This window comes from Misgurnus anguillicaudatus, chromosome 5 (assembly GCF_027580225.2).
Source record: "Misgurnus anguillicaudatus chromosome 5, ASM2758022v2, whole genome shotgun sequence".
NCBI classification, from domain to species: domain Eukaryota; kingdom Metazoa; phylum Chordata; class Actinopteri; order Cypriniformes; family Cobitidae; genus Misgurnus; species Misgurnus anguillicaudatus.
Genome location: NC_073341.2, coordinates 40,457,057 through 40,717,473, shown reverse-complemented (window position 1 = coordinate 40,717,473; position 260,417 = coordinate 40,457,057). Strand labels below are relative to the sequence as shown.

Sequence of the window (260,417 nt, the reverse complement as noted above, 5' to 3'; positions counted from 1 at the left end):
AATCAGGCATTAAAGGCGGAGTCCATGATGTTTGAAAGCCAATGTTGATATTTGAAATCACCTAAACAAACACGCCCCTACCCCAATAGAATCTGGACCTTCTGTTGATAGACCCGCCCCACACATACGCAACCCGGCATTTGATTTGATTTGATTGGCTACAAGTGTGTTTTGGTAGTCGGCCCGTCTCCTTTCCCAACGCGTTTTTCAAACATCGTGGACTCCGCCTTTAATATGTGCTTTATGGGGCGGTTAGGTATAGACTAGTCCTAGACTTAAACACTTTTAAGAGCTCTCCAAACTGAAAACAACTTCTTGCACTGACATATCTTAAAATACATCATTGCCCTTTGTTTTACCTCAAAATGCAAACAGGTAATGTTTTTAGTAAGGCTTGTTTGTTAAAACTAGTTATATTTCCTTATTAAGCTAAGGCCTAGTCCTGGATTAAGCTAATCCTGGTCCAGGAAACCGCCCCTATAAGTACTTATAAACAAGCAATATCTCATATTAATGCTAATAACCAACAAATTAATAGTGAGAATTGTAAACTAAACAAGTGTGTTGCCATTATTCTTATTAACTATTTAAAGTGAGAAGGATACATAAAAAACATGCATTTAAACCTACAACTTTAAATATTGATTTTAAATCCACTATTGTATTATATATAACAGTCCATACACAGGATTTATTTCAATTACATCCGAAGTTAATGACTGGAAAAACAAGAGTAATCCCTTCCTTTTAATTAAATGACAGTAACTACACTGGCCACAGCTTTTTTATAAGTTACAGTATAATAACTCATCTCTAGTCAGGAAACATAATAGTAAATTAAAATTTATGTAAATCTAAGTTGATTAAACAAATAATTTAAAGCAGCAAATAATTTTAGATTTAGATTTAACTCGTTTACATTGCCAAGCAAACACAGTGTCTAATAAGGAAAAACTTTTTTGTTAATTTTGTAAGTGCAAATTGTCAAAGAACTTAAAAATGTAGTAAGCATGATGGTAAAAATAAACACTGAGCTTCAAAATATCAACATGATTGGCTAGCAAGGAAGTGTTTTAAATGACACTCGTCTGTGTTAAATAAACATCGAATGTTATTTTGTTAGTTTACTCTTGTAGTATTTGATGTTGACTAGATTCTTTCAGACTGTATGATGGCGGCTTTATCTCTGTTTTCTTCATTGTTTCGTGCCTCTTTTGTTGCACTAAAGAAGTTTGTACACAAAGTCTGAAATTTTCGTCCATATTCACAAACTAAAATATAAATATCTTCACATTGTGCTATTCACGTTTATAAACTGACTCCGAAATGTTCATCCATCAAAAAAATCTGATTAAATTGCTTTAATTTTCAGCATTTTTCGCATCCGTAGCAAACATTTTCAGAGGTGTTTTGACAATTCAGAGTCACTGTACAAGCCAATGCCAAAATCCACAACAGCGTCTGACAAGTTGATTCACTTCGTCTCGCAGTTCAAAGCACTGTATGACAAACAAAGAGTGGAATACAGAGAGACAGATTGTGGAAAACAGGATGACAGGTACTGATTACAAAACAAAAGATTATACAGTATTGTGCTCAAGTTACCTAAACAATAACTTGTTGCTAACATCATTCATGCATATAAAAACTCTATTTAGATTGTTTTATAATGGATGAATCAAAACGCATTAGTCTTAAAGTTCATTATATATGCATGGCAAATAAAAATTAACCCTTATAAAAATGAACTATAGTTTTACTACAGTTTAAACCATGGCTACACTAAAAATGGCTGGGTTACTTTTGACCCATAATGGGAAAACATTGGACAGAACACTGCTGGGTTAAAATTGACCCAATGCTGGGTTGTTTTAACACAAGTGCTAGGTTATTATACCCCATGGTTGCATAACAACAACCCAACATTGGGTCATTTTTGTAAACCAGCATTTTTGAAAACCATAGTTGAACCTTGGTTACTGTAGTAAAACCATACACCAACGAAACATGCAACACGTGTTACACTTTTACACAAAAAACATGGTTAATTTTCATAAGGGAATTGCTTGAGCAGGAATTATCCATAGTCAAAATGCATCCATTAAAAATGAATTGTTTACGAAGTTACAAAGAATCCTATCCATTAATTGGCAGTGGTGCCGCCAAAGTGGGCACAAACCAAAACAAACTAACACTAAGCAATGAGTGTTTTTTTATAATGCAATGTAATGTGATTTTGACAACCGACATACGATATGTGCAACAAAAGCGTCTCCATGATTGGCTCATTTCCAAAAAAATCGTCCCCTACACCCTTCATTCCTTCAAATCTCTCACTGCGGAAGGTAAACCTGTCAACCCTTTAGTGTGCAAGGTTTCTGTTTGTGACAAATATTTTGGATGACGAATAAAAAAAAACAGCATACAAAAATGTTGGGACTTCAGAGTGCAAAGAACTGAAATGTTTGACTTTGTGTTTCTTTAGCTGAGAGAAAAGATCTCTGCTCTTTTATGAAGGATCACATGAAGTCTTTGAATATTTCTCAGTACATCAGTGCAGTTAATACTGTTTATTTCGTCAATTAATATTTAGTTTTACCATGAAAACCAGAAGTAAAATAAGTTACAAACATATTAAAGAGCAGAATACTTTATATGAGATATAATATATATAATAATAGTATATATTTGCTTTATACCACGGGTCTGTTGTATGCTGCATTCTGATTGGCTGAGAAATGTTTTATGGGTGTTGATTATTTTTCTGTGAACCGCACACCTAACTTGTCAAATGTCTTAAAAATAGCCACCAGAGCAATGTTTGTGATAACCGTGGTATAAGCAGAATAATTGACTCCGGTCCTTTGAATTATTTGAAAATAATTGAAAATAATCCGCTTTGCGTCGTGCCGCATTACCACCTAGTGTGCATTATTTTCTTATAATTCAATGGCCCGTCATCTATTATTGCTTACGTAATCAAAATTTGACATTTGGATTCAGACAATCTTGCTGTTATAAAGTCTGTCTTATACAGCTGTACATTTGTCCATTTTTTTTTTTTAGATATCCAGAGTGAATAATGCATCTGCTATCAGCTTCACATATGTACGGCATTATAAAGATAAATGTTGATGATCTTTTGTCCATTTGTGAAGATGAACAGGGTTAAACTGGTTAGTGTGGACGGATGACATCATTAGATGTGCGTTCGTGCCCTCGGAGACTCTCGGACCGCGGGTCATAAATTTGACTGTAATGATTTTGTCATTTCATTTAAACAATAACTCTCCAGCAGCATACAGTTTTATTTGACTGTTGATTTATGCCTTTAATACTTTGATGGCAAAAATAGTTTAACTCCACACCGTAATGATTCAGAGAATGAAATATTGGCACAATTCATTTTCCTTTTCAGATTGAATGAGTTTATTTGATAATGTTATCCATCAGCAGTATGTAGATTAAAAGTGCAGTATGAGACCGACGGCAGATCTCTCTGAGTGCAATGTGTTGTACAGTTGACAGTTTCTGATAAATAAATGTTTCTTGAATTATTCATGAACTTTAATCATACTGTATGGAAAAATCAAAGACGGCTTCTCTGAAACCGTACAGTAAAAAATAAGTTACTGTCTAAATCATCTACTGTATTTTCTTCTGCATCTTTATTCACTTATTATTGCATTTACATGTATGCATTTGGCAGATGTTTCTATTGATCTTTATTTATCAAGTCTCATGCAAACAAAATCAGACCAATTTAAACCAACAACTATTTGTTTTTCTCAAAACTATAGCATTAAAGTTTGTTGAGAATATATGTGTGCTAGCAAGTGAAACAGTATGCATACTACAACAAATACAATTGCAGTATATTATTATTATGAAAACATAAGCCTATGAGAAATGTTAAGACCAAAAACTAAACGCATGGACAGTGAAAGCAGTTGATCAGATGAGAGTCAAACCAGCCGTCAGCTTTCATGATCAACATCACGTCTGACAGAGAACTTCAACAAATTCACTGCAGATGTACAGACATAAATATCTTGCCCAAATCAAGTACATGCAAGGAAGTACAAGTTGTTTAACTTTGCATTATCTGTATTTGAGTGACCATTAACCATCCAAACTAAATAAATGCATCTTTGACATCGTTGACATTGTTCGATTTTGGTCTTTTTCACTTCAATCCCCCTGATGCTACATGAATGTTTATCTACGATTGATCTGGAGAAGGTTCAAAGTTCAAAAGGCCATAAATGAGGCCGGCGGTGAGACGGAGACGGTGGTATCCTGAGCTTTCACATGGCAAATATTACATGAGCTCGCCGCAATGGAATGAGGTTTTAAATTTCATCATTCAGGATACAGGCGAGCTTTCCGTGGCACAGGCTTTAGAAACTAATTTGAGATAAAAGAAGAACACAGCACAATAATGTGTGACTAAGCCGTCTAAACTCCTGGAATCGCTGAGGCGCATGCTAAACGCTTCGGAAGATTACTGGAGATTACATAACGCTCACAAACGCTATTTGCTTTACCTTTTCAAAGCGCAACTGAACCTCAAAGACTTTTATCAAGCATATAATCATATCATGGCATCAAACCAGATTTCACTTGAAGCTCTCCACCCAGACTTGCGCTCATATTTGTGTCTGGCATGGACGCATAGATTTCAGCATTGATAGAAATCAGATCTTAAAAAATAATTGCAGGACTGCTAGAGCCTGTTTGTAAAAATCCTCTGCTGTACCATCCGTGAGATTGAAACGCTTTGAGGATTTGAAAGAAACTGTAAGGAGACTCAAGGAGATTATTTACTGTTTCAATTTACTCGTGCAATACTGGCAGGACGAACATCCAAAAATTCATGTGCATTAAAATATCTGAACAACTGTTCACACTGTAAAAAGTGAAAGTTGGATCTACCTAAAAAATTACTTCAATTGGTAACACTTTTAATCAATTTACTTTTAGGGAATTTTTTATTTTATTATTGCATTCACTTAAAGTGACAGATTATAAATTGAAAATATTCATTTTTACCGAGCCCCTAAGGTGACATTGGAGTAAAAAAATCTAAAGTTTAGTTTCATGTGCTCATGTGATAGTTTCACGTGCGCACACGAAACTAAACTTTATTTAATTCTGCTCCATGTCCCCTTAGGGGCTCCGTACATTTTTAGGTGTTACCAACTAAAGTAATTTTTTAAGTTAATCCAACTTTTATTTTTGCATACAACACAAGGGAAACATAATCATGCTGAATAAAATGTATGTGTAATATGCATTTCATTTTTACCGATCCCTAAGATGACATTGGAGTAAAAAAATTTACAGTTTAGTTTCATGTGCTCACGTGAAACTTTCATGTGCAGGTGCAGATTTTTTCAAAGTTTAGTTTCACATGCGGCACGATAATTTCAACTATTCAACTAAACTCTAGATCATTTTTTTCTCCATGTCCCCTTAGGGGCTCCGTACATTTTAATAATCATTTTAATTGTTGAATTCTTTCATTGAGAACATTTAGCTTCTAATTGAATTTTTTTTATGCAGGCCCACAAAATTATGGAAACATGCAATATACTGTACAGTAGTGGCATGCAAAAGTTTGGGCACCCCTGGTCAAAATTTCTGTTAAAGTGAACAGTTAAGAAAGTAAAACATGAAATTATCCCCAAAAGGCATAAAGTTAAACATGTAACACTCTTTTGCAATATTTTAAGCAATATCAGTGTATCATTTTTGTTTTTACAATTTTATGAATGAAAAAGGGGAAAGCAGCACCCTGCAAAAGAATGGGAACCCCAGGTGACTTCAGCTCTCAGATAACTTTGATCAAGGTATCAAACTTTAATTTTAGGGTCACAGTTTGATCACAGTCATTGTAGGAATGGTGCCAGGTAATGGAAATTTTAAACACCATCTATAAAAAAAGCTAACGTTGAATAGAGGATGGCTTCTACAATTGGATAATGATCCTAACACTAATGATCCTCCAAATCTAAAATGGACTACAGTACCTCAAGAGTAACAAGTTCAAGGTTTTGCCATGGCCCTCACAGACTCCTGACATAAACATCATTGAAAATCTGTGGAGAGACCTCAGATGAGCAGTACACGCAAGACAGCCCAAGAATCTCACAGAACTGGAAGACTTTTGCAAGGAAGAGCGGGCGAAAATCCCTTTAACAAAAACTGAAAAACTCTTGGCTGGCTACAAAAAGTGTTTACAAGCTGTTATATTTGCCAAAGGTGCTACTACTAGGTAATAACTACAGTACAGTATACCAGGTGATCTTTTAAAAATGTAAAAGATGAATAAAATGATTTGTTTAAAATATAAAGCGAAAGTGTCACCTGTAACTTTATGTCTTTTGGGGATCATTTCATCTTCCACATTTTGCATGCCATATCTTGGCATTAGTTAAAGAGTTTTACACCTAAAAACTATCTTGGTGACCCAGGTGAAAAATGCACGCTAAAAGACACTTGATTTAAGTATACTTGATTGTACTACTTTCAAACACTAATTGTTTGTACTTAACATAAAAAAGTCTTTAGTACTTCTTAAGATAAACTTTTAAGTAGTCAACTGTGCTATTTTAAGACACCATTTATTTCACTAAAAGTCAGTTGAAGTATTAGGTATTTAGTATATTTTTTCAAGTGCACTAACAGAGAACTATACTTTTAATTATATAAAGTATGTTTGTACTACAAATGTACCTGCTGGTATTTACATTAAGTATAGTGTCAGTATACTTTCTTTATACTTGCATGGGAAGATGATGCCATTCATTATAGATAGACCACATCCACTAACAAAACCCTTAAAATCATCACCTTTAGCAGTAAACATTGCATTTATAAAGCCTGTAACTGTTCCTTAATCCTTCAGCAGTGAGTGATGAATATAGTACACGTCTGTCTGTAATAACATCAGGTCTGTTTGCTTTGGGTCTCAATCATAGTGCCAGCGAAGAGCCCGAAACAACCACTGCCAACTCAGACTATTCTGATATACATACAAGTAGTGACTTTTATCATAGCCCATTCGGCAGAGATTGTGGTCTGTCTGTCCTGGTTGTTGGCGAATGACAGAAGGATTTTTCATCAAGTATTTAAGCATATGTTTCTGAATAAAGTGTGTCTGAAATAACGAAGTACAGACTCCATATGCATTACATAGAATTTTACATAGAAGATTGTTCGATAAACAACAAACAAAAGCCTTAGTGTTTCATCATCATCATTATTTTACAGTAATGATCTTTTTCCATTAGTATTTTGGATTTCTTTCAACCTGTAGTATTTCTACATTGAATTGTTATGGAAGTATTCCTGTATAGTTTGGTGGTAGAGATTGCGCTGGCAGTGCAAAACGTCATGGGTTTAGATCCAAGGAAAACACATACTGATGAAAATGTATACCTTGTACTGCACTGCAAGTCGCTGTGGATAAAAGCGTTTGCCAAATGCAGAAATGCAAATACAATTGTTCATGTTAGTTTATATATATTGCAAGTGATTGAGTTTCTGATTCAGTGTTTGTGAATCAGAGACTGTATGTGAAATGAAATGATTGTGTTTGTGTAGTTGCCATGACAATAACCAGAGCAGGATGACAAAACCCAATGGCACGAGATCAAGGACTCGAAGGACGAGCCGCTTCATCGGACACAAAAGAGCACAAAGCCAAAAAAAGAGGAAAAATGAAGAACATTTGTGTGCACCCCCATCTTCCATTAGCTCATGAGACTTCAGCCCACATGAATGACACTGAAGTCCTGTTGTCATGACAGTCATAGCTCGTGTTTGATGCTTTTAGAGTCCTAATGAAATGGAATGTGTGTGATTCTCTCTTCCACATAAACGTGAAGGACAGAAAAGCATTTCTGTGCGTCCTGAAGCTTCTAATGTCTATCAGGGTTTATTATTTTAGGAGCAGGTGAAGCACTGGATGTGAACTTGTAAGCGTCTCCTCGCTGAGTGCTCGCTAATGAATTCTGGAGTGTTTTTAAATAGTTTCTCTCTTTTCGCCTCTTTATAACTGTGGAGGGCAGAGAAAAGCTTTCAATCCTCTTCACGCCGCTGTCAGAGGTCCGTCTGATAACTAGCGTACAATCAATGCTAATGAAAATCTGCAGTAATAATCTTTCTTCGAATCCCGAAAGGTTAAATGCACAGAGCCGGGCGTTTAATGGGGAGCATTTTTTCATGTAAAGCATCTGCTTACACAAACCCTTTAACCCTAAACATTACATTTTAAAGTCAATCTCAATGACATGAATGATACATTATCTGAAGAGAACACAACTGTTAGTTTTCTCAGAACTGAAGAGGATTAAACTAAATCTCACAGTCTTATAGTTTGTTTTTTATGTTATGGAATGCACAGCATAGTTTATTTGACTCGTACGTGTACCCCTTCAATGCGTCTGCATGTATTTTGACATCATGCACTTAGGTTGGCATGACGAACAAACACATATTTTGACATAATGAGCCACACACATGACGGGATAAATACAAGGTTTGCATCGTGCGTCTTTGAAAAAGAAGTCACCGGCCCCACCAGTGTCCTTAACTGCTGTACATGTACAAAAACATTCACTTAATTCAATGGCTATAAAAATGTATCAGATGAATTTTTTTACACAAATCTGTTAATCAACCTCAGTACTAATCAAAACTACAAATCTTCACACAAAAAAATGTTAACCCTTTAATTGCAAAGTCCATAAGTGGTGTCACTGATTTGCGGAAAACACACACACAAAATCACAGATTTTCAATATAAAAAGTGATTGTAAACTGTATTTTTTAAAACCTTTTTCACAGTCTTGGGCATGTCTAAGATTGGTAAAAACATTGGCTTTGAAGCATTTTTAGTTTTTGTGCAGCATCAGATTTTATTTTTTTCTCCCTCATTTATTGTTAGTGGCTGTTTTTGCCCCATTGACTTTCATTATAACCACATGTTTTGATTGCAGAGCTATGACACCTTTTTATCGTGCATTTTTGAATGTTGGTGTTTTTTCCTTTTGCTGAGTGGTCAAATTTGTCATTTTTACTGTTGATCACCATGTGGCACTATTAACCCTTTACTAGCCCTGTGCATAAACAAAGCTTAATGTCTGGCTTGTATGTTGTGTTTTATGGAGTATAACTCCATAATAAAAGCATATTTGTGTGTTAAAATCATGGAATTTTTGTGAAGATTTGGTAGTTTTGTTTAGTACTGAGGTTGATTAACAGATTTATGAAAACAAATTGGAAAAAATAATCATCTGATATAACAGCCGTTGAATTTAGTGGATGTTTTCATCCACTAACAACACGAAAGGGTAGTAAATTTGCCCACGTTATATCGTTGAGTTTTTGAAAAATTTCAAAGCATTTTTTAAAATATAGGGGAGACCGGGGCTGGTTGTCTCACGGGTTGGTTGTCACACTGCTTATTCCAGACACACTACATGGCACTGTGGTACAATTTTGATATCAATTTGTTAGCCTTTAATAGCTTACTCAATTGCACTTGAAATTTTGCTGAGCAGACACAAAACATTGAGGTTAGGAGACAATTTTTTATTTTTATGGGTCAGAGTAAATTTTCATGTTGGTGTTGTTTTTGTGTTGAGATCTTGTAGGATATTAGTCATTCAAAAACAAAACACTCATTAAAAAGCTAAAAGTAGTAGCTTTATTTTGAGTCATCTTTTAGCGATCAAGTTAAAGCCGTGTGGCAGCTAGCTTATCATGTTTGTCAAGAAGTCAGTTGGGAATTGTTGTCACACAGCTTTCGGGGTTGGTTGTCACATAAGAATATTGGACACGTAGACCTTTTAAGACTGTTTGTCTGTTTGTTTGTTTTTGTTTGCTGTTAAAATAAAATAAAGCATGAAATAAAGAGGTTTTAACACTAAAAATTATTTCATTTTATTTCTCAACACAGTAGACAATAGGCTTTATGCCCAGCTGCACTACTTCCTGAACTTCAGCCAGCTTCTTGTTTCCTGTCTGCCATTATTGGACAAACTGAGTAATTCAGGTGTGCCTGACCTCAGTAGTCACAACAACAATAATCAGATCAGTTTGTCCAATAATGGCAGACAGGAAACAAGGAGCTGGCTGAAGTTCATAGTGCAGCTGGGCATAAAGCCTGTTCAAGTAACTGATCACCCACTTTAATCCCATTGTTTAAACATAAGGGGCATTAATAACAACTATCATAGGGGTGGTATTCATATTAAAACTTATTTGCAGTTTCTAGCTTAAAAAACAAAAAAAGTTACACGTTATCTTTTCAGATCCCAATTTATCACTGAAATCATATTGAACTCTATAGGGACAACCAACCCCATACCCCGTGATGGGGTTGGTTGTCACATTGTGTCAGAGTGTCTTTGATGGTTAATTACTTCCTGTTACAATACATTCGAAAAGTAAAACGTATACACATTTAAAGCCAAGACTCCAAAGTTTCATTTCATGTAGGAATTATTGCTGAAAGATTTTTTGAAGATGAGCAATTCATGCATGAGTAAAAATTGTGACAACCAACCCCGGTCTCCCCTATGTAAATATAAGATTTGTCACCAACAATCATTCAATTTGCTAAAACAGAGAGAAAGTTGTTGCCAAATTAAGAGTAAAAAACCCTCTAATGGATGAAAACATCCCCAACAACACACTGTAAAAAAATTCAGTAGAAATTGCAGCTGGGTTGCCGGTAACTTACAGTACGGTAGATTTAAAATTATGTTTTTTACTGGCAACATTTTGTTCAAAGTTAAATGAACTTTAAACATTTACAAGTCTTTGTCTTTACAAAGTAAAACTAAAAAAACAGCATCATGAAAAACTTTCTGGAAAACAAAATCTGAAGCAAAAAACAGAAAAAGGTTGATGATGATTTCTGGTTCCCAGAATGCTTTGCATGAGGCTGTTATTGTATAGTTTTATTCTGTAAAGGTAAAGACTTGTTAATATTTAAAATTTATTTAACTTTGAACAAACTCTTGCCAGTAAATAACATAAATGTAAATTTACGGTAAATTACCGGCAACCCAGCTGCATTGTAATTTCTACTGATTTTTTTTACAGTAAGGGTTAAAATAAAGTTGATACCAGTGTAGAGAGGAGAAAAGAGGACTGAATCTGTTTATCTCTTTATTGTCTGTTTATAATCTAGCAGTTATATTCTGGATCAGCTGTGATGGGTGGAGAGATGTCTGGAGATGCCTACAGTATTACAACAGTCAAAATGACATAAATGCATGAATAAGTGTCTCCAGATCTTTAAAAAAGCATTGCATTTTGATTTGTTTTTCAACATTTAAATCAAAAACAATTCTAAGATTTTGTGGACATCAATCTAAACCTTAGTAGAGCATTGAGGACAAACATAACTGTGTCAGTTTAGCTCTTATTAAGATGGATGATACTGTATATTAAAACCATTGGAAAACCAATGTCAGACAGGGCCATTGATACAAACCTCCACCTAGTAAAAGAAAGACCAGTAAGTCTTAGAGAATTAAAAACACAGGAACAGTGGCGAGGCCAGACATTTTAAAATGAGTGGACCTCAGTAAAATAGGGTGGACCTAAATGCCTACTCTCAATATACATCATTTTACAAGTTTTTAAACAGATTACATTACGTTTTTGGAGTCATGAATTGAACATTGATATTTTCAGATCAGAAAAAAGGAAAATAAAATAAGAACAAATCAGGAAATATAAAAGCAAATGAAAAAGAAAAGTTCAGTGTTACAAATAAAGTATACTGTCTAACATTAGTATTTAGGAACAAAAATCAAATCTAATGAATTATAACACTGTCTTCCTCATTCTATCAATTAAATATAATGAATCTTTTTAAAGCTTCAGAAGTGAATTTCTCTTTGTCCTCTATTGTTTGATTGACATAATGAAACAAACATAAGCAGATGTCCGTCTTATTAAGATTGAATAAGCACAGATCCAAATACTGACACACATCTGATTTCTTTCTAAACTGTTTGCGTTCACTTTATGACATAACTGACTGTTTTTATGAGAATACTTGCCAAGACTCGAGTATTCCAGATAATTTTGCATTTATGTGTCTTGTCAAGCGCATAGAGATTCTGTGTTTGCGTGCTTTTTGAAGCGCGCATCTCCGTGCGTGCGCGTCCATTTGAGTATGTGTGTGCATCTGCGCACAGAAAACAGATCACTTAAACATCTTCTTGCAATCAAATTGTTTAAAATCGCTTAAATGTTAACATCTGCAAGGTTTAGAAACACATGCAAATGATAAACGTTCTATATAAATAGGTATTAATTTCAGAATGATGTGTATTTGAGCGATTATTATTATGAGAGAGATTATTATCATTTATGCATGATTTCTTTTGCTTTTCCACAAAAATATTTTGTGTCTCTTCTGACTGGGTGTGCCAGCCGTCAATCTGAGCGGGTCAGTGCCACCCTGGCCTTTATGTAGCCTCACACTGCGCTGAACTACTAGAATACAACATCATCAAAGGGTGATTTGTCAAAATCTTAATTGAAATTTTGTCATGAATGTTATGTTCTGTTAAAATTGGTTAAAGTTGTTCAAATATCATTTCGGAGGATTGTGGACAAAAACAGCAATGTGGAAGTAGGTGTAGGTTTGTGTGTTTGTGCTTCTATTGGATTAAACACACATTCTAGTTTCACCCGTCACAACATGGGTCAACTTCAAAAGAAACCTGATGCTGTGAGGGGAAAGAGCTCTGGGGCAGAAGATACAAGAATATAAAATGATAAAGAAGAAAACCTTAAAAAAACTAAAGGACACACAGAATGAAGGAATACAAATGCCAACAAATTTTCTTCATGAGCGCTGGCGAACAAAAAAAAAAAGGTTTATGGTAACACCATGCACTGTTAAAAATGTCTGTAGTATTACTGTCAGCTGTTTGCGAGTAACTTATTGTAGATTTAATTACTGGCAACAGTTTAAAGTTAAATGAGCATTAAACATGAACAAGTCTTTATCTTTACAGAATAAAACTATAAAATAACAGCTTCATGCAAAGCATTCTGGGAACCAAAATTTGAAAAAAAGAAAAAGAAAAAGAGGATTTCTAGTTCCCAGAATGCTTTGCATGAGGCTGTTATTTTATAGTTTTATTCTGTAAAGACAGCAAATAACATGCATTTAAATAAGTTACTGTCAAACAGTTGCATAACTACAGCAATATTTTTTAAGAGTGTGACTTTATTTATAGGTGCTGTGTGTATTTTTTGCATATCAAAACACGTAAAATAACATTCATCTGTTCAAGTTTAATATTGAGATGAACTATAAGTCTATAATGAATCTGTCTGAGTATTTAGGGAAACTCATTTGAATGATCATTAGAATTTAATAAGAGTTCTGGCTGTCACTTTTTAAATGAAAGTCTGATGTCATGTAAACGTTTGTCTTCCAGCTGTGGAGTTTAGTTTTCATGAGGTCTGCATGTATTTAAGCACTAAACTAAAGAATGAGCTAATGCTAAAATAAAGTCATGCCTGGAGACAGAAAGTGAACATAATAATCAAATGTTTGATCAGGAGTAAACACCTGCGGTATGTAAAGCACCTCAATGCTCTGAGGACTCACACACTTTTAACTCATGCAATAATATGATGGAAATATAATAATTGAGAAAAATGAACAACATTTACAATCAAAGATGGATAAAATGCATACTGAAGTCACTTTGGACAAAAGCATCAATCTAAATCATCAGAATCTCCATGACACACCCGTTTCTCTCTGAGCCCAAACCGCAGGCCTTTGCCAAATAACAAGAGCTATACAAGGTGAAGCATCAGATTTCTCCCAGTGGCTGGTGTGGTTAGTAAGGCGGTTTATTATCTTTAATGAGTAACATATTTAAACAATTAGGCTCTTATGTGCCATACGCTGAGAAACATGACGTGGGTGGTGAGTTTAGAAACTCTGAGCGTGTGGTTGTTAGATGTCAAACACACTCTTTCCTTAACCAGAATGTCATTGCCAGATTTTTTACGCAGTTTGATATCATACATGGAATGCAATTTGGCATCAACAGAAAATTTGCACAAGTTTACAAGAGCTATACCAGGCAACGGTATCTATAGACGGTTTCAGCACACTGTAAACAAATGATTTGCTGCCTTAATTTTTTTAGTATAAACAACTCGATTTTTCAAGTCATTTTAACTTTCAACTATTCATCTGGACTAGATGAGTTGTTATGATTTATAAAATATAGTTAACTTAATTTTATAAGTTGTAACTCATCTCTTGTCAATATAAATAGTAGTAAGTCGAAATGACTGAGTTGATTAAACTTGAAAATTTAAGTGCAACAACAACATAAACAAACAGCTTTTGTAAACGCAACTTCCCGCAGACGTCCACATACACTGTAAAATAATCCAGCATGAAGTTAAAACAACTTCAATCAATTCAACTTACTATTTTAAGTTTTGGCTTGTGAAAAGTCGACAACTTATAAAATCAAATTGTTTAATAAAAATATATGATGATTTGACAAAAATGCTGCATCTTTTTTACACTGTAGACGTAGTAGTTCATTAGTTTATTTCTGATAACAAGATAAATAAATGACAAGTAAATTAGCTGTGTTCATATATCATATCTAACTTACATTTCTGAGCTAAATTAATGTGCAATGTTAACTACAGGTCCTTGAATTCTTGCCTGACGGCCAAACCTCTTGTGATGCGTGCCCATCATTTCCCCTCGTCTTTAGGAAACCAAAACATTTAATTTTTGCCAAGGTATTTGTTTCAGAGATCAGTTTGTTCACTAGCCAGACTGATAAATAAATACAGACCAGAAGTTCACTTCGGTTCAGACATGTAACCATTTCAACACGTATAAAGTTATTTAACTCTTGGTTACCATAAAAGTTCTCATATTTTAAGGATGATGATAAACATTTTTATTGTGACTCGATTGAAACTATTTTCTTAGCATGCAATAATCTAACTGTTGAAACAACTTAACTGGTTATCTATTGGCAGGAGCAAACCTTAGGATGATAAAATATTTTAGATGGAAAAAGAAACTGCTCACCACATTTCTTATATAATAGTTTTCCAATCACAGCATCACTTCAGCATTAATATCTTCTACTTCTTCATGAAGCTAAACACAAACTCTTATAAATGTCAAGATAACAGAATAATAAACATTATGAAGTCCCTGCCTTTTCTCATCTTTCTAAAAATGATATCAAACACACCCTAAACTTATTAAGTCCAATGCAAAGCGTGCTGGGAACTGAAAATCCAAAACAGAAATGGCTTAAGCAAATAGATCAAACAGATTGAAATTAATTTAAGTGCATGCTTTTAACTTTAGATCACTTTTTATGAGTCACTTGTTTGTGAGGACAATGTTCAGTATTTTTTATATTGTAAGCATGGCCGTAACAAGCTATGAGGTCACCAAGGCATATAAAAAAGTAAAAAGTTCTTTGAATGACTAATTAGTAGGGCTGTTAAAGGATTAATCGCGATTAATCACATCCAAAATAAAAATGTTGTGTTTACATAACATATGTGTGTGTACTGTGTATAATTATTATTTATATATAAAAACACACCCAATCATATATATATTTAAGAAAAAATTGGTTGCACTCTTAAAACAAACGGTGCTAATAGCACCAAAAGTGGTTCTTTGCTTGTTATCATAGAAGAATCGTTTTTAGTGCCAAATAGCACCTGTGAAGCACCTGTGTAGAACCACATAGTGCTATGTACAACCATATGTGGTGCTATAGTGGTGCTATATGGCCCCCATATAGAAACACGCACTAAAAACGGTTCTTCTATGATTACGAGCAAAGAACCAGTTTTGGTGCTATATAGCACCATTTGTTTTTAGAGTGCAACCAATTTTTTCTTAAATATATAAATGATTGGGTGTGTATTTATATATACATAATATTTACACACACACATACTATATGTTATGTAAACACAAACTATTATTTTGGATGCGATTAATTGCGATTAATCTTTTGACAGCCCTACTCATTAGTTTAAAAACGAATCTGTGTATAACATTAAGTTTGGACAGTTTACTGTATAATTTAATGTAAAATTACGAAGATTGACTTAGCTGCGAGGGTGCAGAATTAGCAGTGTTGCCAGATCCCATTGTTAAAAATCCTCCTTAGACGTAGTGTTTTAGCAATTAATGTGACACCTTGGGATATTGGAAGTGATGATTAGGTGTGACTGGTTTGGAAACTCAAGGTTTGAATTTACTTTGTACTTTATGGCCTATAATTTTTGTTTTTTGTACTAATATCTGGCAACACTGCGTGACCAACACATAAACTGACAGTTGTCAAAAAGATGCACTTCATTCAGTGCAGGCAGTTTATTACTGAGAGGATACTACATTCAGTAAGACAAAAGCAGTAACCATCATGATAAAAAAACACAAAATAACTCCAGTACAAAGAGGTATAGAACATTTGGGTTTAAATATGCCAAATATGTTAACACCCCAAGCGTAAAACAGTAAAGCTAATCTATTCAATTTGGGAGTTTAACAAAGTTATCCTGAAAACATTCATAGGAGCACTAAACAAAGTTCTTGTTTAGTATATTGTAAAGCTCTTGTTCATATTGCTTGTTAAAATGATTAAAATAATGAACATTTTTCCATGAAAATTAATAATCCACCCACAGTCCCAGTCCATCCATTAAAACAGACAGACTCAAAGTGTAACACTTACTGTAAATACTAGCAAGTACATTTGAAAGTTATGTAAAGTTATGCTACAAATATCAGAATTAAAAGTAAAATTTTAGCAAGTACTTGTGCACCTGAATAACAGTAATACTTTAATTGATTTTTAAAAATAGCACAGTTGTGTACTCTTAACTTAATCTTAAGAAATACTAAAGACAAATTTTGTATATATATAGCTACACAACTAGTGTGTGAAAATAGTACATTTACTAAGAATAAAGTTTATTTTACTGCACTTTTTCATCTGGGATAGCATTTTTTAACTCCCCACCCTGGACCTCACAAATTTTCAAACCCTGGCAACGTCCATGATTGTAAGTATTATATTATATTATGTGAAAAGACTTTCACTAATGTCCTGACCATCCACCGGTGAGGAAATCAAAAAATTACATTTCACAGTTTCTCTTGTGTATTTCTGACAACCTGCAGCAATGTCACACAATCCCTTCATAATCAGACAAGTCCACCTTGATCAGATTTACAAAACCAAATATCTGCAGGCCAGAGACGAACTCTTTCCAAGCATTAAAGTCGCCTTAATGCGTGAAATGCAACAAACCTTAAGTAGAAACATGGACGGCACTGGAAACACAGCAGACGCATGCATTCAAAAGAGATTTTTTTCAGTATTATTCTTCACGTCTGTAGCTTTGAGCTCATCTGCTAATGCACTCCTAAAAATAACAAATCTATTCTTCAGCAAAAATATAAAGTCCTTTGATTAAAGCACCAGACTGGTAATAAGAATTAAAATGATTTCATCACTGTCTTTGAGTTATGTGGAGACTTTGTTTCCAGATCAAAAATACATCAGTGTTAATGCAGTTTTTTAATATGGTTGTGAAAGTGTATTTTTGTCTACAGTGTGAGCTGTCAGGTGTGTCTTTTCAACATGTTCCACCCAAATGTCCCGTTTCAGTTGTTAAATGCATTAACACAGGAAGGAAATCTGTGCATTAAAGGCCATAACAACATACCCGTGATTCATGTGAGTCAAATCAAACTGTGCTATGAGCTTTTTTAAAGGCTAGGAATTTTTTTTATTTGCCTTTTTCAAGCATCGTAATCTAAAACAACATGCAAATTTTGGCTTTCTGTGATAGCACATTTAAATCTGTTTTATATTATATTGTTTGTGTCACACATTCTCTCTTACCGTCTAATAAAATATCCAAAAGGATGTGAGATGAGAGATCATCCCGTGCTGCCGAATGTAACTAAACTGACAGTACCGCGGTAAACTCTGGTCAGGACAGAACATTTACTCATGGAAACTGAATATCAAGACAAGGAGGTCTATAATCCCTGGACATTACTGTGAGGTTTCCACACAAACTTTTTCCCCTTCAGCGTTCTGCTTTCCCAGAATATGTCAATCGTCAATTAACAACGAATGAAAGATTCAAACCATCACTGCTTAAATCTCTGGTACCGTCCTCCGGTGAAGCATTTCTTTCATCGTCAGCAGAAGGCCGATTCTGAACCTGAGATAAATTTACAGTAATTTACCTTATACTGGATGTTATTGTACAGTATATGATCTGAGCTGCTGTAATAGTCATAGTAAATCTGCTCATCTGTTGACCTTCACGGGGTTTATTAATTATCATTTATATTGGATTTGTTGCTGCTGATCATTTTGATTCTTGTAAATTAAATGCAGAGATAATTCATTTCATGCACATTTAATTTATGCACGTCAGATTTAAATGGCAAGATGTTCTTAATTAAATAATTTCATTTATTAAGAAAAAAGTAAAAAAGGCTTTCTGTGTATGAGTGACACTTCTGTGGTTTTTAAAGACATTCAATACCATGTTACCTTGAGAAAAGAAATGAATTGCTTTCAGGAATCCAGACCTACAAATCAATGAAAAGATCTACTGGTATTCAAATAAAAGTCCCTGCCGAAATGTTTTATCTAAATTGTTGGGTTTTTATTTAATAACTCAAAGTATTGAGTCATCAAATAACAGGCGTCTGTGTTCAACTCCAACTCTTTCCATCATCAGTCCCGTGATTTATAACATTGAAAGATTTCTTTCCACAGTATTTAAATGAATGGCACACCTCGCAATTAAATCTTTCTCTCCTTCTCTTCCTGTGCACTTTTCCATGAATTGAGAAAGAGACCTGGAGCGTTCCAGGATTTAAGGCAAAGAGAACGAGTATATTTTCACTGGCACAGAAGTTGTCCAGTTGAAATCAGCCGTGAATAAAATGTGCTGAATATTATGGACGACATCCGAGCCAAGAAAGACAGTGGGTCTTAAAGCCCAGACCCTGCTCGCTCTCTCTCTCTCTCTCTCTCTCTCTCTCTCTCTCATGCCGACGAACTTTGGGCCGCTGGTCGTTGCCAGAACCTCCAGTTTTGTGGACTGATATTTGTAATAAGCTGAGAGAGAAGAGTTGGGGGTCAGCTGTGATTTCAATCTCAGACTAAAGCAGAGAAGATCTGAGATCATGAACCCAATACTAGATGACTGTTTTCTCTATTTACACGTTCTCCTTATGTGTGATTCAGGATTCATCGTTTTGCTCTTATCCCAGTACATTTCTTAATGTAACATCTGTAATGTTTTATTTGAATATACTCTTGAGAAAAGAATGATTTGATGGTCAAATCATTTATTGTCTTTGTCTTCCAGAAAGATTTTAGTAGAATACACAGTTGGAGCTCTGGGAATATTTGCCCGCAATTTTTAATGAGTGTAATTGGGATTTTAACTAGGAATGACTTCAAAATTTAAAAACAGCCTTTAATGTTTGAATACTGTTTAAACATTACAAATTGTTTTAGGTTTTATATTTTATCACTTTGTGCCAGAAAAACTCAAAAATTATCAAATGGTAACGACAAAAACAGTTTTCCTGATTTTATATAACTAATATACAGTAAAGCTTTTCCTCTGACATGGAGATTTTACAGAAGTATACAGTAAAAATGCTGTGGAAAAAATTAAAAGACCACTCTAGTTTTGCCTTCAATCATCATTTCTAGATGTATTGTGACCATTTCAGTCCAGTGTCTGTTGAATTTCAACAAAAGCAAACCTCAGGAGTGACATAAAGTCACCCAACAACAAATGTAAAAGACTGAGAGTAGGTTGCAAAGGGGCGGAAAGTGTCCAGTTAATTTCCTGTAAATTTCTGAAAACTTTATCTGGGAAATATATTCCAAATCAGAAATTTATGGGAAATTACGAGAATTTATGTAAATTATTTGGAAATTTTGGAGAAATGTATGTATCATATACAAACATACATAAACATGGTCATAAGCAGACATGCATGCATGGAATACTGACACTTATACGCTCATGAAGCCTGGATTTATTTAAGCAGAAACCCTTCAGAAATCATTCTTACACTGTAAAAAATTTTGCAGCTGGTTGCCAGTAACTTACTGTAGAAGATAAAGTCTAAAAATGTTTCATGTTCATTTAACTTTGAACAAAATGTTGCCAGTAAATAACATAAATGTAAAATCTACAGTAAGTTACTGGCAGCTAGTTGCCAGTAATACCCAGTAATACTGTTATTTTCACAGAAATTTTTTACAGTGTATATGAACACACAGCACAAAGAAGTTTTAAACAAATGTATGTAATTTACGTGAATACATGCAAAGATGAACATTTTGACATTATTTTGTGTGCAGAATTCAACTACATTTAACTTCCCTGTTATAGGCTGTTATTTTGACCATGTTTTCCCATTTAACTCTTTCACCCCCAGCATTTTTTTTAAAAAAGTTGCCAGCCAGCGCCAGCGTATTTCATGTTTTTTACAAAAGTTTAATGCCTTCCAGAAAATGTTCTTCTTTAAATATATAAACATACAATATGCCAAATGAAAGAACAGACCCTCTGCTTTCAAACAAACAAAAAAAAAACGTTTCATCCTACCTTCAGTGGTTCTTTTGTAATCAGCTTTTGATTATGGGTAGGTTTCTGCAAAAACACCAAATTTTGAGCAAAAAGCAGAAATAATTCCATTTTTGTGACGGAATTTTCATAGAGATCCCATTCAGAGCGATCTTTAAAACAGACACGGACATGCAGCAGCTTGCCATTGGGCAATACTTCCGGGTTTAAAAAGTTGCGGAAGCCACCTAGTGGATAATAGCGGTATTGCGGAAAAACGGAAATACTCGTCATTGGCGGGGAAGCGTGTCAATGGCGGGGAAAGAGTTAAGATTGTCTGTAAATAAATGCAAATAAAAACATCATTTTTATTTAGAAACTTTATGTTTATGTACATTCGGCAGCACGGGATGATCTCTCATCTCACATCCTTTTGGATATTTTACATTTTGGATAGTTTATGTCCACTGTGACAGTGTTAGTTGAAATGTTAATTATTATGAGTATGACAGGGTTTAAATTGTCTATTTAAACTCTTCTGGTTAAAAAGTAAGTCTCTATATCAGCATAATCTCAGTTTGATTTAATGAGTAAGAGTGATTTCTCGTGTGTATGTGACTTTGTGAAGAACATGCTCTTGTTCACCAAAGTGAAACAGTGTCTTCAGTCTTTACTGATCTTCTGACCTTAACTATTGCGTGCTTTGATACCGCGACGTTCAGCCATGCTGTAATGACAGAAGAGAAGATTAGAAGCACTTGGAAAATCTTAATTCTTTTCCTAATTATCTTTTGGCCCGAAACTGTCGACAATATGGTTTCCCTTAGGAATGATTATTTGGAACGCAGCTGGAGTGATCTCTACAGTAGAGTCTGATGGTAAAATTAATGGGAAGGATGCCAAAACCTCAAGCGCAAGAAAAAACAAGTGGAAGGTGCAGCTCTTTGAAAAATCAAATCTGCTGTATACCAGACGGTCCACGAGCTTATGAAAAACAGAAACTTTTGTGCTCGCTCTCCACATCCTTCATGTTTTTAAGATTAGGAACATAAATGTATCCAGTGATGGTGAAAATATTTTAACACTGAAGAACTTATATTATATAGATGTATTACAGAACATTCTACTGAACAGGAAGGTGACCCTAGCAAACAACTAAATACACCTTAACAACCACATGACAACATGCTGATGACCACTGAAAACCTCTTAGACAACACTCACATTTATATAACCATATATCTGGCATTATAATTATGAAATATTGTTTATTTTAATAAAACACCTCACTGATGTAATTACTGATGTAAATAGTTTACCTCTCTCATGTTCAGTAAATATAAAATAATGACATCATCTCCAACATGATCTAATTAGAGTATGTGTTTATTTTTATGTAAAGTGTGTTTTTTAAGTTAAGGCGTTTCTTATTAATGACATGTTTTCAGTCATATTTTCTAACTTATTTATTAAAGACATTTTACTTAATGAAATGTTCATGACTTTCAGAGAATCACACAATATTTTAAACAAGATACAGTTTAATACTTTAAAATAAATAACATTTCTGTAATCATTTAATCATTTTGTAATATTTAGTTTGTTTGACATGACAAACAAAATGCATTTTCTCCTATACAATAATAATTACACAAAAACACAACATTAACTTAATTTTTATTTTTTTTTATTCATTCGCTGTAATCCACATATTAAATTAATATGATTGTAAGGAACAGATCCAAAGTCAGCTCTTTATCCAGTGATCTTGATCTCAGTTCTCATCAGTGATCATAAAGGTTTAATCTTGCGCTTGTTATGAATTTGAATTCAAATATTGCATCTCATGAAGCTTTACGTCACATTGCTCATTGTTGGCTCTTGTGTGTTACGTCACAGATTTGTGAAATTGTCGTCTTTCAGTCGATGTACTTTTGAAATTTGAAATGAACGTCTTGACAGAGAGAAGTTGGATTAACTTTCTGGTGGATTAATAACTTTAATATTTCTCTGTACTTCATAAACTCCAGAGATGATCGCAACTGCAACACATCATCATTTGAATTACTTTTGATACTGCTTTTGATATTATGCAATAAATCAATTATTGTGATTACACTTGTCTGTTTGTTGTGCTTTTTATTTCTAACAGTTCATGATGTTCAACAGTTCAAAACTGTTTTGGGTAGACTGTATTAGAGGCTTAAAATATCTTTTCAATGCTATATTGTTACTAACATTTTCTTACACATTTCGCTCCGTTATGTTGCATAATACAAAAATAACAAATTACGTATTTTGTACATTTTGTATAAAAGGGTTTGGGGTATAGGGTTACATTATCATAAAATGGTTAAAGGGAAATTATACATCAATCTTTATGGGATGAAGGATTTGTATGTTTTATGTTTTAAAGCTGTAATAATGCTGCGATTAAATGTTGCAAATATTTCTACATTGTACGCTTCAGCATCTATTTAAACACAATTTATTATGTGCTAATATTACGTATTAACAGTGAGACCAGTGAGTTTACCTCTCTCATGTTCAGTAAACATATAATAATATTTTTTAGACTCCTCGCCTGACCTTATCTCACATCAGTTTTCAGATATCATAATTTTCCCAGTTCTCATTGAGTAAAGAATAGATGAATGATAGAAATCACTGTCAGAAACATAAGCTGAGCATTTTAATAAACAAATCATTTTCATTCTGCATGAAGTTAAGATATATAATTCCCCTATATAGTCTAACATTACATGAATAGATTTAGGATAATGGCTTGTGTGATTCTGGACAACACAATCATTGGATTTCACTCTGTTAACATAAACACAATTCAGACAGATGATTTGCATGTCCTCCAGTGTCCACCTCATCTTCTGCTTATTATGTTGTATGATATCAGATGCAGGATCATTCAAATGAGCCTCAAAATATCATATTTGAGTTAATAGCACGAGAGACAGCAATGAATGAAGACAGGATCACAGTGTTTGAAGAAGCCTCTCCAAAGCAGAGCAACAAAGATCCGATTGTTTCTGACTGATGGAAAACAAACCCAGAAGAGATGAACGCTGTATATTTCATAAAGAGTTGATGTAAAATTGTAAATGCTGCATGTGAGAATTTATATATTTCAATCCAATCTCTTTCAAAACCATGTGATCTGTATTATATCTTTACTTAATACTATAACATATAACATTTCATTTTGTGAAAAACTGTAGTTTCTGATGGAGTAGTAAGCATCATTGACATGTAAATGTATTTGATTTGATCTCATCTGAATTGTTTTAGTGGTTTTATTTGAGTAAATGCTCTTTTTGGACTGGGATATCTGGAAATATTAAACATCCAGGAAGATTGGATTCCTCTGGATGTGCTTTCTTAGTCACAACAGCCGGCATAAACTTTTAACTGATCGATAGATTTTGTTATCCTCACTTTCTCTTATGTTTGAGTTTGGCAAAGGTTTGTAAAATCAGACACGGCTGTGCCAAAAGTTCTCAGATAAAAATGAGTTTGTCTGATCCATGAAAACTTCAGCTTTTAAATCAATTCATGCATTATGACAGAATGATAATGAAGCTTTTCTAAACAAACATTTTAAGCATTTCAAACAACATTAGCATCGACATTATATAAATCCTACAGTAATAATTATTCTCATGACTGATTATTAAGATGATCTGATATTAATGTACAGTACAGCCTGTACACAGATGACTGTAATGATCCTATACATCAAAGATTGTGTGAATGAATCTTATGACACCGGTCATTTGTTTAAAAGAGGCCTCAAGAGTTTTTTGGCAGCGTCATTTCATTCCAGTCTAAAAGCACATGCACGAGGAAAATGTTTTAAATCTGTTAGTGAAATATGATGCTCTTACTAAAAAACTTCTGTGCCACAGATGCACAAAGAGAAATGGAAAATTTCTATGACAAGATTCTGTATTGAATTAGATGATACAATTCAACTGAGAGTAACAAACCAACTTCTGATAAAAGTTCATATTCCAGTTATTGAAGGAAACAATTAAAGACAAAACAAAGTCATTTGAGTCGTCGTATGTGGGAAAATGAGATGCGAAACAGCAATTTTGTCAATTAAAACAGTGGGAAAGTTCATCGCAATTAAACCCAAAACCTGTTTTTATGCAAATGTCGGTAATGACTAGAAAATACATTGGCTGGATAGGATAGGTTTCATTAGCATAGTCACTATTAAAATATAGATCTCAAAGATCACATTATATCTCTAATGAGCTCCAAAACTAATGAGATTTTCATCATAACTGGATGATTGCTTCACAACTATAATTACTGCATTCAGCATTCAGGGCTTAAAGGTTAAAGTTGTGTCTGATGCAGAAGGATGTGTTTACACTCGTATGTACAGTAAACTGTTTTCCTTTGGATGAACAATCAGATTTAATGAAAGATATCTGCAGTTCACAAACACAGTTTGTGTCAATGGTCTAATCAAACGACTGTAGCTGATTCATCTACTGTATCTTTCGTGATCTCATGAGAATAAGTGTGTTTTTTACATAAAGTGTGATTGTCCTGTCAGAATCCTGCCAGATCCTTGTTTGTATTTAGATCTAGTCAGCATGGCAGGGTTCTGACAGTACAATGTTTCATGTGGGAGATGCGTGGTTTTTATATTGATTTATTCTGACCAGGCATTTCCCGGGTGTCGTCACTTTTTCCCCGATCCCTTATTTCCAGGTGTATGTGATTTACTTTCTCCCTATTTAAGAGTCCTTGTGTGTGTTGTTCAGTACGGGTTCGTCTGTGTTACTATGTTGTTTCATGCCAGTCGATGTTTCCAGTGTGTTCCAGTTCAAGTTAAGTGTAGTATGTTCTAGTTAAAGTTTAGTGTTTTGTTTATATGTTAAGTTTAGTGTAGTTCTGTGTTTATTAGCATTTGCTCTGTTCATTTGCTCCCTCGTGGGTTTTTTGTTTCTGTTATTTAATAAATTCCTGTTTTCTGTAATACGTGTCTGCGTTTGGGTTCATCCTCCTGCCAAAATCCTGACATGTACCACATATACATTTACTTATGTTTGCATACAAACTGAAACTCATATAAAATCGATGTGTTGACAGGACGTACACAGTAATTATTTACATATTAACTCTTTCCCCGCCGCCTTTGAGTTATCTCGTCAATTAAGAGAAAACGCTTCCATGCCAATAATGCTTCCCAAAAGAGTTCTTATGGTAATCTATAATTATGATATTATCCACTAGGTGGCGCTCTTACCCAATTTATGAAAAACTGAAGCATTATCTAATCTAACAACATAGAAAACTCTCTGTATGTTTTGATCATTGTTCTGAATCTGATAGGATGAAAGTTTTTTTCCTATTTGTTTCATATATTTGTATGTTTATACATTTATAGAAGATAATTTTCCTGTAAGGCATTTTGTGAAACTTATGTGAAAATCACAAAAAATGCTGGCGGGCAACTTTACAAAAAAAAAAAGGCTGGCTGGGAATGAGTTAACAGCTTTACAGACGTACAGATTTGTATGTATTCCTATTAATATAAATATTAAAATCGCAGGCATTGGCAGTTCTTATTCATATTAATGACATGTTTTCAGTCTGACTTATTTTTTTAAGACAGTTTACTCATTTACCTAATGAAAAGTTCATGACTTTTCGCTATAATCCACATCTTTAAAATTCATATGATTGTGAGGAACAGATCCAAATTCAGCCCTTTATCCAGCGATCTTGATCCCAGTTCTCATCAGCGACCATAAACGTGAAATCTTGCGTTCGTTATGAATTTTAATTCAAATATTACAACTCATGAAGCTTTACAACACATTGCTTTACAGCAGTGATATCAAGCACTCATTGACTCTTGTGTGCTACCTCACAGATTTGCGTCATTGCCGTCTTTCAGAGGTACTTTTGAAATTTTAAATGCATGGCTTGACAGAGAGAAACTGGATTAACGTTCTGGTGGATTAATAACTTTAATATTTAACGCGTCTGCAGCACATCATCATTTTAACTTTTGATACTGCTTTTGAAATTTCTCAATAAATAAATGATTGTGATTACACTTGTCTTTATTAGCGGCGTAAAATATTTTTTAAATGCTTTTTAAATGTTTTCCTACACATTTCTGTCCATTACATTGCATAATATAAAAATAATACATTACATATTTTTTGGTGGGACGTCTTTCACTAGAGCACTTTTTTAATTCATAGTAACAGAACTGCAGCATCTTAGTTGAATTACACATCATACACACACTGTACTGCATGTGTTTGTTTTTGTTCATATGGCATTAAGACATTAATGTTAACTAGAAATTACAAGATAACACAGAACATTGACAGAAAAAATCTATGTTACGCCAATCACAACACAGCGCACTAATGACAATCCCACAATCCACCAGAAGAGCATAATTGGCACCACTTTATATATAATATACAAGTACATAATTACGTTATATGTATACATATACTGATATAAATCATTAATTGGTTTAAATGAATTACATATAATTAAATCTATATGCTTGTTAAAGCGGTAATCTACTGTATGTGTATGTGTAAGAACAGTCTAGATTGTCATTTAATCCACAGATATATGAGGTGATGTGCACACGAATGCTTTACAGAGCTTCTGTATGAATCACACACATGCACATGATCAGATTTATTCTGCCGTCATTATCATGATAATGTGTCGTAAGAATACAGTAAATCACTGTACTGTACTGCTGCTGCGATCTGATCACCGTTTCACTTCTGCTCGGAATACAAAGCACCAAACAGAAATGTTTTAGTTTGTTTTGTATTTACTGAATGTTTCTTTTAAAAATGAGACTCCTCTGACATTAGTACCTATTAATAAAAATGTATTTAGATTTATATTTGCATTTGTATGTAAATCCTTTGCATGCAATATTGTAAGGAACAAACAATGATAAATTGGCTATAGAAAATCTCACCCATTTGTGGGTTGGTTATAAAATTGGCCAGTCAGAGAGCAGATGTTGATTAGACTCAAGTGGGGCTTCAGTCTCACACAAAGCATCCAGAGAGTGCACGTAACCTAGCAACAAACATCAGCTATTACACTCCTGTCAATCATTTTACCCTGATGAATTAAACAGAGATTACAGTATAGTAAACATTGTATTTACTATGTAAAATAGTTACAGTGTAAAGTGTGCAAACACCTTTGTTAATCTCTTGCTATTTCTATTAGTTTGGCAAAAAAGCTGACCACAGAAATATAATTTCTAAACCTTTATTGAAATGACTTCATGTATTTCAGTCAATACTTTTAGATCAGTTTGGACACTATAAGATTTATATACACAATATACTGTCCAAAGACTGGTCTGAATGAGTCAGCAGGAGACAATCCAGATGTTTGGACTCTTTAGATGAATATATTTATCATACAGCATGGAGCCAAAGTGAACACAGAGTAATACTGAACAGAGATCAGATCTGAAAACAGGGACTAGACTCATCCAAGAGTGACTTAAATCTCTTAAAACTGACCCCTCCGGAATCTGCAAGATGTTTATTACCTTTTTTAAACAAAAAAGTTTTCAAAGCAATGTTTTCAATTTAGTAATGTTCCTATTCAAACTTTCCATAGTTGTGTTACCTGTTGTGTGATATTAAGCATCATGGCCTGTGTTCAGCCTTTCATGACTGTTTGGTGACAGCGACACCTACTGAGCTAAAGAAATAAGGTAAATAATAGGCTAAACGTTAGCCCCGCCCCTAACCCCACCCTTAACTCCGCCCTAATACTCACCCTTCATGACTCTGTACACTTTTCCTAAAGTGATCACTGGCTTCTATCATCAAACACACCCTTAATGTGAGTCCATTAACTGCGCTGCTGCTATATTTATAATCATCTTTCATTCCTGGTTAAGTAGTTAAAAGCTTTAGATGAACAGCTGCTTAAATGGCATTTTTAAATGTCCTCATCATATTTCATCCATCAACATTCTGCATTTAAATGCCACAATTATCCATCAATGCAGCAGATATGATGTCTTGATATCCTTAGACAGATTTAAAACAGTCACCCTAATGTGACCTAATGTGTGTGTTTAGTTAATTCAGTTTATTAACTCTCACGTCATGAATAGAAATTCATTCTTTTGATGCACAGCTGTTTAAATGTAGTATGTAATAGCTATATTCTCTGTCTGTTTATATGTACACTGTTAGACTTTTTATTGTATATATGTGGTAACTCACTGGCAACGTTTTGCCAGTGAGTTACTGTAACTGCCCCATTACAGTACCATAACGTACATGTTTTTACAGTTTGACGCCTTTATCGCAGTTCCATTTTCAGTTCCATCATATTTACATATAATTTTATTTATGCACATTATTTATGATGCTAAAAACAATTCACATTTTGATATTTGCTTCACTGCTAAAAGCATAACAAATAAAATGTATTTCATTTCATAGATTTTCCATTTTATATGCTTTTATAACACTATTTTATTCAACTACAGTAGCACTACCGCAAATTCAAAACATACAGTAAATCGCTGTAAATGAAATGTTAATACCCATAATGCAATGCGTATTACAGTAATGAACTGGAAAAGAAAATGATGGTATTTTACTGGGCATTTTGTGGTAAGTAACTGTAGAAATTACAGTTAAGTCTAACAGTGTAACTGCCCCATTACAGTACCATAAATGTTTTTTACAGTATGATGCCTTTACCGCAGTTCCATTTTACAGTATAATACCCTTAGTGTAACCTAGTTTTAGGTAAAAATATATTGCCTTGAAGGGGAATCGAACCCAGGTCACCTGTGTCGTAGGTCCATAACACTACCACAGTGTCCCGGAGTCACTTGGTAAAAGTTACTCGCTACACTCCCCAATTAGCCTCTTCTGTCACTCTCCCGACACTCCGAGGAGCAAAATATTGGTCTCACTCGTGTTTTGAAGTCTTGAGGTAAAATTCAAATCTGACAGTCAAGCATTTATCCATAATCCCTTTCATGTTTCTATCTACAATTCTCAATAAATTATTTACACTGCTGAAAAACAATTCACATTTTGAAATTTGCTTCAGTGCTAAAAGCATAACAAATAAAATGTATTTCATTTCACAGATATATTTTATTTTTTCATTTGATATGCTTTTATAACACTGTTTTATTCAACTACAGTAGCACTACTGCTGTTGTTTTACAGCAGTCTACAGCAAATTCAAAACATACAGTAAATCACTGTAAATTAAATGTGAATACCCATAATGTAATGCATATTACAGTAATGAACTGGAAAAGAAAATTATGGTATTTTACTGGGCATTTTGTGGTAAGTAACTGTAGAAATTACAGTTAAGCCTAACAGTGTACGCTGTAAAAATGTTGCTGTATTTATGCAGCTGTTTGCCAGTAACTTACTGTAGATTTACTGACAACAGTTTGTTTAAAGTTAAATGAACATTAAATATTAAAAAGTCTTTATCTTTACAGAATAAAACTAAAATAACAGCCTCGTGCAAAGCATTCTGGGAACCAAAAAAAACAGAGAACGGTTTATGAGGATTTCTGAATCCCAGAATGCTTTACATGAGGCTGTTATTTTACTGTAATAATGTCTCATTTCTGCTATGGACAGTTGCTGAAGCTAAAACAAATGACTGTAGCTTTATAAGACATTAAGCATATTATATATGTGTTTTTTACCAAAACACTGAGAAAACGTTTTAACATTGTTGAAGACTCTTGTAATGTGTGGTTAAACCAGGTTTACAGTAAGTGCTTAACAATAAGATGCATGTTTTCATAGTGAAATAAGAAAGACTTGTGCTAAAGTGTTGTATCTGTTGAGTGAATTAATCTCATTTTCTTCTGTCATCAGCACTCAGGTAACCAAACTCAGGCTTTGAATTGAAACCTGATATTAAATAAACCGGGTCTGAACTTCTCATTAAGTCTGTCAGGAGTTCATCCCTCAATTGAAATAGATGACGCATCAAGTCCTTGAGTGATCCGTGACAGAATTGAATTGGGAGCTTTTCACCTCATTTACCGCGGTCAAATCCAGATGAGACAAACTCGAGCGCCCGCGTTACGTTCCCTGCATTCAGATGTGAGCATCACCCTTCAAATGAACTTATGCCGGATTTACCAAAGTGATCAGGGAATAAATCAATGTTGTCGGGAGCCAGGAAGTGTTTGTATGTGTGTCTGCTTTTATATTCTCTCATCAGCACTTAAATCAGAGAGCTTTGAAAGAAGATGCCTGTCTGTGACTGAAATGTAAAAGCAACGGTGCAGCTTAGTTAAAAAAATGATGATGTCTGTGTTAATATTTAGAGATTGATTAAATCAATAAGACAATGATGCCACCCCAACTCTTCTATTCCAGTCTGTTTTTATAACAGAGATGGGGGTGTTGACCGCTTTAATAATGCATTTATTCAGAAATATGATATTGTTTTCCAGAGTGACTCTCATAAGCTGACCTGAAGGAAAGCACATGATTGTTTTTTTGCTCAGACTGCAGGTGTATCTGCAGCACCAGGGATAAATAAACGTAACTCCGGGTATGAGTGTCACTCGATGGCCTGCTGGAGCGCTTTAGCCTGATGATGGATGTCTGGATGATATTCTCGTGTGTTTCACACCAGTGCCACAGGGCGAAAGATTCAGAAACACACAATGATTAGTGAAATGTGATCGTGTTGTTAGTCTACAAAGGTCTCCTGAGTGATCTTAGCTTTAGGTTTAGCTAAACAAATACAAAAAAGCTGTTTGTCTATCATAATTGAGCTATATTTTGACTGTACTGTACTGTATAGATGATTTCAGCAGTAACAACATAAACAAACGGCTTTTGTGGAACAAACGTAAATTCTGGTAAACAAAGTCAATGCAAAGACGTGATCAGACACGTCCTCACGTGGGGCGATGCGAATGACGTGATATGGGCGGTGCATTTGCTGTGAAAACACGTGATATTCGCCTCAAACGCATCTTTGCCCAAGTTGAAAATATTCAACTCGAGTGAAAAATTTGCATGACACAAAGTTAAATCCCACGAGTAATCTAGAGCGAGTAACACGATGCCCCGCGTTTGGTGTGTACGTAGCATTAGAGTAAAAATCATAGTTAAAGCATATCAAAAACTACACTGAGCTTATGTTACAGTGTAAAATGTGTACTATATAATCTATACAATATTAACTATCGGCTGCCAAACCTCCGGTGAAAAGGCGGTAATCCATGATCGCCATCTTAAGAAAATCAAAACATTTGTTATTTTCGACAAGGTATTTGTTTCAAGAGTTAAGTTTAGCAACTAGTAGAGTTCAATGGTAACAACGATCATAGTTAATGATGCTTTTGGGAAACGCACCCCAGACCATTAAAGGGCAAGTTCGGTATTTTACCCTTAAAGCCCTGTTTTCAGATTGTTTATGATGAAATAGAACGGTTTTGACTGAAATTTCGACATATGCGGCTGCCCAGAAAATTTTTGGGTGTTTGTGTTTCAGCTCCTACCTCTACAATGGGTTTAATGGTGCACTGGAACAATCCTTCCTAAAATGCATTAAACTTTTGTTTACAACGACGTGAAACTCACCGAGTGGTCGGGGGTGTTCACTGGCATGCCCACACAAAAATCGCTGCAAATTACGCATTCCAACAGGTTTTATCGTAGTTTTTGCCAACTCCATTGACTTGTATTAGATGTGCTGTGAGGTACGGTATTACTCCGCGCTGGGAACTTTGTTTGTATTCTTGCAATTGGCAAAGGCGGATTAGCGCCACCAGCTGGGCTGGAGTGTCTATTATTCAAGCTCTAAGCGGAAGAATGTACGGGTGTGGGGCGCTTGGAAAAATAGGTCCACAAGTTAACAACGAATGCTAAAACAGCTGTTGGAAAGCATCTTTTTGACGCGATTTTTGTGTGACCATATCATTGAACACCCCTGACCACTCGATAAGTTTCACGTCTTTGTAAACGAAAGCTCAATGCATTCCAGAAAGGACTGCTCCAGTGCACCATCAAACCCACCGCAAAGGTAGGAGCCGAAACACAAACACCCCAAAGATCTCGGGGCAGCCCGCAAATGCCGAAATTTCAGTCAAAACCGTTCTATTTCATCATAAACAATCTGAAAACAGGGCTTTAAGTGTAAAATACCAAACTTGTCCTTTAAACAGAGACCGTTTCATAGGGCGTACATGCCATGACCCGATAAGCGTCTGGTCAGAACTTTACTTCCGATTTCTGTTTGTTTAATGGTCTGACTAGTTGCTGAAACTGAACTCTTAAACAAATACCTCGTCGAAAATAACAAATGTGTTGGGTTCCTATGTAATGTACGTGTTGTTTATTTTGCTTGCTATATAGATAAACTACTTTAAAAGGACTTACCGGAAGTTATGTGAGGACCACGAAAGCCAATTGTTCATTTTGTTACTGCTGAAACCGTCTATTATGTGCACTATAATGGACTAAGAATTAATTCAATTAAATTTTATTTATATAGCGCTTTCACAATTGTTTAATTGTTTCAATGCAGCTTTACATTAACACAGAAAAATCAATGGACAACATAAGCAGCAGAATACAGCGGCTAAGATTAAACCGTTCTAGCGAGCGTTGTAATAATGTAACGTATAGAAGAGGGTGCTAAGTTAAGCCAATGTCAGCTGACTCCCCAGGAGTTTATTAAAAATGAGTCATAAAACTTGATATATATTCAACAGATTGTTTTCAGAAATTTAAGCACCAAAAATGCGTCCAGGATTTGTCCGGGATCTTTTGATTTTTGATTAATTCACACCGCCAATCAATTTTCGAGAATCTGTGCGTGCATTCACACACATACCGTAAAAATCCTGCAAAGACAAGTGACATATTTTTTCCACAGCATCTGATGTTTGCTAATTATCCGTGATTTCGCTCGCTAGAAACCACACACATGCATTTAAGTTTATGACAAGATGATAATGAGCGCGTGATGCCCGGTTCTGTCATGCTGGTGAATGATTTCAGCTTCAGTGCTGATAGCGACGAGCTATCTGATCTCTGCTTCAGTCCAGTTTGCAGACATTTCTCACCGTGAATGTTGATTTGCATTTAAATCCCTGTCTTAAGGAGCTGAACCATAACGTCTGGTTGTGATGACACGGGCGTCCTCACTGCTGCACGCCCCTTACGGCATTGTTTCTGCCTCTTGTTCACACAGAATGCTTCCGTGAATGTTACGGCAAAGTTACTATATGTCGTCTTTACGGGAGCGATCCCTCTCTGACAATTTTACAGAATTTTTTTGGGACCAAAGTGCTGTGTGCATGACTAAAATGTATGTTTGCGCTGGCTCAATTTAAAAGCATATTGCATTGACATATCCTAACATACATCAGTGCAATTTTTTTGAATCAAAATGCATATCAGTTCATTTTTTTTGTAAGGTTTGTTTGTAAAAACTTCTTAAATGTCCTAAAATAACTAAGTCCTGGATTAACCTAAATCCTAAAGCCGCCCCAAAATGTTAAGTCAAGCTGCAGATAATAGTTTATATCTAATGCATATTTGTTCAGGATAGAGTTTTGTACTCTGTAAAATCTCATCAGTTGTAGCTCATTAAGCTTTTTATGAAGAAACTCAGAGGAGAATTTCACCTTGCAAAACTCTTCTAAGACACATCACATCAGCACAGTGAAGAGTTTTGGCTCTCGACTCATCTCACATGAAGCACAACAAGCTGTGTCCATATGCTGGTCCAGGTGGATGAGGTATCCAGGCAACAGCAGGACCGTTTCCTCTCAAATGAGCTTGTGCATCCCTTCAACTGAAGGTCCAAGCAAAACAATGAACTCATCAGCTGTTCCTAAAAGACATCACAATGTAAAAGAGTCCCAGTAATGAATGCTTGTGCTCAAAACAGACACAAATTGTGCTTCAACACAAACTACATGACTATAGTTCATCTCTCTTATATGCATTGGATCCCACAAAACCATCCAGCTAGTAACTGCAGAATCTACCATAAATTCTTAATGAATATCCATGTGATCATTTTACAACCTCTTTCTTTACTAACATATCACGAGTTGTCAATTGTAAGATCCTAAAATCCAGAACAGAACAAGCATTTGGCTAAAAAAAATCTTTCATGACACTAGCTTAAATCCATAGACTTTTTCCATCTGCGGGATCTGTGTCCAATTTTTAGTTGAATTGAAAAACAGTGGAGGAAGTCTTTAGGAACTCCTGAGCCACAAATATGTGGAGAGCTGCTTTTAGGATCGGCTCGCCGTATAGGGCGGATTATACACGGATCTAAATATGGAAAGAGCACAAAAAGTGGCACAAGTAACGAGGTACAGCTGGGGTTCAGGCAGTGGCGGCTCCAGAGATTTTCTGATGCAGGTGCTATGGGGATGCTCAACACTTAAGAGAAGGTGCTTTAAATTTTGGGGCATTTCATTAAGGAGGTCGCATCGGACCACCCTTTATACACGCGTACACGCCTGCATTAACTAGCCTATACTCGTTCCACGACTATGTAAAAGTATTCAACACAAGGGCAATAGTTACAACAAACATAAGCCTGCCAATGTAAACCTCTGAAAATAATATTTCACAGATCTGTCACAGTCTAGCTCTGAATACAACGGAGCAGCAAACGCAGCAACAGACACACTGCACGCTTCGGCTTAAAATGCTCAGATCACGAAATCACACAGCCAGTTACCAACACTAGTGATGAATCAGCAATATTGTTTCTATTGTTGGAGCATCATAGGGTGACCCGGACGCGTCCTGTGCAGGATTTCGGTTGCATCTTCTGGAAGTCGTATTTGTCGACCGCACATGTCATAGAGGATTATTATTATTATCACAGAAAAGCAACCGTTACATTTTAAGGTAAGAATGAAACTACGATTGTATATCTTATGTTTTTAACTGAATGGCGTATGCGGTCAACAAATACGACTTCCGGAAGACGCACCGAAATCCTGGATAGGACGCGTCCGGGTCACCATGCTCCAACAATAGAAACAATATTGCTGATTCATCAATAGTGTTGGTAACTGGCTGTGTGATTTCGTGATCTGAGCATTTTAAGCGTGCAGTGTGTCTGTTGCTGCGTTTGCTGCTCCGTTGTATTCAGGGCTAGACTGTGACAGATCTGTGAATGACACGTATGTGCAACCTATTGATGTAACAATGCAGAGCCAAGATTTGTTCTTTAAACACCAAATTAATTCAATTTGTAATAGCCAACAGAGGGGAAAATCAAGCACTTATCATAGACGTCTTCACATCAAAACAGCATCATCAATGATGTTGACGCAGTCAAGGGTCCTCGTTCTCTCCGTATTTATAACCAAAAGTGCCAGATTACTGGTCCTAGTGTGTCCACTGCTGTTCCTCGGGTAGTTTTTGGTGTATCCATTTTGGTGTATTTTACTTGGCTAAATTTCTAAACTCGCTATCAAAAACAAACTGCCGTGCGTTAAGGTCAAAAGTTCACTGGGCGCTGCACCCATTGGCCAAAGAAGATCACATGTTTTGGCATCATGATATTTTAGCTAAATATATATTTTTTAATTATTATTTAACTCCCTTTTTTAACAACACGAAAACACTATTCAAACATGACATTAAAATATAAATATAAAAATTACAGACATTTCTTGGGGGTGCTGGGCGGGTGCTATTGATATTATAGCCGGAGCTACAGCACCACCTAGCTCCTCCCTGGCGCCGCCACTGGGTTCAGGTCCCATGACAAAAAAAGAACTAATGCTGCTGGATTATTTGAGTTATTAAAGTCGTTTTACCCACACACATCAAAACTACTTTTTTCCTCAAAACCTACCGCACCTTCATTACTGAGGGCCGTCGGTCCAAACTGTCTGACTGAGTCACGAAACCTGATCTCCAGACGCTCTGGTGAAGATACACAGAGAATGAGGAAGAACATCTGTGTGGGGTTCAATGTGACTCATGATTAATAGAGTAAAGGTGAGGAGGGGTGACACCTTTGGCTCGATAGATCTTAATGGTGAACATGAGGTATTCTCAATGGTTCCTCCAGAAAATCTCAGGTTTCCCAAGAGAGCCGACAGAAAGACACAAACATCTAATGAGGTGAAGACTGGAGACCAGATCAGACTTCATCAAAACCTTCCAGACAAACTTGAAATGGTGATTTAAAAAAGTACAAATATAAAACTATTTTACTAAAATAGATTCAACATAAAAGTTAATTCATATTAAAGCAAATGTCAGATCCCAGCAAATTCAGATTCACAATTCAATGTGCTAGAATAGGGGTAGTCAACTGGTGGCCCGCGGGCCAAATGCAGCCTTCCAATCATCTTTATCCGGTCCGCTGGTCATTTTTGTCTGATTTAAAATCAGCATGGTTCCTCTAAATCCGCCTTTCCACTGTACTGTACATGACAAATGACAGCCGATAAACCAGAAGTAGAGTCGGAAAGGTGCTGTGTGGGATGCCAACCTTCTGCGGATGCGTAATTTTTGGATCTAATTTATACTTTAGATGTATAAAAAATTCTGCGACTACACCGCATGTGACACGCCGACCGGAAGTGATGTATTCAAGTGTGTTATAATAAAAACACTGTGTGCAAGGTAAAAATTAATTATTTATCCTTTTTTGTACACTTGAATCCTTTAAAAACAATTGATTATTGATAAGTAAATAATTAAGTATTAATATATTCATAGATTAAAAGCTCTTGTGTTGGAATGAACTTCTCTCCTATGTTGACGCAGATTTACGATTAAACTGAAATTTCATTTGGACTGCCACTAGGGGGCGAACTCTGACAGTCGTGTCCGAATGTAGCATACAACTTAAATGCTATATATCTTTTAAAATATTAAATAAAAAAGATATTAAGTGCAATTTCAGTCATTAGAAGACTACAGGCTATGTTGTGAATACTTGAAATGTATGATTTATGAAAGTTAAACAGTTATAAACAAAAGACGTTTGTGCAGTGATCATAGTCGAACTATTAACATTTGACTCTTGCAATGTTAAACTGCAATTGTTTTTTTTTTAAATATTAAAAAAGAAAATATGAGTTTTCAGTAAATAAAAAGCAAAATACTGGATACACGTGTGGATCTGTTTTTATTAAAATGCATGTTTTTAATATATGACCTGTAAAAAAAAGTAACAAAAAACAAAAAATTATCAAATCTGAACAAGACTAGAGTAAGGATTAAAGCGATGAAATATCCCCAAAACCTTTCTAAAAATGAAATGTGCTGTTATTTTTGTAGACGTGAGATCCAAATGGACAACACAACACATTAAGGACCACTGTTAAAAATTCAAAGCTAAATTATTGTGTTCCTGCGTAATAATAACTCAATATCTTTTTAAATTATACAAGGGTGCGAAAATAATAATTGATATGATCCTTTATTGTCAGACAAGTGTGATTTTTTTTTTTTTTTTTGCATGACAGTCAACTCGGATCAAGAGGTATTCTCAATAATAAATTTTTGGGTGAAGTGTTCCTTTAAAGGGACACTTCACCCATTTGCATTAAGCTTTGTATAGCTAGAACCCCAGTCATGTTTTTGAATGGTCGTGCATCATTTCCTCAGTTGCCGCTGAGACATGAGAAATACAGATTTTCGTGTTGCACTTCCTTCTTTCAATGATGTAAAAATCATCATATTGCATCATTGAAAGCAGGAAGTCCAATATCTTTGTTGAGGGGGTGAGACTAAAAACACCTTTTTTCTGGGTCAAATAGGCACCAAATTCGAAATGTATGTTACATTTTGACTTCAAATATGACACACTTTTAATAAAGATTAATGTTTCTACGGGTGAAATGTTCCTTTAAATGTGCTCTATGTTGGTACATCTCCCCAAATATAACAATCTAATTTCCAGCATGATTTGTGTTCCTAAGCATATGTGGCTATAAAACAGGGGTGATAGCTTTACCTCATCCTCTATAAGCCACGGGAAACGGCTTTTGTGCTTCAACAGACAAGACACGCATACGACACCGCACAGCATCTGTTGACAAGGCTGACTCACTTCCATTATTGGCTCAGAGCTTAGCAGAGGAAACTCAATCTAACCTGGCAGAGAGTCAGGAGGTTTTTCCTGCGCCGTTCTTTCCCACAGAACAATGAGCTTTTAATTAAATAGACTAACAAATAAGACGGAGACATCTTCACATCTTCTGTTCTCTACAGTCAATGACAAGCCATCAATCTGTCACTCACTCCTCATATACTTTTGGTAACAAAGAACAACACTGTTTAAAATATTCCTCCCATTGACTGCGTTACAGACGGCAGGGTCTGAGCAAAGCAACCCAGGCTCATTGGAAATACGTTACTCTGCCTACATTTTTGCAAAACCTAAAATACGTAGCTGAAAGTACATTTCCCTGCACTTTTCGGGTGAAACGTCCACTAGAGGCGCTATGTGGTATACAGCGAGTCATACTTGGCCCGTTTCAGATGCATGTTTATTAACGTTTATAAAAGGGACAATATTAATAAAGGATGTTCAGACTTGTCAGCATACACTCATTTTGACATCAATTAGTAATTATTTCCATGTTTTTGAGGTGCCAAGAGCACATATCTTCTGGATCGGACTTACTCGAGGTAAGTTACCGAAAGAGTATGGTATTGTCTCGCAAACGGAACAATTTATAATAAAAATGCATTTGTATGTTTTCGTTGTTTGTGTTTTGATGAAATTAAACGGCAGGGAATCGCACAATAATGATATCGCGTTGATTTCGTAATACGTACCAAATCGCACAAAACTAACGTTATATGGCAAACTATTCTTGAACAGCCAGACCAAATATTTTACATGGGTCTACGTGTCTCACTACCGAGCCTCGAGTAGGCTATGATTTGTAACTGTTAATCCGAATAGATAATATCAAAAGATAATAAAGTTTTGCCAGAACGTAACGATATGTACGTTTCAGTCAGGTGATTGTTTTATGTACTCGGTGAAACGTACAGCAAGTTAGTGAGCAGTGGACACCCGGCTTCAATTACCCTGGTACAAAAAATATATTTTATTGACCCCCATAATCTCAATTGATCTGTTCTTTTATGACCCGGATCATATTTATCTGGCCATTCAACTGGGTTTTAAATGTTAATATTCCCTCGCAGTCTGATCTCAAATAGGTATCAGCTAGCGCGGTCTGCGGTGAGTTAAACAACGCTGCAGGTAGCATTCAGCGGTGAGTTTACGCTCAAATGCGGGTAAAACAACATTCAGAGAGGAGTTTTATTAAAACAGCGATCATCTGCAGGTAAAACAACACTCAGAAGTGACTTTAACAACGCTCCACGGCGCGTGAGAGTAGCATTTAAGCGTTTTCTGCTCATCTAACTGTTAGGTAGCTTTGATTACCATGCTGGATGGTAAATAATTTTTATCAGAGGCTCGTTGATGTTAACAAATATAGATATAAATATACATTTTACTATACTGCGATTGTGTTTGATTAATTTATGTTATATATGATTATTAATTTGTTTATTTAAAATCCTGTAATTTAATAACTCTGACGACGTCATCGAACGTCATTTTTTATCGTAGTTGACCTTTGCATTGAGTATGAAAGTTAAGGGGCAGTCTGATGTCTACTCTACTGAAAAAAATACTAAGACCAGCATAAGCTGGTTTTAGCTGGTCTCCCAGCTTAGTTTTAGCTGAGATTGCTGGTGTAGCAAGCTGTGTTTTGGTCACCTTGACCAGCTGACCAACCAGCTTGTAGGTTTGCCAGGCTGGGAGGACCAGCTTAAACCACCTTAAACCAGCTACCAGCTTATGCTGGTATTAGCTGGATTTTCCGGTAGGGAATATCAAAATTAGCTAACTTAATTCAATTAATTTTGTCGTGTAAAAGTTAATCCTGCAGCAAGATACAGGGAAATGCAAGATTTTCAGTATTGATATACCTATATTACACTAGCTCGCAACTAAGTTATTATGTTGACTTGTGTCCGTGCGTGAGTGCGTGTGTGTATTATAAGTTATTTATTTATTTTCTGTTTATGTCCTTCAAATTTGCAAGCTTCAAACTCTTTATACCCCCACCACCACAAACAAACCAAAAACAAAGGCACTTTTAATAGTCACATGTGTTTTGTTAAACTGTACTTGTCAGTCTCACTGTAGCACTCTCTGTTTACATTTATATTTGTTTTATCTGTTGTTCTCTTTGTTGTGAGTCTTTCTGTCTGTTTGTGTTTCTGCCCATCAACATGTCCATCCATTCAGAGCTCCAATATCATCTTATGATCTTGGATAACTTGGTTGATGGTCAAGAACTGAAGGATGAGCTCCAAAGTCCTGATGACACTCTTGGTGAGCTGCAAGAAGAGGAAGCAGCAGCGCCAGTGAAGACACCTGAGCCGAGGGTGCATTAGAGAAAAGAGACATTGTCTATGCAAGGTCAAGCAGTAATCAACCAAGGAAAGGTCAGTATTGTTTACATTTTAAAATATATTTTTAGGATCTACACTGTTTGGGTACTTGCAGGTGTATAAAATTAATGAATACTTCTACTTCTAAGGGGCCAATCACACCAAACGTGTTTATGGCAGTTGTGGACGCATTTTTTGAATGATATTCTATGGGCAGTGAGCGTTATGCACACTGTTTATTTGCGCCGAACGCCTTGCGTTTTTTGCTGCTGGCCGCAGCACGTGCTGTTTGAAGGAGCTGAGAGCGGAAAAGCGTCCAACGTCATTCGCATCTTTCCATTCTCCAATCGAATGAGGGGAGAGGCGGGCCTTCCGTTGTAGGTACGGGGTCACTCACTATCTCCTGCATGTTTGTGCACTCTCACCCCGCATCAAGGCCAGAGCAAGTGCCCTCTTTGTAAAGTTTCTGCTAATATCTGTCATAACAGCAAAAGAGCGCTCACGCTTCAATATTTCATTGACATGAGAGTTGCATCTGTGGTTGCCTAGCAATTTGCGCCCTTGCGTTTCCACACATTTAAAACGCGTTTGGTGTGATTGACCCCTAAGGCTATTGTCAATAGCCAATCAGATGCTTTCTTTATAATCGGTTCTATTTGAGCTTTCTTATTTGCTGTCATCATCTGCATGACGCATAGATATCCATACAGTTATTGGACTGTTAACATAAGGGTTTGGGAAAATTAAGTGTTCTAGTTTTTTCTCTCAAGCTTTAATGTTAAACAGTGAGCTTGCACCATTACAGACTGTAACCAGACTGTGCCACTAGCCTTGGGACAAGTTGGAATTTGTAAATGTATATTATATTGTATGTTATATATAAATGTTGCTTTGTGTTGTTTTAATCCTCTTAAGCAGATCACATTCGGACCACTGATCCTCCCAATGTTCTTGACACTCATTGTGAGGTTGGCTTTGCTCCAGAGACTGTTGGTGTACTTCAGTGTGTTTAAATGATCATTTATATCTGTACATATACAGAATATGACAGTGGGTTATAATGTAAATAAATACATAGTTTATTTTCTTAAATTAGCTTGAATACTGGACCTTTTACACATGAAGTACAATTAGATGCTGTAAATATATATGTATAAAGAGAAATATAAAAGTATTGTTTTTGTATACTATTTTAACTATTTTAGTGTTTTCTACAAGATCACTGAACAATTTCTCAGAGGCATCACCTCCTGGAACCCCAAGAGATCCTCTTCTGGCTTCCTCAAACTGGAGCACACGTCAAAGTCTCTTTTCAGAGAGGTGGAGGGCATAGAGACCCCGTCTGCTGAACACGGCTGTGGCACAAGAAAATGTTTGTGGGAGAAGTCCAGCTGTTATCCAGTGTTGTGACTGTCGACCTCGCCCCTTCTTCTGTGCTGAATGTGACGTCATCATGCACACCAGACATGTCCTCCATAGCATAGATGCCATGACTGCTGAATTCTTCCAGCCATTGCCTTTAACAACTGTTGTGGTGGATACGGCTCTTTCCCATTGTGGTAAGTTTTGTGTACGTACATCATATATCATTTTCAGAATAGTTAAGCTACAGTAATATGCTTTACTATCTCAATTATACCTTTTTGTTTGATGTTAAATGTATGTGGATACACCGTGTCAGTCAGCATTTTAAACATGTACATTCTCATGTACTTTTTCAACTATGTGCTTCACCACTATTTATCCATTACAATCTTATGTTACTCAGTCAAAAGAAATGATCTTAATTGTCCTCTACTGTATGATGTTTTTCAGTGCGGCTTGTACCTGTGGAAATGCCTGACAAAATTTGTGGTTGTTCACCAGAGTCATTAAGGGTCTGTCCAGGAAAGACAATTGCTGTGGTCACAATTAATGGTAAGAATGTAAAGAACTTTGTTTTGTCCTGTTAAAGCAGAATCTTAAATATCTTTTCATACTTAATTCCCAACAATTTAGCATAGATGTGAGCTCCAACACCTTCTTAACATTCATTTCCTTTTAGTATTTCATACCAAAGCCCATGATTTTAAATGTGAGGTAAGGAAAAGTTGCTGTGTGATAGAAAATAAATGAAACATCTGGTTCTTTCTTTCTTTCCTAATTTTTAACCAGGTGAAATGGAGTATGGCATATCAGGATGTTGCTGGATTAACACTAGGAGAGGAGGTGGAACACTGCAATGCCTTCCTCTCTAGGATCGCAGTGACCACAAAATCCAAGTCAAAAGCAAGTAAAACAACTGCACTAGCAGGTGCAATACTGCACTAGTTATATAATCATATAATAAATAGGGGGAATAATATGGTGACAAAATATTTTCTGTGTTTGCAGGATGCTCAGACCTGCCGACCCTTATGGCCATGAGCTGGAATCAGCAAAAGTTTGACAATTTGGCCATCTCACTGATATCAGAAGGTAATGACATCAGTAGAGTTTGTGGTAGATGTTTTGAATTGTGTGTTAGTAGTGTTTGAAGCTGTGCATTAAAGATTTGGTTTTGTTTCTTGCTATCTGTGATTGTTTGTCATTGTAGACCAAAAAAGCTCTGCAAAACCAGTTACAAAACCTAGAGGCCATGAAAACCCAATGACTTAAGACTTTCTCATAATTGCATTCCAGACTCTGTCGATCTAAGGACTGAGGAGGAGCAGAAGATTCTTGTTGCAGAGATGGACCATCATTGGAAATCTCTTTCAGCTTGTGCTGATGCCCTCGGAGAGCTGTCCTGCTTGTTTTCTAATGAGACAATGAAAAGTATGCATTTGTTATATATGGCATAATGGCAATGGGTATTTTTATTTTGTTGTTAGTAAGAGTATAACCTATTAACTAAAATCTGCTAAAGTGAATACATAACTAACTATATATAGGACATGTCCTCTCTAATCATTGAAGTAACAAGTAGTAAAACACATTTTATTAAAGGAAATTTAAATATTTTACTATGTTCTTACCTTAACTTAGACAAATTAATACACACATATCTTTTTTCAATGCGTGCTTTTTAAGTTTTGTACAGCGCCTCGTGAATGTGTGTATTAATTAATCTAAGTTGGGATCTAAGGGATTTTTTTTACCAGTAATTAATAACTCTGTTTTGTCAGAATGTATCATATTAGGATGATACTGTAATTTGGTCTAGTAGAGGAGAACAATGATGTTTTCCTTTAAGTACAAGTACCCCAAAGTTGTACTATGTTTTCTAATGACATTATCTGCACTTTGATATTACAGTGGCAAAACCTGGGATGACACCTGGGAGCCTGCCCGTGAATTCCCGCACAAGTCCCCACATCCCAACCAGCTTTCAGCATGACTGCCTACACCTGTACATTATCAAGCACCCTTCAATTGTTTATTTTTGTCTTTGCTTGCTGTTCTTTATTAAAGTTTTTGCACAGTACCCAGTCTCTTTTAGTGTTTTTTTTTTATTTTGTATTTTTTAAAACCCTGTATTTGTCATGAACTACACTGCAGACAAGAAGTGTCCCATGCAAGATCATAAGGTAAAGAGTTAGTGCTGGTTGCCATTATGAAATTCCCAATTTGATGTGTTTTGGTTAAGATTTTGGAAGCATGGAAGTTTTTTTCCATTTCTGAGTTGGGTGTGTAAGTCACCAAATCCAACCTTATATTACTTGAATCACTGTCGTCTTACCTAAAACAGCATTTGAAACATGTCAGCAAGTCCTAGTAACTGATAGCTGGGATTAAAAACATTTTACAAAGCTGGGTTAGTTTTCACACAGTGTTACAATGAAGCCTCAGGTATACGATGATAATGAAATGAAAACAATGTAAATACTATTCATCAAAATGATAACTGTTAATACAATATCAGAGGAAATAACTCACTATTATGATTAATTTGTCTTAATTGTGCAGCCCTTTTGAAATATATATATTTCTATTTATTAATGCATAATACAAGGATGGTTAGATGAAGGATGATGGATGGATGAATGTGTGGATATCTATTATAGGCAGATATATAAACAATATCCACCTTTAGTATATAGACAGAATTTTATTGAATTTTAAAAAAAAAATTAGCAGGTGTTACAACAAACCCTCTGTTTGTAACAATGAACCCCACCTAGGGGGTAATGTTTGCCCTCCTGTAACTTTCGGTGTAATTGTATGATAATGGTAGGTCTCACAAACAAACTTTAAGTGTTCATTTGTAGCAGAGGTGTGTGTGTTGATTGTGTAAAAAATGATTCATCTAACTTAAATATTTTTTGAATGATAGAGCCAAAGCCAAAAAGCGTTGTGCCCCACTCTCACCCACTATTTTGTAGTAGATATTTTAGGTATCTCATTTTTTTCATCTGATTTTCTATTTATATTCCACTGCCATTTAGATTACTTGGCATCACATGCGAGAGCTTATAAAATATTGTTATAAACAAAAAGTCTCAAAAGAAACAATTGATTGGCAAAAATAAATGAATTGGCAACTAATTTGCTGATCATTTGTCCTTTGCATGAAAAAATCATGTCATGTTCAAGCATTTATTTGTTATAAATAAATATTTATAAAAGAGGTTTCTCTTCAACTGTTACTTTAGTTCTGAATTCTGATTACATAGTCTCACAATATGAGCAAAACCTAACACAATCAAGATATGAATTTGGAAAAGGGAAATAAAAATAAAAATATTGTTCAGATAAAAATGTCACTCAGCACAGATTGTTATCCATGATGAAGAGCGTACATCTGTGTAGGTTTTACTGTCCTTCATCTCCCAGGGGCCCATGTAACAACCCATGGAAATGCAAAAATAATGCACATTTCAAATGGCTGTATAGCAAAGTCTGATTAGTTTATTAAAGAGAAAATTGGTAGGACAACTATTTATGGTATGTTTACTAAATAATGTTGAACAGAGATTTCTGACATACATGGAAAGCTGTTAAAAAAGCATTTTAAAAAGTACTCACAGTAAAATATCAAATTTCATTCTTACTCTTAAATATGTCATAGATTTTTGTACAATGAACATATTTACATGCCATTTTGTTCATTAAAGATTATATTTATTTAATTCCATTACTAAACGTTTTAAAACTACATTGCCCATAAGCCATTGTCATTCTGTCGATGGGACGGGGAAACATGGCGCTGTTAATTGTAGTTCATTGAAGCCTGTAGTTACATTATAGGGTTAGGGTTAGGATCTCGATAAACGGGTAATTTCTTTTAACATAGCAATACCTAACAATAACTGACAGTATTACTAAGGTCACAACAACGGCAAAACAAAGTTTGCAAAACGGATCACTTATTATTTTTGAATAAAGTTAGTCCAATCACAGCGTGTACGGCAAGGAAACGTCACACTTGTCTATATATGGTTATCACGTGCACGTTCTTCCTGAATGTAAATGATCAGCACGGCTGTAAATCGCTATAGGTACATTTTTAATGTTTATTTATATCACAAACACAGACTTTACTGAAACAGAAAAGTTTTCTCAGTAATCTAAGCAAATATTTATTTAAATAGTATAAGCCTAAAGGTAACTTGTTGCAGATGTACTGTATGTGAAATAAATAATACAATATTTCCAAATGTTTAATTTTTGCTTACAAAATTAAATAAAGTTATTGCAGCATGCAGGCTGCTATCAAAAATATATTTTCTGTCCTTTAAAGAAACATCCAAAAATAAAATATGTTTTAAATATGAACTAATACATTTTCATTATTTTACTCTGAATATAAGTTAATTATTATTTTTTTAATAACAATTATAAACGTTAAAGTAACTCTAATATTGTAATTGAACATATGTGCGGTATTATTCATGTCTGGCATTCCACATAGTTTAAGTAGACTTACCTATATTAAACCAGTGCTCCAAAAATCTTTAAATATAATGCCTTTGGGAATTTCATAATGGCAAACAGCACTAACTCTCTACCTTATGATCTTGCATGGGACACTTCTTGTCTGCTGTGTAGTTCATGACAAATACAGGGTTTTAAAAAATACAAAATAAAAAAAAAAACTAAAAGAGACTGGGTACTGTGCAAAAACTTTAATAAAGAACAGCAAGCAAAGACAAAAATAAACAATTGAAGGGTGCTTGATAATGTACAGGTGTAGGCAGTCATGCTGAAAGCTGGTTGGGATGTGGGGACTTGTGCTGGAATTCGCGGCAGGCTCCCAGGTGTCATCCCAGGTTTTGCCACTGTAATATCAAAGTGCAGATAATGTCATTAGAAAACATAGTACAACTTTGAGGTACTTGTACTTAAAGGAAAACATCATTGTTCTCCTCTACTAGACCAAATTACAGTATCATCCTAATATGATACATTCTGACAAAACAGAGTTATTAATTACTGGTAAAAAAAATCCCTTAGATCCCAACTTAGATTAATTAATACACACATTCACGAGGCGCTGTACAAAACTTAAAAAGCACGCATTGAAAAAAGATATGTGTGTATTAATTTGTCTAAGTTAAGGTAAGAACATAGTAAAATATTTAAATTTCCTTTAATAAAATGTGTTTTACTACTTGTTACTTCAATGATTAGAGAGGACATGTCCTATATATAGTTAGTTATGTATTCACTTTAGCAGATTTTAGTTAATAGGTTATACTCTTACTAACAACAAAATAAAAATACCCATTGCCATTATGCCATATATAACAAATGCATACTTTTCATTGTCTCATTAGAAAACAAGCAGGACAGCTCTCCGAGGGCATCAGCACAAGCTGAAAGAGATTTCCAATGATGGTCCATCTCTGCAACAAGAATCTTCTGCTCCTCCTCAGTCCTTAGATCGACAGAGTCTGGAATGCAATTATGAGAAAGTCTTAAGTCATTGGGTTTTCATGGCCTCTAGGTTTTGTAACTGGTTTTGCAGAGCTTTTTTGGTCTACAATGACAAACAATCACAGATAGCAAGAAACAAAACCAAATCTTTAATGCACAGCTTCAAACACTACTAACACACAATTCAAAACATCTACCACAAACTCTACTGATGTCATTACCTTCTGATATCAGTGAGATGGCCAAATTGTCAAACTTTTGCTGATTCCAGCTCATGGCCATAAGGGTCGGCAGGTCTGAGCATCCTGCAAACACAGAAAATATTTTGTCACCATATTATTCCCCCTATTTATTATATGATTATATAACTAGTGCAGTATTGCACCTGCTAGTGCAGTTGTTTTACTTGCTTTTGACTTGGATTTTGTGGTCACTGCGATCCTAGAGAGGAAGGCATTGCAGTGTTCCACCTCCTCTCCTAGTGTTAATCCAGCAACATCCTGATATGCCATACTCCATTTCACCTGGTTAAAAATTAGGAAAGAAAGAAAGAACCAGATGTTTCATTTATTTTCTATCACACAGCAACTTTTCCTTACCTCACATTTAAAATCATGGGCTTTGGTATGAAATACTAAAAGGAAATGAATGTTAAGAAGGTGTTGGAGCTCACATCTATGCTAAATTGTTGGGAATTAAGTATGAAAAGATATTTAAGATTCTGCTTTAACAGGACAAAACAAAGTTCTTTACATTCTTACCATTAATTGTGACCACAGCAATTGTCTTTCCTGGACAGACCCTTAATGACTCTGGTGAACAACCACAAATTTTGTCAGGCATTTCCACAGGTACAAGCCGCACTGAAAAACATCATACAGTAGAGGACAATTAAGATCATTTCTTTTGACTGAGTAACATAAGATTGTAATGGATAAATAGTGGTGAAGCACATAGTTGAAAAAGTACATGAGAATGTACATGTTTAAAATGCTGACTGACACGGTGTATCCACATACATTTAACATAAAACAAAAAGGTATAATTGAGATAGTAAAGCATATTACTGTAGCTTAACTATTCTGAAAATGATATATGATGTACGTACACAAAACTTACCACAATGGGAAAGAGCCGTATCCACCACAACAGTTGTTAAAGGCAATGGCTGGAAGAATTCAGCAGTCATGGCATCTATGCTATGGAGGACATGTCTGGTGTGCATGATGACGTCACATTCAGCACAGAAGAAGGGGCGAGGTCGACAGTCACAACACTGGATAACAGCTGGACTTCTCCCACAAACATTTTCTTGTGCCACAGCCGTGTTCAGCAGACGGGGTCTCTATGCCCTCCACCTCTCTGAAAAGAGACTTTGACGTGTGCTCCAGTTTGAGGAAGCCAGAAGAGGATCTCTTGGGGTTCCAGGAGGTGATGCCTCTGAGAAATTGTTCAGTGATCTTGTAGAAAACACTAAAATAGTTAAAATAGTATACAAAAACAATACTTTTATATTTCTCTTTATACATATATATTTACAGCATCTAATTGTACTTCATGTGTAAAAGGTCCAGTATTCAAGCTAATTTAAGAAAATAAACTATGTATTTATTTACATTATAACCCACTGTCATATTCTGTATATGTACAGATATAAATGATCATTTAAACACACTGAAGTACACCAACAGTCTCTGGAGCAAAGCCAACCTCACAATGAGTGTCAAGAACATTGGGAGGATCAGTGGTCCGAATGTGATCTGCTTAAGAGGATTAAAACAACACAAAGCAACATTTATATATAACATACAATATAATATACATTTACAAATTCCAACTTGTCCCAAGGCTAGTGGCACAGTCTGGTTACAGTCTGTAATGGTGCAAGCTCACTGTTTAACATTATAGCTTGAGAGAAAAACTAGAACACTTTATTTTCCCAAACCCTTATGTTAACAGTCCAATAACTGTATGGATATCTATGCGTCATGCAGATGATGACAGCAAATAAGAATGCTCAAATAGAACCGATTATAAAGAAAGCATCTGATTGGCTATTGACAATAGCCTTAGGGGTCAATCACACCAAACGCGTTTTAAATGTGTGGAAACGCAAGGGCGCAAATTGCTAGGCAACCACAGATGCAACTCTCATGTCAATCAAATATTGAAGCGTGAGCGCTCTTTTGCTGTTATGACAGATATTAGCAGAAACTTTACAAAGAGGGCACTTGCTCTGGCCTTGATGCGGGGTGAAAGTGCACAAACATGCAGGAGACAGTGAGTGACCCCGTACCTACAACGGAAGGCCCGCCTCTCCCCTCATTCGATTGGAGAATGGAAAGATGCGAATGACGTTGGACGCTTTTCCGCTCTCAGCTCCTTCAAACAGCACGTGCTGCGGCCAGCAGCAAAAAACGCAAGGCGTTCGGCGCAAATAAACAGTGTGCATAACGCCCACTGCCCATAGAATATCATTCAAAAAATGCGTCTACAACTGCCATAAACACGTTTGGTGTGATTGGCCCCTTAGAAGTAGAAGTATTCATTAATTTTATACACCTGCAAGTACCCAAACAGTGTAGATCCTAAAAATATATTTTAAAATGTAAACAATACTGACCTTTACTTGGTTGATTACTGCTTGACCTTGCATAGACAATATTTCCCATCAATGTCTCTTTTCTCTAATGCACCCTCGGCTCAGGTGTCTTCACTGGCGCTGCTGCTTCCTCTTCTTGCAGCTCACCAAGAGTGTCATCAGGACTTTGGAGCTCATCCTTCAGTTCTTGACCATCAACCAAGTTATCCAAGATCATAAGATGATATTGGAGCTCTGAACGGATGGACATGTTGATGGGCAGAAACACAAACAGACAGAAAGACTCACAACAAAGAGAACAACAGATAAAACAAATATAAATGTAAACAGAGAGTGCTACAGTGAGACTGACAAGTACAGTTTAACAAAACACATGTGACTATTAAAAGTGCCTTTGTTTTTGGTTTGTTTGTGGTGGTGGGGGTATAAAGAGTTTGAAGCTTGCAAATTTGAAGGACATAAACAGAAAATAAATAAATAACTAATAATACACACACGCACTCACGCACGCACACAAATCAACATAATAACTTAGTTGCGAGCTAGTGTAATATAGGTATATCGCTACTGAAAATCTTGCATTTCCCTGTATCTTGCTGCAGGATTAACTTATACACGACAAAATTAATTGAATTAAGTTAGCTAATTTTGATATTCCCTACCGGAAAATCCAGCTAATACCAGCATAAGCTGGTAGCTGGTTTAAGGTGGTTTAAGCTGGTCCTCCCAGCCTGGCAAACCTACAAGCTGGTTGGTCAGCTGGTCAAGGTGACCAAAACACAGCTTGCTACACCAGCAATACAAGCTAAAACTAAGCTGGGAGACCAGCTAAAACCAGCTTATGCTGGTCTTAGTATTTTTTTCAGTAGAGTAGACATCAGACTGCCCCTTAACTTTCATACTCAATGCAAAGGTCAACTACGATAAAAAATGACGTTCGATGACGTCGTCAGAGTTATTAAATTACAGGATTTTAAATAAACAAATTAATAATCATATATAACATAAATTAATCAAACACAATCGCAGTATAGTAAAATGTATATTTATATCTATATTTGTTAACATCAACGAGCCTCTGATAAAAATTATTTACCATCCAGCATGGTAATCAAAGCTACCTAACAGTTAGATGAGCAGAAAACGCTTAAATGCTACTCTCACGCGCCGTGGAGCGTTGTTAAAGTCACTTCTGAGTGTTGTTTTACCTGCAGATGATCGCTGTTTTAATAAAACTCCTCTCTGAATGTTGTTTTACCCGCATTTGAGCGTAAACTCACCGCTGAATGCTACCTGCAGCGTTGTTTAACTCACCGCAGACCGCGCTAGCTGATACCTATTTGAGATCAGACTGCGAGGGAATATTAACATTTAAAACCCAGTTGAATGGCCAGATAAATATGATCCGGGTCATAAAAGAACAGATCAATTGAGATTATGGGGGTCAATAAAATATATTTTTTGTACTCAGGGTAATTGAATTGTCCACTGCTCACTAACTTGCTGTACGTTTCACCGAGTACATAAAACAATCACCTGACTGAAACGTACATATCGTTACGTTCTGGCAAAACTTTATTATCTTTTGATATTATCTATTCGGATTAACAGTTACAACTCATAGCCTACTCGAGGCTCGGTAGTGAGACACGTAGACCCATGTAAAATATTTGGTCTGGCTGTTCAAGAATAGTTTGCCATATAACGTTAGTTTTGTGCGATTTGGTACGTATTACGAAATCAACGCGATATCATTATTGTGCAATTCCCTGCCGTTTAATTTCATCAACACACAAAAAACTAAAACATACAAATGCATTTTTATTATAATTGTTCCGTTTGTGAGGCAATACCATACTCTTTTGGTAAGTTACCTCGAGGAAGTGCGATGACCTCGAGGCAGTGCGATCCAGAAGATATGTGCTCTTGGCACCTCAAAAACATGGAAATAATTACTAATTGATGTCAAAATGAGTGTATGCTGACAAGTCTGAACATCCTTTATTAATATTGTCCCTTTTATAAACGTTAATAAACATGCATCTGATACGGGCCAAGTATGACTCGCTGTATACCACATAGCGCCTCTAGTGGACGTTTCACAGGGAAATGTACTTTCAGCTACGTATTTTAGGTTTTGCAAAAATGTAGGCAGAGTAACGTATTTCCAATGAGCCTGGGTTGGGTACACTCTAAGAACGAATGTGTTAAAAACAACACATTAGTGTTGATTCTGGGACAACACACTAACTGCGTCGTCCTGGAATCCACCCATCTCTGTGTTATTATTGAAACAACACATTTTGTTATACTTGAACACAAAATCAAGACAAAATGACTCATAATGTGTTAAAATTACACATAATGTGTTAAAAGCTTACAGCACAATGATGTGTATAAAATTAACACATCCTTTCTAAGAGTGTATACTAAAATCCATGTAAAAAAGTACTTCTTAATGTTCTCAGGTCAAATATTTATATGCGATTAAAATGCGATTAATTTAGATTAATTAATTACAAAGCCTCTAATTAATTAGATTAATTTTTTTAATCGAGTCCCGGCCCTAAAAAAAATACATCAAAATGTAGTGTTGTTGCATGTGGTGTAAAACCAAACGTGTGTGCTTGCATGTGGGGATGGTTGGGTGTATCAAGGCTCCATCTTTTCTCCAGGCTGGGTCCAGCCACAATACTTCATCCACTTTACAGGCTATATTCCCTCTTGCCAGACACTGTGGCGTATGGCGTATCTAACTTTCCAGCACCATGCGGAGAAAAACTCCTCAATAGAATTTAGAAATGGTGAATATGAAGGCAGGTAGATCATGTCATCAATAGTTACCAGAAATTGTATGATGTGATCAGTGTTATAGGGGCCAAGTGTGGCGTGATGGTGCAGAAAACCAACATTTTGTGAAATTGTAGCACACATAATGTTTCTGGCACATTGTCTGATGACATTCCTTCCCCTTCTTATAGTTTTACTGAGATTAAAGCCCACCTCATCCACATAAATGTATTCATGGACAATGGCATGGGCATCCATTGTCCAAAAGCTATTACTTGACCTTTGGCCTATTTATAGGCCACTCCTAAAGTCATGATTTTTTGTTGTTAAGCATGTGAGGAGTTAGTGTGAGGCACTGATGAATTAGTGTGGCATTTTGATTAGTTGTGTTTATAAAAGGAAATCAAAAATCTTCCTGTCAGATTTTTGTGTGTTGCATAGAAAATTGTGTGTTGTGTTTTGCAAAAAGTGTTTAATGAAATTGAAAACTGAGTAAAAGGCCAAAAATTAGTGTATGGTTTTGCAGATTTAGTGTGTGGTTCTGGTGTTTGAGTGTCAGGTTTTAGAAATTGTGTGACAAGTAATAATTTTGTGTGTAAGCAGTTGAAAAAAACTGTAACATAACACTCTGCAATCTTTGCCCTTTCAAATAAAGATGATACATTGGGTAAAATTAAATAAAGCAAAGGTTTCAACTTCACACAGAGACCTCCACACACAAGTCTCAATAATGGTGACCATCCTGATCTCACAAGAATTTGTATATATTTTACACTGTAAAAAATTTCTGTAGAAATTACAATGTTATTGTAACTGGGTTGCCGGTAATTTACAGTAGATTTAAATTTATGTTATTTACTGGCAGGAGTTTGTTAAATACATTTTAAATATTAACAAGTCTTTATCTTTACAGAATAAAGTATTCTGTTTTTTGCTTCAGATTTTGTTTCCCAGATGTTTTGCTTGATGCTGTTTTTTTTTAGTTTTACTCTGTAAAGACAAAGACTTGTGAGTGTTTGGTTTTCGTTTAACTTTGAACAAAATGTTGCCGGTGAAGAACGGAAGTTTGGATCTGCGGTGGGTTACCGGCAAACCAGCTGCAATTTCTACAGATTTTTTTACAGTGTACGACAAATATTTTTACGTACATATTCGTTCATAATTCATACAATGTCTTGCAAAAATGTACGATTATCATAAAAATAACCAATAACAAAACCTTACCCTTAACTCCAACTTCACAGAGGGGCAAATTGTACAAAAATGTACGAATGTGGTCGTACAAATAAATACGAATTGCCATGAGATATAGCATTCAAATCAGTAATCAAATCTTATGAAGTGAAAAGATAAGCTCTTAACTTCACCACAAAAATAATAAGCAACAATGCTGTGAAAAATAACTGCAGTAAAGATAACAAACAGCCAAACAACATATAACAGTAGCTGTTCATTTATGTATAATGGGTAAAATGTTCAAATCCAGAGATTTAAATAAGCTAAAATAAATTGATTTAACTCAAAAATTTCTTGTTGAATGAGAGAAATACTAATACTAAATACTAAAACACTTGAGTAATGGAGTAAATATTTCTGGATTTAGGTTAAGTATACTTATTTATTTGGGTTAAAACAAAATATTATTACTATATTGTAATATGTCATTGACAGTTCAACTTATTTCACCGATGACTATTCAGTTTAAGATTTTCGGCCTCATACTGTGATGGATCGGTGCAAATATTCAATTCAATTCAATTTTTTTATATAGCGCTTTTCACAATTGTTAATAGTTTCAAAGCAGCTTTACATGAATAGATGTAGGGGAAAATAGATAATATTAGAAGCAGAATACAGCGGCTAAGAATAAACCGTACAAGCGAGCGTAGTAATAATGTAACGTATACAATAAAGTGCTAAGTTAAGCCAATGTTGGCTGACTCTCCATGGGATGAAAAAAATCCCTAGGAGAAAAACCCTGTGGGAAAACTCCTAGGAGGAGAAAAACCCTTGAGAGAGATACATATATATTTATATATAGGCTATATATAAACATGATAGGGATATGAAACGGGTAAGCGGATTAAACTGGTTCAGCCTACAGCAAAAAGCAAAAGAGAAATTAAAACCAGAAAACTTCAGCACATTTAAGTGTAATGACCATAATTGACATTATTTGTACACAGTGATGTTTGTCTTTTAAAGTAATTAGAAGTAAATGTTTATATGATTCATACTAACAGTGAATAAGACTCAAAATCTAATTTACATCTGTAAATAAACAAACAAGATTTAAAATAGAAAGGATTTTACATAAAAGTGATTTCTGAATCGACTGTAAGCACATTTGTAACACTGACCATGTCACTTTAAGAAATGTTATTTTATATTTTATGATGTTTAAAAAGAAGTTTGTAAAATGAAAAGTGTATTTGCAGTGTTAGAAAGGTTATATTTGTACAATGTTACGCAGCTCTGTTGTGAACCTCAAACTCGTCCCTTCTTTTGAAAGCAGTCGAACAAAGCAATAAATAAAACAAACACATGTTACATGCATTTAACACTACTGAAGTGTTTTCACTCTGCCATGCAAAAAAACACATCATAATAAAATGAAGAGCTGAGGCACAATGTAATGAACTGTTTCAGCCCCTGAACACAACATCAGCCGCTTTGTGTTCTTGCTAAAAACATTTCTTTTTTAATAGCGCTCTCAAAACGGTTATGAACAACACAAATGCTAAAGCAAGCAATAATGAATGTAATTTATGTAATTAGTCCAACAACTCTGCCTCATACAATACTGCAGTAACCTTTTAATGTCTGCCAGACTCCGCTTTTCTTTTCAACGGATATTTTTCCCTGTGAATTTCTCTCTTGCACCTGTCAGAGGTAATTCATAATGTTTGGAATAATAAAAGTCATTTCTGAATGGATGTACTGGGACATTACTGTGTAATGTCCTTGAAAAGACAGATGCAGGGACAAAGTCTTATATCTAAAGGCAGATATGTGTGGAATAAAGAAACAGCCGTCTCTCTGTGTACACTAAAAAATGCTGATTTATTTTCACTCCAGCATTGGGTCAAAAAGGGAAGAACTCAGCCTGTTGAGTTGTAATTTAACCTGCTGGGTTGTTAGGCCAAATATAAACATTTACTGGGTTGATTTTACATCCCAACACTGAGTTGAAAATAACTCAGATATCTTGTATGACTTTTGGTTTATTCTTTACAGCAGACTGTTAAGATAAACAACAATGCAATAATATATACATTCAACATTATATAAATAAATAAATAAATAAATCTCATTTAACCCTTTCAGACCCTGCGTCCACTGGAATGGACATCACAGGTTTTGTGGTTTAAACCAATAAAAATACTAATCAAAATAAGGCACACTGATTAAACACCTGAACATCAGGTTTGAAGGGGTTAAAAATTTTACATTTCACATCAAAATCAAAAAACATGTCTTCATTTAAAACATTATTGTAATGACAGGGTAAGCACATTTTCGCTAAAAAAGGTAAAAAAATTTGCTGTAGTTCTGCAGCTGTTTCCCAGTAATTTACTGTAAATTTTCTAGTAAATAAAATACATTTAAATCTACAGTAAGTTAATGCAAAAAGCTAACAGTAATGCAGTCATTTCTACAGAAATGTTTAACAGTGTACTTTACACATTACAGCTATATGGTGAACTTGAATTTTTAATTGCATTATTACTGCTGAGCTGTACTGGCTGGAAGTGACGACAACAAATATACAAAAACATCCACAGTAAACAGGCATTACTAGTGTATAAACAAATGTTTAATTTATTAACAATAACAAGTATCTTGTTATTAAAACAGTTTTCCTTTGTGTATACTAAACACATCTGTTTGCTTACTATCAAGCTCCAAACTGTGATGTAATCAGTCAAAAGAAGTTTAGTGACGCTCTCAGCTAGATGTTGGATTTAAGCATCTGCCGGGTTAACCAAACTTTCACCTTTACCTTTATGTGTTAAAATGCTTTCATGAATAAACACAGAGTAAATATCACAGAAGGTCAGAAGTTCATAAACAGAAATTTGTTGTGGCCACAAATTCTCAGATTTGACGTTGCATCATGTGAACCCATGTGCATCATGGGTCATGTCAATATGCATGCACACGAACCTTAAAAGGGTTTATGATAAAATACTCACAAGACATTAACTTAACACTTAACTCTGATTACATATGAGATTAAGTGAGTATCTGGAAAACATGAGCGTCTCTTTTATCATAAACCCCATCGAATGCCTGCAGTAGGCACGTATTTTGACATGACGTGTGATGCACATGGTTCATATAACGTGCCAAACACATATTTTGACATGACAAACAACACACATGACGGGCTAAATACATGTTGTGCCGGGTTTCACATCGTGCGCAGTTCAAAAAGAAGTCACTGCTGTATACCTTGTTGAGATCTGTAATGCTGAGATAAGATCATCATCAGAAGCCTGTTAATATTTATTTACATTATTAAAATTAAAATTTGATATTTTTACATACCATATAGTCTATAATAAGGTTGTGGACACTGAAGAGTCAACCCATCTATAGAAACACATCAAATTGATTCATTCATTCATGTGAACAGCATCACAGAGATCACGCTCCTGTCTGACAGATCTCAACCCTTCAGATGAAGTCATACTGATCGTATTCCTTAAGTCGTCATGTGACCTTTAAAAGGGTTTACAGAGGAAGAATCTAAAATTGAACAAACGTGTTTATTTGACCTTAGCAATGGAAACTCTGTGTATACAAGAGAAAATGTCAAGCTGGAAATGTGTTTATCAGTGCAGATATTTCATCACGGTGTGCTGCTCTTCAACTCTTCACTCCAGATCTTGTTTTTAAAAGCCTCGAGGATTTTGTAAGTGTTTCACAGTCTGTTTAGACATTTGTTTATAGCTAAAGTTTGTTTGCACATTTGCAACAGAACTCTTAAATACAGCTGGAATCATTTGATATCGTAATAGTTATCTCCAAGGCAAGCACCTCAGAGATGTCATGGATATCACATTATGAAAGAGATGAAAACTTATAACATTAAAAATTGGATTTTATACAACCTGATCTCACAAATTTCCATGAAATAGTCACGCATTACTTTGCTCAGTTTTGCATGGCATTGTACCGAGCCCCTAAGGTGACAATGGAGTAAAAAAAATCTAAAGTTAAGTTTCATGTGCTCACGTGAAACTTTCATGTGCTTCACACGAAACCTTCATGTGCAGAATTTTTTTTAAAGTTTAGCTTCGCGTGCATATGTGAAACTATCGCGTGCCTCTGGCCTAATCACAGCCGTGATGATATAGAGCTGTTGAATGCTGTATTCTGATTGGCTGAGAAATGTTCCGCTGGTATGCATTCATTTCTGATAACCGCACACCTAACTTGTCAAATGTCTTAAAAAATAGGCATCAGAGCAATGTTTGTGGTATCAATGGTATAAGAGGAGTAATTGACTCCGGTCCTTTAAATTATTTGAAAATAATGCACACCCGCGGTGTAACGGCAACCCGCTTATAATTCAATGGCCCGTTGTCAATTATTCCTTACGTGTGTGTTGCTTGCTCATGATCTTTGTAAATATAAATGTAAGACTAATCTATATGTACTTAAGATTAACATGAGATGAGCAAAAACAGCGTGTGTGTGTGTGTGATGAGAGCTTTAATTTATAACATTTTAATTTCATTGTATAAAAGGAGACATTAAACAAGAAACATAAAAATCAAAAGGAAGTTTTTTGGTTACAATATATGGTTAATAATAGTGTTACTCTAAGTACTTAAAATGATGTATTATTAATACCAGTTTTTACCTAAAGCAGACATCTGATGTATTCAAGACATGCGTGCAGCTGATATCATGCAGTCAGTGAGAGTCGCTGTGACCTGAACGTTAGCGTTGCTGATGTTTTTCATCTGTGTCCTCAGAGACCCTCATGACTGACTGAACACCAGCAGAGTCAAGCACAGTCTGATGCTGTAGACGTAAAGAAAACACTTTCTGAATGAAGAAAGAGCAACCGGACAGGCAAGCAGTACCTTGATTTCTGTAGGAACATTAATAACCGTCATATATTGGACAGAAATCACATTGACCTTTGGAGGACCTTCATAGTTCGGACATTTCTGGGAAATTACCACGAGCTTTATCAGAATATTTCACCTGAATCCATCATAAAAGCAAGCAGTTGTTCAACATTTATATGCACAAAATAAATCAAAATCAATTCAAAGCCTATAGAGAATGACATCATCGCTATTGTACGTCTTTGTACATCTGGCTGTCAGACTCGATATTAACTTAAGCTATTATCTGTAATGTGTCATCGAACTTTAAGGACACAATATAATAAATACAATATATTAATCACTTTTCAGTCTTGAGGTTTTAATTCCTCTGACTGGTAGAAGTTAAGTGGGCATCGTGACTCAGTTTCTGCTCACAGCATCACACTGGTGGTCCACCATCGTAAACAATCTGATGCCAGTGGCAAAGAAAAAGCCCACATCCTCCAGGAACCCGATACAGGAACACTATTAACCTCAATGATGCTGATTAAGATATTCGGCTGTTTGCTATTTATTTGTTTCTGCTCGACTGCGTTTGCGATCTGATATTCTTCATCTAAATCCTATTAAAATGCTGGGTTAGAAATGAAATACTTAAAAGAATTAGAAAGGCATTTTTGACTTAAATCCATGAAGCTCAGATCAGTCCCAGAGGATTTATTCAATTAAAAGCCATTGAAGTTATGCATGACATCACAGCTAAAATTCAAAATTTTAAAAGGAGCTCTTTATCAAATCATGAGTGTAAATGTGAATATAATTGGCCCACACCCACAGGATGTTAAATAAAAAAATATAGAAGTCCAATTCAAAGATATTCAGTACAGTTTGCCACATGACCAAGAATTACATCATATTAACTAAATGTCATCTTTTTTAGGATTTATGGTTAAACTGGTTCAACTTCAAAGGTCATAAAGTTCATAAAGTTATTATTTAAAAAATCTGATGTTTCTGTGTGTTTCTGGGTAACACAAACTGTACTGAATTTTATTAAAAAGTACATAATTCGGTTGTCACCTTTTAATGCTTAATTCTGTTCTGTACACACACACACAGTTCAGTAATTTATGAGACTGACAACCACATCCTACAACCGAATTAACTCCCACAAAATGCAAGTAACAACTGCATTTACAGAAACTCTGCATAGTGTGTACAGAACCAAACTAGTAGTTAATAAACGTGCATCATGGACATAACATGTCTCTCTTCTGAAAAAAATAAATACCTAGAAGGGGAAAAAGTCTTCTGGTATTTACGGTGCAGAAAATGACAGAGTCACAAGCGTTTGCTGACTTGTGTTGCCAGATCTTGCACAAAAAGACAGAGAACAAGAAAAATCCAATAATAAACCAAAATAAATCCAAATGCTTTACCTCAAAGATCAAAATATTGAGACCGACACCTTCACACTTTATTAACACCAAAATCTTGATCGCTTCATGAGCCAAAAGCCTTAACGGTTATGCGCCAATACAGAATGTACAGTACAGGCCAAAAGTTTGGACACACTTGACTAAAATGTTAACTATGATTTTAAAAATCTTTTAATCTGAAGGTGTATCATTAAATGCATGAAATTATGTTTGTAGAAAAAACTATACCTGTGCCAAACAGATTAATTTCTGTTATTAGAAAACTAAAATTTTATTTTAAAATATTATTTTTTAAATAGATGACTTGACCTGAATATTAAAGAAAAATCTGTCAAAAGAGCCCAGATGTGAAGTCCTTCAATATTCTTTCAAATTCAGTCTAAAGTAAAACTTACACGAGTATGGTTTTGCAATTTCTAGGCAAAGGGTGACTGCACTTTAGATGATAAAATATAACAGAATTTTGATTTCACTCCCGCATTTAAATGTGGTTGTCACTCCCGAAAGTTTGTAGTGTGTACGAGGCCTCAGAGAAGTAGGATTTTTTTTAGTTTAATTCTTCATCCTAGCCTCCTCAAAATTAATTCAGGAATTGTGTTAGGATTTTTAAAGGTATTCTCTATTAATTTCTGTATGACACACAACCGTGACCAGAGCGTGAAATTTATAATCCATGTTTTCTTTTCCTTGCATTCTCTCATGTGAGCTGCACATTTTTCAACCTGTAATTCCAAGCTTAACTTTAGCGACCTGAATCATGAGACATGAGCTGAATCCAAACACTAACATGAGGAAACGTCTCATGTACAATAATCATTAATCTTACTCGGCTTATCTGTATTCTCTCCCAGCTGGAATGACATTCAGACATCGGTTCAGGATCAATAAAACCCCATTCACACAGAACTTGGTTTCTGTAAAATTATTAGAGAGGCTTCTGTGTGAACACAAACACGTCCCTTAAATGTTCTGGGATTTCTTCCATAAAGACGACCTAGTAACATTGCCTTAACATTCACGGAAAGCATTCTGTGTGAACAAGAGGCAGAAATAATGCAGTAAGGGGCGTGCCGTATGGAAACTTCATTGCAACAAGAAGTTATGCTTCATCTCTTTGACACAGGGATTTCTTCTTCTTTTTTTATTACTTTACGCCATTCCAGCATCTACGGCTATATTCATGGCGAGAACCAGTTAATCCAACTTTTATTTAAACAAGTTGATCCACACACATGTTGTGGGAGGGACAATTTGGCATGACAAACACAGATCAACATTCACAACAAGAAATATCGGCAAACTGGACTGAAACAAACTTGGAAGAAACCTACCGAGTGCAGGACTTTAAATACATGACGTGTCTTTTATAGGATCTTTACGGTATGTGTGTGAATGCGCACACAGTTTTCGTAAAATCATTGGCAGTGTGAATGAACCAAAAATCGAACAATCCCGGACAAATCCCTATGCATTTTCTCTGTATTTTCCGTAATCTCTGTGTGAAATGGGCTTAATACTGAAACTCTGTGACCCTTGACCTCTGGCACAGATCCGTGTGAGGAATTTTGCGGCATCTTCCTGAATCCTCAATCACATGGAGAAGAGACAGGTCAAACAGCTGTAAAATGTTTCACGAGTACTGTTTTCTTTAGATTGTATTGTTTGCTGTGGGTGGAAACCAGAACAGCTCACACCGGTCACTCGTCTGACCCAAGCTGTTTCTTTGACTTCCTCACAAAAGCAAAATATATTTCTGAACAAATCAGAAGAATGTTTACTTTGGACAGATGCAGATATCATCACATGCACGTATTTACACTTCTGTCACCATCAATCAACCTCTGAATCCTGTGTCTCACACATCATATACTGACCTCAGGACTGTGTATGTCTATGCAAAAATCTTACACGCTTAAACTTTTATCATTAACCTGGATCTGGCCCTTTCCATAATCTGTACGGAAAAGAGCACTCAACACATCGACAGAAAAGTCCTTCAGGTCTGGAACAACACGAGAGCAAATAAATGACGACCATTTGATTTTCATTCTGGGTTGAACAAACCCTTTAATTGGCAAATATGCTGTTTGTGCAGGTTCATTAGTCTGAATGTAATGATAACCTCTCTACTATCAGTTCACATTAGCTGTAATGAGAGCAGAGCTAAAGCTTCGTCTCTATAATCAGGACTGATGTGAGGAACATCCAGTTTAACTCATCATTATCTCAGACAGTTTCCTATCAGCTCCTCCGAGCGCATGGCGTCGAGTTTCCACTCAAATCCAGTTTACGGCTCCAGAGAGGACATCAATTTACTAGAAATATGACTCACATTTATAACAAAGACGAATTTAAGAAAATGAAGAAAGACCCTGTAGGCAATGTTCGGGACAATTCAGCAAATGGGCCTGTAGGATATTTGAGCTCCTGATATCCGAATGATGGAGCTTCAACCTCTGTTTATCATCACATTTCACTCCAGAGGACTGAAAACCAGGAAAGTTTGCACTTTTTATCTAATGAATGATCATTGAATGGATGTAATGTGTGAAGAGCATTGCATTGGTGCCACTAAAGGTCATTGGTTTGAACCCAGCGAATACAAAAAATGTATGGCTTGTAAAAGTCAATTTGGATAAAAGCATCTGCGTAAATGTAAATGTTTCTATTTACAAATCCAGAAACCATGAACTTTAGAGCACAGTGGTCATGGCATTGTGGTGGTAAATGTAATGTGATTCCTCACTGGACCGTGCAGCGAATAAAAGCCAATAAGAGTCCAGGTTCCTGAATGGCCTTCAGTGATGTGTGCGGTACAGAAGTTTAGGTTGCTTGAGTTTGTGATTGACATCAACTATTCAACCCATGAGAAGAAAGAGATCCTGTTTAACCAGCCATAACAAGCCAGACAAGACACATATGTTCAGTACTGTAACTGTAGTCAGGTTAGAAGAATACAGCAGGATAATCTTACACAAAAACTACTGTAGTTGTACTATAGTACAGTGATGGTATCTGATGGTAATACAATGCTACTTTGATATCTAGTACTGAATACCCAGCCTGGTCTCACTGTTAATACTTAGTAATATAATGCACTTCAAAACATTCAAAAACACAAAACATACTTTAAATAGATGCTGAAACGTACAATGTAGACGTATTTGCAACATTTAATTGTGACATTATTACGCTTTACAGATACAAAAATGTAAGACATTTACAAATCTTTACCACACTGTAAAACCTAAAAGCTAACTCAACTCAAACCATTTAAGTAAACCCGTTGCATTAGTTTTAAAACACATACATTTGAGTACTGTGAACTTAAACAAATTGAGTCATAAGCAGTTATGAACTTATATTTAAGTTCACCATACATAAATTTATGTTTTAAAACTTAAATGGTCTAATGCAGCCGGTTTACTTAAATGGTTTGAGTTAAATTAACTGTTTTTTAGGTTTTACAGTGCATAAAGATTGCCGTATAATTTTATCCATAATGTTACCACCCTAATCCTACCCCCGAAATCCAAATCCTTTTTATGCAAACATTATAAAATACCAATTTTTTTATATAACATGATGGACAGAAATGTGCAAGAAAATTTTCGTAACAATATAGCATTTAAAAGATATCTTACACCACTAATACAGTCCTACCACTAAATCTAAACACACAGACAGACAAGTGTCGTAAAGCTTCTTGAGGCTCAATATTTGAATTCAAATTCATTGAACGCAAGATTTCACGTTTATGGTCGCTGATGAGAACTGGGATCAAGAGCTGAATTTGGATCTGTTCCTCACAATCGTATGAATTTTAAAGATATTAATTATAGCGAATTAATAAAATGAAGATCTTTTGTGAATTTATGTTTTGTTTTTGTTTTGATGTAATTATTGTTGCATAGGAGAAAATGCTTTTTGTGTGTTATGTCAAACAAACTATATATTACAAAATGGTTAAATGATTACAGAAATGTTATTTATTTTAACGTTTTTTAAGTGTAGTCGTGTTTAATATTGTGTAATTCTCTGAAAGTCATGAACATTTCAAGTAAATGATTAAACTGTCTTAGCTAAATCGTTCACAAAAACGATAAGTAGTTACTCCAGTCATTTTTAAGTAATTTCAACACAAAAAATACCAACAAAAAACATACAATTTATTTTATTATAAAGTTTATAATACATTACATATTCAATTTTTTATAAAATCTACAAACATCCAGAATAACTTTATACAGTGTAGCATTTCAATAAATTAATTAATTTGTTCTCGATAATGATTAATAAAACTTAATGTGAGAGAACTTCACCCTCAGATCTGACACAAAAACAGACAAAGCCTCAGGTTTAACCTTGTTTTATGTCATGGTACGATGTAATTGGCAGATTGTTCAAATGCATTATTTTAAAATAAATTTGATTTCCTTAAAGGTATAAGTAGCATTTTTGTTGGTGCTGTGGTGTGTTGCGAGCAGGGTGTGGTGGGCTTTGGGTGAGTAAATCCAGGGCCACGGTTTAGTCCCATTCCGCCCCTGGTCTTTAATAAATAAATCCGACACAATACTACAAGAAAACATGTCATTGAGTAAGAAACGCCAATGCCCATGATTTTAATATTTATGAACATGAATACGTACAAATCTGTATGTCTGTAAAGCGGTTAATACGTAAACAATTAATGTATTAGTCCTGACAACACGTCAATTTTATACGTTTCAGTGTGTATGCATTTTAAAAATGTCTGTGTTATTTTTGACCCATAATGTGTAAATATTGGACAGAACACACCGCTGGGTTAAAATTGACCCAATGCTGGGTTCTTTTAACCCAACTGCTGGGTAATTAGACCCCATGGTTGCATATCAACAACCCGACAGTGAGTCATTTTAACCCAGTGGTGTGTTCTGTCTAATATTTACCCATTACGGGTCAAAAATAACACAGACATTTTTAGAGTGTGAAAGTAAATGTATGTCTGGTACAACCACACTTTACAAAAAATACACACTTATTCTCATGAGATCACAATGGAATAAAACATGCATTTATTCAAAGCAATCTAATGTGTATTCAAGCTGTGCTTTCCTTGGATTCGAACTTGTGACTTTGGTGTTAGTGTGACCATACGTGCCATTTTTCCCTGACACGTCCTGGCCAGGATTTCGGGTGCGTCCTCTGGAAGTCACATTTGTCGACCGCATACATCGTCGAGGTTTATTATTCCAGGTTCTATTTCAGAAAAGCAAACGTTACATTTGATGGTAAGAATTAAATTTGTATGTCTTAAGAGAAATAAATGTTAATTTTATGTTTTTAACTATAATGCTGTCGACAAATGCGACTTCCGAAGGACGCACCCGAAATCCTGGCCTGGCCAGGACAAAAACTGTCACGTATGGTCACCCTAATGTTGCTAGCATCATGCTTTGATGGGTAAAAATAATCAATGAAAAAATGCATCACAGTACCTTTAGTGTAAAAAGGTGCAGAAAGCACAACCATTAAAGATTTCATCTACTGAGCAACAAGTAAACGTTGAGAACATTAAGCAACACATGGTGAAAATAATGTTAATCGTTTCAATTTACTAACCGCTTCCCGCTGGAATCAGAACTGACATTTGGGACAGACCACCGAAACCTTGAGAAGCAAGACTTTTGATGACTCTATTGAGTGAGAGATGAAGAGACTTTTCTGGATTCGCTCCTGTCAGTTTCTCTAACTCAAGTCCAAGACAAGCATCAGTCTGCTGGGAATCACAGTCATTTTCTCTAAACCAAATGGAATCGGGTCGCACAGATCCGTCTTACCGAGGTACTTTAACACACAACCCAGTACTGTTGAAATGTCACAGATATCATCATTGACGATCGCCTCGCACACAGCATCCCGAGAGACAGATCTATAAAATTGACCTGGCCAAATTCCAATATCTCTCAATCCGACTCCCTCATCTTTATAATGTCATAGATTTGACTGGAAAACAACACTGTCACAGACGGTGGCATCGCTCGTGCAGACGCTCAGCCAAGTCTCCCCATTAACCCGAGTCCTTCACATCCCCAGACGTGGAGCACTAGTTCATTTTTCCAGCACCGCAAGGGTAAGTACACAATTTCAATTGACCTGGCAGCTGACGGGCGCCGTGCTCCTCGCCAAAATTGGCCTCTTTCTGACACGCGAGTACAACAGTGAGTAAGAACAGAAATCATTTTGCAGCACAGACTCGGCTTCTATGTAATGTCTATCCTTGAGAGCAAGAAAATACTTTCTCATATGATTTTTTCATCTGCCAAAATGTGAGAAACATGCATTCAAAACTGTAATTCTGATTGGTTTTGGTTCATTAAAAATTATAGTAACTGTGTTCAAATTCACCCCCTATCTCCTACTGTATGTAGTGCACTGTACAATATAGGGTGTCAGCCATTTTGTAGTGTTGTCTGAATTCCAAGCGAACAGCTCATTCCCTACATTCATACAATAGTCTACTTTTGACCCACAATGCACTCTGATTTCTAATGAATGTACACTCGCTCACTCAATGTTTTCCATGATACAAAAGGCATGACTGGAATCAGCTGGAAGATTCTGACAGTAAACACAAACAATGTTGTTGGTGTTTGTTCTTGTTGAAAATTATTTTCTACTTAAAAAAACAGATGAAGTAAAAGTGATAGACCATAACTTTTATTTTGAATATAATAAATATAACAAAGAAACATAATAGTAAATAAACATGACAAGCAATTGTTTTTGGCCTTGTTATTAACAACAAATACAATGAACATGACAAATGTCAAAAACACTAAGAAAATAAACTTTTTGTGTTTCCCAGTAATCTATAAAGTGTAATGTCTATGAAGACGTTCTGTATGTAAAGTGTTGCTGGTGTTTGTAGTGTGTTTTTGTTTTTTCACTACATATGTTTTTTTTTTCAGAATTAACACGTAACTTTCAAAAACACAAAATATACTTTTATGTAAATTTAAATAAACAAGCTACTTTCACGTGCGCACGCGATAGTTTCACGTGAGCATGCAAAACTGAACTTTTTTTAATTTTTGTTCCATGTCCCCTTAGGGGCTCCGTATTATGTAGACATATTTGCAACATTTAATCGGAGCATTATTACATTTTTACAGCTACAAAACATAAAACATTTACAAATCCGTCATACCATAAAGATTGCTGTATAATTTCCTTTTTTTTTTTTTACATTTTATCCATAATGTAACCATCATAACCCACCCCAAACCTTACCCTAAACCCAAAAAAAAAAAATACATAATTTATTCTTTTAATATTATGCAACGAAATGGACATAAATGTTTAGGAAAATTGAGAACTGAGATCACGATCGCTGGATAAAGGGATGAATTTGAATCTGTTCCTCACAAGTTTTTACCCAAAGTTTTTAAACATACTGATATCTCAGGTGTCAATATTTGGTGGTTTAATATCCATGCAAATTCTGAGCATACAAAACTTTGAATATAATAAATATGAAATGTTTTTAGACAGGGCCAACCTTTCTTCATTTGTTGGACATTATTACATCTGGTTTTTGCCCTTTAATTCCTATAAGTGTGTTGCCTCCCAACAACTTGTGTCCGTTTTTGTCACATCCATAATGCAGGCATGTTTACCTCATCTTAAATAGGAAACTTGTAAATGGACTGATACTGTTCTGATGTCTGGATCATGGGTTTGGGAAAATATAAACAATATACATTCTCTGAGAATTTATATTTCAAGTTTGGACTTCAAGTGTCACATCCATAATGAATTGCTCATAAAACTCTCTCAAGCAAAAAAAAAATATGTAATATTCATAATTACTTCCAAAAAATTAATCCAAACAGAATTTATAGCAATTATGAGCACTGCTTAGCAGAAATGAATTATTATGTTTTCTTTAGTGATTTGAGTTCAGTATTACAGTGCAAGTAAATTAAAAACAAATGTTGAACATAATATCACGTGCACTGTAATGGTGTAATCTTCATCATCTTCATCATCATGTTTAACATGTTCTCCAGTATCATCTGTTATATACTGACTGTGATTTAAAGTGTAACTCAAACTGTTGTGATCTTTTCTGCAGTACAAAATTTGAGAAATTATGAATAATATGTCTCTTCCCTTGTTCTGTTTTACAAGCACAGATCTTAGTAATAAAAAAAAACAATTATTGTCATTATTGTTCTTTCACAATAAAAGAAAAACAGCGTAACCTTCATCCTCCAAACTCTTACATAAAACAGCAAAGCTGTGTGGAAACTCAAAATGTGAAGTGAAACGAAATATTTGTGTATTTCAGACGCCCACCGCTCCACAGCACCCAAGCGTTTTAAGATTAATTGCTATATTCACGGTTTTTTCTCAGAGATGTGGTTTGTCCGTCGTCACGTCGTTCTGTTCTCATCCATCAGTGTCAGGAAACATTGGAAAGTGTTCAGTCTCCGCCCGATCCCGATGATCGGCTGTGCCAAAGTCTTCCCAAGACGCTTCTCTTTTTCTTCCCACCTGAACGCCATCTCCCGATCGACAAACATCCACGAGTTTTCTGTATGAGGATATAACATCACATCCGTGTGAGGGCGGCTTTGGCCTGTTGCTAAACCAAATGATAGATAGATAGATAGATAGATAGACAAAAGAAGATTGTGTTTGAATTTCGTAATGCTTCTTCACCGTCCGGCACCACAAACTCAGGGCACAAAGAGGTCCGATTGTTTGATAGCCTGATGAGAGAATAAAATAAATGCTCCCATGTCAGACAGATAATTTATGGCTCCCAGCAGCTGTGTAAATAGGATAATAGCTACTGTCATCTTTCTCAGAGCTCTGCAGAATCCCCGAGATTTGTATCCGGGAATTCGGTCTCTGCAATAATGAGCCGCAGTTAAATAATTCAAAAGCAGTTTTACATGTAAGCCAATGAATTATTGCAAGTCATTGTGGCTCATCAATCACCTTCTAATGGCACATATGTGTTGGGCGGGTGCTGCGTTATTGATATTTCATATATTGCAAAAGATTTCTCACTGCCGATACCCAAATCTAATCCTTCATCAGCAAACATCAACATGCCAAACTCAAGCCGTTCTAATGCTAAGAGAAATGTGCATATTTAAAATGTCTTTGATCAGACGTAATGCTCATTAAAGTTTATGATATGAATGCTTGTGCTTATAGCTCATGTTTATACATATTCATGCTAGACCGACAGCAGGGAACGCGTCTAATCTGTCGTGTGTTTGCATCTCTTGGCAAATTATAATGATCTGGGTTTAACTAATTTGCTAAATGATTTCACAAAGCGTCACATGAAACAATCACATTAAAATGAAACAGACAATCTCATATTGCCAGTCCAGACACATTTATTTAAATACCTAACAGGTTTTAATCTTGAGTTATCTACTTATAAAATCATCGGACTGCTCAGTGTTATTATGGTGCTCTGTACTTTAAGCATCAGAATTCTGCTTTGTTAAGGTTTTTAACATTTCATCCATTGAATGGTTTGGCTTTCTGTCAGAGATGTGATATTCAACAGAACTCCATGATGTTCTATCAAGTGATCGTAGATCAACAAGACTTTTCCAACAAAAACTGAAAGCTTCCTTGGGAATGGGCAAAACGAATCTGCAAACATATATTCATTTGTCTTTGTTTTGAAATAAAAATACACACAGTTTCCCAAAGACATATTAGTTGATTATATCAGTCATCCATAATACAAACTCCGTCCTCATAAGTCAACTATCAGGTGGTCCAGAATCGAGTCACGGGCCGATGGAGACCCCAACAGTCCCAGATGAGCACAACATCTGTCAGATACATCCAGACTACAGAATCCAATCCATCTGTTCAGCCGGAGGACAGAAGACCTTAAATTCACCTTCTCGCTGACAATGTGACAAAACTGATGCTTGCCTCCGAAACTAACCAACCACAAACATAACCAACATCCGGGAAAAAGCCAGAACCCTATAAAGTAGTAGACACACCGAATCTAAATTTTTCCTGGATGAGTTTTTGTGTTGCGTTTAGATCCTGTTGCTTTACGTTTGATACTTGACTCAAGGGCGTAAGTTTGATTCTGACATGGGACATAAATAAAATTGGTTTGCGGAGTCACATTGTCAAAAGAGTTTATTGCCAACTTGAATTGAACTCAGTGTGCACTATACTAAATGCCGGAGCCAGCTGTGTCCGGGGTGGCACTGGACCCCACTGTCATCTGGCCACCCCAAATTGAATGCGCTACACTGTATAAATGACAGTGTTATTGTCAGCTGTGTGCCAGTAACTTACTGTAGATTTAAATTTATGTTATTTACTGGCAACAGTTTGTTCAAAGTTAAATGAACATTAAACATTAAAGGCGGAGTCCATGATGTTTGAAAGCCAATGTTGATATTTGAAATCACCTAAACAAACATGCCCCTACCCCAATAGAATCTGGACCTTCTGTTGATAGACCCGCCCCACACATACGCAACCGGGCATTTGATTTGATTTGATTGGCTATAAGTGTGTTTTGGTAGTCGGCCCGTCTCCTTTTCCAACGCGTTTTTCAAACATCGTGGACTCCGCCTTTAACAAGTCTTTATCTTTACTGAATAAAACTAAACTAACAGCTTTATGCAAAGCATTCTGGGAACCAAAAATCCTCATCAACCAGAATGCTTTGCATGATGCTGTTATTTTATAGTTTTATTCTGTAAAGATAAAGACTTGTTAATGTTTAATGTTCATTTAACTTTGAACAAACTGCTGACAGAAAATAACACCAATGTAAATCTACAGTAAGTTACTGGCAAACAGCTGCATAACTACAGCAACATTTTTACAGTCTACTTTCTAATACTTCCCTTTCCATTATTTGAAGCATTCATTTCAATGTGCATCAGTGCAGTATAACAAATATACCCGAAACCCAAAAATAGTCCCCTTAGTAACCTTACCAATCCGAAAACTGGATCCGAATCTGTCTTTATGAAACCAAATATAATTTGTTTCCATTTGTCAAAAAATAAATATCAATAAATCCAGCATAAAACTAAAAATTTTGACACAGAAATGAAGGCCTGGTACTTGTGCACAAATGCAATGCAAAAAACACATGCTCACACAAACACACACAAATACACAAATGTACGCACGCACGCACACACATGCACCCACACACGTGCACAATACTTAAGTAGTGATGTGAGCAGTTGTCCATATCCAGTAAAATGAATGGGTCTCTATGGGCATCTGCTGGTTGAAATGATTTAATTCCTAAAGAGTAATTCTTTTATGTTTTTTTTTTTTCTAAAAACCGATGGCTGAATTCAACACCTAACACCTAGATCAATATCTAAAAACAATTTAAATCAAATTTAGATCATAATTTATGTGCATTTTCATAAAGAATTTATATTTTTCAGGCAAGCCAATGGCGTAGTTGAGGCATTTAGTGATAAACAGGTACAAAAATACAAAATACTTCAATTCTCTCAAAACACAGCTTTATTATATAGATGAGAAGTAAACAAACAAAAAATATATATATTTTTTGTATTATTGAAAATCTGTATTTTTCTTACAATTAAGGGCCAGAAGTGTAAACAGAAAACAAGGAGCGTTTAAAAGTTAAATGCTTCCTGAACAACTTAATGTTAAATAAAATAAGTAATACATAAAAAATGTGTGGTTATATATATAAATACAGATTAATTGTCTGGTCGAAATTATTGATAGGGACAATTCAGTGTTCCCCGAATATTGGTAGGGACATGTACCTAACGTAGGGGAGACCGGGGCTGGTTGTCTCACGGGTTGGTTGTCACACTGCTTATTCCAGACATACTACATGGCACTGTGGTACAATTTTGATATCAATTTGTTAGCCATTAATAGCTTACTCATTTGCACTTGAAATTTTGCTGAGCAGACACAAAACTTTGAGGTTAGGAGACAATTTTTTTTTTTTATGGGTCAGAGTAAATTTTCATGTTGGTGTTGTTTTTGTGTTGAGATCTTGTAGGATATTAGTCATTCAAAAACAAAACACTCATTAAAAAGCTAAAAGTAGTAGCTTTATTTTGAGTCATATTTTAGCTATCAAGTTAAAGCCGTGTGGCAGCTAGCTTAGCATGTTTGTCAAGAAGTCAGTTGGGGATGGTTGTCACATAGCTTGCGGGGTTGGTTGTCACATAAGAATATTGGACATGTAGACCTTTTAAGACTGGTTCTCTGTTTGTTTGTTTTTGTTTGCTGTTAAAATAAAATAAATAAAGCATTAAATAAAGAGGTTTTAACACTAAAAATTATTTCATTTTATTTCTCAACACAGTAGACAATGGGCTTTATGTCCAGCTGCACTACTTCCTGAACTTCGGCCGGCTTCTTGTTTCCTGTCTGCCATTATTAGACAAACTGAGTAATTCAGGTGTGCCTGACCTCAGTAGTCACAACAACAATAATCAGACACACCTGGATTAATCAGTTTGTCCAATAATGGCAGACAGGAAACAAGGAGCTGGCTGAAGTTCATAGTGCAGCTGGGCATAAAGCCTATTCAAGTAACTGATCACCCACTTTAATCCCATTGTTTAAACATCAGGGGCATTAATAACAACTATCATAGGGGTGGATTCATATTAAAACTTATTTGCAGTTTCTATCTTAAAAAACTAAAAAATTACACATTATCTTTTCAGATCCCAATTTATCATTGAAATCCTATTGAACTTCTATAGGGACAACCAACCCCATACCCTGTGACAACCAACCCCGTGATGGGGTTGGTTGTCACATTGTGTCAGAGTGTCTTTGATGGTTAATTACTTCCTGTTACAATAAATTCTAAAAGTAAAAAGTATACACATTTAAAGCCAAGACTCCAAAGTTTCATTTCATGTAGGAATTACTGCTGAAAGATTTTTTGAAGATGAGCAATTCATGCATGAGTAAAAATTGTGACAACCAACCCCGGTCTCCCCTACTTCACAAAACACACATGCATGTTCTTGTGTAGTTTTGTGAAGTTTTTGAGAATGAGAGTCTGTCAGAGAGGTTTTGGGTAAAATACAAGAGAATAAAATATGAAAGACAGAGAACGAAAGATCTGTTACAAAAAAATCAACATAAGATAGAGAGATGTCAATGAAAACTAGAAACTGAAACAAAGTTCAGAAGCAGAAGATGAGACACAGACAACTAATAAAGTTGTTGTCATTTTGCCTTAACCAAACCAAACCTAAAACATTGACCAAGTTGTGTTGAGAGAAATGTATACCAAGTTGATGTAACCTTCAAGAGATTTTTCCAGCAGAATAATCAATACATAAATACACTGAACGTTTACAGAGCAGCTCAAGAGAGATTGAAGTGCAGTGCAGATGTTCATATTCATGTGTAACATCAACAGTGACCTTTCAGAGACGCTGTGTCTTGAATCTATTTTCCAGCAGATTAATCGAGTCTGTAAGCTTGAGGGAGCGAGCGTGCATCATATCTCATACATCACAGTTTGTTTACTGATAGTGCTTTTCATTTCTCACGTCCCTTTGTGCTTCATTAACCACTGGCATTCTCAATATCATTATGAAGCTAATTATCTGTCATTGCAATGAAACATGTTGGGGAGATATTAAGATATGAATATTATGAATATTAAGATGATTATAAGTCATGACTTTAGATAAGTGTTTGCTTGAACCTTATGCCGTCTTTTCACTGCACATCACAAACCAGAAGTCATTTGAACAAAGTGCTGTGAGGGGTTGCGAACATTTACGAATGCAAAATGTTTGGTCTGATATGAGGTTTGGATGCGTTAAAAATTTTTAACTTGAGCGACTAAAATGCATGCGACCTGTTGACCGGAAATGATGTATTTCACTGTATGTCCATGAGCGAAGTGGAAATGTACATGTGTGCCGTATATGAAAAATCATTTAAAAGCACTTTTACTATTTTAAAATGACAAAAGTGTCACAATCAAGCAGAGAGAAATAATAAAACTCTGAGAAAGAAGAAGAGAAGAGGGCAGAGAGGGAGAAAATGTGATTGTTGAGGCGTGTAATTAGCAATTACATGTGGTGTCATCAGTGATAACTGTTTCAACACAGATCGGTGAGGTAACACGGGCCGGTGAGACTGTAAATGGACCGTTGCATCTGCGGTCAATCAGAGACTGAGCCATCGGGTCGGTACCGAAGCCAGAAAACTCACCTCTGCCATGCTAAACAAGATGTCTACCATCTGCTAGTGCAGCTTTCAAAAGCTATTTATTTTTCAGAAGCTCAGGGTTGACCTCGCTTGAGAGAAGCAAATTTGTATGAAATCACGTTAGGATTGTAGCTCTGTATGTGACATTAAGCTACAGAGATAACAAAGAGTATGAGAGACTTTCAGAGCACATTAAAATAATGCTGTCAAAGTATTTCTCATAAGAAACATACCATTGAGCATTGAGTTGCATAAGAGGAAGTGTGGAAAACCTGCATGTGTTGGGGAAAGTTACTTTTAAATGCATTACAATATTAAGTTACTTCTCAAAAAAGTAACTAATTCCATTACTTAATTACTTTCATGGAAATTAATACTTACGTTACTTTTAAGTTGCTTTTGTGTTACTTTCTTACACTGTAAAAATCATTTTGTGGCTTAGTAAATGTAACTAAATAGAATAAGTAAATTTGGTAGCACTTATTTTACGGTGTCTTTGTTACACATGCTACATGTTATTATTATAGTAATTATGCATAATGCATATAGTAATTATTATAGTTAATTATGCATAATTACATGCAATAACCCTAAACCAAACCCTTATCCTAACCCCAACCCTATACAGTAGTAAGTACATGTTGTTAATGATTATTACTTAGTACTTAAATGCATAATTACACTGTAACAGTGAAACCATAAAATAAAGTGTGACCGTAAATTCTATTAAAAAAATTATTCTTGTTTTTAACCAAATTTTTGTAAAAATAACACAAAAAGGTGAGTAATTCTAAATGAACACATTATTTAGTACATTCAACTAAATTTTATCATGTAAAATGTGTAAGAAGAAAATTGTATTAATAATTTTGGGTTGAAACTACTTACATTATTTTAGTAAATATAACTAACTAGGCAGTGGACTAAAAATAATACACTGGATTTACTTAAAAATATAGTACATCATTTTTGCATCCCCTTTTTGAGTACATTTTACATGGAATGCTAAGCAATTTAAATCCAGCGTATTATTTTTTTCAGTGTACTTGATCTCTTTCAGGCCTTGCAGATGATTTTTGTGACTGAAGTTCTGCATTCAGTAATTGTAAATTTCCATAAAAAAAAATTAACCCAAATCTCCGTTTCTCACTCCAACTGCTCAGGTGCGCATGCATAGAGTGCGTAATTCTACGTAATTCTTAATAAAGGTGCAATTAATCAAATTAATTTAACTGAAAAGTAACTCGCATTACTTTTTTAAAAAGGTAACTCAAATATTGACGTGTACATTCATAAAGTAATGCGTTTCTTTACTCGTTACTTCAGAAAAGTAATATTATTATTTAATGCACATTACTTGTATTGCGTTAACCCCAACACTGATCATTACCTTAAACTTTAAACTTCTGAATTAAAATGTTATGAGAAATAAGTTGAAATCACATTTTAAAGAATCTTCATGCATTTTTTTTTTACAATAAATCATCTCCAGAAGTGTCCATTTGATGTATCGTCTAAATCTGCTAAATCCATATTTGTGTTTGTGTTGTTCTGAAGATACATTCTTTAAAATATTCTCTTACATTGTGATCAAATAAAGACATGTATTCCTTTAATTTAAAATTTTACAGCAAAACTATCACAAGCTCTGTGGTTGTTAAATGTTGATGTATGATTTTATTGAAGTCACTGGACTCATTTAAAACAATAAACTTTTTAGTAGATCATCTAAATTAAAACAAAGTAGGTATCTTTAATCCTAGACAAATCCACCAATCAGAGAAGTACCTAAACTTTACACTTTCATACTACATATATTTGTATATTTAACATTTAGAAAGCAAACTTTTGCTTATACAGTTATATTAGATTCAAGTGGTAGTTTTGTATTGTTGTTAATTATTTAAAAAAAAGTCTTAAAAGTCAATCATTCATAGTAATTTTTATTCCCTCTTAAAAAAATGTAATTACATAGTTTTGTACTTTTGTTTGTATATCATTAGATTTTTTACTTGAATAATTTTGTAGTGTGGATTAGTTTATGATAGAAGAATCTCTTGAAGAGCAAAAACACAACACAGAAAATAATCGACAGTCTCAGATAAATAAAGACATGATTCTGCATTTCTTACTGAAACATTATCACCTCGCTCTGAGTCTGAATGAAGTTTATTTCTCTATGCTTAGGCGTCTAATGAATAATTTGATAATAAATTAAAAATAGACACAATAATCTGTTACGTCCTGACCTGTAATTACTTTAAATGTGCCTTTGATATCAGATAACTGTAATTGTTTGCCTTCACATCAACTAAACTGATTTACAGAGAAAGATTTATAGATAAAAATTAATGATTATAGCTGCATACACATAATTAATGTTATTTCATTTATAGATATTATCACAGTATTCCTCATTTGTAAATCACATTTGAATAAAAGCATCTGCTAAATAATACAGTGTATGTAAATATTAGACTGGTGTTTGTCAACTGGTGGATATTTTAATAGTTTTAGAACGGTATTATAGCAAAATGAAAAGTTTTATCATCTGTTAAAAGAGAAAAGCTTTGTTCAATCAGTTTATAGTACATTATTGTAAAGTCACATGATGTAAAATCTCCACTATATTTAATACAGGGTTCATGTACAGCATAAAACAAAAACGTACTACAGCTGGATTTGGTGAATCCTATGCAAAAAAAAGACTTGAGTTTGTATGTAGTGTATATGTAGCGTATAGAGTAAATGTGTCCATTTATGTATTTGTGTAAGAGAGAGAAAGTAAAGTGGAGTATTTGTTTCTGGAGTCTTGTGTGAATTGACAGTCTTGTGTTCGATCACAATCTCTTTCTCCATCTGCTGTAATTGCTCCGTTGAGCTCAATGCTGCTCGGCTTCACATGAATGCTGCGAGAGGAAATTCTGCAGAAAATCCTTTAGAGACGCGAGATAATACAGACTGAAACATGACTGTCTTTTCTTCTCTGTTAAACCACTACTGTGGGAATGAACGAGCAACTCATTTAGTATAGAAATAAACTCCAGTTAATTGATCTTTTAAGTGATTACATTTTTAAACTGGGCTGTAAGCAGTCACCCACCACACCTTAAACTCATTATTGTATGGTGTGATCTAAACAAGCTATTTTTATTCATGTGCATAGAAATGAGGATGCTGGTCTCTGCGTCCCTATTGGAAACAGACGATTTCAGCGTTCCATTGAATGTTTTTCTTTCCTCTGTTGTGATAAACAATTCAACACTCCAGGGTCCAATTGTTCTCATTGGTGGCGCGTCACATAAAATATGTCAATTTTCTTAGTTTAATTATGCCATTGTTTACAGCAAGACAACCTCCAACAATTAAATTGTCATTTTGGTCTGCATCTATGGTGATAGCGAGGGTTCAGGACCACCATTACATTGAGATCGTCGCTTCCATTACCCTTCAAATTGCCCAAAGTAGCAAAATAAAAATGTGCCCATGCAGGGATACACAGCAATTTTGCATAAAAAAAAAGTTTTTTCGCTCGGATGAGGTGCTTTTTCAGGCAAGGAATATATTGCAAAACTGTGATTTACAGGTCACCTGACATGCATGACGGTCACATGATCATTCTTTAAATATGGCTCTGGAAAGTTTTGGGTAATTCTGTCATGGAAATGCAACTACTGAGCGATTGTTTACTGATCTTTGTGTCACATCTCACAGATATCAGTCAGTATGAAGCATATGTGTCTCTTAACCCTGGAGAACCCAAGAACCCTTTTCTTCTTCAGCAATTACCCCGAGGGTTCTCCAGGGATAATGAGGACCACATACCAGTAATAAGGGTCATGTTTTGAAATTTAGATGTATCTATCATGTATAAATAATTAGGCTTTTCATTGATGTATGGTTTGTTAGGATAAAACAATATTTGGGTGAGATACAACTATTTAAAAATCTTGAATCTGAGGGTGCAAAAAATCGAAATATTGCTTAAAACTCTTTCTCCGCCATTGATCTCATCAATTAAGAGAAAACGCTTCCCTGCCTATGAAGAGTTTTTACATCAACCCTTATTTCTGCTATTATCCACTAGGTGCCACTCTTACCCAATTTATAAAACAATGAAGCCTCCATTGACCCAAAAACAGTGCAAACTCTGTGTATGTTGTGATCATCGCTCTGAATCTGATCTCAATAAAAATTCCTTTACAAAAATGCAAGTATTTTAGCTTTTTGATTTCATTTTTTTATTTTTGAAGAAACCTACCCATATTTGAGAGGTGATAAAAATAGAACAAATAGGATAAACCAACTTTTTTTTATTTTATTTGATATATTGTATGTTTAGATTTTTAAAGAAGAACATTTTCTGGAAGACATTAAAATTTTGTGAAAATCATAAAAATGTTGGCGCTGGCTAGCAACTTTAAAAAAAAAAAAAAATTTACAAAATATCTTCATGGAACACGATCTTAATATCCTAATGATTTTTTGCATAAAAGAAAAATCTATCATTTTTTAATAATTCCTAATGCTCTCCCTCCAAGCAAATAAAGACAATAATTTTGACCCATACAATGCATTGTTGGCTATTGCTACAAATATACCAGTGTGACCTTTCACTTAAGTTTTGTGGTCCAGGGTACATATGAGATATGTTTAGATGACAGATGCCAAATGTCAAACTTTAATCCAGTTGTGGAATCTCACACCAAACATAGACTAAGATTTAAATACAATCTGATTCATCAATGCTAAATTGTTTAAAGGAGCCAAAGAATTCATTGTAATAATCTGTTACATTTTTCTCTGATATCTACAAAGAAGGTTTGTGGCTTTATTACAGTTTTTCTGAATTGCTAAAACCCTAAACCCCAATCTCTAAACTATTTGTATATATTTGTTTATTAGGCCACTATAGTGGCCTAAACCCATTTATCAAATCATGCACTCTAAACACAAACTTCTCACTAAAACACACATTTTACACTGCAATGCACTTGTTTTATAAATGCTAAACACAAGCAGGCAAAAGTTGAACACAACTACAACGCAGTTGTCATCAAGCAAACACAACAACTCAAAATTGTTGAATGGCATTTTTAAATTATTGTGTGGATTGGAGACAGTCTGAGAGGCAGATGAAGAGTTTGAGGAAGAACAAAACACCACAGACAATTGGCAATATTTTGCAGTTGGATTGCTGACGTTTTACAAAAAAAGCTTAGTTTCATTTTGGGCACAGGTGAAATGGTTTTGAAGGAATTGTTTGATTCTGCTAGAAGAGTCAGGGGTTCTGTGAATTTAGTTTGACAAATTGGATTTTTGTTTAAGGTTTTGAGAAAATGTGTTATAGCAATTCAGAAGAACTGTATGTGCAAAAATGATCCAGAGTCCATTTACAACCCTTTAGATTTGTCTTTAGAATGAAATGGTCTATTATGACCTAATTTGAAAGGGTCATGAATAATAATGTTGAGCTCTGCTCTGATTGGCTGTTTCTCCTTCAGTAGCTCTGTGTGTGTGTAAACAGATCTTATGTTTGAGTCTGTATCAGATTTTGAGAACAAATCAATTGTTTGGAGATTGTTAATGGACGTTTCTGATTGGTAAGTTTGTGTTTTTTTCAGTATGGACCTGCAAAACGTAACTGTAATGTCAATAGTAGAACTTCAGCCTAAACGCTAGCATATAGCATTATCTAGCTAGCATATAGCATTAACTAGCATATGGCACTAACTAGCATATAGCATTAACTAACATATAGCATTAACTAGCATATAGCGCTAACTAGCATATAGCATTAACTAGCATATAACATTAACTAGCATATAGCATTAACTAACATATAGCATTAACTAGAATATAGCACTAACTAGCATATATCGCTAACTAGCATATAGCATTAACTAGCATATAGCATTAACTAGCATATAGCATTAACTAGCATATAGCATTGACTAACATATAGCGCTAAATCAGCAGTCACAACTTTGTTTTAGCATTGTAACAAAATTTTTATTAATTAAATGCAGGGTTGCCAACTCTCATGCATCTACCGTGACAGTCGAGCATTCAGCCTCAATCTCACTCTCTCACGATCAAAAAAGAAATCTCACGCTAAAATAGACATTCGTCGTTGCTATATTTTTTTCCCTCATGTGCATGGCCATACCCACCATTGAGGTCTTCGTCTTATTTAACCCAACGCTCAGCGCTTGTTTAGCTTCTTGCGGTGCCGCACAGACCAATCGCCATGTGACGTCTTAAGACCGATTCGATAGTAAATGACTCGGTATGATTTTAAATCAATCTCGCGGAGTCGCGGTAGTGTAATGTCACAAGCCAACAGGTCAGCGCTGCGCCCCATTAAATAAGATAAATCAAAATGATTCCCCAGATGACGAATCAAATCACATAGAGGTGCAACTCAAAGGAAGACAGTTGCGTGATTCCTCAGAAAGTGAAAGTGTACAGCCCTCGATTCATGCCATTCGTGCAAACTAGATGCGGGAATGAGGCGGAATCGGGTCTACTGCGCCACGCTAAACACCTCATTTGTGCCACAAGATTCCAGATGTGCATCAACGCGTCTTCACCTTGACTTAACATTGAAATCACTCGCACTGGACGCCTCTACCGCGGCTGGTCTGAACGCAGCATAAGGCTTCATTACCATGTTCACAGCTTTGATTATTCATCTACGCCCATGTAAATACAGTTTTACATTCTACAGCACCTTTAAAGCATTTAGAAAGATATGGTTTGACTATAGCATAAAATTCTTGAAAATGAAAATCTATTTGGAATGAAAAGAACTGCTTTGATATGTAGCTGAAGTTTTTATTTGCTTGGAGGGAGAGCATTAAGAAAAATATCCAAGAAGAAACATCTGTCACACGGCCACAGAATCAGCAGTAATATTTGTGCTGATGTCCGGGTCTTATTTGTGTTTGTGAGCGCTTTCATGCTGGGCATAAAGTCGCTCTCATACTTTAATCTAGTACTGGATCATCTCTGTCCTCCTCTAAATCCTAAGAAGCTCTTGAAGGTCGTCTTAATGTTGGTCGAGGGTCAGTTTAGTGTCATATCACCACAGAGAAGTGCTTAACACACCGGTGGCAAAGAATAATCTGCCTCAATCACAGCTGAATGTGTCAGTGAGAGACTCAGCACACACGTATGCTCATCATGGGTTTAGTGTGTGGTGATGGGAGCAGTCGAGCATGATGATTTAGATGTGAATCAGGGCCAGACGGCAGTGGAGGATCCTGCAGAGGTGATAAATGACCAGCAGATAAATTCAGCCCAACGTCTGAGCCGAGCTCTTTCTTATACCGTGATGTGACACTCGGCACTTTAGAGACTTTCACAGTTTTGCATTTTAAACGCTGATGAGAGTTTCTGCATATACAGCCATATCTTACACAGACTGTTATGGGCCTTGAATTAATATTGTGTGCGTGTGTGTGTGTGTGTTTGAAAGCTGCTATATTTAAACTACCCCTGCTTGTATAATGTAACTTTAAACTGCACCTGCAACCTAACCGCAACAGTAACGTTCATCTGCAACAGTTTTATAATGAGACACATTAACAAGGTTAAGTTCCCCCAAAATAGCACCCACGTGTTGCTTGAAACATGGCTTTCTTTCTGCTTTTGTCAGCGTTATCCTTCTGCTGTGAACGAGACAATGTGAAACACACACATTTAACTGCGCTAATCCTCTGTGAGGCCGTATACTGCAGTAAGCAGATGTTTCACCGCCGTAATAATAATGTGGTTTAATGACTCAGCTGGTGAGCTCATGTGAAAATATATGCATCACAAACAGAGTTTAACTTGAACATGACCTCTTTATAGTGTGTAAATATGCAGGTAAACAAAGCCTGTGAGAATTGAAATATAAAGAAGATGAATTAGTTTATATATTGATTATTGTTAATGTGTAAACACACAAAGCTGAAGAACATTCATCATTAACTCATCTCATTTCCCTTCAGCAATATGGATAATTTGACTGTTATGTATCATTTACAAGCAAACTAAAGTTAAAACCCTGCATACATTCATGTATATGTACGGTGGAGTCTGAGACCAGCTGAGAAAAATGTTATACCTATTTTGTATTTTGTTTAATTTTCAAACAAAATACAAGTTTGTGTCTGCATAATATATTTGTGTGTGTGTTGTGTGTAATTATTATGTATTTATGAATATACACACATGTTTACATTTAGGAAAATCATGTATATATTTTTTAAATATTATATCAGTTATATCAAAATCTAAATATATATATATATATATATATATATATATATATATATATATATATATATATATATATATATATATACACTGAAAAAAATGGTTCATTGAGTTTGATCAATTTTTTTGGGGTGGGTGGTTGCAATCAATTTATTTAAGCTACATTTAAACAAAAGTTTTATATTTCATTTTATGTTACTAATCTTTTTTGTTTAAATGTAGCTTAAATTGATTGCAACCACTTACCTTAAAAAAATTGATTAAATTCAATGAATCATTTTTTTCAGTGTATATACATACATACATACATACATACATACACACACACACACACACACACACACACACACACACACACACACACACGCACACACACACACGCACGCACACACGCACGCACACACACACACACACACACAGTCAGGCATACATGGTTTATGGGGACTTTCCATAGACGCAATGCATTTTATACTGTCCAAACTGTTATATTCTATTCCCCTAACCTACCCCAGTCCCTAACCCCAATGTCACAAAAACCTGTTGCCAGTCTTTAATCTATGAAAAACTACCATTTAGTATGTTTTTTTAGCGTTTCAGTTTATGAGGACACTTCCTGTGTCCTCATAAACCATGGTAATAGCATAGTTAACATGTAATTATACACTATTCATGTCCTCGTAAACCACATTTGCCAACCCACACACACAGACACACACACACAAATATATATATATATATATATATATATATATATATATATATATATATTTTTATATATATATATATATATATATTTATACAACAGTTCTTTCTGGTTCTCGAATCTGATTGGCTAAGAGCCATACGATATTGTGCTGATAACGGCACTGTAGCCGCTTCACCTTTAGTATTATTCCGCCACCTAGTGAATGGAGGTCCTAAGCAGGCTCATCTCTGAATGGAAAAACACAGACGCGCTGTTTGAATCACTCTCCGTGTGTCTCATTAGTTTACTAGCTCATAAATCAGTCTGAATCCCCAATCGGAAGTTATTCCGTCAAAGATCGGCGCTCTTGGATGTTACGTTACAGTTAATGGGATTAATGTCTTGTCACATCGTGTGGATTATTAACACTTGGAAAGAGGAATATAAACACTCGTTTTTTTTCTGGAGCTATATTTCTTATCAGAACGCGAAAACACCGTGAAACAGCAGGTAAGCACCGCAGCTTTTAAATGTGGACATTGATCATTTACTTTATCGTGACGTGACTATTAAAACATGTTATGAGATATCGCCACTGGTATATTTATAAGCAGCATGCAAAAACACATCTCTGACACTTATAAAAAACAGTTTTATATAGTACTGACAAGAACAAAGTTTAATAATAATAATCGAAATAAAAAGAATAAATGAGAAAGCAATAGTAACGTTATACAAGTATAGTTTTATTAACTTTTACCTCGCGCCAAAACAATAACAACACAAAAGACACTAAATATGAATTAAAAAACAAGTAATAGTTTGATCATGACACCAAATACTGCTGATTTGATCTCATTTTGACGATCATAAACAAACAAGGCCAACATGAGAGCCGGGGTATCTATGTCAGAAATGTAGCCCAGAGAGGGCGGTGGTCAGCGGGGCGAGTGAACACTGATGTCCGCTCATGCTTTGGTTCTCATTTGTACCGAATCTCACTAAGCAAACGTTCAAACAGGCGCTATCTTTACTAATCGACTGCAGATTTAAATATAATACATATACATTCTCGACTGAACTAATCTTAAAACTACACTTTGTGACCAAGAAACGGTAATATAAAGAAACGGCTTTTCCGTCCATTGAGTTGTTATGAGTTTTAAAGCAGCCGAAAGTTTTACCTGTCATTCTGGCCGCCCTCAAATCCGTGGTGGAAGAAGTAGTTCTCAAACAAAGAGGCTTTTAAAATAACTCCGTTGTTGTTTTCTAGTTTTCGTTTTTCAAACGTGTGCCGTCGAACTGTTGTATAAAAGCAATATCGCTCTCGGAGTCGTGTGATATAGCTCTATATCATCACGGCTGTGATTGCCTCCGGCACTCGGCCTGCGGCCTCGTGCCTCTGGCCTAATCACAGCCGTGATGATATAGAGCTATATCGCACTCCTACTCGAGCGATATTGCTTAAATATATATATATATATATATATATACACACGCATGTAAATGTTTCTAAAATACATGCATCCATGTGTGTTTATTTATATATACAAAGTAATTACACACAGTGCAAATATATTATGCATACACAAACTTTTATTTTGTATGCGATTAATTGTGATTCATCTTTTGACAGCCCTATTATATAAATATAGAATTTGTATATACATGTAAATTTCTCTTAAATAGATTTATGCATGTGTGTTTATTTATGTAAACAAAATAATTTCAAACAGTGCACACATATTTTATTTTGTAAACGATAAATCATGATTAATCTTTCGACGGCTCTACTTTTTTTCTTTAACATGCAAATTCTATTACCAGCATATAAATTATGTGAACATTTAACTGAATCACACATTTTTTTAAAACATTTTAATTTCAGAATATCTTTGTTTAATAACAGCCTAATCTCACGAGAATTTGTACGCATTTTATGCGTTGAAGTGAATCGTACAAAAACATACGATTATTATAAAAAACTATAACGAAACCCCACCCCTAACCCCAACATCACAGGGGCTAAAGCAAATCAGACAAAAAAGTATGAATGTGGTCGGACTAGAGCTGTCACGATGACTTTGACATTTATTTCTCATACATTTTTTGTTTGTTCATTAAATCATTTTTTACAAATTGTGTGTTTATTGGCAGTAAATATTAATACACATATTTAAAAGTAATCTGATACCGTCTCGTTTATACAGGCGCTGCAGCTCCCCCTTGTGTTTTTTAAAGAGATGTGCAATCATTGCGGTGATCGGAAATCATCACGATGAGGTCAAACAATTTTGATGAGACGATTATTGAATCATTGTGACAGCCATAGGTCAGACACATTCATACAAATTAGCCAACTAGTAAAATACGTACAAATTGCCATGAACATAAACAATCTTACAAAAGTTATTAGTGATGTATATTCACAATTTTGGTTTAAATCTTATTCATTTTAAATCATAATCCTTCTTTGTTTTACATTTTTTATTTGTTTACAGAATTAAATGCATTCTGCACATTAACATTCAAAGCAGCATTTTAACATAAAGGGTTTTAAAGACAGACGCTGTTGTTCATGAAGAGACACTGGCAGATCTGTTATTCATGCTGTTTCATCTGTGTGCTATAGCATTTATGTAGTTGCATATGGCAGTGTAAAGATCTTTGTTCAGGAGGACAGGTGGATGGGTTTGGCATGACAATCCAAATGATACGAGTCCATCCCTGTAATTGTCATTAAAAAGCATCACTGGCCAAAGAAACAAGGCCTTCAAACTGCCAGATCCACCTGCTCCTGTCAGTCAAAGCTCTCCGTCACCACCCACGCTCATATACGCACACATACACACAGATGCAGAAGTCTAAGCTCTGGTTTCTCTCCAAATTTGGCCAAATGGTTGTTCCTCTTAATTATCTTTCATTAAGAATTAAATGCTCATAATAATTCATGCCCTATATCTATGCTTTCATTTATCTTTTTGTTATTTCAGTACTCAGGCCTGTATCGGGTCTATAGTTAACCTAGATGGTGAAATGATTACTATTGCTTTGCTGGGACAGCACAGTGTCTCTTGCTAAAGGAATAAAAGCATTATAGCATCCTGTCAATTCTATCAGTAAGTCGTGGTGATGGACAGATGATAACACGTGCTGTATTTACTTAAACAACACAAAACAAGCAAAAAGTGAAATCTTGCAGAGCTCGCACAAATGTAGAAAAACCATAAAGCGATATCTGCAGTGTATGGCTGATCTGTGAAGGTCAGAGGAACGTACTGCTGTAGATATGATAAGAGACTTTTCTCAGCTGTCTTATCCACTGGACCAGTGCTGACCTCTAGATACACCTCCAAAACTCATCTCCACAACTCAGATCACTGGATTGATTTGGAGAGAGAGAGAGAGAGAGAGAGAGAGAGAGAGAGAGAGAGAGAGACGCACACACACACACACACACACACACAGAGAGAGTCCCTTCTATTAATGAATGGTGTCATAATTCAGCACTTTCAGGTCGATGTGGAGGTTTACAATTTGACAGCACTGCTATTTTGACCTATAATACCTTTAAGGTCCGGTTTTCCTGATACCATTTTTCAAACTTTAGTAAGTGTGTAATGTTGCTGTTAGAGCATAAATAATACCTGCAAAACAGGGACGTGCACAGACATTTTGAGGGGCAGGGGCTCAAGTGAAATAAAGGGCACCTTTCATAATTATGTATATTTTTTTCTTTAAACAAAAAGTATATATAAACACAATTCTGACTCCCTTTTTTAAAAAATTATTAAAAAAGTTAATTAATTTTATCTTCCTCAAACTCACGCAATTGTTTAATTTTCAAAAGATGTCTACAAAATAGTCAGTTCACACAGACACCATGGTCTCCTAAGTAGTCTAGGTTTATAGAGCAGCAAAGGAAGCCATTACACAATGTGCATGTTTTGAAAACATTAAATTACCCATTAATTACAAATTTGTTAAAATGCTAAAAACAAAGTTGTGACTGCTGAGTTAGCGCTACATGCCAATAAATGCTATATCATATGCTAGCGTTTAGCTGATTAGTTGTTACTCAGAATGTATTTTTGTCTGATAAGGGCTCAAAATATAAGGTCTGTTTACTAATGTGAGCTTCTGGCATGAGCCTCAGAGCAGAGCAATCAGAGCAGAGCTCAACATTATTATTCATGACCCTTTCAAATAGGGCAAAAATAGACCATTTAATTAAAATGACAAATTCTAGGGTTGTAAATAGACATGTAAAAACGTTTCTGGATAATTTTTTGCACTTAATAAAGTAACATACCTTCTATGTAATTGTCAAAGAACAATTTAACATATTATGACAACACATCCTATGGCACCTTTAATCTTAGGTTTCATATTTATTAGGGTTACACATGTCAGAAACATAGATAAGGTCTATTTTATTTGTATTTATATTTTACTTTTTTGTGATGTCAGTGAAAATTCAGACTGGGCAAGTAAAATACTGAACCGTCAGATTTCTTCCCAATCTACTCCAGCACACCACTATATAACACATTATACTTATTTAACAGACATTACAAAAAACGCAAACAAAAAAGCTTACTACTGCAGTTAGCAATTATTTTATTGTTTGTGCTTTATTATCCCTTACATAAATTAAACATGGTTTTATTGTGGTAAAAGTGTAGTAACCATGGTTTTTTGGTCAATTGATTACTATGAGCAAAACCATGGTTTTACTACACTAACCATGGTTTAACTATGGTTTTTGAAAACCATGGTTGTCAAAACCATAGTTATTTTGTGGTAATCATGGTTTTACTACAGTAACCATGTTTTTTTTTTGGTCTTAACTGTAGTAAAACCATGGTTAATTTTTGTAAGGGATTTTATGAGCAGTCTGTTTAAATTACATACACTATACGGTTACAAGTTTGCAACTCTTCAGGTTAATATGGGATTGCCATGGAAAACAATGTCCCTGAATCGTTATGTGTAACAACGTGTCATATATTTTGTGCATAAAACTGTTAATATAAGAATGTTTTCTTCCTCACACACTTACCGGTATCTGCCTGCATAATCATGGACATCGCGTCTCGTTCAGGCTGAGCTTTGGCGCTTGAAGCGCGAGTGATGCAGCACGAGTATAGACAAGCCAATCATAAAGCGAAGTAAGTTAGAGAGGCGGGACTAAGCAAAGGTAAAGCCAATAATATTACCGATGTGAATTTTGGAGGCGGGACTCATCTGTTAACCGTTTGTTTGCCACAAATAGCGCTATTTTCTTTATATAAGAGTTTAAATCTCATTTAAATGATTCCTGAATAAATTCATGTTAAATTAAATAAGCAACAAGTAAAAAACACAAGAAACAGACAGACATCAGTTGTTATATGAATAAAGATCATATTATTATTTTTTTTAAAGCACCCCAGAAAAAAAGGGCACTTTCTCTCCAGGAATAAAAAGGGCAGGTGCTCAAGCCCCCTTTGATGTCTATGTGTGCACGTGCCTGCTGCAAAATGATAAAGCTCAAAGTTCAATGTCAAGCAATATATTTTTTTAAAGGAACACACAAACTTTTTTGTGGGGACTTTAGCTTATTCATCGTATCCCCCAGAGTTCAAACAAACAATAAACAAACAAACAAACAAAATGGGGAAAAAACGTTTCATTATATATTTACTTTTTCCACTTAATTTAACCACTGAAATATGGATATTTCTCTTCAAAAATACAACATTTTGAGCAAAAAGCTTAAAAAATTGTGTTTTTGTAAAGGAATTTATGTTAGAGATCAGACTCAGAATGACTATCAAACATAAAGGCAGTTAAAATAAATCATTAAATCTTTTTAACTTCCGTTTTTGATAAATTCGGTTTGGCGCCATCTAGTGGATAAAAGCGGTTACACTTTTTACTTTTTCATTTTTCATTACACTTTCACTTTGAAATTCGTCCAGAAAGGCATATTTATTAGTTAAATATTAAATTATAATTGACGAGATAACTCGTCAATGGCTGTGAATGAGTTAAGCATATCTTGGCGGGGGGCCCTTCGCGAATGTGTCGCCACAAACTGCAAGTCTGGAAAAAAATTGTTCTGGTGTTCCTGGTTCTCAACCTGTGGATGTTTTTCATCCCTAAAAGGGAGTTTGGGAACTTATAGCAGAGCACAGATGACAACATGTTTGCTCGAGCGCAAGCTAGCACTAAAGCTAATCTTTTACATTATAGCGATGACGCTGGTAGTGACGATTCTCTCAGACCAATCAGTGATCTACTGTGTTTTCGTGTCACGTTTGGTATCAGGTCGGGTTGCTTGGAACCCCAACCGAGGTGGTACAAAAAAAATGATCAGGTACCACGTATTGCACCCAATGGAAAAGCTCCCAAAAGTAAGCTGACCCAACCCAAACTAAACCAAACGTGGGGTACTATGCAATGGAAAAGCGCCATAAAAACTACCCAATCAAAACTCCTTACGTATTTCTGAAGAAGGGACTTTATAGAACAAGGAAGACATCAGCCCGTTTTTACCACAGTGAAAAAGTAAATTGTGTGAAAAATACTGCCTTTTTTACACACAAAACATGAACACATGTTATATTGCGCACCATGAACACCATCAAAGCTTCAAAAACACCGGAAAAATGGGCCCTTTAAGACACCTTTCAACCAGTTTGCCCAGCACAGACAATTCAGCGATGCTGCCAAGCGAGCCTGAGACCTAAAGACAGACTGTCAATCACTGCTGCAATAGAAATAAATACAGACAGGGATTAAAGACTCAGTGATCTGTTCTGCTGTGATATACACTGAATTTCATGTTCTTAGAAACAGGCAGATATCTGAAACAAAAGCTCTTTACAGTCTTCTCAAATGAAGCTTGTGTTGAACAGAAAACCTGAAACACAGAGAAAAATAAATCTCAGTTTAATTCAATTCTTTGTTTCTCTGCAGGATGAGAACAATGTCTGTTTAAAGAGTCAGCTGTTTTCCTTTAACATTTGTGCCAACAGTTTTTTAATGTCTCATGAAAACAAATCATGTATTGTGAATTTGAACAACTTATATTAGGGACAGATGTAGAAAAGTAGACAACAAACAAGGTCACATTATAATATATTCTCAGAAAAATGTCACGACCTCCGTCGACCATAAGCCGAATGTCACAAAAACATTTAGTCGTCTGCCGTAAAGCTGTTGTCTGATAGTAAAGGTGAAGTAGATATTAAAATACTTTCTCCAGCCCCAAAATCAACGCTATTTATATTTCTAATACATGTTCCTGGTTCTTATCTTCATAATATTTTATCAAAATGTAATAACTTGCTTGGACTGGAATGAATCGGTCATCACAGCTGACGTCTGTGGGTTAAAAATAAAATATCCCAACAATTATTTAGTCAATGATTCAGGCTGATGTTGTCGGTAATTGCAGCCACAGTCTGGCCAACAGTTAAAGCATTTATTTAATGCCATCCAACATTAATGTAATACAGGTCACATCCTTTTATGTTATAAAAAGCAATCCATCTGTACAACCACACAAGAGACAGAGACGATCCATCTTATTGAGAAAATAAGATACAGTTTATAGAAATAAACATAAAAGTGCTGGAAAGTTGGTTTACAGTTAGAGACTTTAAACAATGAAACATAAACTTTATACTCTTTACAAAAAGGTTGTTGCAGTAAAATGTTGCATTTCAAACACACATTAAACATGTTTGTTATTTTATGTGCTGCATGCTTCTTTATTTTACTGCAATAATAATAATAATAATGCACAACCTTTGATTCAGTAAACAAGTCATGCAAGAGTCTTATTCAGAATTTATAGCAGTATAAAGTATATCTGGCAAAAACATTTAAAGTAACAAGTCCCTGAACTTCATCACTGGCTCTGGTTTGGTCATATTATGCAGATTTACATCTATTTCTTGGATGGTGTGCATGCGTATGTGTGTACGTTTGTGTGTTGAGTTGTTGTAACTCATAAAATATAGTTGGAAGAAGTCAACTTCATTTTATAAGTTGTAATACTAAGTTAAAATGACTGATACATCTGAGTTGATTAAACTAAAACATTTAAGGCTGCAAATATTTTTTTACAATTCAGCAGCATATTTCAAAGAATTGTGTTTAAATAACTGACTTGCTAATGTTTATTCTACACAGTTGAAAAGCGTACTCAGTTAAATGTGCCAAACATATTGTTTTCATCAAGTTGATTGGAGTTTTTATTGTTTAATTTTGCAGATGTAATGAAAAGCCTCTGGTGAGCTGCTGATGTTAACAGCTCTCGTGATGTCCGTGCATATCGATGAACATCAACAACAAACAATATTTAATAATTCACTATAGTCACTCTATGATTTCTCACAGATGTAATAAAAGAAGCATAAACCTCAAGACCCTCTCTTCAGAGATATCTGTGTTCATTTTGCACTATAAGGTGTGTTTGTGTGCTTTGTTTGAAACTCATTTGCTGTTCTGCTCTGCCTCCCAATGGCACAACACAGTAAATGCAGTAAAACTCCCTACAAACATCCTTAAGCTCATACGCCACAGATAATCCTCTCAGTTTATTACGTCGTGTGTGTGGTCGGTCTGCTGTATATTCTATATGATGGTCAGATATCTGCTGTTTCCTGTTCAGGGTGTGACAGATTGAGTCTGAGTTATTAATGTGCTGATGAAATGTTCTGTGACGTGATGTCCGTCTCATCGCACCTGTTTCTAGAGCTCAGTACAACATAAGGAATAAACCTGATGTTCACCAAATTCCTGAACATCAATCTGAACTTCATGAACACGTGCACTGCTGTAAAGCTCTGAATAATACTCATGATTCATATAAACCACAAATAATACTGCACGAAAATCTGCACACTGATATTAATGCTCCAGACAAATAGAGGAATGTTGTAAACCAATTAGAGGAAAACAGCAGCAAAGCAATACTGCACTATACAGCAATGAAAATGATGCTGTTTAGCAGAAGAAATAGAGACTGATGATAAAGACGTCTGCTTTCCAGATGTTTCTCCTGAGATAAAGATCTTTGTATTCTCACATGTATCTTCACTACAGTTACAGAAGAGATCTCAACATCTGCCTGTGCTCACATCTGACAAGATAATAAACTTTGCAATCAAAAAATATTTCAAAACGAATATTTCTCATCAGAACTAAATGATCTGAGCTACACATGTTATAGCTCTATAGTTTTATGAGTTTTAGAGAGAGAGAGAGTTTATTCTTGTTTTGTGCCTCAATATAAGCACAGACACTTCTGTATGCATTGTATGCAATCCAGTAGTTACGTTCAGTTTTATTTATATAGCACTTTCACAATTGTTTAATTGTTTCAAAGCAGCTGTTCATTAATAAATGCAGGAGAAAACACAGAAAAATCGATGGACAACATAAGCAGCAGAGTACAGCGGCTAAGATTAAACCGTATAGCGAGCGTTAAGTCAATGTCAGCTGAATCCCTAGGGGTTGAAAAAAAGTCCTAGGAAGAAAAAAACCCTTGAGAGAGAGACAGACATAGATGATTCTATAGAGGATATATTATATAATAGATATTATTTTATACAATTTTATGGGAATGAAAACATTTAAAATAATGGATAAAATAATATAAAGTATGTCAATCATCTGTGTGACTCCACCCCTTCAGTACACATCAAAAAGTTACTAACAAAAAATAACCACAATCATTAATGATGTTATTTGGGCCATTCCACTGAATCTGTGCCATTTGCATGTTGTAACTCGTCAAAATTGAAATTATATTGAAATATAATTATATTGAAATATTTAACACTAAATCTAATAACAAACATATTTTACTTTTCAAAATGAGAACCGGGCAGTTTCGGGTAACTAGTTTATTTTTTTAACATGCTTTCTTATATAGGATGATGGTGGCATTTTGGTATCAGGACTGAAAGTAACAGCACTAAGTTTTTAGTGACTGAGATTTAGCAAATACATGATATATAGCTGCATTAATGTGCATAAAGACACTGAGCAAACTCTAGTGATTTACCCAAACTTTTTACTTTAAAATAAACCGATAACATTAAAGAAATAATATAGGTAACAGGACTGAACATTAAGATTGACATTCACAGTCATAGCACCAGTTTAATAAAATATAAAGAAAATAAACTTTTGATCTTCACATGAAGATCCAGATGATGTCACTTCCTCTTGAAAATGTGACTTCTGGATTATTCTTAGATTTTCAGAGGAAGGAACGTGAAGGGTAACACGTGTAATATTGGGGATGTGCTTTTTATCTAAAATATTGTGATTTTTTCCAATGATAACAAATATTTAAAGCAAAGATGGGATATGGACCCACACTTTATATTTAAATGTAAAGTATTGAGATGGAGAGCATGGATGGATATAATGCTGTTTTTCAGTGTTTATGTAGTTTTTATTCATGTTTTAAGTTTAAAGGTGGTGTTAGATTAACACGCAGGACACTTTGCTTAATAATAAAATGTATTTTAGAGTTAATTTTCTTGCATTTTTATGCAAATAATGTCCTGGAATCAAAAATGGCAACGATTCATTTGTACCAGTCAGTAAATTATATGATTTACAATTACTCTAAATGTTATTATATTGACAAATCTAAACACATAATACAGCTAATAAAAAAATAATACCATAAACAAAAACACTGCGTTTAACCTTAGTGTTAAACTGAGCGCTACAAATAATACTGCGCGTGAGGAATTCTGGGAAATCCATTGAATGAATCACTGCCCGCATCACATACAATGCCCTATAAGTAAGCTTTGTTTTTGTTATGGGAAAGTATTGAGTGCATTGAAAGAGATAGGACATACTAAATTTAATTTTAGACTAATATTTAGTATTGATAGTAAGCAAATTGGGATGCAAATCGTTTTAAAGTGTTTCCCTCAAATGAATCTTTTAGCTTTTAAGAGATACTTAAGAAGATCTATCGTTTTTATGAGATTCAACAAAGAGATTCAACAAAACCCCTAAACAGAGAGAAAAGATTTATGTTAAGTGACCACTAACTCATAAAAAGCAAAAGTAAACCCTGCATATAAAACTAATGTTTTTACACAGAGCACCAGGAGGAGTAATGTGCTTTCAATAGACTGCTTAAGAGAATATCTACTAAAATTATCAGCTAGGGTCACTTAAAAACAACTGTAATAAAATAAGGTTTGTTAACTGAAAGTGTGTCCTGCTGGCACAAATACACACACAACTCACTATTATTCATTAGAAAGCTCTGATTATAATCCTGAAGAACCCAACATCTTAAGATCTTCATGTTATAGATTTCTAGAAAATTCTAATGATTTCTCTTTTGTTATCTTATTCATGTACAGACACTTTATTCAAACCAACTTACAAATGAGCATTTAACATCTTTTTTAGAAATAAGCAAAAAATTTACAGGTTTAATAGTCTAAGAAGAACATATATTCATATCAATACTAATTAAGTTATGTAAGGAATATTTGATGAGAGGCCGTTTAATAATTCGAAAATAATGCACACCCAAGGTGCTAATGCGGCATGACGCCAAGCAAAATTATATTCAAATAATTCAAAGGACCAGGAGTCCATTACTCCTTACAGGTCAGGTGTGCGTTTATCAAAAGATAATGCATACCCATGAAACCAATGAGAATAAAGCATTCAACAGCCTTTTATATAATGACCTTTATCACATAAGCCATTTTATCAAGTTCTCCGAGATCAGATGTTGTAAAATTTTCCTGACACTCTGAATTGTCCATAAAGAGTAAACAAAGTAATGCAGAGTAATACTGTTCGATTCAAAATCAATCTCAGAAAATAAAAAACACAGCTACAAATAAAGAATAATCATTTTAATAATTATTCAAAAAATAATTTAACAAAAATCCTAACTAATTAAATGTTTGCAGTTCAAGCTTTTTACAAATGTATAAAACAATATTTATAATCAAAAAAGTCTTGTACATCTTGTACATCAGTGTTCATGTCAACAGGTTTCAAAGTTCAAAATTAAAGTCTTACAGCCATTTAATCTTGAATAACATTCAAAAGAAAAATGCATCTTGCTGAACAACCAGTTGCTCATTTTCAGATATTTTTTACACGGGTAGTTTTAGTTTGAAAGGGTTAATACGTGTTTATGTACACAGCAGCATCAGAGATCATAATTCACTTAAGCTGATCTCAGGGCAGCGTTTCTGAAAGCATCTCTTTCTGTTGAAGCTTCAGTATTAACTCCAGAAGATTCATCTGCATCATCAACTCCTGTAAGAATCATAGAAGAATAAACAAACTCACACATACTGAGATATTATTTATTTTTAGTGAGTTATGATTGGTGATGTGCAGTCTGTGTGTTTAACCTGTGGATTAGTAGTGATGTAGAATCCAGGTACACCAGCTTTCTCCAGCGTGTTCTGCTGGTCAAGAACCTTCTGATCCATTTCAGCTACAATCTTCTCATCCATCATCCTCTGTTCATCTTTTACACGCTGCTCCAGAGCCTGAGACAAACAAGAGTGAGTGCGTGTTTGTGACGGTGTTTGATGTAAAACACAGAGACCGATTATTTACCTCTGTTTCAGACCGCTGGTTAGTTTTCAGAACGGCCACATTGTGAGACTTGCACGTCTGCAGCGCTTGTCTGTGTTTTCGAACCAAATCCTGCTTAAGTGCTGAGACAGACAAACAGACAGCATTGAAGTTAGGCACTGATGATATCTCATTCACAAACACACACCTAAAAAGCTGAATTTGTGAGACTTTGCCATATTTACTATACCCAACCCATAACCCGGCCTCCACGCAAAAAAATGTCATTGCAAATTAGTTCAACGTGTTTGTAAGGTCTTTCTAACCTCTGTGTTCACTGTGTAGTTTCTGTCTCTGGTTGTAGAGGTTTTTCTCTGTCAGGTGTTGAATGTCCAGCAGTCCTTGAACTATTTCATACACCGTCCCGTCAATGAGAGCCTGAGCAAGATCGCTGAGCGTCGTATACGACAGACGCTGCTGAAATGAGCTGAAGAAAACAAACACATGATGGGTTTTAGATTCAGATTCAACATTAACATCTCACAACAGTGACGTGTCACATTGTCAATATAGAAATGACAAAGGAGGCATAAATCAAACTAATGAAGAAAGTATTTCATAAAGTCTATGATGTGATGTGATGTGATGTGTGTACCTGGGCAGATCTTTCACAAGTGTCTGTAGTTCTGACAGTAGGTAATAATGTCTCTCCTGTTGTCTAGCAGCATCAGACTGCAGATCATCACTTAAACTGTATGTGTCCATCCCCCATTCAGCATTTATTTTCTGAAGAAAAATACTCAATGTTTTAAAAAAGTTATCCATCTATCAGTGTGGCACATTGCTTGCCAAATGTAAACACTACAGGCTAGTGAATGATTATTAATATTACTTATTGGTAAAGACAAGACAGACTGCACCAATTCAACTAAAACATAGAGGTACAGCAATAAGAAACCTAAAGTAATGTCATGTACAAACAGAAAGATACATTAATAGCTGTAAATTGCAATAATGTGTACCATGCTGCCTGGTTTATGTACCTACTGTACGTCTTCCATTTCCATTCATATTAATCTGACTATGTATGAAATGCAGTAATTATTTACTGATCATTAGTGTCTTTAAACATATTGCTATTGATTATTTCACTATAATGCTTTATAAAGCTTTACTTATGACAACACTGACATTAAAAACACGAATCTATTTCTGGTTAATATCTTACCTGCGTTATATCTCACCTTCAAACAGATTAAAGAAGATTGCCTGAGGTGTGTTAGAATGTATATAATATATAAAAAGGTATGTTTGCTATTTAAAATGTTTATAACGTACAGAGAAATACTGTAAAGTGATTGTTTTGAAATGTGCAGAGGTTTTACGCGTGCGCAGCTGCGGCGCCAGCGTCTGGGGTCCTCCTCCGGCACAAGGGGAGTCCATTCATGTGCCTGACAATTTAATCTTATTTTATTGTTGCCCATTTAACAATTGCTGCCTCTGTGAAATTTACAAAATCTGCTATAATTAAGTCACTGTCAAAACTCCACGTCTGTGCAATATCGCAAATCAGAAAAAAAATAACAAATCAGATGTTCTGCTTTTTAATTTACTGTACTGCACAACTCTCACCAGGAGATGTCGCTGTTCACGCAGTTTCTTGTTATACTATCATCATCTGACAACCACCACAGACACACACACAAATCATTTTTTACATTTTTAATAAAAAAAATTGTTTAGTATTTTTATAGTTAGTGATTTAAATTATGTGGTTACATCTGAGATGGTATTATAATGCAGTACATACGTGACCGTACCCTACATTTTTATTACATTGAGTTACTAAAGTTAAATCACAACCCATTGGTCCGCTGTCTCTGCGTGAAGGGCAAACAAATCAACATTATGTTGGCCCTCAAAGTGCATCGGCCCACCGGGACAATCCCGGTGACACGCCTAATCAATCATGACGAGGACTTTTATTTTGACATATTCTAAAGAATTCCGAAGCCGGAAGTTACTGAAACGTGAAGTTCCGTGAAAGCTGCCTGGTCAACTCCTAATTCAAAACTTTACCCAGACTTATTTAACTGCATTTTTTACACTGTAAACTTACAGTCTCATCTTTAATTCCTTTCGGACACTTTACGCCAGCTCCAGACAACTGAAGAACCTTAGGAAAAGCTCCACATGGCGTTATTTTGGGCGAGAAAGCAGTGATTATTGAAGCCCTGTTGATCAGATCAGGCAGATATCGCAGAAGTGCAGTGTAAGCGGTGAGTTTCCTTCTCTCCACGCCTTAAAATATCCAACATTCACCATTTGACAATATTCGAATATTTAAAAACGTATTCGTGGTTATTGGTCTTTGGTCATTAAAATGGCTGATTTCCTTCTTTATATAATACACAGTCCGTCTCGTACTCGATTGAGCTGCCTAACGTTTACGTTTCCTAGACAGACATTTTTTTGGGTGCATTGTGTGATGTAGTTTATGTCTCTTTAATGTACAAATCTGAATGTGTTTGCATGTATTAGTGCCATGTTAGATTTATACTTTAACCTTTTGTCAACTGTGCCTGTTAACTAAGCTTTATAACGTTTAACCTAAAGAGTTTCGTTTTTGTTTGTCTTTCTTGATGGCTTATTATTACATCACACAAGAAAAGGGCTCTGTATCTATGGATCTTAACCTGTTATACTTCAACCCCATGGGACACAACAATATTTTAGTAACCCCATTCTTACAATTTTTTCCCAATGAAATGTGGAAACCCATCTAAAGTCATTTAGTGATAGTCATTTCATGTCCCAATTAGACTTTGGCCTGGATTTGACAGACAGGTCCACATCTAGAGCTTTGCATAACATGAAAGATGTACATTTGTCATAAAAAACAAGTATCCAAGCACCAATATCATTTTTTTATTTGATTTGCAGTAAGTTTTAATGAATTTTAAGTCATCTTGAATATTTGTTAAGGACCCCTGGTTGAGAAACACTGATCTGTATTTTTTATAAATGTTGATATAAATTCTCTGATAATTGACTAATGCCATTACATATGTATATGACTTCCTTTCTATAGCTGAACACAAACAAATACTTTTTTATTATTAAAATACAGTGCAATGTTATCTTACTATTTGGGAACCAACCTTGCGAAGCTCCAAAAGCACATCCATACATTAATAAAGTAATGACTCCAGTCAGTGTGTCAATCATAATCACGATTATTTTGTTTAAAATCATATCATAATTATTTAACACGATTACTCAGTGGCTTTGAATATGTGCATTTATTTTACATTTTTATTAAATAAGTGTTGCAATCGGCTACACGTGTCAAAGCAGTGGTGCCTTCGAAGTGCCTTACAAACGCGTTCCAGCAGCACACAATTTATTTTTTAATCGCACAATAAATGTTTTACCTTGATTGTCTTGTTTTTGTAATTGTTTGATTAAAAAACAAGTAATTGCACAGCCCTAGGTCTTCTGAAGCAAAACCATTCATGTTTTCAGCTTATTTAGTGATCGATAATTCTCGTATCGATGTCAACATAGAGATATTTGAGCTCAAATATTGTGGTACTTTGGTAATGTTGAATCTCATTGGTCACAACACAAGACATGCAAGAACCAATGAGAATCATTCAGTCTTATCAATGTGATGCCGTATTATAACAAGTGCTGATTTTTGTGTTTACAGTAATACAGAGCGTTTACTTCATAATCTGAAAATATATTAATTGTGTTCTCTTACACTTCACTTCAGGAGACATATATAAAATGTGATTTGCAATAATAAGTGCAATGAACAAGTTGGCCAATATTTATATATTAATATTTATTATTTCTTTATCAGTACTGTATTTACTCTATTTAATTCATTCTTTTCAATTCATTTGTCATTAAATCATTAATGATATTTTATGCATTTTTACTTATTAACACAATAGTTGTTTTTTAAACATGGTACCCGTTACGGTCACACGTCAATCAGAGTGAGCACGAGGACGTTTATTAGAATTGTTCCTTCGAGTAAAAGTTACAGGCATCACTGCACGCGGCAGCTTTGTTTTATATCAATAATCAACAATGGCACACAAGAAGTGTTTTTGGATGTAAGGAGAAGAAAATCTTTCCAAGTAAGCCAGCATAATGGAAACAGTGGATATAGTTTGTTTATCTGGGGTAGCTGCGGTTTGTTTAATGCTGGATTTCGTTGTAAAGTCCCAATCGGCAGTAAGTAAATGTCTGTGTTTTTTTGGCAGTCATGTAAATGACACAAGCATGTAGTGAATCATAAGTTATCCAGAGATAGCGGGGGTGTAATGTTTTGTGTGTGTTGTTTGCTCGTGACTCGATACTCCTGCAGTTCACCTCGAGGGGCTCGTGTTTTTCTAGAGCTTATATAAATCTGATAAAACTAAAGTCTCTTTGGAGATATAAAGAATGAAATACTACTCTATATGTACTCAATATTAACATGAGATGAGCAGAAACAGCAGAAAGTGTGTTATGGGAGCTTTAAATCGCTTTTTGTAGCAGGTCATCATTACATCTCACACCAACAGGAGTACGCACACTGTGCAAAAAACAATGCTTGTTATGAGTAGAGGTGTGAATCTTCACTAGTTCCTCGATTCGATAAGTTAACGATTCGATTCAATTCGATGTTACGATGCATCATGATGCATCAAGATGCATTGCATCCTTTTTTATTACTACACATTGCTACATTTATATTGATGAATGTAAGAAGGCAGATACAGTATGTAAACTTTTATTTTGTTTTCTTCGAGAAGTATACTAAAGTATACTACTTAATAGGAAACAAGACAAACTTGTTCTGTAAACATCAGACAACAGCAGCATTTAAAACTAAAACATTAGGAAAAACTAAAAGTGCATAAAACTGTCAATTAGTGTTTTTAAGTACTTAAGTACTTTAAGTGCATTTTTTATCACTCGTGTCTCACAACCCTCCGCCATTTTTTCTACCGCCACATACCTGTACGCGACGAATGACGTCAGCAGGCTATAATCGATTATGGGTTATTACTGCATCGATGCAGAATCGTCCACCCCCCGCATCGCGATGCATCGCACAATCGATTAATTGTGACACCCCTAGTTATGAGAATGCAAACACAAACCCAGACAAGACATCTGATCAAAATCAAAGCTATCTGATCTATAGAGCTCAATATATTTATATATAAAGCAGAGCACTAAAGAGAATAGATGTTTTGCTTATGCATACAGTAACACAATAGATCAGTCCTACATTTAGTTATGCACAAAATAGTTGCTTTAAATAAATTTGCTCTGTCATTTAACATACACATTTATTATCATTATATCTAAATGGCATTTGTGATTGTTTTTACAAGTTAATTCTGTTTCTTTAGCAGTTTGAAATTCTGATTGGTCATGCGCAGCATTGTGTGTGAAATACAATTTGACAGACATTATGCAAAATTATATTTACCTATTGTTCCTGGTAGCCTAGCCAATCACACGCTCCAGGCTACTTAAGCATTTCATGTTTTTTTTTGTGTTGAATTTGACAGTACAGTACTTTTGGCATGATGACATTAGAAAAAAATGCTTTGAGCGAAATGTTTTTCCCGTGTCTCGGGTTAGGCTTAAGTGGAAAAGCCTCAGGCTTCATGCTTGTCTGTTTAATAACAGTTGTAACATGAGAACTATTTTGACATTTAGAGACGGTGCTATAAATAGATTGCATGGATACCTGAAGAGTTACTGTAAGAAACTAATGGACAAATTAAACTATCCCGGGCAAATCCTGGACACATTTTCTATTAAAAAAATGGCTGTACAGAATGTATACCTTGTAATGCACTGTAAGTCACTTTGTATAAAAGCATCTTGCAAAAATGAAAATGCAAAATATATATTTTATTTGTTTAATGTGAATGTCATGTGATCGTTACACAAGACTCCATTGTATATCAGTAAATATGTATATAAGAACACATACATTGTGAACAGATGTTTTATGTTCTAATGAAATGAAATTACCAGATGAAGGTTTAATAAAAATGATCTAAAGCATTTTAAAGGGATAGTTCACCTATCTAGAACTTTATGGGCGGTTTCCCGGACAGGGATTAGACTAGTCCTATACTAAAATAAATGTACGAGCTGTCCAAACTGAAACCAACTTGTACTAACATATACTTAAAATACACTTTGTTTTGCCTCAAAATGCACATGAGTAAAGTTTTTAGTAAGGCATGTTTGTTAAAACTAGTTATGTTTCCTAATAAAACTAAGGCCTAGTCCTGGCTTATCCCTGTCCGGGAAACCACCCCTAAATGTTAATACAGTTTAAAATGTAAAATTTTTGCTATTGATGTTTGTTTGTTTATCTCTCACTCTTCTGTCTCAGCAAAAAACAGCAATGCTTATAATGCAATACATTTCATAAAGGATCTGAATGTGTTTTGCTTGTATTGGTGATTAATGTCTGTGTAATTTCTCTGTGTTTTAGGTGCTCTCTCTTTCTCTCTCAGGTCGATAAGATGACCGAGTATAAGTTAGTTGTAGTGGGAGCAGGAGGTGTAGGAAAAAGTGCTTTAACCATCCAGCTCATTCAGAATCACTTTGTGGATGAATATGACCCCACTATTGAGGTACGATATATGACATGACCTCATCTGACCTAGGGTTGCAAAATGACAGGAATTTTCAAGGCTGGAATCTTTCCATGGGAATTAACGGGACTATATGGGAACTTTTCCCCCTTTTTTTATTCATAAGAGATGCACCGATATGACTTTTTTTCACCGATACAGATAGCCGATTATTCAGACTATTATCTGCCGATACCGATAGTTTGGTGGTATATTAACTTGCATTAACTAAATTCTTAAGATTACATTTTCTGAATTATATTCATTCTTATGACAATTAATGTTGAACATTAGTGATGTTTCTTTACATTTTCTATACACGGAGCTCAAATTTATTGCATTTTCCTGTTCTCTTTTGATTGACAGGATATATCGGGCATGACTATTGGCTGTTTTAAAACGGATTATTGGCCGATATATCGGTGCATCTCTTATTTGTATTACCTTGCATGCATGTCTGCTTATGACCAAACAAAATGTTTATTTATGTTTGCATATGATATAGTTTCCACTTATCTTCCAGGATTAAGTTCCCATGGAAAGTTTCCAGAAATTTACCGGAAACGTTCTGCCCCTTTGCAATTCTAATCTCACCTCATATCTCCTAAAGCTGTGATTTTTTTTTTATTTTTTTTTAATAACTCTACTTATAAACCTTCTCCGCAGGACTCTTACAGGAAGCAGGTTGTGATTGATGGTGAGACGTGCTTGCTGGACATCCTGGACACTGCGGGTCAGGAGGAATACAGCGCTATGAGAGATCAGTACATGAGGACGGGAGAGGGCTTCCTTTGTGTCTTTGCCATAAATAACAGCAAATCCTTCGCTGATGTGAATTTGTACAGGTCCGTCAGCAAGCGTTTCAGCATTTATAAGTGTGCTATTTATCTGACCTGTTGATTTAAACGAACAGCGTGTATAATGTGTTTTTCAGAGAGCAGATCAAGCGAGTTAAGGATTCTGATGACGTCCCCATGGTCCTGGTCGGGAACAAGTGTGATTTGGTCAGATCGGTCGACACCAAACAGGCTCAGGAGCTCGCTAGAAGTTACGGCATAGAGTTTGTAGAAACTTCAGCCAAGACTAGACAGGTGAGAAAACCGGATTTAACTGGAAGTGTCGTGGAAATTAATTAGTATATGAATTCCTCACCTTTGTTATGACATGTTTGTGCATTACTCTTTCTACTCGCCTTTTCCAGGGGGTCGAAGATGCTTTTTACACCCTCGTTCGTGAAATCCGGCATTATCGCATGAAAAAGCTGAACAGCAGAGAGGACCGGAAGCAGGGCTGTCTGGGCGTGTCCTGTGAAGTCATGTGACTCTGATGTCCCGCCTCTTTATGTTTGTCTGCATTTTGTTAACTGGTCAGCTGGAAGCTGTATAACCACTGAAGGATGGATGATTTCGTGTGGTGTTTACTGTAAACCCTCATCATATCGCTCTCTGTAATGAGGATTTGCGCCTCCTGCTGGCTGAAAGGGATAAATGCACAACTGCTCATCTGATGCTGTCATCTGTTTACCTTTGGTTACATGTGATGATAAAGCCAAGCATTTAAGAGACTTTTGAGGCTTTGTGTTTTCACATCATGTAGTACTTTGGTTTTCCTTTGATAAATGTCAGGCATCTGGATTGAACATTGAACTTCTTCTGAGCCTTTACGAAGACAACAGTGCAAACGTGATCTTCAAACAACCTTTAGTTTGCATTAATATCTCATGGAAACACATTTAGGTAACATTTCACCCCAAAATTAACAAAAATATACCATTATGCCAAAACTGATGCCTTTGTAGATGGTTGCATTATCACGTTAGTTATTATTTTTTGCATTATAGTAGTAAAACAAATTTTTATTTATTGGATGTGGTTCTAAAAAATGTATTTTTAACTATCTTTCTTTTTGGTGTGAAATGCATTGAAACATGTTCTTGATAGTTTTATTTCCATTTTAGATGCTTTAATCCTTTAAATATGGTTTGATGTAACGCTATCATCATCATCATATATATCAATGTGGAAGCTGTTATGTAGTTTTAAAGGTGTAAAAATCACTGGTCTGATGTTGTAAAGGGCTCAGATAAAAAGAAATGCCTTTTAATCTGCAGGTATAATGCTCAGGAATACTGTGAACACAGATGAATTTCAGAAATGTGCCGTTATTTCTCTTTATCTTTTGTTTGTAGAGTTTATATAGCATTTTGCTTACCTATCAAATTCCCTTTCATGTTTTCCAGATGAGATTCAGCTTGGTTTTTTTTGGCATGCTTTGACACGCATACGTAACGTAATAAAACCGATGTAGTTTAGAGAGAGAAAAGCTGATGGAGTGATAAATGTGTCTGATGGATTTTACCAAATGGCCTTTTAAAGCAGTGTACAGCATGGCATCTTTTAGCTGTCCTAAATCTTTAAATACTGTCTTAAATCTTTAAATGAACTCTGTAATATTGTTGAGATCATGTGAGGTGTGGTTGCTCTGCCTGTAGATAAATAATTTCAAAGCTGAAATGATTTTTCATGTTCTTTACTATGGTTGCCATCTATCTACAAGTGTGCCTGTTTTCTTCAATGGTTAAATAATCTGCACTGTTCCTATTATTAGTGGTGTAATGGTGTTACATTTGGCCATCTGTCCTGAACGATGACACAACTGGGATGTGGTCGAGCGAAGACAAACTGTATGTTTACCATTACGTTAACAATCCTTATATCATTTTCAACAAACTTGATTTTTAATGTATTTGCTGTTAAGCACAATTTGTTCAGTCTTATCTCAATCAGATGTTCTGAAAATCATGCGAAAATGAACATTTCATGTTAAAACCTTTTTTGGGGGGATATTAATATGTAACAAATGTTTATGTTTCTATCGTATTACAAAATGTTTTACCAGTAAATCAATTGCAAACTGCACTTATTGTTTATATTTTTCTTTTGTGCATGTGTGTATTTGTGTATAATCTCCTTCAGTCTCGTTTCTCATCTGTGTACTTGTCACTTGAACCTGTCTGTCTTTTAAAACTTAAAATAGAGTTGAGCACACACAACCTTGGTGTCCATCCCATGGGTACGTGGCTCTGGTTACACTGGATTCTTAATATTGCACTGGTGCAGTGGTAAACGGTACACTTCCCACTAAAGAGGAACGGTGTCGGACCGGCGAGCATTCAGCTGGAAGAGCTATAGGGTCAAAAAACAGCCAACATGCCCAAAGTCAACGTACCTGGTGAGTGTTTTAATGTCTCGGGTGTTTGTTCTAACAGAAAATGCATGTAATGGATTTATAATGGATATATTTTGATTTGTTCATAATAAGTTAAGAAAACTACAAGAAGAGTTTTACATGTTGCATAAGTACTGGATGCCACGGCGGCACACGTATGGCATCTAGGAATGGGAGTGTCAGTATTATCATAACTACTAATTAGCCAATCACCTGTCCAAAGGGCTTAGGGCTAGATGGGATACAGCTATGGCACAAATCTCTCAAAATAGTTTGGGTGTAGGATTGCAATTAAAACAGCCGTTGAGATTTCACCAGATTTTGGCCTCTATCTCATTCAACTTGTGCTACAAATGCACTATGTAGTGTTTTTCTAATAATATTATTATTATAACCATTATTATATGTTCACTAAAATAAAAGTCTGTGATGATATTTAAGGGACTTCAAAGAGATGACAGGTGTTGAATTCTTGAATTGTGCCAAAAATTTGACATTTTAGTGAATGGTAACAGTGTAACAGAATGTGATACCATCTCATTAACACCAATGAAGTTCTGCTTCTCACTATTTAGAGACAAGAACACATCCCAGGCTACTTACTGTATGTAATTACTTTTTAAATTAATTTAATTTGGTGATGTCATCATGCATTCCTAAAATGATGGTAAACGGGCATCCCAGCAAGCAATTTAGCATTTAAAAGACACCTAATAGCTGTACAAACACAACCCAGATGTCTTAAACCAGGCAAAAATTAATCTGTCAGTGAATACTGAATAGACGTCATAGCCTAAAAATAAATGAAATTGCTGCCTCATGAGGCATTGACTTCAGCAGTACACTAAAAAATTAGTGGTTGCAATCAATTTATTTAAGCTACATTAAAACAAAAGTTTTTTGTTTTGTTTTTCTAATTTATTTATTTATTTTTTGTTGTTGTTTAAATGTAGCTGAAATAAATTGATTGCGACCACTTACCTAAAAAATGTAGTAAATTGAATGAATAATTTTTTTTTTGTGTATGAAGACAGCTCTGGGAAACACGTAAGGGATGGTGTGGAGGCAGCCGGTGGTTGTCGGGAGGTGGGCCCCGACAGTGTATCACACTGAAGGGGCTTATTTCGCGATAACTACAGGCTGACTCTACATTTTCCCGCTTATTACACGACTACTTGCTACATAAGAAAAAAACTGGACATGAATATGAATTTGAAACATTTTATTGGCATATTTGTTTTAAATTAACATTTTTATCCTTCCGCGAAACTTTGCACAGATGCATAAAATGATCGTAATACCTTATTAAGATCCGCTGCTTCATACTTGTCTGTCTCCATTTTTTCTCTTTTAGCCAGTCTTTGAGAAGTTTTAATGCCCATTCTGTATTTTTTTGTGTGTTGGCTTTGTAGCTGTCATGCTCTATTTTGTCAAGTTCAGTCTCAGTAAGCTCTCTGTGTCTTGTCGTTTTTCGTTCTTCTATCCACTGTTTAAATGTTTTGTTTTTTCCGTACATGTTAAAATTAATGTCAAAATTTTCCATTCTTAATTGTGGTTGTCCAGTGTTTGTCACAAGATGGCGCCAAACAGTAATCTTTGTTGGCGCGGAGGGATTTTAAACATACAAGTAGTACCGGCTATGCGTTATTACTTTGGAGCGGTTATTATTTGAAAAGAACGAACCTGCAAATGTCTCAACTGACCAATCAGAATCAAGCATTCCAGAGAGCCGTGTAATAAATTCGGACAGCCTTCATAGGCAGCTTAATGAATTTTAAGTTGACATATAAACAGAAAGCGTTTTTTTTTTGTTAACTAATCCTGTATTTGAAAACTAAAATACTAATTTCTCACTAGAAATGCAATGAAAAGGTGTAAAAAAGTAAACATAACTAAACTCTAGCTGTTTTTTTTAGCTGCCATTTTATTTTTTTTAACTCGACCAGGCTCAATCAATCACCTTCATTTTTCATATAGACTTTTAAATTATCACAAATATTAAATGTTGTGTCTAACAAAAGTTTACAACACATGTTTTCCAGCAACATTATCTTCAGATCAACACAACTTTTATGAATTTTGAAGACTAAATGCGTTTACTAGAAATGAAAAGCTAACCTTAGGCTACAAGCGACTACTTAGAGCTCTTTCAAATTTTATTAAACACGCATAAAAAATCATGCATGATGATGTTTAAGGTCCCCAATGTAGCAACTTGTTAGCACACTTGAAAAAATTATTCATTCAATTTACTAAATTTTTTGAGGTAAGTCGTTGCAATCAATTGATTTAAGCTACATATAAACAAAAGTTTTGTTTTGTTTTTTAATTTTTTTGTTTAAATTAGCTTAAATCAATCGATTGCGACCACTTAAATAAAAAAAAATAGTAAATTGAATTAATCATTTTTTTCTGTGTAATTGCCAATATAAAGAGACATAAAAGCTTTAAAAAGTCACGAGTGGGGGCGTTACTGGTGTGTTTTATGTCGTAGAATAAAACATGACACTATCTTGGGCTTATGTTAACTCAAAAATATCTTATTTAAGGAGTTTAACCAAAACCCCATTAAAAAAAGAATAAAACATTGACTTTGGGCTGATAGAACAGAAAAGGCTAAAATGGCAAATCTTTTTTGGCTTGATAATACATCATCCCTGCAGCACCCTCTCTATATTCTTGCACATATGCATGTGAAAGTTCTCATCTTTCCAAACGTTTTAATAAAACAATCACGAGCAGACATCTTCTACACGGCCCTCTTTTATCCTGTTGTGCACTGTTGTTTTGTTCTGACTCCAAGCAAACCTTTGAAAGCTTTTGAGAAGTGATGATGTATGAACGATGAGGGCTTGAAAATGTAAGAGACGAACTCTGTAGTCAGCAGACTCAAACAGGCTCGAGTGTCATGCTGTTGCCTGACGACTCATAACTCACCTAAAGTTTATTTCTGCATCATAAATGTCTGCAACTAAGCTCTGAAACTCAAGCATGTCCGTGCAGTCCAACCAATTTCTCGAGAAAGATATAAATTTGATTTATAACAGACCTCGACCGAATGATGCTGTTTTCCACACCCAAAGTAATCTGGTTTAATTCATAGACAGCGATTGGATATCAGTCAGGAATAGAAGCAGAAAAGGCCAAGTAATGTATCACGTGACTAATTGTATAACATCCATGTGATGGACTCATCTTCTGTTTCATTTAAGAAATGATTTTCTTTCAGAGGAACACAAAGAAGAAATGAAGAGTTTCGTTGCAAAACGAGATAACCACCGTTTTTTTAATTGTTCAGAAATCTCGTTTTTTGGTTGTGCATTCCAATTAATTTCAATTCAACTGCAGTTGGTTTGTTTTGATTTAAACCTTCATAACTTAAAAAATACAGCTAAGTAGCACCATAAAACAAAATAATAACATGATAACATGATAATAAACATGTTTTGACAAAAATGTTAAAAAATGGATTTATCTCATTTTGCAACGAAACTCTTCAAATAATGTTGGTCTTGAATCTTTCAAGCTTTAGAAAGGGATGAAGAGCCATCATACAAGTGGTCTTTGTGTCTTATGCACTATGTTCAAATCTTTTGAAGCAATATAATAACCATGTGTTGTAATACACAGCATTAAGTCAGTTTATGGAAGTCTTGACCTCCATGTTTGTTTCAGTTGGTGCATTTATTCAATTTCATAACATAAGAAGATGAATCTTTGGTCTTGTTTGTAAACTGATTTAAATTACATTTTACAATAGCTAAATTTGGGGAAAGGCAGCAAAGCACTCATTGCTAACATTTTGTTTCACCCCTTTACATGAAACGTGTGCCATGTCTGATGTCAGAAGAGAAGCGTAAGTATTGGGAGGAATCTTATAGGCCGATGATCGTTTGTGTGTTTGGAAGGGCGCGAGCATGAACTCATCGCTGGCAAGTCCAGATGGATACAGAAGTTTGGGGAACAATAACGTTTTTTATTTGTTTTTGTGCTCATTATCCATAACTAAATGGACATAAACCAGCTTTTTTGCATTACTATTCTTTATTTGATCTTTGTGGAAAGTGAACACAAACAAATAAAAGTGTGACTGTCTGTATGAAGAACACATGAATGTGAAGTACACAAGACATCTGAAACTTTATTGTGTTTTTGACATGTCAGGCTTTGATCGAGTTCTTACGATGTCAGAACTGTGTAAAAAAAAGTCATGGATGAAATAAGCATGACATACTTGACTTTTTCATTTTCTGTACTTCTATATTATAAATATACATTCAACCAATAGCATACAAATTTCTCACCAAATTGTCATCCTTTATCACTGTTATCACTTCATCTGGTTAACTAAAATTATTTTGACTTGCTCCCTACAGATCTATATCTGAGCACATATAAGTGATCCTGTCTAGGAAATCCAGACTAAAGTCTCATAATGTAATAATGAAATTTGGAGCATCATTGTTTAATCTAACAAATTGATTTCAATCTCTGACATGATCAGAATAGTCAATATTAAAGATATCATGGTAAACAGAAAAAAAGACTTCAGCAGGGTTTTCATGAACAGGGTTACATATAATACCATGCACATTATGTTTATTGTAAAATTGATATTCTGATCAGTTCGTCTGCATGCATAATTCCTCAAATGTTAATATGATGACAGCTCCAGTGTGTTTCTTACTAACTCGGTTAAACATTTGACTTTCTTTCCCTTTCAATGTTTGGATCTTCCTTCTCACTCTGTGGAATTGAATAAAGCGAGTAAGTACCAAAAAAAGAGATGGACTTGTTATATGCTTCAGTGTGTGTCCATCTACATATACACACATTTGATCATTTGTTTGTTTAGTTGCAATATTAAAATCTAAGCAAGCAAATGCCTGAATTACACTCTTTAAAATAAAGGTGCTTAAAAGGTTCCTTCACCACTTTTGGTTCCTAAAAGAGTCATTCAGTCGGTGCCTAAAAAAACCCTTTCTTTCTTACATTTTTATATTGTAAAGAGCCTTTTTCCGCTACAAATAAACTTTTGTGATACAGAAAGGCTCTTCAGATGTTTTGAATCCATTCAGTCAAAAATGGTTCCTGTACCTTTATTTTTAAGGGTGTATGTTGTTCTGTGTTGTTCAGCGTGTTTAATGGAGGTCTTTTAGTAGACCTTGTACAGAGGTTTATGTGTTTATTTAGTCATCGGCATTAAAATGTTATGATTTGGGTTATACTGGCGGTCGGTAATGTGTGTCTTGGCTTAATGTCATATTATTTTGGCTCATTTCTGCATGACAGATCACTGCTGGCATTTAAGCAATTCAGTAGTCGAGTCATTCTGAAATAGTGTCTACTTGTGCCAAAGGCATGGTCTGTACAGTCTTTAAAATAAAGGTGCCTAAAAGGTTCCCAAAGTGATGCCATAGAAGAACCATTATTGGTTCCTTAAAGAACCACTTAGTCAAAGAAACTTTGGGTTTATATATTTTTATGATCAAGAAAAATGCTTTTGTGAAACAGATGTTAAAACTTCTTTATATAACCATTTAGCCAAAACTGGATTCTCTGGGATCGTGAAGCACCTTTATTTTCAAGAGTGTAGTATGATTTCTAGTATGGTTAAAACATTGAGCTGTTTATTATGTAATCACAAGTTCACTTGTTTCTTCACCTTTCTGTTTACATTTGATGCTTAGATGATGATGTTCAGACCAAGATCATGTGGTCTCATCTTTAGGACTTTCTGGAGTGCAGTGTTTGGTGCTTTAATGATTCATTTGAATGTGTGCGTGTGTTCAGAGACTGATGATCATATGCGAGCGATCGCTGAGCGGGTCTTCGCTTCAGAGACCAAAGATGAAGATGTCCGTGAGGAGATCTCTCTGTTCGGTGTGGCTGATGACTGTCCAATCCTAAACCAGGAGATGGCAGATCATGTGGCCCATGATGATGACGTAGAGAAGCGGTCAGTTTACAAATTACAATATGTGATCTGAGAAATTTTGAGATTATGAGCAATAATATCATTATTACAGTTTGCTTTCAGTCTTTGTCATGACCTTGCCGTTTATTCTAAAGATATCAAGATAAAATTGTCACTCAATGTTCTTTACATTATGTTGAAGGATTTTATGTAGAAAACTCATTCTCCTGAAATGCATTTAAATACATACGCCAAACTCCACTTTTTGCATGCATTTGATACGCTAGTTTTTTTGCGCATCTTTTTGTGTTGTTTTATGTATTAGTTTCTCATTATTTTTCTGTTTTTTAAACCATTTTCGCTTGGGTTTAGGGTTAGTTTTGGAATTTGCTTTGGGATGTCATTTAATACATGGGTATCTCTGTGTTTTTGTCTATTTTTAAACCATGGTCGCTTGAAGATGGGGTTAGAATTGGGGTTTGGGTTAGGATGTTATTTTATGTAACAAAAAGTTGCTCTAATCCCAAACCCAAGCAACAATGGTAAAAAAACTGAAAAAAAAATAAAACCAATACATAAAATTACACGAAAAGATTAAGTTAACAGGAAGGACTGGTGTATCATATGCATGCAAAATTAGCGTATTTAATGCACAACTTTTCACACTGCATGCTTTTAATATTGTACACCGCAAAAATAAAAATGGGCTGAGAAAATAATTTTTCACAAACAATAACTTAAGCTGAGTTTTTACAGACTGTGTCCCATTTATTTATATATGCATTATCATATTTATTTGTGAAAAACATGTTGTCTAAGGGGCCAGCAATAAGCATACTCTACAAAGCTATGTTTACAGGTAGGAATAGAGTTCAAACTAGGAGAAATAAAGTAGAGAAGTACAGTATAATCTTATATTCTTATCTTTATTCATTTCCTCCACAGTATGAAGCTTATGAACCGCGCTCAGCCCCTGTTAGATGACAAGCCAACCTATTTAGAAGTGCCTCACTTCCAGAGAGTGTCCATCACTGGAGACTACGCTGCTGGGGTACGCTCCAATATTTCACTTTCGGGAATGCCCGTGCTGACATACAGGGGTTAGGTCATTTCTACACTGAAGGATGGCCATTACAACCTCGACAATATTTATACAGTCAGTGATTAATGAAAAAATTTCCAATGTTCACCAAATCTGTTATGCAACAGTTATACAATGTTCACATTTGCATGTATCGTGTTGCCCAGCCATAACCACGACCTTTGCATGTAGATGAGCCACAGAAATAGATCACCCAGAAGGATCTCCATCTTAGCCGGTGGAGACCGGTCCTGGATTTGGTTTCCTGAAATCTATATCTGATATTTAAAGAGGGAATATAGGAGAGGTAGAGAATTTGTCTTGCCTGTGCTCATTCCATTCATCAGTTCTGGCAAGACCTCAACAAATCCATACGATAGTGTCTATATAGATGTCAGCGTCATGCGCCATATGATCCAGAAATGTGTTCGATCCAAAGGGAACATGCATACTGATAAAACATATATTGATGAATTGCATGAAATTGCAAGTTGCTTTGGATAAAAATGTGATGCCAGCTGCATAAATGTTGTCTTAAGTTACCATGCCAAAATTAATTTTGTTGTTTTTGCAATGGTGCATGGACCGTATATCATTATTTCCTCAGTCTCTTTATTAGAATACAATAAATGGTAACAAACCAGAAAATACAGGAAATTTGTATGTGGTATTTAAAAAAAATTTGAATAAAATTAAAAGCTGAATTGTGAAGTATTTAGTCACACATTTCTTTGTTGTTATAAACACCAAGAAATATATTTTGAGGAATGTTTATAACCAAACCGTTCATGAGGCCCATTCACTTCCATAGTATTAATTTCCTACAATGGAAGTGAATGGTGCTCATGAAACATTCCTTAAAATATCTTCCTTTGTGTTAATCACAACAAATAAATGTTTCCAGGTTTGTAATATCATGAAAGTGAGTAAATTATGATTTTTTGTAAACTATCCCTTTTAACCTAATTGACTTCAGTCTCTTCAAAAGAGTTCAGAGGTGTGTTAAGTGCCAAGAGAGCTTTTTTTGTTTGTTTTTTATTTTGCATACATACAGTATTTTCTTTATATAGTAAATATGGTTGGTCAATAAAGCTTTGCATTGGCCTAATGCACAATACCGTGGCCTGGTCACAGAATTTTTCGCCAATTTTTCTGTGGCATTCTCACGGATCTCCGCATTTTTCTGTGGCTCTGCGATGGATTTTCTTTTCCGCGGCATTCTCAAGGATTGGTTACTCAACTGTTTTGTCCTATTTTCTTACCATTGTCGCTTCGGTTTAGGGTTAGATTTACAAAAAATGACATCCCTACCCAAACCCAACTCTAACGCTAACACCAGGCGACAATTGTTTAAAGTTTAGAAAATATAAAAGAATACATTCGAAAAAATAATATAAACCAATACCTAAAGTGACATACTAACGCAAACACCAAATCTAACCCTTAACCAATGCGACAATGGTTTGAACATAGAAAAAAGCAGTTGAGTAACCAATCCGTGAGAATGCCACAGAAAAGAAAGTCAGTCGCAGGGCCACGGAAAATGTGGAGATCTGTGACTATCCCACAGACCTTTGTGAGATCATGTTGGTTAAAGATTTTTTTAACGCTGTATTACAGGTGACCATGGATGACTTTGAGCTGGCTTGTAAGGGTCTGTATCGTGCACTGACCATCAGAGAGAAATACATGAAAATGGCCTTCCAGAGATTCCCCATCACCCCATCTCAGTTTTTACGCAAGATTGAAGGAGAAGAGTGGAAGCCTGAAGATCAGGTGCTTCCAGGTGATTACCAACACTTTTGTAATGTTGAATGAACTGAAATGTAAGCACAACAGGGTGAACATTAGAGTATTTATTTGTCTTTCAGTCTTTACTCCTCCTCCGAAGGCTGACGAGGATCCTTTTGACACTAAAAATCTTCCTGGAAACATCGGCTACGTTGCTCGTATGAAGGATGGTGTTATCTACGTCTATAAAGACGCGGCGTCTGCTGATAAACACCAGCCTCTGAATCATCCCGGTCCAGACCTCGTGACTTTTATCGACGATATGAACTTCCTTATCGCCTTGATTGCTCAGGGCCCAACGTGAGTCCTTCATTTGGATGCATCAGCACTCGGCATCCATTTACATTTATGCCTGTGGCAGATGAGATGCTTTTATTCAAAACGACTTACAAGACATACATTGTATCTGTGTGTGTATTTTCTGATAATCAAACTCATGACCTTTCATCATTTGGAAAGGTTAGAGTTCTTGAATCGGATTCAATTGTCAGTTTAGATAATGTTGTAACAATTTTGTATAATAAAAAATAAAATACATACAATGTTTAATCACATTTAATCTCATGGGAATTCATACACATTTACAACGTTGGCTGATTCATATGCAACAAAAAATGTACAAAATACAAACAATAGAACAACTTATGGTTATTAGAAAACAACAACAATGAAACCCTTACCCCTAACCTCAATGTCACAGAGATGAAAGCAAATCGTACAAAACAATTTGCCACCTCGTAGAAAATCTGCACAAATTGCAAGAAAGATTGCGTTGATTTAACTTTTCATGTCTTTTTATGCTGTGCCTCTCAGAAAGACATACACGCATCGGCGTCTGAAGTTCCTGATGTCAAAGTTCAACGTGCACGAGATGTTGAACGAGATGGAGGAAATGAAGGAACTGAAGAACAATCCCCACAGGGACTTTTACAACTGTAGGAAGGTACAACTCAAATCTTAAAATCAAACACACATTTAGATTTGAGACTGTGATGTATAGCTATAGTGTAAAGTCTCCTCCAGACGTATAATGGACAAATTTCAGCAGATTCCTCCTATTTGCAATTTAGTTTCAACGCTAATGTTGTTTTGTCCCTGCTTTAGGTCGATACTCACATTCACGCTGCCGCCTGCATGAACCAGAAGCATCTTCTGAGATTCATCAAGAAGTCCTACCGCGTGGACGCAGAACGGGTGGTGCAAGTTTTGAAGGGCAAAGAAGTGACTATGAAGGAACTTTTTGAATCTCTTAACCTGCATCCATATGATCTGACTGTAGATTCCCTGGATGTGCATGCTGTAGGTATCACACAAACTGTTCACAAGTACAAATAATACACATATTTACTGTAAATTTACATTTATGCGTGTGGCAGATGTGCTTACAGTGTTTATTCTTCTTCTTCACGCAGGGCCGTCAAACCTTCCAACGCTTTGATAAATTCAACGCCAAGTACAATCCTGTGGGAGCCAGCGAGTTGCGTGATCTTTACCTTAAAACTGAAAACCACATATCTGGAGAATATTTTGCAACCATAATTAAGGTATGAGCAATTCCAGTGCAATGGATGTGACATTTGTAGTCAAAACTTGAAATATAATTTCTTAGAGAATGCATTTATTACCTATATATTGAACCATCTGTTTATATTTCCCTAAACCTATGAACCAGACATCAGATCAGATCTATTATTTATACGTTTTCTATTTAAGATGAGGGAAACATGCATGATCACGGATCTATCAAAAAAAGAAAAAAGTTTTTGTAGACAAATACTTTGTAGGAATTATGTGCAATAAAATGCACAAAATAGAATATCCAACAAATGGAAAACATTTTATAAAACAACGTGACATTTCTTGTGATATTTTGCACTTAGGCCTACTTAACTAAGTTACTTGCAATTACTTTTGCACTTCATTAAAAAATAATTTTAAAAACTTGAACAGAGACTTGCATGGATATTTAAACTTCCAAATATTGAAATCTGAGATAACAATATAGTTAAAAACTTTACTTTTCATGATAAGGTTGATACTGTATGTTTTGTGCTAGCAAATCAGATCCATTGCAAATATTCATTGAGTTATAAAGGTGCATTATAGACGGTTTCAGGGGCAACAACATAAACTAGCAGCTTTTGTGTCCCAATATTAACTTTGGGTAGACTCGATAACAACAAAGTTCCTCTAGAGTTGATTATTACTAACAAGCAAAATAAATAACCAGTAAATTACCTCAAATCACAGCTAAAGCGTATCAACCATTACACGGAGCTCACTTTACTGTGTAAAATAAATGTATACAAATCTACACTTCCATGAATTCTTGCTTGCCTGCCAAATCTCTCTTCACAGCGTTGATCCATATTCACCGTCTCCCCTCATCTTTAGGAAACCAAAACATTTTTTATTTTCCACAATATAAACAATTTCTTCCAGAAGTAACTTTAGCCACTAGTCAGAACAATAAACAAACACAGACCGAAAGAGACAAATCATAAAAATCAGACTTTTTTCATGTTTAAGTGCTGTAACTGGGACTCCAGTGCTTCTATCAACCTAGAAAATGTGAAAAAGATCAACCCAGTAACTTAGTTATGGTAAACTATTCTCTGCAAGCATGTGAAAAAATAGCTAAAATTAGTGAAATTTAGCTCCCCTTGTGATGTCAGAATGGGATCTTATTATAATAATACGACCCCTTAATCTTCACTATCCAACCACAGCACTGTCAAGTAGTGTAGAGATCAGCTCATTTGCATTTTAAAGCACACACCCAAAAATTGCACATTTTTGCTCGCATCTACAAAGTGTCAATTTTAACATGTTATAATAAATGATCTGTGGGCTATTTTGAGCTAAACTTAACATATGTACTCTGGGGACAACAAAGACATCTTAAAAAGGTCTGGTGAAATGTCCCCTTTAACTTCGGGCCAGGCGCGTAACCGTGACATGCATTAAGTTGTGTGTGTTCATGCATCATGCTTCATTTGCATTAATGAGAATTCAGTCAAACCTTTTGTCTGTCTGTAATGTCATAGGAAGTGGCGAGTGATCTAGAAGATGCCAGATATCAGTACGCAGAACCCAGACTGTCCATCTATGGCTGTAACCCTAATGAGTGGACTAAACTTGCCAACTGGTTTAACAAACACAGAGTCCTTTCACCTCAATTCAAGTGGATGATCCAAGTTCCCAGAATCTAGTATGTATACCTGTTTAGCTGCCTAGCTCTTCATGCAGACTGCTCAGTGTAACACGACTTTTACCCATAACATTATACAGTCTTATAACAAACAATCATCAACCACTATGACTTTTACATTTATGCATTTGGCAGACACTTTTATCCAACACAACTTTTTTGAGTGCATCAGTATGTGTGGGAATCAAACCAGAGACTTTTGCACTGTTGACACAGTTTACAAAGTGTCTTTATTACAATACAGACAATATGTTTATGGATTTGGCAGATCTGCTTTTATCCAAAAATGACTTGGAGTGCATTATCAACACATGTGTTCCCGGGGATCAAACCCACAACCTTCTGAGTTGTTAACACCATGCTCCATCATTGAGCTATAACAACAGTACATATCTGTTATTTTCCCATTAGTGACATTTTCAGGGGAAAGAAGTTTGTGCCACATTTTGGAAAGATGTTGGAAAACATCTTCCTTCCAGTTTTCCAGGCCACCCTTGACCCACAGTCCTACCCGGAGCTCAGCATCTTCTTGAAGCATGTAAGTGAGAGAAAATCAACTTTCAGTGCATTACAATTTATACATTTCATCAGTATGTGTGTAATGTAGATATGATTACGAGTACTGCAGAGTTACAGAGCTAGCGGCTGTGTTAACTAATCCATACTTGTGTTGTGTCTTGAAGCATATCACAGGCTTTGACAGCGTAGATGATGAGTCCAAACACAGCGGTCATATGTTCTCCACAAAGAGCCCTAAGCCCGAGCAGTGGGACATGCCCAAAAATCCATCATACTCTTATTGGATTTACTACATGTATGCAAACATCACCCGGCTCAACCAGCTTCGCAAGTAAGTATTTTTTTAATCGTTTAAATGATAAAGGCACATTCAAACAATGCATATGAGGTTATTATAACAGTTGCATTCAGATGTAGGTTTACTGTGAACCTATTGTGCAAATGTCTTATGGCACCATTAGATTTGTTGTTTTGCAATGGCATAATGACCATATATGATTATGTATGATTGCCAGAGACAATACAGGAAATTTGTATGCCATTTTAAGATTCAGAATTAAAGTGTGATCTCCCCCTTACACTTGAGCAATAGGATCCTGCAACATCTCTTAAACCTAAGTGAAATGACTTCAGGACCAAATACAGACTTTAACCTTTTTTAATTGTGTGTACATATTACCTGTATTTTCTATTTGTATAGCTAAAAATAATCATGGACATGATGAAACTTATATGTGTGTTTGGTTTTCAGGGAGAGAGGCATGAACACATTCCAGTTCAGACCTCATTGTGGAGAAGCTGGAGCCATAACCCATCTGCTGGCCTGTTTCATGACTGCTGACAACATCTCTCATGGTCTCAACCTCAAGAAGAGTCAATGCATCACTCACCCTGACCAATAGGGGGCATCCTTTACCTTTTCTCTTTCTAAAACATACTGCACTGTAAACAATTATCTGCAGTCTTTTTTTGTTTAATCAACTCAACAAGTCATTTCAACTTACTATTATTTATCCTGACTAGAGAAGAGTTGTTATAACTTATAAAATATAGGTGAAATATGTCAACTTCATTTTATAAGTTAAAGCAACTCATCTCTAGTCAAGGTTAAATAAGGCTGCAAATAATAAAAAAGATACATAATGCACATATCAGTCTGCTACATTGTTGAAACATTTGTTAACAAATGAGAAACTAAAATTTATTTTATTGATCTTTATTTAACTAAACATACTAAGATATAACAAAAATCTCTTTTATAAAAGCATTATTTAAAAACAAAAACACAGAAAGAAGACCGTGTTGACATCTTAAAACCTCAGTTTTTCGTGATGTTTCTCAGTTTGATGTTTTGGACATTTCCTGGTTTGGTCATGTAAGTGTTGTGTAGACATTATGTGGTCATATATGCATAGTGTGTGTGTGGTAATGCTATCACATGACATTTCTGTTTAAAGAGTGACACAAACCCCTCCTTGTGAATTGACATTATAGAAAAGACAAAACAATGATGGATAGTTTTGGTCTGTTTATGCTGTGACTTAAAGGAACAGTTCACCCACACTGAAAAGAATGATTCATTGAATTTGATCGGTTTTTTTGGGGTGAGTGGTTGCAGTCAATTTGTTTAAGCTAGATTTAAACAAAAGTTGTATATTTTATTTTACTTTACTAATCGTTTTTGTTTAAATGTAGCTTGAGTGGGTTGATTGCGGCCACTTGCCTTGGAGGGATTGATTAAATTCAATGAATCATTTTTTTTCAGGGCAGAATAAATCTCATCATTTACTCATTTATATCATTCCTGAATAACTTTGTCTTCTCTCATCCAACCATTAGGTTTAAATGAACCTACGCCAGGCCTAATCACAACAGACATTTCCCCAATAATCAGACATTTTTAATATGCATAAATAATATAACCCTGAATGTTTGGTCGCCCCAATATTCAAGTTGTGGTTACAGCCTGGGATGTTTCATGTACACAGATAAGGGGCTGTCAAACTTCAAAAAGGCAGAATAAAAGTCCTGTAAAGTGAACTATTTAACTTTTTCATGTTTGAAACTGTCTATAACAGAATGAGATTTAATTCAGTGACCATGTATTGCCTATCTTTCCACAGAGTCCGGTCCTACAGTATCTGTATTATCTGGCCCAGGTTCCCATTGCCATGTCCCCACTCAGCAACAACAGTCTGTTCTTGGAGTATAACAAGAATCCTCTGCTGGAGTTTCACAAGAAAGGTCTGATGGTGTCTCTGTCCACCGATGACCCCATGCAGTTCCACTACACTAAGGTCCACACTTTCTTGCCATTAACTCAATGAATTAAAATATTTTTTATATAAAGATATTTTACACTTTCCTTGTTTGTTTTCATAATCATTGCATTGATCTGCTGTCATCAATAGGAGCCTCTTATGGAGGAGTACGCTATTGCAGCTCAGGTTTTCAAGCTCAGCACCTGCGACATGTGTGAGATCGCCAGAAACAGTGTTCTCCAGAGCGGATTATCTGCTGAGGTGACATCACATGACTTCAACATCACAGTTTTATTAAAAATTAACAGACGTGGCTTCTGGTTAGTCTTAGACTAAAACATGTGATTGAGCTATCTCAACTTGAATGACAGATCTTACTGATGATTATGACATGCATATATTTACTGCCATTTTTACTGTACAATCTATATTGACAAGATATATGTAGAGACTTCTGCTACAATACAGCTTAAATTATTTATATTCAATGATGCAGTTTCCCGAACAGGGTTTAGATTAGTCCAGGACTAGGCCTTTATGTATGAAGACATTTAAGTAGTTTTTACAAACGTGCAAATTCTTGTGTGCATCTTGAGACAATACAATGACACTGATATATGTTATGATACATCAGTACAAGGTGTTTTAAAATGAAGGTAGCTCAAACATGCATTTTAGTCTGGGGCTAGGATAAAACCTGTCCAGGAGACCACCAAAATAAGCAAACCTGTTGTGCAGCTCAGATATGTCTGTTTTATCTTGAACAGCCTGACATTGGTTTAATAAGTTAGATTTAGGGATATTATCTAATTTTCTAACTCATGGCAGATGAGTGGAGCATTTTGGAAACCTAGAAAATAAAAGTCATCAACTTACGGTGCAGAATTTACACAGCAACTTTGTTTAACTTGTAATGTGTGACAATCTATAACGTTAAATAATAAATGATAATCACACTGCAATAATAATCTTTTTATCACACAAACAGGAGAAGGTAAAGTTTCTTGGTGAGAGCTACCTGAAGGACGGTCCGGAGGGCAATGACATCCGCAAAACCAACGTGGCTCAGATTCGCATGGCCTACCGCTACGAGACCCAGTGTTATGAGCTTAATCTTATCAAACAGGGTCTGATGGCTGACTAAAACACACACACTCTCCCTTCATTATGTCTAAAACATTTCTGCTATCATTTAACATGTTTTTAAATGAGGACGACATTCAAAAATGGCCTTCTTGTACAGGTGTCTGTGTATGGCTTGTCCAATCTTGTGTCTTACCTTTAACACTGTTTTACTGCAGTATGTTTACATCTCCTTTGTGCTTTAATGTATTTTTGTTTTTGTCAAAACTGCTACAAGAAAGAGTTGAAATAATAAATAATATAAGTTTAAAAACACATATGCCTTTTTTAAGTTGTAGTTCACCCAAAAATGTTTACTTATGTAGTAGACTTTTTCCTATAAACATCAATCCAATTATTATTCACTGGAAATCTTCTTGGCCACCATGGAAAGTAGATTTGTGTCATGAGAGACTGCACATAAAGACAAACTGATTCCCCAAAACAAAATTATTTGTTTTGTTGTATTTTTATTATGCTGTGTATTTTACAGCTCATGGTCACCATATGCTTTAACACTACTGAAAAATCCAGCAAAGACCAGCATAAGCTGATAGCTGGTTTTAGCTGGTTTAAGATGGCAGTAGCTGGTCCTCCCAGCCTGTCAAAGCTGGTGGGTCAGCTGGTCTTCCAGACTGACCAGCAAAGTCCAGCTAGACCAAAGTGACCAAAACACAGCTAGACCAGCTTGCTAAAACCAAGCTGGGAGACCAGCTAAAACCAGCTCACCAGCTTATGCTGGTCTTAGCTGGATTTTTCAGTAGGGTATTGTGTAGAAAAAATGATTATTAAAATATTGACAATACATTTTTTTATTTTGTAAGAAAACATACAGGTTTATTTTGAGTGAATAATTAAAGCAACTTTTTTATGTGGAAGATTTTCAATTATATTTTTGTGAACATAGTAATTTACATACAAGGTTTATAATTGTAGTCTCATGTCTTGTAATGTGCAGAACAGCGCATCCTATGCAGATATACAGTTTTATGACCTTTACAAGTTGTGCAACATTTAATGAAGGGTCTAAATGTGTGCACAGATGAATGAGACTATCATAGCTAAAAATGCTTAGGCGAACATAAGCACCTTTATTTTTAAGAGTGTAACTTACTGCAGAAACCACAACGTTTGCATTGTAAGATTACTTTAATAGTATCTCAATACAGAGCCGCAAAACAAACAACAGGACTAAAATAATGAAGTAGTATTTCCGTTTTAATGCAATAGAGTTTTCTTCATTTTACGAACACACATGAGTCATTTGTGAAGAGCCTGGACTTTTATTGGCAGGAGTGGAGAGTTGATTCACTCGCACAGTCAGGAGAACTGAAGCTCAGATGGGGAACTGACAGCACACACAAACAATCCAGATAATACTTTATCGTCATTTTTCTGGCGGGAATATAAACAACTGCAGGCGCTACATTGTTACCAGTCGCGGGAATCATCTGTTACTTTGTAACTTCGCTGTGAATGGATACGGAGTTTCTTTTGAAGGAGTAGCCGACAGGCTAACTAACAAACCAACGACGAGACATGAAGACTTCGGGTTTATATTCAGACCAACAAGTTGTAGAAACAATATGACTCAAGTATTAACAATTTATAAAACGTTTTATTTCAGTTTTTTTCGCTCGAGCTGAACATATGTGTTGTGAAACACTGGACTCGTTTACGTAAGTTGATATTTCTTTTAACAAAAGACCGTCTCTGATTAAGCTCTTGTTTCGGTTTGAACTTATTTACGTATTTATTGAGCATTTAACCAAACATACACTAGTTTCCCTTCTTGTTTAGATGTTTTACTGAAGTTTCAATCTAATTGCATTTATTTAACACTGACGACATGCTGGTAAGCATGTCTATCAAAAAGTTCACTTATTTATGTTGGATAAAGTGTTTGTATCATAAAACAAAGTATTTGGATACTGTGTTTACTAGTAGCTTTATTTTCATTGTGTTTACAATGCAAAAGTTATGGACTCCCAGGGAACACGCATACATTACAGATGAAATGTAGCCATATTGGGTACAAGCATCTGTCAAATATGTTAAAACGTCATCAAGTGTTCTCCGTGAATCTTGTGGCGAAAGTCATGTGTTTCCAACTTGGTTAAATATTAACTTTTATACTTAAACTCACTGTGGTGGGCAGCAGGGTTTGTCCTATAGAAACCATCAGTTAGTTTTGACAGCAACCTCACTCACTTTCCCACCCTCCACCTCACCCGGTGGCATGTCGCCTCATGCCTACCTGAGGTGGGTGGGTGGATAACCTGTCAAAGTTAATATCCCAGTATATTTATGTCTTGATTGTCTACCCTTTGTGGGCAGGGATAATACTAGCGTCTGGTTTATGTTGGCATGGTTGTGGTGTTTTGTGTTTGTCTGCGGTTGTTGATGTCTCTTTTGATCACAGAAACCTAAGTATGAGGTTGCATTGGTTTAGGGTGGCGTACCTGGAAGCAGGTGGCTTGGAGGATTAGGTTTAGTTATGAAGTTTGGAAAAGTCCTTTTCTTACACATTTGGAAAGTTCACGTCCATGACGATGGAGTTAGACAGATCAGCACTGACCATATGCGTTCGTGAACATTGACGAGTTTAAATTCAATGTGTAATAAATCAGAAATCGAGTCACAAGTAGAAGTTTATAATACAACACCATGACAAATTTGTAAACCTATCATTAAAGACATTCTGCTGATTCTATCTTCCTGTGTATCAGGAAACAGGCTAGGCCTTCCTGCACACACACGCTCGCGCGCACACACACACACACAAGTGGGTCAGTAGATGTGATGATGATCATAGGGGGGGATGGGTTTTGGCTAAACCGTCCAGGGATTCCAATGTGTACGTTAGATGTAGGTCAACCGGCACAAAGGCATATTTTTTCGTTCTGACCGATCAGATGTTTCTGGTCATATTAACCATTGGCTTTTCTGGAACATCGCATATTGAATTATTATTCCGTACAATCCCATGCCAAGGAATTTGAGCATGTCCTCACTCTAAATACTCTCAGCCTCCTCGGCGTAATGTGCAACGTGTCCAAAACAGTTTGGACGCAGATGAGAACTCCTGTGTGAGTTGGCAGATCTGTCTCAGCTACAGTAGTGCACGAAAGACAGAATCGTAGAGGAATTTCGAGAGGCCTTTTATTCGTTTTCAACTCCAGCGTTTTCCAACATGCATGAAATTGTGCCTCATTGATGCGATGACCCCTCTAAAGAGCGTTCTTGTGCGACAATGAAGGCTCTTCTGTTATGCATGCACACTTGGATGTGGAAATGCCTGGAATGCTCGTCCTTTTCGTGCTGGCCTGAAAGAAGCTTTTGGAGAGGAGCGAAATTGAATTACATTATGCTCAAGTGTGTTAATGCATGGCAGCGCTTTGGACGACCCAGCTGGAGAGGGTGGGAGTGTTGAAATGGGGGTGGGTGTTCCTGGGGATGGAGGAGCTCTTGTAAATGTCCCACAACAATGCTTTGTCTTCTCACATGTTCCTGTCGTTGTCTGTCTCGTTGTTGTCAGGGGTTTTATTTCGGTGACCTTGACAGTGATGGTCTGCGTTTTCCTGCATTTATGCTACATAGTGAGACCTTCACATTGTATCCTGGAGTGGGTGGAATTATGCTTGAATTATTCTGCTGACAGTTTGTGGAAAAGTCTTTTGAAAGCCACAATCTGTAACTTTTTCCTCTCTATCACCATCTTTGCTTGAGTCTTAAAATTGCACGATACTTTACATGCTTTATTAAAAAACAACGGACAAGTTCTGAAAAATCTAATTGGAAAGCTTAGGCTTAACACATGAATCATTTTTTAAACTTACCATTGTGAGTATGGCTGGGTATCGATTCAGATGTTCCAGATCGATTCGATTTCGATTCACAAGCTATCAAATCGATTCGATTCCAGTTCTCGGGTAGGTTTACTCGATTCTCGATTCAACTCAATGAATCTAGATTTAATACAAATACTATGTTAATAAAAAAGAACTGTCAACAGCAGTTTACAAGTGGGTAATTAATAAAAAGATATGAAAAGCCACAACACTATCGTCGTCGTCTTGTTCGCGAAATCTAAAATGCTTCCATACCTCTGACTTTTTATGTGAAGGTGGCATCAACGTCGATGAAGCCGCCATTTTAAGCACTGAATGAATGACAGGCTCGCCTCTCGCTCCTTGGTAACATCGCGCAAGGCAAAAAAAGAGGGTGACATCTAGTGAAGAAGACTAGTAATTAGATTAACGTTAGTATTATGTTCAATGTTTGCAGAAATAAATATGAAAAAAAATACGATTCTGGTCTTTAAGAATCGATTTTGAATTGACCACGTAAAAAAAAAAGATTAATCGAAAAATAATTTTTTTTTGTTGCCCAGCCCTAGTTGTGAGTCAAGGTAATGTAAGGAGGTTTTAATGTAAGGTTTTGAACACAGAGTTGCTCCATTACTGATTTTTGTTTATTTTTAACCAAAAATGTTACAGACGTCAACTTATTTCATACTTTCCGACCACAGCCATATGCATACGCAGACAGACGTCTCTGACTATTGTGTTGTGACTCATGCTGTTTTATTGTAGTTTGCTGCTACAAGCATTGCTTTTTTTAAAGGGAAGTGTTAAGATGAAACAGTTCAACATTTAAATGAAGAATTCTCAAACCTGTCTTACATAAACGGCCCTTGAAGAACTTGCCGAATGAGAGTCTGTTGAACCCAAAACCAGCCTAAATATATAAGGGCTTCCTTAAAAGATTAACCCAGCCAAAAATGATAAATCTATCATGATTTATTTTCCACTATGTCATTCGTTATTTCGAGCAAAGTCATGATGAGAGCAAATTCATGATGTAATAACATTTTATTGCATTTCCCCTATTGGAAATGTATTTAATGATCTCCTTCTGTGCTCCACAGAAAAAATAAATTTTAAAGACAAAGATAAGTAAATAATGACAGAACTGATCTTATAAATGCTCTAAACTGTTGAATCTATATACTGAGTTTATTTGTCTTCACAGGGTCCAGAGTAAAGAAAGAATGGCAGAGGAACTAAACACACTGTGAACTGTTTGAACCGCTCAGCACCTCATTGGAGGAGGCGTCTCTTTCTCGATTGGATTTACTGCAGTATCTTACAGCGATGTCAGACAGACTCACAGGTTTCCTGCAATGATGTCTGCGCTTTGACGGCTTACATTGTAGCCTCGTTGTAATGCTGGCCCTCGGAGTGGATCGTGGAAAACGAGGAGGGAATGGCGTTGCAGGAGGAACAGGAGGGAAGCCTGTGGCGGCACGGCAGTCTGCCGTTACTGTGCGTGAGCCTGGCATCAACATCAAGCAGAAGATTTCCCAATGGGAAGAGCTCAGACAACTGGAGGAAGTCCAGAAGATGAAAGTTAAAACGCACACACGAAATCTTTCAGGTGACCTTGTCGGACACACGTTTAGTGATGGAGTACGTAACAAAGGAACTTTGTCGAAAGTTAAAAGCCTGGGTTTGGATTTCAGGGAATGCAAGGTGTCTCATAAACCAGTTGTAGATGGATTCCCTTGGGATCTACCTAGAAATCGATCGCATGTTAATACATTGATAACATCAACATCTCCAACAAAGCCTTTGACGACTTTGACACAAGTCCAGTCTCCGGTTAAAACCCACTCTCGCTCTCGTTCAGCCGACCTTGTTGGAAACGGTTTTGAGTGCAATAGAAGTGACGAAGTGCGTAACAAAGCTAAAGTTAAAACCCTGGGTTTGGATTTCAGGGAATACCAGGTGTCTCATAAACGGGTTTTGGATGTCCACTCTGTTTTGCCAAGAAATCAAACTCATTTGAATAAATGTGGAACAGCAACTCTTGCAACTAAACCAGCGGCCGATGTCCAGCCCCCTGTAACCAAACCGAATGTTAGAAATGTTAAAAGCAATCATCTTAATGCAATCAACTTTGCAGAAGTTGAAATTACGTCTCTACCTCATTGTGTGGACGACCCAGAGGCATCGCTACCTCCCGGGAACTTTTATACTTCTAGGGGTTTCTGGAAAAGACTGGAGAAAGATGAACCTTTCTGGGAGAGAGAAAAAGATTCCCAAACTGTGACCAAGGGTCTTGATGAAACGAGACACTGTCCCCAGAACCTGACTTCTCCTCCACCTAAACCACAGCGTACATTCCAGTATAAGGGTGTGAGCAGTCCGCCGGGCCAGTGGATCCAGTTGGAGAATCGGACTTCATCAGTCGGTAAATCCAACCAAGTGCGGAGGAATGACATCACACTTAAGCCACCCAGCTGTCCGCCGCCTCCTTGTCCAGTAAACACCATCAGCGGAATTTCCAGAAACAGAAAGAACAGGTGAATGAATTTCCCAGAGCGGAGAAGGAATTTTAATCTTTACCATAAGAAACCAGACACTATCAGAAAAAGGTACAAAAGCCGTTACTGGTACGTTAAGTCCTAACATGCACTTTTTACACTGCAAGGAATGACTGACTTGCCTGGTGGTTTTGTCTTGTTTTCAGTACAAATGTCTAAAGAATTCTTAAATCAAGATGCATTTTTTTTGACAAGCAAAATGACCTAAGAAAATAAGTCTAGTTTTTAGACAAAAATATCAAATTTAAATGAATTTGTGTATAAAACAATTTAATAAAATCTAAAACTTTTTTCTTAAACATTTAATTCAAGAAAAAATCAAGAAAAATGTTCTTACCCCATTGGCCAATTTATTTCTTTATTTAGCTTGTTTTAAGCACAAATTCACTTAAATGTGATATTTTGTGTCTAAAAACTAGACTTATTTTCTAAGGCCATTTTGCTCATCAAGAAAATACATCTTGATTTAAGAATTTTTAAATATTTGTACTAAAACCAAAACCAAAATACTAAGTAAGAAAGTCATTTTTTTGTAGTGTACAGTGACATTTTGTACCTTTTTCTGAGAAAGTGTGAAGGATATTTTGTGTTCAGTGTTGAACAATTTAAATTGCTTGTCTTGACTTGGGTAGTACAGATAAGTTATATCAGATTTACATAAAGGTATTGTAATGGTTTGCAGTAACTGAATGATTTAAATACTTCCAAAAGTTATGCGTAGTGAACGTTTTAGGTCAAATTTCAGATAGCAGAGAGACTGGCAAGAGAGAGAAAAGATTCTTTCTTTTCCCAGAAAGTATGTGAAACATGTATATTTGTAATATATTCAATTTTTTTGATATATTTTATAAATATATATAACAATTTTAGAATCTTAGTACAAAGTATTATTGCATTGGATCTTGTATATTGCATTATTTAGCAAGTTAGTGCCGGTGTCAATGTGTAAGGGAATTTTGCCTTTGTCTTAATAATCTTGTGAAACAGGAGGTCATGGCTGGACAATTTCCTGTTCCTAGTGAGCTAAGAGAAATGTAAATATGAATGGCAATATACTTACTACAGATATTTCAAGTGGTGCTATTAATGATGACAACTTGTATTTGAGATATAAAACCTAGTTCATAGTAAGGGTTTCTAGGTTGAGTTTTTATTTTTGGAATAAAAGATAAATAGATCAAAGAATGCACATTTATTTTCACAGCCTTCTTTGCTAATATTTACTAAGTGTACCAATAATTCTGACCAGGACTAAATGATTTGTGACCCTGCCTGTGAAAACCCAGCTAAAGTTATTTTGGTCATTTACGGTCTTCTGCATAAACTCATCCTACATCATGTAAAGATCATTCGGTGAAAATATAACCTTGATATCTTTAATATTGACTGAGTAAGATCACGACAAAGATTGAAATCAAACTTTGATGCTCCAGATCTCATAATTAGATTTCACAGACAGGATCACGTTTGTTAAGTATATTTTTACATATTGGGAAATCAATGGAGTCAGAAATAAAAAATTGGTTTAATAAAAATGCAAATCTCAGAAACGAGGAAAGATCAACCAACAATCCACCAATACTGTATTTCATTTTAGTTCAAACAAGCTGTTTAGGAGACATTATGTGAGGCTGTCCATTTATAAATAGTGGTAGACACCTTCAAACAAAACCTGTTGAACCAGATCACTTCTGATATTTCCTTACGAATATTAGGTGTTGGCCTTAAACTTTCTCATACTGAAATTCTTCGCCTTCATTTCTGCTTTACTAGAGCTGCTTGATGCAAATTCAAACATCCCTATTATACATATTGAGGATATATATCTACATTAATGAACGGACTAATATCAGACTATTATCAAGACTTGGGCCAGTAAAGTGTTACCTAACAATACCAATAACACATTAAAAACTACTTAGAAACCACAGCCAAACATCCAAACATCATGGCGGTGATTTTGCACAGGCAAACAGCACTCACTTTTCCCCCAGAAAATTACAATAAATCAAGTCCTTATGCTTGTTCGTAATAGCAGTGTTGGTCAGTGTTGTGTGTTTGTTGAGAGCAGTGTTTGTAGATGAAGTGTGACTTGTTGAGATTTTAGTTGTCTGGCTTCGGCCCAGCTGTGATGTCAGCTTTGCTTTGGCAGAATTGCAGCCTATTGTCCACTTTTGGCCCAATTCTGTTTCAGTCGAGTTCACGCTGGGCTTCTTTTGAACATTAATACGCCGTTGTGTTCAATCCTTCCTATAATTGTTTTCTTTTTTGACACTAATAATGCGATTATTTCCAACAATCAGAGTAAGGACTTAATGGCAGTAAGATGTTTACATGACTCCAGCTAACCTCCTCACTCACAGTTTTTATTTTCGGATCATTACCCTAATGATTGTGTTAATCATTCACACATAGCCAATGATGAACTCACATATACTGTCACTGTTTTTATTTACTTGCATTAAAAACACGTTCTTATGGATGCATTTCATTATTCAGTGCCTGTAATGGTTTTAAACGCTGCTGTCGTATTATTTGAGCTGTTTCTGGATAAAGGCAGACTGCTGACAGCGAGTCGTGTTGACAAAGTTCAGGAAAACTTCCTAATGTCAAGGTTAAAATGAATTTATGCTTAAAGTTGATGACAAAAACGCACATGCACTTCGGTTAGTGTGGTATAGATGTGATTAAAGTGTTTACATGGCCCCATACTGCAATTAAAACCTGTTTTAATACAATTATACTTGCTGCAATTATTTTTTTTCTAATTATTGTGTACATGAGGTAAAGTATCATCGCAATATTGCAAAACCCCCATTATAATCGCAATATGAGGGTGCATGTAAACGAGGTCATTGCTCAATGTCCCCTCTGAAGCATGCATACTTTATTATATGTATACTAGAGTATCTTACGGAGTGAGCAATGTGTTTTAGTAGCGTAGTACTATATATTTCAGGATAAGGCCTAGAATTAAGATATTAAAGCAACATATACAACTTCTCAAAACTGCTCAATGGTAGGCCAACTATTCTAGTTTTAAAGCAAGTTATCTTAAAACTTATTCAGCTAGCCAAGTACACGTTTCAAAATGCTGGGTCAAAAGGGATGAGCCCAATTTAACCTATGCTGGGTTGTTTCAAACCCAAACACTGGCTTGTTTTAACCCATCTCATATAAACATTTTCTGGGTTAATGTAACCCAATGGATGTGTTTGTCCCTTTTTGATCCAACACTGGGTTAAAATATAATCCAGCATATTTCAGAGTGTAAACCATATTCATCTTTCCCAGACTCCCTTTACCCAAATCAAGCAGCATTATTCAAAGATGATTCGTACTACAAACTCTTTTTTTGGTCCACAGAAAGTCGTTTGAGTTTGAGGACGTGGTACGGCTGACAGCCCAGCAGACCTCCAGAGAAAAGGAGGGGAGGCGTTCTGGTCTTTTCCACGCCCTGTCTGAGGACAGCATCTATGAGGACATCATCTGTGAGTGTTTCTGAAAACGCCAAGAAGACATATGTCATTGATCAGATATGTAGTGCAGGATAAAGGGAATGTAACACATTTTAGCAATGAATTTGTGGAGAAACATTTTCAGTACACTGTCAAAAAAATGGTCCATAGCTGTCACTGGGGCAGGACCGTTTCTTTGGGCCAAATATGTACTATTTAGGGACAGATATGTACATTTGGTACCAGTATGAACTTCTGAGGTGCACATTTTTTAATTGGACCCTTTTTTGACCCTTTATCTGACAGTGCAAGTGTTCAGTACAAAAATCAATAGGCCATCAGTATTACAAAGAGCTTTGTTATGTATACAACTTTTCTTATCCAATTGTTTTTAGTGGACATGTCAAGAGAGAGCCCTTATGAAGACATCAAACTCTCGCCCATGTGTTTACCCAAAAGACGGCCACGACATTATACAGTTGGCCAAAGTCCACATATGAAGGTAATTGTGTATGACGTCTGCATGTGGAGTAGCTAGAAAAATACCCAATGTTAAGACCTTTAAACTTTACAAATACAGATAAACGTAATTGTGCTGAATGTATTATACCCAACACATTGAAAGTTTCATTTGCAGGGGCGGCCGGTGACTTCTTTTTTCGAGGGCAAACGATGCAAAGTTCCTCACTACATGTATGTAGCCTGTCATGTGTGTGGTTCGTCATTTAAAAATATGTGTTTGGAGCATCGAGTGATCGTGTGTGCATCACGTGTCTTGTCAAAATAAGTTCCTGCTGCAGATGCATCTAAAGGGTTTATGATAAAAGAGACGCTCGCGTTTGCCAGATACTCGCATAATCTCATGCGTAATCAGAGTTTAATGTTAAGGGAGCGTGAACGTGAGCGTCTCTTTTATCATAAACAGTTTTGATGCGTGTGCAGCAGGCCCTTATTTTGACGAAACACGTGATGCAGATGGTAGGGTTCCCAGGGGTCCTTGAAATCCTTGAAAGTTTGTGAATCTGGGGGAAATAGGCCCTGGGAAGTTTTTGAAAATATTCATACATAGATACAGGTCATTGAAAGTGCTTAAATCGAGTTCCCTCGAAAGGGAACTGTAACAATGTATCATCAAAGGTAACACGATGTAACCTTGCTCTCACTTGAAATGTTTCCCCACATTTAGTCCTTCAATTTGAGGGTATTGGACCTGGAAAGTCCTTGAAAGGTCCTTGAATTTGAAATTAACTAAGGTGTGGGAACCCTGACTTGATTTACATGATGCAACAAACACATATTTTGAAAACACAAGCAACACTCATGACACTACGAACACATGTTTTGAATTTGCGCCCCTCAGAGAGGCAGTCACGAGCCGCCAATGTTCATTTGATTTAATTAGATTTAATGGGGTGTTTGGTTATTAAGTTATTAAGTCATTTTTGTTATATTTCAATTTTAAAATAAATGTAAGAGCTTTCCAAACTTAAAACAACTTGCACTGACATATCTTAAAAACAGTGGCCTTTCTTTTCCCTCAAAAGTCATGTTTTTTAGTAAGGCATATTTGTTAAAACTAGTTATATTTCTTAATTAAACTGAGACCTAGTGCTGGTTTAAGCTAATCCGTGTCTGGGAAACCACCCCTGAATCTTCCACTTCTTGTTTTTACTGTACACAGATCTCACCGAAACCCTTCACACTGCAGGCGAACGTTGACCGACTGCAAGACAACAGAGAACCTTCATCTACTCGTCTCTCTTCTGCAAACACTCCTAAATCATCCACGACTAAACCTGCAGCTGTGTACAAGACACACAGACAACCCTCGGTAATCCCACACACCCACACTAACACGTGCTTTACACGTCACTACAGGTTCTGCAACCTTTGCTCGTTTTCACCTGCATGCACGTCATCTTAACCACATTTTTATGATGTAATTGAGATCCTTAATGTCTTACATAAGGACAGCTCACTTGAAACATGCCGAGATTTCTTGATATACAGTAATGTGCAAAAAGTCTTAGTCCACCATATTTGTTGTTTTAGCAAAGTTTTAATGGCCATGCATATATTTATTTTTCACAAACAGAAACACAATAAAAATGTCTTCTTTAGGCAAAATTTAGTATTTATTGTCATTCGATTAGAAATCAGGATTTCATTTAAACTTTTGTAAAAGCTGTTTTTTAATACTGCATATACATTTCTTCTTTCGCTCATTTCTATTTTTTGGTTGTATTCTAATAAAGCGACTGAGATGTAATGGTCATTTGCTAAAACAACAAATCTAATGGTGGTCTAAGAGTTTTGGACAGTACTGTATTTATGAAGCTTCAGTATTTAAGAGTCAATGAGCTGATAGTAGAGAAATAAGAACAGAGAAGAGAAACATGATGAAGTGTAAATGTCAGCTGTGATGAGGAAGTGGAAATGGGAGAGAGGAAGTGGTAAAGAGATGGATAGATGGTGACAGGAAATGTTGCTGGTTGGAGTCTGAGAGGTTAGGGATTATCTTAAAGTGTTCATGCATCATACTGTACAACGCTGACTAATCAGCTATATTCAGCTTGCTGGAAGAATCATCTGTACAGTTTTTTCAAAATTATCTTATACAGACCAGTGGTTCATAAACGACGTATTTGGGTTTGAGGAGAATATGTACTGTAAATATTAATATTAAACGTTTTATGTAAAAGATAATTTTAACTACCTTATCTTGGCACTTTAAAAATGTGATTTTTATTTTTTTATTTTGATGTAAAATTACTACTAGAACATTTTATGTATCTTTATTTGGCCTTGAAGCATATCACATCTCACACCCCGTGAACTTTGAAACCAGGTTGGGAACCACTGATCTATGCGTTTATCCAACTTCATAAAGTGCATCCTGTAATGTTTTTTAACCCCTTAGCATTCCTGAAAAAAGCTAAAAATGCCTAAAAAGGACACGCATTGTTTCTGTCAAATAATGCAGCGTCCCTCCCATGGTACACTGGAATTTTAAGGATTTGTGAAACATTTATTTTCATATATTCATCAAAAAAAAAATACTTTGGAATTGTATTGGTTGTGCATGGTGCAATGATAAATTAAAGAACAAGCATACCCATACAAAAATAAAAAAATATACAGTTTGGCCATTTTTTGTATATTATTCGAGCATTTAAAACGTATAATTACCCCTCCATGCATTTAAAACCAAGAAAATATATACACGTTGCAGTAGAAGAAAAACTTTCAACTATATTTTCAACTTCAAATATACTTTATAAAATTAGCTTTTATTTAGCATATATGTATATAAATATTTTGTCCCGGAATACATTTCTTGCCCCATGGGTTGTAAAATTATAAAATTATTAAAATAAATTTTGAAATATACTATGCAAAAGTCTTAGGCCACCATGCCACCATTACTTTTGTTGTTTTTGCAATGTTATGGTGATCACTGATCAAATATAATTATTTCTCAGTCTCTTAGAATACATCCAGAAATGTGTATGTAGTATTAAAAACGGTATAAAAGTATAACGTGTGAAGTATTTACGGTAATCTCCCCTTCCACTTGAGCAATAGCAGGCAGCTGCAGGATCTCTTAAACATAAATAAAATTAAATCCTAATTTTTAATTCTAATTAAATGACTTCAAAAAAGCTCAAGATGAGTTTCATGCCAAGAGAGGTCAACACTAAATACTGACTGATGCCTGAAGAAGACATTTAGTTCTGAAAAGTTTTGTTTTTAATTTTGTATACATATTTCCTGTATTTTCTGTTTGTATCTTAATAAAAAGAGAAAAAAATAAATATGGATGAATATTAAAACTTTGCTAAAACAACAAAGCTGATGGGCTAAGATTTTTGCACAGTACTGTTTGTTGATATATGAAGGTTAAAACAAAAATATATTTAATTAGGCTTTACTTTCTACAAAAAGTATTTTGCATATATTTAAAAGAAATGGCCATATGGAGTGCATTATTTAACATGGAAAGTCAATATAATCCTTAGAGATTCTTGTTTGTGTTTCTCATATAGATTGTAAATTGGATCCAGGAAATCTTTGAAGCCAAGAGAGGACGGAAACGCGTGTGGGCAACAGCAAGCAGAGGTGACTCTCTTCACCTGCTTTATTAAAAACACAAATCAAATCCTAATCATACCTCATGAATCACTTAATAAAGCTTTATTTTCTGGCAGATGAATTAAGTGGAACAGAGAGTGATCCAGAGGAGACCTCTAAAGGTCAGTGATAGATTTATTCAAGTGTCACTTTCACATCAAACCAGTTCAGTGTTTTTATAAACCCATCAATGCTTGTTTATATTCTTTCAGGTCGCTCCCAGCGTACAGTCTACGTTCAGTCAACGTTAAAGCGACGGCCGGGCTACCGCACTTTAGAGCGAGATCTGATTCAGCTTCAAGAGCAGAAACTTTTCCAGCAGTTTGTTGTGGTGTCGCTTAGAAAAAGTTCCCCTGGAAACACTTACACGCCTGAGATCACACAACAGTTCCCTAGAAAGGTAAAGAAACCTGCCACTGTTAGATGTTGAAGAACAAACTACAACTTCATTTTACATGTACTTACTTACATTTATGCATATGGCAAATGCTTTAATCCAACACTGTATACACACTATATATATATCTTCATCAGTATGGATAATTTGGGATTAAACGTTGCTAATGCCATTTTCTACCAATTGCACTACAACATTTAACTTTCTTAAAGCTCCCATAACACACGCTGTTTCTGCTCATCTCATGCTAATCTTAAGCACCTATAGAGTTGTGTTGTGCTATTAAAGTGCCCATATAAGGACTTCCTGCACTGAAAAGCTGCCCATAAAAGAAACAAAGCAAGATTGTTATGTATGAATCTTTCATGTTCAACAAAAACTTTCCGAAACTTGTACGAACCCCGGCGAGTGCATTCGGCACAGGAATACTCCGTCACACGCTCAAATGCTTTTTTGACACTTTGCATACGTTTAACACGAGGAATCCGTATCTTAAATGGTGTTAATAATTCAGAATGCATGGAATAGCTTTAACCCCCCCCCCCCCCCCCCCAATTTAAAGGGATAGTTCAACCCAAAATAAAAATTAGCTCATATTTGACTCACTCTCAAGCCATTCTTGGTGTATATATTTTTTCTCCTTTCAGCCTTTTTTTAGCCAATTATCAAAAACTAATCCATGCAGTTATTAAATGTCTTGTGATGGGTTTTTATAGCATTGGGTCAGCATCCGCCCCACCTCAAGTCTTTCATGAACACGTGTACGTCTGCAGTTTATAAAGTTTGAAATTTAAATGAAGAGCTCAGATGCAAAACCCTCTAAGTGCATTTGACATATTTTTGTGTAAATGAGCATTTTCATGAGTTTTTATTAGCTGTATTTCTCAATGATCTGAGGCTGTGTTTAAGTGGATTTGAAGCAAAAGTATTTGATGAACGTACACTACGTGACTTTTGACTAAGGTGGCGCTTAGCGGCTTTTGCATCTGAGCTCCTCAAATGTTTCCTTACAAAACTCATTGCTTAATCTCAGAGGACATTTAATAACTGTATGAATTAGTTTCTGATGGGTGGATGCAATTTTTGGTAAAGAAAGCACAGGTTTTCATTGCAATAACTAAACTTATTTTTGGGGGTTTATTTATAGGAAATATAAAAAATATTTAAAGGGTATTTAAAAATGGAGATCTATTGCAAAATAATGTAGATGATGTCTTAATCATGCACAGACTAATTATTAAATAAATAGGGGTCAAATTTGATTTCATAGTTGGGCACAGTAGTGTCCTTTTACTCTAAATGCTGTCTTGTTTCAACTCAAGGTTTGGCAAAATACAGACAAACTTAACCGATGGTCTAAATTAACCTTGAAAATGTCCAGATTTTGCCCAACCATGGATTAAAACAACCCAGCATTGGTTAATTTAAAGGTGCAGTGTGTAAATTTTAGCAGCATCTAGTGGTGAGGTTGTGAATTGCAGCCAACAACTCAGTCCACTGCTCACCCCTCACTTTTGAAACGCATAGAGAAGCTACGGTAGTCACTGTGTAGACAAATTAGTAAAAAAAGTTTGTCCGTTAAGGGCTTCTGTAGAAACATGGCGGCACAAAATGGCGACTTCCATGTAAGGGGACCCTCTGTGTATGTAGATAAAAACGTCTCATTCTAAGGTAATAAAAACATAACGGTTCATTATGAAAGGTCTTTACACACCCCTGATAATATAGTTTTGTATATAATTTTGCATTTCTGTCAAGAGATCCTTCTAAAAATTACACACTGCACCTTTAAACCCAGTTTGTCCATATTTTAACTAATCGTGGATTGAAACAGCTCAGAATTTTTTTTTTGAGTGTTTAGGGAAGTGAATGCTATTCTAAAGAGAAGTGATGTTTGAATTTATTTCTCATGTAGTTTGAGAAATCTTCTCGATTGTCTCGTGAGGCTGAGGACAGATTGAAGGCCATTCCCAAGTTCTGTTTTCCTGACTGCCAGGACTGGCGTCCCTCCTCGGATCACACAAGGTGAGATTATTAACACCTACTTACTATAACCCTGATGGGGTGTATGGGTAACAGCTGGGCATTATGGCCTGCTGCACCTCCACCCCCACTTTATTCACTACTTGCACAAACTGATTGGCTAAACAAACCATTTGTCCCTCCCAGTGAAACTTTTTCATTTGTCCTCACGGGGGAAGATGGCAGTCGTTTATTTGGATATTGCCGCAAAATCCTGGTAAGTCTGTCAATATGGCAAACACATTTATTTAGCAGACAAATATCCTCTGAGCTGTATGAGGACTAGATTGTGTTCTTGTGGTTTTCATTTCTTGTTGAATCTCGACTGACAGCCCAGTGGGAAAGGGAAGAGACTGCCTGAAGTTCACTGCATCATCAGTAGACTCGGCTGCTTCAATCTCTTCTCCAAGGTCAGGAGCTTTTATTACATTGACATTACATTTATGCATTTGGCAGACGCTTTTATCCAAAGCCACTTACATCCTATTAGTATGCGTGTTCCCTGGACATCGCACCCATGACTTTTTAAACAAATTGAGCAAACAGATTGATGCTGTTGCATTGCTTATGTCAATGTTTTCACCTTTAAACTTGAGATTAAATTCCTGTTCATCTGTGTGCCAATGTCCCTGTAGATCTTGGAAGAGGTGGAGAGGAGAAGAGAGATTTCTCCCGCTTTGGTTCATCCTTTTATGCAAAGTGTCATGGAAGCACCTTTCCCGGCTCCTGGACGCACCATCTCCGTCAAAAGCTTTCTACCGGGCTCTGGGAATGAAGTTTTGACTCTGTGCAGGCCGGTGGACTCGCGTTTGGAGCATGTGGATTTTGAAAGCTTGCTGCAGTGTCTGAGTGTCACTACGCTCCTGCAGGTCTTTGCTTCTCTGCTGCTGGAGAGGAGAGTCATCTTCATCGCAGACAAACTTAGGTACAGCCCACCACATTATTGGGCAGCGGGTACTTTTTATTATGTTACAAATCTTCTTTCATCTCTTTAGATATTTGACAATTTAACCCACCACTGGCTTATGTAATATCCTACATAATGAATGACAGCTAGAACTAGACTTTAAACAAATTGTGTTCAAGTAATAGTTCACCACATAATTTACTCACACGGTAAAAAGTACTTTGCTGCCTTAAAATTTTTTGTTGAATCAACTCGAATTTACAAGTCATTTTAACTTACTATTATTTATCTTGACTAGAGATGTGTTGTTATAACTACAGGTGAGTTGTTATAACTTATAAAATTAAGTTGTCTTTTCTCAACTATATTTTTTAAGTTGTAACAACTCATCTCTGTTGATTTGTAAATCTGAGTTGATTTAACAAATCTGGGGAAAAAATTCAAGGCCCTGGGAGGTTTTTGAAAATATACATACATAGATACAGGTCATTAAAAGTGCTTGAATCTATTTTATGCAAAAAAATCATATTCCCTGTGTAGTGTAGGATAATATCATAAAAATTCTAGACTTTAAGCACACGTGCTAAACTATTCGCTTTAAATGCTTATATTTTCTGTATGTGAATGTTGATTCATACCAAAATGCTTTTTTGCCTAGTTGTGTTTGACACATGAAAACATCTCGGGTTACATATGTAACTGTTGTTCCCTGAGAAGGGAACGAGACGCTGTATCTCCGTTGCCATACTTCCTGCGTCCCTGTAATGCCGTCTTTGGCAATATTTCAGATAGTGATATACTTTCTGGCTCCCGCGTCACCCTGTCATTGTTGTTAAGCCTCACCATTGATTGAATTTGAAATACACATTCAGACACACTTAACCCTGGAGGCGTCCCCAAAGTGTCACCGCAGTGACACAGCGCGAGTTCCCTGAAAGTGAACTGTAAAAATGTATCTTTAAAGGTAACACGATGTAACCTTGATCTCACTTGAAATGTGTCCCCACATTTAGTCCTTGAATTTGAGGGTATTGGACCTGGAAAGTCTTTGAAAGGTCCTTGAATTTGAAGTTAACTAAGCTGTGAGAACCCTGAATAAAATAAATTTAAGGCAGCAAAGTTTTTTTTACAGTGCACTTTAATGGCATACTAGGTGTGTATGATTTCCTTTCTTCATCCATTAGTAAGTATGTACCATAGTTTTTGTTTTTTGCAAGTCTTGTGATTAGTCGTCAAATGTGTCATGACAAAAATGTGTTCACCATTGCGCAAGTTGCAGAATATTATTTATTATAACTCTAAATGTGTTCGGCTGAAGAAAGGAAGTCATATACTCAGAATGGCATTAAGGTGAGTAAATAATGGGTTAATTTTCAGTTTTCAGTGAGCTATTCCTTGAAAGCAAAACTCTTAAAGTAAAACAGTATTCATAGTTTATGTAATTATATAAATTGACCTACATTTTTGCAAATGTCACGCTGCAAACCTCTGTTTAACATTTGTGACTTGATTTACATTTATGCATTTGGCGGGTGCTTGTATCAAAAGCAACATTCCCCTTCAGGCATATTACATTTATATATTAGTATGTGCATTTCTCTGGGTGTCAAACTTTGAAAGTGGCGTTGCTAGCAGCATGCTCTTTCAGTTAAGCTATGAGAACACATTGATATAACACGTGCAAATCTTATTGTACACATGCAAATCCTTTACTCTTTCAACATGATTGACACTTTTGCAAATCTTTTAAGTAGTAATTTCTCGTCACACTACCTGTGTTGTGATATATTTACCTGGATTAAAGCATTTTTATTCTGTACAGTGTCTTATCTCGATGTGCGCACTCGGCCCTGGCACTGCTGTATCCCTTTACCTGGCAGCACACTTTTGTACCCGTGCTTCCGGCCAACATGCTGGACATCTGCTGCTCTCCCACACCCTTCCTCATGGGGGCGCTGTCACCATCCCTGCCTCAAGTTTTGGATATGCCCATTGAAGAGGTCAGTCGATGCTTTATTTTTGAAGTCCAAGTATAACGTTGAAGTGAACATAATCATTATTTAGTTTATCGTGAGCACTTCCCACCCTCTCCATGGCCCCTATCATTACGCTTTGAGGAGTCTTTCATTGTAAATCACTTTTATGATGATGTATCTCTTTACTTAGCAAAAATTATGTGTAATTTAAAGTCTGGAAGCGGTCTTAACAAGCTAAACGGTAACAAAACTGTACACGTGGCAATCTGACTAATTCTGCACACAAGTTCCCCATAACACTGCAAAGATTGTACATTTACAGATTTTAAGTTGTTAAATATTTATTATAGATCTTCTTCTTTTTGTATGTTCAATAAACATTAATAACACACACTGCAAAAAATGACTTTCTTACTTAGTATTTTTGTCTTGTTTTCAGTAGAAATATCAAAAAATTCTTAAATCAAGAAGTATTTTCTTGATGAGCAAAATGACCTAAGAAAATAATAGTAGTTTTTACATAAAAAATATACAATTTAAGTGAATTTGTGCTTAAAACAAGCAAAAATATCTGCCAATGGGGTGAGAAAATTTTACTTGAATTAAGTGTTTAAGAAAAAAAAACTTATTTCAAAAAAAAATTTCTCACCCCATTGGCAGATAATTTTGCTTGTTTTGGGGACAGTTTTACTTGAGTTGTATATTGTTTGTCTTAAAACTAGACTTATTTACTAAGGTCATTTTGCACATCAAGAAAAAGCATCTTAATTTAAGAATTTTTAGATATTTCTACTGAAAACAAGACAAAAATACTAAGTAAGAAAGTCATTTTTTGCAGTGCACATGTTACTTTATGTAATATTGGTTCTTGTGTTGCATTGTCATTTTGACATTTATTCTTTTTTGTTTGACTCACTTTTTCCAGGTTCTTATTGTGGATTTATGTGCGGACAAGTTTGTCGTTCAAGTGAGTATTTGTCCTTCAGTTCCTAATAATACAGGGGTGTGTTCTTTTGAAATTAAAGTATGTGTCTGCTTTGTGAGGGGCGTGGCCTGACGCTCAAGCCTGGACTCGAGTATTTGCATTTTATTAAGACTGCGTTATTTTTCACTCCATCTAAGATATATTTGAATCCGTATCTTTACATTTACATTTCATTTTTTAGTACTACTTAGTCTTTTAACATTGGATAGATTTAAAATATTGCTCATTTGTGGATTGGAACATGGGAAACATTATTGGCTGCTTGTCATTGACCCAAATGTTAACATCTGTGCGTACATAAAATGTGGAAGTGAATGGTAACTTTTTTCATTTTGAGATTCATGCATTGGGCTTTATGTCATCTTTGTGCACAAAATGTAAATGTTGTCTAAATGTTTTTGTGTGACCCAGCCGTCTGATCTCCATATAAAAAGTTTATATCCTTTCTGTGCCTCAGCTCGGAGATGAAGACTGTATCTTACCCAGAAAGCTGCAGGCAGCACTTCAGGAGATACTGGACAACAGACACGAGATGTTACATCAAAACTCAAGAGACAAGAGAGAAGGTCAGATTTCTCTTCCACAGATTTACCTTCACACCCACACCTACAATCAGACGGAAAACCAGTCTCTAAAACCGGTTTCACTTGTGTGTTTGATGTCTCACGTTTTGTTGAATGAGTTGCGCATGAATCATAATGTCACAATTATTCATCATATATAACCATTTGAACACATGAAATACTTTTTTTAAACTGAACAAATCATCTGATCAGTTATGATTGGTTATTAAACTCTATTAATATATCTATCCATCCATATACTGTCTGCCTTTCTGCATGTATATACACTGCAAAAATGACTTTTTTTAGTATTTTTGTCTTGTTTTCTTGATGAGCAAAATGACCTAAGAGGATAAGTCTAGTTTTTAGACAAAACATAAAATGTAGGCAAATTTGTGCTTAAAACACGCAAAAAATCTGCTATGGGGTAAGAAAAAAATCTTAAAATAAGTTTGCTTTTTTTCTTAAGCAATTCAAGAAAAGTTTTCTCATCCCACTGGCTTGCTTGTTTTAAGCACAAATTCACTTAAATTGTATATTTTTTTGTCTTAAAACTAGACTTATTTTCTTTTGCTCATCAAGAAAATACATCTTGATTTAAGAAATTGTAGACATTTGTACTGTTAGAAATTAGCATTGCACACCTGTACACTGCAAAAAAAAAAATCTGTTTTGTTTTTTAATAAAAATGTCTAAAAGTTCTTAAATTAAGATGCTTTTTCTTGATGAGCAAAATGACCCAAGAAAATAAGTCTAGTTTTTAGATCAAAAATATCAAATTTAAGTGATTTTGTGCATAAAACAAGCAAAAAAAATCTGCCAATGGGGTAAGCACATTTTTCTTGAATTTAGTGTTTAAGAAAAATGTTCACGTTTTTTTGCTTACCCCATCTTAATTTAAGAATTTTTAGATATTTTTACTGAAAACAAGACAAAAATACTAAGAATTTGTTTCTTGAAAATCATTTTTTGCAGTGTAGGTGATGGATAGGTGTGTAGGAAAGAAAACCAATAAAGTCAAAATACAGACAAAACCTAAGATAATCCCACACACACATCTGCTTGTTACGGAGCCCCTAAGGGGACATGGAGCAAAAATTATTAAAGTTTATTTTCATGTGCGCATGTGAAACTATAGCGTGTGCACGTGAAACTATCGCGTTAAACTACTAAAGAAAAAGTTTCATGTGCGCATGCGAAAGTTTCACGTGCTCATGCGAAACGAAACTTTTTAAAAAATTCTGCATATGAAGGTTTTGTGTGAGCACATGAAGGTTTTACGTGAGCATGGGAAAGTTTCATGCGAGCACACGAAAGTTTTTTTCTCCAATGTCAGCTTAGGGGGCTCGGTAGCTTGCAAACCATATAGAAATCATTTATTGGCAACGTTTCACTCGCATGATTTTAATCAGGCATCATGGATATTTTTAAGTAATACTTACAAATCGCACCCTGTGTTTCATCCCCGTATAAGTATTCTTGCATTAAATGAAGTGTAATTGATAACTCTTTCCAAGTACTCTTTACAAATTTATTCAGTCTCACATTAAAGTTTTGCTTTTCCTACAGATGAGTCCGAGCTGAGCACATTGGTGTCAGAAGCATTTGTTTGGTTCTTTGTTGAGCTGGTCGGACATTATTCCCTCTACATGAATGAAGGAGGGCCTGGTGGTGCACGAGAGCTTCAGAGAGACGCTTTCAGAAAATCTCATCCTTCCCGAGGAGTGCGACAGTTCCTGCAGCTCTTCATGGACACACAGATGTTTGCCGGGTTCATTCACGATCGGGAGCTCAGAAAAGGAGGTGTTAAAGGTGAGAGGTGTTTCCAGAAGGATGTGATGATTTTGGGTGACCTATGTCTTTAAGTACTGAGAGAAATATCCTGTCTTTTTTTAAAGGGCTGTTTGAAGTTCGAGCTGCAGAATATCTAAATTCCTATCCTGAAACTGAACTCAGTGGAGTCAACAGATTTCTCAAGGGGCTCGGTAAGTCATTTACTGCTTTTCCATTTATGTGAAACAGCATGAGAGGGTTGTGTTTTACTAACAACAAATGCATATTTGCAGGGAACAAAATGAAATTCTTGCAGAAGAAATAAGGCGCCGTCCAAACAGTCCGAAATCTCAACGTCATGTGCCAAGTATGGCTTTTTCGCAAGCATGTGATGACTCAACCAGATTCTCACAGTTCCTGTCCCATAGAGAGACTCACGGGTGGAGATGAGGTCAAGACTAGAAGACTTGCCCCACCCTAAAAACTCTCCGGCTTGGAATTGCTGTGCCATCGGAGAAGAGGAAAAGGCTGGAAATTAGTTTTTAAGCATGAGGAGGAAGAAAGTCGACTGAATTAGACCGCGCAGGAAATAGAGAAGGACATTATTGTTACTTTGATGAATAAGGAAAATAAATGGATTGATTGTGAGCAGTGGTTGGGTTAACAGCCATTACAGATGTCATACACTTAACCTGTTATTGTTTATGTATTGTTCTTATTGTTTACTAAAAAAAATTATTATTTCAGACTGAAAGAAGTCCAACTGGAAGTAATTTGTGGTTTAAAAGAAAATATAATGAAGAATGGATTATATTACTCTAAAAAAAATTAATGTAGGATTCCTCAGTTGCACAGTTAAATATTAAAACATTGTTTTGCTTTCTTTTTATTGAATGTCAATGTACATTTTTAATGGCAGAGAAAATTTTCAGTCTTTTGCATTTTGTACAGTTTTTAAATATTTTATGTAACAAGACCTTTTGTAACATTTGAAAATAAAAATATTTTATATGCATTTTAACATCTGTATCATTAATTTTTTTTAAATGTGCCACAAAAGTAACATGTACAGTGTACTCGTGTAGACTTAAAATACATTTACACCACCAAAAATAACTTTCTTTGTATTACTTTGTATAGTATTACTTAGTATTTTTGTCTTGTTTTCAGTACAAATGTCTGTAAATTCCTTAATCAAGATGTATTATCTTGATGAGCAAAATGAGCGAAGAAAGTAAGTCTAGTTTTTAGACATAAAATGTACAATTTAAGTGAATTTGTGTTTAAAACAAGCCAAATAAATCTGCCAATTGGGTAAGAACTGTTTAAGAAAAAACGTAAAGATTGTTTTGCTTGTTTTGAGCGCAAATTCGCTTAAAATTTATGTTTTTTTTTTTCTAAGGTCATTTTGCTCATCAAGAAATTAATTTCTTTAACCTCTTAAGACCCGCCCTTTGGTTTGTCTCTTTTACAGATTTCTTCCAGCTATTTTGGGGTTAGGAAAAACCAGTAAATATAACCAAATATTTTTCTTTGAACATGAAGCAGTGTAATTGTCCACATTTGTGTACAACAGGTTCCAGTTGCACAGAATTATAGTAAACAATTTTAATTAATATTTTAATTTAAGAATTTTTTTATTTTTGTACTGAAAACAAGACCAAAATACTAAAGTAAGAAAGTATTTTTTCCAGTGTAGAACAAACAATAGAGACATAAAGAAGACCGTTGTGGAGAAAACCAGTGTTTCATTGTTTTTTATAATATGTACATTAGTGATACAAACAGTAAAAGTATATGTTTGTTGGATTGTAACCGTACTGTTTATATTATTTTTTAAAGTTGGTAAAATAGTAATCTAGTAATATTAAAAGTGTGACCATGACCGACGGCCAATTCCTCCACCACACAAGAGGGCGCTGGCGTTCCCGCGTCAGTCAATGAAATCTCGCGAGAAGGAGCGGAAGCGGCAGCGTGCGCGTTTGTTTGTGAAAGTAAAGGATGGCAGGACCGTCATCTGTGGCCGGTGATGTGTTTGTTGATGCCCTGCCGTATTTCGACCAGGGTTATGATGCTCCAGGGATCAGAGAAGCCGTAAGTAAACAGCATATGTGTTTTATTACGATCAGTTTATTTTAAACGACAAATAATGATGATCTGAATTGCTGTCCAGCAGGACACCTAACCGATATTAGTGTTGTCTTCATCCACTATAAATAAAACAGATGTACTGCTCTTATATCTGTTCTTATTTATTATGAATCTAATAGTGTTGTGTATACAATGGTGTATTTATACAAGATTTGTTTTTATCTCGGTTTTAATGACTTTCAGGCAGCTGCGTTGGTGGAGGAAGAAACAAGGCGATACAGACCAACCAAGAATTATCTGAGTTACCTGCCCACCCCAGATTTTTCAGCTTTTGAGGTACAAAACTTGACTGTCTGCCACAAATTTGCCACAAGCTTTGTTCACACTATAATATTTTTGCATCTTGTGTTTTCGTTAGACTGAGATCATGAGGAATGAGTTTGAGAGACTTGCTGCTCGTCAACCAATGGAGCTGCTTAGTATGAAGAGGTAAAGTATTATTGGTCGAAACTTGTATTAGAGATCCTTACTTGAATGCAATTAATGTAACTTGAACTAGTTTACAGGAAGTGAAAATACTTTGCTGTAGGTTTAAAGTTTGCCAAAAAAATAAATATTGTTCATTTGGCATTCACAAGGACTTGTTTTTGGTTTTGACTTCATATGCAATTTTGTATTTATCTATGGAGTAGTCTCGCGTAGCTAGGCCTTCAATACTGAAGGTCTGGTGTTTTTCGCTGCTTTTTCTGGACAAAGCACGCCCACGAGCTGTTTGACCGACATGTCAAACAACCAATAACGACTCCCCACAATAACGAGCCGGCTGGCAACAAGTCAGTTATTGAAATAACCAGCCGCAACCGATTAGCATCTAAATAAACAACATTACTCAACATAGTACAACGTTGTGCAATTCATCATCAGCCACACCAATGAGACGCTCCCGTTAAACGTCTGTTTGAAGCATATCTCTTCACTTTTTAACACATACAAGCAATTCAGGAGAACCAAACTTTTAAACTCCACTAACTGCCTCAAGCAAAACTCTTGGACATCTTTTAGAGAGTCTATGCTGCAAACATATTTTTGAAAATCCAATGTTTAGCTGATTATGATAACTGGTCATTATTATCCACGTGAACACGACTGATTCTCTTCCTCAATGGAACGTCAGAACTTTGTTTTCCAGGGACCGAAACTAATCACGACACTCGCGTCTCCTGGAAATCCGGTTTATTTCAACCAATCAAAGACGACTTTGACATTCTCACAGGGTTTCCAGAAAAGTGTACGAAAAACATCAGACGTTTAGCCAACAGTCTGTGGCCGCGACGTCTGAGGCTGAGACTATCTATGGAAGGGAGAGCAGGGCAGAACCTAACGCTTTTTGACTTTAAGTTCGTTTTATCATTTTGTTACACAATCAACACGCGCATCTCGGCTACAAATGAACACTTAAAGTTTGTTTGTGTGATCTACCGTTATCTTAATACACCAAAAGTGACAGGAGTGCAAACGTTACCCCTATAGGTGGGGTTCATTGTAACAAACAGAGGGTTTGTTGTAACACCTGCTTTAGTTTAAACACAAATAATTCAATCAAATTCTGTCTATATACTAAAGGTGGATATTGTTTCTATATCTGCCTATAATAGATAGATATCCACACATTCATCCTTTCATCATCCTTCATCTAACCATGCGCGTATTATGCAGCAATGAATAGAAATAGATTTAAGACAAAAAAATCCTAATAGTGAGTTATTTCCCCTGATATTGTATTAACAGTTATCATTTTAATGAATAGTATTTACATTGTTTTCATTATCATTTTATATCTGTGGCTTACTTATAACATTGTATTACAACTAACCCCGCTGTGTAAACATGTTTTTAATCCCAGCTATCAGTTACTAGGATTTGCTGACATGTTTCAAAATGTTATGTTTTGGGTAACAAGACTGTGATTAAAATAATATAAGGTTGGATTTGATGACTTGCACACTAGGGCTGGGTATTGGAAAGGGCTTCACGATACATGTTGCATGATACAATGTATCATGATACGATACAATATGCTGCGTTTTGCGATACATTGCGATACTTTCTTTTTTTTTAATCAAACATGTAAAAAAGAGCTGATTTTTTAAAACTTTTTTCTTAAAGCCAAAGTGCTTCCACACGTCGGCTTTAAAAGCTTCAGGCGTTTTAAATTTTTATGCCATTTTCTCACTCCCGCTAACTTCTGGCCGAATGGTCATATATGACAGACAACTGGACAGAGACAACTGCAGCGGCGGCGGAGGAGGTTGTTAAACGCTCACAGAGGGATTTGAATTTGTAAAAAAAAACAACGATAGTAGAGATTGAAATATCGATACACTATCGCGGAAAAATGTATCACAATAGTTAGCTGTATCGGTATTTTTACACAGCCCTATTACACATCCAACTCAGAAAAAAACCCATAAGATAAAGAAATTTACTTCTATGCCTCAAACACTCTTTGTTCAATATCTTAACCAAAAACACATCAAAACTTTTTCAGAAATTCGCAGGAGATCTTCTGACAGTAAGAAAAAAAAACTAAAAGCACAGATTGCTCGGCTCATATTTAAAGTAGCCGTGTTTCAATTAACCCCATGTCAGTTTGTGCTTCGCTCCCTCTGTACTTTTTTATCCCTTATGTTTGTGTGTGCTTTTAAAGGTACGAGCTTCCAGCTCCATCTTCTGGGCAGAAGAATGACATCACCGCATGGCAGGAAAGTGTTAATAACTCTATGGCCCAGCTTGAGCACCAGGCAGTGCGTATTGAGAATCTTGAACTGATGGCACAGTATGGGACCAATGCATGGAAAGTGTTTAATGATAAGTGAACAGATTTGAGTCAAACTATTGAACATTTACCCGGCAAGTGTGAGACCTTTGACCATTCATTAATATTAAAACTAAATCTGTAATTATCGATTCATTATACTGGACAAGTGAACTTTAAATACACTGAGTTTTGCTGGTTTATTATCTTGGTTACTAGGTTTATAAGTGATGGTAAAAGGTTAATATAAAATGAAATTTGGATTGTATGCTGATAAATGATTGTCTTCTCTTTGAACCAGTAACTTGGCCTTAATGATTGAAAATGCACAGAAGGAACTGCAGAAGGTCAGGTGAGTAACCTGTGTGCAACTAATGCCCTGTTTACACCTGGTACTATTAGATCGCAGTACCAGTACTAAATAAAAAATACAAACTCTCCTAAATGTTTGTGCCTCAACTGGGTCCGTGTGGAGCTTGCATGTTCTCACTGTGTCAGCATGCATTTACTCTTACAACGTGTGCTTGGATCACATTGTGTGCATTTAAATGAATTCATCGAATTAAATGACTCGATCAGTACTCACTAAATTTGTCTGATCTTACTAACCGATGTTTTTATTTTTATCATGATAGGGCTCCTTAATACACCTGCACTTTGAGATCATTTTTACAACCAGTCTGCATCTTAAGGGCAGATTGTGTTGCTTATTATTTGGTTTTGAAATTAATTACAATGCGGTAATTTTGATTGACTTACATTTTTCTCTTATTCAAGGAAAGAAATCCAGGATCTGAACTGGCTGCGCAAAAATGATCAGCTTGCTGGAGGAGCCAAACTTCGGGAACTTGAGTCAAAGTCAGTATGGCATTCTTTGAATTTGTATATAAAAGTCTTCTTGAGTAAAGATTAATTCAGTCAGTTGACTTGAAACAACTGACGGTTTTTGCTTTGTTGTGCAGCTGGGTGTCTCTGGTCAGTAAAAACTACGAGATCGAGCGAGCCATCGTACAGCTGGAGAATGAAGTTGCGCTGACGAAACAGCAACAGGGTGACGAGAACAAAGAGAATATACGGCAGGACTTTTAATTAATAAAATAATTTCAACACCATCTTTAAACTGTGCAGACTTTTGTGTATATGGAACAAAGTGTTTTTTTGGTAAATGATCATTTTGTCCTGTGAAAAGAAAGTGGTTGTTTTTTTTACATGGAAACAGACTATAGTATTGTACTGATAACAGTTGAAATGCTGGTGTAGAGATCATGATTGTGCACCAAGACTAAACTAAATCTCTGGACATTACTTTGACTAAAAAAAGCTCTTTTGTCATTTGTTATGGTTTTGTGTTTGGATATTTTTGTGTCTTATGTTTGATTATCCAATGTACAATAATACTAAAGTTCGACTCAATTTGTAATATTTTTTTTTAAGATGCAAAATAAAAGGCTGAAATTGTTTTATCTTGTTCAGTTTATTGTCTACAATATGTTAATCACACCAACTTATATACAGGGCTGTTAATGGGGGGAACGTGGGGGCACAGAGTTCTGGAAGTGATTTTTGAAATGGAGGATATGAAAATGAATTAGATTTAAACTTAATAGCATTTAAAAATGTCTCTGCCATGAGTTTTTTTTATTGCAACTTTTATAATGCATCATTTAGCTTGTCACATGACACTTCACAGTCACAGAGACACTGTATCACTGATGTATCAGTTTCATTAAAGATTTTTCCTCTTATTTAAAATATTCATATACTAGATATCATTTTCACGCTACATTTTTTTCTTTAACATGAGAACACATTTACTGTGTTAAGTTAATGTTATTTTAAACCCATCTAAGAAGTCATCTAAAATACCCCCCCCCCACACACACACACACACACACTAACTATAGTCCCCCAGTGAATTTCTGCAATTTCCAACACTGCCAATCTGTGAATTAATTAATATATAGATTACAAACAGATTTCAGATGGATGATTATTGGTTTTACTAAAAATGCATTTTCTTTAATTTTTAAAGCAGCAAGGTCAGCGTCCCTTTTTTATGTTGCTGACTTGTTGGCGTGCTTTTTTAGAAGAAAATACAAGAAAACAATGAATGTAAATGCAATATAAGGAGACAGTTCAAATAACATTTTAAATGCTAAGGGGTATAAACAATATTATGAGAATACTTAAAAGAGTGTAGGCTACATGCTTGTAAAATACGAATAGATTTTTGTTTTTCTCATGTGAAACTTTCATGTGCTCACGCGAAACCATGTGCAGATTTTTAAAAAAAGTTTAGTTTCACGTGCGTACGCGAAACTAAACTTTATTTAATTTTTGATCCATGTCCCCCTAGAGGCTCCGTATGATTCAATGTAACTTTTTACTTCATTTTAAATGTTATAAATGTTTTTTTCCTGACAATTTACACTTTTGAATGTGAAATTTTGCCATTAAAGTAAAAAATGATTAAAATAAGTGTGGGTTTGTTTATCATTGGAGATTACAAAAAATAAAAGAACATCTTTCCACTGTAAAGTAAAATGTTCTTCAACATTTAGAACAATAAAATTAAGTACATTTTGGCAGAAAAGAGAAACATAAAGACAGTGCCAAAATAAATGAACAGCTGGCTCTGGATTTTGCTTGCAAAAGCTACAACTTTCATCTATATCTTTTTTGAATTTGGTTAAATAATGTTTAGTAGGATAGGTTTGATAGGTTTGTGTGCTTTTGTCAAACTCCCCATTCAATGTTATTTTGACACAAGTTTGTGTGTTATTTGCTTTTTATTGTGACGTCATTTTATTGATATGCAAAATGTATAACAGTAAAAAACATGAAATGAAACAAAGATATACAAAAACTAAAGTGTGATCAATTCTATAAATAAAAAAATACAAATATTAATATTGCTGTAATGTGATCTAACCCATATGGCAAAAATATGTTTAAAAAATGGTAAATACAATTTGTTGTAAGTAAAGCTAAATTAATATATATATATATATATATATATATATATATATATATATATATATATATATATATATATATATATATATATATATATATATATATATATGGGTCAAAGACGAAAAGGGGGTTTAAAGCATAAAAAAAATAAAAGTGTAAAGGAGCTTTAAATTTTGTCTTTTTCACATACATTAGAATACGTATGTCCTGTTTAACTATATGTTTTTCTGAGCAAAAAATAATTACTACCATACATTTTTACTGGAATTGTACAGAAAACACCAACTAAAATGTCATTCAGTGTAACAATATTTTTATGCAAAAAAATATTATCAGACATTTTTAGAAAAACTATTATTTGATGACACATTAAAAGACTCTATTTATAGATCACAGTGCAGACATCAAATACTAACTATTTGTCATTTTAAAGCATTTTACATCGCCAATATCCTTTAAACCATTAGGTTTTACCCATTTGTCAGCAAGAAGTTTTTGTAAGGAAGTGAAAATCAATTCAAATCAAATAAAATTTTTGAAGGATCACACATTATTATACATATTTTAATAAGTACAGCTCAGAATAAGTATATTGTTTCATTTCTACATAAATATATGTGTTACACCGAATGACCATGGTTTGTTACACTGAATGACATTTTTGACAAAAATAGTGTCATTGTTTCCATTATTGCAATGTTTTGAATTTTATTCTGTATCATTTTATTCCTTAACAAATCACAGAAGTAGATGCTGAAATTAATAATCATTTTTATTCCATAATGCATATCATATTCGTAAAAATGAACTGAACAGGTGGTAATACTGTATAATAAGATCCAGATCTGCCCTTATACGTTTAGCTTCTGCCCTGTGTTTTCTTTGATTTTCCCGCCATTACTTTCGCCTCTTCTCAGCTGCAGCATCTGATAAATTCCTGATTGACGGGTGATCAGGATTTGCAGCCAAGGCAGCTTGCTTTCTTCTCTGGTTGCTGAAATACAGATTCCATGTAATTATTGACATAAAATTATTGACACAGATCTATAAAACGTGTTATTAATTAAAAATACTTTCTGTTTGGCAACATAAATGACATGTTATCAGGATTTGTATTATGGGCGGAGAATCCCCTCAGTGGCCTCTCCTTAAAGGGATAGTTCAACCAAAAATGAAAATTCTGTCATCATTCACTCACTCTCGTGTTGTTTCAAACCCGCATAAATGGAAGGAAGATATTTTGAGAAATGCTTGCAACCAAACCTCTCGTGGACCCCATACTATGATACTAAAAATAATACTATGGAAGTAAATGGGGTCCACGAACGGTTTGGTTACAAACATTACTCAAAATATCTTCCTTTGTGTTTATCAGAACAAAAAAAAATCATACAGGTTTTTACAAACATGAGAGTGAGTGAATAATGACCAAATTTTCCTTTTTGGGTGAACTATCCCTTTAACTTGTGGTATAGGTAGGGTGGAGTCTCTATCTAAAAACAGCAGTAAACTATTATTCTGTAGGGCTAGGCTTGGACACAAATTTCACGATTTGATTCAATTTCAAATCAATTTGATATTGATTAACATCATCTGAAAACAGCATAGACTGAAAGATTGATTATTGGGATTTACAAATCACTATTGTTTCTTCAAAATTAGAATTGATTAAAATCGAGAAATCTATCTTTTTAAACCCAGCCCTATTATTTTTACATAACTTTCTGCCAGTGCCTAGAAACTTTCTCTTTGTTTGTGGGCATCTAAAAGAAATCAGTACCAAAACGACAAAAATACATTAAAACATTAATATTGATAAAGTTTGATATATTTTTTGTGCTAAACATCCCTCATTTATCTGAAATAGAAATAAAATGATAAAAATGTTATCTAAACAGTGACACTGTCATTCAGTGTAATGGATGACACTGTGGTGTAACATACAATTTGCATTACACCGAATGACAAAACATTACCCTGAATGACGAAACTTTTACTTAAGCTAATATTAGAAGTTAACAACTAGATACCTACATCAAACAGTGAACTTGACCAGAAAGGTTTATCATCATTATTCACAACATCTACTTATTTTTCAAAAAATATAACAATAAAAGTGTTTTTTGGCATTTCACTGAATGACAGTCGTTTTTGTAACTCAAGATACCACACTATGAAAAGGTGAAATTATCAAATATTTAAGAGCAATAAACTTACCTTGCTAAATCACCACATGGTCTTCAGGGGGCCTTTTGATGATGTCACAGACTGCTTGATGACTATTGTTTGTTTATTTAATTTCAAAATGGTTTCCTGATCCTGTTACACTGAATGACCTCTGACAAACTGCATATTCGGGACAAAAGTCCCCTAGTTGTTTCAATATTTAACGAAAAAAAAATAACACATAGTCCTATTAATATAAAACAGCCAACACTTATGTGAACATGCCAAGGAAGAAAATATTTTTTTAACATGGTATTTTATACGTTTATTTAAAAATCTATTAGTAAAATCATAGTCCGGACCATTACGCTGAATGACGATTTTACACTTTGGATCATTATTAAACTCATATTTGGTCATTGTATTTTCACAAAAGTTATTTGAAACATAAAAGTAGACATTTTACTTTCATATTATAGGTGTTTTTTGTATGTAAAATCACTTTTGTAAATTATATTTGATGCGGACACCAAAATGGTGACGTCTCGTCTTTGACCCATATATATATATATATAATATAATATATATAATATATTTATTTTTAGCCTTCATATAATAATATATATTTCAAAATGTATTTCAGGGGAAACAAATTCTTCTTTTACAACCCATACAGAAACAAATATATTTTTTTCTGGCCAAAATATAAAAGTTTGTATAAAATGTATAAAGTATAAGTATAAAATGTATGTATGTATAAAATATTAAATTATAAGAATCTTTGCAGTTGAAAATATATTTAATTTGAACCCTTTCAAACCTGTTATGTTTGCAGATTTGTAACATACAACGTTTTTCTTCCAATGTGAAATAAATATAAACACATACATACATACATACATACATACATACATACATACATACACACACACACACACACACACACACATTTTTATAAACATATTTCAAACTTGATTTCAGCACATATATTTTTGTTTTTTTTTACCGTGTGGGAATAATTGGTATAATATAACTAATAAATCTAATGCTTACAACTCTCTATAGTATGCATATTTTAAAAAAACATGCGAGCTTTTTAGAGAAAGTGCGTGAAAAACGAGTCAAATATCTGTGACGAACGCGAGAGCGACGGCATGACGTCAGAGTCGTCGAACATTCTGAGCGCGTCGAGCGTCAGGCGGTTCAAAGAGGAGCAAAGATGGCGGATAACAAAGGCCATGATAGTACGGAGAGCTCCGTTAACATGGAGGTAGCGGCTTCGGGAGGAGAAGATAACGGTGATGGCGGCGCGAAGGACCAGGACACAGCCGTCTTAATCGATGCGGAGCCAAAGGACGGAGGGGACGGGGTTAAATCCCAAGAGACGGTTTCCCAAGCGCCGACGACATCCAGCGACGGAGCTCCAGACGGGACCCCAAATGTTGAGAACAGCGAGCCACCTTCGTCGGCCGCGGAAAACAGCGGCGCGTCACCCGCTCTTACCACCGAGATGTCGCCTCCTCCACCAGCAGCACCAGCAGCATCATCATCGTCATCCTCTACTTCCTCAACGCCTGCCGCCCCGATAAACCTGCTGGATACGTGCGCTGTATGTAAACAGAGCCTCCAGAACCGCGATTGTGAACCCAAACTGCTGCCCTGTCTGCACTCCTTCTGCCTGAAGTGCATCCCGCAGCCAGAGAGGAAGATCACGGTCCCGGTGCAGGGCCCTCACGGTCAGGACACACACATCGGTAAGCTGGAAATAGGGAACTAAAGTACTTCAATTTAGTGCCTATTAATTCAGATGTGGTCTAACTGTATCCATGCATGCATGCTGAAGACTATTGCATGAAGCTCAGTTGGTAACGTTATAGAATGCAATTACTTTAATGTGATTTGGCTCAGATAAGGATTTTCAAACGTTATGATGCCAAGGACCCCCAACTATCACAAGCCTTTTGTGAGGGACCCCATACATAAAAATATATAATTATTTTATAGCAAATGAAATGCAGTGATTCGTATATGTTGTGTTTAAGTACCCGGCTGTCAGGGCTGTTTTAAGTATGGCTCTTATTAGCAAGTGAAAGGAATAGTTTACCCCAAACTTTCTCGAGTAAAACACAAAGGGGTGATTTTATATTGAAATGCTGTCCGGTTATCTTCTAATAGGGGGCTCAACATGATAAAGCTCCAGAAACCACATCCATCCACCCATTCTTCATAAAAGTAATCTGTCCATCAGTTCTGATGTCTTCTGAAGCAAAACAATATGTTTGTGAGGAAAAATCATTGATATTTTCTGGTTCTGAAATTATAAACAAGCAGATCCACTGGCAGATAACAAGCGATTACATCTTGCTGTCATGAGACTCAATCTCAAGGCATTTTGTGGTATAGTCACAAAATATTATTTTATTTATTTGTGTTCTTTGACACGATTTTCACATTTTTATAAATAGTTTTTTTGTTTGTCATTTTATGTATAGTTTTTCCTTTTTATTCTAATTTTAAATCGTTAAGGTTAGGGTTAGGGTTGTCGCTTGGGGTTAGATTTGGGGTTCGGGTTAGGATGTCATTTTACGTATTGGTTTCTACATGTTTTTCATCCAATTTTTAAACTATTTAGCTTGGGGTTTGGGTTAGGATGTCTGAAATGTAACAAAGTCGTTCTAACCCCAAGCGACAATGGGAAAAAATAGAAAATAAAAAGGATAAAACAATACATAAAATTACACAAAAAAGAAAGTTGTCCCCTATCAGGGACACGAATCATGCTCAATGACGCAGAAAATACTGTTCATGAACATAAATAAATCAGATATTTCGTGACTATACCACAACTTGACATTGGGTTGTGTCATGCGTGTTTCATCACCTGCATAACAATTAATCGCAACTAATCGTTTACATAATAAAGGTTTTTGTTTACATCATATATGTTTGTGTGTAATAATTATATAAACACACACACACACACACACACACACACACACACACATGCATGAATATATTAAATCATTTTTTATGATTTATTCCGGTAAACTCCGTTAAGAATAAATAACAACAAAGTTCTTTAAACGTAGTTTATTTATATAACAAGCAAAAAACCCACATAGATTACCTAGGAAACCAAAACATTTAGCAAATAGTCAGACCATTAAAAAAACGAAACCGGAAGTAAAGTTCGGATCCAGACGTGTATCACGTCAGTGCTCGTGCGTCCGATGAAACCGTCTATACACAGTACACACACACATATATGATGTAAACAAAAACGTTTATTATGTAAAATATTAGTTGCAATTAATCGTTATGCAGCCACAGCAAGAACCAATGAGATTTAACGTTACAGACATCCTTTCATGTTCAAATGTATTGCTCCAATCTGTTTTATTTTAACATAAAAAATTTTTTATGTTTAACTGTGAAAGTCAACACCAGCAGACGGTTCTCTGTGTACATTCATTAACCAGCCTTTACATACTAATGATTGATTCTCTAACCGGTTAAAAGTCTTGGCTGATGTTGTTCCATTTACTGCATGAACTTTTTTAAAACACTTGCTTTTTCTCAATTCTGTGGCTTAATCCTTTTGTTGTCAAATGCACGTGGTCATGATTTTGTAAGAAAGGGGGTTTTGGCACCATAAAATCAGTGCTGTGTCAGTGCCGTAGGAGTCACCAATTATTTCATGAGGATAATGGAGGTGATAATCCAGGACCTGTATCTCTTCTGAATGCTCTTCTGCAGTGTTTGTTGTGCTTTTACCATCAAGCTGTGTGTGGGGCTGTTTACACTTGGTATTAAGATGTGATTTCATCGATCGGATCACAAAAAGCATTTCGATCGAAAGGGGTTTCGACTACCTCTGAATGTGGTTGAAAGTGGTCGAAAGTGGACGAGCTCAAAACGTTTTGAACACCGTTTACACCTGGCATTAACGTCGTCCACTTGTGATCCGATCGATGAAACCGCATGTTAATGCCAAGTGTAAAGAGCCTCCTGTTTGACCCTAAGCTAGATTAGAGGCGGTGCTTTTTGCAGGACCCTGTGGCAGACTCTTTGTATTTACGATGCATGATTTAGCACAGTGGGATTCAAACTTGGGATTGTTGAAGTGTGGTCAAGTAATGTAGACGCAGTCTGTTTTGTGTCATTGTTGGTGCAGTGGAAACAAAACATGAGCTGCTGAAATTTTAATAAGTGCAATTGGGTTGGCAGTTATTGCAGTTAGCATCCATTTAGATGAATGACAAAGGAAACATTTTGTATGTAAAGATGTTTGATTTCTTGTGTTTGCTTAAGTACTGTTATACTAATGTTCAAAAGCCAAAAGGGCACACGCATCACAAACTCATAAAAAATGTCTGCATTGTTAAAACTGAATTAACACTTGCTCGTACTGCAGAGTATTTACCATCTGTGAAAGTGAAAAGGTCAGACCTGAAGTATAAATGGTGAGATCTAGCTGCAGTGCATTGGGAGCTATTTGTGGAAGTTCTTGCATTATAAGGTTTAGTTGGTACTTTATATAAATAGTGTATACTCTAGGGCTGCATGATAAATCGCATGCAATTGTTTGACACAAGCTAGGCAATATTGCATTCATATTCGCAGACGAATCGCCTGCAAAAATAAACGGGATATTGCCTAGCTTTTCAATAAACTACTGCATAGTAAATGCCACCCCACATCCAAAAGCAGGTGATGGCGATTTACTACTTATGCAGGAATCGCCTTGACTGACGAGATGCGCATGACAGTCGCATGCGATTTATCGTGCAGCCCTATGTGCTTTAATGTTTTATTTGAGATACAGATTCCATGTATTTGTCATTATTGTGTGTTGGATATAATTGATAAACTATTCAACACTGAAATTGCATAGCACACACATATGTAGCTTTGAAGCGTGATTTATAGGTTTGCATAGAAGTTTTCTTTTTATACTTCTGCGTCGTTGTTAGCATCGACGTGCAATTATGCATGCTGATTGCTAGTAGGCAATGTCCACAGGCATGTTAACACAGTAACAAGCTTGTTGTAAAGGTTCAGGGAAGCAGGGAAGGCTATGTGTAGGCTACGACGAACAATCGATAAATTTGGCTTCATGCACTTAAAATTGGAATTTTGACCTTTGCCAACTCTGTGATCTTGACTTGGTTTAACACAGTCACCATTTCCGTGTAATCTTTTCAATTCATGTTCAATTCGTTATTAGAATAAAGTACTTTCTAAAAATTAACCAATTTTAATGGCCAAATGATGACCATTAAATGATGTTGGTGTAGTGCTGTTTCCTAAAATAGGTAAAATATTTGATGATAATTTGCTGAAAACCCTTTCGGAAGTTTCTGTAATTTGTGTTAACAATGCAGTGGTTGCGTGACCCATTCCCATAAAACACACATGCATATAGAGTTGCAAAATTCTGGGAATTTTCAAGGCTTGAAACTTTCCATGGAATTTTATGGGAATTATTAGAGTTGCCTATAACGGGGAACCTGTATGTAGTATTAAAATTTTAATAATAGCATAATTTAGTTCAAACAACATGATTTAATGCAATTTCAGTTGAATTTCTCCCCTGCACATTCCTCAGTCACATGCACACACAGCACACTGCTTACTGAAGAGACATTGAGGCCACACACTTTGCATTTACTTGCTTTCTCCCACAGCATGCACAGATCATTTCTTGAATCAATTATTTTTTTTTATCAAATAAATCCAGGCTTGGTTAGCGTAAGTATCAGGATTCTTCAAAATTTGTATTACCTTGCTTGCATGTCTGCTTATGACAAATGTTTATTTATATTTGTATATGATATAGTTTATATAAATTTCCCTACATTTTCAAATAACTCTCGTAAATTCCCGTTAAGTTCCAATTTGGACTTTTCCAAAATTCCCCAGATTAAGTTCACATGGAAAGTTTCCGGAGACTTTCCACCCCTTTGCAACCCTAAAAACATATAACCTGAAAGCGTTTTTAGTCACATAAAAAAACATCAGCGTGATTCTCACGAAAACCAGACTTAGACGGTGTCCAGTATCAGATTTTTTTTAAAAGCCCTTGAATCCAATTTTTTTGCACATATAAGATTAAGGTCTGAACTTACCATAACCATTATTTTCAGAGGATTCACAAAATATTTCCTATAGAATTAGAATTTTTTAGATTATCATTATCAAAAATTATCATTACCGCAACATGTTACATTAAATATGCATTTACAAACTCATGTTTCGGTAATGAGAACTAAAAAGTTGTCTAGGTACTATGACAAACAAAATTTCAACTTTTCTCTGTAGAGAAAAAATAAGAACTACTTATCTGGTAGCCATCTTGAGTGTCACAGTCAATTATGTCCCTTCCAACCATTTTTTTTAAAATGTTAATTCATTTAGGGCTTAAACAATGATTGAAAATTGTTGCGGAGGATGAGAAAATTTTTCTTGGACACATTTATATGTCTCTCCATTTACCAATGATCACCAAATACCACATGTTTCTTTACTGTAAATGTTTATAGTATAACATGCACTGAAGCTTTTTAATATTTTTTATTTTTTTATTATAAATATTTCCATGTCAGAACCCAAATCCAGTCATGGACATGTTGCGGTAATGAAAATTTTCCCCTTAAATGTGGAAAAAATTTGGTTTGTATGATGTCATTTGAAATCATGTGCAAAATTGTACATGAAGTAACTAGGGCTGGGCAAAAAAATAGATTTTTCGATTAATCGTTTTTTTATGTGGTCAATTCAAAATCAATTCTCAAAGGCCACGAATCGATTTTTTTTAAATGAAATAACCTGATCCTGAACCTGATTTAAACCTGATCAAGGAATGCGATTGTTTTGACTTTGACATCTTGCATCAAAATTGTATTGTATTTAACATAATTGTATGCATTGGAAAATTAGAGATGTGTACCTAAAATAAAAGAGTTTAATATACAGGTTTGTGGCTCTTAATTTCTAATTTATACTTATGTTCACTGTTCTTTTTTATAAATAGTATTTGTATTAAATATATTCATTGAGTCGAATCGAGAATCGAGCATAAAAATCGAACATCTATTCGGAGAATCGGAATCGAAAGGAGAATCGGATTTGATTTTATAGCTTGTGAATCGAAATCGAATCGATCTGGAACATCTGAATCGATACCCAGCCCTATTTGTAGCTTCTTATTTTGATAGCATTTACTTTTATTATCAGAATGTTTTATGGCACCTCGTAAGTCTAATTTCACGAGAATCAGCCTTAATGCATAATATGTAAATTCATGGGTGTCTCCTGTTCACAGCAAACTGTTAGAAAAACATGACTTAATTTGGGTAAAAAGGTTCACTTACACTATAAAAAATACTTTGCTGCCTTAATTTTTTGTTGAATCAACTCGGATTTACAAGTCATTTCAACTTACTATTATTTATCTTGACTAGAGATGAGTTGTTATAACTACAGGTGAGTTGTTATAACTTATACATTTAAGTTGACTTTTCTCAACTATAGTATATTTTATAAGTTGTTTATTTCTGTTGACATGGCTTGTAAATCTGAGTTGATTCAACGGGAAATATAGGGGCGGCAAAGTTTTTTTTACAGTGTGTTTACTATTTTTGTAAACATGAGAGCTTGTGTTTTGTTTGTGCTTTTTTACTTTTAATCTCGATATTAAAGCAGCATGAAATGTTTATATCAGTTCCTAAAACTCGTTTTATTATAAATATAGATTTTTTTCTGACAATATAATAGAGCTTTAAACTAAACTTGTATTCGCTGTCCTTTTTTTGTCTTGATTATTGGGGATTTTGTTGCTTTAAATAGATTTGTTTTGGAAAGTTCATGGTACTCTTTACTCATACTTGATCAGTGTGACTCATTGCAGTAACCCAACTAGGAAAACTGTGTGACATACTCTTTACGCTTGTTAATACTCAACAGGCTTTTGCTGGAGTAGACCCTGCTCTAGTCTCTCAGTACTGATTTGGCAAATTAAATCACATAGCGAAGCTTGTTTTTTTTTACTCTTGGAAATGTTGCATTTTTCATGACCGTCAGAGAAATGATTTACAGACATGCTCATAACAGTAATCTTGAGTAATAAGTTATTATTAATGGCTTTACATGTGACGTGTTATGTGTCACAGATGATGCATGATCGCCTCCAGTAAATATCACTCCAGAGCAACAGCTGCGAGCTGCAGTGTTTTAGTGCAGTGTGCTTCTCCAGCTGTGCCTGCAAGCCAATCATCTGCAGGAGTTTGCACCTGGGGCTTAGAAGAAACCGGCTGAAAGCAGTATGAGCCAGTGCAAACTGGCTTAAACCGGGTTGATCTGGTTATAGCTGTACTGTGTTCTGTGTGGGGATTGATGGGCTGTCAGGAATGTGAGGTGGGGGAGGGTTGACAAATGTGGGAGGGGTCACACTATATGATTTAAAAATGAGGTTAACCGGGTCGTTTTGGGGGGAAATGCCAGTGTGACACATTTAAAGAACAGACGGCTATTGTGGCTGATCTAATAAAGCCAGATTAAACTTAATGAATAATTTATTAGACAAAAGCCCATTTCGGGTATTAAAAGCATAAACATTCGTCATTAGCTGCTGTATTAAATGTGCCCTGTTGACCTTCAGTTATTGTTCCCAGTAGTTTGATTTAATAGCGTTAGAGTTCATTCCATGATTACATTTGATAGTTTCTGCAAATTTGTTGAAGAATAAAGCCAGGGTCAATATTTTTTTTCCCAGTCTAACTGCAAGTAATGACATCATGATTACGTCATTCATAACGATTAAGTCAATTTACAAAATAATAAAGAACCAAAGTAAATTAACTTTAGTTTTTTCACAAGTATGTATCCTTATAATTGTGCAACTACCTGTACCAAACTTAGTTGATTGTGTTGTTATATACATTTTAGTACATTTTCACGTCTTTGCTAATACTGTAATTAGAGATGATCTTTCTTTGATTTGGATTAGGGCTGCACGATAAATCACATTTAATTGTCATGCGCATCTTGTTAGTACAGCCAGTTACTTGATTAGTTGTCAATCAATCACCATTACTTTCACAAAGAGCGGCCTTTACTACACAAAGATGTAGTCCAGTTAGATTCAGGGCAATTTCACCTTCATTATTGCGGATAATGATTTCATTATGCAATAGCGAATGCGATATTGCCCAGCTAATCAAGGAACCGGCTTTACTGATGAGATGCGCATGAAAATTGCATGCGATTTATCGTGCAGCCCTAATCTGGGTCACATCTTCTGGTAAAAACATGAAAATGAATCATTAGCAATTTCATTGAGAAAAAAATGCGGCATAATAAAAATTTATTTAAAAGTTTAAGTTTAGTCTGTAAGTATTGACATCTTGATTAAGTCATTCATGAGATTTTCCCGTACCGAATAATAGAAATAAAGTGACCCGGCTGTAAAAACCCAGCTAAAGTAATTTTTTTTTTTGGTTTACTGTTTTCTACATCAGACCATCCTACATAATGTAAAGGTCATTTTGTGAATATAAAATCTTGATATCTTTAATACTAACTGGGTAAGAAAATGTCAAAGATTAAAATTAATGGTTGAAATCAAACTTTGATGCTCATTTTCTAAGAATTTGATTTTGAGACTTGTTTATTATAGACAGAGGGTCACATTTAGCATCCTACCCATCAGGCCCGGCACCACGAGAGTGTAAAAGAGGGAATTGCCCCCTCAGATGTGTTTTGTGTCCCCTCAGTTTATTTTTGGTATTTATGGCAAGGTTTAAAAACAAGGCTTTACAAAAAAGATAACTAGTTGAAACTGCATTGAGTGTTTACAAGACTAACTGAAATAAACTAAAAATATAGAAAATTCCTTTAGGTTTCGTTATTTGCATATTTAATTTATATGCAACATGGCTATGTGTCTGGCAATGAAGTATAGATGAATAATTGCACTAAAAGATTGTTATCCGCAATATGTGCCATTAGCTTAGCAAGTTTTAGCTACACTTTGTGTTCAAAAATTCAATGCCAAATCAAAAAGATTAAAGCTCTTATAAAAAAGGTAAGATATTCTTAATATTATGATTTTTTTCCAAATTAAAATGTAATAAAAGTTATAATTTAGTTCGTTTTGTCTGTTTGATTAGCTGCACAATATAGAAATATTGTGTTTAAGGAAACAATGCGTTTAAAAATCTGCCAAAAGCAAGTAATGTTTTATAAGCCCCCTTAAAAAATGTCTTGTGCCCCCTCAGTAATTTCATCCTGCAGCCGGGTCTGCTACCCATACTGTGGAAGTTGTATGTGGTTACAGAAAATTTGAGTAGATTTTGACATCTCCGCTACACATCTCTCTCACGTCTTCTATCGATCAGTTCGCAGACTTGGCTAACGCTTTGTGTTATTCTTTTGTTTTGTGCTTCAGTGAACGTCATGCGTTGTACAGTGTGCCATCAAGAGTATAAACAGACTGACATGGTTGACAACTACTTTGTCAAAGACACTTCAGAAGCCACGAGTGCTTCAACAGAGAACTCGACACAGGTGAGCATCAGCTCGGTCAATGCTTTATCCAGGGAACGCACACATACTCATTTAAAATATCACCAAGTTAAACTCTTTCTCTCTTTGGAAATAGATGTAATGCATTAAAGTAGAATTGAATTTGGGGTGTGATCATTCATTGTTTTATCTTCTCAAGGAATCAATTTCAAATATTGCTGATTCGATTTTATATAAAACTAGAAGTATCTTATAAATGCATTAAAAAGTTACTAAATCAGTTTGCTGTTCAGTGTATTAAAATAAAATAGAATTGTTTTGAAAAGTGTTTTGAACCAAAACAGTTCAGAGATTACACACCTAACATGTTTTCTTAGCTTGCTTGCATTCACGTTGTTAAATATTTGATTTTGATCTAATAAATCAGTTGTTTTATATTTCCTCTATGACAGGTCTGCACCAGTTGTGAAGATAATGCCAGCGCTGTCGGATTCTGCGTGGAGTGCGGGGAGTGGCTTTGTAAAACCTGCATCGAAGCGCATCAACGGGTCAAGTTCACCAAAGACCATACAATACGCAAAAAAGAGGAAGTGTCTTCTGGTATGCATTATAAAAAAATGACAACTGATCTAGGGCTGCAAAACGATTAATCGCAACTAATCATTTGCAGAATTAAAGTTTTTGTTTACATCATATGTGAGTGTGTACTGTGTATAATAATAATAATAATAATAATAATAATAATAATAATTTATATATAAATACACACACATGCACACATATTTTTACATGTGTATATACATTTTTATATTTAACCAATTTTTTTGATGTTTGCACCATAATAGTTAATTCTGTGTAACTGGAACATGTCGTACACAAATGTGGACAATTACAGTGCTTCATTTTCCTAGAAAACCATTTGGTTATTATATTTATCTTTTCTTCGTAACCCCAAAATAGCTGGTAGAAATCTGAAAAAAGACAAACCAAAACTCGTGTCTTAGAAGGTTAAATATAATTTGTGTTATATATAAGTATAAATATTTAATATATTTAAAATTTCTTAAAATTATACGTGTGTGTGTGTATGTTTATAGTATGGACATAATTATTATACACCATACAGTATACACATATGATGTAAACAAAACCTTTTATTTTGCAAATGATTAATCGCAATTAATCGTTTTGCAGCCCTAACCTGATGGATTATGTTTTGCATTTTGCACTTTTTAAACATCAAATGCAGCTTTGAACTAGCAGCCTTTGTGTAGTTTGGGCGCTTCTGTGACGGTATGAAGTATCTGTTTTGCACATTTAGTAGCTGAATCGTAATACGGTTCCTATGGCAACAGGCAGAGTTTCGAGCGAGCCGTACCGCTTTCATTAAAACTTAACGCACTTAGTTTGGCAAGCGGCTTATAGAAACATATGGCAGGCATACGCTGAGAGAATCAGGAGGGGATCATGAGAAGACTCGAACATGAATTGAACACAGTTGTTGTGTATTCTTTGTGTAGAGTCGGTCGGGACATCGGGCCAGAGACCGGTCTTCTGTCCGGTGCACAAACAAGAGGCTCTTAAACTCTTCTGCGAGACGTGTGACACTTTAACCTGCCGAGACTGTCAGCTGCTGGAGCACAAAGAGCACAGGTCAGTGCTTCATAATGATACTTCATCTGCTATTCATCAACTCTGTAATGTCTATGATAGAGCCAACCATGGATATGGCTTGCAGATCCAATTAAAGTCCAGTTTCACTAGATTGTACGTTCACGTCTCACTCAAAATAAGCCAAGAACTGAGACATTCATGACATGTGACTTAAATCTGTGCATGACTGATGGGTTTAGAAAGTTATAATGACAAATGTTAGCATTACTTTATTAAAAGGGTCCGTGAATCATAATGAACTAATACCTAAATTAATTCATACTTAAATAATGAAGTAATGCTGAGTTAAAGCATGTACTAATAAAGAGTTATCATTAACTACAGTATGATGCATGACTGAACACATGAATTCATTGTTAATTAATACATTAACATCGGTGGTCCTATGTCGTACATTGAGAAAGGTTCAAAGATAGACGTTTTACTGGTCTTGCATCCAAAGATAGCCTACGATAGTAGGATGGCTCTAAAATCTACACACAGCATTTTATGAATTCTATAATTCATTTTGGTCACGGGATGAAATGAAATATTGTGAAATTCTCTCATTTGAAATAAATACACATTAAGAGCGCTGTCCTTAAAGAAGAATTTGTGAGAGATGTGTTCACTCTGGTGCGTAAATCGTTGTGATAGTGCCCGGGATGAAATGTTTACGACCTGGTGGCCGAAGGATAAGGTCGTTAGTTGTGTGATCTTCTGGACTAGAGTGCCATCCAGGAATGCAGACTTGATCAGAAACCCAGTACATGCGTGTTTTTGATTTCTCAGCTTAATTGCTATCCTTTCTTGTAATGTATTTTTTATGCCAAACAATTGGCCGGCACACATTGTATGAGTGCACAGTGCCTAGTGTGGAGTGTGGTAACACTTTTAGATGAATGTGACCCACACATCGTGACCACATCATGAGTATCTTGTAAGCTCAAATTGTTGACTTGGAAGGGAACATAAGAAAATGTATACCTGTTTATGTTTGTTTGAGGCTTTTTTCTTTGGATATGCAGGTACCAGTTTCTAGAGGAAGCTTTTGAGAACCAAAAAGGCATCATTGAAACATTTATGTCCAAGTTGCACGAGAAGAGAAACTTTGTGGAGTTTTCCGTGTCTCAGGTGCAGAACAGGTGAGGCTACTATTGCACGGTTTGGCTGTTTGTTAGCACAATAACTGTGTTTTCAGGTCCTAAAACCTTAACTTTTCAAGACAGTGCAAATGTTTTACAAATGGCAGCATTATCCGATGTAAGTTTATTAACACTTTTCAGCAAAGTTTACAAAACTTTGCCACTTTTTGGTTAGTTATAAACCTACCTCAATGTGTCCTGCTAAACAAGCTGCTAGATGCCATCTTCGTCTTGATTGATTATGTTTATCACTCTGTAGGAGATTGTGTTTGTGCGCAGGCTTGCAGTGTTTCTTTACAAAGTAACTTCGCCATCTACTGGCCTGGCACGCACAATACAGTCATTTTTCATCATTTAATCATTTAAATGTACTAAGTAAATGTGTTTGCACCTAATGACAAACATGATTGGATACTTGCCAAAGATTTCAGTGATTTTTCACAACTCACTGAACTTATCCGTCTTTCCCACAGAATCAAAGAAGTGGCAGAAACACACAAGAAGGTTGAACATGAAATAAAGATAGCAGTGTTTACTCTCATCAATGAAATTAACAAGAAGGGGAAATCTCTACTGCAGCAGTTGGAGGTATGTATGCAAACAATTGCAATGAAACTCTGGATTTGGTGTCCAAAACTAACAAGGGATGATGTATTAAACGTCATTGACAGAGAAATGTAAAGTCAGCTGGTCATCACTTTTAAGTTTATTTTATTTTGCAGTAAAGTAATTCAAAAATATTTTTTTCAGAAATAATAATATTTTTTGAAAGGACAGATGTGACACTAGCACAGCTATGTATTTACATTCAGAGATCTGATGACATTGCACTAATTCATCTGATCGCCTGTCAGTCAACCACTGCATCGCCGTCTCGTCTGAGCTGGATATATTACCATTTGTCTTGACTGATGATGGAGACAGATGTTAAAACAGTGTCATTTTAGCCCCCACATTGTGTGAACCTTATCACACATCATAGATCTTGTAAATGGCTTTGTGGAAAGTGTTGCTGATGTTGTGAGTCGCCAGCAGAGGTGTGAATTGGAGCAACACTGTGGGGTCAAAGGGCGATGATTTACAAACAAATGGTGCACGACAGGAACACGACTGGAATCCCTCCAGACAAATACTTGATGTGTTTGTTTTGGTCGATAGGATTGCAAGTGGACGACACTAAATACAGGTGTGAACGTGCAGTGAAACGTTTTGCGCTTTCACCACAGTAGTAAATATGGAGCCATTTTGTCTTGGTATGCGTGACTTTTTTATGATTAAATAAGTCATGTGACAGTGCTAAAATGAACATAATTTTGAGTAATGCAATGTGTTTATGTGGTTTATGGTTCAAAAACGCATTATTTTCCACATATCGTACATTATTATTGTTGCTCCCCTATGCCCCGCCTTTCTGAAACGTTTTGATTTGTACAAAGCTCATTGTTCTGAATAGCTCGGTGTGCTTTGATTGGCCAGCTATCATGTGTGTTGTAATTGGCTGAATACCTCAAGCGGAAATGTTACGTCCCATACAGTATTTGGAAGATCAGCTCCAAAAAGCAAAACTGATAGGTGATAATATAGTTGTTACTAGCTTATCTATTCCTAACCTGAATCTGATCCAGAAAATGCAGATAACTAACGTAACAACGTCACTAAAACATAAAACCATATCTGTAGTTGAGATCGTAGAAACGACAAACAACAAGCGCTACTCTGCACTGCTCACAACTTGTGTTTGAATCATGATTTAGTCAGTAGTAAATTCTTTAAATATGAAAACAAAGACGTCTTACAGGCTGTGAGTCAGAAGTGGGAGTAATTATGATAATGAACGTTGTGTCCACATCAATTCACTGCAGAAATAAAATGTTGCATAAAATCCTTGCATGCATTGTAGTCCAAGAAAAGAGATTTCAATCGGAGATGATAACTTGTGTCATCGTGTACTTTGGGATTTAACATTAATGGCACTTTTACATTGCATAGTACCCTACAGGTTGGGTCAGGTCAGCTCACTTTTGGGGGCTTTTCCACTGGGTCAGTGCCACCTCGGTTGGGTTTTCAAGCAAGCTAAGGGGAAACTTAAACGTGAGGTGAAAACACTGAAGATCACAGATTGGTCCGAGAGAATCGTCACTAACAGCGGCATCGCTATAATGCAAGATTAGCTTTACCTTCGTGCTTACCCTGTCCGGAGCAAATATTTTGTCATCTGTACTTCGTTGAAAGTTCCCAAACTCCGTTTTGCGGTGAAAACTTCTACAGGCTGAGAAATAACACCATACCAGTGTTTTCAGACTTGCAATTTGTGGCGGCACATCCGCAACACGCACGTCCGCATGCATGCACGTAATTTTTGCAACTTTGCGGAGCACAGCGACTGACGCCACGGATGTTTGTACAGAAACTGTCATGTGATACAGAGGTAGTTATAAACGTGATGTGCAAACAGGTATTTGTGGTGGTCAATTTTGATTGTTGCGGACTGAGAAATAAATGAATGTATGGGAAACACTGCATTCTAATGATGCTCGCTCCCACTTTTTGTATGATGTCACAGCAGTAGGCAGCGCAAATATAACGAAACGCCTATAAAAGAGAGGACAAAGAGATGGATTAACATACCAGGTGTAAATGTGAATGCATCTCTTTTGTTTACTTCTGATCGACCAAAACACATCAAGTAATACCAGCTATAAACGGCCTCTAAGTCAATATTAAACATATCAAGGTTATATTTTCCCAGAATGTTTCCTACATGACTTTAGCTGAGTTTAAACATAATTTGTGAAATTAGTAGGTGGACATAAACACTACAACAGCTTGGTTTTACTTCTCAAAGATTGTGAAAGTGGTCATGTGATACACTTTGTTTTTGGAGTGAGGGGATTTTAACTTTGCTACTTTAGGATGAAATCTGTTCTGTCATCATGTATAACGTGTCTAATTTGTCATGTTCTTCTTATCTCATGTAGACTGTGACCAAAGAGAGAAGCATAAAGCTGCTCAGCCAGCAGAGGGACATCAGTATTTTGGCCCAGCAGATCATTCATGTGCTCAACTTCACCAACTGGGCCATCAGCAATGGCAGCAGTACAGCATTGCTCTACAGCAAGAGACTGGTCAGTCACAACACTTCATTCATTTCTCTTACTTAAGTGCTGTTTTTGCACATCTTCCAGCCGTAGATCACAACAGCAGGGTGCTGGAAGTAAAAGTGTCATTTTTAATTCTCTGTAGTAACATTGATTTGTTTCTGTAATTGACCGTCTCTGATCTGTGAGGATAATCGCTTTTATGCACTTCCATAAAAAAAACTGTACCCATAATTCTGATAAGACATTCACCCATATAAAAAGTTACTGTTACCATGTTTGCAGTTAGTTTGCTGAAGAAGAGCTTCACACAATCCTATAAAGCATTGCGAATGATGTCATCGTGTTGGTACTACATTTCCAAACTACTCGAAATTAATAAAATTCAAATAAAAAAATATTTGGGAATGATGTGGTATTTATTACAAATGACTTATCTGTGAGCTTCATTATTTTAAAAAAGTTGTGTGCCCTCATCATATTTAATCAAAAAGGCAAATCTCCTCCCCTTCTCAAAACAATCTTGCTTTACTTCGGTCACGAGCTATGGCACGTGGGCAGTGTGGAGATGAGCAATTAGCAACAAGACCCAAATTCAAACCATCCAATCAGTTCTCAATGGATAAATTCAAGTCCTGCCCTACATTTTTATCATTTCAGCAGCCATTTCACTTGGGTATATGTCACCATGGGGAAAATAAAACAATCGCTACTTCCGATCCTAGCAACTTTAATACTTTGTTAAACTATCAAAGTAATAACTATTTTCTAAACAAGTTAAAAACAATTGGCCTTCAACAGGGGTGCGGGTGGTATATAGTGGTATTATTTTTAATTCAAAATAATTTTGTGGAAAAATTAAATTAGGCATCAAAGAAAAATGCATGGACTAATAATAAAAATTTAAATAAAGGTTCACACAGATAATAATAATCTATTTGGTCATTTAAAATGTAATATAGGATAGTAACAGTATGGGATTGTATGCTAATAATGATTAATTTGAGAATATATATTTAAATGTAATCTTGATACATGTACATGGGGCTGGGCGATATGGCAAAAATGAAATCTAGATTTTTTTTCAGGATATTTGACCAATTCATGAGTTCGATGTTTTTTTTTTACTAATCAACTTAAAACATAACTATAACAAAACTGCAATAACATTATCTTTGAAAACTGCAGTAACAATGTTTTTTTGTGATTCCCAGATTTAAATAAAATTAAAATCGCATCAAAACATAAATTCAAACTAATTGAAAAAATCTGTAAAATCACCCAGCGTTACATGTACTTCTCTATCCATTAAAGGGTATTTGGCTTGGAAAAGTAATAATTTATTTTCTTAAATGTGACGTATAATAAAAATCAGACTTTTTTCATGTTTAAGTGTTATAATTGGGTCCCCAGTGCTTCTATCAACCTAGAAAATGTGATAAAGATCAACTCAGTAACTTAGTTTAGGTAAACAATTCTCTGAAAGCATGTTAAAAATTAGGTAATTCAGAGTTTGCCTGTTTTTTGACGTAGGTAGCGAGTCTTATTACAATAATACCGCCCCTTAATCTGCACTATCCAACCACATTTAGTGTAGAGAGAGAAAAAATAATTGACAGCAAAATTGAGTTTCAATTTCAACAAACCACCATTATTGTCAACGATCATGATCAGTGTTTTCATTTCATCAGCTCATTTGCATTTTAAAGGGCACACCCTAAAACAGCACATTTTTGCTCAAACCTACAAAGTGACAATTTTAACATCTTATAATAAATGATCTGTGGGGTATTTTGAACTAAAACTTCACTTTGGGGACACCCAAAGATTTATTTTACACTCAATATGACCCCTTTAATAACCATTTAAATCAAACATTTCTGTTCTACCGTCATGTTATTTGTTGAATTGGATCAGATGATATTGTTTACAATGCTTTATTAAATTATAAACAGCGTGTCTCCTTTGTTCCGATTAATTTCCGAACTGGTCAAATTGTTTCAAAGATTGAAATTTTTTTGAAGAACTTTTTGAAATGTTTGTATACAGTTACTATTGCACCCTGGAACCGTTCTGTCTTTGGAGATGCTACTTGAACAAAATCCAAGAACTGACTTAGAAATAGTGCAAGTGTCTAAATTTCTCTATGCATCAGTTACAGCTTTAAAAACGTTATTAACTTTGTCTTTTGCATTTTGTCCTTAAATTTTTTTATTTTGTCACTGTAGATAACATACCAGCTGCGTTTCATTATGAAGGCCCGTGTGGACCCGGTACCTCAGGCTAATGGTGCAGTCCGCTTCTTCTGCGACCCAACCTTCTGGGCCAAGAATGTGGTTAACCTCGGTATTGCTTTTACACTGACTTAACTAGCAGATTCAGTACACTAAGAATAAAGATCCTTTTACACCAAGTTCAGATTTCTGTTTGGCTAAAGTCACTTTAAACGTCACACTATGATCATTTTTATCATATTAATATATATGGAAAGTTTGTTTATGCATACGTTAGCAAAAATTACTCTTGTTTGTCGAAGTCTGCTTACACGTATTGGTTTTATCTTGGTGTAAACGTGCTTTTGCATGTTTTTGCCGGGTGAACTAAAACACCCTCATCTTTTTCTCGTAGGCAATTTGGTCATCGAAAAAGTTCCACCTACTGCTCCACCCAACATGATGGTCGGTCAACAGATCTCTCCCAGTCATAATCACCCCGGAAAGCACTCGGGTCAGATCAACCTCGCTCAGCTGCGACTGCAGCACATGCAGCAGCAGCAGGCTGCATTGGTGGCTCATAAGCAGCAACAGCAACAACAACAACATCATCAGCAACAACAACAACAACAACAACAACAGCAGCAGCATCAACAACAACAGCATCAGCAACAGATTCAGCAACAGATGCGAATCGCCTCGCAATTGTCACAGCATCCCAGACAAGGAGCACCCCAGCAGATGATACAGCAGCAGGTAGATTAGAGATCAGTGCGGCCCTGATGAAAACATAGACCTTAATTTTAATGTAAGCATGGGCTGGTTTAAGATAGCTCTGTCCGGTTACCCAGCATGATCTATCTGGAAAGGTTGCTACATGAGGTCTTGCTGGTTAAGCTTAGAATGAATCCTTATGAAGACATCAACACTCAAAAAACCAAATCTTAATGAATTCAGGGCCAACCACCACTTAATGTGTTTAAAGTGATCATCCTGAATGTTTGGTTTATGTAAGAACCAGGCTAATGTTTAATGCAAATCTTTCCTCGTCTGTCTTTCAGCCGCCGAGGCTCATTAGCATGCAGAGCCTCCAAAGGGGCGGAGTTAATGGCTCCTCCCACATGTATCCACCTCAACAACTACGCTTGATGTCAGGGCAGAACCGTATGCCTTCAGGGCAGCCCAGACTCAACGGCCAGCCGTATCCCATGATGCAGCTTCAGAGACAGGTCAGTACAGAGGCTTCATCAGGTCACATGACAACCGAATTGCTCCTCTACATCATTACGATAAGGCATAAACATTGGGCTGCTTTGCAAGATTTGGTGAGATTGTGGTAGATGTTGACCTAGAATGCAGCTTGATATATCTACATTAATGCCCATACATTTTAAATAAATGATGCACCAAGTTTTAACTATTCATATTTAGTATAGACTGCTCTTTTGATCCATTCTGCTGGAGTTTCAACACTTCTGCTTTGGAGGAGAAGTCCTGCTGATGTAAAGCAGTAAAGCATGTGACCGAGGCAGTACTTTGGGTCACATAACCACACCAAATGGTTCATATAATCTAATAGTAGTATTTTGGAAATTATTAACATGGTCAACTCTTTCGAATTAGAGTCAAGACTAAACTTGAATGATTGTCATAGGACATTTAAATTAGGAGTCAAACTATAAACGAAGCTTTAACACTGTAAGAGAGTGCGTTTGTCAATCTTTTCCTGTTCTTTATCCTTTACCTTGTTTCCTCATAGCACTCAAACCCAGGGCACGTGGGTCCTTTCCCTGTAACATCGCTGCACAACGTTAGCGCTGCCAACCCCACCAGTCCCACCAGTGCTAGTATGGCTAATGCTCTTGTTCACCGAGGTCCCACCAGTCCTGTCATGGCCCCCATAGAGCTCATACCATCAGTCACCAACCCTGAAAACCTGCCCTGCCTGCCCGACATCCCTCCCATTCAGGTAACTTTTTATTTGATTTATTATTGAATCCTGTAAGGGTGAGGCTTAGTGGTCAAAGATCTGTGCCAGATACCCAATAATGTGTGATCATGAGGGCACAAATGCAATAATTGGTTGTAAATGTAATAAAGTACCTCGATATAATTATGTTTGGCCGTAGATGTAATAAAGGACCCAGACGTAATTAGGTTGGATTCTAAATCTAATAAAAGATCTAAAAATAATATTTGGGACTAAATTTCATAAAGGTCCTAAACGTAATTAAGTTTAAGTCACCCAAGGTAACTAAACCAAAATTGTTCCTGTTTACGTCTGCTATTAATTTTATTATTTTTTTTAATAAAATGCATCCTTAATAAAAGCAAACGACTCGAATGGGCCTGAGGTTTGGTATTTGATTAATACAATTTATTAAAAAGCTACTTTAGTTTTTGTGATTGCAATACCAGTTTTGGCCACAATCCTACATACTGTTCCTTTAAATATTTCATAATCTGTGTTGTTTTTGTTACTTTTTGTTATATATTAAAAAAACATGCATTTTCAAAAAAGACACACACATCTTATATTCAGTATTTTGCCTTTTAATTACTGAAAACTCAATTTTTTGATATTTTAAAACAATTGCAGTTTAGCATTGCAAGAGCCAAATGTTAAAGGCGGAGTCCATGATGTTTGAAAGCCAGTGTTGATATTTGAAATCATTTAAACAAACACCCACCTACCCCAATAGAATCTGGACCTTCTTTTGATAGACCCGCCCCACACATACGCAACCCGGCAAGGATGTCGGTTACTAGACACGCTCCTTACTGCTGATTGGCTATAAGTGTGTTTTGGTAGTCGGCCCGTCTCCTTTTCCAAAGCGTTTTTCAAACATCGTTGACTCCGCCTTTAATAGTTCAACTATGAACATTGCACAGATTTTTTTTTTTCATACATTTTTTCATTTCAAGTATTCACAACATATAGCCAGCCTTCTCCTAATGACTAAAATTGCTCTTTGTTTTATTCAGTGGCGGTTCTAGACAAATTTCACTAGGGGGGCCAAGTAGGGGCCAGTGTTTTACCAGAGGGGCACAAAAAAAAAAAACGGCAAGAAATTATATTTAAAGATTATAGGGGCGGTTACAGGAATTATTTTAAGACAGGACTAGGCCTTAGTTTAATTAGGAAATATAACTAGTTTTAACAAACATGCCTTACTAAATACATTACAAAGGGCACTGGTGTATTTTAAAATATGGCATTGCAAGTTGTTTTCAGTTTGGACAGGTCTTACATTTATTTTATCCTAGGACTAGTCTAATCCCTTTTCGGGAAACTGCCCCATAAACTTTATCTTACTTTACAATCATATTAATCTTTTTTTAATACAAGAGTGAGTGCAGGTGCAAAAGGGGAGCTGGGCTCTTTTCTAAAGCCCCCCAACCGAAAATCATGCGAGCCTACTCAATAAACTTTATGAAATGCAAACTTTTATAAAGACAAACGTTTGTTTTAGTTTACATATAAACACACATTGCTAGACAGTTAGTGACCACAATCTAATCAGCATTTAAAATAATATTTATTTTAAATTGTAAACATTTTTATATGACACATTTAATTATATTCTTCCAATTTTATGCACGTATATGTAAGAGCATAATTACAGCGCTTTTTACAATGTGTAAACTTTAAAAAGTTAGCGAGATGTTGGTTTTGCCGGTTGTTGATGAGTAACAGCTGTGAATGATCACCGCGCTTAAGCAGCCACGTCACAGGAGAACAAGTGAACAGTGTCCTAATGTCAAGTGAGCTAGAGTCCTTACCAGTGCCCAAACCTGGATACACATTCTCAACATCGGGAAATTGGGAACAAATTGAGACACTCGCTGAGCAGCACCCAGCACCCGCAGCCAGCTACAGTGGTTGGGTGCGCCGCTCTAATTTGCCCGTTTAGAACGTTATGCGTCGGATTAGTTCCGCTTTTGGCGCTCGCGTGTAAAATCAAAATAAATGTATACTTTTTTATTTGGTCAGCACGGGGTGGCCACAGGGGTGGCCAGGGACTTGTCTACAGAGGCACGTGCCACCCTTGGCCTCCGTGTAGAACCGCCACTGGTTTTATTTTGAAATATTTTAAAGATATATTGGCTAAACCACCTTTCCGTTGTACGCTACATTCGGACAGGACTGTCGGAGTTCGCCCCCTAGTGGCAGTCATAATGAAATTTCAGTTTAATAGTACATTCGTGTCAACATAGGAAAGAAGCTCATTCCAGCACAAGAGCCTTCAATCTACGAATATATTTATACTTAATAATTTACTTATTAGTAATAAATTGTTTTCAAAGGATTCAAGTGTTACTGATAAAGTTAAAAAAATAAAGGATTAATATTTTACATGCAGTGTTTTGAATAAAACACACTGAAATGCATCACTTCCCTGTTGGTAGTTGTTGGATCAAAGTAAATGAGACTTTAGAATGTGGGTGTCTGTTGGAGTTGGTAGTTGTTGGACCAGTGTGAATTGGCCTTATTATTACCAAAGAGTAAACTATACTGATTGAAAGCCAAATTGAGTTATCTCCCAAATGATGTGACTCTTTTTTATCTCCAGCTGGAAGATGCTGGTTCGAGTACGCTGGATAACATCCTCAGTCGATATATATCTGCTAATTCATATCCTACTGTTGGCCCCATCAGCACCTTAAATCCTTCACCAGGACCTTCTACACATTCTCCAGGATCATCAGGTATTTCAGACGCTTAAGAAACCAAATGACCCAAACTGAAACATTACAGCAGTAGCAACAACAGAAAAAATGATTTAGTTTTTAATCTTCATGTTTGGATGAATAATTTCTCTTTTTCTCTAGGTTTATCTAATTCTCACACTCCAGCTCGTCCATCCAGCACATCAAGCACAGGCAGTCGGGGAAGGTCAGAAGTTTATGCATTTCTACATTGCAAGCCTATATAGTTAAAAATACTTGCTTTTTTAAATAATGTAAGAGCGCACTCAAACATCATCCAAACTGAACTGACCACCAAAGCCTGGTTCATTTGACTAGTGTGAAACATTTAGGACAACTGCGCTTGGGCACTAGTATGAGTGCATCCTATAAAGATCATTGGTAATCTAATGCTGTGTGCACACTACCAGCAACTGTGTGTCGATTAGGTTATTATGAGTTCCTTATTCCTGTTAGTATGTGTAGATTTAAGTACATGTATGTAATGAGTGTTAAATAGGATAATATTTCATCTGAAGGCTGAAATAGTTGCAGAAGTTAATTGGGGATTTGGGGACAAACTTTCACAGCTTTAAAACATAGCATTAGTGTTGAGACCATGCATTTAAGATTGTGTTGTCTTTCTGTTTATGTGTGTTTTAGTTGTGGGTCAGCTGGTAGACCTGGCACAGGGAACACAACTGTGGACCAAATAAAGGTTAAACAGGAACCAGGAGCAGAGGAAGAGTGTGGCTACTCGGGAACAAACGTCAAAACAGAACGGGGCAAAGATGGCAGACGGAGTGCTTGCATGGTATTTGTGTTGTTTTTTCATTGGTCATTTATGTTCCTTCTTTCTATTTAGGCTCTCATGGTTATGGAGATCATAAAAACAAATGACAGGCTATTTTAATATTGTGATTTTTTTTATTATTAGAAAAAAACATGAAAGTTATGAATGTTCATAAATCAAAAGATATGGGAACACTATTTCATGTTCTTTTATGTATAGATCATAATGTTTCTCTCTGTCTCTCTGTTTCACTCTGTCTGTCTTTCTGTCTGTCTGTTTCTCTTTGTCTGTATGTCTGTCCATCTTTGTCTGTCTGTCCATCTTTGTCTGTCTGTCCATCTGTGTCTGTCTCTGTCTGTCTGTCTGTCTGTCTGTCTGTCTGTCCGTCTGTTTCACTCTGTTTGTCTGTCTGTCCATCTTTGTCTGTCCGTCTGTCTCTCTCTGTCTGTCTGTCTGTCTGTCTGTCTGTCTGTCTGTTTCACTCTGTCTGTCTGTCTGTCTGTCCATCTTTGTCTGTCTGTCTGTCCATCTTTGTCTCCCTGTCCCTCTGTCTGGTCTGTCTCTCCCTGTCGGTCGGTCTGTCCATCTGTCTGTCTCTCCCGGTCGGTCTGTTTGTTTCACTGTCTGTCTGTTTCAGTCTGTCTTTCTGTCTGTCTGTCTTTCTCTTTGTCTGTCTGTCTGTCTGTCCATCTTTCTCTCCCTGTCCGTCTGTCTGGTCTGTCTCTCCCTTTCTATCTGTCTTTCTCTCCCTGTCTGTTTGTTTCACTCTGTCCGTCTGTTTCTCTCTGTCTGTCTGTCTGTCCATCTTTCTCTCCCTGTCCGTCTGTCTGTATCTCCCTGTCTGTCCGTCTGTCTCTCCCTGTCGGTTGGTCTGTCTGTCTGTTTGTTTCACTCTGTCCGTCTGTTTCTCTCTCTCCGTCTGTTTCTCTCTGTCTGTCTGTTTCACTCTCTGTCTGTCAGTTTGTCTTTCTGTCTGTCTGTTTCTTTTTGTCTGTCTGTCCGTCCGTCTTTCTCTCCCTGTCCGTCTGTCTGTCTGGTCTGTCTCTCCCTGTCTGTCTGTCTTTCTGTATGGTCTGACTCTGTCTGTTTCACTCTGTCTGTCAGTCTCTCTTTCTGTCTGTCTGTTTCTCTTTGTCTGTCTGTCTGTCCGTCTTTCTCTGCCTGCCTGTCTGTCTGTCTGTGCATCTGTCTGTCTGTGCGTCTTTCTGTCTGGTCTGTCTCTTCTTGTCTGTCTGTCTGGCTGGTCTGTCCATCTGTTTCTCCCTGTCTGTCTCTACATGTCTGTCTGTCTGTCTGTTTGTTTCTTTGTCTGTCTTTCTCTTTCTGTCTGGTCTGTTTCTCTTTGTCCGTCTGTCTTTCTGTCCGTTCCTATGTCTATCTGTTTGTCGGTCTGTCTGTCTGTTTCTGTCTGTCTGTCTGTTTCTCTGTCTGTCCGTCCGACCATATGTTTCTCTTTGTTTGTCTGTCCGTCCGTCTGTTTCCTCTTTGTCTGTCTCTCTGTCTGTCTGCCACATCTCTCTACATCTCTGTCCGTTCATCTCTCTGTCTGTCTGTCCATTTATCTATTAAACATCAGAGCAACTTCATAAACGCATACAAAAAATAATCACATTTGAAATTTTGGTGACCCTGAGGTTGAATACCTTGCATTTATTCATTCTCTTTAAACCAGATGAGCAGTCCAGAAGGAGGCGTAACACCACCTCTTCCTGTCCTCTCGTCCGTGTCCACCGGTTCAGTCCAGGACATGTTAAAATCACTCGGTGAGAACGTCAAATCAGAACCACAGACCGAGCAGCTCTCATCTTGTACGAACCCCAGCTCTCGCACGCCTATGACCAATGGGAGGACTCAGTCAAACGGAAGTCAGATGAGGCCTTCGCTTTCCCATCGAGGCAACACGACCACCGCTAACACCCAGACGGGTGCTGGTAAAGAAGACGACCCGAATGAGGACTGGTGCGCGGTGTGTCAAAACGGAGGAGAGCTGCTGTGCTGTGATCGCTGTCCTAAAGTCTTCCACATCAACTGCCACATCCCGACTCTTAAATCCTCTCCCAGGTAACAAACGCATCCTTATTTATACAGGATATTACATATAAACCTCTAAATCTATTCTTATGGTCGTATCTGAGCAGATAAACAGTAGGTTTGAACCCATCATTGGTTGATCCATGAGATATCCACCCACTTAACCTTATATTTGTGTAACATAATAATAATAAATGTTTTAATGCAGAACACAACCCGTTGCATTTGTGAACAAGGCTTGATTTTTTAAGTTCTGTGTTTTTGTTTTTGTGTGTTGTAGTGGAGACTGGATGTGCACGTTCTGCAGAAATCTGATAAACCCAGAGATTGAGTACAACTGTGATGACAGCCCACCAAATAAGAAAGACAAAAATGAGACGGCGATGAGCCCAGAAGACCAACGAGTGAGTCACACTGAAAACATGTCCACGGTCACTGAGCTGTCCTCATTTGTACCAAGATATTCTTGTGACACAATTCTGTATGGGACATAAAACACAAACTATACAGAACAGGACACAAAATAATACATTCTTTAAACTTACAATAGCTGAATGTAAGCAAAATGTATGCTAAGGTATAAGATGTACTGCTAATTTGGGAATAGATTTGGGGTGCCTGCAACTTTGTCATTATGCAAGGGAGGCCAAGGATGATAAAATGGCCAAATATTATTTGTCTTGGCCGATTATTTAAAGCTCACGTAAAACACGTTGTTTCTGCATTTTTTATGTTAATCTGGAGTACCTATAGAGTAGTATGACATCCTTTATATCTCCGAAGAGTCTTTAGTTTAATCTGATTTATAAAAGAAAGATTAGTTTTACCGAATCTTTCCGATAACGTACGAAAAAATGAAGAAGGAGGAGTTATACCGCAGGAGGAGCGAGTACGAGTCATGCAACACTATACAACACTGTTTTAACTGATGATTCACTACATGTTTGTGTCATTTATATAATATGCACGCGACTATTTCCAACATAAGACAGAAGTCTTACTTACCGCGTGCAACTCGTCATGACCCGGTTGGGAAAATCCAGCGCATCAAACACACGCAAAACTCCGCTGCTACCCCGGATAATAAAATATATTCAATGTTTTCATAAGGCTGACTTTCTTCTCCTTGCATCCAAAAACACACTTTTGTGCCATTGTTGACTTTTTAAATTAAACAAAGCTGAGTGGCGTGATAAGATGTTTGCAAGCTCTAGCATCTCTAGCTGATTGACGGGTAGGCGGGGTTTTCCGGGGGAAGTTTTCCGGCGGAAGCCCATATAAAGAAGTGATACGTATAGAAAACCCCTGAAACGTCAGTTGGACCTGTAATCGAAAAAACTTTCCGAAACTTGTACGAACCCTGGCGAAGTGCATTCGGCACAGAAATACTCTGTAACACGTCCAACTGCTTTTTTGACACTTTGCCTACGTTTAGCATGAGGAAACAACTTTATAACTGTGTTAATAAGTCAGAATGCATGAAATATCATTGAAACCCCCCCCCTTTTAAGGTTTGCAACCTCACCAGGCATGCATATATTCAAAATATAGCAGGACTTTGAATGCCGCCTTGCTTTTATATTAAGGTTACAGACATTTACATCATTGCTGTTACTTGCTGTGCTTTTTTTGCTGGAGTTGCAAAATTCTGGGAATTATCAAGGCTGGAAACTTTCCTTGGGAATTAACTGGAATATATGGGAATAAACTGGGAATTTGTAAAAATTGCAAAGTTGCCTAAAACAGGGAACTTAAATGTAATCTTGCAGCATAATTTTATTTAACACAACAAGATTTAATGCAATTCCAGTTACATTTCAGTCACATGCACACAGCTTACTGAAGGGCTATTGAGGCCACACTCCCTGCATATATTTGCATTCATCCATAACATACACACATCATTTCTTGAAGGCAGTACATCAGATATCTAAATGTAATCTTGCACTATTTCATTGAAAATGTATGAGGCCAGCTAACATGCATTCTGCTAGCCAGTTTTCTGTTATCATACAGATTTATTGTACCACCCACAAGTTTGGACGCATTCATATTTTTTATGTTTTTGAAAGAAGTCTCTTATGCTTATCAAGCCTGCATTTATTTGATCAAAAATCATTGATGTTAGAATGATTTCTAAAGGATTTTTAAACAAATAAATTCACGGCTTGATGAGTGCAAGTATCAGAATTCTTCAAAATTTTTATTACCTTGCATGCATGTCTGCTTATGACCAAACAAAATGTTTATTTATGTTTGTATATGACATAATTTATATACATTTCCCAATAATTCCCATAAATTCCAGTTAAGTTTCCAATTTGGAATAGTTTTAAAATTCCCATGGAGAGTTTCCGAAACACATTTGCAGCATTGCATTGCATCAGCATCCAGGATCAGAATGATCCATTTTATGCAATTGCATATGAAATGCATTTTGTTTATTATTGCCCTACAGTCCACAATCACATAAGTAGAAACGTGTGACGTCACGTTTATTCATATGATCTGTTAATATGACATTTTCCCAACATGGATCTTCTGTTATGAGATGTAAAGATTTGATGTTTCTTTCCTCTTGTTTTGTAGCGATGTGAGCGTCTGCTGTTGCATGTGTTCTGTCATGAGCTCAGCGTGGAGTTTCAAGAGCCTGTTTCTCCATCGGTAAGCAATCCCGCAGTTTCCTCATTTCTAATGAATGTAGTTATTAATGCGTTCTTAAAGGGCAAAGCTGTTTCTCACGTCTGAAACTAAATCATTGCTCGCTGTGAGCTGTAATGTTTCATAGCTGATCATAAATGATATCACAACAGTAAAGATTATAACTGCAACATCAATCACACTATAGTAAGCCTCTGGGTTAATTCTTAATGTTATTTCTCATGACTGGAGTATAATTGCATAATACCAGAATCATCAATAAATATTATTTGATAATCTCAATAGATTTTATTTTACGTACTCCCTTATTTAGATTTGTGTCCCATTTAATAGCTCTTCTTTTTATTTCCTTTGTTCAGACTGTGCCATATACGGTTTCAAAACATAGTAAATTGTCCTGCATGTAATGCTGTCATTTAGTTTTTTTTACCTTGTAACCCCAATTTGAAACTTTAAAGATGTAAAAATCAGCAGAACTAAAACTATGTTTACACAACAATGATTTAGTAAGAAACGTTTCCGTGCAAATTTCACGTACAGATGACAACGCTGTTGAATAGATCTGCATTTACATGGATCCGTGAAGACGACTAAATGGGTGATTCTCACGAAAACTTGGTTTTAAACATGTCAAGCATGAAAATGTAAAAATTGCTTAAATTTACTTTTTTCCCACCAGACATTGAAAAACAAAGTCTGGAGTAAATGGGAACATTAATTTAAAAACTTTTACTTATCATTTAACACTTTTTGTAACATAATTTAAAAAAATTAGTCCTAAAAAATCTCATTACCGCAACAGTCAGAAAACATCAACACTGACATATTTTCAAAATGACATGACAAACCTGAAAGAACATAATTTGGAGATTCTGCACATGCATTTAAAATCAAAGTATTATGCTTCTATTAATTAAATTAACATTTAATAAGCATCTGTTGCGGTAATGATAATCAAAATGTCGTGTAAGCATTCTGACAAGACAATATTTCAAGTTAACTGTAAAAAAATGATCTTACCTGGTAGCCATCTTGAAGTAACTGGTCCATGTGCTTGGTCATTCAAAATCAAACTTTATTAAAATTCTGTATGTGTGCTTAAACTGTTCTCAAAAAGTGTTGCGGAGGATGAGAACATCAGGCATGGACACATCATTTTCCTAATTTTTCTTCATTATTATTATACATGAATATTCAGTAAATATTTTTTCTGTCATCTAAAGTAATCTAGCAAAACATCCACTTATTTTTTTTCTTAATATTTTTGTGTTAATTTGATTAAATTACAAAATAACGCATGTTCAAACACAGCCGGACACATTGCGGTAATGAGAATTTCAGCAGAAAATGATATAAAATTTCCAATTATAAATTCTTATGTTGAAATCACACATTGTGCAAGGTAGAACACAGTATTGTGTTAATTCTGATGCTTTTTAATGTTACTATATTACATATTTTAAAGCTAAAATCATTAGTGCCGTGGTGTTTCAATGGTTTCGTGAGAATCACCCAAATCAGCTGCATTACGTATGCCATGCCTGTTAATGGCGATGTTATGCACACATAATAGGCGCCTTTGTTGTTATATTATTATATTGTTATACTCGCGCATGTCTTTAGACTGAATTAACACGTGCTTATGACGTCACCGTTGTCACAGATTTGCATTTACTAGTTTACACAGAGACAACAAGGTGTCATTATTTAAATCTTGCACTTTAAAAACGTAATCAAAAGTTAGCATTTTCAGTACCCCAAAAGCTGTCGCCGTTTAAATAAAAATCCAAACCGTATAAAACATTCCCATTTACGTCTGAAATCGTGGATGTGTAAACAGCCCCTAACTCATCAGTTAAAGCCTTCATGTTTTTCTCCAGGTACCCAATTACTATAAAATTATAAAGCAACCAATGGATTTAACCCTTGTGAAAATGAAACTACAGCGGAGACATCCTCTTCATTACAAGAGCCCCAAAGACTTTGTGTCCGACGTGCGTCTGGTCTTTAGCAATTGTGCCAAATACAATGAGGTGAGTCTGAAGCATGTCCTTCACCTGGGTTAGGGGTGTGACCTTCATTGCATGAGGTCTTTTAAAAAGTATAAAATACACTAAAGCAACACGGCATGAATGTGCAGTTTACTGCATGTATTTACACTCTTTCACCACGGTGAGCAAACGGCCAAAACTAACTACTGCACTAATGGTTTCAATGAGGCTGATCAGTGGATGTTGAATTAGTGTTTGTTAAAGGACTAACACACAATAAGGTGTTTGTTTCGTTTACAGAGCGTGTGTTTAAACATTGTACTCTGTATGGTAGATTGTTTGTTGTTCTTTTGAACGGTGATAAATGAAATGCATGACGTGACTGTCAGTTTTGCAGTCGTTCAAGAGCTGCCTACATTTATTAAGGTTTGGATGTTAAGTGTACATATTTAGTGGACGTGACAAATACAAAATGTAAAGTAAATCAATTAGATGATGAATACTAAACTGATTTAAAGCTTTAAAGGTGTCATGAACTGCATCTTTTTTGAAGGTCATAATGTTAGTCCACTTATTGGGATGTGAAACTTCATCCATGCTTTCCTAATGTTAGGATCACAAGGAAGGCGATGAAAAGACTTTTTTTTCACATGGCACTTCATCTTGTAATCCTCTAAGGCATCTCTGTTGTTCCTGTGTAATCTTGCGTTTGCGTCTCACCTCGTACTACATGCGCATGTGTTAATTGGGTGGTTTCTGCTACAGATGCAATTGTGTGGAAGTGAAGGCGGTCTTTCATCACACTATGATGTCATACTGAGACAAAATCTGACATGAAGCATTTTAGCAGCTTGGTTTTAATGAAAATTTTACTCTTTCCCCGCCATTGACGAGTTATCTTGTCAATTACGAGAGAAAACGCTTCCCTGCAAATGATGAGTTTATACAGCAATCCATATTTCCACTATTATCCACTAGATGGCGCTTTTACAGAACTTATAAAACATTGACGCATCCACCGATCCAAAAACAGTAAAAACTCTGTTTTTTTTTAATCGCACTGAATCTGATATCTAACGAAAGTCATTTACAAAATTGCAATTATCTCAGATTTTTGCTCAAAAATTGGGTCTGTTGTTTCATTTTGATGTATTGTATATTTATATTTATACCATGGTCTGTTTAAATACTCGATTCTGATTGGCTGGAAGGTGTGCATTAAAACCATTTGATGCACAGGAAGTTCCAGTCAGTTTGATTACAGTTAGAAATTAATCTGCTACTATAAACATTGGCAACCATAGTAACACAGTTACACCTGCAGAGAGAGCGAGCGAGACATAAGTGCATCTCTCTTTAAAGTGCGCAGGTTTTATTTCAGCACTACTTTGTTTAAAGCGGATGGAGTGCAAGCCTTAACTTAAGAAAATGACCGTCATTTTACCTGTCTGTTAAAAAATTACACTGTAAACATTAATTACAGCTTTAACTTGGCAAATAACCAAGGTATAAGCGGGATAATCTACGGCTAGCCATGCATTAAAGGGTTTTAATGCACTCCGCTACACGTCGGGTGGTTCTTCGCCTCTACGTCGTGCATTAAAACCCTTTAATGCATGGCTAGCCGTGGATTATCCCTTACATATAAAGAAAAAGATTTTCTGGAAGGCATTAAACTTTTGTGAAAATCATAAAAATGCTGGCGCTGACTGGACACACTGGCAGGGAAAGAGTTAAGGACTAATGAGGAAGTTTTAAGTTCTGAAACTTACAAGATATTTTATGATGCAATCAAAAGCACATTTCTCAATTCATGACCCCTTTAAACTCGCACCCACGTATACTGCTGTAAGAGCGACACCGTGTGCAAGACCGCTTTAGGCTCAGATGATGCCAAAAAGTCTTGTATATGAGGGTGATTATAATTGTAGGTACATTTGGTGTCCACAGTCTGTAAAACTTTGGCCATTTATACATTATAAATTTGGACATTTATAATACTGTCAAACTTCGTTACAAAGGTACAGTAACAGGGAGCACGTTTACATGGACAACAATAATTGGTGGTCAGCCGCTTGACGGCAAACAAAAGAGCCAAGCCTTGGCCAAAGCCGCTTTAAGGCAAGCGTGCAACATTAAGAACACTGCAGTATACACTACACAGGGAAGGAGCCCAGAGGCGGTATCTTTGAATGGAAATAAATGGAGGAGAGGCATCAGTTAGCCGAATGAACCGCTTGTGTGTGGAATTGGCCTATTATTTATTCAGTCGACAGCATCTTTGTTAATCTTCAACGTGTTTTAGACTAAACAATACTTTTGTTGTTTGTTGTTAGGTTTTTCTATGATTTTTATAAGAGAAGGCAGAGCAACTATATAATCATCCATGTAACATCGTTAGTAGTTGCGATTCAAAAATCAAAGATTTCCAATTACATAAACATTAAGATGATTATTAGCAGAGATTTTTTGCTGCTGCTTCAATGCATTGGGTTCTGCATCAGGGGCCAGTTGTTCAAAAGTGATCCAGATTTGGAAAGTCCATGTTTGCTATTCAGGATCAGGTAAATCATCTAAGTGTTTTTACTCGAAGAGAGAATAAAACAATACAACTTTTCCTTACTTTTTATTTCAATTCAACATTTAGTCTGTTTTTCTGGCCCACAAATAATAATATACATTATAAATATAAATTATACACAAACGCATGAATTTTAAGTCGTAAAGAGGTTAAATTTGCAGTATTTTACATTTGTAAAGATGCCGGTTGTTAAAACTACTTTTGAGTGTTTGGTCTCTGATGATTGTGATGAATATACTGTACAGTGTCAAATGACAACTAAAGTTAATAAGATAAAATTAAATGTTAAATATATTTTGTTTGCAGTATGAGGGATTTATATGGACTTTTTCTTTCCTAATTGACCTGAAGGTTTAAATGGTAGCCCAATGTTATACTTTGAATACTTTATCATTATAATGATTAAGCTAATCAAGAGCAAACTTATAACAAAAATGATAAATGTATAAATATTACGTAATAGAAATGTTGTATTGTAGACTAAATGTACATGTTTGTTCCTGAAATCCAACCTTCTGTTGGGATCAGAATAATCCTACATTTTGGGATCAAACTAATCCCAATCTTACTAAAAAGTTTTGAACAACACAAAGTGATTTTATGATCCAATCCAAATTCAGAATCCATTTTTTGGTTTTGAACAACCCAATTTGATCTAATTTTGATCTAAATGGATTACTTTTGAACAACTGGCCCCAGGGCCTTTTATATATTTTTGTTCAACCTTCTCCCTGGTTCACTTTGAAGCCATATCAGATTGTTTTATCTTCTTTGTGTTTGCCATAGTGGCCACAGTATGCCTTAAACAGACAAAATCAATAACTGAGGACTTTACTATGAGTTTAAAGATTTGATTATTGTTATAGACCAATCAGGATCATTTGGCATTTGTTTTTGATGGCGACTGTCTTCCAAAATACATCTTATGTGTGAATTTTTTTTTTCATTTACTGTGATGGTTTTGTGGGGTTTCTAAAATTTTCTTAGGATCAATACAACTGTAAAAATGCCTGTAATGGTATTCATGTCAAAGAAGCACTTTAATATAGAAAGCCTTTTTACATAATTGTTTTACATTCAATTTGTAAATTTTGGAAAGCGGGCCAATATGTAGAACATTATTGCTCAGTAGTTTTCTTTTCCTCAATGAAATCTGTTTGCTTACCCCGTCTCAATGTAAGGCATGTATGATGGGCGAACAGAATATTGTGCTCCTTAGTCATTTTTTCTGTACAGGTGAGGTTGTGACCTCACTGTGTATGGTATAAAATCTTTCTTCCCCCTTTTCTTTTGTATTTTTTTCCTTTCGTTTTTTTTGTGCCGTCATTGGTGTTTTTAGATGTCTCGAATAATCCAGGTTTATGATGAGGACAAACAGAGTAATGTTCAGGTAAGACGTTTCGTACACCACACCGATGGGCTGCGCTGGCACCCAAGTGCCCACATGGAGTTTTAACCCTTTCTGTGCTATCTTCTCCTCCTCCCCTTCATCCTTCCCTAATCACCTGGACCTGCATTCCTCCCTCATCTGTCCTCATATTTCCACACTCTTTCCCCTCTCCTTCTGCTCCTAGGCGGACTCAGAAGTTGCACAAGCCGGAAAAGCCGTCGGTATGTACTTTGAAGAAAAACTGCTGGAGATTTTTCCTGATCAAACGTTCCCGGTAGCCATGGAGAAGGAGGAGCCAGCCGACGGCGACAAGGAGGATGCTGAGGACTCTGACGATGACGTCGTACAACCGAAACGCAAACGTTTAAAAGTAGATGCCGAGATGTTTCTGCTTATAAAATGAGGAGACTTGAGGGATTCGGCTTCAAATAAATCGAGTCTTCCTCGTGACCTCTGACGTATTCTGGTCTGTGAAAATCAAATGATGGATCTGATGGTTATTTATGTCATGTTCTTCTCACCCTGCCGATCCATTGTACATACTGTGTAGGAACTTGCATTGTGGGTGTTGAAGTTATCATCGACGGTTTTCTCTCTTGAAGGAGAGAAGTCATTGGGTGTCAGTGAAGAGACTTGTACAAATTTACATAGGTCATGTTTTGGTCTGATTTAGTAAATAACATGCTTCTTTTTCTTTTAAACTGTTGGATATTATTATATTTGTAAATCTATTGTGAATGATACTTTATAAATGATACTCATCTCTCCCTTCCGTTGTATGATAAACTTTATCATTTATGACCCATCTGCTGTCTTTGCATGTGTGTTTTTAAGTTTTGTTCCTATTACTAATTTAAATCTCTTCGGAAGTTTGATGAATGTTTTTAATAAAACTGTCACCACTTTATTGTGGTATTAAAGTATTAATCACAGACCCTTTCCTCAGACAGATGCATACTAAATGGGTGTCTGTGCTACCGGACACAAGTACCTTCAATTCACAAGCAAATCCAATGTAACACAATATGAATTGTCTAAAAGTCTAAAAAGCAATGGGAATTTGGAAAACACTTGATTAATGATGAATAATTGAATAGTTATTATTTTGTAAAAGATTTATGTATTTTATTTTTAAAAAAATGCATAAACATAAGCAGTGCCAATGTTAAATTTTAAGGATTGAAGTATGGAGTAAATTATTCAAAGTAAAATTACTATCTGTGTTTATGTAGTCTGGGTTCAAATACATTTCTTTGGCCAAAAATATCTTTTAAATATATGCTAAATACATTTTGTAGAAAGTAAAGTTGAATTAAATATATTTTTTTATTATTTTTGAAAATATATTTAGTTTTAACCTTCATATATTAACCTATTTCAAAATGTATTTCAGGGGCAACAAATGCATTATTAATTTTACAACCCATACGGCAACAAAATATATTTTTTTGCTCAAAGTATAAAAGTTTGTATAAATGTATAAAATAAGTATATTATTGCAGTTGAAAATCTATTTAATTTTAATATTTTCAAACTTGTTTTTTGTATATAAATGCTTTAAAATATATTTGTCTTTTAAATATATTTCAAAATATACAAAAATTGACCAAAACATATATGTTTGTAAACACATTTAAAAGCAAACTTTACCACACATATTTTTGTATATTTTGAAATAAATGTAAAATTATATTTGAAAATATATATTTTGTGCCATGTGGACACTGCTTCATTTACATCTGTATGTTCATTTAGTAATATTTAAATGTTTAGAATAAGATGAATTAATGCATTTAAAAGTACAATCACAATCTATTTAAATGAAGTTTTGTAGCTAAATCTGATGTATTTGGAGCTTTACTTTTTATACTTTTCACACAGAAATGAGCTTTTATACAGGTTCCTTTCACAACATATGCATTAATCACTCATTTGTAACGTTTAGATGGAAGGAAAACAAATGCAATGTCTGCTGAATAAATGTAAACATCGAAATACCGCAAGAGCTATTTAAAAGCACAGTATTCGAATCACTCTCGCGGTACTTTGATGTCAAACACTAAGCTGTCTGCGCAGCGACGCATAGAGTGACTGAAACAAGCAACATCAAAAGGTGTCAGACAGACAAAGAACATCACCCGTCGGGTTGAGTAGGGCATAGGGCTGTTTACCTCCGATTGGAATTCTCCCATAGACTTTCTTACGTCACATGTGTTTGTCTAATGCCGTTTCTCAATCGGAAGGCTGCAGCCTCCGGAGGTCGCATATGCACGCTGCTTACGTCATTAAGCCTGATTATTTCAGTTAACTGAGCATTCGCAAGTCATATGCGAACTACAACAATTTACGATTAACTGAGAATAATAGTCAACTTTAATTGTTACTATTTTGTAATAAAACCGTCTTGATGACGTGTGGAGCCTGCGGGTGCGGCCTCCGGGGACTGCAGCCTTTGGATTGGGAGACGGCGTATATGCCTATATGTCATGTTTTTGCTGAATAGTCAGTTTTTGCCGAAGATCAGCTGATCTGATGGTCACGCCGCCTCGTACTCTGCTGTCTGTGTGGAGAGGTGACGGATCTTTATTCTGAAGGTAAAGATATATATTTTTTATTTTTCTTTAAAAACTTGTACTATCTATTAATTCTAAGATTGGGAGTTTTGTTCATTATTGTACTTTTTTCTTGTACAGTATGTGGCACATTTAATTAATATCGTGCTTCCTACAATTTAATAATAATTATGGGTAATTGTAAACCTAAACACATTTTACAATGATCATTATTGTTGTTGAAGATGTGTAAACCGTTTCCGTTTAAGCTACATGAAAAGTCTGACGATAAATTTCTAAAAGGGATGTAATTGTTAGTTCAATATTACATGTTGTTATATATATATAATATATATTTTTTATGACATTTAATCACTTCTGAAACTGCTGAAAGCAGCGACATAAATGATCAACTCACTTCCGCGCTTGTTCAGAATGTCCAATGAAAACCGCACCGCTGTTTCTATGGAATGACGTCGCTCCTCCACCCTCCAATCAGAGCTTTCGACGATGAACTTGACGTTCTGTGGATGGTTTATCGCACTTCGTCCATCCAATCAGAGCGCTCAACGATGACTTCATACTTTAATGTCTTTTTTGTTTACATCTTTGGTTTTTCCACTGTGTGCGTTTAGGAAAGCGAGGAGTAAAATCGAGATTTTTACCTGAACATCTTAAGATCCACACACTACAGGTACTGTTTTGATTGTATTTATGTACACTGAAACATTTTAATCGTCATGGTTTAAATGGCGTGAGTTTATTCTTGACACACATTTTATTCCCGTTATACTTCCAGTGATGTCTGATGGCGTATATAAGCTCAGTACTCAGAACTTCAGCTCTCTTTGCCCGAACGGGACGGAATGGATTTGGGTCGGACTGGGGGAATGCACACAGGACGCCAGAGACATGGCCAGTGTGATTCTCGGCCTGCTGTCTATTGTTTGCTTCATGGTATCTTCAATGCCGTACGTAGCTCAACCATTACTATTTGTCATGTCTTTGTTTTAAAGCTGTTTTTTTAACCAAGAAGCTTTAACAACCTTCCAACACTACTGAGAGACCAGCATAAGCTGGTAGCTTGCAGTAGTTGGTTTAAGCTGGTCCTCCCAGCCTGGCAAAGCTGGTCGAGCTGGTGGGACAGCTGATCTTCCAGCCTGACCAACTAAGTCCAGCTAGACCAGCTTAAAGAGTGATCAAAACAAAGATAGACCAGCTTGCTTCATCAGCTAAAACCAATTATGCTTTTTCTGGTCTTAGCTGGATTTTTCATTGTGGAAGGGTCCTCAAAAGGACTAGAAATGATTTAAAATAAGACAGATGAGCATACAAGTAAACCAAGTAAAAAAATAAGGATCATTTTATATTTTATTGTTGTGTATAATTGTGAGGGGGAAGCTTCATATATGGTTGTGGACAATGCGAGAGCTTTGAGAGATTGAGATCCGCTGTTGTAATAAAAGCCATGATCTGAAATGTAACAATGCGTTTGTCATAGCTAAATACAAGACTTGCAAAAAGTTTTGGCATGAGTATTCCCATGACATTTACATTGATATATTTGACAGAAGAAACATGAATCCCTATAAACAACTTCCAGTGCATTAAAGTTAAATATTTGAACAATATGTGTTTTCACTTGGATTGAACCCATGACCATTGTGCTGCTAACACAAACATACTGTTTGGTTACAAATATTGCCTTCCTTTTGTGTTCATCAAAACAAAGAAATGTATGCAGGTTTGAAACAACTTGAGGGTGAGTAAATGACAGATAATTTATTTGGTAATTTTATTTAACTTTTTTTAAACCGTAAAAACAAACATAATTCAGAACATAAAATAAACACATACACCGAAAACACAATCACACAAATAAAAAATAATATATAATAATGATAATAATAATAAATACAATTAATAAATAAAGAACAAGAAGAGAAATAGTGAAACAATTCAACTTTAACAAATCAAATCAGGTGGTACTGTTTTTGTAAAAAAAAAAAATGGTTTCCACATTTTGTTAAATATTTCACTTCTCCTCTCAAGGTTTATGGTACCACAGACCTATTGGCACATTCATGTTTGCTTTCCATTTCAAAGCAATACATTTTTTGCTGTTATTATTATTATATAGTTTGTAATAAGTAAGAATCCAAGGCACTTCTTCCCGTTCAAAAATATTAAAAACCTTTATTCAACCAAGGGTTATTTTAGAAACATTAAGAAACTGAGGTCCTTTCAGCAAGATTTTCTCCTGGAAGATTTTAGTCAGCTTAATAACTTCATTATGTTAAAGATTAGAGTTAGAAAAATGACCTAATAAACATCATTGGCGGCCGCTGACTTCTCTTCTGAGGGGTGCGAATTCAAAATATGTGTTCGGTGTGTCGTGTGAACCTTGTGCATCATGCGTCTTGTTAAAATACATGCATACGTGTCTAAAGGGTATATGATAAAAGAGACTTAACAGTAAACTCTGATTACGCATGAGATTAAGCGAGTATCTGGCAAACGCGAGCGTCTCTTTTATCATTAACCCTTTAGGCTCGTCGGCAGCAGACACTTATTTTGACGAGACACACGATGCACATGGTTCACATGACGCGGCAAACACGATTTGAAATGACGAACCACACACATGAAAAACTAAATACATGTTGTGAGAAGCTTTGCAAATGTGTGGCCTCGAAATAAAAGTCACAGGCCTTCACTGATAAACATATCTCTGGATCCAATGGAAAATCAGAATTTTGAATATTTGTTTTAATTTAAGTTTCTTGTTTTAATGCTGTTCATGCTATTAAACAATGTTTTAGTATTCTTATATACTTCCTATTGGAATGTATAATAATAATAATAATAATAATATACGGCTCAGATATGTTGTACTGACTCTTATTTTGTAGGCAGTATTACAGTTCCTGCAAGACAGGGAATATGGACAGTGCTCTGTCCATCTGGTTTCTTTTATTCTGGTTGGCGGGTGACTCCTGCAATCTTGTAGGATCATTTTTGGCCGATCAGCTACCGCTGCAGGTAAAGAGCAATTCAACGTGTCTCTGGGTTGGAGTTTTATCCTGTATGTGTTGTTAGATTCGATGAATGCATCTATCAATATTGATCTGTTTCTCTTTTCCTCTTAGATATACACTGCTGTGTACTACGTCTTTGCAGACTTGCTGATGCTGTCAATGTACTTGTACTACATGTTAAAGAATAAAAGAGCAAGGCGTGAGTTGGAAATCACATTTCATAACACTTCTACCCTTCATTACAAAAGCCACAAGTGTATGCCATCATTGCATTTAAACCATACTGAAAAGTATTTCCAGGAAGTTGTTGCAATTTCTAGTTTGCACTCATGTGTGAAATGCCTTGTATTGCAAAAGCACGTGCTTTAACCAACACATCAGCATAGTGTTATGAGGAAGTGCTGATGTCTGAAGTTCAGATTCATGGAAGTGATTTTCTCCTCCGCAGGTAGAGATGGCGCTTTACTGAATACGGTCAGCTTGCTGTGTCTTCTGGGAATTTCCTCATCCATCCTCAGCTTTTCTCACTCAGCCCAAGACCATGCGATGCCCACGGTGTTCAAGGGTCGAGCGTTGCTGGCCATAGAAGAGAAAAATAGTGCAGTGCAGGTGATCAGAGTTTTTATGATTGGTTTATCATGGTTCTTAGGATCGAGTTGAATTAAATATAATATTTTGTAATCATATTTTTCAGCCTTTTACTACAAAGGAGATTATAGGCTTTACTATTGGCTCTGTATCATCAGTGCTGTATCTCTGCTCCAGACTGCCACAGATATACAAAAACGTAAGTCTTGTTATAAAACATGTTTGGGCCAAATGTCCGACTCTTTATATATGGAAGTAAAATATCCCAGGCTTTGGTTCTGGGATAAAATATGACTTCACATGTGTATATAAAACACAATAGACTGTAAGAATAGATTTAAAGAAATATTCCACTTTCATAAAACAAAAATCCAAGATGTTTGTGTATTTCTTTGTTCAGTCGAGAAGAAATAAAAAAAAATTTCAGGGAAAATATTTCAGGATTTTTCCACTTTAGTGGACCTTAACAGTTTACAGTTTCAATGCAGCTTCAAAGGACTCTAAATGATCCCAATCGAGGCATAAGGATCTTATCTAGTAAAACGAGAGAAAAATATGCACTTTTAAACCACAACTTCTTGTCTTGCACTAGCCGTGTGATGCGCTAGCGTATGCGAAACTATAGCTCCAGTGTTTGCAAATGTAGAGAAAGAGAACCGTTCAGACGTTGTGGAATGATAATAATTAATGTCAGTTTATCGTTTAAAATGGTCTGCAATTGTGCGTTTCACATATTCCCACACTTTTCCACGTGATTATGTAATACGTGAGGTCACACGGCTAGTGCAAGACGAGAAGTTGTGGTTTAAGAGTGCATGTTTCGTATTTTTCTTGCCAAAAATGACAATCGTTTCACCAGATAACACCCTTAAAAGTCCACTTTATGGAGAAAAATCCTGAAATGTTTTCCTCAAAACTTAATTTCGTCTCGACTGACCAAAGAAAGACATAAACATCTTGGGAAAGTAAATAATCTGGATTTTCGTTTTATAAAAGTGTAAAATTCCTTTATTATATAAATAATTTTGTGTGTGTGTTTTACATATATGTTATAAACAGTACACATACATATATATTATGTAAACAAAAATGTTTATTCTGCAAACAATTAGATGTGGTTAATCATTATGCATCCCTATAGTCCAGTTACATTTCATTGTATTTCATCATAGTTGTGTCCTCCGGTTTGATGTATCAGAAGTTTAAAGATTTGTCACTTATAAATAGCACATTAAAAAGCACACGTTGTTGTTTATTAATGTTGTAGCTGAAATATTTCCTGCCGTCTGCAGTTTCAGAGGAAGTCAACAGAAGGCGTGTCGTTTTTCTTGTTTGCGCTGGTGATTCTGGGAAACACTACATATGGCATTAGTGTCCTAGTGAAGAACCCGGAGCGGGGTCAGGGAGAGACCAGTTACATGGTGCACCACCTCCCCTGGCTCATCGGCAGCCTGGGGACGCTCTCACTTGACCTTGTGATATCCTTTTAAACTGATGAAATGTCAGAGACACTGGAGGAGAATGATTCATTTCCAACACAGTAGGTCCATAACCAGAGAAAAATGTGACATGATTTAATAATGGGCATATTTGGCTTAACAACAGACTTGCTGTTACACAAAATCTTCAAACAAACACGATCTATATGGACTCAAATTAATGCATTTGCCCTGACAATTTAAATTCTCTGGCTTAAAAAACAATTTGGCAATAATTCAACTTTCATTGATGCATTTGGCGTGTAGGATCGCTTGGATCGAACCCACAACTAATGCAATTATCTGCCACCGAGCTACATGAACAACTTGTTGCCTTAACACTTTATTTCAGATATCTCTACAGTTTCTGATGTACAGTAAATCTTCACAGCCTTCCACAGATACAGATGAGGAGACTGCTGCCCTCCTGCACAACTAAATCATTCAGTTTCAGCTGTGAATACTGGAGACACCTTGTGATTTTTTTTTTCATGGGCATCAAATTTCCTGAAATTCCCACAGCCCACATTATTATACGAAAGCACAAAAAGTTTTTCTGGCTTTATTTATAAACGTTTTTATCCAATGGTTTTATACATAGTAATGTCAACGTCTAAAGTTTTTTTGTCCAATGTTTTTATTTTACAAAAGTGTTAGGCACCAAAAGGACACATCTTTGTAATGTTTGTACTGTACTTTAATATTGTTTTTGATAATGCACACAATCATGTGTTTTATTTTTAATGGGATTGATTTATTAATATGGGACTCTATAACCATTAGTGGAGAGGCAGAAAGGACTGTACAAATAAGCTGCCTTTACTTTAAGGAATTGTTAATAGGGTGCTATCATTTAATGTCATGGAATTTATTGTAAAAAATATATAAATCTTCTTTGGGTGGAAAATGTTTTTAATGTATGGAATGCAAGATTTTCGGCCTTAACTTGAATCAGAATTACATCGGTCAGTCAGTCAACTTCTATTGAAGTTGTTTTATTTTTATTTCAAATTGTTTACTTGTTCTCTTATTGCACAACATTCACTAAAGGTTTTTCTGTGGCCAAACATGTTTTGCTGTTGTTATGCTAACACATGTTTTCTTTCTTTACACTCTTTCTACAAACTCAACACGTTACAATCAAAGCATTTTCTTTGCACTGCATAATTAAATGCATGGAAGCCCATTTCCGCCACATAAAAAAAAATCATGCTCGAAATCATGAGATAAAAAACCCTAATCATTATGAAATTATGACTTTAAAAGTCCTAATCATGAGATAAAAGGCCTAATCATGAGATACAAAGTCATAATTATGACGAAAATATGACTTTAAAGTCAAAATTTTGAGAGAAAAACTCATAATTATAAGATTTTAAAAAATCTAAATTTTGACTCTAAAATTCAAAATTATGAGATGAAAAGTCAAAATTATGAGAGAAAATGTCACAATTATGACAAAATTATGACTGTTAAAGTCATAATTATGAAGTAAAATGTCAAAATTATGAAGAAATTATGACTTTAAAAGTCCAAATTCTGAGATAAAAAGTCATAATTATAAGATTAAAACATTTAAATTATGACTTTAAAAGTCAAAATTCTGAGATAAAAAGTCAAAATTATGACTGTAAAAGTCATAATTATGAGATAAATGTCACAATTATGATGAAGTCATGAGATAAAAAGTCCTAATCATAATGAAATTATGACTTTTAAAGTCCTAATCATGAGATACAAAGTCATAATTATGACGAAAATATGACTTGTAAAGTCAAAATTTTGAGAGAAAAACTCATAATTATAAGATTTAAAAAAATCTAAATTTTGACTCTAAAATTCAAAATTATGAGATGAAAAGTCAAAATTATGAGAGAAAATGTCACAATTATGACAAAATTATGACTGTAAAAGTCATAATTATGAAGTAAAATGTCAAAATTATGAAGAAATTATGACTTTAAAAGTCAAAATTCTGAGATAAAAAGTCATAATTATAAGATTAAAACATTTAAATTATGACTTTAAAAGTCAAAATTCTGAGATAAAAAGTCAAAATTATGACTGTAAAAGTCATAATTATGAGATAAATGTCACAATTATGATGAAGTCATGAGATAAAAAGTCCTAATCATAATGAAATTATGACTTTAAAGTCCTAATCATGAGATACAACGTCATAATTATGACGAAAATATGACTTGTAAAGTCAAAATTCTGAGATAAAAAGTCATAATTATAAGATTTAAAAAATCTAAATTATGACTTTAAAGTCAAAATTCTGAGATAAAAACTTAAAATTATGACTGTAAAAGTCATAATTATGAGATAAAATGTCACAATTATGATGAAATTATGACTGTAAAAGTCAAAATTATGACATAAAATGTCAAAATTATGACGAAATTATGACTGTAAAAGTCAAAATTATGAGATAAAATGTCACAATTATGACAAAATTATGACTGTAAAAGTCAAAATTATGAGATAAAAAGTCATAATTATAACACTTAAAAAAATCTAAATTATGTTTGTTTGTTTGTTTTTTATTATTTATATAGCACACATAATACAACAGAAGTTGCCCAAGGTGCTTCACAAACGACAAGCTAAAACACTTAAAAAAACATAGATACAAACAATGCAGTTTAAGAAAACATAAACAAACAAGAGACAACATAAAAACAAGAGACAACAACAGATTTTCACACTTTCACACAATGGCCAAGTCGCTTCCGACTGGCCCCCATGCTACCTCTAATAAATGTGTCTTCAACAGTGACTTAAACACAGCCAGCGACTTTACTGACCTAATCATGTAGGGGAGTTCATTCCACAATATGGGACCAACTCGAGAAAACGCTCTGTCACCTTTTCGTTTTGAATTTGTTCTTACAGTCACCAAGAGATTCAAATGATAAAAAGTCAAAATTATGAGATAAAAAGTCACAATTATGATGAAATTATGGCTGTAAAAGTCAAAATTATGAGAATAAAGTCGACCACAGGCAGAACCCGCTTAATCTCCTTTTGCGTTTACATATATATCCCAAGGGTTTTTCCCTCCTAGGACTTTTTTATTTACCCGGCTAAAAAGTCCAGGTTTTTTTTCTCCTAGGGGATTTTTCAACCCGGGGAGGCAGCCTTCTTGGGCTTAACTTAGCACCCTCTTTTATACGTTACATTAGTAATATGCTCGCTTATAATGTTGATTCATTGCCGCAGCAAATTTAGCTGCTTATGCTATCGTGTATTATGTTGTGCTATCTGTCGATTTTCTGAGCTTTTCACTGTTTTATTAATGTAAAGCTGCTTTGAAACAATTACTAATTGTGAAAAGCGCTATATAAATAAAATTGAATTGAATTGAATAAAAAATCTAAATTATGAGATAAAAAGTCAAAATTATGACGAAATTATGACTGTAAAAGTCAAAATTATGAAATAAAAAAATCACAATTATGAGATAAAATGTCAAAATTATGACGAAATTATGACTGTAAAAGTATGACATTAAAAGTCAAAATTATGAGATAAAAAGTCAAAATTATGATGATATGTTAACTGTAAACGTCAAAATTATGAGATAAACACTCATAATTATAAAAGATGCAATTTGTATTATCTGTGTCGCTAGATGGCGCCAGATTAAATCAATAACAATGACGTTGTTTAATGACGCTCAGAAGCAGCGTGGAATTATGGGATTTGTAGTCTTTAACTCAACCGCTGATGGCCATCAATCAGACGCGAACGAGAAATCACGTTGACGGATAAGGTAATCAAGTCAAACAGGATCAGAATCTCTGTCTAGTTAAATGTTGTCGCGAAGCTCTCTCTATCCATATAACGCAACACCAAATTGATCCTCAATGTTTCTCTCGTTTTGTTCCAAACTCTTCTTGGGTCGTTTGGTTTGCTGACACAACCAGCGGCAGACGGTAAAGAGTACCTTAATCCTTAAGTCCATAAGCAAGCGCGTAGCCTGACAGGCGCTAACGCATAGTTCCGCATTTGTCCACGACACTGGCTACGTCCGAAAACTCAAGGCAGTGACTTGTTGCCTTGCTGCCTCATGAGGAAATGACTTCGGAGGCCTGATGGCAGCTCAGAGAAAGGTTTTCGGATGCACTTCAAAGGCAGCGTGTTTGAAATATAAACAGAGAGCGCCTTTGTGATAACTAATCACATATTTGAAAACTACAATACTAATTTCTCGCTAGAAATGCAATTAAAATGTGTAAAAAGTGAAAATATACCTTTATTTACACTAAATTTGAGCTCCAGTCGCTTCCTTGGCCACCATTTTATTTTTTCAAACTCGACCACTGTTGTCATGTGGTTTTTACGTAACTAAAGGCGGTGACAGAGGGCCACATGGATATTAACGTCATTGACAGGAGACTGCACTGCCCCGTAACAATGTTTTGAATGGAAATTTTCTCACGATTTACAAGTAGTTGAAAACGTTACAGATATTGATAGTAATCAGCTGGACAAAATATATAACACTGGCCTGCATAGTGGTTTTTGGACATTTTACTGCAAATATCTTACAAATTGCACCTTGAAGTAAAATGTCAAAATTATGATGAAATTATGACTTTAAAAGTCAAAATTATAAGAAAAAGTCAAACTGATGATATAAAAAGTCAAACTTTAATTGTCATAATTTAGATTTTTTATCTCATAATTATGATTTACCTGGGCATGATTTTTTTCTTATGTGGCGGAAATGGGCTTCCATATTAATGTTAAAAGGTTTCAGGACTTAATTTTATCCATTGGGAATTTATTAAATTATGCTGTTTAAGAGGTAAAGTCTGAAGATTAGGCTCACACTTGAGTAAGTATCATATAGTCTTACAAACACAATCGTCCTTTTGAGAGCAACTGCAATGTTAATGTGGCCCAGGATGAAATTGAGTTTGACACCCCTAACCTAGATGATGTCATCTGAAAAGTTGTTTTGTTTATTTTAATTGTTATTTCATTAAAATATGGCTTACAAATGTCTTTTTTGTGCTGATAGGCCACCAACGTTCAAACCCTAAAATGCTCCCTAGATTTTGGAACGGCCTACGACACATTCTTCATTTGCGACCCAACAGGTCATTTGGTCGGTCCTGGAAAGCACACAAGTGTTGTTTTTCCTCATTAAACCGGTCACTGTCATTAACATCCTGTGAGTTAAGAGCATCAGGGTGGGTCTGTAACCCACTGAATGTCCCCTCTGCCCCAGCGAAAGACGTGAAGGGCCCACACACAGAGTGAAGGGGGGCTTATACGAGAGATGATGGGGTTATGTGCAGTTGCGTGTGTCCAGCTGAATTGTGTAGTGTCACCGAGAATGTGGGAGTGTGTTAGGTTGGTTGTGTAATCCTGGCTGAGGCACGAACGTTCTCGGAGGCTCAGCAGGAAGAACCGGAGAGATAGTGAGAGACGCACTCATCCATCAGATGGATGAACTGGGTCTGTTTATAAACACTGGAGTGCTGGGAATGTCCTAATGAGTCCGCTCATTCACATCTTTCTATCTTACTTTCTTAAAGTCAGTCATTACTTAACCCAAACGCCTCCCAATTTGTGTCCAACAGGCCCAGACTGTCAGATATCAGCTCTGAGATTTGCTACAGTTGTAGGAAACTCCCAGAAGCGTTTCTCACTGACACCAGAGCTGATCTTACAGTCGTAATGGTGCACTTATCTAATGGCCCAATGTGTTACAGGACGACGTTATCGACTTTGTGCCCCAGTGTTTAAACTGAGACCGAAGACACGTACTGGTACGTATTTGAATTAATGGTTTGTGTTGGACGGGAGCTGTTTGTTCTGCGCATGTGTGTATTTGGCAAATGTTAGACGTCAGGGGTTGAACTGCTGTCAACATCACACATGTAAGAGGCGAGACAAGCTGAGATCCAGCACACGCAACGCATCAGAGTTGGTGAGTACACAAAAATCAGTTGTCTGTACATATATTTAGTTTAAATATTTTAATATGACCTAAAAATCATCGAATGATGCACTTCATGAAAGAGAGAGTAGTAATCTTGACTGTTACGTATTTTATTTGTCAGGCCTGTATTGAAATAATTATGGGCTAATGTCTTTCTAAAATATACCTCATTGTATTGGAAAAGTTCTTCAGGCTATTAAAAGGGTTTTTATTTAAGCTCCTTTGACTGAACGGTTCTTTGGAGAACCAAAAATGGTTCTTCTATGGCACCTTTATTTTTAAGATTGTTGATTGTTGGCGCTGCAGTGTTTTAATGATTTACCTTCATATTTGTTCATATGCATGATTGATCTCAGACTAAGATTTTGTCATTGGGTTCTGCACTGGGACGGTACCCTCTATAAAAGTCCTATTATGTACCATTTAGGTATCTTTGAGGTACTAATATGCACCCTGTAGGGACAAAGGTGTACGTTTTAAAAGGGTAGCACCCCAGTGACAGCTTTTTTACGTCTTTTTTGAGAAATTTTGTGAATAGCTTAAAAAATCAAGAACATAATTATTTTTCAAGACATTTCAGTATTATTTCATGTGTTTTGTGACAGAGAACTCATTGTATAAGTTGCCATTTGGTGAGAAAAGACTTCATTAGTTTGTGTTTTTATGTGGATACTTTACATTTTCATGATCAGAGCTTATTTTGAGTGATACTAGTTGACTTGCGTCAGTCAGGCCTGATACACTGTTGCTGATAATCGTACCATTCAGCAGCTTTTGGACTTTAGTCTGACACCTCCCCTCGCAAGGCCGTCTGATCTAAGAGTCTGATTTTCTACTCCAATCTGTAAACATGGTGCTGTGCAGGACAGACAACTGCAGACGAACAGCAAACATGATAACACAATGACTGACCCATTCAAAGAGATGAATTTCTATCAATTTCAGTGAAAAAAGAGACGTCCCAGCAAGCAATTTTGCGTTGATATGATGTCCAATAGCCATCCAAAAACAGCCCAGATGTCAAGGCTAAAACAAAGCAAATTTTGGACTGTCAGTGAAAATTTGTTTAACCATAGCCTAAAAATGAATAAATTAATAAATGAAACGGCTTTCATTTGCTTTCATCAGACATCTCGCGGGTTATTTTGACAGAAAAAAGACCAAATTCAAGTTTATTTTGTCTTGAAGTGAGTTACTTATAAAGCCAAACTATATCGTCTCTATAGTTAACCTAGATGGTGAAATGATGGTTATTGCTTGCCGGGTTATTGCTGATGTATATACAGATGTTTATTTTGTTGATCAAAGATGGGAATGTGTGGAATTTAGCTCTTTAACATTCCATTAATGATTTATTTTGTGTGAAAACTTTGAAAAGAATTTAGACCTCGAAGGCCATTAGTGGTAAAAATTCTCAGGAAAAGTTAGACATTTATTAAATTAAGAACACGTCTGACTGCACAAATTCATCTTTTTTGTCTGAAAAGTATCAGAAATTCATAGATGTTCAACAACTTTTTCTTTTTAAACCTTCTGGATGAGTTGACATTGGTTGATGTGTTCTGGCTTTAGTAACCATTTTCCCCCATTTTAATGAAACCTCCCAGGTGAAAAACTAGTACACTTCTATTGTGTACTTAAAATGCTTTATTTTCACACACTAATTTTGTATACTAAAAATTCATTCTTTAGTACTTCTTAAAGATGTTCTTAAGATTATCTAAGTGTACTTATTTGTGCTATTTTGAGACACCATGAATATGAACTAAAATGCACTTTTAACATACTATCTCTGGATTAAAAGATGTATTTAGTTAACATCAGTATTGAGCTTGAACTCAACTTTCATACAAGGATGGGTTCAGGTTTAATACAAGTTGTACCTAAATAAATTTTTTAAATACATTTTTAGCACATTTTAGTTAGAACTTAAAATTGAACTTAGATAGTCTTAAGAGCATCTTAAGAAGTACTAAAGATGAACTTTTAGTATATTAAGTACAAAATTAGTGTGCGAAAATTAAGCACTTTAAGTACACTATGGAAGTGTACAAGTTTTTCACCTGGGCTGTTCTCCTATGTAAAACCTTTAACAAACAATTGTGATACACTGAAATCATGTCTATTTGCATTTGCATCTTATTAATGCCTTCCTTCTGCAGTGAAGCGGTCCGTAGAGTTCATAAAGGTCCATTTGTCAGCATTGGAGATTTTTCATTGTGATGGATGTTCCTCCCTTGAATCTCAAAGACATTAATGATATCTATTTCGACACTGAACTAACGAAACCCCAAATGAGATCAAGCTGTTTATGCGCAGGGCATCTAAAAATGCTACCACAACAACACAACTGTTGTTTATATCAACACAGTGAGTTGCGTGCGTGTGTGTTTGAGGGTTTCAGGAAAGCCTGTCCCCCTGCGTGGGGTCTGTAGGGTGGGAAGGTTAGATTTCTACGATCCTGAATCTTTTCAGTGTCAAAGATTAACTGCATGACAAACAGAGCTGTGGCAAACACAGTGTGTATAAACACTCCCTAAAACTCCAGAGATGAGCCGAATGTCACTCCGTCTTTTCCTCTTGGGAAAAAAACGAGCAAATTCCACATTGCCACACAGAACACTGAGATCCTCAAAGTTCAGATAAATGAAACGAGGACTTAAAATTGAGATGAATTTAATGTGAATCATGACAAGTGTCCCTTAAACAGCATCCTTGTTTGGTTTATAGGAATGTGACCAGGTGTAAAGGTTAAAGGGATAGTTGACCCAAAAATGAAACTTCTGTCACCCTCATGAGTTCCACCCCAAGGAAGATAGTTTAACGGTATCCATAATATTTGTTTTTCCTACTGTGGAAGTCAATGAGTACCATCAACTGTGTGCTTACCATTATTTATTAAAATAGCTTCCTACTCCTAGTGAGACCTTTTTTTCTGTAAAAGTCCTGCCAAAGCAGCTGTTAGGACACCCGGGTCTCATCTGTGGTCTTATTCTCACAGTCGCCGTTCTTCATCTCCTCTCAGAGGAGCACAGACGAGATCTCCACAGCCGTCGCTGTGTTCTGTCATAACCTTTTTGTGACAGCGATGCCTAAAATAGCCGATCTAACTCTGGGGCTGGAGAGCTTGTTGTTGTCAGAGCCCTAAAATAAAGAAATGTAGTGAAGGCAGTAGATCAAGATCCTCACGTTCTTGTGCTTATTTTGCTCCAGACGTCTTCTTTGAAACGGGACGATCAGACGGTTCAGATGAGAGAGGGGACAGATCCGGGTATGAGCATGTCTATCAGCAGCTACCTTTCTGCATCTGACACGTTTGACATAACAGAGCCGCCTCAGTACTATGGTAAGATTACACTCTGTTATATCTTTCAACATTGCTTTATTTTTCAATAAAATTGCAATATTGAAGTCAATGAGTTTATCGGAATGTGTATATATTTATGTACACTGCAAAAAATGACTGTCTTGCTTTGTATTTTTGTATTGTTTTCTAAAATAAATATCTGAACATTCTTAAATTGAGATACATTTACTTGGTAAGCAAGTGGCTTGAGATATTAAGTCTTGTTTATTGAAATAAATGATTAAAGACATTAAGACATTTTTACTTAAAACAAGTCAAAATGTCTGCCAGTGCGGTAAGAAAAATCAACTTAAATTAAGTTTACTGAATTAAGTTGAAACTGGAATTAAGTTGATTTTTCTTACTGCACTGGCAGACATTTTGACTTGTTTTAAGTAAAAATTTCTTAATTTTAATCATTTATTTAAATAAACAAGATGTAATATCCTAAGCCACTTGCTTACCAAGTAAATGTATCTCAATTTAAGAATGTTCAGATATTTATTTTAGAAAACAAGACAAAAATACTAAGTAAGACAGTCATTTTTTGCAGTGTATGTATGTATCTGTGACCCAGTTTTCTACATAAACTCATCATACATAATGTAAAGAACATTCTGTGGAAATATAATCTTTAATATATTGACTGAGTAAAGTCATGTTAAAGATAGAAATGAAACTTTGATGCCAAATAAAGTATTCATTATGAAACTTTAACCTGAATTTCATTGACAGGGTCACATATCATTTAATTTGATTGACATGCATACTTGTGGTTAAAAATCTAGGCTGGTAACAAAGTTGGAGGATCAAAACTGCACCTTGCATTTTCATTTATTCAACTATTTTCTAACTATGCATTTTGCTTTTTTGTCTTAAGCCATCATACAATACTTGTAGTCACTATACAAATATGTGATTTTATAAAACCATTTTGGCTGTATGGTTTCACAAAGGACCTTTCTGCTTCATGAAAGCTTCTTTGAAGTGGAAAAAGTTCCTACAACTCTAAAACGTAAGACAGAAATGTTTTTTGGATTTTTAGAAAGGTTTTTCAGGGAAACAAAAATGTTTTTTTATGGCTTCGCTGTGAAGAACCTTTTGTAGAACCGTTTGTTTTAAGAATTAAGGGTTCCTTGCACCAATGCACGAAAACCCATTTTTGGTTCCCAAAAAACCCTTTCTTTCTTCTTATAGTCTGTACACTGCAAAAAATGATTTTCAAGAAAAAAATTCTAAGTATTTTTGTCTTGTTTTCAGTAAAAAGATCTAAAAATTCTTAAATAAGCTATTTCTTGATGAGCAAAACGACCCAAGAAAATAAGTATTATAAATATTAAATTTAAGTGATTTTGTGCATAAAACAAGCAGAAAAATCTGCTAGTGGGGTAAGCTAATTTTTAGAATTTTTCTTGAATTTGGTGTTTAAGAAAAATGTTCAAGATTTTTTTGCTTACCCCATTGGCAGATTTTTTTGCTTGTTTAAAAAAAATCTTTTTTTGCAGTGTACCTTTCTTCACTACTTTTTTAGATGAAATTTTTTTGCTTCACTACGTTTTTTTATGAAACTATACAACCTGATGTACTCCATTTTTGGAAACCTTTCTTTTTAAGATTGTGTGTAATAGGACATGAAATGCACATGAAAGATCTGTTTAAAATAAATATAAAATCTATGCTTATAAAATCAACATGTATTTTTATTTTACTTCAACTTAACAAGTTGAAATTGTTGAACTCAGTTTAAGTTATGTCAACTTATCACAGGTAAAAACTTAAAATAGTAGATTGAATTGAACTTGGCTGCATTTTTTTTACAGTGAGAACAATTCTTTTTGTTCCTCAAACAACCATTCAGTCAAATGTTCATTAAATAATGATTTCTTATAAATAACTTTGTTCACAACAGAGAAGCTTTTGTGCATTAGAAAAGGTTGTTCAGATGTTGTTTTTTTATGGAGCAAAAAATGATTCTTCTATGGCATCATGAACCTTATCACTGCAAAAAATGACTTCTAACTTAGTATTTTGTCGTCTTTTCAGTAGAAATATCTAAGAATTCTTAAATTAAGATGCATTTTCTTAATGAGCAAAATGACCTAAGAAAATGAGTCTAGTTTATAGACAAAATATACAGTTTAGGTGAATTTGTGCTTGAAGAAGCAAACATATCTGCCAATGGGGTGAGAAAATTTAGCTGGAGTTAAGTGTTTAAGAAAAAATAAATCTTATTTCAAGATTTTTTTTTCTTACCCCAATGGCAGATTTTTTTGCCTGTTTTATGCACAAATTCACTTAAATTGTATATTTTTTGTCTAAAAACTAGACTAATTTTTTTGGGTCATTTTGCTCATCAAGAAAAAGCATCTTAATTTAAGAATTTTTAGATATTTCTATTAAAAACTAGACAAAAATAGCAAGCAAGAAAGTCATTTTTTCAGTGTTTATTTTTAATAAGTGCTCAGAAACATTTCATAACCCAATTAAAAATAGATAAATTCTCAGTTATATTCTGTAATTTCTTTTCCGGTGTCACTATGTTGAATGGACTGGCCCGTCACAGATTATATTTTAGCAAAGCTTCTAACCAACACGAATGTTTACAGAAAACTTTAGTGGTTTACAAACAGACGCTAACACAGAATAGGGATGTTCGAGTCTTATCAGGACATAAACCATCTGTGAGAAAGACAGAAGTGAAGGCCACGCGATAGACTACCGGATAGATTTGGAATAATGATGGACAACTTGGACAGAGAAAAAGATTAACTCAGACTTAAGACTTAACTCATTAGTTCACCCAAACACTCAATAAACCCACAGCAGGGATTCTTGACTTATTTTCAAAACATTTAAATGTAGTTTTATTTGTCCATTCACATTATAACAACAGTTCATAAGGGAAAACTATTCTTGCCTGCACAGATGTGCTTCAAAATTCTGCCAGCAGTGACGTTTGTCTCTCAATGGAGGGTCTCAAATCTAAAATCCATCTTCACAACCCTCCATCCAACAAAAAAATGAAAAACGACATTACAGAGACTTCATTCAGTAAAAAACCAAAACTGTAACCTCTTCAGCTGCATCCTGTTTCCAGAGACAGAAAAGATTCAAAAGGTCTTGCTCTGGCTTTTTTTATGATGTCCCAGTGGCCTCACAAGAGTCTTTAGGTAATTCTAGAATCGTGTGAAAATGGAAGAGATTTCTTCTGTTATATGAAACCACTAGAGATGTGTCTCAAGATGTTCCTCTGATGTTCTCGCTGCAGATGTTCTTGTGGATCCGTTGGGCTGCTCTTACCAGGATCAGGATCTGCAAAGTCCCATCTATGGCCAGCAGCTGTTTAGCCCCGTGCAGTTCTCCATGTACGGCTCGCCAAACGTTCAACCGTGTAACCCACCCTATCCGTACGGCCATCAGTGCTTCGAGTACACCTGTGAACCAGACGGGGAGGTCCAAAGCCCAGGACGGGGCAGCATCGTCAGCATTCCCCTGATGAAAAGATCAAGGATGGGACATGGCGCTCGGGTAAAGGGCCAGGATGAACTGTGTGTGGTTTGTGGTGATAAAGCCTCGGGATATCACTATAATGCCCTCACCTGTGAGGGTTGCAAAGGTACGAATGATCACAGTGTGTTAGAAAGTAAACTGCATTAGAGAATGGACAACATCCATGTACTTCATTCCTGAATGTAGGGTATTTACTTCTGTCAAAAATCAGTGGCTGGACTTTTTTCATTCTGAAAAATTAGATAAAAGTCTGTAAGTACAAAATGATATTTCAATTCTTTACTTTCTTACTTAGTCTTTTTGTCTTGTTTTCAGTACAAATATCAAATTCTTAAATAAAATTCTTGATGAGCAAAATTACCTTAGAATTTTTGACAAAAATATACAATTTAAGTGAATTTGTGCTTAAAACTACCGAGCCCCTAAGGTGACGTTGGAAAAAATCTAAAGTTTAGTTTCATGTGCTTACGTGAAACTTTCATGTGCAGAATTATTTTTTAAAGTTTAGTTTTGCGTGCTCACGTGAAACTTTCGCGAGCGCATGTGAAAGTACTGCACACGCGTGCGCACGCGATAGTTTCATGTGCACACGCGAAACTAAACTTTATTTAATTTTTGCTACTTGGCCCCTTAGGGGCTCCGTATAAAACAAGCAAAAAAAATCTGCCAATGGGGTAAGATTTTTTTTCTTAAAGGAACAGTATGTATATAAGATTGTGGCTAAAACTGGTACTGCAATCTCACAACTGGTGGCCAATACACAACATGACAACTTAAACATCAGTTGAGGGCTGCAACTCCACTTTTTTAATGACAATATCCTGGTCGGTCCACTGTTGTCAGTGATGTAAGTATTTGAAATGAAAATGATTTCTTAATTTCTAGTGACATATCAGGACCATTTTATGATTAATTGATATAAATTTCTTACATACTGTTCCTTAAAATTAAGTTCAGATTTTTTGCTTAACACATTTTTTTTGTTTGTCTTAAGCACGAATTCACATTTTTTTATATTTGTACTGAAAACAAGACAAAAATACTAATTAAGAAAGTCATTTTTGCAGTGTAAAAAGTCACTTTAAATGTTAAAAGTCAAATGTCACAAAACTAACTTAAAAATGCATAGGGTCTAAATTCATATCCCACTTTTCAAGTCCCATAAGGGAAGTCATGCCACTCGGCGGCCATCTTTGCAGCGCCTTTATTTCAGTAATTCAAGACTACAGTCCTATGTACTTGAGAAAGATAGATATATCTCTAAAATCACAAATAAACACAATATTTTGACCAACAATTTAACATGACACCAACTGTACCATGGCTGTTTCTCAATTCCAAGAACGCAAAGAACGGACTTGCGTCCTCGTGGAGATCGGTCTTGCCAGGCGACCTTGGAAGAACGAACTCGGAAGTTTTGCCGCAATGACTTCTGGGGCGTAAAGCGATTTCAGCAAGTCTGCACTCGATGCATCCTCGATATCAAGAACACATCCGGGTATTTTCATGCGTCCTCTGTCCTTGCGTTCTTGAGAATTGGAATGAACTTCGACCATTAATGATGACGTAGAGCGAGGACACGAGGACGCAAGATCGCTGAAGAACACATATTGAGAAACAGCCCATAACTCTTCTTCTTAAGCTATTAAAATTGTGCTTAAAATGTTATTTGAGGTTGTTTCAGCTACTCACGTGACTCTAAGCCCCACCCCTAGATAATCATCAGTCTTAATTGATTAATGATTGGTTCTTTTAAAGGGGACATTTCACAAGACTTTTTAAGATGTTAAATAAATATTTGGTGTCCCCAGAGTGCATATGTGAAGTTTTAGCTCAAAATTGTTAAAATTTATGTTAAAATTGCCACTTTTGTAGGTGTGAGCAAAAATGTGCAATTTTTCGGTGTGTGTTTTGATTAAGCGTTGCTTTGTCTCCAATAGCAGTGCTCAGTTTTGTTATCCCTACTGATAAATCCAGCTAAGACCAGCATAAGCTGGTGAGCTGGTTTTAGCTGGTCTCCCAGCTTGGTTTAAACTAGTTTTACTGGTGTAGCAAGTTGGTCTAGCTGTGTTTTGGTCCATTTTTAAGCTGGTCTAGCTGGACTAAGCTTTGTCAGGCTGGGAGGTAAACCAGCTAAAACCAGCTACCAGCTTATGCTGGTCTTAGGTAGATTTTTCAGTAGGCATATACAATGTTTTTGTCTTTATTCAGGTTTCTTCAGACGCAGCGTGACCAAAAAAGCTGTGTACCGCTGCAAGAGTGGCGGCAGTTGCGAGATGGACATGTACATGCGCAGAAAGTGTCAAGACTGCAGACTGCGCAAATGCAGAGCCGTCGGGATGCTGGCAGAGTGTAAGACTGACACAACACTCGAGAAAAAATAAAGATAGGTTATTTACAAAAAAAAAAAACTTTGGGTTGTAATTTATCCTATGCTGGGTTGTTTTAACCCATTGTTGGGTGAAACACATTTTCTGGTTTAACTTAACCTAACAGCTGGGTTTGACCCAACGCTGGGTTGAAAATAGCTTCTTCATAGTAATACACTAACATGAAGTAAACTTGTCTTTTTTCAGGTTTGCTTACTGAGGTTCAATGTCAATCCAAGAGATTAAGAAAAGGCTCCAAACACAGAGGACACAACGGCTCCACACACAGTCCTGAAGATGATGATGAATGTTCTGAAAGCAGAAGTGTCTCATCGACAAGCAGATTCAGCACACGGGTGAAACAATACTTCCTATAGAAACCACACAACTCTTTTATATCTCACTTATTCTTCCTACAACATGATCCTCATAAATAATCTGCTTACAGGTAACAGCTGGTTTCTCCAGAGAACAGAAATGCATTCTGAACAGAATTGTGGAGGCGTATCGTAAATACATTATTCAAGACAACATGAATTGCCAGGTATTGCAATGTTTTATTTTGTATTGAGAATACATTAACAGCACGTACGTCATTCGATTGCAAGACTGTGAGAAAAAATAGTCCCTAGCTGTCAGTGGGCCACCTGTGGTTTTTATGTCTGTGTGGTGTTTTTAATATGCTTTAAAACAAATCACGTGCAAAATAAATATTCAACACCATTATTTTCTCCATAAAATTGGAGTTTTCCAAAATACAATCTCTTTCCCACGGTTTGAAATTGGCTTTGTTTCCTAAGTCATAAGCATCTAACCCAGGATTCCCCAAATCTTACCCTGGAAAGCCGGAGCACTGCAGAGTTTAGCTCCAACCCTGATTTGGGGAACCCTGATCTAACTAATCACATCATCACACATGAATGAGTGTATGGGACCCAGCGGCTTTAGCTTGACTTCGGTGATGTTCACACCTGTAACATCAGCGCTAAAAGATTAGTGCTGTGAACGTGCAATTCACATATGCATTGTGTGAAACCAGACTTAGCAGTTATGTGTCTGAAACTGACCAATAATGTAGCATCTGTGTACATTTACATCTATGGTCTGAGGTGGAGCGAAAGAGTGGGGACTAATGCGCATATTTATGCCCAAAAAATGCGTTATAAGTGATAGGTTGTGTCTGAAATACCTCCTATTATAATAGTGCACTATTTGAGGGGACAGTCATTTGTAATGGTGTCCAAAAGTATCAAGTGCACTTATTTAATCCCGTAATGCACGGCAATAATAAGTGTACACTTTATTGTGAGGTGCGGCCCAAATGAACTCCTGTGTTTTGACACAATCGACAGTGTCTGAATTTACTCACTTGTTTTCATTTATTCATTGAAGTGGACTTTATAAGCAAAGGGAATGAGGCTAAATGGGGCTATTTCGGACACTGCCATAAAATTATCGCTTAGAGGGGGACTTTAAGAAGGTCCTAATACCATTTAGGAACAGATATCATACATTTGGTTTATGTACCTCTGAGAAACTAATAGGAACTCTTTAGGTTCGATAGGATTAAGGTGTACTTTTTGACAGCTAGGAACCATTTTTTCTGACAGTTCATTGCTGTCACTTTGGATAAAAGCGTCTGCCAAATGCATGACTGTAATATAAAGCAATAATGCTGTGAAGATATAATTCCAGCTTAGATGCTCTTTCTTTCCCCAGATATCTATGTGGTCAAGTTTAACAAACAGTGTGGACTTAACTCCACCTCAAACAGAGAAGCTTTTGCAGTTTTCAAGGAGTGTACCTGGTTAGTTTCCTCTCTACATGCTATACACTAATCATGTTTTAACAAAAACTAATTGGTGTGATGTGGTGTTTAGGGTTTGAGCTTTTGGAAAGTTCTGATCAGAACACGCTCTTGTCAAGCTCCTCGGTTGAGGTTATGTTCCTGCTCCTCGCTCAGCAGTTTTCAGACAACCCCACCGGTGTCAGCGCTGGTATTTACATACAATACTTACTCTATATGCATTACTGTTCTGTTTAACTATTTGAATTGCAAATTGATCAGTATGATTTGTATTGTTTCTTACTAGCTTTACACCCTGCAAGTTTAAATAATTTAAACTCCGACTGGGTGAAAACTTCCAAGATTGGGAACAACCATAGGATAACAACACACTCAGGTGGTTATCTAATATTCAACATGTACAAATTACATGCATGGACGGATAAATTGCTGCATCATTATATTGCCTTAAACTTGAAGTTTTGGTTTTGTTAAAGATGTAATATATCCTTGATCAGGGCTGAACGATGAGCTCTTGAGGTCGGTGGTAAACTTTCTCCACAGTATGGTGGCCATAGCAGTGACCGAGGCTGAATACGCACTTCTAACTGCAACCGCGGTATTGTGTTCAGGTCTGTAGGTTATTATGATGAACTTTTATCAATTGAATTGTTTGATGTTAGAATATTAAGGAAAATTTGTTTGTAGGCCAAACATCAAATCATGCATATAGTTTTAAACTTCCATGGATTACACGTACTGATGAAATGTATAATATGAATGCACTTTGGATAAAAGCAACTACCAAATGCATCAAATGTAAATAAGTATAAGGTCCTGTGTCCACAGAGTGTTTTTCCTGCGGCTGGCGTATGTTTGCAATTGTTTCCAATGAAAGGGGTGCACTTAAAAAAAATGGTAGCAGTTGAGCCCCGAGAGTTGAAAATTGTTTTTTTTTGTTTTTTCGTCTGTAGCTGCATTGCCATTACCCTTCAAATTGCGCAAATTGAAAATGCACTACAAAAAAATGACTTTCTTACTTAGTATTTTTATCTTGTTTTCAGTTCAAATATCTAAAAATTCTTAAATTAAGATGCATTTTCTTCATGAGCAAAATGACCCAAGAAAAAATAGGTCTACTTTTTAGAAAAACAAATATACAATTTAAGTGAATATTGCTTAAAACAAGCAAAACAATCTGCCAATGGGGTGAGAAAAAATATCTTGAAATAAGTTTTTTTTCTGAAACACTTAGTTCAAGAAAGAATTCTCACCCTACACCCAGACTTATCGTGAGAGAACAAAATGACACTTTAGTTGCATAACATCGATTAATGGAAATGTCGTAATTTCGCAAAAGTTTTTTGTCAATGTTTAAAAAATAATGCTTACGTTTTGCGCAAATATGTAATGAAAACGCAGCTAATGTCACTTTTCATTCAGTCGATTCAATCAGCGGAGGAGACAAATACCACACCAGCCAACCAGCACATTATCCAATGACTTAAAAACAAAACAGAAGTATTAAAGCAACCAAAACGCTCAGCATTTTCTAAACGCATTTAAGCTCTTTGGTGTACACAGAGCCTAAACATATGACTCATGATGGTATATTTAGAGTTCAGGACAAGAATAATGGGTATTATTTTTAGTTTGAAATGAACCGTTTCTTTAACGAAGTTTTTTCTTGTGTTGTGAAGCAGACAGGCCCTTTCTGAGAGCGGTGGGTTGTGTCGAGAGCTTACAAGAGTTTGTTTTGGAGCTCCTGTCCAGATTATGCTGCATCAGTCAGGGAGGATCTCATGACCCGAGACGCTTCGCCCGACTCCTCAGTCGACTGACAGAACTGAGAACTTTACAACACAATCACCTCACCCTTCTCCCACAGCAACCCTGGGACATGCAGTCCTGAGACTGAAGAAGAGATTTATGAGATCTAGTTTATTTTGCAATACAGTTTTTTAGTTTTGTTTAGAATAATAATCCGGTTCATTGTACTGTTGGCTACCCATGTGCAAATATAGTTCAGCTAAAAATATACATTCTTACATGCAATGAATAAAATGTTTCTTTTCACTTTTTATCATTTTGTTGTAAATTATACAGTTTTTCAATTTTATAAATTTATTTGTAGTCATAATAATGTTGATGAAATCATTTTTCACCCAATCGAATAAGTATATTGGTATGCTAAGTTTATTAGCATTATTTCTGCACTGCACCATATAACACATTTCCAACTAAACACGGAAAAGAGACATTTATATAGTTATTTCATTTTTTATATAATTTCATTTTTGTGCATTAAGTTAGGGCAACGTTTGGTACGTTACGATAGGGCAACGTTTGATATGATACATTAGGCAAACGTTTGGTAAGATACGTTAGGGCAACGTTTGGTAAGATACGTTAGGGCAACGTTTGGTAAGATACGTTAGGGCAACGTTTGGTAAGATACGTTAGGGCAACGTTTGGTAAGATACGTTAGGGCAACGTTTGGTAAGATACGTTAGGGCAAGGCTTGGTACGATACGTTAGGCCAACGTTTGGTAAGATACGTTAGGGCAACGTTTGGTAAGATACGTTAGGGCAACGTTTGGTAAGATACGTTAGGGCAACGTTTGGTAAATAACGTTAGGGCAACGCTTGGTAAGATATGTTAGGGCAACGTTTGGTACGTTACGTTAGGGCAACGCTTGGTACGATACGTTAGGGCAACGTTTGGTAAATAACGTTAGGGCAACGATTGGTACGATAAGTTAGGGCACCGTTTGGTAAGATACGTTAGGGCAACGTTTGGTAAGATACGTTAGGGCAACGTTTGGTAAGATACGTTAGGGCAACGTTTGGTAAGATACGTTAGGGCAACGTTTGGTACGATACGTTAGGGCAACGTTTGGTAAGATACGTTAGGGCAACGTTTGGTAAGATACGTTAGGGCAACGTTTGATAAGATACGTTAGGGCAACGTTTGGTAAGATACGTTAGGGCAACGTTTGGTAAGATACGTTAGGGCAACGTTTGGTAAGATACGTTAGGCCAACGTTTGGTAAGATACGTTAAGGAAACGTTTGTTAAGTAACGTTAGGTTAGGCCAATGTTTGGTAAGATACGTTAGGGCAACGTTTGGTAAGTAATGTTAGGGCAATGTTTGGTGCGTTACGTTAGGGCAACGTTTGGTAGGTAACGTTAGGGCAACGTTTGGTGCGTTACATTAGGGCAACGTTTGGTAAAAAACGTTAGGGCAATGTTTGGTACGATACGTTAGGGCAACGTTTGGTGCATTACGTTAGGGCAACGTTTGGTGCATTACGTTAGGGCAACGTTTGGTAAAAAACGTTAGGGCACCGCTTGGTACGATACGTTAGGGCAACGTTTGGTACGTTACGTTAGGGCAACGTTTGGTAAAAAACGTTAGAGCAATGTTTGGTACGATACGTTAGGGCAACGTTTGGTGCGTTACATTAGGGCAACGTTTGGTAAAAAACGTTAGGGCAATGTTTGGTACGATACGTTAGGGAAACGTTTCGTGCATTACGTTAGGGCAACGTTTGGTAAAAAACGGTAGGGAAACGTTTGTTAAGTAACGTTAGGTTAGGTTAATGTTTGGTAAGTAACGTTACGGCAACGTTTGATAAGTAACGTTACGGCAACGTTTGGTAAATAACGTTAGGGCAATGCTTGGTACGATACGTTAGGGCAACGTTTGGTACGATACGTTAGGGCAACGTTTGGTAAGATACGTTAGGGAAACGTTTGTAAAGTAACGTTAGGTTAGGCCAATGTTTGGTAAGATACGTTAGGGCAACGTTTGGTGCGTTACGTTAGGGCAAAGTTTGGCAAGTAACGTTAGGGCAACGTTTGGTACGTTACGCTAGGGCAACGTTTGGTACGTTACGTTAGGGCAACGTTTGGTACGTTACGTTAGGGCAACGTTTGGTACGTTACGTTAGGGCAACGTTTAAAAAAATTTGCACCAGCCGTCACTGCTCCCATTTTTAATCTTAAACTTGGCACTAAATAAGGAAATAAAAACTGAATCAGTTTGAAAGAGGAACACAGCAGTCCCAGTAGAGTTTCAATAAGACATTTATTTCTCCCACAATGAAAATACTGTTTGAACAGATTATTTGGTGGGTTGGTAAAATCTGCAGTTTGTACAAGCTTAAAATTTCTTGGAGGTTCCATCTTATAAACAGTGAACAAACGCTCGACGTCTTTCTACAATAAATACAAGGCTCTGTGCTTGACGGTGAAATGGATTTGTACTGTTGAACAGCAAGTGTATGATACATCTCATGTGTAGTTAGATCTTAAAAGTCTACTCAATAGTTTATCTTAAATAAGAGATTTGATTTCCATCTTCAACCAATATAATTTATTTCCTTTGACTCTTTGCGGTCCATAAATAAATTACATTTTTTTTGTATCAAAAAATGAGAATATATATTTAACCATAGACAACTGCAGGTTGGTACATATACACATACATATAACGTATGCCAGTAATGTACATATAAATGAACATACTTACACTCTCTGATATCATAAGCAAGACACTTTCTAAGTCAGTTCATTTGAAAATCTTTACATGTATGTACAGATCCTTCTTCATTTCATCATACCTCCAGGCATTTTATTTCACAATAAACAAAAGAAAAAATTAATTTAGATACTATACGATAAAAAACACTTATATACACGAGTGTCTTTACAATATACAAGAAGTGGTTTGTAAAACTTTAAAAAGCTATCGTAAGAACATGGCAGTGATTCATTCAAACCTTAATATTATTCATTCGTTCTTTTAAAATGAAGATTTTTGCAAAAATGAAATGTACCCAAAAGCTAAAATTCTGAGTCTGGGGGATTTAGACTCATCCCAAAACCCAAACCAATATGAACCATAGCTTCAAACAAATAAAAATAATAATAAAGGACAGAATCATAAAACACCCTTCTACCAAACATTCAGATTAGAACTAAACCGATAAACTGCTCAGGAAACTAGTACCAAGTCTGCTATGGTGGTTGAACAGATTTTAGGTCATGCGGCCATGTAAATGGTAGATGAGGAGTTCTGTCCTACAGGAAATTGGAGCTGGCGAAACCGTGTTCTCCTCGAACGCGACTCCGGTGAATCATAGCTCGATGGTAAGCCACTTGCACGGACTTCCGGATGCTGGTCTTCTTGCCCTCCATCATACGCAGCTTATCAGTTGTGTCGTCCACGCCCAGAGGAGTCACCTTATCTTGTGGAAGCCACTGCCTGCACGGACAAAAGACGCCATTAAACCTTCAACACAGACATGTTTATTCTTATTCATGTTTGTTCTTACAAGGTAATGAATACTTTATCTGCATGCATTTCATAAAAATGTAGGTGTGCTCACCAGGTGCGTTTGTTGTCGAAGAAGAGGACGAGATAGAGTTTCTCGCCGGCCTCCTCCTGTCTCTGTTCCCCTAAGTTCAGCACATCGAGAGGAGGCACAGGAATGGGCACACCGTTATGCAACAGACCTTCCTGAGGCATGTCTGGATCTATGATCTACAAAATATAACATTATAAAAAAGCATGATTAAAATCAATGGCAACTGACTGGATCATGGAAAGTGAGTTACATAAAAGCAGAAGCAATTTGCTGAGGTTGAGAAGAGGCAAGTTAGTCTGAGCAAGTGTTTCTGAAAAGTATGCATGACTCCTAATGTGACACGTGAGTGCAGAGCGCCCTCTCTCACCAGAGCAGGGTATGACGGATATCCTCTGCATTTGGCCCACACCAGGTCCAGAGGTTCAGGTTCAAAGATGTCACCATTTGAAAGCACATCTACAAGAAATAAGAATGATCAGATCAACTTTTGTACTCCAGACATACACAGTATTCTTGTATGTGGTGTAATCTGATCATCATGGATTTGAAAGCACAACATTATTAAATATACAAAATACATTATAATGAATTACAACATTGTAATTATAGTATTTACCTGGCGCAGTCCTGTGAGCAGACACCTGAGTTTAATTTTATATTATCATAGACTTTTAATCTAATCACGACAAACTATATATAATATATATCATTGGAAGGTCTGAGCCTGTAGAGAACATATTCAGCAGTGTTTTATAAAATAAATTATGTAGGAAGAGTAATTGTTTCATTTACGAAAAGAGTATTGCTTTAAAACATTTATATCCTACTAAATGTCACTGTCCCGCCAGCAGGACGCCTACATTTACTGCAGTGTTTTGCATGTGAATTTTTATCCAATCATGACAAACTATATAATGTCTGAGAGCTCTAAGAATGTAGTCTTCATATTTTATCACCATTTTGGGAAAACAATGATGTAGTGCGAGTCATTTTCTAAAATGTCACGGGCCCACAGGTGGGCCCAATTTAATTTTACATATTTATTACACTAAAACCTATTCTAAACCTAAAATCCTTGACATACTATATACTGTTGGAAAGTTTTAAGAGTGTAGTTTTCATATTTCAAGGCCATCTGATGATAGAAATGATATAGTAACAGTCATTTGTTACATATCACTGACCCCATAGGAATGCAAATTAATTAAATATTCATAACAATATATCCTATTATAAATCTGCAAAAATGTTGGCAAATTACATATTAATGGGAAATGTCTGAGAATAAAGTTTTCATATTTCAAAACCTTTTAGCAATAGTAATAATGTAGTGACAGTAATTTATTAATTTGTGACAAGAGTATGTAGCAAAATGTTGACACCTAGTGGCCGTTGTTGGTAAAACCACTAAATGTCTGGGACAAACTTCAATTTTTTGTGATTTGTTTTTTAATTTGGATCACACTATTTAAGACTTGTGTCTTTATGTATTTCTGGGGTGAACATTTTTCATTTTTATAATTTTATGTGTACAATATACACTTTATTGCATTAGTTATATTTATTAAAGTAAATGTAATTGCTATAATTTTTAATTATTATTTTCATGTTCTAAAACTGCAGTGAAAAATTTAATTTTCTTTAAAACAAGACCAATATTATGCTTTTAGAGCAAAAAATGTTCTAAGTTATATTAATTTGTAGGTGTACATCACCTTTTCAACCCCCCCCCCACTCAAAAAGGGCTGCGGCAGGTAAGGGGTTAATATTTGAATCAAAGACTTTTATTCCTTACCAGTCCCAGTGTAGTCAGCATCTCCATTAACAGTCTCTAAGAAAGGGACTTTGGACAGTGCAGGTTTCCCTCGACTTTTCTTAGGTGGTGAGGCACTGAAAGCAACAGAAAGCGTGTAAGTTAACGGCATCTGTGACTTGTAAGCTTGAGGTTACCGGTTTTACTCATGCATGTTTTTTTCTTACAGTTCCCGGAGTATCGGCGACACGCTGTATTCTGAGTCAGAACTGCCGTCTCTGTGCTTTCTGAAGCCGTTTGTCAGAGCTGAAAAACAGACCAAACGTAAAGCTGAAATTCCTCAGCATAAAAAAACAAAATTAAGCTGGAAAAGCAAACAAAGCGCTCTCTATTTCAAATAAACTGCTTATAAAATGTAATCTGTAAAATGGGTCATAAAAAAAGAAGAAATTGCTGTTGTTGTTATGATGTTACCACCATGAGCTCATATCATGTGACCGCTCACATTTCCAAAATTCAAGTTGCTGAATTGGTGTTTATGAAACTTGTTCCTCTCAGTTTGAAATATAACTTGTATCACCTGTATTACCCACTTGAATTACCTGTATTGAAAAACCAACCAAACAGCTTAATTCATAAATGATTAGTTTAAGCATTGAGAAAGAATTTATCTTCTTGCTCAACAACCAAAACAGTTACAGATTGTAGTTTTAAATGCAAACAGATTAACCAAACATAACATGTTTCTAGTTTAGTAGTAGTGTATTAAATGGGGGGAAAGGACAGAAAATGTACACGCATTAAAAATTGTGCCTATGTGATAGGGGTGTCACAATTCTCAAAATCCTTGATTCGATTACATTTTCGATTCTAAGGTCACGATTCGATTCTCGATATATTTGTCCTTTTTTTTTGAAAGATAAAAATGCTATGCCATTATTATTTATTATTATTATAGTTTCACATTAACATGCACATTGCGTGCTTTTCGTCGCATGGGTGTTTGTGGGCCTCACTTTACGCGAAAAAGCTTGTAGAGAGAGTGTCTCACGTGCACAGGCTCTCGCATCTGTCCAAAGTCTAAACATAAACTAAAGTAGTAATCCTTACGTACTTGTTCAGTTTTATGCGTTTCATGCGAGCTGAGGCAAACTATCCCTTTTGTTTATAATATAACCCGCTGCATCTTTGCGCCTCTCTCACTCTCGCACACGTGCAGAGAGCTGCGCTCTGTCCAAAGTCAGATCAGTAGGTAGTAATCCTGTTTATGATATGCATTTCAAGGAGTTGTAGCAATACATCCCTCGTGTATAAAATATAAATCTCTGAGGGTTTTTTCCCCCGCTTGGCAAGCCGACTGGACGTGACGATCCCATTTTTTAATTCGAAGTTCGAGGGTGTGACTTAATTTCGATAGATTTCGATTTAAAATCAAGATCGTGACACCCTTACTATGTGATGCGTTTTCGCATTTGTAAAATTAAGCCATAAATTTAGTTTGTAGACATTTAACTTTAATTTTTCCAAATATAAAATGCAGTGTATCGCCCATCTGTATCCAGCTTGTGTTTAATGTGTGCATACTTTCACATAATTTCTCCACAGAAGCATAAACAGCCTTTTAAATCCAAATGAGCGGTCACGTAAACGACCATGGTTTGGTGCAAGAATTATAATTGACATTTTAAATGGAGTTTAGAAGAAAAACTACTATAAGGATTGACTGTTTACCAAGAGTTAATTGTATAAAAACCTGACATCAGAACAGTACTAACACAGATGATTACTAGTGCATGCAACAGAAGTGTTGTTTTTTATTTTTACCTGGCTCAATAGTAAGGCGAGGAGGAGTTTTCTCTGGGCTACGGCTTCTGCTTCTCGCTCTCTGTTTGGCTGGGGTTGATATGGGCGGAGGTGTCGGAGGTTTTGGCTGGGCTGTAGTTTCGGTTTTGTTGGGTGTGCGTACAGTGACCGGCTCAGTTTTGATCGCCTCTTCTTTGTTTCCGTTCTGCGTTTGATTGTCTCTTTCGCGTTGGAGCTTTGCTCCATTTTTTGCTTTTTTGAAGAGCACAGACGTCCGTCGCCCGACTCCTGACGTGGGACGGGTCGGTGAGTCGGTGGAGGACAGGCCGTTGATAAGTTTGTTCTCACTAGCAGGCGGACGATCTTCAGATTTGGTGCAGCTGTTGACGGAGGCGGGGTCTGTATCTGCCTCTTGGCTCTCGCTGTTGAGTTTGAGGCGCTTGGGTGGGCACGGAGACGTCCTGGGGTCAGATGTCATGGGTCGGAGGGTGGGAGGGTCCTGGGGTGTGTCTCCTGGGGGAGGAGACAACGCCAAGCCTGTGGGCTCCAGTGTGGGTGGGGGGGTTGATTTAAGGTCATCTAGATGAGAAAAAAACAAGGGAAATTTTATTGTGTATGTGAACACTTGCCACAAGTCGAATGCAGACGTGAATGACGTAATGCATTTTCACACTCTCAAAAGTCTTTTCATCCTTTCTTCAGTGTTTTTTATACTGTATGTTTACTCTTTAATGTGACCCACAATCTGTCCACAGTTAACTATAATCCTAGATAATAGACTACATGTATTGCTGGCTCCTTAAACAAAATGTTAAATGCTCTCTCATTTCTAAGTAGGTTAATATTCAAGGCTCAACATAAAGTACTGCCTGATGGCCCGGGGTCAGCCTGAGAGATGCTCGGCCAGTAAACAGTATAGTCAATTTTTTTAAATTCCCATATATTCCCATATATTCCCATGAAAAGTTTCCAGCTTTAAAGAAATTCCTCTACATATAAATGGAATATATTTAAACATTTCCATGCCTCACCCTTGTCTAATGACGATGTTGACATGTTATGCTGCTCACCATCCATCTCTTTGTCTTCATCTTCATCATCTTCCTCTTTAAGGTCTCCATTGAGCATGTGCGAGTTCCTTGAGCGCTGCCTATAGCGAACACTGTTGATTTCCCTCCGCAGCAGGCGGATGCGGCGTGTGCGTGCTCCGCTCGTGCGCATGGAGGTCACCACGTCCAATTTATCTAGCAGCTCCCTTAGCTGGTCTTCAGCCCTCATGTGCAATCGATTATCAGGATCTAGCAGCGTGTCCACTAAACAAATAACAACACCAAACCATCAGTACACAGAAGAAGAGTAAACTGTATCCTGTTTGCTTTATAGAAAAATGCTGTCATGTCATGTTACTTCAATTAGGTTTATTTGCACCAACAGAATGATATCCATTATTTCATCAGATTTCATGTAAAGTACTCACCATCCTCCAAAGTGCAGCGGTAGTAGTCATTTTTGTGTGGTGATTCTGGTAGGTGCATGCCCGTGTCCAGATCAAAGCCTGTGTTTTGGGCTTGTCTCTGAGCGTGCCTCAGGATGGCGCCCCCTAAGTCCCTCAGTCGTATTGCAGCTTGGTAAAACACAGTGTCTTTAGCATTGTAAAGCAGGCAGTTAGAGATCATAAGGTTGAAATCAGCCTCCAGGTCGGTAACCGATTTATATTTGTGAGCCTCCAGTTTGGTTCTCATGGTGGAGAAGTCCATAGGGTGTGAGACAAACTCCAGGTAATCAGGGACCTGAGAAGCCAATAACACAATTTGAATTATATGATTAACGGCAATGAATGCATCTTCATATTAAAATTTGTCAAGTTTACATACACTGTCAAAACAAACTCTAAATTTGGAAAAATCACTGTGCACAGCTTTGTGGCTCATTGCATTATATCTAATTCTACATTTACACATAAATCATTTAGGGCTGCAAAACGATTCATAGCGACTAATCGTTTGCAGAATAAACGTTTCTTTTACATCATGTGTGTTTGGTGTATACTAATTATGTATATATAAATACACAAACATGCATGTTATATATACATACATACACACACATACACACACATACACACACATACACACACACACACACACATACACACACATACACACACACACACACACACACACACACACACACACACACACACACACACACACACACACACACACACACACACACACACACACACACACATATATATGTGTGTGTGTTTGTATGTGTATGTATACTAAATATATAGATTTTTTTCTTAAAAGTATACATGCACGTTTGTGTATTTATATATACACAATTCTTATACACAGTACAGATAAATATATGATGTAAACAAAAACTTTTATTTTGCAAACAATTAGTCGCGATTAGGGCTGCATAGCGATTAATCGCAACAAATCCTTTGCAGAATAAAGGTTTTTGTTTGCATCATATATTTGTGTTTCTTGTGTATAATAATTATGTAAAAATAAACACACACATGCATGTATAATTTTAAGAAAAAAATATGTTTATATATTAGGTATTCATATTTATATATATTGTAAATTATATGTAAATATAAAAATGTATATAGACATGTAAATAGTTCTTAAACGTATACATGCATGTGTGTACTTGTATATACAAAATTATTATACACAGTTCACACAGATGTAATATGATGTAAACAAAAACTTTTATTCTGCAAACGATTAGTCGCGATTAATCGCTATGCAGCCCTAACATCATAACTGACAGAGGATATCAACAAACTTCATAATGACAAATAGATATTTACATTTATGCATTTAACAGTTGCTTTAATCTAGGGCTGAAACGATTCATCAAGTTACTCGATTAACTCGATTAAAAAAATTCCTCGAGGCAAAAATTCTGCCTCAAAGCCTCGTTAAATTCCTATGAAGCGCACTACACCCGCCGAGATCTGATTCACCCGGACCTTTGTTCAATGTTCAGGAAGCACATCATAGCGCTTGATACATTTAGAATTTAGTTGGCGCGATGACGGAGCGAATAAGTCCATAAACGGCAGAGAGAGACTGTCTAAAGTTTGGGATCATTACATTATCATTACATTCAGCATCTGAACCGAAAACATCAACCGCTGTTACACCAAGCGTCGATGAAACAAGGTAACCTAGCTTTCGCTGATTTTAATCCCATACTGTATTTGTAGCGATGTCGTTATGCGGTTTGACTAGATATGATGTTTAGCTTTGATGTTTTTAAGTAGTAAACGTATTCACGTTCAATTGCAAGAGAGTATAGCTTAAAAAAAAGAACCCCTTCAAACGCATGCACGCACCCTCGTCTCTCTCACGCGAGTCAGACCGATCGCGCAATGCATCACATAATGCTTAAACTTTTATGTAACCACGCAACAATAATTTCAGCATGCATTCACTGTATACAGATGTGTTGTGATTTTTTGAACGGATTCTTAACCTAAAATGCACCGCAATGCAAGTGATGCAAACCAAATGCAGCATTCTATTGAAAAGGAATGTATGTATTTCTGCAGTACCAAAATGGAATGAAGCAACTGAACGTCTGACTGGGGTGTCACTCTAACTCACGCACAGCACGTGCACACACAAACACAGGTGTCACGTGCGCGAACACACACAGGTTGTTACCATAACAAATAGGCTCACCCCAGAAATTATTTATTATTTGTTATGCTGCAGGTGTAGAAATGTACATAAAACAGATATTTACTTTGATGTCAGGGCTAGATTACAGCATGAAACCTGTTGTGCATATTAATAAATTAAAGTGCTTAATTGTTGGCACTGGCACTTATAAACACTAAATGGGTGAAACAAATAGGCTTATTTTTTGGAGCCAAATGTCAATACCTCTGGGTTTTTCTTTAGAAATAAAAGCCAAATGCTTGAACATTTTACAGCCACGTCATTTTTGTTATGCATTATTTGTTTTGGTTGTTTAAAAACACACACAAAAATTTTATCCGATTACTCGATTAATCGATCGATTCAGTGCTAGATTAATCGATTACAAAAAGAATCGATAGCTGCAGCCCTACTTTAATCCAAAGTAACTTGCAGTGCATTACAGTGTATACATTTTATCAGCATGTGTAATCCCTGGGAGTCAAACCCACAATCTTTATCATGCTAATGCAATGCTTTACCAATTGAGCTACAGAAAATACAAATGATTCTCTCAGTCGAAAATAATAATAGAGGCACCTCTTTCAAGTTGACAGGCTGTGCAAATATTTTCGCCGTATCTTTCTCCTGAAGCTGGTCCAGAGTGGACCGTAGCAGTACCAGGACCGGAATTAACTGATGCTCGGTTGCAGCTTGGTGAATCTTCACCTAAAAAAAAAAAATACAAATAGTAACACATCTGGGAACTGTCTATAGTGCATATTTATGCAATGCACTCCTTAAAATAAAAAGACTAACTTGTTATGCATGGACATATAAATTGCTGAAAATATCTTGTCACCCCCACCAAAAGTTGATGTGTAAGGGATAATGTAGAGGCAGCCGGTAGTTATTGGGAAATAAGCCCCGACAGTGTGATCAGGACCCGACGCGAAGCGGAGGGTCTTGTATCACACTGAAGGGGCTTATTTCCCAATAACTACCGGCTGCCTCTACATTATCCCGCTTATTACGCGGCTACTTGCCACATAAGAAAAAAAACTGGACATGAATATGAATTTGAAACATTTTATTGGCATATTTGTTTTAAATTAACATTTTTATCCTTCCGCGAAACTTTGCACAGATGCATAAAATGATCGTAATACCTTATTAAGATGCTCTGCTTCATACTTGTCTGTCTCCATTTTTTTCTGTTTTAGCCAGTCTTTGAGAAGTTTTAATGCCCATTCTGTATTTTTTGTGTGTTGGCTTCGTAGCTGTCATGCTCTATTTTGTCAAGTTCAGTCTCAGTAAGCTGTCTGTGTCTTGTCGTGGTTGTCCATAGTGTTTGTCACAAGATGGCGCCAAACAAACAGTAATCTTTATTGGCGCGGAGCGATTTTACTCGTGCAAGTAGTCCGGCTATGCGTTATTATTTTGGAGCGGTTATTATTCGAAAAGAACGAACCTGCAAATGTCTCAACTGACCAATCAGAATCAAGCATTCCAGAGGGCCGTGTAATAAGCACCTTTAAATTACGACTGCATAACAATTAATCGCAACTAATCTTTTGCAGAATAAAAGTTTTTGTTTACATCATATAAGTGTGTGTATTGTGTATAATAATTAGGTATATATAAATACACACATATGCATGTATAATTTTAAGAATAAAATGTGTATATATTAAGTATTCATATGTATATATCATACAAATTAGATATAAATATTAAAAAGTATATACACATGTAAATATTTCTTTGTAAATGTAAATTAACATGTAAATATATACATATACATGCATGTGTGCGTACTTATATATACATAATTATTATACACAATAAACAAACATATATATTGTAAACAAAACATTTTATTCTGCAAACGATTAGTTGTGATTAGTTGTTATGTAGCCCTACTTTAAATTTAGAAAAAGTAAAATATGAAATAGTTAAATTCTTAGAGCTTTCCAATGACATCGTTTGTCAACATTTTTGTAGATTTATAATAGGATATAGTGCTATGAATATATAATAATAAATATGCATTCCTATGGGGGGGGGTGTCATGTAACCAAAAATTCACTACATAATTTCTATTATGAGATTACTTTGAAATATGAAAACTACATTCTGAGAGGTTTCCAGTGATATATAGTTTGTCAAGATTTTTTTGGTTTAGAATAGAATTTTAGTGTAATAAGTAAAATAAACGTGGGCCCGCCTGTTTCCATTTTGGAAAACAACTCTCACTATGTCAATCTTTTACCAAAATGATGATGAAAAATGAAGACTACACTCTGAGCAAGGATATGTAGTTTGTCATGGTTAGATAAGAATTTACATGCAAAACACTGAAGTAAATGTAGGCGTCCCGCTGGCAGGACCGTGACATTTAGCAGGATTATCAATGTTTTGAGGCACACTCCTCTCATAAATAAATCACTTACTCTCCACACATAATTTATTTTATAAAACATAGTCATGATTCAATAAAAATTACATTCAAAATATTGAAGTAAACGTATGCGTCCCGTATACGGACTGGGTGACAGTTTTAAATAATACAAAAAGCACCTCCAATGTAGAAATCATGTTGTGTTGTTTTGCCCGGCTGTAACATAACCTACCTAAAAAAACAAAGTCTCTCTAATTTGTCCTGGCCTGAGTTTCTGCTTCAACTGGCAACACACCAACACATGAAAGTGCTCATCAAACTGTTTTATTGAGTTGTAAAGTCTCAGGTCTTAACATTTAAGTGTTGAGTCAATATTCAAGACATAAGGTCAAGTCTTAAAGTACGGTCTGTCGCGCGTGACATGTTAATAACAAAAAAGGCTTTCTGAGTTGCTTTAACTAATCTCATGCTTAGACGTCACATTGTGCCCACCAAAATAAATCACAGGGCGAAACTCAGTGAGTGTATATTCTTGCATTATTAATGACACAAATAGTTAGTTTTTAACTCGAGTAAAGTTTATCATTCATTCTTTCAAGCACATCCATCGATTGTCATGCAAGAACACACAACATTCATGACAAACACAGGGTTCCCACACCTTAGTTAACTTCAAATTCAAGGACCTTTCAAGGACTTTCCAGGTCCAATACCCTCAAATTCAAGGACTAAATGTGGGGACATATTTCAAGTGACAGCAAGGTTACATCGTGTTACCTTTTAAGATACATTTTTACCAATTCCCTTTCGAGGGAACTCGCGCAGCGTCACTGTGGTGACACTTTGGGGACGCCCCCAGGGGTAAGTGCGTCTGAATGTGTATATCAAATTCAACCAATGGTGAGGCTTAACAACAAAGAAAGGGTGATGCGGGAGCCAGGAAGTATATCGCTATCCAAAATATTGCCAAGGACGGCGTTACAGGGACGCAGGAAGTATGACAAGGGAGACGCAGCGTCTCGTTTCCTTCTAATGGAACAACAGTTACATACGTAACCCGAGACGTTTTCATGTGTCAAACACAACTATGCAAAAAAGCATTTTGGTATGAATCAACATCCACATACAGAAGATATAAGCATTTAAAGCCAACAGTTTAGCACGTGTGCTTAAAGTCTAGAATTTTTGATATTATCCTACACTACACAGGGAATAATATGGATTTTTTTCCAGAAAACTTCTTGCATAAAATAGATTCAAGCACTTTCAACGACCTGTATCTGTGTATGTGTATTTTCAAAAACTTCCCAGGGCCTTGAATTTTCCCCAGATTCACAAACTTAAGGATCTCAAGGACCTGTGGGAACTCTGCAAACATTATCATACGGTACCTGCTCTCTCTTCAGTTTCTCTCTCTTGCGGATGAGCTCTATCAAGAGTCGAGCTCTCTCCAGGTCATGACGAAGCTTCTGCCAGTATTTCAGCTCTTCTCTCACAGCGTTCAATTTTTCATCTGGCTCCGCCTACACAGAGATACACAGTTTACCACTACTACACATAATATCCAAGATTATCCAAGGTTAGGTGTGAGTGTATACATTAAGAAATAAATAAAAAGTATTTGATTTTCACGAACAATAACCTGCTCTGCACTCCTCTGGCCCTGTAAATGTGAATGTAAACGGCGAATGAGAGGCACTCCGTTGCGTGATTGACGCTTAAGTAACCAATAGTTGTGCAGTCTCTGCATGAACTGATTCTTCTTCTGTATGATAACGTCTTTTGAAATTTTGTTTAACCTGTAAATAACACAAACAGAGCATGTAAACAAAAAGCTTTCCTAAATTATGTAAAGGAATAGTTCACCGTGATGCTCGTACCTGTGAGCAGGTATTTCTGGGACAGTGACCAAAGGTGTTGCGGGTTTTTTGGACGCCTCGTCTTTTGTTCCTTTCTTTTTCTGCTGCCGTTTGGAATCCAGTTTACTGTTTTTACACTTTTTCAGCTGTGGCGTCTGAGTATAGGCACTGCGGCCCCTGTTAGCTCTGCATCCCAAAACCCTCCCTCCGCCATCTTCATCATCAGACCCCTCCTTCACAGGCGGCGAGTGCGCCTCGCAAAACGCCGTCTTCTTCACCGAAAACGTAGTCCCATTCACGGTGGTCTCTCGAACCGGTTCGATTTTCATAAAGAGTCCCGCTCTCTGCGCGCACGTGACGTGAAAAGCCGTGTAGCAGTTGGCCTTGTGACATTGGATGGACGCCCCGCGACCTTTCTGTTTGCACAGGTAACACGTAAGCTTCCACCTCGCAGGTGGGATGTTGTCCACACCCTCAACGGGCTCAAGGAAGACAGTGTTGGCGAAACACACCTCTGGGATCCAAATAGCACAGACTACGTGTGCCCACCGCCCGTCGCTCGTTTGTTTGAAAGCACCGCCCTGATTAGGGCACAGCACGCAGTCTACGGGGTGGGAGGGCGATTGCAGGCAACAGCGGCAGAGCCACTGACCCTCTGGAATATAAGGAACTCCGTAACACTCCTGGTGCACAGCCAGGTTACAAATATCACAAAAGAGGATAACGTTACTGTTAAGACACTCATCGTCGAGACACACACAGCAGAAAGCATCTTCGTCTATTTCGCTTTGCGAGGGCGCCTGGCTTCGCGACTCCAGGAAGGACTCCTTTTCCAGACGGTCTATCAGAAGCTCAAAAGTGTCCGGCGAAACTTCCGTCTGGCCTTCGGAATCTCGCCTTTCGTTCACCAGCTCCAACCACGCCGTGTCTTCCTCGTCCATGTCGTACTCGGCATCCGCATCTAACTCCTCTCCAGACTTCTCAATAAAGCGGTAGTAAGCCGTGGGGCGAGATGGAGTCTCCGTTGGTTCGTAAGACTCCAGTAATCTGAAGGTGGGCTTGGGTAGGGAGCCATTGTGGCTGTTCGACTGTGTCTGAGATTGTCCGTGAGAGTGGTTTTGCTGCTTGGCATCCTTCTTTTTTCCTCTATGGGCAGGTGTTCTGCGTGGCGAGACGATGATAGTAGTCGCTGAGGCCTGTTCGCTGTTTTCTTTGTTGCTGTTGCACTCTGCAATGTCCTGAGCTGTCATTTCATCTTCGGTGATGACCGACAAAGGGTCGAAGATGCTGATCCTATGCAGCCTTCCATCCAGGTCCACTTCCACAATCTTTTGTGCCTGGGCATACGTCAGGGTTTCCCTGGAGGGTGAAACCTTGCGGCGATAGGGAGAGGGTGACCGCGGCTGTGACACCCCCTCTGGTTCCCCACTGCCGGTGGCATCGCTTTGTCGGTCGTCCAAGGCCCCAGACAGGCCTCCTCTCCGTCGTGGTTTTCTCATGGGCGCCCACACCACGCAGCCCCACGTAAATTGACCTGAATAACACAATGAGAAAAGAAGCAAAATAAGATTTCCTAATAAGATCTGATTTACATTATAATAACTAGGGCTGTAATAACACATTAACGTAAATTCATTATGACAACACTAATTTTGTTAACGTGTGATTAAGCGTAATGAAGACAGAAATATTATGACAGTGCCTGTAATGGTTTTATACGCTGCTCTCATGTTATTTGAGCCGTTTCTGGATTAAGGCAGACTGCAACGTCCTAATTTCAAGTTTAAAATGAATTTGCGCTTAAGGTGCATGCCAAAAACACACGCAAGCTATATTTAGTGCTGTATAAATGCGCTTAAACTGTTTATGTCCGCATGCTGCATTTCAAAATGGCGTACGCTACCCGTTTTGATACGATTGTGCTGCGGTTATGAGCGCATTCATTTTTACTGAAGTATTGTGTTTATATAAGGTAAAGTATAATCGCAATATTCCCAAAATTCAGGGGAGGGTGCATGTAAATGTGGTCAATGTCAATCAAATAATAAAAGAAAAGTGCACATATATTTTTCCTATAGATATTGTTTTTGACTTCTTGTTTGTGTGTTCTAAATCTATTAGTTTTACCAGTGATTTTAAGGTATGGAGGTGGTGATTTTGTTTTTGTACTTTCACAAATCTGTTTTTTGTATTATTTTTGCTGATTCTTTCACTAGTAATAAACATACATTTTCATAAAGCATCCGTATTTGTCGGATGTTTGTTTATACTACTAAAAGTGTTAAATGAAGGTAAATATGGAACAGATACAAATGTGTGATTAAGTTGTGATTAATCATGAGTTAACTCATGACAATCATGCGATTAATCTAGATTAAATATTTTAATGGATTGACAGCCCTAACAATAACAACACATTTTGCAACAGATTGACAATCTTTTTTTATTCATTAATACATAGACCCTATTTTCTTCCATTCTGAAAGCAGTCAACCTTGAGAAGTCTGCACATTAGCCATAATCGACCGAGTCACGTGCTTTTTAAATACCGTGAGCGCGCTATTGTTTCCGGAAGTGGTTAACCCCACATCATGACAGGTTGTTGGCTGAATGTTTAAGTGTTAAACTCATTTCGGGTTTGTTATTAAAAAAACATGTAATTTTTTCCTGTCAGAAAATGTTTACAGTCGTCGTTAAGTAAACCAAATGTGCGAAGTTTTACCTTTATGATCCTTTAATATGTCCATAATACACCCCAAAGTAACTATTTTTGTAGAACAAACTATATTACAAATAAAGCAAACGAAATGTCCAATTTTACCAACAGGAATAAATTAATTAATTTAATTCTTAACAGAAGAGACTCCACTAAAGTCAACAACTTGTTCGGATGATTATCAAACGATAAATATACTTAAAGAAATTAATATATAAGTGGTAGACACGAACATTTATTCATTACTAGTTTAGTAAACTACATTTGATTACATAAATTCATTGTGAGACTTAACTTTTCAGGCGGGTTGCCAACTAAAGAGTGTTTTTATTTCGCTGTCCAATGGGCGGGACTTTAGATTCAAGGCCTCCAACACTTTGTTCTCTTTCCGTCAACACTAAAACCATTTATAAAGACTAATACCGATTCACACAGCCGTAACGCGTTCGTATTAACTTTCCCTGCTAACATATTAAAAAACTTAAAGCGAACTTTTGAGGAATTTATCACTGAATTGAGACGACCGCCAGAGGCTGCAAAGTTTATCAACCCCCACGTACTTGACTAGCCAACCACAGCCGTCCACACTTTCGCTGTAGCCAATCAGCGATGAGGACAAACCTCTCAACAGGCTACATGTTAGGTTGCGCCTGCTCGATTCTAGAACGAAACGTCAGCCATATTTACAAAGCAGAAGAACTTCAGATTCCGCCAAGTTTACCTTTTCCCGAAACCCCAATTTCACTTAAAATAAACGATGACAACACGCTTATCACTTCAAATCAAATAAACGCTCACCAGAGACAGCAAGCACACGAATACATTTAATAAATCAACGAAAGCCTAGACGATAATGCCGTGAAGGCTAAAGCTGTCGGGCTAGCTAGCCGCGTATGCCCGCGTAACCAGCACGACAACGCCGCGTATGGTAACGAACAAGCCGGTGTGCGCTAGCTGGTTTAGCTAAGCGACGGTTGACATTGGTACACCACTCAATTCGTTACAGACACCCCCAAAACAACTCGATAAAGCCGATAGATTACCTTGTGTTCCAGCCGAAACCTCGCAAACCGTCCTTAGAGAAGCAGAGTCTTTCGCGCTGGCGGCTTGGCCGAAGAACCGGCAAAAAAATCGCCGATAAAATGTCCTCTTTCTCTCAGTCTTCCATAGTTTCCTTCATGCAGATATATTTTGCGTACTCATCAATTTGGATGCGTGTACCGCACCCTAACTTCTGATCAAGTGCTAGTTAGATTAGATTGGTTTTTGACGGAGCTAGCTGGCTATTTTCAACCTCGTATTGCTACTAGGACCGACCGTCGCCGCCTGGGTAGATAGTTAAGTTAGCAGCTCGCCAGCTACAGAGACAGAGCTGAGCTTTCGGTCGAGATAGTAAGAACACGCCCCTTAACAAAAGCAGGCCATTGACTGTGTCAGCTTTACGGCTAATTTAATAATACATAACAATGGTGTTTATTTACATTACTATAGTGTGTGTATGTGTGATACTTGAGTATGTACATGTGCTTCCCACACACACAGCTCATGCTATAGCTCGAGTTCATCACGACCTGTCAGCAGTAATGCATGCAGCTCGATTGGTTGCAGAGATGCAGCAAAAGCATTTGGCCAGAGATCAAAGAGGAGGATATTACAGGATAAACCAAACTTGAGTATTTGAGTCAACAAAGAATAAAGGTGCAAACAGACTAACAGTTTGCATCAGAGAAAGTAACATTTTACAACTTTACAACACACACACAAACTATATGCATAGTTAATAAAAACAGAAGATAATAAAAATAGTAAGACCTACCAGACATGTTTAGATTGTGATCAACTAACGTGTTTTAAATGATGCATTCTTGAATTATTACTTCTTGGTCCCCCCAATCGAGAACACTTGCTTACATACTTGAAACAACATGGAAATGAGAGAAGCACTTAAGTTATAACATATCAGTTAAAATCCAGCATAAAGTTTGTAACAATGGAGGTAATTCAGAAGCCAAAAAAACAGGCTTCTACATCTCACACCATTGTGCTAATAAAACCCAAATGTGCCATTTGTTGTGGCCAATCAATGAATTCATTTACATTTCATCCATGAACAACATCCTGTCACACCTTTCAAAGTGGCTAAACAAGACTCGATTAGCTACTTAAGCATTGAGTGTTTTCGAATCACTAGAGAACTAAGTCACAATATTGTTTAGTCAAGAGTTTATACCTCTGTCAGTCTGTCTATGGGTCAGTCAGTGACACAACATGCTAATTTTTGTGTCCGGGGGAATTATTTCACTTTATTATAGAAACTGTATTTAGTTTTCAGTATTTTTGATAATAAATACAAATTCTTGTTTTGGTATATCTTAAACTTGTACAATGGCAGGTGGGGGTCATTCTACAGAAATGTCAATTTTTCTGTCCCTAGCCTTTACAGAAACATTACACTTGAAAAACACTTTCAGAGTTACAGTTTTTTTTATATTTTAAAATGAAATAATATGTTATCTGAACAAGTACAGCTTCTTGAGCCATCAATGTAGCAATATTTGATTTGTATTAACTAATTAGAATTCCTAGCACCACAGAAGTGCTCGTCCCCACAGCTGTGTACAGGAGAAATGCTTTATTTTGAGATCAAAAACGGTGTTCCATTCCATTTAAAATACAATAATGTGTCCATAACTATCAAATATATGATGTAAATTACATTAAAAAACAAAATGCTAAATAAATATTATAAAATATATAATGCAAGTTGTGGTCCCCCGGAGTTGTGTCACTGGTGTTACAGTTTAACAAAAAGCTCTTATTTTTAAATCAAAATCACACTGATGACATCACTTGACTTCCTTCTTTCACTTTCCTGAAGATCTATGAAGAGAAGCCCATGATAAGTCCACTGTCTCTTTTCAGTTATCAGAAATATTTTCATTTATCTCATGATTTCATATGAAGCTTTTAGTTTAAGTCACTGGTATGACCTCCTTTATTGTTTGGGAATTGCAAAAAACTAGAATACAAATGGATTAAACTACTTAATTTAGTGAGTATAAAATGATTGACAACGTGTGGTTTAATACTTTGCAGCAGCAATTTTGTAAAATGCAGTTTTCATGAAAATTGTCATAGGTGTTACCTTCCTTACTGGTGATTTGTTGTGTCACTGATGTTTCTGTGTTTTTTTCTTACACATTTAATAAAATCTTTCACATGTGACATGATGATAATTTTAAATTCATTGAATTCTGCTTCACCTTAGAATTAAGCTTTAAAGCTGAAATAAAAAAAGTAAAAATAATATTTCATAAACACCTTTAAGATTGCTAAAGAAGTAAGGTAACACCAGTGACAAAAAACATGGTGTGTGCAGTCTTTAAGTGCATGCACACAAAAATAAAAAAAATCATTAAGCTGTCATCTAATAATGTGGTCTAAGTTTAAATGTTAGAAAAAGAAATCAATTTAAAAACATCTTGCTGTACCAAAAGTGGATGTTTCTGTAGAATTACCCCCATACAAATTTAATACAAGTTTAAGGCAACTGATAAAAATGTTGTTTATAATTAAAAATTCAAAATAAGATACTTTGGAATCATTTTATGTTTGCAACCTTTATAAACAAATTTCACAAATATCAGTTGTTGGGATTACTGAAAAACTTTTGCCCAACAGTTTGTGTCAAGATAGTACAACCACAATCATGGGCCTTTTATTTAGAAGTTAACAAGTATAAACAGTAAACATATCATCACATCAAACAGTGAACCCCAGGTGCTCTTTATGGCTGAATGAAAAGTCTCTCAAATACTGAAAAAATAACTAATTACACTTTCTGTGTCAAGTGGTACAACCAACGTAAACCTTGAAAAAATGATATTTTATCAAACACGTTTTAATTGTATTTTAAAGTATATTTATGAATTTGATATCACAAAAGCTTATACAGAAGTCTGTTAAATGTCAATTAATTGCAAAGTTAAAGAGTTCAACTGCTATGAATGCTCATATAATAAAAAAAAACATTAAGCTAAATAATTGTAATTTAGCTAATACTTTTAGTTTGAATAAATGCAAGCTAAGGTTGTTTATGATTGTTTTTTTACATATAACATTTTAAATGCCACTATCAAATAAACAAATAAGCATGAAACAGGGAGCACATAAAAACTTATCTGGCAAACAGACAATGATTGGTTGTACCACCTGACATTATGTGGATATTAAAAATATTATGGAAAAAATATTAAAATGTACTGAAATATTGTTTAATAAACAAACGTTTTAAACACATTGTTCGTGACTCAAAAAAATATGCATTACATTCATTTTTAAAGTACTTTTTTAGGAGCTTGTTTTGTCATTGACCCTTATATGATGCTCTCTTTTGTCGAGCAGTTCATTTCACCTTGTAGTATTTTGGGGGATAGTTCACCCACTTTTAAAAACATAATCTTTCCCATTTTAAAGTGGATGATAAAGATTCGAAAAGCACAGAAAAAAGCCAGAAAAGAAGTGTATATGGTTTGTGCCATATATGACCTTCAAATCCAGGCTAAAATATAATTATTAGGAAGTTTGATTTCAATCTTTGACATGTTACTCAGTCAATATAAAATATATCAAGATTATTTTACACAGAATTTTCTTTACAAGAAGGATTTGATGTAGCAAACAGTAAATCACAAACAAAATACTTTGGCTGGGTTTTCAGACTGGGTCACAAATGAAAGGTTAAACTGAAAAGTGTGTCATGTTGGGGCTTGACTTTGACTTTTGGTTTACTGGCCCGTGTGGTGTGGTCAATGCCCACTCATTTTCACCAAAACCCAGCCCACAGAAAGTGATAAATAACAGTAACTGTAGGCTTAAATCACATGTGTGTGTTTGAATAAGGATCTTTTTTTTTAAAGCTATGAGGGTTTGATCAAGTGTGGTTTTCTTTGTTTTTGTACAATAAATCTTAGAAATAAAATAAAACATTATAGGCAGCAGTTTTATTAGGCAGCAAAACCTTAATGCAGAGATCCAATATTTTGACACATAAATTTTCTTTTGTTTACATTTACTGTGTTGTCATTAATACGAGATACAGTTTGATTTTGTGATTTCATTTTTAAATGCCATTGACTATTCACAGGCACACCCGAGTTATCATTTGTCCCGTACACACATCAGAGTTTCGGGAGTGACAACTTATTTAAATGTGGGATTGAATCTCCTGTCTGATCGTTTCATGTCTGTACAGAACAAGACTCAGTCCCATAAATGCAACGATTGACACAGAGGTAACCATAGCAACGCTTTGCCGTCTCACGTAGTTATTATTTTATATTATTACAAAATAATATTACAGCCTTATGTTCATCAGTTTTAATAAACCCTCCGCCTTTGCATTGTGTGTTGTAGTGTGAGGTTACTTCACAGTGCGTTGTCTTGCAGTGTTGCCATGTTCACGTCTTTTTTGGGCTTAAATAATGTGCGGCGCTTAAAGTTTTTGTTGTTATTAAAGTGGGAAGGTGCTGGTCCCAATATTTTGGTCTTTGAGGTAAAGCATTAATGTGGTTGTCATTTAGGTAAATGACTGAAATGAGTGTGTACAGAACAGTATTACATATTAAAAAGTGAAGTGACAACCGAATTTAGCTGCAGTGTGTATGAGGCCAGATGCACTTTTCACAACGCGGGCCCAGAAAAGCAGTGCATGGTACCTTTGGTACTTATCAAACATCCCTTCTAATGTTCTGCTTTGTTTGTAAAGTGACCACAAAGTCAATTTTTTTACTTTATAAAGTATATAATCTATATCATCCTATATCACATGGGCTCTTTATGTAGGACTATAGCACCCAATTCATATCAAGCAATAAGGGTGAGAGAATAATGACAGAATTTTCAGTTTTTGGGTGAACTATCCCTGCAAGGTGCTTAACAACATTAGGAATAAATGAAGGACAGATACCACTTAATCAAAATAAAATATTACCCAGATATACCCCCCTCACAGTGGCCTATAAGTACCACATACTCCTCAAGCAGGTGTCAGGTGTTTTAAAAAATACTCAAATTCATATACAGTAACGAGTGAACACACAATCCATAGCAGAGATTGAAGGCCTAAAATGTATGATTGTAATACAGTATTTCATTAACACTAGTCAAAGCCTCACTATGTCATTGTAAGCGTGTTTCTTCTCTTTGAATCTCTTCTTGGGAACGGAACAAAACTTCTGACTTCTTTAAATGATAAACCTGCGAATAGAATTTAATGCATTCATTAAATGCACGTGATATCATGCAACATATAACATAAAAAAAAAACATTGACTCACGTTTCCATTCTTCTAAGGGCAATGTGGCGTTGTCGTAGCTGTCGTCATACGGCGTTGGCTCTGGCCAGTCCTCTGGATCTCTCAGGCCATCAAAATAACTGTGTGCCAATGCACCATCAGCAGTGAGACGGGCTCCTGCATCTAACACCAGCATCTTCTCAAGCAGGTCTACCGCTGGGATTAGTTAGCATGCAGTGGTGATTAGAGAGGACACACAAAGCAACAGCGCTAGTTTAGCATTAATGCTTGCATTAGTATAAATTAGTGATGCATGATACAAAATGCATGTGCCGCTACCAATATTCAATTACTTTGATCTACTGATAGTTTTGCTTTTTACTCTTTGTTTTAAAATATGATGTTGTGAAATCCTGGAAGTGCAGAGCATACAGACTACATTCTGTTGTCATTCAAAATAATCACACAGTATGAGATCTGATGTGTTTTTCATTTACCAGGACCTGATTGCAAAAAAAAAACTTAAATTAAGAAAACCCTTTTCTATAAGATTAAGGTTACTTAATGAAACACAGATTGGAGGGTTTCTTTAAGGAACCATAACGCCGCCGATAAGTGTTAACCCTTAAATGCTAAAGTATTCCCTTAAAGGCGGGGTGCATGCTTTTCGAAAAACACTCTGGAAAAGGGAGTCAAGCCGAGTACCAAAACACACTTGTAGCCAATCAGCAGTAAGGGGCGTGTCTACTAATTGCCTGGGTTGCGTATGTGTGGGGCGGGTCTATCAAAAGAAGGTCCAGATTCTATTGGGGTAGGGGCGTGTTTGTTTAGGTGATTTCAAATATCAACATTGGCTTTCAGAGATCATGCACCCCGCCTTTAAGTTCTGATATGCATTGCTACAAAGCCTTTAGTACCTACTTTACCTAAAAAAAAGGGACCATAATAGATCCCTTTTCGTCAAATGCCATGGCTGATTTCATGGATATTTAAGAACATAATCCCTGAAGTGATGCACAGTTATAAGGAGAATATCGATTTGATCATCAGTCAATCCAAAGTGCTTTAAGTTGTAATTTTTGTGAGGTTTTATGCATGCAGTACTTTACAGTCTGTTATTGGCAACGTCTTCAATGTACACAAATCCACCATCTGTTGAACTGGGTCCGTTCATCTCAATGTGAGATTTTTATAGCAACCGCTACAAGGCTATCATAAAATACTCAGCATAAACACTTAGGTAAATTTGTTTCTTTCCTCCCTCAGGGAAATCCTCATTTAACGAATGTCTTGCACCCAGGCCAGGATATAATCTGCCCTAATCATCGGCTGTTTTTCGATCTCCAAAAAATAAAAATATCTGCTGATATCGATTATAGGCCAATATATCAGTGCATCCATAGTATAAATGCATTGTTAATTATTATTTTGTGAGTCCTATATTGTGTAAGTATGGGGAAAGCTGAGCTGGTTTGATGATTTAGAGTCATTCTGGTATTTAAATATGGGTCATTAAGTCTGATTAGACACTATTGTAAAGTGTTACCTAATTCGACATTAATAAAACAACAATAATAAAGATTGTTAGCATTGACTGAGACTGGGTAATGTTCATTCATATACACTCACCTAAAGGATTATTAGGAACACCTGTTCAATTTCTCATTAATGCAATTATCTAATCAACCAATCACATGGCAGTTGCTTCAATGCATTTAGGGGTGTGGTCCTGGTCAAGACAAATTTCCTGAACTCCAAACTGAATGTCAGAATGGGTAAGAAAGGCGATTTAAGCAATTTTGAGCGTGGCATGGTTGTTAGTGCCAGACGGGCCGATCTGAGTATTTCACAATCTGCTTAGTTACTGGGATTTTCATGCACAACCATTTCTAGGGTTTACAAAGAATGGTGTGAAAAGGGAAAAACATCTAGCATGCGGCAGACCTGTGGGCGAAAATGCCTTGTTGATGCTAGAGGTCAGAGGAGAATGAGCCGACTGATTCAAGCTGATAGAAGAGCAACTTTGAATGCAGCAAAGTATTTGTGAAGCCACAACACGCACAACCTTGAGGTGGATGGGCTACAACAGCAGAAGACCCCACCGGGTGCAACTCATCTTCACTACAAATAGGAAAGAGAGGCTAAAATTTGCACGAGCTCACTAAAATTGGACAGTTGAAGACTGGAAAAATGTTGCCTGGTCTGATGAGTCTCGCTTTCGTTGAGACATTCAGATGGTAGAGTCAGAATTTGGCGTAAACAGAATGAGAACATGGATCCATCATGCCTTGTTACCACTGTGCAGGCTGCTGGTGGTGGTGTAATGGTGTGGGGGTGTTTTCTTGGCACACTTTAGGCCCCTTAGTGCCCATCGGGCATCGTTTAAATGCCACGGCCTACCTGAGCATTGTTTCTGACCATGTCCATCCCTTTATGACCACCATGCACCCATTCACTGATGGCTACTTCTAGCAGGATAATGCACCATGTCACAAAGCTCGAATCATTTCAAATTGGTTTCTTGAACATGAGAATGAGTTCACTGTACTAAAATGGCCCCCACAGTCACCAGATCTCAACCCAATAGAGCATCTTTGGGATGTGGTGGAACGGGAGCTTCGTGCCCTGGATGTGCATCCCACAAATCTCCATCAACTGCAAGATGCTATCCTATCAATATGGGCCAACATTTCTAAAGAATGCTTTCAGCACCTTGTTGAATCAATGCCACGTAGAATTAAGACAGTTCTGATGGTGAAAGGGGGTCAAACACAGTATTAGTATGGTGTTCCTAATAATCCTTTAGGTGAGTGTATGTACTAACACAATGCCTCACACTTACAAATGAACAGGAATAATAATGTACAGAAAAGTGTGAGCATTAATGTAGATTTACATGATATCTAATGTTTTCAAATTAATTTTAAAAGTATTTCTGTACTAACAACTATACAAATTTAAACAACTTTTGCAGGAATTGTAGATATTTCTATATTTGAATAACAACCTCAGTCCTAACAAAGCATTTTGTACTGATTGTTAGAAATACCTTACATCAATTACTGAATCGTTTATGATCAGGTGACATGTCACACACATTTTTGCAGGAGCGTAGGAATCACGATGTAAATGAATGTGCATGGGGATGATATAAAACCAGCCTTGCTCATCAATATTAATTACACAATGTGAATTTGTCTTATATGAGTACTAATGCTGTGGGTCAGGTCACTGGAGATGCTTGGTCGGGCAAAACATTAAGCTCTTAAATCTTAATTGACCTTATAAATAAGTGGGGAGGACCGGTAATCTTCACTATGCTCCCAAATTTTTGGCACGTCTATTCAATTCCCAACTGAAATATATAATTAATCTCGACTGCCGTGCAATAGCACAGCATATATATGTGTGGCAATCCATTCTGATGGTGACATTCACATTCTACCTGAGGTTTTGAGGAAAATATAAAAACCACCTTACACTGCGAATACACTGCATCTTGTCATTTTGTCAGAAATAATGACACTTCACTTTGACAAGCAGAAACTTTGCAGGCAAAGTAAATCATAAGTTTTACAATGAAAAAAGCTTCTTGCATACCAACTAAGGTGACAATGTGGCAGAAAAGTAATTTTGTTATATTAGGGTTTTACCTTTTTTACTGGCTCTGGGAAACAACGCAGAGAAGTCCTTGCGTGGGTAGACGGGCAGTGAGCTGACGTAGCTCTTTGCCTGTTAAACAAGGTACTGACTTTAAACAAGATAAAGACTGACAGCTAAGCACAGCAACCATCACGCAAGATGTCAATAATTCATGCAAATGATTTCCCCAGACATTCAAGCCCAGATAATCATCTGCTATAAAATTACCAATTCATTTCTTGGTTACACTTCAGACTAAATCAGGATTCAGACATACCACACACACACACACACACACACACACACACACACACAAAATGCATAATAAAGACAAATAAAGAAGATGAAGTACTGAAGTTAGGGCTGTCACGATTGTGAAATTTTTATGACAGTTAATTATCGAATAAATTGTGCCGATTAATTGTCTGTTTTATTGCTTTGACATTTAATTCTCATACATATACTTGTTTTGTTCATGAAATAATTTTCACACGTTGTGATTATTTAAATTAAATCTTTTTCTAGGTTTACCTAGCAGTAAATATTACTACACACAACACCTAATTAAAAGTAATTATTTAATGAATATATCTTTCAAAAACTGAAAATTAAAGTTTTGGAATATATTACATTATACTATCAGTTAAGGAGCACCATCTAATACGGCCTCGTTTATACAAGCTCTGCAGCTCATTGCGGTGATTTAAAATCGTCGCGATGAGGTCAAACAGTTGCAATGAGATGATTATTTAATCATTGTGACAGCCCTAACTGAAGTGTATTTGTTTGCGCTGTTACCTCTTGACTTTCTAGTTTGCCAATGAATTCTTGACCAGGTGTCCCGGTAACTTTCATTATCTGAGTCAACTGATCCATGTCTGAATGTCAAACGTTAAAGACACAAATACAATTCATATAAAATAAATAAATCATATTAAAAAATATGAAGAGCTCAGATACAAAACCCTTTAAGGGTAGCTGACATATTTTCTTGTAAATTAACATTTTCATGTCAGACTCTTACTGTATGTTTAAGTTTACATTAATGGAAATACATTTTACAAATGACACTTTAATCATTTAATTGGTATTTAACAAATTTGATGGTCTTTCACAGCAAAACCATCTAAGTGCATGCAAGCTTAACATTTATCACTGTTAAGGGGCTCAAAAATTTTGTCAAAATCCTAATGGTAAACCTCATTAACCCGGGTAAAAAAAAACTCTTAATTATCATTATCTCAATATCATTAATCTCAATATCATTTTGACAAAGAGAAGTTTAGCAGCGTTTGCATCTGAGCTCTTCATTTGTATTTTGAGAACACTTTCTTTAAATGTAGACTTTAAAAAATAATAGTTCATTATGAATTAGGACAAAGTGAATGCTGAAGGATACAGTCTTTTCCTTTAAAGAGTGTTTTTCCATTGAACATTTCACCCATGATGCACCCAACCGACCAGATATCCACTAAAAAGAGAAAAAAAGCAACAATTGTAATAAATATTGAACTTTAATCATTACTGCTACAAGCACCAGCCATTAAAACAATGCAAACTATTTGACAAACAGCAGATTCATGCAGCGGTATTGGACTCTGTAATTTAGTATTGATCTGGGTAATAAAAACGAGAGAACATTTAGTCTGTTGAATTAAAGATTCATATCTGCCTAATGAAATGAAGCTGCGCATTCGTGAAAACATTCAGCTGAAGGTGCACAAAGTATGATTTTGACAACTAAAATATTTTTAGATCATCTGATATAAACATATAACACTCCATTAAAATGATGCTAGATTATAAAAGTCCTCCTTCCAGTTAAAATAATCAATCATCAATCGATAAAGACTGATGATTCTCTGAGGGAAGAGCTTTATAATTCATAGTCTTGTGAAGTGCTTGCTATCCTGTATGCATGGACAGTAGCTGAAATAACCTCGAAAAACAGTGATTTTTAGTGCAATTTGGCTTAAAGGGATACTCCAGCAAAATATCAAAATTACCCCATGATTTACTCACCGAAATACACATGTTCATCATCTTTCAGACAAACACATTTGGAGTTATTTTAGTAAATGTCCTTGCTTTTCCAAGCTTATAATGGTAGAAAACACGGATCAGGGAGCAACTTCTGACTTTGAAGTTCTAACAAGTGCACCCATCCTTCACAGAAGTAATCCACAAAGCTCCAAGGAGTTAACAACATTTTTTTGCAGGTAATCAATGCAATTTTAAAGAAAAATATCATGTTTAAACTTTAATAACTAGCTTCCGCTCACGACGACATATTGGAGTCACTGCGCAACCTACCCATGGCAACCAGCGTTCACTACGCTCCAAGTCCAAGTTGGCGGCATTATTACAAACTAGTTATTATTAACAAGTTATTACAGTTATAAAGCTTGAAATATGGATTTTTTCCCCTATAAAATCACATTGATTACCTGCAGAAGACCTATTTTAACCCCTTGGAGCCATGTGGATAACTTCTGTGAAGGATGAATGCACTTTTTTGGGTTTAAAGTTGTTCCCCAATCCCCATACCTATCATAATTAGGATTTGAAAATAATGGAAATTTCCTAAACATAACCCTGGTTTTCTTCTGGCATCTGCAAGGGACTTGTTAAACACATAGGTCACAGACGTTGCATTTTCCCCTACAAACAAAGTTATAAAAAATGCAGACCCCGGCACATGCACTCAGCGCGCATATCCAAATATACAAGTTTGTGTATGCAAAAAGTAGGCAGACATGCACGTGGCGGTTGTAGCTCTGCATGCAGCTTGTCATCCTCCACCCTTCCTCGGGAAGCTTTTCTTCTTCATGTTGTTTTATTAGCGGGTGTCGTTGGAGAGATATTTTGCCGTGTGGTTTACCGGAAGTGAATGTAGCAAACATCAAATACGACCAGTGGGATTTTTATAGAAAGATTAAAAATACGGAAAATTACATAAATGGGATGCTGAAGGGATAGAGTAGTAAAATACAGGAGAATCCCAGGAAAAACGGGAGATCAGGTATGCTGATCCTTGTTTTCTACCATTATAAAACTTGGAGGAGCAAGGACATAAAATAACTCCAAATGTGTTTGTCTCAAGATAATGGACATGTGTTTATCTTGGATTACTTGAGGGTGAGGAAATCATGGGGTCATTTTGATATTTGGCTGGAGTATCCCTTTAAGAAAAAATAAAGTTATGGTATGCTTCATGTTTTTCAGAAAAAAATTATTTAAAGGGATAGTTTGGCCAAAAATGATATTAAACCCATGATTTTTTCACCCCGAAGCCGTCCGAGATGCATATGTCCATTATTTTTCAGACTAACACATTTTCAGGTGTTTTAGAAAATGTTTTAGATCTTTCAGTTAATCATATGTGAAATTACAGGATCCACGGCCTTCAAGTCCAAAAAAATGTGCATCCATCCTTCACAAAATAAATCCAAACGGCTCCACGATAATAAACAAAGGCCTTCTGATGGTAATCCGTGTGGTGTTGTTGTAGAAATATCCACATTTAAAACTTTATAAACGAAAATAACTCGCTTCCGGTAATGCCGCCATCATAGTCACGTCCGCATTCAAGATGAGAGCGTACGCTGCTATGTGCCCCCGCCCTCCGAATATATGCACATTTTTTGGACTTTGGAGCTGGACTCCGTAACTTTACTGTTTAGCAGCTGGAAGATATAAGACATGTTCTAAAATAAAAAAAAGTGTTTGTCTGAAAAATTATGGACATGCTTCTCAGACGGCTTCGGGGTGAGTAAATCATGGGTTTAATAACATTTTTGGCCAAACTACCCCTTTAATAGTGATTTTTACAGCCGGCGATATTAAAGTAGGGATGGGATGATTACCGTTTTCATGGTTAACCATGATAAAATGTCCTGACAGTTAGTATTATCGTTTAAAATTTAATTATCATTACAACCGTGTTTGATTACCGTGATTTTGAAAACTCGCGGTAAATCATGTCCAGCCAGAATCAGTTTGACACAGACGTGCACATGCAACATAGTTTTTTGCACAATGCGGCATGGCGGAAGGCAGTGACAGGGCTTAGGAGATTTTTCAGCCATCCAAGAGGACAAAATCTGAGGTGTGGTTGTATTTTGGCTATTACAAGAGCCCTGACTGCAATTTAATCGAAGATGGGCACCCTGTCTGCAGATCTTGCAAGAGGAATGTCGCTGCAAAAGGGGGAAATACATCAAATCTGCTAAGTCATCCTTGTGACAACCACCCACTGTTATATAGCAAATGCAAGGTCATTTAACTTTTACCTCAATACCAAAACTAACTTGGGCAAATAATTGGACAAAAAATATTGATTAGAGATTATACATTTCATTATCTCACTTGTAATTAACGCAAATCTTCCATGAAGAAAAGTTTTACTGCAAGATGGCGAATGAACATGTTCAATTAAGGGTGACATTTAAGGAATAATGTATTGTATTCATTCATGGTAAACTTATTACACAAATTTATTTATTTTTATCACAGGAATAATTTCAGGGACATGAAATAATAAATTGTGATTTAAAAAAAAAAAAAAAAAAAAATATTGAAAATCGTGATAACTTTGGTATCAATAATCATTATATGAAATTTTGATACCGTCCCAACCCTATTTTGATGATATCTGTCTTTCCCCATTCAATTAGATAGGATTTTAGTTTTGCATGATTAAAATAATTGCCCAAAGGCATTGCATACATGGTCGTCTAGTGGCGCGACTTCCCTAAAGGGACTTTGTCAGTACTTATGCGCAATAATCTCAACGTTTAGTAAATCATATTTTTCATTTAAATATGTAATTTATCCATTAATTAAATTCTGATGTTGCTACAAATAAAACTACCTGCGGTATTGTTTAAATTCATAATGAATGTAGTTATTATCTCATAAGTAAGCTCATTAAAATCCAATTAAAATGAAAACACTGTTGGCAAAGTATGAAATACATTTAGTGGCATTAATCACATTTATGTAATCCTACAAATGAGATGACTCGGATGACTCAATCAAGAATTATTTAACGCTGTATTTTCATAACCAAACATGTTGGTTCCACTGAAAGACTTTGGCACTTGGGAATTTTTTATAAGGCGTGTCAGTAAAAATGTCTTGCCTGTCTGCGTGTAATGCATCCAGTTTAGAATGACCTCAGGGGCTCGATACCACCGCGTCACGACATAACCTGTCATCTCTGCTTCCGTGTGACGTGCCAGGCCAAAATCCAGGATCTTCAGCCAGACCAAAGACAGGGTGTTATTGTGAACTGTTAGCGGGTCACTCTTCTCTCTTTTATGGTGAAAGAATGATGGCACCAACCTTCAGCTCACAATCCTGGTTAACTGCCAGATTTCCCGGTTTGAGGTCCTGCAATGCATCAAGGTGTTACTCTTGCACAAAGAAGATATTATTAGTTGTTCCTATCAAAACTTGAATTGGAATGAAGCAATAGTTTTCACATGTTAAGTGTGCAGTGCAGCTGTGAACAGGTTTAAGCATGTACAAGAAATGCCTCACCAAACAGGAAACCACATGACAATACATAAAAGAGCAGAAGCAAAGTCTCAAACCTACTGATGATAATACACTTATACATATAATACAATAGTCTGCATTTACATGTGAAACAATGATAGATAATAGTACTGCACCATGACTAACTTTCAGACACTTACTGTAAATGTGTCATCTATGATTTAAAACATAATAACAGCACTCTCCAAAGCAATCCTATAACTTGAACAGGCGGTTTCCCGGACAGGGATTAGACTAGTCCTAGACTAAAATAAATGTAAGAGCTGTCCAAACTGAAAACAACTTGCACTGACATATTTTAAAATACATCACTGCCCATTGTTTTGCCTCAAAAAGCACACAAGTAAGGCATGTTTGTTAAATCAAGTTAAATTTCCTAATTAAACTAAGGCCTAGTCATGGTTTAAGATAATCCCTGAAACCACCCCTAAAAGAATTATTTAAGGGTGAAGTGTGCAATTTTATCCATGTTAAAAACCTTCTCCTATCTCAGTTTAATATTCAAAGAAATCTAACAAATAAGCCATTTTAAAAACTGTTTGTGTAAAAATCCAAACAAAATAAAACTGACTTAGCCAATCTGTTTCTAAAAATAGATGTAGACTTAGGGCTCAGACTCTTACATAGACGGTTTCAACAGTAACAACATAAACATGAGGCTTTCGTGGTCAACATGTAACTTCCGGTAAACTCCGCTAATTAACATTTGTTATTTTCGACGAGGCATTTGTTCAAGAGTTCAGTTTCAGCAACTATTAATAAAACTGAAACCAGAAGTAAAGTTCGGACCAGACGCGTGCGTCCGATGAAACCGTCTATACAGGGGGGGGGGGGGGGGGCAAGAAAAAGGGTTGAAATCTTATAGGATTACTCCACTTTCATTAAAAAAAATCCTGATAATTTACTCACCCGCATGTCATCCAAGATGTTTATGTCTTTCTTTGTTCAGTCAACAAGAATTTTTTTTTTTTGAGGAAAACATTCCAGGATGGACATTTTTCTCCATATAGTGAACTCTAGTGGACCTCAACGGTTTCTAGTTTCAAAGCACCTTTAAAGAACACTAAACGATCACAACCAAGACATAAGTGTCTTATCTAACCAAACCATCGTCATTTTCACCAAAAAAATTACTTTTAAACCACAACTTCTCATCTTGCAGTAGCCATGTGATGCGCCAGCGTGACCCCACGTATTACATAATCATGTGGAAAGGTCAGACATGATGCATGAGAAACTACCGTTCCAGTGTTTACAAGTGTGTAGAAAGAGGAGCGTTGTTTTATGTGGAATGATACTAAATAAGAAGAAGCAGCTTGTTGTGTATGTTTTGGGAAGACGAGCAGTGATGGAAGTAAATTAACAGTGACTTATGTTGCAGCTTGACTTAAATCACTCATCAACTTGGCCCCTCTTTGTTCTCACCGTCACAAGCGGAAATACATATAACGCAGTTCTTACCTGATGGGAGGGGTTCTAGTGGACCAATCAAAGCGATTGCAGTCCGTGTAGAACTGACGCGCTTAAAAATTTGGCGAGGTGCACATCAGGCACCTACAGAGTAGACCTTATGCACGACTATAGACGGTTTCATCGGACGCATGTGCTGTGATGCAATACGGCTCTGGTCCGACCTTTACTTCCGGTTTCAGTTTTTTAATGGTCTGACTATTTGTTAAACTGAACTCTTGAACAAATACCTCGTTGAAAATAACAAATGTTTTGGTTTCCTAGGTAACCTACGTGTTGTTTTTTGCTTGTTATATAAATCAACTAAGTTTAAAGTACTTTGTTGTATTTATTCTTAGCGGAGTTTACCGGAAGTTACGTGTAGACCACGGATGCCGCTTGTTTATGTTGTTACTGCTGAAACCGTCTTTAACACGGGCTTAATGCGTGACCTTTCCACGTCATTACGTAATTTTCAAGGTTGCGCTGGTGCGTCACACCGCCAGTGCAAGACAAGAAGTTGTAATCCAAAAGTACATATTTTATATTTTTGGTGAAAATGAGGATAGTTTCTCTAGACAAGACCCCCACGTCTCGATTGGGGTAGCCCAGAGCCTTCAAAGCTGCATTGAAACCCCAAACTGTTGAGGTCCACCAAAGTCCACCACATGGGAATTTTTTTTCTTTGGAATATTTTCCTCAAAAATGTATTCTCGACGGAACAAAGAAAGACTTTTTTGAGTGTTGTAATCCTTTAAGTCAATAACATATTTACTATGTATGTATGCTCATCTTATGAGTATGTGATCGGTGTTGATAGTTCACCGAATAACACACATTAGCGAATTAGCTGTAACTAGATGTAATTCGTGGAGATGAAAGCCTCCCGAAGGAGTGCATTTACGCTTCCCAGCTAAGAACTACAGCGATCCCACGAGATGCCATGTGTCTTTGATTCAGCTCTGTGTGGAAATGATAATTATGAGCAGATGCTGTTTATTCATCGCCAGTCTCACTTACTCTGTGAATGATGCCAGCACCATGAATGTACTGTGGAATGAACAGAAACACGGAGATCAAGTCAGTATTTATTCATTCTTTTCATTCCCATGTTTTTGTACTTAATTATACTAATAATAGGAATAAACGGATGAATTATTTTAATACACACATTAGCTGTTTGTAGTTGTACACACATCATTATTGTAAGTGCCTCGATAACAGCACTGCATTATTGTAAGGAGGACACATTTCTATTCTGACCTAGTAAACGGCAGATGTCATTTGCAGAAGCCAAATGTATTTTTTTCAACATGAAAAGCATTCGCAGATAATTTCCGAATGAAACAGAAAAGGACCAACTGGATTGTGAAATGTGGTTTCGTACCAGTGTGGAAGCAGACGTCAATGTGTTTTGCAGTGGAAAAGACAAGTTTTAACCCGTATCACACACAAATTAAAGGGAAAAATAACAAGAAAATGTCTTCTTGATTCACACTCCCAATGATTTCCTGGAGCTGTGCATGGGTTTACTCACACACATGCCTTAAAAAGACACATGATGTGACATGCAATGTATTTGTAATTGTTCACATGGTGGATTTTTTCCTTAGCATCCTAAGGTTGCTTGTTATCTTTCGAGAAACCAGACACATGCATTTTTGTTTCTTCTTCAATGATAAACTAGCTCATGACGCGCTGTTCTATTAAGCTGGCGAACAATCTCAGTTTCAGTGTGAGAAGCTCCCTGATCTCTGCTTCGTTCTAGTTTGCAGACATTTTTTGCGGTGAATATTAATTTGTATTAACAGCCTGTGTCAAAGAGCTGAATATTACTGTGTTGAAGCGACGACACGAGTCCTCACTACCACTTCGTTGCCTTTTGATCACACAGGACATGTTCCAGAAATGTTATGTCAACATCACTTGGTCCCTTTAATGGGAACGATTCCATAATCAATTAAAGTTTGCGTTCACACTGCAATTTTCTGGGATCAACATGTTGTGTGAAAGGGATTTATAATATTTGAATGTTATAGACTGGTGTATTATGCACAATAAGACCAGGCACATAAATGAAGTATAAATGAATGAATCAATTTTGGTTTCATGTTGACTTTAAAGGTGCAGTGTGTAATTTTTAGAAGGATCTCTTGACAGAAATGCAAAATGATATACAAAACTATATTATCAGGGGTGTATAAAGACCTTTCATAATGAACCGTTATGTGTTTATTAACTTAGAACAAGACGTTTTTATCTTCACACACCAAGGGTCCCTTTACATGGAAGTCGCCATTTTTGCCGCCATTTTTCTACAGAAACCCTTAACGGACAATTTTTTTTACTTAGTTCTCTCCGACGATGACATGTTTGTCCAGTGGGGGCTACCGTGGCTTTTCTATGTGTTTCAAAAGCGAGGGGTGAGCATTGGACTGAGCCGTTGTTTGCAATTCACAACCTCACCACTGGATGCCGCTAAAATTTACACACTGCACCTTTAAAGTGAAGATTGTAAAGTGTAGGTCATGACTTTGATGCCGCTTTGTCCTAAATTAGTGATATTTAAACAGTTACTTGGTTTCCATTTCTGTCATGTTGTGCTGGGTAGCCCTATACACAATGAATTCTCGCCTGTCCCAAAATAATCATCAAATACGTTAACAAGTATGTTTTAACTGTCAGTATTTTACACTTTAAAACAAGCAACTGGGTTAGGACTAGGTTGCAAAGGGGCGGAAAGTTTCCGGTAAATTTCTGGAAATTTTACATAAAAACTTAATCTGGAGAATTTTTCAAAATGGAAACTTAGCAGGAATTGATGGGAATTTACGGGAATTATTTGGAAATTTATATAAACGATATCATATACAAACATAAATAAACATTTTGTTTGGTCATAAGCACACATGCATGCAAAGTTATACAAATTTTGGAGAATCCTGATACTTACGCTAATAAAGCCGTAGATGTATTAAATGATGAGCGTAAGAGACGCATTTCAAAAACATAACAAATAGTCATGTGTCCTCTAAACTGTAGATATCCAATTTACTGGCTTCAAGAAATGATCTGTGCATTTTAAGTAAGAATAAAAGTACATGCAGGGTGTGTGGCCTCAATGGCCCTTCAGTAAGCAGTGTGCATGTGACAGAAATTCAGCTGAAATTGCATTAAATCTTGTTGTGTTAAACAAAATTACGCAGCAAGATTTTTGAAATACATATAGTTCCCTGTTATAGGCAACTCTGCATTTTTCTCAGGTTATTCCCATAAATTCCTGTTAATTCCCATGGAAAGTTTCCAGCCTGGAAAATTCTAGGAATTCTGCGACCCCAGTTAGGACACCAGCTTAAATGTTCTTATAATTCTGCCTCTCTGTGAGATTAAAGTTTGACCTTTAGTCCGCACAGCATCTGATAGACCAGGAACTGCACCCGATCTTCTGAGAGAAGGCCTTTAACTTTAGAGAGATCTGTGAACATGTACGGCATCACCAAGTAGCTAAAACAGAAAAGAGATTACATTTTGTTTATATTTTCTGTCAAATATCTACACACCCTCATGTTGTTCTAAACACATTTTCCAGGGAACACAAAAGAAGATTTCTGAAACTCTTTTGATACAGTAATTTATTCTTTACATCTGTCATACCCCCAAAAAGACAAACGTAGATCTGTGTTAATATTGGAGGGGTAGAAATATCAATATATATGAATTTTTTGATTACCTCATCCCCATGGAAACTTTCTCTAAAACTCTGCAAAGATTGGGAAAGTTTTCAAGTCTTTGTAGTCATACAAGCCTGCACCATTGCTCAAAAATCTAATTTTACTAATTTGAACTATCACTACATGTTGTGTAACAAAAACACGCAAAACCCACAAGTATGCTGATGCAAAGAGAAGATTTTAAATATGGAAGGTACATTAAATGGACTACCTCAATGGACTGTTTTTGTCTTTTTGGAGCTTGACGGATCTGGTCACTATTAAAGGGATAGTTTACCCAAAAATGAAAATTCTGTCATCATTCACTCACTTTCATGTTGTTACAAACCTGTATAAATGTATTTGTTCTGATGAACACGATCGAAGATATTTTGATTAATGTTTGTAACCAAACCGTTCGTGGACCCCATTTACTTCCATAGTATTCTTTATCTCTACTATGGAAGTAAATGGTTTGGTTACAAACATTTCTTAAAATATCTTCCTTCGGGTTTATCAGAACAAAGAAACTGATGCGGGTTTGTAACAACATGAGAATGAGTAAATGGTGACAGAATTTTCATTTTTGGGTGAACTATCCCTTTAACCATTCTTTCATGAAAAAAATGTGTTCAACGACATGATAGTGAAAAAAGACTAGTCCTTTAAACTTGACATATGGGTAACAGAAAGACTGTACAAATTTTAGCCAAGACTTACAAGTCTTGGAAGTCTTCCAGTCTGGTGGCAGGAGTGAAGACGTCTAGCAGGCCTATCACCTGGGTTGGATGGTGTGCAACATTGACATGTTAAAATAAAGGAAATGAGTAGTGATGCACCGATGTATCGGTCGCCGATATTTATCGGCCGATTTTTGATGAATTTGAAACCCCCGGCATATCGGCAATAGCACGAGAAAGGCCGATACCGATTGTTTATTAATTAACTGCATAAAGAAATCCATTATATGTAAAAAATGAGTTAATGTTGTTTATCAAATAAATACTGAATAGCAAAAACCACCTTTGAAGGTTGTCATGCTGCCTTATTATATTTGTTTTAGCTTAATTTGTGCCTCTCTTATTATGTTGGTCAGTTGAATGTTAATTAGATCCAATCCATGTTCAGTAAAAATAATTTGATGCAGAAATAAACTAGCTAATAGACCAACTGTATAGTATTGTATACAAGTGTGTAATATCGGTATCGGCATCGGTATCGGCCAGAAGTTGTCTGTTTAAATCGGCATCGGTATCGGCCCAAACAAATCCTATCGGTGCATCCTTAGAAATTAGTCACATTTCTTTCCAGAACAAAATAATCGCATCATATTAATATTGAGCATTGACACTGCAATCAAACATCAATGTGTCATCAATAGGTAACAAGCATCCTATACATAAACTAATAAGATGTTTGATATTCACATGGTGACATTTATGCCCTTAAGTCCCAAACTTCTCTCGGGTTGTACTTGAAACTAATAGTAAACTATTGAAACAGTGTAACATTATTTGTAAACATAACATCAAGGTAAAGCAGGCACAAGAGATGCTCACATTTTCGTGTTTCATGTGCTTAAGGAGCCTCAGTTCACGATAGGCTCTCTTCGCAAAGATCTCTGACTGAAAGGGCCGATGCAACTTTTTGATGGCCACCGTCTCTTTGGTTTTGTTATTGATGGCTGAACTGAAACAGGAAGAACGATCACAAACATAACATCACCATCACAACAATGACAAATGCAATCAAAACATGCAGTTAAAAGTTAAAAGTTCAATGTCTGATTTTCAGAGATTCAGGAACTGATACAGAAACAAGATGATTCAAAAAATATATACAAAACAATTGTGTTAGATGATAATACAGTTCAAACTTCAGTTGTATCACATTTTGCTTTAAAAAGTTTTAGTGCATTACTATGCAACACTGAAACATTACAAAACATTAAGAATGACCCCACACGTGTACTTATATGACCACAAACACAAGTAAGATCAATTTAACGTAACTTTACAAATCACAGGCATGGTGTAGAACAGGGATAGTCCACTGGCGGCCCGCGGGGCAAATGCAACCCTGCATAATTTTTAGATCCAATTAGAACTTTTTGGATGCATGCAAAAATGTACTTGTACAATTACACCGCATGTGGCATGCTGACCAGAAGTGATGTATTTCAGTGTGTTTTAATCAAAACACGGTGTGCATGGTGAAAATTATTAATTCTTTATTGTATTAACTATCAGTAACACTTGAATCCAGTAAATTATAAACTATAAATATATTCGTAAATTAGCTCTTGTGTTGGAATGAGCTTCTCTCTTATGTTAAAACTAGTGACGCACCGATGTATCGGCCGCCGATATTTATCGGCCGATTTTTGATGAATTTGAAACCATCGGCATATAGGCAATAGCACTAGAAAGGCCGATACCGATTGTTTATTAATTAACTGCATAAAGAAATCCATTAAATGTAAAAAATGATTTAATGTTGTTAATAAAATAAATGCTGAATAGCAAAAACAACCTTTGAAGGTTGTTATACAGTCTTATTATATTTGTTTTAGCTTAATTTGTGCTTCTCTTATTTTGTTGGTCAGTTGAATGTTAATTAGATCAATCCATGTTCAGTAAAAATAATTTGATGCAGAAATAAACTAGCTAATAGACCAACTGTATAGTATTATATACAAGTGTTTAATATCGGCATCGGAATCGGCCAGAAGTTGTCTGTTTAAATCAGTATCGGCCCAAAAAAAATCCTATCGGTGCATCCCTAGTTAAAACGGATTTATGATTTAAATGAAATTTTATTGCGACTGCCACTAGGGGGTGAATTCAGTCGTGTCCGAATGTAGTGTACAATGGAAAGGCGTTTAGCCTATATATCTTTAAAATATTACAAAAGAAAACAAAGTGCAATTTTACGGTACATTCACACGGGGTGTAAGCATTAACGCTTCCCATTCACTTTTAATGGGTGACGTCATGCGTTGCCGAACTGAATTGTGGATCCGTCAGCGGCGCGTGACTGCCGTTGCTCGTGGCAGAAGTTGAACATTTCTCAACTTTTCAAGCGGCAACGTGTGAGTCAGCCAATCAAGATAGTCTTATGCAAATAACCTAGGCAGAGCCAGCCAATTACGTTTATGGAAGACCGGAGCATGTGTAGCGGCTACTGTGATTGGCTGTTGGCTATGCTTCAAACAAACCTTTCGTCAAGCGTTAACACTTACGTCTCAGTGTGAATGTACCGTCAGTCATTAGGAGAAGACTATAGACGGTTTCATCGAACGCACGTGCGCTGATGCGATACACGTCTGGATCCGAACTTTCCTTCGGGTTTAGTTTTTTTAATGATCTGACTAGTTGCTAAACTAATCTCTTGAACAAATGCCTCGTCAAAAATAACAAATGTTTTGGTTTCCTAGGTAATCTATGTGTTGTTTTTTTGCTTTTTATATAAATAAACTACCTTTAAAGAACTTTGTTGTTATTTATTCTTAGCGGAGTTTACCGGAAGTTACGTGCGGACCACGACAGACGCTTATTTATGTTGTTACTGCTGAAACCGTCTTTATGTTGTGAATACTTGAAATGCAGCAATTTATAAAAATTAAGCAGTTATAAACAAAAAAGGTTTAAAGGGGACATTTCACAAGACTTATTTAAGATCTTTAAGATCAAAATAAATCTTTGGTGTCCATAGAGTACATATGAGAAGTTTTAGCTCAAAATGCCATATAGATAATTTATTATAGCATGTTAAAATTGACACTTTGTAGGTGTGAGCAAAAATGTGTCGTTTTTGGGTGTGTCCTTTAGTGTGGTTGGCTAGTGCAGAATAATGGGCGGTATTATCCCCTTCTGACATCACAAGGGGAGCCAAATTTCAATGAGCTATTATTTCACATGCTTGCAGAGAATGGTTTACCAAAACTAAGTAACTGGGTTGATATTTTCCAAATTTTCTAGGTTACCGTAATAGAAGCACGGGACCCAATTATAGCAGTTAAACATGGGAAAAGTTACATTTTCATGATATGTCCCCTTTAAGAGCTCTGCATTAGTTAGTCCTATACAAAATTAATGTGTTGATCTTGATTATTTACACTTTTTTTGAACTATTAATATTTGGCTCTTGCAATGTTAAACTGCAACTGTTTTAAAAATATTCAAGACAATATGAGTTTTTAGTATTAAAAGGCAAAATTCTGGATACAAGATGTGTGCAACATTATAACATATATAATAATAATATATATAAAAGATAAAATTAGGTGTAAAAGTTTGGCCCGCATCTTTTAAAATCTGGCCCTCGCAGAAGAGTAACGTTAACGTTAGTTGAAGACCCCTAAAAATAAGATGCGTGCAAAACTAAGATGCAAACCAGATTATATCGAAGATATACAAAGCGATCTGCACTGCCTTGCCCAACATTACAGCACCATTTCAAGAGCACATTAGTTCACCGAGTCCTGCTTCATGTGGTAACCTGTTGAAAGGTAGTTAACCAGCGTCTACCTGTCAGTTAACTCACCACACACTGCCGTACGCCCCGGTTCCGATCTGCTTTAAACACATGTACTTGTTCGGAACTTCCCATATCGTGCTGTTGATCTCCTCCCGACCGAACCCGACCTGTGACTCCATTTAGCGATGAAGGAAAACAGACAGAAAGCAAATCTTCACCGCGCACGCAGCGACTCCTACGCGATATTCTGCATGCGATTTGCGAAAGGTCACTGCGTAGGAACGAACTGGGCTCACGCGAAATTAAAAACACAAACGAGCTGTTTATCGCGATTCATTTAGCGCCAAACGACCGCAGCATCGACACGCAAAATCACGAGCCATTGACACTTTCACTGTAGCTTCGACCAGAAGTCGGGCTGTTATATGTTTGATGATGTCATACTCCAGCCGTTCACGCCCACTTTCGATTTTAAACAGCACCGGTTTGATTGACATACCGACCGTCGCAACAAATCCGCGTGATGTGAAACACTTTTGACCACTTAAATCTGTTCATGAAATGGCGAATTTTAAATATATCAAATTCAACAAAGACTTTGTCAAAAGGATTAATGAAATCTGAAAAAACTTCATGTGATCCAAAGTCATTTATTGTCAATGTGTGTAGGCTACAATGTACAAAGTACATGAAAACTTTCTTGAATAATTCTTCACACCAATACAAAATACAATGGACACATAAAATATACATATAGACCGAAAACAAAAATATAAAAGTTATAATTGATACTGAAAAGACCACCCTTTTTTTGTGGTAAAAAAAACAGCTTAAACCACCCTAAGCTGGTTGGCTGGTTTTAGCTGGTTTAAGGTGGAAATAGCTGGTTTTAGTTGGTCTTCCAGCATGGCCAGGCTGGTCAAGCTCATCTCCCAAGCTGGTTTCCCAGACAGGGTGGTCAAGCTGGCCTCCCGGGCTGGCCCGGCTGGTCTTCCAGGCTGGTCAAACTGGTCTCCCAGCCTGACCAGCTTAAACCACCATGATCAGTTAAGACCAGCCATCCTGGCCATCTTAAACCAGCCTGACCAGCTAAACAAAGTGGTCAAAACCCTCCTTAAACCAGCATGATATTAGTAACCATGTGTGTATTGATTATTATATCAAAACTATGGTTTTACTACAG

The 260,417-nt window shown here is 36.0% G+C and overlaps 10 protein-coding genes and 1 long non-coding RNA gene across 21 annotated transcripts; 7 read left to right on the top strand and 4 right to left on the bottom strand.

Moving 5' to 3' along the window:
- Positions 1–47,245: 47,245 nt before the first annotated feature.
- Positions 47,246–52,051, bottom strand: LOC141363997 (uncharacterized). Of its 4 annotated transcripts, none has more exons than XR_012369754.1 (8): positions 50,635–52,051; positions 49,628–49,774; positions 49,131–49,484; positions 48,773–48,874; positions 48,418–48,535; positions 48,233–48,316; positions 47,894–48,028; positions 47,246–47,413 (listed from the first exon to the last, which is right to left on the bottom strand). It is a non-coding gene; the product is annotated as an uncharacterized lncRNA (long non-coding RNA). The 4 variants fall into 4 exon arrangements; XR_012369753.1 differs by having other exon boundaries at positions 49,628–49,771; XR_012369752.1 differs by lacking the exons at positions 49,628–49,774; positions 50,635–52,051 and having other exon boundaries at positions 48,397–48,535; positions 49,131–49,621.
- Positions 52,052–95,995: 43,944 nt separating this feature from the next.
- Positions 95,996–98,124, bottom strand: dgcr6 (DiGeorge syndrome critical region gene 6). 2 transcript variants are annotated; one of them, XM_055168123.2, is made up of 6 exons: positions 97,918–98,124; positions 97,345–97,475; positions 97,016–97,176; positions 96,732–96,832; positions 96,521–96,661; positions 95,996–96,422 (listed from the first exon to the last, which is right to left on the bottom strand). In XM_055168123.2, the coding sequence occupies exons 2-6, from the start codon at positions 97,452–97,454 to the stop codon at positions 96,342–96,344; spliced, it is 594 nt and encodes a 197-aa protein (XP_055024098.1). In that variant the 5' UTR covers positions 97,455–97,475; positions 97,918–98,124; the 3' UTR covers positions 95,996–96,341. The 2 variants fall into 2 exon arrangements, with proteins under 2 accessions (XP_055024098.1, XP_055024099.1); XM_055168124.2 differs by having other exon boundaries at positions 97,934–98,124.
- Positions 98,125–98,686: 562 nt separating this feature from the next.
- nras (NRAS proto-oncogene, GTPase) lies at positions 98,687–106,272 on the top strand. The gene is made up of 5 exons (XM_055167448.2): positions 98,687–98,968; positions 103,213–103,354; positions 104,021–104,199; positions 104,289–104,445; positions 104,556–106,272. Exons 2-5 carry the CDS (start codon positions 103,244–103,246, stop codon positions 104,673–104,675), a joined length of 567 nt encoding a protein of 188 aa, XP_055023423.2. The 5' UTR covers positions 98,687–98,968; positions 103,213–103,243; the 3' UTR covers positions 104,676–106,272.
- A 161-nt stretch (positions 106,273–106,433) lies between these two features.
- On the top strand, positions 106,434–122,760 carry ampd1 (adenosine monophosphate deaminase 1 (isoform M)). The gene is made up of 15 exons (XM_073868172.1): positions 106,434–106,585; positions 112,376–112,541; positions 113,445–113,550; positions 115,201–115,366; positions 115,452–115,671; positions 116,185–116,314; positions 116,476–116,670; positions 116,784–116,915; positions 118,419–118,582; positions 118,994–119,120; positions 119,266–119,432; positions 119,853–119,977; positions 121,229–121,398; positions 121,513–121,623; positions 122,351–122,760. The coding sequence occupies exons 1-15, from the start codon at positions 106,564–106,566 to the stop codon at positions 122,504–122,506; spliced, it is 2,157 nt and encodes a 718-aa protein (XP_073724273.1). The 5' UTR covers positions 106,434–106,563; the 3' UTR covers positions 122,507–122,760.
- A 716-nt stretch (positions 122,761–123,476) lies between these two features.
- dennd2c (DENN/MADD domain containing 2C) lies at positions 123,477–146,105 on the top strand. Its single transcript, XM_055167443.2, has 18 exons — positions 123,477–124,163; positions 127,519–128,851; positions 132,239–132,363; positions 132,726–132,832; positions 134,012–134,161; positions 136,377–136,449; positions 136,539–136,583; positions 136,674–136,861; positions 138,774–138,883; positions 139,028–139,097; positions 139,213–139,290; positions 139,516–139,805; positions 141,610–141,787; positions 142,689–142,730; positions 143,206–143,314; positions 144,881–145,123; positions 145,210–145,296; positions 145,378–146,105. Exons 2-18 carry the CDS (start codon positions 127,713–127,715, stop codon positions 145,407–145,409), a joined length of 3,066 nt encoding a protein of 1,021 aa, XP_055023418.2. The 5' UTR covers positions 123,477–124,163; positions 127,519–127,712; the 3' UTR covers positions 145,410–146,105.
- Positions 146,106–147,016: 911 nt separating this feature from the next.
- On the top strand, positions 147,017–151,453 carry bcas2 (BCAS2 pre-mRNA processing factor). Its single transcript, XM_073868171.1, has 7 exons — positions 147,017–147,178; positions 147,419–147,511; positions 147,594–147,664; positions 149,883–150,047; positions 150,295–150,342; positions 150,768–150,848; positions 150,953–151,453. The coding sequence occupies exons 1-7, from the start codon at positions 147,086–147,088 to the stop codon at positions 151,077–151,079; spliced, it is 678 nt and encodes a 225-aa protein (XP_073724272.1). The 5' UTR covers positions 147,017–147,085; the 3' UTR covers positions 151,080–151,453.
- Positions 151,454–156,284: 4,831 nt separating this feature from the next.
- On the top strand, positions 156,285–190,706 carry trim33 (tripartite motif containing 33). Of its 2 annotated transcripts, XM_055167697.2 has the most exons (20): positions 156,286–156,886; positions 165,580–165,698; positions 166,109–166,256; positions 167,177–167,309; positions 168,338–168,454; positions 168,928–169,042; positions 171,433–171,579; positions 173,781–173,898; positions 174,181–174,521; positions 174,827–174,994; positions 175,525–175,734; positions 178,340–178,475; positions 178,599–178,662; positions 179,118–179,268; positions 180,920–181,308; positions 181,559–181,682; positions 183,868–183,942; positions 185,820–185,972; positions 189,851–189,901; positions 190,086–190,706. In XM_055167697.2, the coding sequence occupies exons 1-20, from the start codon at positions 156,352–156,354 to the stop codon at positions 190,302–190,304; spliced, it is 3,513 nt and encodes a 1,170-aa protein (XP_055023672.2). In that variant the 5' UTR covers positions 156,286–156,351; the 3' UTR covers positions 190,305–190,706. The 2 variants fall into 2 exon arrangements, with proteins under 2 accessions (XP_055023673.2, XP_055023672.2); XM_055167698.2 differs by lacking the exon at positions 189,851–189,901 and having other exon boundaries at positions 156,285–156,886.
- A 1,660-nt stretch (positions 190,707–192,366) lies between these two features.
- slc66a1 (solute carrier family 66 member 1) lies at positions 192,367–198,624 on the top strand. 2 transcript variants are annotated; one of them, XM_073868170.1, is made up of 9 exons: positions 192,367–192,495; positions 193,089–193,147; positions 193,253–193,424; positions 195,366–195,495; positions 195,603–195,690; positions 195,940–196,100; positions 196,186–196,278; positions 197,372–197,562; positions 197,915–198,624. In XM_073868170.1, the coding sequence occupies exons 3-9, from the start codon at positions 193,255–193,257 to the stop codon at positions 197,994–197,996; spliced, it is 915 nt and encodes a 304-aa protein (XP_073724271.1). In that variant the 5' UTR covers positions 192,367–192,495; positions 193,089–193,147; positions 193,253–193,254; the 3' UTR covers positions 197,997–198,624. The 2 variants fall into 2 exon arrangements, with proteins under 2 accessions (XP_073724271.1, XP_073724270.1); XM_073868169.1 differs by lacking the exon at positions 192,367–192,495 and having other exon boundaries at positions 192,989–193,147.
- A 3,992-nt stretch (positions 198,625–202,616) lies between these two features.
- On the top strand, positions 202,617–216,608 carry nr1h5 (nuclear receptor subfamily 1, group H, member 5). 2 transcript variants are annotated; one of them, XM_055168762.2, is made up of 11 exons: positions 202,617–203,504; positions 206,730–206,862; positions 210,131–210,478; positions 212,584–212,724; positions 212,949–213,097; positions 213,190–213,285; positions 214,461–214,548; positions 214,622–214,738; positions 214,835–214,924; positions 215,046–215,159; positions 216,228–216,608. In XM_055168762.2, the coding sequence occupies exons 2-11, from the start codon at positions 206,766–206,768 to the stop codon at positions 216,437–216,439; spliced, it is 1,452 nt and encodes a 483-aa protein (XP_055024737.2). In that variant the 5' UTR covers positions 202,617–203,504; positions 206,730–206,765; the 3' UTR covers positions 216,440–216,608. The 2 variants fall into 2 exon arrangements, with proteins under 2 accessions (XP_055024737.2, XP_055024738.2); XM_055168763.2 differs by having other exon boundaries at positions 202,867–203,504; positions 216,231–216,608.
- A 1,990-nt stretch (positions 216,609–218,598) lies between these two features.
- brpf3b (bromodomain and PHD finger containing, 3b) lies at positions 218,599–235,599 on the bottom strand. 4 transcript variants are annotated; one of them, XM_055167176.2, is made up of 13 exons: positions 235,140–235,599; positions 231,402–232,914; positions 231,158–231,320; positions 230,913–231,044; positions 227,721–227,849; positions 224,933–225,245; positions 224,487–224,768; positions 223,477–224,034; positions 221,880–221,958; positions 221,695–221,789; positions 220,267–220,355; positions 219,921–220,075; positions 218,599–219,796 (listed from the first exon to the last, which is right to left on the bottom strand). In XM_055167176.2, the coding sequence occupies exons 2-13, from the start codon at positions 232,877–232,879 to the stop codon at positions 219,613–219,615; spliced, it is 3,657 nt and encodes a 1,218-aa protein (XP_055023151.1). In that variant the 5' UTR covers positions 232,880–232,914; positions 235,140–235,599; the 3' UTR covers positions 218,599–219,612. The 4 variants fall into 4 exon arrangements, with proteins under 4 accessions (XP_055023151.1, XP_055023154.1, XP_055023153.1 ...); XM_055167179.2 differs by having other exon boundaries at positions 224,526–224,768; XM_055167178.2 differs by having other exon boundaries at positions 231,164–231,320; positions 235,140–235,598.
- Positions 235,600–238,213: 2,614 nt separating this feature from the next.
- On the bottom strand, positions 238,214–259,680 carry mapk13 (mitogen-activated protein kinase 13). The gene is made up of 12 exons (XM_055167180.2): positions 259,301–259,680; positions 256,315–256,444; positions 255,476–255,534; positions 254,444–254,549; positions 252,066–252,095; positions 249,381–249,428; positions 249,178–249,292; positions 245,434–245,505; positions 244,833–244,912; positions 244,046–244,124; positions 240,435–240,608; positions 238,214–240,354 (listed from the first exon to the last, which is right to left on the bottom strand). Exons 1-12 carry the CDS (start codon positions 259,411–259,413, stop codon positions 240,272–240,274), a joined length of 1,089 nt encoding a protein of 362 aa, XP_055023155.2. The 5' UTR covers positions 259,414–259,680; the 3' UTR covers positions 238,214–240,271.
- Between the last annotated feature and the right edge of the window lie 737 nt (positions 259,681–260,417).

Excerpts from the sequence above, each read along its gene's own strand:
- dennd2c (XM_055167443.2), top strand. The coding sequence starts at position 127,713 with ATGCTGGCCCTCGGAGTGGATCGTGGAAAACGAGGAGGGAATGGCGTT. Across the intron at positions 134,162-136,376 it reads AGACACACAGACAACCCTCG|ATTGTAAATTGGATCCAGGA; the intron begins GTAATCCCACAC and ends TTTCTCATATAG. Across the intron at positions 145,297-145,377 it reads CAGATTTCTCAAGGGGCTCG|GGAACAAAATGAAATTCTTG; the intron begins GTAAGTCATTTA and ends GCATATTTGCAG.
- slc66a1 (XM_073868170.1), top strand. The coding sequence starts at position 193,255 with ATGTCTGATGGCGTATATAAGCTCAGTACTCAGAACTTCAGCTCTCTT. Across the intron at positions 195,691-195,939 it reads AAAGAATAAAAGAGCAAGGC|GTAGAGATGGCGCTTTACTG; the intron begins GTGAGTTGGAAA and ends TCTCCTCCGCAG. Across the intron at positions 196,279-197,371 it reads TGCCACAGATATACAAAAAC|TTTCAGAGGAAGTCAACAGA; the intron begins GTAAGTCTTGTT and ends TGCCGTCTGCAG.
- trim33 (XM_055167697.2), top strand. The coding sequence starts at position 156,352 with ATGGCGGATAACAAAGGCCATGATAGTACGGAGAGCTCCGTTAACATG. Across the intron at positions 174,522-174,826 it reads AGCAGATGATACAGCAGCAG|CCGCCGAGGCTCATTAGCAT; the intron begins GTAGATTAGAGA and ends TCTGTCTTTCAG. Across the intron at positions 175,735-178,339 it reads CCGACATCCCTCCCATTCAG|CTGGAAGATGCTGGTTCGAG; the intron begins GTAACTTTTTAT and ends TTTTATCTCCAG.
- bcas2 (XM_073868171.1), top strand. The coding sequence starts at position 147,086 with ATGGCAGGACCGTCATCTGTGGCCGGTGATGTGTTTGTTGATGCCCTG. Across the intron at positions 147,179-147,418 it reads CTCCAGGGATCAGAGAAGCC|GCAGCTGCGTTGGTGGAGGA; the intron begins GTAAGTAAACAG and ends AATGACTTTCAG. Across the intron at positions 147,665-149,882 it reads GAGCTGCTTAGTATGAAGAG|GTACGAGCTTCCAGCTCCAT; the intron begins GTAAAGTATTAT and ends GTGCTTTTAAAG.
- brpf3b (XM_055167176.2), bottom strand. The coding sequence starts at position 232,879 with ATGAGAAAACCACGACGGAGAGGAGGCCTGTCTGGGGCCTTGGACGAC. Across the intron at positions 231,321-231,401 it reads CCAGAAATACCTGCTCACAG|GTTAAACAAAATTTCAAAAG; the intron begins GTACGAGCATCA and ends TGTTATTTACAG. Across the intron at positions 220,356-221,694 it reads TGCTGACTACACTGGGACTG|ATGTGCTTTCAAATGGTGAC; the intron begins GTAAGGAATAAA and ends TATTTCTTGTAG.
- nr1h5 (XM_055168762.2), top strand. The coding sequence starts at position 206,766 with ATGAGAGAGGGGACAGATCCGGGTATGAGCATGTCTATCAGCAGCTAC. Across the intron at positions 210,479-212,583 it reads CACCTGTGAGGGTTGCAAAG|GTTTCTTCAGACGCAGCGTG; the intron begins GTACGAATGATC and ends GTCTTTATTCAG. Across the intron at positions 213,098-213,189 it reads CAAGCAGATTCAGCACACGG|GTAACAGCTGGTTTCTCCAG; the intron begins GTGAAACAATAC and ends ATCTGCTTACAG.
- nras (XM_055167448.2), top strand. The coding sequence starts at position 103,244 with ATGACCGAGTATAAGTTAGTTGTAGTGGGAGCAGGAGGTGTAGGAAAA. Across the intron at positions 103,355-104,020 it reads AATATGACCCCACTATTGAG|GACTCTTACAGGAAGCAGGT; the intron begins GTACGATATATG and ends CCTTCTCCGCAG. Across the intron at positions 104,446-104,555 it reads CTTCAGCCAAGACTAGACAG|GGGGTCGAAGATGCTTTTTA; the intron begins GTGAGAAAACCG and ends CGCCTTTTCCAG.
- ampd1 (XM_073868172.1), top strand. The coding sequence starts at position 106,564 with ATGCCCAAAGTCAACGTACCTG. Across the intron at positions 115,367-115,451 it reads TGAAGATCAGGTGCTTCCAG|TCTTTACTCCTCCTCCGAAG; the intron begins GTGATTACCAAC and ends TTTGTCTTTCAG. Across the intron at positions 121,399-121,512 it reads TGCAGTTCCACTACACTAAG|GAGCCTCTTATGGAGGAGTA; the intron begins GTCCACACTTTC and ends TGTCATCAATAG.
- mapk13 (XM_055167180.2), bottom strand. The coding sequence starts at position 259,413 with ATGGAGTCACAGGTCGGGTTCGGTCGGGAGGAGATCAACAGCACGATA. Across the intron at positions 255,535-256,314 it reads AGCACATGAAACACGAAAAT|GTGATAGGCCTGCTAGACGT; the intron begins GTGAGCATCTCT and ends CATCCAACCCAG. Across the intron at positions 244,913-245,433 it reads ACTCTTTAAAGGAAAAGACT|ACATGGATCAGTTGACTCAG; the intron begins GTATCCTTCAGC and ends TTTGACATTCAG.
- dgcr6 (XM_055168123.2), bottom strand. The coding sequence starts at position 97,454 with ATGGACACATACAGTTTAAGTGATGATCTGCAGTCTGATGCTGCTAGA. Across the intron at positions 96,662-96,731 it reads ACCAGCGGTCTGAAACAGAG|GCTCTGGAGCAGCGTGTAAA; the intron begins GTAAATAATCGG and ends TGTTTGTCTCAG. Across the intron at positions 96,423-96,520 it reads ACATCACTACTAATCCACAG|GAGTTGATGATGCAGATGAA; the intron begins GTTAAACACACA and ends TGATTCTTACAG.